At 40.0% G+C, this 246,089-nt stretch overlaps 10 protein-coding genes across 12 annotated transcripts; 5 read left to right on the forward strand and 5 right to left on the reverse strand.

Moving 5' to 3' along the window:
* Nucleotides 1–13,373: 13,373 nt before the first annotated feature.
* Nucleotides 13,374–29,126, reverse strand: LOC108711764. Its single transcript, XM_041587361.1, has 10 exons — nucleotides 29,018–29,126; nucleotides 28,249–28,635; nucleotides 26,206–26,571; nucleotides 24,654–25,016; nucleotides 22,634–22,741; nucleotides 20,956–20,983; nucleotides 19,596–19,642; nucleotides 18,513–18,550; nucleotides 16,357–16,422; nucleotides 13,374–14,984 (listed from the first exon to the last, which is right to left on the reverse strand). Exons 1-10 carry the CDS (start codon nucleotides 29,058–29,060, stop codon nucleotides 14,874–14,876), a joined length of 1,557 nt encoding a protein of 518 aa, XP_041443295.1. The 5' UTR covers nucleotides 29,061–29,126; the 3' UTR covers nucleotides 13,374–14,873.
* Nucleotides 29,127–33,938: 4,812 nt separating this feature from the next.
* Nucleotides 33,939–53,561, reverse strand: LOC108710389. Of its 2 annotated transcripts, none has more exons than XM_041587363.1 (10): nucleotides 53,505–53,561; nucleotides 47,525–47,911; nucleotides 43,584–43,949; nucleotides 39,872–40,231; nucleotides 39,323–39,424; nucleotides 38,559–38,586; nucleotides 37,439–37,467; nucleotides 36,110–36,147; nucleotides 35,590–35,655; nucleotides 33,939–34,833 (listed from the first exon to the last, which is right to left on the reverse strand). In XM_041587363.1, exons 1-10 carry the CDS (start codon nucleotides 53,545–53,547, stop codon nucleotides 34,723–34,725), a joined length of 1,530 nt encoding a protein of 509 aa, XP_041443297.1. In that variant the 5' UTR covers nucleotides 53,548–53,561; the 3' UTR covers nucleotides 33,939–34,722. The 2 variants fall into 2 exon arrangements, with proteins under 2 accessions (XP_041443297.1, XP_041443296.1); XM_041587362.1 differs by having other exon boundaries at nucleotides 43,584–43,952.
* Nucleotides 53,562–64,077: 10,516 nt separating this feature from the next.
* On the reverse strand, nucleotides 64,078–143,948 carry LOC108711765. Of its 2 annotated transcripts, none has more exons than XM_041587364.1 (7): nucleotides 143,541–143,948; nucleotides 141,798–142,184; nucleotides 138,530–138,895; nucleotides 75,348–75,710; nucleotides 69,342–69,449; nucleotides 64,526–64,554; nucleotides 64,078–64,364 (listed from the first exon to the last, which is right to left on the reverse strand). In XM_041587364.1, exons 1-7 carry the CDS (start codon nucleotides 143,581–143,583, stop codon nucleotides 64,347–64,349), a joined length of 1,314 nt encoding a protein of 437 aa, XP_041443298.1. In that variant the 5' UTR covers nucleotides 143,584–143,948; the 3' UTR covers nucleotides 64,078–64,346. The 2 variants fall into 2 exon arrangements, with proteins under 2 accessions (XP_041443298.1, XP_041443299.1); XM_041587365.1 differs by lacking the exons at nucleotides 64,078–64,364; nucleotides 64,526–64,554; nucleotides 69,342–69,449; nucleotides 75,348–75,710 and adding exons at nucleotides 131,354–131,619; nucleotides 131,772–131,800; nucleotides 134,978–135,085; nucleotides 136,454–136,816.
* LOC121401660 lies at nucleotides 102,482–114,058 on the reverse strand. The gene is made up of 7 exons (XM_041587366.1): nucleotides 113,952–114,058; nucleotides 112,205–112,591; nucleotides 109,377–109,742; nucleotides 107,302–107,664; nucleotides 106,095–106,202; nucleotides 102,884–102,912; nucleotides 102,482–102,747 (listed from the first exon to the last, which is right to left on the reverse strand). Exons 1-7 carry the CDS (start codon nucleotides 113,992–113,994, stop codon nucleotides 102,730–102,732), a joined length of 1,314 nt encoding a protein of 437 aa, XP_041443300.1. The 5' UTR covers nucleotides 113,995–114,058; the 3' UTR covers nucleotides 102,482–102,729.
* Nucleotides 143,949–149,684: 5,736 nt separating the features above from the next.
* LOC121401661 lies at nucleotides 149,685–160,609 on the reverse strand. Its single transcript, XM_041587367.1, has 6 exons — nucleotides 160,530–160,609; nucleotides 159,882–160,259; nucleotides 156,996–157,349; nucleotides 155,316–155,675; nucleotides 154,688–154,789; nucleotides 149,685–151,351 (listed from the first exon to the last, which is right to left on the reverse strand). Exons 1-6 carry the CDS (start codon nucleotides 160,570–160,572, stop codon nucleotides 151,299–151,301), a joined length of 1,290 nt encoding a protein of 429 aa, XP_041443301.1. The 5' UTR covers nucleotides 160,573–160,609; the 3' UTR covers nucleotides 149,685–151,298.
* Nucleotides 160,610–163,900: 3,291 nt separating this feature from the next.
* LOC108710390 (extracellular calcium-sensing receptor) lies at nucleotides 163,901–176,087 on the forward strand. Its single transcript, XM_018251525.2, has 6 exons — nucleotides 163,901–164,160; nucleotides 165,945–166,236; nucleotides 169,616–170,446; nucleotides 172,467–172,694; nucleotides 174,914–175,037; nucleotides 175,177–176,087. The coding sequence occupies exons 1-6, from the start codon at nucleotides 163,901–163,903 to the stop codon at nucleotides 176,085–176,087; spliced, it is 2,646 nt and encodes an 881-aa protein (XP_018107014.1).
* Nucleotides 176,088–182,055: 5,968 nt separating this feature from the next.
* LOC108710654 (extracellular calcium-sensing receptor) lies at nucleotides 182,056–186,452 on the forward strand. Its single transcript, XM_018251768.2, has 6 exons — nucleotides 182,056–182,314; nucleotides 182,603–182,894; nucleotides 183,669–184,478; nucleotides 184,736–184,963; nucleotides 185,227–185,350; nucleotides 185,447–186,452. The coding sequence occupies exons 1-6, from the start codon at nucleotides 182,076–182,078 to the stop codon at nucleotides 186,379–186,381; spliced, it is 2,628 nt and encodes an 875-aa protein (XP_018107257.2). The 5' UTR covers nucleotides 182,056–182,075; the 3' UTR covers nucleotides 186,382–186,452.
* A 1,228-nt stretch (nucleotides 186,453–187,680) lies between these two features.
* On the forward strand, nucleotides 187,681–196,845 carry LOC108710391 (extracellular calcium-sensing receptor). The gene is made up of 7 exons (XM_018251526.1): nucleotides 187,681–187,774; nucleotides 188,110–188,347; nucleotides 189,757–190,048; nucleotides 191,732–192,562; nucleotides 193,321–193,548; nucleotides 194,498–194,621; nucleotides 195,935–196,845. Exons 1-7 carry the CDS (start codon nucleotides 187,681–187,683, stop codon nucleotides 196,843–196,845), a joined length of 2,718 nt encoding a protein of 905 aa, XP_018107015.1.
* Nucleotides 196,846–204,187: 7,342 nt separating this feature from the next.
* LOC108710392 (extracellular calcium-sensing receptor) lies at nucleotides 204,188–210,657 on the forward strand. The gene is made up of 5 exons (XM_041585647.1): nucleotides 204,188–204,306; nucleotides 204,570–204,861; nucleotides 205,999–206,829; nucleotides 207,212–207,439; nucleotides 209,749–210,657. The coding sequence occupies exons 1-5, from the start codon at nucleotides 204,188–204,190 to the stop codon at nucleotides 210,655–210,657; spliced, it is 2,379 nt and encodes a 792-aa protein (XP_041441581.1).
* A 5,171-nt stretch (nucleotides 210,658–215,828) lies between these two features.
* LOC108710394 (extracellular calcium-sensing receptor) lies at nucleotides 215,829–239,890 on the forward strand. The gene is made up of 12 exons (XM_018251529.2): nucleotides 215,829–215,947; nucleotides 216,434–216,722; nucleotides 218,268–219,098; nucleotides 219,210–219,272; nucleotides 219,847–220,074; nucleotides 226,339–226,426; nucleotides 231,046–231,286; nucleotides 234,105–234,396; nucleotides 236,224–237,054; nucleotides 238,060–238,284; nucleotides 238,558–238,681; nucleotides 238,980–239,890. The coding sequence occupies exons 1-12, from the start codon at nucleotides 215,829–215,831 to the stop codon at nucleotides 239,888–239,890; spliced, it is 4,242 nt and encodes a 1,413-aa protein (XP_018107018.2).
* Nucleotides 239,891–246,089: the final 6,199 nt, after the last annotated feature.

Genomic DNA, 246,089 nt, shown 5'->3' on the forward strand with positions numbered 1-246,089 from the left:
TTGTTACAATTAAGCCTCCACACCCCCATCATTTTGAGGTTTGAGTCACCACCAATGACATCATATAAAAGAAATAGGACAATTGGATCTATGCTAACCCAATCAGATTTGGGAGTGGAAAAGTCTAAACAGAGATTTCTGGGTCCGGTAAAATGTGGCTATTTCCCGTGTTTGAGCTGCAATTGCTGTTCGAACTGCCAGCAATATGTTTCTCTATAAAAAGCTGTATCGTTGAAGTGTCTGGTAAGCTTGATAAAAAGGCTCTGTGTAGCCTGAAACGTTGCTTATCCAGGTCCTGCCGGTGTTCCAATAAAGGCATTTTTATCTACAGAAAAGATTTGTGGTGCTGGACTTCAATCAATACTTGTCAGAGAGATCAGTGATGTTGCTGAAGGAAGAGCAGGAATAAAGATCTTTAGATACATTAAGATACTTTCATACATTATTGTTCGAAAAACAATTCTTTAATTGGTAACTATTTTTTAAATTTTCCCTAAAGCAATACTATTATCTAGTATTATTTTATTTTTGTACTGTTAAAAGAAGATACATTAAAGTTTTATTGTCTTTTTTTCTCCTTTTGGTCTGGTAGCTCTATGTCATACAGATAGCTAGAATCTCAGCTGCCATAAAGCAGGACAGGACTGCTGCTTACAATGGGGATCAGATAGGATCTGTGCAGCCACTGGGACAGAATGTTCTGTTATACAGATAGCTAGAATCTCAGCTGCCATAAAGCAGGACAGGACTGCTGCTTACAATGGAGATCAGATAGGATCTGTGCAGCCACTGGGACAGAATGCTCTGTTATACAGATAGCTAGAATCTCAGCTGCCATAAAGCAGGACAGGACTGCTGCTTACAATGGGGATCAGATAGGATATGTGCAGCCACTGGGACAGAATGTTCTGTTATACAGATAGCTAGAATCTCAGCTGCCATAAAGCAGGACAGGACTGTTGCTTACAATGGGGATCAGATAGGATCTGTGCAGTCACTGGGACAGAATGTTCTGTTATACAGATAGCTAGAATCTCAGCTGCCATAAAGCAGGTGTCAGGGAACCGGGAGTTCCCTCTGGGGAGTAGTCCGGATTTAGGAGGAAGCCCCTCAGGAGGGATCAGGAACGTGGTATCCAGGGATTCAGCAGAAGGGGTAATAGAGTTCAGGCAACAGGTCAAAAGGCAGGCAGAATATAAACAGAGTCCAAAGTCCAGGCAGGGGGTCAACAACAAGGGATCAATCAAGAATGTACTCAGGGATAACAGGAACAGCAACAGGGAACCCAGGAATCTATTCAGGAACAAGATCCTATTTTCGGGCGCCATCTTGGCGCCTCAGGCGTCCTTTTAAAGGGGATTTTTAGTGCCCTTGCGTCGGCGTCAGCACGTCTGCGACCGACGCGCTGCGCCTGCGTCTGTCGCGCCATTGTGATGTCTTCGCGCCTGCGCGCAGGCGTCTCTGCGCCGGTGCCGCTACCCACGTGGCGGCCATGGGCGCCGCCATTTTGGGAGCGACGTCGGAAGTGATAGCTGCGCCGCCCGGAGCTCCTGGTCCTGCTCCGGGCGGCGATCGTGACAGTACCCCCCCCCTCACGGGGGGCCTCAGGACCACCGGAACAAGGCTTCTGGGGAAACTTGGCCTGAAAATCCCTCACCAGACGAGGAGCGTGAACATCACGGTGTCCTTCCCAGGAGCATTCTTCAGGACCAAAGCCCCTCCACTGAATGAGGTACTGAAGGGACCCTCTGGAGATCCTGGAGTCTAGGATTTTCTCCACCTCGTACTCGAGTTGACCCTCCACAGAGATGGCAGGAGGAGGAGATTGACCACCAGAGAACCGGTTGGTGATGGCGGGTTTCACCAGAGACACGTGGAACACGTTGGGGATTCTCATCTCTGGTGGAAGCTGAAGTCTGACAGCCACAGGGTTGATTATCTCCAAGATGGGAAATGGACCCACGGATTTTGGACCCAACTTGGGAGATGGTATCTTCAACCGGATATTCCTGGAAGAGAGCCAGACATTATCACCAACCTTGTAGGGAGGAGAGGATCTTCGACGACGATCCGTGAAAGTCTTATGAACAAGAGCGCTCTTCTCTAGGTTCAACTTGGTAGCAGCCCAAATAGCAGACATATGGGCTGCGGAATCGTCAGCAGCCGGGACGTCAGAAAGTACAAAGTCTTGGGGAAAAGCTTGAGGATGCTGCCCATACACCGACATGAACGGAGACCTTCCTGTAGAGGAATGACAAGCATTATTATGAGCGAATTCCGCCCATGGGAGGAGATCAGACCAGTCATCCTGGCAGAGGGATACGTGGTTCCTCAGGAACTGTTCCAGGGCTTGGTTGACACGTTCAGCTGCCCCATTCGTCTGCGGATGGTATGCAGATGAAAACTGAAGAACAATTCCCAGGTCTTTGCATAGGGAACGCCAGAATTTGGCAGTAAACTGGGTGCCTCTATCGGAGACGATCTCCACCGGGAAACCATGCAGGCGGAAGATGTACTGGATAAATAGCTGGGACAACTCCACCGCAGAGGGCAACTTCTTCAAAGGGATGAAATGGGCCATTTTGGAGAATCGATCAATGACAACCCAGATCACAGTGTTCCCACAAGAGGGAGGAAGTTCGACAATGAAGTCCATGGACAGGTGGGTCCAGGGACGGGAAGGAACCGGCAATGGCTGTAGTAACCCACTGGGGCGGGAATGGCTTGACTTAGATGTGGCACAAACATTACAAGCAGCAACAAAGTCCTTCACATCTTTGCGGATATCAGGCCACCAGACCAGGCGTCGTAAGAGTTCAAGAGTCTTAGCTGGACCAGGGTGTCCGGCTTGCCTGGAGCAATGGGTCTGTTGCAGAATAGGCAGACGCAGCTCAGGAGGAACAAATGCCATTCCAATGGGAGTATCTGAAGGAGCAGAAGACTGACCAGCCAGGATTTGGTCAGCAAACTGTGGATACAGGGAGGCAATAATCTTGACTGGAGGGATGATTGGCTCTTGTCTCTCAGGAGAGCGGTCCACCGGAGTGAAGCTACGAGACAAGGCATCGGCCTTCTGATTCTTGGAACCTGGGCGATAAGTCAAGATAAAATTAAACCGAGAGAAGAAGAGAGCCCACCTTGCTTGTCTGGGGTTTAGCCTCTTGAGGGACTGGATGAACTCGAGATTCTTATGATCGGTGTAAATCTGAACAGGAATCAGAGAACCCTCCAGGAGGTGACGCCACTCTTCAAGGGCAAGTTTAACAGCCAAGAGTTCTCGGTTCCCGACATCGTAGTTCTGCTCTGCGGACGAGAACTTCTTGGAGAAATAAGCACAGGGATGCAACTTCCCATCAGCGGGGTGTCTCTGAGACAGGATGGCTCCGGCTCCGACTTCAGAAGCATCTACTTTGATGCAGAAGGGTAGTTCAGGATTGGGGTGTCGGAGGACAGAAGCGGACGTGAAGGCCTCTTTCAAAGACTGAAAAGCTTCAATGGCAGATGGGGGCCACAAGCTGGGTTTACCCCCTTTCCGGATGAGGGCCAGGATAGGTGCAATGCGGGAAGAGAACCCCCGGATGAACTGCCGATAGTAGTTAGCAAATCCGATAAATCTCTGGATGGCCTTGGTGCTCAGAGGGATAGGCCACTCCTGGATGGCAGACACTTTCACGGGATCCATCTCAAATCCCTCAGGAGAGATAATGTATCCTAGGAAGGGGATCTTGGACACCTCGAAGACGCACTTCTCCAACTTGGCGAAGAGAGAGTTCTTCCTCAGACGAGAGAGTACCTCCTTCACCTGGGAGCGATGGCTTTCTAGGTCTTTAGAAAAGATCAGGATGTCGTCCAGGTACACGACTACGAACCTTCCTAGGAGATCCCGGAACACATCGTTAACAAACTCCTGGAAGACGGCAGGGGCATTGCAAAGGCCGAAGGGCATAACGAGATATTCATAGTGCCCGTCACGAGTGTTGAAAGCCGTCTTCCATTCATCACTCTCACGGATGCGAATGAGATTGTACGCCCCTCGGAGATCCAACTTAGAGAATATCTTCGCCCCCTTCAGCTGGTCGAAGAGCTCTACGATCAAGGGCAGAGGGTACCTGTTTTTTACAGTGATTTTATTCAGGCCCCGGTAGTCTATGCATGGCCGAAGGCCTCCGTCCTTCTTCTCCACGAAGAAGAACCCAGCCCCTGCAGGAGAGGTAGAAGGGCGGATAAACCCCCGCTGGAGATTTTCTTGGATGTATTCCTTCATTGCGGTAGTCTCAGCAGGAGAGAGAGGGTAAGTGCGGCCTCTGGGGGGCATGGCTCCTGGCAGGAGTTCGACAGGACAGTCATAAGAGCGATGTGGAGGAAGGAATTCCGCAGACTTCTTACAGAACACATCGGAGAATTCCTTATAACAGGAGGGAAGAGACTTTAACTCGGTTGAGGAGATAGTTACCTTCTTGAGGGGTTTATCAGGAAGGCAATGCTGTAGGCAGAATGGGCTCCAACGAGAAACCTGCCCTGTGGACCAGTCTATGGTGGGATTGTGCAGGCGCAGCCAGGGGAGACCCAAAACAACAGGAACATCGGGACAAGAGATGATAAGAAACGAAAGTCTCTCTTTATGCAGGGTCCCAACCTGCACAAGTTGTTCGCCAGTGGTCATCGTGAGTACAGACTCCAGGGGTTTATCATCTATGGCGACAATCCTCATGGGAGAAGGCAAAGGAAATAGGGGAATTCCCATGTACTTAGCAAAGAGAGCGTCCATGAAGTTACCCCCGGCTCCGGAATCGAGGAAAGCATTCCCGAAGATGGTCTTATCAGTCAGACGAATCTGGAAGGGAAGGAGAAACCTGTGTGAGTTTCCTTGGGTCTTCCCCTGAGACCTGTCTCGAGACTTTTGAGTAGTGCCCCCTACATGAGTTACCGTAGACATACCTCGGGTACAAAACTCTTAGCCTTTGCAGGACAGGCATTAGCGAAGTGGGAATGTCCGCCACAATACAGACACAGGCCTGACATCCGTCTGCGGAGTCTCTCTTGTTCAGTGAGGCGAGTTCTTCCCACTTGCATGGGTTCCTCCTGAAGAGAAATGGATGCTTGGGCAGGTGAGGTGACAGAAGCCTGCAGGAGAGGCCTGTCGAAGCGGGGTGCCAACATGGGTTGAAACTTCCTGACACGATCTCTCAGGGTTTGATGCTCTCTCAGAAGAGTGTCCACCTTGACAGCCAAGGCGATGAGGTCCTCAACTTGCGTGGGTAATTCACGGGAGACCAGGTCATCTTTGATGCGGAGGGAGAGACCATTATAAAATGCAGTATGGTATGAGTCTCAGCAGCAAGTGTACGGAATTCAATAGCATACTCCGCTACACTGCGACTCCCTTGGCGGATTTGGAACAGACGGGAAGCAACGGATGTCACCCGGCCGGGAGCATCGAAAACGATCCGAAATTCTTTGAGAAATGCTTCTGCATCATCCATCAGTGGGGACTGCTTCTCCCAGTGTGGAGATGCCCACTCGAGAGCTTTCCCTGCCAGACGAGTAATCACAAACCCCACCTTGGCACGTTCAGAGTCAAATTCAGTGGGGTGTAGGGCAAATCAAATCTGGCACTCATTCACGAATCCTCGACAGGCTTGAGGATCGCCATCGTAGAGAGGCGGAGCAGGAATATGTGGACCAGAGGTGGAGGGCTGGGTAGCCATGGCAGCAGCCGCTTGCGGGGGAGGTGCCGGCAGGGGGGTCGCTGGTGTCAACAAGGAGAGCTTTTCCAAGATCGCCTCCAGCGTGTGTCCCACGTAATTCTGCCGGGCTTCATACGCCTCCATGCGGGAATGCAGGCCCCGAAAGGCCCTGCCGAAATCTGGCTGAGCTTCCTCAGTGGAATCCATGCCCCGAAAATAATGTCAGGGAACCGGGAGTTCCCTCTGGGGAGTAGTCCGGATTTAGGAGGAAGCCCCTCAGGAGGGATCAGGAACGTGGTATCCAGGGATTCAGCAGAAGGGGTAATAGAGTTCAGGCAACAGGTCAAAAGGCAGGCAGAATATAAACAGAGTCCAAAGTCCAGGCAGGGGGTCAACAACAAGGGATCAATCAAGAATGTACTCAGGGATAACAGGAACAGCAACAGGGAACCCAGGAATCTATTCAGGAACAAGATCCTATTTTCGGGCGCCATCTTGGCGCCTCAGGCGTCCTTTTAAAGGGGATTTTTGGCGCCCTTGCGTCGGCGTCAGCACGTCTGCGACCGACGCGCTGCGCCTGTGTCCGTCGCGCCGTTGTGATGTCTTCGCGCCTGCACACTTGCGCGCAGGCGTCTCTGCGCCGGTGCCGCTACCCACGTGGCGGCCATGGGCGCCGCCATTTTGGGAGCGACGTCGGAAGTGATAGCTGCGCCGCCCGGAGCTCCTGGTCCTGCTCCGGGCGGCGATCGTGACAGCAGGACAGGACTGCTGCTTACAATGGGGATCAGATAGGATCTGTGCAGCCACTGGGACAGAATGTTCTGTTATACAGATAGCTAGAATCTCAGCTGCCATAAAGCAGGACAGGACTGCTGCTTACAATGGGGATCAGATAGGATCTGTGCAGCCACTGGGACAGAATGCTCTGTTATACAGATAGCTAGAATCTCAGCTGCCATAAAGCAGGACAGGACTGTTGCTTACAATGGGGATCAGATAGGATCTCTGCACACTGGGGCTGACTTCAAGGGCCTGGCACCACCCTCTGGGTGACCCTTGCCCGCCCCTATACATTTTTACCTCCCTATGATCAGGGAGACGGGATGGTCTGGGCAAGGACGGGGACGGTGTGGGTGCAGGAGCAGACATGGATATGGGCTGTGGAACTGGGCTGGGTTGTTGGGTTTTTTTCCAGTGTCCTGACAGCCAAATCTGACTTGGGGGACAGAAGTATTGTTGCTGATCTGCTCATAGATGAGAGGGTGGTCCATATGAATTATCTGTGGTAGAAATGAAACAGCACAAGAGACGTGGCTCGGAGATAAGCCAAGCCGCAGAGGTCTGATGTTATTTTAACTAAAATCCACAGTAGATGTTCTCATGGATAAGAGGAGAGGTCCTGAGAAGGTCTGGATCAGGCTGGTGGACCTCTATCTACAGTGGTGGTAACGGGGACCCATATTTCAAAATTAAATATAAAAAAATCTGTTTGCTCTTTTAAGAAACGGATTTCAGTGCAGAATTCTGCTGGAGCAGCACTATTAACTGATGTGATTTGAAAAAAACATGTTTTCCCATGACAGTATCCCTTTAAGGACTTCATCCCTTATAGTATATAAAGTACATAAAGTCGGATCCCCTGTCCACAAACTTTCCAGATATCTCTCATCACTCGAGGTTATTTGTCTAACCCTCAGGAATTGGCCTTTAGGGATATCTCTAATAGTGGTTGAAACATGGCAACTAACCAGATAGCAGCTCCTTAAAAAGGATTGAAAGGATTTATTATAGGATTTTGAAATGGTGGAGACCAGGCAGGGGGTGGGGCAGTGACAGCAGGGGGTGGGGCTATGATGCAGCGATCGGCGATTGGCCAATTGCTGTGTCAATCAAGGGAATCCTGATTAGTTTCCCTTATTTGGAAAATGTGGCAGGAAGTTTTGACCTTTAAAATACCGGGCAGTCCGGGTGAAAACCGATCAGATCGCAACCCTAATTTACTAGCAAGAAAAACAATCAAGGAGCAGGTTGAACAGCGCATTCCCCTCGTTAGTGAATATGGCCCTTTAAGTAAAAAAAAAGTTAGAGAAAGTGATGACACAACACTGCTCAATATTACACAAAGACCCCACATTAGGGGAATATTATAAGATACAACCGCTATTTTCCTATAAACGGGGTAGGAATCGAGCAGATCACTTGGTTAAATCAGATATTTGTTTAGGTAAAAACTAAAATGTGGTTTTTGGGCCCCCAACATATGGAACATTTCCCTGTGATTCAGGGTCGGGGGTCTGTGTATTAAAGTGTCCCTGTGGGATGATGTGAGTAGGACAGACCTCCAGGAATATCAGGATACGAGAACAGAAATATTCAATAACTACTTATGACCATGACAATAAAAAACAAACTCACCAGTGGGGAAACATTTTTATTCACACAAACACAGTCCCGACACATTACCGTTGTTGTATTGGAGGAAGTGCGGGTCCCAGAAAGGGGTGGGGCCAGAAAGTGGCTCCTCCTACAATGTGAGTCAAAATGGATTCACAAGATGGGGACACTGGGACCATTAGGAATAAATGAAGATTAACGTTTGAAGTGCTTTTTTATAATACATTTAACTATTGGACCAAACACTTGTTTAATATATGGACTAATTGATGCCATGTGAATGATGCAACTACACGTAGGAAAATATGACCTTGGCTTTACACACAGTTTTATTGAACATATACCGATGTATTGTGTAGGTGCTGTTAGAGAGTAGGCCACTAGATGGCAATACTTAATTGTTTCTTTGTTAACCTATGTACCTGGCCACACATTGGAGCTGGTAAACTTGTTGGTGGGGTGTAGGGTTTGTATGTGGTCTTGTTTATATCACGTCTTTATGTAGCTGAGGAAGGCTGTTATACCAAAACATGTTGTGTAAGAAACTCCTGCAATAAACACACAATGATGTAATGATTCACACTGTGCTCTCCGGATTCAATTTTACTTTACTCCTGACAACTTCTTGACTACTTGGTGGTGGGTTTGCCACCTTTTCATACATTTTCTACCGGTCGGTGGTGGGGGCATGAACAAAAGGGGTGGGCTGTGATGAAAAGGCAGTGGCCATGACAGAAAAGGGGCGGGTCATGAGATAAAAGGGGCAGAGCCACATTGTGGCAATGGCCAGAAGGAGCAGAACTAGGGTTGCCACCTGGCCGATATTTTACCGGCCTAGCCGGTTTATAAGAAAAGCCCTTGGCCCTCCGGCAGAAACGTACCTCTCTATCGTCTTCTTCCCCTTTCGCGATTTAGCCCGGCCCCTTTCGCATCACGACATATGTGGCTCCGCCCCTTTTTTACGTCACGGCCCACCCATTTACCCGTGGCTCTGGCCGGTAAATTTTTTTTAAAAAAAGTTTCAACCCTAAGCAGAACAGTTAAGTTTCCAGTGCATTGGGGGCTGGCCAAGGGGTTTTGTTAAGGGTATTACAAATTTACTGGCAACTACATTTTGTAATACCAGCCCCGGCCTTGGCAGGTGTTTTACCGGCTCGGCCAGTAAAATACAGGCTGGGTGGCAACCCTACTTGGTGATCAGACTGGTGGGAAAATGATCACAGATTTTTATTCCCAAGTGATCCTCCAAATGACTTAATAGTCAGACTCTTCAACAGATAGGTGGAGTAGCCACGCGTGCGTCAATAAAACAACATTATTCACATTTGAAGACTCTCCAGTTTCCTTCAAACTTCATGGTGGGAAACTGACCAGCAGGTGGAACAAAATCCATTCATATTAACAGCACATGAATTCTTTAATATCTTGAAATTAAAAAATAAAAATAATGAACGTACATAGCAAAAGTGCCCCCTCATCAATTTTACATTCATTCAAAACAGAAATATGTTGAAACTTTCATAACCTGCCAAATTTTGTAAACATGATAATTAGGGGGTGTGGCTACAATATGGGCATGGTCAAAAAATAAATTTCACCGCGTTGCGCGTGGCAACTTTTTTGTCCCTCTTTTAATTTCCAAAATGTTGGGAGGTGTTGGGAGAAAGTTGCAATTCCAACAACAAAGCATTTAATAAAAATAAATAAATAAAGGGGACATCCCCATGAAACGAGTCAGGCAGCAGCTTTTCTAATGTGCAGTTAAACTCTGAATGGCAAGGTCCTGATGGGATGAGGTTGCAGAACACCCAAACTTCAGCACCCATCACCTTTTATCGGTTTCAAACAATCCCTTGACCCTCTAGTCTAGTCTTTTGTCATAGAACTGGATGGGGAGGAGAGGACAATTCTAAGCTCAGTTGGAGATCACTCATATGATGAAAACCCATGAAATCTCCTGTGTGCCATTACCCTTAAAGTCAGTGTCCTTTAAAGGAGAAGTGGATCTGGTCCCGTTTGTTTAGGGTCAAAATGCCCATGTTAAAGGAGAAGGAAAGTCATTTTATACTTGGGGGTGCCAAAAGTTTTGCAAAGTGATTGTATTTATCTACCTTACACTCTGGCCCAGTGCTCCTATCAGCAGAAAACTGCCCTGGCTCGGGGTTATTCCAGTGAGCACCAGAGAACGATTCTCTTCCCGTTTCTTCTTTCTTCTCGCAGCTACACATGGGCAGTAGAGCGAAAAGCCCAACTACTTTCTGCCTCAGGAAATTTGAGACAGAAGAAGCAGGAAGAGGATCACTCGGTGGTGTTCGATGGAGGAACCCCAGGCTGGTGCAGTTTTCTCCTTATAGGAGCACCGGCCTGAAGTGTCAGGTAAGTAAATAGAATCACTTGGGGGGGCCTAAACCCCAAGTTTTAAATGACTTTCCTTCTCCTTTAAAGGATAAGTAAACCTTAAAAATAGTGAATGTAAAATTGATGAGGCTGATATTCTAAGGTTTGAGTAAGGTTTCTAATTTTATTCCTAAGCAGAAGAACATCAGAGCAGCCTCTTTCTTTCTCCTGACAACTTCCTTGACTACTTGCTGGTCAGACTGGTGGGAAAATGACCAGCTGGTGGCGCTGTTGTAGCAAAATTCATTCATATTAACAGTACATGTATCCCTTAATATCTTAAAAAAAACAAAACAAAATAATGAATATACATTTCAAAAGTGCTTAGGATAGCCCCCTCATCAATTTTACATTGAACTTAACTTATCCTAATATTTAGAGAGATAAAATGCAAACCATTAGCCGAATGATGTACCTTTTACCCACCCCCACACCTGTTCTGTAGGGTGTCAGCTTTTAGCTCTGTGACTCACTTATTGCACATTTAGCTGCATCATTTCCCAACCTGCAGATCCTGAGATGCAGCCAACTGGGACCTGGGGAAAATACTGATCCTCTTGTTAAATCTATAACTGGGTAATGAAGTCACAGCAGGCTCTAGCAAAGATCAGCCTAAGCTGTATCCTTGTGCTCTGAAATAAACTACCTAATGATTTGACAAGCCGGCCTTGAAGACTGGTCTTTACTAGTGCCTGCCTTTTTGATTTATACGGTGGTCCGCTCCCCAAGTTGAGGGTTCAGGGCGGTGCACTTGGACCTCCCTTCACAACTGGTGAGTTCTACTAAAAACCTGAGATTTTTCTACTTTCATATTGACTACTATCAACAAAAGTGTGTGATCCATATTAATGAAGTCATTACGGCCATGGTCTAGCAAGGTATAGTGACCAATTAGATCTTTGTTTTTAAGCTTCTGATTAGTTAATGATATTTGCAGATTGGTTTAGTTTGGGCTGGGCAGAGACAATATTAATGCTGGGGCTGTGCCATCACAGGGGTCCTCATATTAAATACAGTGATTAAAAAGATAGAAATAGATGTTTTGTTTATATGAAACCTTACAGTTTCTGTTGGACTACAAAGCCAGCCAGTGTTGGACTGGTCCTCCTGGGTCCCTCATGTTGAAGACCCACTCTCATAGACCATAGTTCCTACATAGACGTATGTATATACCTATAATAAGATAAGGCTGGTTGAAACTCCTTGATTAAATGAGAACTAACCCCTAAAAACAAATGTGGCTAAAAATGTCCTATTTTATATAGTGAACTTATTGCACGAGGCTAAAGTTTGAGCTTGTCAATAGCAGCAATGATCCAGGACTTCAAACTTGTCACAGGGGGTCACCATCTTGGAAAGTGTCTGTGACACTCACATGCTCAGTGGGCTCTGATTGGCTGTTGAGAAGCTAAGCTTAGGGCTCGTCACTAATTATCCAGCAGAAAATGAGCTTCCCTGGCTGTAATATAAGCTGATGCTACAGGTTTGCTGATTATTACATTCTGATGCTAATTGCACTGGTTTCTGTGCTGCCATGTAGTAATTATCTGTATTAATTACTAATCAGCCTTATATTGTGACATTTCTATTCTATGTATACTGTATATTGTGAGTGGCTCCCTAAGCTCAGTAAGTGACAGCAGCACAGAGCATGTGAATCAGTGAATCAGCAGAAAAGAAGATGGGGAGCTACTGGGGCATCTTTGGAGACACAGATCTTTACTGCTAAAGGGCTGTGGTTGCCTTGGGCTGATACAGAAGCACAAAACATCATGTACAACATTTCTACCTACTTCTTTGGTTAAGCTTTAGTTACCCTTTAAGGTCCACTATGGCCAGGCCCATTGAGAGAGCCCCTGTGTACTGAATCCAACACATTTCATAGTTTGAGGCTGCAAAGGGGCAAGTTGAAGACATCTAACAAAATAAAAAAAAATCCACCTTGAATTGTGTCCCCAGCTTTTTTTTTCATTGTCTTTAAATGCAATCACGGATGAGTCTTTGTACAAATGGCAGGTATATTAAGGTACAATATCTATACAGTTAATTTGTAAATCATAACATGAAGTCCTGCTCCCCAAAGATTTCTTGGATTAATGACCATAGCAACCAGATACAGTATAGCGACTGCATGTTAATCATGTAAAGTCCTAAAGGAAGGAAGACTAAGGGGCCGATTCACTAAGCTCGAGTGAAGGATTCGAATGAAAAATACTTCGAATTTCGAAGTATTTTTTGGGTACTTCGACCATCGAATGGGCTACTTCGACCTTCGACTACGACCTTTGACTTCGATTCGAACGATTCGAACGAAAAATCGTTCGACTATTCGACCATTCGATAGTCTAAGTACTTTCCCTAAAAAACTTCGACCCCCTACTTCGGCAGCTAAAACCTACCGAAGTCAATGTTAGCCTATGGGGAAGGTCCCCATAGGCTTGCTAAACTTTTTTTGATCGAAGGATTTTCCTTCGATCGTTGAATTAAAATCCTTCGAATCGTTCGATTCGAAAAATCCTTCGAACGAACGAACGTTTAGCGCTAAATCCTTCGACTTCGATATTCGAAGTCGAAGGATTTCAATTCGAGGGTCGAATTTCGAAGTATTTTTTACTTCGAAATTCGACCCTTAGTGAATCGGCCCCTAAAAGTAAGTGCTAACATCTTTATTCAAATAGTGTAAAAGGTGATTAAAATGCACAAAATATCGCGTCCCTGTAGAAACTATAGACTTTTTTTCCACACCCTTATCTTAAAATGTTTAAAAAAGACAAGCTCGGAGCCTATGTATGTAATGAGCACCCTGGGGTGCAGCCTCAGGGTACAAGTTGTAGGACCGGAAGGCATCATATGATTGGTTTATATAGATAACTTGGTCCACAGAGGGGCCTCTCCCCAAATCAAAGGTTTAATGATACTTTTTTCAAAAGCGATTACAGCATCAGTTATGTGGATAAGCCCCACACCATCCTGAACGGCATCACATTTTGCTTTCTTGTTTCTTAGTAAAGTCATTTCCATGAACTTTCTCAATCGTATGACTTGTACCTCAACTTCCCCTTTGGCCCTCACACTCACTTCCTTCGGCTGCTGGACCACTTCCCGTTTTTTTTAGCTAACGTTTAGATTGCATTCTAATTTTAGTAGAGTAAGAAATTAAAAAGCAAACAGAGTGACTGTGTTACTCATCGAACTCAATCAACAGAATCTCAGAGTCAAGAAAATATGGGGTTCACTGGAAATGATCTTGACATTAGCAGAAGGTCATAGAAGCTTATGCTACACGACCAGTGACTGCTTTCTGAGCTGAACATGAATCAATTACTAATCAGCCTTATATTGTGAATATTATATTCTATATATACAGTATATTGTGAGTGGGTTCTGAAGCTCAGATAAATGACAGTTGCAAAGTGTAGGAAATAAGCAGAAAAAAGATGGGGAACTCCAGGAGTATCTTTGGATGGTTTCCCCATTTGGAGCTAATTCATTATTGTTCTTTAGTTCTCCTTTAATAAGAGCTTGTAAACCACTGATATAGAGAAGTGATAGCGATGTATAATAATTTCATTTATTACCGCAGGTTTATGGTTTCTTTGCACTGATGAGAATCGTATTTTTTCGTGTCTATTGCCTCCTTCTCTTCCTGTTATCTCTTTATTTCTGCTAGAGTAGAAGAAGACTCATGGAAGTGGCACGTAAGGAGGAGAACTATCTAAAAATCTAATATAACTGAACCACAATATGAAACCTTTTATGCATGCCACAACGTTTGGTTTCAGTAACAACTCAACTAGACAAAGTTAGCTCGAGGTGGGACTGGCATTATCCTTCCGCTCAATATATCTGCTGCTTGGAAATTGTTTACTTCATTATCTCTCATTCTGGATGGCAAGGAAAAGTGTGAAGCTCGGATGAAAGAATGGAATTCCAGCTGCAGGTTGTGCTTGAATATCAGAACAGTTTGGGTCTTGCAAAGAAATAAAAAGGAGAAGATGGAATTGTCCAGTTTCATGTTGTTAGTTGGCTCCACCACAAGTTGTCTTGTTGAATTGTGGATTTAATACAAAGTTCCAAATATCAGACTCCATTCCAGTGTCTGGAATTGTTTTTGGAACTTTTTAAGGAATCGACTCCCAACAAATACAGGAAACAAGCAGCAAGAGCATAATATCTACAGATTCTCAGCAAAAGCACCTGCTGTGAAGTTCTCCGTGTGGATTTTCCTCTGAATGTCATTGGGATATTCGTGCCTGTAATATTTTAGTTTGTGCAATGTCCATAGAACTTCAGACAAATGATGGATCTAGCTCCAAAGACAAACCTATATTTGGCCAGATTCCTTCATACAAGTAGGATCTGATGAGGGTTGAGGCCAGAATTCATAGGACATTCTCATTTTCTTTGCACATCTGCATAAAGTATTTCCTGGGCAGAGTTACGAGGAGGCTTGTGTTTTATTGATGGACGTGTGTGGTCCAGGGTAGAATATACTAATTGCTCCCCCTTAAAGAATAGTAAAGTGGAATAAGCATTACACGGTGACCCAAGTATTTAATACTTCAGGCATTACAGTGCTATATAAGGTTGGTACTTGCAGGATTGTTATTCTTCTGAGCACTGTACCTTATCATGCTCACTTTTTTGCACCCTGGAAATCACAGTTGGACAGAGCTGGGCCAAGTACTTCTGGTGCCACCACTACCATTAGTAGCTGCTCAGTCACCACAATGGCCAATGGGCCTCCTTTCCACTCACAACTTTAGAACCCCCAAACATCACCCCAATCTCCAAATATATGGAGTGCCTGTTAATGCAAAGTGCAAAGTGGAACAGGAGTATTAATGTCAGATTCTATATGGACAAGGTGAAACTGCCTTAGAGACAGAGTCATTTAATATTGCCATTAGTGATGAGCGGATCTGTCTTGTTTCGCTTTGCGGAAAAATTTGCAAAACTTCGGGAAAAAATGTAAAAATGCCAAATTTGGGAAATGCATTAGGTATCAAAACTTATTTTACACACAACAATTTTTCTCATTTCAAAAGCCAATAAGAATTTTTTGTCTCACCCACTTTTTTGTCCAAATGCATTAAAGTCAATGGGCGTTTTTTTTTGTCAAAGTTTACAGATGACGAAATGCTGAATCCATGGCTGGAGAAAAAATTCGCTCATCAATAATTGCCATATTTGTGCATACTTTGTGCCTAACATTGTGTCTGCAATTAAAACTAGGGATGCACCGAATCCGCTATTTTGGATTCACCCGAACCCCCGAATCCTTCATGAAAGATTCGGCCGAATACCGAATCCGAACCCTAATTTGCATATGCAAATTAGGGATGGGAAGGGGAAAACATTTTTTACTTCCTTGTTTTCTGACAAAAAGTCATGTGATTTCCCTCCCCACCCCTAATTTGCATATGCAAATTAGGATTCAGATTCTGTTCAGCCAGGCAGAAGGATTCGGCCGAATCCGAATCCTGCTGAAAAAGGCCGAATCTTGGCCGAATCCCGAACCGAATCCTGGATTCGGTGCATCCCTAATTAAAACCTAAGGTCCTGAATTCCTATTCTGGATTTCAAATATCTACTTAATTCACATAATGCTCATTGGCCCGTCCCAGTAGCCAACTCCTTTCATTAGGATTTTATCTTCATATCTACACAGCACAACTCCTTCTTGCATACGGAATATTTAGGGCCACATTATCTTATAGTTTATTTTTAGATATTTTTAATATACGACAATGAGGTCACCACTTGAACTTTGGGAGGGACCCAAAAAGATCTTTCTGGAAGCCAAATAAGTTCTACTTACACCACTGAGTGTGAGAACCTCTAATTGAGCTGAATGCTAGTATGTGAATATACTCACAGAGTTTGATGGATCACTAGAAGCCCCGGTCATCTCCCCAACAGTTGTGTAATAGCCCATATCAGTCTGCAAGGGGAAGAGAAAGATAACAGTTCCGATTTAAACATGATATTGAGCAATTTCAGAGTTTTTGAGCATTTCCATCAACTTGTGGATGGAACCAAATGCAGCCGCATGTTGGGAAAAAGTAGAATGTGCACCATTTTCTACCAAGAGGAAAAAACATTTGTGTTCCTTAAGATACAAGGAAATGTAGAATTGCTGTAATTGCTTATTTCAGATCCCGAGGCAGCATTTCTCTTCTTCCAATAATCCACCAGCCCAGGTACCTTTCTTCACAACAACTCACCACCCTACGCTTTTGGTGCCCCAACACCCTCTGTGCTGCTCTGGGCAAGTTCATTAATGGAACAGAAATCTTTTGGTTCCTGAGGCACCAAAGGAGTAAGGTAGGACTGTGCTGAAAGATAAAATACCCCAGGCTGGTGCATTTTTGGAAGAAGAGAAGTTCTGGTCTGGAGAGATACCGAGGCCAAAGTTTCAACTTGCCCCAAATCACCCCACATTTCCTGTAAACACTTGTTGTCAGGTGAATTTAGACTGCCTCATGTTTGCCTGACAAGCCAGTGTGTAAGGGGTAGAGGTTGTATATAATTGTGGTGGAATTTGTGCGTCTAGTATTATTAAAGAAGATGCAATAGAGTATAAAGTGTTCCTGAGTTCATGTGCAACATCAAGTTTCCAGATTCCCTTGTGTTGCGATGGTTGTGCAATTTGGCTGTAACTGTAACCAAGAAATTACTGGGCACTGTATTACATGTGCCTGAGCAGGAAGTATCTGAGAAGGAAAGGCTTTACTTGGGGGTGCCAAAAGTTAGGAACCCCCAAGTGTACTTACCTGACACCCCAGGCATGAGATCCTATCATTAGAAAACTGCACCAGCTCAGGATTCTTCCAGTGAGCATCACAGAACAATTTTCTTCCTGCTTCTTCTTTCTTCAAATTTCCCGGGGCAGACACATGCACAGTAGAATGAAATAGCGTCTTTTTCATTAAAGTTCGGCTTTTCGCTCTACTGCTCATGCGAAAGGAGAAAGAAGAAGCTGGAAGACGATTGCTCCGTGTTGCTCGCTGGAAAAAACCCCAGGTAGGTGCAGTTTTCTGCTGTAAGGTTTGCCGTTCCAGGGTATCAGGTAATTAGATACAATCACTTGGGGTGCCTAACTTTTGCCACCCCCGCATATAACATGCCTTTCCTTCTCCTTTAAGCAGGCAATGGAGCGCGTTGGTTGCATCTGCTCAGCTGTATGATCCCCAAACCCTGAGATGCCTACAAGCTGGTGATATGAGTCAAACTTGTGAAACAGACAAAACAGACAGACTGCAGATCACAGATATATCTGTTATTCCATTACTCATTTCCTCACCACTTACAACACCCACCATCTGCCCGAATTAGGAGTCTGTTGTGTAAGAGGTTTCAACACAAGTCACTTCTTTTCTGAGAATTAGTTCCATAATATTGTGAACATTCTGTATCTCTTGATTATTCCAAGTCACCTCTACTGGCTCCCATGTACTGGTCCATACTGTATGTTATCTGACCAATATGCCCATGGCCCAAATGAATGGAGATAGTACCAGGGGCATATACATTATACTTTTGTTTGTTCTATTAATATGAGCTGACAGCACAAAGGATTCAAACAGCAGGAAACAAACAGGAGCTGCAATATGCACAGTACATAGTTACTGGTTGTGTCTGATCAATATATAAGGGTAATAAAATGTAATCATGTCCCCATGGCAGTCTCTTTCAGGGTACGCTGAGGTGACTGTTACCCCAGGGGCCCCACACTCACTATTGGGCTTCTGCTACCCACCCGTTCACCCATTACCAGCCCTCCCCCCATGCATGTACTGCCCGTATACTTACTTTTGCACAGGGGAGGGAGGACAGAGCAAAGGGGGAGGGCCAGATTGCATCTGGTTTGGGGGAGCGAGGGCCGGATCAGGGAAGGGAGCGCAGTGGGGGAGTAAATGGGAGGGCCAGATTGGGTCTGGGTTGGGGGGGGGGCCCACAGGGTTTTTTCCCAGTGTCCCGCTGGCCCAGTCCAACCCTGGTCTCTTCCATAGCCAATAATGTGAACATTACCTCCTGCTCTCTCCGAACCGACTCTGCATCTTCATATTCTAAAATGAATAAATACTTTATTAATATTAGTTTAAAAATTAACTTACACACTTCTGCCCTCAAGAAATATTAAACCCAAAAGGCATTTAAATTGGAACTGTTTGTGTGTTTTTTTAGTATCAGGGGTGCAGGCTATCCGATCTGAGCAACTGATACAAAGAAATCATGATATTTTGTGCAAACACCCCAAAAATAAGTACAGGTATGGGACCTGTTATCCAGAATGCTCGGGACCTGGAGTTTTCCGGATAACAGATCTTTCTGTAATTTGGATCTTCATACCTTAAGTTTACTAGAAAATCATATAAACATGAAATAAACCCAATAGGCTGGTTTTGCTTCCAATAAGGATTAATTATATCTTAGTTGGGATCAAGTACAAGCGACTGTTTTATTATTACACAGAAAAAGGAAATCATTTTTAAACATTTGATTATTTGGATAAAATGGAGTCTATGGGAGATGTTCCTTCCATAATTCGGATCTTTCCGGATAATGGGTTTCCAGATAATGGATCCCTTAGCTGTACGTAAAAAAGGGATTACTTGGGGAATCTATTACACAATATGTCACAGGATTAAGCCCTTAGTACGACAATTACATTTTTCACATATATACATACAGGTATAGGATCCGTTATCCGTTATCTAGTAGATTTAAGATATTAAGATCCAAATTATGGAAAGATCCGATATCTGAATAAGCCAGTCCCATGCATTCTTGATAACAGGTCCCATATCTGTGTATATATATATATATATATATATATATATATCAAAGTGTTAATTATTTTACTAACACTATATATATATATATATATATATATATATATATATATATATATATATATATATATATATATATATATATATATATAGTGTTAGTAAAATATTAACACTTTGATAACTGGAATTAGTAACAGTACACAAAGAATTGTAGAATTGTACATGAATATCTAGACATCTGTAATTATTACGTTAGAGAAAGAAAACATAAAATTCTAGAAACAGTAGAAAATCAAATCTCCTTTATCTGAATTCTCACCTGACGTTACACCCCCCGCATTCATAACGGTCACTGGATCCTTTTGTCTGTTAAACATAAAGTTTAGTCCTTAGAATGTTCAGTCCAGAGTCAAAGTGACTGTTTTAGGTAAAGGGGAATAATCAAGTTACAGTATAGAGAGAAAGGCTGTGTCCATTCAGTCTAAGGATAATGGCATGCATAGGTGTAGCTTTGCTGTGCCGCTATATATATATATATATATATATATATATATATATATATATATATAGATATAGATATAGATATAGATATAGATATATATATATGGAACATGAAATAATTGCTAAAGATCAGAGTGGGGGGCCCACTGGGACTGTTGTGTGAGGGCCCCCTACCGCAACTATAGTTTACCCTGCCTGTCTCCCCCCCCATCACCCCTCGCTTCCTTATTGTGTTTTTGCCACAACCAGGGTCGGACTGGGCTGGCAGGATACAGAAAAAAAACCCGGTGGGCCCCAGCCCTGGTGGGCCCAGGCCCGATCCTCACCAGTTCTCCCCCAGGCCGTATATCTCCATCCCTTGATGCTCTGTGCCCTGAAGCACAGCGGGGGCCCCAATGGGGGGAGTGGGCGGTACAGTGGGGCCCTATGGTGGTGAGGGCAGTGCAGCAGGGGCCCATGGGAGTGTAGGGGCCCCTGAAAAGGCAGCCCTGGTGGGCCCTGCACCCACCAGTCCGACCCTGGCCACGACCAGTAGGAGCGGCTGGAGGTTCCAGAGGCCAATCTGTTTTTTTCCCGGTATCCAGACGACCCAGTTTGACCATGTTAATGTTCTAACCAGCACAGGCCTGAAACAAAGATGTCTGTTTCTTTAGAGTTTAAAGGAGAACTATGAATTTACTATACAGCACATGAACAAGGCTAGAACACCACAAGAGATCATTGGCAAATACAAAAAAACATGGCGTCATGGTGGCTCGGCTCTAGGCTAGAAAGAACCACTGGTCACGGGAAAAAAGTTACAAATTAATATTTAAATAGATTTGGCATTGGGGTGGATTTCCATCCCCCAGTGGATTCCCTTTCCTTGTCTACCCACACTGACCAATACATGGAACGCATCTAACCAAGCACTACAAAGTATCTCGTGTGACATTATCTCTGACCTGCTTCATCTGTGCCACTAAATATGTCCAGAGACCAATAGAATATATGGTTGAAAGGTCCCAGTGACCTCCCCCAAGAAAAATGTCAGTGATCCAAAGAGGGGAAATGCCACCGATCACCCCACTTTGTTAGGAATTGTAATGAAACAGCTGGGGGCTGGTTTGGAGCCACCAACATCTGCCAACGTTTCAGCCAGTGTAGGACATTATATTAGAGAGGGGGGTCTGACTCACTCAGATTGCTTCAACTGTTTCCTCGTCCCTGAAACAACAACAAAAAAAGAGTATAAGAAATACATATTACACAAGTGTTATTGAGTCGACTCGTGCTCTTGTGGGAGGGACCACAGAGAGAGAAATCACATGGAAATCATAGAGAAAACCATAGGGAAATCAGAGAAGGTGAAACCAAATAAGGCAACTTTTACTATAATTGAATAAAAATAATGGTGGTGTGTGGCCCTGTTCCGGAACTTAAGTGAAAAAACATAATCTTAAAGAATAATAATATTGTCTCCTCAAAAAAAAACCTAGTCCAAGGGTAACCAAAATTCAAAAATTACAATATAGGTTAGAAGAGACCTCATAGTAGTAATGCAGTAGCAAAAATAATTATTAAAAAAAATCTTAATTAGGACATGTATAGCCTAACGCGTTTCATGTAAGTGCCCATTAGACATGAAACGCATAAGGCTATACATGTCAGAAAAAAAGATTTTTTTCTTTTATAATTATTTTGGCTACCCATTTGGCACAAAACGCATTATACATGTCCTAATAAAATTTTTTTTTTTTTTTTTTACTTTTATAATTATTTTGGCTACTGCATTATTACATCTAGGTCTCTTCTAACCTATATTGTAATTTTTGAACTTTTACAACAAGGTTCATGTATACAGCTGCAAATGTGGTCGCATTCTAATATACACAAATAGTTCACTTATTTATGTCAGTCATTAAAGGAGAAGGAAACCCCCTGGGCGCAAAACCCCTCCCCTGTGTTGCCCCCCCTCCCCCCTGGCCTACCTGTCCCCCTGGGCAAATGCCCCTAACTTGTTACTCACCCCTCTGCGCAGGTCCTGTCCACGGAGTTCACAGTCGCCATCTTCTCCCACGCGCGTCTTCTTCCTGCTTTGACCGGCGTCTTCTGGCGCATGCGCAGTAGGAACAGTTACCGGTACGGATCTACTGCGCATGCAACGAATGTCACGAAGTGAAATCGGAAAACGTTGTGACATTCGGCGTATGCGCAGTAGATTCGTACCGGTAAATGTTCCTACTGCGCATGCGCCAGAAGATGACGGTCAAAGCAGGAAGAAGACGCGCGTGGGAGAAGATGGCGACTGTGAACTCCGTGGACAGGACCTGCGCAGAGGGGTGAGTAACAAGTTAGGGGCATTTGCCCAGGGGGACAGGTAGGCCAGGGGGGAGGAGGGAGGCAGGGGCAACACAGGGGAGGGGGGGAGGGGTTTTGCGCCCAGTGGGTTTCCTTCTCCTTTAAAGGTACTTGCATCCAAACATGTTCCTTGTACTTCCCTATTGTTGGGGAAAGCGCCATTGCCCGGCTTTTCCTACTTAATTATGCACAAGTGCAGCTACTGAGACTGGGGGAACCTGGTGGTAATTATTAAGGGGGTTATTTATTAAAGTCAGAATGGAAAAATTTTTAAAAATTCAAGGTTTTTTCTTACTAGAAAATTACATTTTTACATTTTTTTACATGATCTATTATATCCCGATGCTACTTGAATCCAAAAATCCACCTTCTCAGACCTGTAAAGGTCCTGTATAAGTCGATGGTGAGGCACCTATCTCAAATTGGAGTTATCTGGGTCTTCCGGGGTTTTCGCCAAGAAAATCCAACTTTTTCTATACACGGGAACCAGATGGAATAAATGCTGAAAGCACTTACCTTTACGTTTAATGAGGCAAAGGATAATCAATATTAGGAGAATAAATATAATTACTGATCCAGCAGCGGCTGCTATGATCTTGGTCTGGTCACTGGGATCAGGTGCAACTGAAAAACATTGAATTAAAAGAAATAAACTTTTCACGCACCCCCCCTCTAGGATCGCTACTGATTGGAGGGGGCATTTCACTGCCCTCCCCAATCTAAGGGTACTTGCTTACAACTGAAACATGAAAAAGTGAAGCGAGATCCCCAAAACAATCAAAACAAAAATAAATTAAAAGTACAAAATCATTTGTTAGGACACAAAGAAGAGGCCTAGCGCGTTTTTGGGGTACTTGCTCATAAAAAGGGGGGATTGATCAATGAGCATTCCCTGGTCCCTTGTCTCATAAGTGATCTAGTATCTATGCAAGTACATGTATTTACAAAAACAGGATTTATTAATTACAAATCATCATAAAATTGGTAAACCACCATTCCATGTCAAGGTAAACCCCATCAGGGTTGGACTGAACCACCAGGTTCCGCATTTTTTATGAGGCCAGCTGAACGGGGAGTGGGTCAGGGCTGGCGGGGGCCCATGATGGCCGGGGCCCACTGGGTTTTTTCCCAGTGTCCCAGTCCAATCCTGAACCCCATATGGTAGTCCCTAACTATTTATCTCTGGTCATAGTATTCAAAGGCTGGCATCTCCCTGAATAGTAGCATTTCTTGGGATAAGTGTCTTCTGACCTGGGCATTGGTTTCATTCAGAGGGCTTAGTCTTTCCCCGACCATTAGTTTTTAGAACAGAGAGATTGCCAAGACCACAGCACTGGCTCTACAGGCTTAATCCTCCCCCGCTTGTGGATTCCCAGGCCAACACCCATTTTTAAAGACATAGGACCACCATTTAAAGGGATGGGTGTGGGGGTGCTACAACCACATATAAGCTTGGCCTACAGCATAACTGCTAAGCTTTTAGTAGAATAACTCTGCTACAATAAAATAATGCAAAAAAGGAGGGTTGTGGGAGCACTCCAAGGCTAAGTAAAAATATATTTAAATACAATGGAAGTGCTATTGATCTGGCCAAATTATCTAGCCCCTTTTTGTAGTTAATTGGTCCAGATCAGTTGCACTTCCATTGTATTTAAATATATTTTTACTTAGCCTTGGCGTTCTCCCACAACCATCCTTTTTTGCATTTACTCGTAGACTCAGAGCCTATGAGTAAGTGCCCTTATAGGCACAAAATGCATTAGGCCTCTATTTAATTTGTCCTAATAAATGACTTTGTACTTTTACTTTAACTTTTCTTTGATAGTTTTGGGGATCTCGCTACACGCTAAGAACACATTTTCAACCAAGTGAAATGTCTTCTAAAGACAGAGCATTGACTTTAGCATTTTATTATCTAACATTACCTCCACCAGGCCAATATCCCACAGACGTCATTTCTTTGTGGCCTAAATACTCTAGAGAATTTACAGAATCGTTGGCGAATTTTCACAGTGAATAAAAATGTACCACATTCCTCTTTAGTAAATATGAGAAGTGTTGTGAAAATTCACCTGATGAATTGAGTTGCCCCATAAACAACATCAACAATTAGGTTATCTGTAAACCAGAGGTACTGCATGCTGCTGGGTACTACTGGCAAAACATCAAAGCCCCTCTCAAAGGAACTTCTGCCATTACAAAATTAACAAGCTTGGCCTATTACTGCTTCTCTGCCCTCATCTGCCCTCATCCTGAAGAGTCTGGTGAAAATATTGTTCCTCAAATCTAAAGGGGAGGCCCCTGCCCCTATATGTCCATAGTGTCCAGTCATGTTGAGAGAAGATTCCAGTATTAGCCCCTCACATCTTCATAAATGAGACCTGCAGTGTGGAATCCATGACATAATATTCCTTAAATTGCTTTATATAGAGTCATGAGATATTTATGTAGAGTCTGTAAGAAGAACGTCCCCTATATAAATGCTGCTGCTATTTTACATTTAAAAAATGTGGTTGAAGCCAAATTCTTTACCTACCATTCATGACATGTAGAAGTGTCCCTGATCCTTCCCCCATTAATGTTTCAATGGTGTTTGCCGCAGTAGATCCACACAGGCGCATTGCCACACGGCAGTAGAAGTTGGTGTTATCCATTCCAATCACCTCTTCCAGATAAAGGTCTGACTGACCCACCAGTCTGGTTTTGCCCCGGTATCGGGGGTGAATTAATTCTGGGTGTGGGTGATAGGCAAAGCCCTCACGTGGGTTCCCAAACATCCAGTATATCCCGAGCCACAAGGGATCTTCATCCTCTGGTAATGTAAAGTTACAGCTGATAGTAGAGGAGTTTGGGAATGTGACCTCCTTTGGCTGCTTGATCTTCATTTGTTTGGTTTTTCCTAAAATAAAAAGAATAATGTGAGTAGATGACAGATGGGGGTTGGACACCAGACCCTAATAAGTTGCATCAGCCCTCAGACAAAAACTTGAAAGGACTGAGAGAAATGAACAGCAGGGAGACAGTTAGCCTGTACCTATAAGGCATGCACATCAGAACCCGGGGGGCCATGTCTCCCCAGAACTCTCACCCCACTTCGAGTCCTGGAAGCTGATGCGGGTGGCTGGACATGGAGCAGTATAAAAACCTATAACTGCCCTCCACTGAAAATTCCACATCAAAGCTGTAGCTTCAGTTATATATTTTTGTGATAAATAAACCATATTTATGCTTTATGATTTGTGATTAACCCCTAAGCTTAACTTCTCACCAGCAGCCTAAAGCTCACTGAGCATGTGCCGTGCCACTGACCCTCTTTATAAAATCCAAGATAATGAAGATCTGAAGGCCTGGATCTGTTCTGTAGAGATGCTGAACCATTGGGTTGGCGCGTTAAGCTCAGTATATAAAATATTCAATGAAAATTTTTCGGGTGTAGTTCTGGGTGTAGTAATAATCATATTATAGAATTGTGATTGTAGGTTTGTTGCAAACCTTTTGACCAAACTAGCCCTGATGTATGGTATCAGAAATAGATTATTATGGCAAATAATTCTGTTACTTTAATGATTTCTCCTTGCACAGGTTATTTGACCGGTCATTTAAAAACTGATCTAGATTGTCAGCCTGGAATATCAGCCAACAATGCACTCAGGGGCATATTTACCATATAGGCACTCGTGGGTCTGCACCTAGGGTGCCAGCATTTGGGGGGGGGGAATGGCTATATGGTAAACAAAAACTAACTTTAAAAAAACATGCCCCCCTACTTCCTATTAAATCTGGCAGAGGTGGGGGGTCCCTCCAGAGGCACCCTGTGGAAGTGAGGTCACGTACATACACCTTGCGGGGAGGAGGGGTCCTCAAAGATTAAATACCGAGGGCAGTACTGGACCTGAACACGCTACTGTATGGGGTACTTACAAAAAGCAACCAATCATGAGAGCTTATATAGCAGAACAATTAACTTATCAAACTGTATTTTGTTTCAGAATATTATTCCATTATATTTGCAGGAGGTTGGATATAATAGACCCGCCTTAGTAACTGAGGTTTTCACCATGTATAAATCATACTTCAGTGACGAATACCTGTAATGATCAGGTTTGTTCCTCTCTCTCTCTGAGTTGTATAAACGTGTCCATCTCCAGTCACTTGTGCCCCACAGCAGTACCAGCCTCTGTCATTGGTCGTCACCCGCTTGATTAGGATGGATGCGCCTCCTTCCCCAGCCACAGAAATCCTCTCTCTGTCCTCTCTTCTTACTGCCCCTGTGCTACTGTTATATATAACTGTCCCACAGCTTTGGAACTGACCAAACCTCCACTGAACACTGGATACAGATTTTTTCTGAATTTTCCTCTTGGAGCTGAGGGAAAAATTACAGGGAATTGTCACAGTGTCACCAACCAGCGCAGAGATGAATGGAGGCTGATGCATAGTCATCTCATTCTCACCTACAGAATAGAATATCCAAACAGAAACAGAAATTAGTTATATTATAGACAACGACAAGAAGTCCTCTTCACTCACGCATTATCAATATATTAAGAACAATAAGACATCATCCCCCATATCTAGGAGTCACTAAGTTTGCCCAAGAGCAGTAACTCATAGCAACCAATAAGATGTATGCTTTTAAACAGGTGACCAGTAAATTCTACCTGCTGATTGGTTTATATGGGTTACTGCTCCTGGGTAAACTTAGTACCTTTAATTACATAACCCCATCTGTGCATAAATCAAACATTTCCTCCCCTTTAAAGAAAAGATGGATTGTGTGTCCACATATGTTGGTAACTTAAGACATATCCAAAATCTCAGGTTGGGGTCCGCTATAGCATCGGGGCTTGCTTCCTTGGTAATTACTGGTCATGTTGTAAGGGGAACTACAACAAACAGCTGTTGACTATTGACATAGTAATAGAATAAAGTGTCTTAAATGGAAGTGAATTTCCGCATTTTGCCATCAGCTAATAAATTGGCGAAACTCCAGTGAAAATTCGACAGCATCAAAACAATTTGGATGCATGTGGGTTTCAGTCGCTTGCGTCAAAACCATCTGTCAACACTATTCGGACGACCATTGACTTTTACACTGGCATCAAAGTTGATGCGGGCGTCAATTTTTGAGTTTTGAAAAACTTTCGCCATTTCGCAAATATCGTGGGAAATTTGCAAATTTTTCAGCAAAGTAAAATGGGAGAAATTCACCCATCACTACTTGGGGCATCACCACTTTGGTCTTATTAACTATTAGGTGCATTTTCAATGAACAATTGATGGAGTTTCAAAAAAATATCTGGATTTGAGTTGTACTCACAGGCCCAATGTTTTTTTGCAATATAATTAGTTGATGGCCCCTTCCTAAATAAGTTTAAAAAGTTTAGATGCATCCAGTCATACTATGTGCATAAGGAACAAAAAACAAAATGGACAGACTTTCATCTTTCCATATAATACAGTATGTTAATGTTAAACAAAGATGTCAATGAAACCTTGAGCAAACAGGGCCCATATAATGCCTTCAGAGGGAAGAATCTGACCAGTGGCTTTGATTGTTCTGCGCTCCTAGCACCATTCTAGGAGTTCCCTAACCAGATCTCACCCAAGGAATTAATAGCCTCTTATGGCACACTTAAGTTGGCCAAACACTGCCAGATATGTTTGTTTTGCGAGATTGCCAAATATGCAGATTTGGGTCTGGTTTGGCCACCTATGTGCTGGACCAAATTGGCCTTTTCCAATCATTAGCACTAGGGCAAAAGATCAGATCAGATAGTGGTGTTTACGGAGGCTTTCTGGACAAGGGTTACATCAATGTGTAAATTCTGTCCTGGTCTAAATCGATTTTCAAACTTCCTAATTAATATTTGGCCTATTATTAGACAGATATCAGGTCGGCAGGCTCGCCTGTTGGCCCCATAAACAAATAAGCTACTGATTTGGTCTGGAGATCCTGAGTTGGCAGCTTTTATGGGCTCATGTACGGTGGGCTTTAAACATTTTACTAATATTGACATTAAACATAGTTAGGCTTTCTTTCAATAGTATGTAACTTTGTTTCACAGTCTAAGAATTTATAAAAATTCCTCATAAGAACAATTTTTATAAGGAAGAGTCTGGTCACTTACCCCTCACAGTTAGCCGGGTGCCTCCTCCATTCTGCCACTGCTCAATGATCGTGTTTTGATTTAGAAGTTGGACCCGGCAGCAGAAGTTCTTTCTATCACTTGTTCTTACACTGGTCAGAGTGATGGTCCCATTCTGAGCCTGAGGATCTCCCACCAGTGACACCCTTCCCTGGTATTCCTGTGTTGTGTTGCCATATCTGCTGTTATATATACGATCCCCACAATAATTATCAACACCAGCTTGAAAAACAATTGCCCTATTATTAATTCCTGTAAGAGTTCTGGAGAAGACAAAACTGCATGGGAAGGTCACTGAGTCTCCAGCAAATACTTCCACTCCTGCAGGTTGGTCTGCGCAGTATTGTCCTGGTGTCCCACACACGGCACCTTCAATAGAAGATTCATTGGATGTTCAACTTAGTACAACTGTGACATAATGAAAACTAAATGAAATTCTAAGCTACTTTCCAAAACATGTTAATGAAAACTTTCCTGTGCTCAAGCCTCAAAGACAGCAGAAGGAATGTAATGAAAGTTCATATATTAAACAGACAAAATAGAAAATGTGCTTACCCACAGAAAAAAACACAGATAGTTGAATTAATGCTCTTACCCTAAATAAACACCAGGAGGGGTGGATGCATGTACTTACCCAATAAGATAGTACGAGAGATGGAATACATGTACTTACCCCAAAGAGATAGTAAGAGATGGAATGGATTTACTTACTCCACAGAGATCCCATGAGGGATAGAATGGACGTACTTACCCCACAGAGAGAGCACAGAGCAGAGAAGGAGAAGACCACACATGCTGAGGAGCTTGGATAACACTTAGTTACTCTGATGCTACAAATGAAGAACTAGATATATTTCAACATTTACATATAAAACTTCCCCTTTTTAACTCTAAGTAAAGACAAAAAAGGAAATATGATGATGAAATAAGATAAAAAGTAGATCTGCATTTATGTCCAGCACCTACTGTGAAGGTTTTATTGGTTTTTATTGGTTTACCTGATCCTCCCATTCCTTATTTCTTCCTTATCTCTTCTCATAACCCTTCTGGCTGACACCATTAGAGAAATGACCAGCCAAAATGGTATATCAGCAACATAAACGGTCTTTAAAAGAAGTGCTTTATTTAAGATACTGAATATTAATTCCAGTTCCGAGGTGCAGCAGTCCTATAACATTAATACGTTTGCTCTGGGCTGCTGAAGATTATGTGGTTAGATATAATCATAACATTAGCAGAAAGTGAGCTTAACTGTGTCGTAAAAGCTGACATTATAGGGTAATTATTATTAATAATAATAATAATAAGTAACAATAAAAATACAATTGTAGCCACCCAGAAACATTGCGTTTTGCCCACTGGAGTCTGTTTTTAAAGCAGAAGACAAAGGCAAATAATGCAAAAACTATAACAAATAAAAAATAAAGACCAATTGGAAAGTTGCAAGGACAGGGACTGTATTGTGTTAATGACAAGGTTTAAGCAAAGCAGCTTTAACATTACACTGAGACACAATGCAAAACTCAAAGAAAAAGTGTTGCAACCAAATTGGAATTCACTAATTTACATAAGGACCCAAGACAAGATAAACATCATCATCATCATTTATTTATATAGCGCTGTCAAGATACGCAGTGCTTTACTGCAGTTATAGCAAACAGGGAATAAATGGTGGATAACAAACAAGGATTACAGAGTACAATAGGGTTAGAAGGACCTAGAGATTAGAGTTTACAAACTAAAAGGTTAGGGTACAATTGAGACATAAGGATTATATAAACACTTTGTCATTTTTGATACAGCAATGATTAATTAAGGTACATCGAATAAGCCTCTTTAAACAGATGGGTCTTTAAGGAGCGCTTGAAAGTTTGGAAGGAAGGAGAAAGTCTGACAGCTTGTGGCAGAGAGTTCCAGAGAAAAGCAGAAGCCCCAGAGAAGTCTTGTAGGTGAGAATGGGCAGAAGTGACCAGAGGAGAAGTGAGAGAAGATCAGAAGCAGAGAGGAGGTTTCGTGAAGGAGAGTATTTGGAGATTAGAGATGAAATATAGGGAGGGGTTTCATTATTAAGGGCCTTGAATGTGAGTGTAAGTAATTTGAATTTGATTCTAGAAGAGATTGGGAGCCAGTGAAGAGACATACATATGGGAGCAGCTGATGTTGAGCGGTGAGTTAGATGAATGAGTCTAGCGGCCGCGTTTAGAACAGATTGGAGTTGTGAAAGGTGACTTGTTGGAATACCTGTGAGGAGTAAGTTGCAGTAATCAAGGCGGGAGATGATGAGAGACTGAATCAGTGTTTTAGTTGATTCTGAACTGAGATAGGGTCGTATTCGAGCAATGTTGCGCAGTTGAATACGGCAAGATTTTGCAAGTGTTTGAATGTGTGGTGAAAAAGACAGATGAGAGTCTAAGATGACTCCTAGGCAGCCTGTGTGGTGGAATGAAAGGTGGTGTTGTTTACGGTGAGTGATATCTGAGGGACAGGGGAAGATCTTGGAGTAAATATAATGAGTTCTGTTTCAGAAAGGTTCAGTTTCAGGTGGCGCTGTGACATCCAGGAGGAGACAGCAGAGAGACAGTCTGATGAGTGTAGAATGTCAAGGAGGAGTGTGTGGTCAACTGTGTCAAAGGCTGCAGAGAGATCTAGAAGGATTAGAATGGAATAATGACCTTTGGACTTTGCCAATAGAAGATCATTGGTTACTTTGGTGAGTGCAGTTTCAGTCGAGTGTGATGGGCGGAAGCCAGATTGCAAGGGGTCGAGGAGGGAGTTGTGAGTGAGATGCTGGATCAGGCGTTTGTGGTTATTCATTTTGATATTTTGTATATATACTGCATATTGTGAGTTGGACCCTAAGCTCATGTTAGTGACAGCAGTCCATGTCACATTTGCTGGAAAACCGTCAGAGCTGAAGGTTCTGGTGGCATCTTTGGATGCATGTATTATACTATTATATGTTTATATTTATATGGTGTACAATTTATATTGTGTGTATATATACAGTATATTGTTAGTGGGGCCCTAAGCCCAGTAAGTGACAGCAGCACAAAGCATGTGCAGTGAATCAGCAGAGAAGAAGACGGGGAGCATCTTCAGTAGCACAGATCTTCACTTAAAGGGATTCTGTCAAGATTTTTATGATGTTTTTATTTCTAACTTACACTGTTTACACTGCAAATAATTCACTCTACAATATAAAATTTCATTCTTGAACCAACAAGTGTATTTAGTTGCAATATTGGTGTGTAACTGCTTTCTGACAGGCTGTTGTTTCTCTTACTCAATGTAACTGAATGTGTCTTAGTGGGACCTGGATTTTACTATTGAGTGTTGTTCTTAGATCAACCAGGCAGCTGTTATCTTGTGTTAGGGAGCTGCTATCTGGTTACCTTCCCATTGTTCTGTTGTTAGGCTGCTGGGGGGGAAAGGGAGGGGGTGATATCACTCCAACTTGCAGTACAGCAGTAAAGAGTGACTGAAGTTTATCAGAGCACAAGTCACATGACTGGGGGCAACTGAGAAACTGGCAATATGTCTAGTCCCATGTCAGATTTCAAAATTAAATTAAAAAAAAATCTGTTTGCTCTTTTGAGAAACCGATTTTATTGCAAAATTCTGGTTGGACTATAGTACATCATCTTGGCGTTTGAATGCGGATGATTAGTGGTCTTGGCTTCACGGACAATGGAATGATAATTACAAATATGCCACAAATCACACTGGAAGATCAAAGCTTGCATTTTTGACTACCATCTTCTATTGTAAATAGTCTGGGCTAATTTTATATGGGAACAGAGTTTTCCTAATTGCTTCATGAACTACAGCACATTAGACGGATTTCATGTGTGGTTCAAAAGCTACAACAACAATAACTCCTGCTCCTTAATAGATACGTCAAAGAATTCTGATTAAAACTGCCTTATGATGCTGTGTGTTTTTCTGATATATATATATATCTTTGCATGTTTTTCTTATCTCTGCTGGGATAAAATAAGATTTGTGACAAGGAAGTGGTGTATGAGTAGCAGAGCTCTCTAAATAACACTTTACCACAACATGAGATCTGTTAGACATTGGGCAGAGACACATGCTGCTATTTCAGGAGATTAAAACACTTCTATTTCAGGCAACTAGAACATGTATTGTTAAGATAAAAAAAGGCCCAAGGGTAGATGGTATTCATCCCAGGGTTCTTAGCGAGCTTAGATCTGTGATTGCCAAACCTCTTTACTTAATTTTTCAGGATTCATTGAGATCTGGCATAGTGCCGAGAGACTGGCGAATTGCTAATGTGGTGCCTCTATTCAAAAAAGGATCCCGTTCTCAGCCTCAAAACTATAGGCCAGTTAGTCTGACGTCTGATAAGACACTGGACTTTATAGCAAATCATGATAATATGAGTGTGTTTCAGCATGGTTTTATGTGTAATAGATCTTGTCAGACTAACTTAATTTCTTTTTATGAGAAGGTAAGCGGGGACCTCAATTCTGGAATGGCAGTGGATGTGATTTATTTAGACTTTGCTAAAGCATTTGATACAGTGCCACACAAAAGGTTACTGGTTAAATTAAGGAATGTTGGCCTGGAATATAGTATTTGTACCTGGATAGAGGACTGCCTAAAAGATAGACTACAAAGAGTGGTGGTAAATGGAACATTTTCTAATTGGACCAGTGTTGTTAGTGGAGTACCACAGGGCTCTGTACTAGGTCCCTTGCTTTTCAACTTGTTTATTAATGACCTGGAGGTGGCCATTGAAAGTACTGTTTCTATTTTTGCAGATGATACTAAATTGTGCAGAACTATAGGTTCCATGCAGGATGCTGCCACTTTGCACAGTGATTTGTCTTAACTGGAAAACTGGGCAGCAAACTGGAAAATGAGGTTCAATGTTGATAAATGCAGGTTATGCACTTTGGCAAAAATAATATAAATGCAAGTTATACACTAAATGGCAGAGTGTTGGGAGTTTCCTTAATGAGAAGGATCTAGGGGTCTTTGTAGATAACAAGTTGTCTCATTCTGGGCAGTGTCATTCTGTGGCTACTAAAGCAAATAAAGTTCTGTCTTGTATAAAAAAGGGCATTAACTCAAGGGATGAAAACATAATTATGTCTCTTTATAGGTCCCTGGTGAGGCCTCATCTGGAGTATGGGGGCAGTTTTGGACTCCAGTCCTTAAGAGGGATATAAATGAGCTGGAGAGAGTGCAGAGACTAAGTGCAACTAAACTGGTTAGAGGGAGGGAAGAGTTAAATTATGAGGGGAGACTGTCAAGGTTGGGGTTGTTTTCTCTGGAAAAAAGGCGCTTGCGAGGGGACATGATTACACTTTACAATACATAAGAGGACATTATAGACAAATAGCAGGGGACCTTTTTACCCATAAAGAGAATCACGTACCAGAGGCCTCCCCTTCAGACTAAAGGAAAAGAAGTTTCATTTAAAGGAACAGAGTAGGGGGTTCATCACAGTCAGGACAGTGAGGTTCGGGAATGCACTGCCGGGTGATGTTGTGATGCTGATTCAGTTAATGACTATAAGAGGGACTTGGATGATTTTTTGGACAGACATAATATCAAAAGCTATTGTGATACTAAACTCTATAGTTAGTATAGGTATGGGTATATAGAATTTATGTGACAGTAGGGAGGGGTGTGTGGGGCTGGGTTTTCATTTGGAGGAGTTGAACTTGATGGACTTTGTCTTTTTTCAGCCCGATTTAACTATGTAACTATGTAACTACGTTACTATGAAGACGAAGCGTTTTGTCGCTAGGCAACTAATCTCCCGAAATAGCAGCGCATGTCTCTGCCCTTGACAAAGTTTGTTCCAAAAACAACTCAACTCAATAGACAAAGAAAGTATACAGTTTAACACTTGGCCTTATTGTTCTACTAAATATACTGTAACTGGCGCTTTCGTTCGGTCCTGTGACAGGTTTAAAACTGAAATTGTGTGAAACTATGTTGAAGTAATGGTCTTTCCACTTATGAACCTTTCAGATCTTACAAGGAAATCAGAAGGAGAAGTTGGTGCTGCACAATTTCACAGCGTTAGATGGCACAATCAATGAGATAAGTTGCCTTGTTCATTTGTGACTTTAATAAGCTTAAAGTTCTCAGTGTTGGACTCCATTCTAAGGGCTTTTTAAGGAAACTCAACTCCCGATGAATATAGGAAATAAGCGGCAAGAGCTTGATTTAAATAAATTGTAAGCAATAGAAAGCTGGTCTACGTCCATGATCCAGATGTCCAAGGTAATGTTCCACTGACTGACATGATGATGCTTCTGATGTAATATTTCATTTTATCAAAAGTCTTCAAAACCTTAAGGCAGAAGATGAATCCGGCACCAACGGCATAATGTTTTTTTTTGCCTGATTTCTTCATATTAATAAGAATTTATACTTTCCATGAGCTTACTTGGCCCACACAATTCATGGGACAGACTCTTAATTTCTCTTCACATCTGCATAAAATACTTCCTTACCAGAGTCGGGAGAAGATGTGTGGTTTGTTGAAGACAGTGAGTGGTTTACGGTAGAATATAATAATTGTCCTCCCTTCAAAAATAGAAAAAATGGAATGAGGATTTCATAGTGACCCAAATAGTCAGAAAATGTAATGCTTTGGACATTATGGTATTTTACATAGCCAGTACTTGGAGTATTGTGATGGATTTTGTGGGGCTCATTTGAGAAAAAAGTTATCTCATGAACATTTATGGTCGAGATTCAATTTGAGGAGAAAAAACTTTTCTCTTAATTCAGTTCCAGAGTTTTCAATAGAGGTTTCAAGTGATAAAGAGTGCGATAAGTTTTTCTGAATTGAAATGCATCTGAAATTGATTCTCATGATAAACCTTTTTCTCACTGGCACATTGTATCTTCAATGGGGATTAAACTTATATAGAAAAGTTTTATTTAGATATTTCCTATGTTGCTCACTGACCAGTCTCAGTAGGTAAATATATAATTTCATCAGGATATCCATATTAATATCTACAGTACATATCCTTCAATGAGAGATTCACTTCAATGAGACATAGTTCTGGCCTTCAGATTTCTCTGGAGACCCCAATGAAGTTTTCATAGGAAAATAAAGATTTAACAACAGGTAAAGCAAATCCTACTATTTTTTGGGTTGGGTCAATTTAAGAGACACCATATAATGGCTTTTAATATTAGCTTGTAAGGTCATCCTCTTGGACTTTGAAAGGAATCAAAAAAAATATTTTTCTGGAAGCCCAAAAAGTTCTACTTACTCCACTGAATGTGAGAACTTCTACTCATTGAGTTCTAGTAGGTGATTATACTCACATTGTTTGATGGATCACAGGAAGCCCTGGCTGTCTCCTCAATAGTTGTGTATAAACTCATATCAGTCTGCCAGGGGAAGAGAAAGATATCAATTCCAATGTAAAGATGATGTTGAATAAACTGTCACATTTTACAGTTTTCTGAATAACAGGCGTTTCAGAGATTTGGAGCATTTCTTTAACCCAAGGCTGAAGCCATACACAGTCATGTTTTGGGAACTTGTAGACTTGACACACGCCTCTTATGAATTACAGCTTCTCTAAATGACTGTTTGCTACACTGGTTCTATCTGGTTCCTCCTTAGAGCAATGTTTTTTGGCAACTAAAGAACTGTATTCTCAGAATACACCAATGAGGTGGCATCCGCCCAGTCAACATTTTTACTCTAATATTGACATAATATTCACACATGCAGACCACTGGGCTGATTGATGCATCTGGCCCACCCTATTTACTGTCACACTGACCCATCTATACCACAGCCATATACATTAGCCCATACTGATAACATGTACATTACCGTCTGCTCTTTCCGAACCGATTCTGTGCCTTCATATTCTAAAACAAATAAATACTTTAATTGTATTTGAAATTAAAAATTCATTAACGCAGTTTAGGCCTAGGGACATTTGAAACTCAAAAGAAATTCAGACTGGATCTGTTTGTGTTTAGTGTGATTTATCTGGGGGGAGGTTGATCTATTGATTACATCACCAAGGTTACAAAGATGGAAGAATAAGTCATTGTGTGATGTTGTGATCCATTCAAAGGATCAAAGGATCAAAGGATCAGAGGCCCACATATAGACTTGATATCAACCAAAGCCTGCATGGAGAACCAGAACACGGGGTTCCTTATTTATAGGGATGGGCGAATTTTTTCACCTTGTTTCACCGCAAAAATGACACCCATAGACTTAGATGGCGTTGTGCGTCAAAAAAAAAAAAAAGAGGTAAAAAAAAAAAAATTTCCCTCCAACAAATTTTTTTTGACGCGCGGCGAATTTTTGACGAAACGGGTCAAATTCGCCCATCCCTACTTATTTATTAAAATAATTTTTATTTTAATCAGAGCAAACTAGAATCTTCGATGTGTCATTTACTATTTAAAAAGCACAATTTAATTGGATCGAGGAAAAACTCTATAAAATCGAGCGAAAAGCTGAATCATATTTTTTCCAGAATTGCTCTTTTTTCCCAGCTTTTTCACGAATTTTTTAGATTTTTGGCCGAAAATTGGGGAACAGTTGGATTTTCTGGCTATTTCCAGCGCAGACAACAGAAACTTCAAAATATGAAAGGGACTTCTCCCATTGACTTACTGTATATACAACCTAGGCAGCTCTGAGATGCCGGATTTTTAGATTCAGACTTTTTCCATCCGTGGGGTACAATAACTCTCAAAAAATGTTCGTTTTTTTTCCACTAAAAATTTTAGTGGATTTTATAGCAAAAAAAAAACTCGGATTGTTCGAGTTTTTGACATTCAGATTTTAATTAATAACCACCCTTGATGTTTGATTTTAAACAGATGACCAATAAATGCTACATACATAAATATTGGAATATTGGATGAAATACTCCTTAGATGTTGTACTAGAGCTTTATTTAATGTTAATGTTATACTTGTCTAGCTACAAATAATTGAATGCAGAATAATAAATATCTCTATATTCATTTTTTATTATTTAATTTATGTCACAATAAATCCAAATAAAATAATTGCAAATATTTTTACAGGCAATAGCAGGGAACAGAATTGCACATTAATATCTGTCATGTTCCAAGTACAAAAGCAATAGAAAATTAAACAAAATAAATAAATCCTGGTATTTTATCTGAGTTCTTACCTGGCGTTGCACTTTCTGACTTCTTTTGTCTGTACAACATAAAGATGGAGCTTAGAATTTGCAGAGGAAATTCAATATTACTGTATCAGATAATGGGGAATAATCAATTTAAACCAATGATCTCCAACCAGTAGCTCGCAAGTAACATGTTACTCACCAACCCTTTGGCTATTGGTCCCAGTGGCCTCAAAGCAGGTGCTTATTTTTAAATTCCAGGCTTGGTTGTATAAAAAAAAAAAAGGTTTATGGCCGGAATCTCCTGTAGGCTGCCCGTCCACATAGGGACTACCAAATAGCCAATCACAGTCCTTGTTTGGCGCCCAGGGACTTTTCTCATGCCTGTGTTGCTCCCCAACTCTTTTTACATTTAATTGGGGCTCACAGGTAAAAAAAGTTGGGGAACCTGGATATAAACTCTGACTATATTTGCTCTGCCTGCACATTCCTGCCACTGAAGAAACACCTGTTCTGGTTTTTTTTTTTCAAAACACAGTTAATAGAGTTGCTCCTGTAGAATTCTTGACTGAAATATGTTTTTAATAAGAGCAAACAGATTTTTTTACATAAAATTTTGAAATCTGGCATTGGGGAAAAATGTCAGTTTCCAAGGTGCCCTCAGTCATGTGATCTGATAAACTACAGTCACTCTTTACTGCTGCACTGCAATTTGGAGTGATATCACCCCCCAACAGCCCATCAGTAGTCTATCAACAGAACAATGGAAATGTAACCAAATAGATCTCTACTGCAGTACACATACTATTGGGCCGATTTATAAAGGGTCAAATAGTAAATTCGAATTGAATTTGAGTTTTCAAGTTTCAAAATTCACACATTTGAATGTTTAATTTATATGTATGTATTTTTTTGTTTGCTAAAAAGGTTACCTCCTGCCTGCCCCTCATGAATACAGTACTGCTGAACATAGACAACTCTGTATTCATATGGGGAATGCAGGTCTCCTTACTCAGTATTGTGCAGGGTAAGATGCAAAGTGCAAAAATATAGCAGATTGTGCATTTTTTGGGCTTACCTTTAAAGTAGCAAATTAATGATTATTACTGTCAACATTTTAGCCAGTATATGATATTACGGTAAATTAGAGTGGTATCTGACTTACTTGGATTGCTGCACCTGTTTCCTCATCCCTGGAAATAAAAACAAATATGTCATCAATGAATCTGATCTTACTGGCGTGTGTCCCTCTGAGTACTCTCATGCTCTTGTAGGAAGGGAAAGAACTCATTTACAACACCAAGCCAATCAGCATCAAGCATCGAAAGTGAAGTTACCATAGAGAGGTTTGACTCACTGTATGCAATTGCAGTGAGCTTAACTCGCCAAAACCTGCAAAAAAAACTGCATTAGAAGTACAAATCATGGCAATTTGGGTCAAAAATTGCACATTGGAAATTGCACTTACACTCATAAATGGGCAGAATTATGAGTAAAGTAAAGTCTCATGCACACATCACATTGATCGTACGATGAAATCGTTCGAATCCAACGATTCGAACGATTTAATCGATCGAACGAACGATTTTACTTCGACTTCTAAAAACTTAGCCAAATGTTGGCTATAGGTTCTAGGAGGTCCCCATAGGATTATACAGCAATTCGGCAGGTTTAAGGTGGCAAAGTGTCGAAGTCGAACTTTTTTAAAGAGACAGTACTTCGATTTTCGAAGTCGAACTTATTTACTTCGAATCGAAGTTGAATTTAAGCCTATTCGATGGTCGAAGTACCCAAAAAATAGTTTGAAATTTGAAGCTTTTAAATTCGAAAATTCACTTCGACCCTTAGTAAATCTACCCCAGGATATATAGGTATAGGTATATAGGTATATATTAGTCACCAGAAGGAATAAATGCTCAAATCACTTACCTTTATGTTTCACGAGGCAAAGGATGATGAATAACAGGAGAATAAGGATAATTGCTGATACAACAGAGGCTGCTATAATTTTGGTCTGGTCACTTGGATCAGCTGTAAATGAGAAACAGAGGATTTCATGAATTAACTGTATGTATAACGTAGCTATGTGCACAGGTATATCATGGCACCAATAAAAGTGTTCTTGTTTTTTTAAGTTTTATGCCACATTATTGGCGCTCATCCCAGCAGCCCTATAGGTATAACAATGTATTCAGTCCCAAGTAATGTTACTGGTTTATCAGTCATGGCTCTACTCTCCTGCTCCACCTGGGGCAAATTGTCTGTGTGTACGTTCCTAATGGGCAAGATTACCATAGAATGTAAGTGTGGACATTGCATGCAGATTCTGCTGTGTATTGAGAAAGAGAAGGGCCCATACTATGATGCAAACAATAGAGACATATAGGCTCCCATCAGAAAACACAGAATATGTAATGCCTCTTAAAGGCTTCAAATATTCTTCTGTAAATTATGGTTGAAGCCATATTGTCTACCTACCGTTCACCCTTAGAAGTGTCCCTGCTCCTTCCTCCAGTAATGTTTCAATGGTGTTTTGCTGAGTATCATTACACAGGCGCATTGCCACACGGCAGTAGAAGTTGGTGTTATCCATTCCAATCACCTCTTCCAGATAAAGGTCTGACTGACCCACCAGTCTGGTTTTGCCCCGGTATCGGGGGTGAATTAATTCTGGGTGTGGGTGATAGGCAAAGCCCTCACGTGGGTTCCCAAACATCCAGTATATCCCGAGCCACAAGGGATCTTCATCCTCTGGTAATGTAAAGTTACAGCTGATAGTAGAGGAGTTTGTGAATGTGACCTCCTTTGGCTGCTTGATCTTCATTTGATCGGTTTTTCCTAAAACAAAAAAGAATATTGTGAGTAGATGGCTGGGGCAGGTTGGAAATTTAGACAGAATTAGTGAAGAAGGTGTAGAATGCCCTTAAAAAAATGTCAGATTTGGGTGAATTGAACAATAGGCAGAGAGTAAGTAGTTTATTGGTGAGCCATAGAACTGCTGGTTATGAGAAATGTAACAGCAGCTCTGGCCTGTAATGATAATCACACAAGCACATACCGTACATTTATACCATGTGACAACACAGAATGATGGGTAAGTGGGAGGGGCCAGTAACAAGTAGTTTATATGAGATGTTCCTCATATCTAGGTGGGTTTTACCTCACAGATACACTTATACCATGTGACACACACACAGAATGATGGGTAAGTGGGAGGGGCCAGTAACAAGTAGTTTATATGAGATGTTCCTCATATCTAGGTGGGTTTTACCTCACAGATACACTTATACCATGTGACACACACACAGAATGATGGGTAAGTGGGAGGGGCCTGTAACAAGTAGTTTATATGAGATGTTCCAAATATCTAGTGGGTTTTACCTCACAGATACACTTATACCATGTGACACACACACAGAATGATGGGTAAGTGGGAGGGGCCTGTAACAAGTAGTTTATAGGAGATGTTCCTCATATCTAATGGATTTCACCTCACAGATACACTTATACCATGTGACACACACACACAGAATGATGGGTAAGTGGGAGGGGCCTGTAACAAGTAGTTTATAGGAGATTTTCCTCATATCTAATGGATTTCACCTCACAGATACACTTATACCATGTGACACACACACACAGAATGATGGGTAACTGGGAGGGGCCTGTAACAAGTAGTTTATATGAGATGTTCCTCATATCTAGGTGGGTCTCACCTCACAGATACACTTATACCATGTGACACACACACACAGAATGATGGGTAAGTGGGAGGGGCCTGTAACAAGTAGTTTATATGAGATGTTCCTCATATCTAGGTGGGTTTTACCTCACAGATACACTTATACCATGTGACACACACACAGAATGATGGGTAAGTGGGAGGGGCCTGTAACAAGTAGTTTATATGAGATGTTCCTCATATCTAGGTGGGTTTCACCTCACAGATACATTTATACCATGTGACACACACACACAGAATGATGGGTAAGTGGGAGGGGCCTGTAACAAGTAGTTTATATGAGATGTTCCTCATATCTAGGTGGGTTTTACCTCACAGATACACTTATACCATGTGACACACACACAGAATGATGGGTAAGTGGGAGGGGCCTGTAACAAGTAGTTTATATGAGATGTTCCTCATATCTAGTGGGTCTCACCTCACAGATACACTTATACCATGTGACACATACACAGAATGATGGGTAAGTGGGAGGGGCCTGTAAAAAGTAGTTTATAGGAGATGTTCCTCATATCTAGGTGGGTTTTACCTCACATACCATGTGACACACACACACACACACACACAGAATGATGGGTAAGTGGGAGGGGCCTGTAACAAGTAGTTTATATGAGATGTTCCTCATATCTAGGTGGGTCTCACCTCACAGATACACTTATACCATGTGACACACACACAGAATGATGGGTAAGTGGGAGGGGCCTGTAACAAGTAGTTTATATAAGATGCTCCTCATATCTAGGTGGGTCTCACCTCACAGATACACTTATACCATGTGACACACACACACAGAATGATGGGTAAGTGGGAGGGGCCTGTAACAAGTAGTTTATATGAGATGTTCCTCATATCTAGTGGGTCTCACCTCACAGATACACTTATACCATGTGACACACACACAGAATGATGGGTAAGTGGGAGGGACCTGTAACAAGTATTTATATGAGATGTTCCTCATATCTAGGTGGGTTTCACCTCACAGATACACTTATACCATGTGACACACACACAGAATGATGGGTAAGTGGGAGGGGCCTGTAACAAGTAGTTTATATGAGATGTTCCTCATATCTAGGTGGGTTTCACCTCACAGATACACTTATACCATGTGACACACACACAGAATGATGGGTAAGTGGGAGGGGCCAGTAACAAGTAGTTTATATGAGATGTTCCTCATATCTAGTGGGTTTCACCTCACAGATACACTTATACCATGTGACACACACACAGAATGATGGGTAAGTGGGAGGGACCTGTAACAAGTATTTATATGAGATGTTCCTCATATCTAGTGGGTTTCACCTCACAGATACACTTATACCATGTAACATCTGACCTGTAAAAATGATGGTTGATCCCAATGTTACTAATAGGAAAAAGATAAATATATAGGAAGGCCGGTATTTTTTTCCAAAAAAGGTGGAAACCCTAGTAGGGGGTTAAGTCAAGACTGATTAACATGCAGTTTCTATTCACTTTATATGTGTCTGTATGGGTTGTATGTTAGGGATATGCCCCTGAAACAAGTATAGTTACCAGCTTGCACACACTGGCTCTCCAAATCGTATATTGCCGGTGCCCGACTGAGAAGGCTTCGGAAACCCACAAACTTCAGAGTAAATAAATTCTGCCGGCACACAGGTCTTAGTTGCAAGCAGCGACAACCCTTGCTATGTTTACGGGGTGATCCCCTTTGTCAAGCATACAAACCATTTGTGATCAAGACTATTTAACACCACCTTTAGTGTCGCTAATTAACATAGTTAATTAAAGGGGTGCACCAATCATTAACCCCTTCCTGACAAATGTCAAATATCAAATATAGTAAGTATTTATTGAAAAAATGAAGAAAAACAAAGAAAAATGTCAAAAACGAATAAAATATAGTTAATTAATGTTCCGAGTCCAGGTACCATATTGTCCAGAGAAAACAATCATCCTCATAATGTCCAAAATTTGCTAAATGTCCCAAGATTCAGAGGAAAAAAGAAAAAAGGAAACGTCTTATACCTGGTGAACATTTATACTCAATCCATATTAGCCAAAAAATAGTAACAATTGTTGCAATAGGTTGCACGGGTTGTCCCTGCCGGTGGAATTTATTTACTCTCAAGGATATGCCCCTGCCAGTACATATATTGTTTATACTAAATACCGCCACTGATGTACTATACCTAGTTTGTGTGGTTTTTTGGTGATTTGTTGTAGGTTGGGACACATGGCCTGGCCTAATGCATAATTAATCACAGTGTCCATGTCTTACCCTTTGTGCTTAAAATTTTATAATCTGTGTTTTTATTTATGGTCTATTATTTGTATAATAAACAAAGGGTAATAAACCTTTGAGTGTAGCTCCTTTTTAAGGGGTTCTTTTCTTTTTTTTCCATTGCTTGAACTGGACTGTCAGGAGCCCTAGTTAAATCATATTCCAATGATAAATACCTGTAATGGTCAGGTTTGTTCCTCTCTCTCTCTGAGTTGTATAAACTTGTCCATCTCCAGTCACTTGTGCCCCACAGCAGTACCAGCCTCTGTCATTGGTCGTCACCCGCTTGATTAGGATGGATGCGCCTCCTTCCCCAGCCACAGAAATCCTCTCTCTGTCCTCTCTTCTTACTGCCCCTGTGCTACTGTTATATATAACTGTCCCACAGCTTGGGGACTGACCAAACCTCCACTGAACACTGGATACAGATTTTTTCTGAATTTCCTTCTTGGAGTTGATGGAGAAATGACAGGGAATTGTCACAGTGTCACCAACCAGAGCAGAGATGAATGGAGGCTGATGCATAGTCATCTTATTCTCACCTACTGAATAGAATATTGCAACAAAGACTCAGTTACAGGGCTGGAATTGGTTACTTCATTCAATACCTACTCATGCCCCTGGCCCTTGTCGCCCCGCCACCTGACATTCACCGATGGCTTTCCCCTGATTCTTCATACTCATACTCCCCATCACCGCGCGTGTGTGTGAGCTTGTCCGCCTGTGGCAGGAGGGGGTAAGGTCAGGGGCAATTCTAAGGCAGGAGCCTCCTGAGGCGGCTTTGGCAATGCAGCCGTCCCTTGCCCCCTAACATTTACCTTTCCAATGGAGAGTGCAAATGTGCTCTGTTGGACTAGAATTGTGGTTTCAAAGTCACCAGGAGTTTTGTCACCCCTGGTAACCTGCTCTGTTTTTTCAATTTGCCTCATTGGAGCAGCACCTTTGTGTGCATTGATTGGCCTGGTTGCCCAGGGTGCCCTTCTGGCTATGCTCAATGTTCTCTTATATCATAATTCTACCTATCCCCTGTTTAGAGAGAGGCATAGGCGTTGCTGTGGGGGGGAGGGTGTTAATTGTCCCCGTCTGCAGTTTTTCCTTGTTTCAGGCAAGGCCATGATCCCCAGGTTCCAATAATAGACTGAGGGCTGCATTATAATAAAAGTAGTTGAGGCCCTCATCATGACCCAGAAATGTCAAGTTACATCTTTCAAGTCATTGATTTCTTTCCATTTAACATAATGACATCTTACAAAAAGTCTATAGAACATTGATCAGACAAGGGTCCTATAGTTACATAGTTACATAGTTAAATTGGGTTGAAAAAAGACAAAGTCCATCAAGTTCAACCCCTCCAAATGAAAACCCAGCATCCATACACACACCCCTCCCTACTTTTAATTAAAATTCTATATACCCATACCTATACTAACTATAGAGTTTAGTATCACAATAGCCTTTGATATTATGTCTGTCCAAGAAATCATCCAAGTCCCTCTTATAGTCATTAACTGAATCAGCATCACAACATCACCCGGCAGTGCATTCCACAACCTCACTGTCCTGACTGTGATGAACCCCCTACGTTGCTTCAAATGAAAGTTCTTTTCTTCAAGTCTAAAGGGGTGGCCTCTGGTACGGTGATCCTCTTTATGGGTAAAAAGGTCCCCTGCTATTTGTCTATAATGTCCTCTAATGTACTTGTAAAGTCTAATCATGTCCCCTCACAAGCGCCTTTTTTCCAGAGAAAACAACCCCAACCTTGACAGTCTACCCTCATAATTTAAGTCTTCCGTCCCTCTAACCAATTTAGTTGCACTTAGTCTCTGCACTCTCTCCAGCTCATTTATATCCCTCTTAAGGACTGGAGTCCAAAACTGAACTGCATACTCCAGATGAGGCCTCACCAGGGACCTATAAAGAGGCATAATTATGTTTTCATCCCTTGAGTTAATGCCCTTTTTTATGCAAGACAGAACTTTATTTGCTTTAGTAGCCACAGAATGACACTGCCCAGAATTAGACAACGTGTTATCTACAAAGACCCCAAGATCCTTCTCATTTAAGGAAACTCCCAACACACTGCCATTTAGTGTATAACTTGCATTTATATTATTTTTGCCAAAGTGCATAACCTGCATTTATCAACATTGAACCTCATTTTCCAGTTTGCTGCCCAGTTTCCCAGTTTAGACAAATCACTGTGCAAAGTGGCAGCATCCTGCATGGAACCTATAGTTCTGCACAATTTAGTATCATCTGCACAAATAGAAATAGTACTTTCAATGCCCACCTACAGGTCATTAATAAACAAGTTGAAAAGCAAGGGACCTAGTACAGAGCCCTGCGGTACTCCACTAACAACACTGGTCCAATTAGAAAATGTTCCATTTACCACCACTCTTTGTAGTCTATCTTTTAGCCAGTTGTCTATCCAGGTACAAATACTATGTTCCAGGCCAACATTCCTTAATTTAACCAGTAACCTTTTGTGTGGCACTGTATCAAATGCTTTAGCAAAGTCTAAGTAAATCACATCCACTGCCATCCCAGAATCGAGGTCTCTACTTACATTCTCGTAAAAAGAAATTAAGTTAGTCTGGCAAGATCTATTATGCATAAAACCATGCTGGCACAAACTCATAGTATTATGATTTGCTATGAAGTCCAGTATCTTATCCTTTATTAACCCTTCGAAAAGCTTTCCTACCACTGACGTCAGACTAACTGGCCTATAGTTTTGAGGCTGAGAACGGGATCCTTTTTTGAATAGAGGCACCACATTAGCAATTCGCCAGTCTCTCTGCACTATGCCAGATCTCAATGAATCCTGAAAAATGATGTAAAGAGGTTTGGCAATCACAGAGCTAAGCTCGCTAATTACCCTGGGATGAATACCATCTGGCCCTGGACCTTTGTCAATCTTAACATGTTCAAGTCTCTTTTGAATTTCTTCATGTGTGAACGATGCATCATTAGTTGTATTACTAGAATTGGGACTATTAAGAAGGAAACCTTCACTTACTGGTTCCTCATTTGTGTAGACAGATGAAAAATATGAGTTCAGAATCTGCGCTTTTATTTTGTTTTCATCAACCAGCTGACCCCCCTCTGATAGTAAGGGTCCCACCCCTTCCTGCTTCATTTTTTTACTATTAACATATTTAAAAAATAATTTTGGATTTTTTTTACTGCTTGCTGCAATATCCTTTTCTATAGCAATTTTAGCTTGCCTTATAGCTTCTTTGCATGATTTATTGGCCTCCTTGTACCTTATAAATGTTTCGGCTGTACCAGCTAACTTGAAAGCCTTAAAAGCACGTCTTTTCTTACCCACCTCAACACCAACGCTTATATTGAACCAAAAAGGTTTTGCTTTGCAATGACGTTCCTTGCTTACAAGTGGAATATACTGACAAGTATATTTATTAAGCAGCATTTTAAAGACTTCCCATAAATATTGAGCACAACATCTGGTCTGGTGGCCTTTAATTGGACAGTGACATTTTAGGAGATCCCTAAGCAGGCCCAAGGTGGTTCACCTTTTCAGTTAGTATGATGTAGAGAGTGATATTTTGAGACCATTTGGGATTGGTTTTCATTTTTTATTATTTAAGGTTTTTTGAGTTATTTGGCTTTTTATTCAGCAGCTCTCCAGTTTGCATTTTTAGAAATCTGGTAACTAGGGTCCAAATTCCCCTAGAAACCATGCATTGATTTGAATAAGAGGCTGGAATATGAATAGGAGAGGCCTGAATAGAAAGATGAGGAATAAAAAGTAGCAATAACAATACATTTGTAGCCTTACAGAGCATTTGTTTTTTAGATGGGGTCAACGACTCCCATTTGAAAGCTGCAGAGAAAAAGGCAAACAAGTATAAAAAATAAATAACGAAAACCATTTGAAAAGTTGCTTAGAGTTGGCCATTCTATAACATACTAAAAGTTACCTTAAAGATGAAGCACCCCTTTAAGACATTGTTGCCCTCTATAGCAAACTGTTGGAACTAACTAATATAATTTTGTTTCACTTTATCGGCCTTACTAGAAATTCCTTATGAGGACAATCATTTCTACACTTTTAATTACATGGGCTATAAGGAAATTTCAAGGTACTTACCTCTCACAGTTAGCCGGGTGCCTAATCCATTCTGCCACTGCTCAATGATCGTGTTTTGATTTAGAAGTTGGACCCGGCAGCAGAAGTTCTTTCTATCACTTGTTCTTACACTGGTCAGAGTGATGGTCCCATTCTGAGCCTGAGGATCTCCCACCAGTGACACCCTTCCCTGGTATTCCTGTGTTGTGTTGCCATATCTGCTGTTATATATACGATCCCCACAATAAGAGATATTACCAGCTTGAAAGACAATTGTCCTATTAGTAATTCCTGTGAGAGTTCTGGGGAACACAAAACTGCATGGGAAAGTCACTGAGTCTCCAGCAAATACTTCCACTCCTGCAGGTTGGTCTGCGCAGTATTGTCCTGGTCTCCCCCACACGGCACCTTCAATAAAAGATTCATTGGATGTTCAGCTCAGTGTAACAGTGATATATGTAAGACGTGGTAGGAAGGGTAATTCAGCTCAAAAAATATCTAGTATAGGTCAATCTAAAAAACAACTGGACTTGCTGAGTAATCAATGAAGACGTTTCACTACTCATCCGAGCAGCTTCTTCAGTTCAACTGACTGGTGTGGGAAGTTCTCGGCATATAAACTCCAAATCTTGGATAAAGAAGACCACTGGTTTGAACGAGGCGTGAAAGAGGCGATTCATGTCAAGGTGGAGAGACCATCTCTGAACAGAGGTGGGGGCCTTCGACACCACCTGTCTGCTACATACAATGCTGTTCTAACATCTGTACCCCGGCGGATTCAGAACACTTCACACATCCATTCATGCAACTCTCACAAGTAACACCTCTTTCTAGGAGTTGCATGACACATTGGATAATCCTATCACAGTAACTACAAAGAATCTACACCTCTGTGAATTTCTTCAGATGTCACCTCTTTGAAGAGTTACAATGTGCCATTGTGATTGGATTAGTTGAAGAGTTTATATGCCGAGAACTTCCCACACCAGTCAGTTGAACTGAAGAAGCTGCTCGGATGAGTAGTGAAACGTCTTCATTGATTACTCAGCAAGTCCAGTTGTTTTTAGATTGACCTATACTAGATATACCATGACCTGGATGAATGTAAATCTTCATAGTCATACAGCTCAAAAAATGTATTTCCACACCCTCTCTCTCCCCTTCTATTTGCCGTTTCATTAGAACCACTAGCTAATACCATCCAAAATCACCCACAGATAGGAGGTAAAATAGCCGGAAGGAGTAAAGTATAAATTGAGCTTATATGCCAATGATATTTCGCTTACTCTTAGCTCACCTCAAACCTCTCTACCATATCGCAACCAAACGTTACATCTATTCAGTACTATATCTGGGTTCAAGATAAATATCTCTAAATCACAGTCCCTGCCAATCAAAATGCATTCCACTGAAAAAAACTTTGATTACCACTGGCAAGAACAGGCTGTTAAATATTTGGGAATACAGCTCACTGCCAATTATGATTCCCTATAAGAGAAAAACGATATACTGCTGCTCGCTACTATAAAAACAAATCTATAGACCTGGAGTAAATATGGTCTATCATGGTTCGGTCACATCTCAGCAGTAAAGATGACACTGCTACCAAAAATCCTATATCAAATTACAAATCTGAATCTCTGGAGCATTGTATTCCCAATCCAGAGATCACTAGGGCTCTCCTCTGCCTGCGAAACAAACAATATCTAAGGTTGGACCGACGTATACCTCAAAAACCGCAGATTATTGAGGGGAAAAAACAGAAAATCCAGATAATATAGTGTAGTATTTTACAAAAATAATTTTTGTGACACCCTTAGGGGCAGATTTACTAAGCTCGAGTGAATAAATCGAATGAAAAAACATTCAAATTTCAAAGTAATTTTTTGGGTACCTCGACCAGCGAATTGGTCAAATTCAATCGAATTCGATCGAATCGAATGATTCAAACAATTCGAAGTAAAAATCGTTCGAACATTCGATAAACAAAGTACTGTCTCTTTAAAAAAAACTTGGACTTCATACTTCGCCACTTTAAACCTACCGAAGTCCAATGTTAGCCTATGGGGACCTTCCCCAGCACTTTTCTAAGTTTTTTTTGGTCGAATAAAAATCCTTCGATCGATCGCTTAAAATTGTTCCAATCGTTCGATTCGAAGGGTTTTATCGTCCGATCGAATGATTTTTATTCGATCGAAGCTTTTGGGCTAAAATCCTTTGAATTCGATATTCGAATTCGAGGGTTTTTTTAACCCTCGAAATTCGACCCTTGATAAATCTGCCCCTTAGTGTTTCTTATATATTTGATTTGTGCTTAAACGACTACAAAATTTCCTCCATGAGTGAAAAAAATAGTGTCCAAAACATTTTTACAAAAAAAGTGAAAAATGAAAAAAGAAAAAAGTAAAAAAACAATAAATTGGAAAAAGAAAAAAGGAAAAGAAGGGATAAAAAAGGAGGCAAAATAGGATCCACCCTCCACAATACTGCCAAATGCTTGTATTATAATTCAGTGAAAACCAAAAACGTAAAACCGCACTATTCCCGGTGGTATATTATACTCATAAGACATGAGTTGAATTATATTAGATGGTTTGCTCCACTCCCGTTCCACTCTTTGTTCCTTATTTGGGCATAAGAAAAATTGACATGTGCAGAAACGCTTTTACAACTTTAATAAATATATAAAATACACTCACAGTCCTGATTGTATAATGTAATCTTTTAAGTTACTACAATTTATTCTTACTCTTCTAAACTGTCCTTGTGGGATATTTTTTATCCATTGGGGGCTGTGATTACTTGAAGCTAGAATATAGTTATTTGTAGGGATGCACCGAATCCACTTTTTTGGATTCGGCCGAACCCCCGAAAGATTCGGCCGAATACCGAACTGAATCCGAATCCTAATTTGCATATGCAAATTAGGGGTGGGAAGGGGAAAACATTTTATCCTTCCTTGTTTTGTGACAAAAAATTCACGCAATTTCCCTCCCGCCCCTAATTTGCATATGCAAATTAGGATTCGGATTTGGTTCGGCCGGGCAGAAGGATTCAGTGCATCCCTAGTTATTTGTATCCACTTCTTTAAAAAAAAAGTCTGTGTGTATTTTGTCATTTTCTATGTAAATCTCTAGATCCAAAAAGTCTATTTTTATAGGGCTATGAATAAGTGAAAACTCCAGATTAAATTTGTTGAGATTCATTTTATCTATACATTTTTTTAGTTCTACTTCCCCTTTATTGCAAATAATTAAAATATCGTCTATGTGCCGTTTCCAGAGAACCAATCCCGCGTCCACTCGCATGGGTTCCAATATGATATATTCTTTCCTCTGCAAGGCGTGCAGATATTGCATGAAAACTAAAATTTTTAAAAGTCATAAAACTGGGGAAACTTTTCAAATGAAAGAGTTAATAAAGTGTGAAACAATAAATGTAATATACATATTGGAGTGCCCGTGTGGCCTCCAATATGTGGGAAAGACAAGCAGGAAATTGAGGGAGAGAATAGGAGAGCATGTCAATAATATACATAAAGGAAAGACAAAACACGCATTTTTTGGAAAAGCACAATAAAAATCCGAAACGCATTAGCGAGGATTACCAATTGTGGAAGCGTGTCACAAACATGCGCAGTGGACGGTAAAAGACGCTAAGAGACCGGGAGCAGCAAATAGAGACTTTTATACGGATCTTACATACGGTTTTATCAGGACCATCTGTGAGTGCATTTTATATGTTTATTAAAGTTGTATTAACTCATGTCTTGTGAGTATAATACACCACCGGCGAATAGTGCCGTTTTACGTTTTTGGTTTTCACTAAATTATAATAAAAGCATTTGGCTGTATTGGGGTGGATCCTATTTTTGCCTCCTTTTTTCCCTTTTTTTCCTTTATCAATTTTTTGTATTTTTCCTTTTTTATTTTTTCATTTTTCACTTTTTTTGTAAAATTTTTGTTCATTCTCTTATTTTCACTCATGGAGGAGATTTTGTAGTCGTTTAAGCACAAATCAGATATATAAGAAACACTAAGGGGCAGATTTATCAAAGGTCAAAGTGAAGGTTCAAAGTTAAAAACTTCGAATTTCAAGGTAATTTTTGGGTACTTCGACCATCGAATAGTCCAACTTAGATTCGAAGTTGAAAAAAACTTTGAAAATCGAAGGTACTGTCTCTTTAAAACTTTCAACTAAAAGCTGCGGAAGTGCCATTTTAGCCTATGGGGGACCTCCTAGAACCTGTATGTAGGCAATTGGGGGAGTTTGGGAGATCGCAGGTCGAAGTTAAAAAAACTGCGAATCGAAGTAGCGATACTTAGAATCGTACGATTCGAAGTAGACCCCACTTCGACCCCCAAAAAACTTCGACCACCATTCGGTTGGTCTTTTTGAATTCAAAGTTTGGCGTTTTTTCAACTTCAACTTTGACCTTTGATAAATCCGCCCCTAAGGGTGTCACAATTTTTTTTTTTTGTAAAATACTACACTATATTATCTGGATTTTCAGTTTTTTTTTCCCCTCAATAATCTGTGGTTTTTGAGGTATACAGCGGTCCAACCTTGGATATTGTACAAAAATCCTGTACTTATAAATCCTGTACTTAATTTGAAATGGCTCAAACAGAAACAACATGATTTATGGGATGGATCCCTCAATAATTAATCCTTAGACCCCCTCCCACCAATTTACCTTCCCGGTTTACCCTTATACTTTACATAACATACAGTGGACATGGCGGATAGCTCCAATTGCTAACAGTAGAGAGACTATAGGACACCTATTAGCAATGTAAATGATGTAAAAATGTATTTGAATGATTTTATGTACGGAACCGATCTACCATTGTTTACTTACTACATTATAACTGTTACTTGTTCTAAAATACATTGGATTGTAACTGGCATATAAAAACTAATAAAAACGTAAATAAAAAAATATAATGTTTTTCCATAATGAAAAAATACATTTGTAAAACACTTCCAAATATACATCCATTGCACCTGAATGTAATTGCTTTGGAAGACTGTATCTGTCGGGCTGTTGCTATTCTCTGCACGGCTGATTCTGACTCCTGATACAATGTAGCAGAAGCCAGCCGATTAACAGACTTGGAGGAGAATTGATAAGCTGCACTACTACAAGAGTCAGGACCCAAGAACAGAAAGAGATAATCATTAACTTTAAACCGGTGAAAATGTGTAATATTGGGAAGTTACTTCGAAATTTTGATTATTTTTCCATTATGCAAAAAAAAGAGTTTGAATGAGGAGTCCCTCTTAAAACAAGGACTATTAATACGTTGAATAATTTGAATGGAGAAAAAAGATTACAAGTAAAAAGTAGACAGGGCTGGGGTCACATTGAAACAACTGGAAAGAGTCGTCTCTATAAAATTTAGAGAATTGTGACGTTGTATTTCCGTTATTATGTCACTGAAACACTCCTGGACCCTACAAGTTAAGCAGTGCTGCCCTTTTACACCACAATTTATAGGCTTTACATTCTGGCTGTCACTGGTTCTGTTTTTATTGTTAAAAGTAAAATAAAACAGTGATAGAAGAAGGGTGGGAATAAGTAAATCTGTAAAGAGAGACCAGAGGGGCAAAGTGAGAGTTAGAGAAGGCAAACAAAAAACTCCCCAAAAAGACAGCACAAAGAACAGAATGGATGTAATTATTTTAAATAGTTCCACGAACTACCCCAAAATGGAACTACAGTTAGTACATTGAAGGTTCTTGGAATAGAGGTACTTACCTCAAAGAGACAGCAGAAGAGATTGGAATGGAGGTACTTAAACCATGAGACAGTACAAGAGATGGAATGGAGGTTCTTTACCAAAAGAGACTGTTCAAGAGATGGAATAGAGGTACTTTCCCCAAAGAGACAGTACAAGAGATGGAATGGAGGTACTTTCTACAAAGAGACAGTATAAGAGATGTAATAGAGGTACAGTATTTTCCACAAAGAGACAAGAGATGGAATAGACACACTTACCCCAAAGAGACAGCACCAACCAGAGAACAAGAAGAGCAGACATGCTGAGGAGCTCGTCTCTTGGTTACTCTGGTGCCACTAATTAGGAACTTGATTGTTTTCAACATTTATACATAAACTTCCTCTTTTCAGTTCTCATGAAGTCTAAATTAGAAAATATGCTAATGAATAAATATCATTTATCTCTTCCTTGTCTTTCACTACCAATAGTCTCTGTGATGGTCTTAGGGGTTCACTAGATACTGTATATATATTTTCTGGATCGAAAGAACAGGTTATCTGACCCCTGCTGGCCTTATCATCCCATAATCCTATATAATACACAAAAGCCATGAATATCTTGTAAATTATATCCTTATAAACGGTGAGTTCTGATGTCATCAGTTATAAACGGTGAGTTCTGATGTCATCCGTTATAAACGGTGAGTTCTGATGTCATTTCTGTCACATGACTCACTGAAACGTGTGTATTATAATAAATAAAGTACCACCTGTTGTAAAATATGAGGATATTAGAAGTTACCTCGGAGTTCCATGACCTGTATAATAACACTCGGCCTTCGGCCTCGTACTTTTATATGGTCATGAAACTCCTCGGTAACTTATAATATCCTTATATTTTACATAATGTTATCAATCCCTTGAAGGAGCATAAGCAGAAGTTGCTTGACATCTTTAGATATGAGAGCAGCCAAATATGGCCAAGTATTAAACCTTAGGCATAGCAGCAACATAAACAGCTGTCTAAGTTTGTTTATTGCCTTTGATGCCATACAACCATTGTAGAAGACTATTTCCCCTGTACTAGGAAGCTCATAGACATTATAGAGAGATCCCATAAAACTATGGCAGCATAGGTATTCCCCTGTACTAAGCACAATTCAGCAGGAACAGCCCCCTATGTTTGCTCATAGTCTGTACAGAGAGATCCCATAAAACTATGTCAGCATAGGTATTCCCTGTACTAAGCACAATTCAGCAGGAACAGTCCCCTAAGTTTGCTCATAGACATTATAGAGAGATCCCATAAAACTATGGCAGCATAGGTATTCTCCTGTACTAAGCACAATTCAGCAGGAACAGCCCAATTCAGCCCCCTATGTTTGCTCATAGTCTGTACAGAGAGATCCCATAAAACTATGGCAGCATAGGTATTCCTCTGTACTAAGCACAATTCAGCAGGAACAGTCCCTAAGTTTGCTCATAGTCTGTACAGAGAGATCCCATAAAACTATGGCAGCATAGGTATTCCCTGTACTAAGCACAATTCAGCAGGAACAGTCCCCTAAGTTTGCTCATAGTCTGTACAGAGATATACCATAAAACTATGGCAGCATAGGTATTCCCTGTACTAAGCACAATTCAGCAGGAACAGCCCAATTCAGCCCCCTATGTTTGCTCATAGTCTGTACAGAGAGATCCCATAAAACTATGGCAGCATAGGTATTCCTCTGTACTAAGCACAATTCAGCAGGAACAGTCCCTAAGTTTGCTCATAGTCTGTACAGAGAGATCCCATAAAACTATGGCAGCATAGGTATTCCCTGTACTAAGCACAATTCAGCAGGAACAGTCCCTAAGTTTGCTCATAGTCTGTACAGAGAGATCCCATAAAACTATGGCAGCATAGGTATTCCCTGTACTAAGCACAATTCAGCAGGAACAGTCCATCTAACACTGGAGAGTTAGGTTATCAAGAGTGCATAACAAAGCATACTAGGAACAATGACGTTCTCAAACCTTCCAAATATGTTTTCACATAACTGAAATGTAATTCTTAGTAATATTACAATGTGCAAAATGTTCAAAGATAAGAATGCACATCCCCTTTTTGTTTTCTAGGTTTGACTCTTAAAGCAACACAATAGGAGTCCAATCTCCCCAGGTCTGTTAATTAGTTTTATTCCGCTTGCTGAAAAGGAGCCACATAAAAAGTGCTGAGGATGGACAGTCAGACAGACGCTGCTTTTAATTGATATCAAAACTCCAAAACCCATGACAAATGTTATTGACTATATAAGGGAAATGTTACTTGGACTGAAAAAAAAATTTTATTGCGCAAAAAAAGCTGTGAGTGAAGTTCCTTTTTAAGAGGTTCCTGTGAATCCATCCAAGATTAGTCACTTATTGCCCAATAGTTTATATAAAGGAGCTCTTGGTTAATACAGGATACACAAGACAGTGTTATTTCTTTCTACAGCTAAAATTAGGCATTTGGTACCATTTATATCTCATTATTTCGTATTTTAAGGTCTGTGGGAGAGTCTTAGTTCAAGTCCCATATATCACAATAACTTATTTATAGCATCAATATCAGAGCAAGGGGGCTGAATGTTAAGAATAAGTATAAGAATTTTGTGCAATTTAATAGATTCCCACTAGTGAATATAAACTTAAAAGAGAACTTAACCCTTGATTCTAAGGGATTCTGTCATGATTTTTACAGTATAGTTTTTATTATTAGTATTTATTATCAGTATTTATTATTAGTAGTTATTTATTATTAGTACAGTAAATTACTGTACACACAGCAAATAATCCACTCTACGATTCAAAATTTAATTTTGAACCAATACATTTTTTTTCAAGTTGTAATACTGGTGTGTAGGCCGGCATCTCAGGTCATTCTGCCTGATCCAGATCCGAAAGAGCCAGCAATTCACAATGGAGCTGCTTTTAGATAACCTACTGTTTCTCCTACTGAATGTAACTGAAGTCGCTACTTGGATTAGCCGGACTTGGATTTTTACTATTGAGTGATGTTCTCCTATCTACCACTATGTGGGGCATGGGAGCATTTTTAGCAATGCAGGTGTCAGGAAGCTGTTATCTGGTTCCCATAGTTCTGCTTATGGGCTGCTAGGGGGGGGTAAGGGGGTACGGGAGGGGGTGATATGACTCCAACTTGCAGTGTAACTGTAAAGAGTGACTGAAGTTTATCAGAGCACAAATCACATGGTTCAGGGCACCTGAGAAACTAACAACATGTCTAACCCCATGTCAAATTTCAAAATTAAAGATAAAAAATTCTGTTTGCTCTTCTGAAAAATGGATTTTAGAGCGGAATTCTGCTGAAAGAGAACTATTAATTGAAGCATTTTGTAAAAAAAAAACAAGTTTTTCCATGACAGAATTAAAGTTTATCAGAGCACAAATCACATGATTAAGGGCAACTGGGAAACTAACAACATGTCTAACCCCGTGTCAAATTCTAAAATTAAATATAAAAAACTGTGTTTGCTCTTCTGAAAAACAGATTCCAGAGCAGAACTCTGCTGGAGGAGAACTATTAATTGAAGCATTTAGTAAAAAAACACATTTTATCATCACAGAATCCCGGCATTAATCTCTCCCTTCCTGGTCCCACAAAATATTACCTATATATTCTAATTTCACGACACATTCAGTTGCTTCATTAAACTTGCTTGTTCACAATTTCTTCTATATCTCACCCCACCTCTAATGTCTAATTAGCAGTTGTGATTGACGAAGGTACAGACCAAACTCCCCTTTGTCCTGTGCATTCACATTGTATTCCAAGGGGTCAGTGATCTGGGCAAAGGTTAGGGTTTCTATTAGAAAAACTATACATACAAGATGTAAATAACACAACAAAGCATTGAATTTAATTGCTGTTATTCCAGAGAAATTAAAGATAGGTAAAAGATGAAGAGAAGAAAGGGCAGATCCATTTCCACTTACAAGCAATTCAGAATAGTTTTTATATAGAAACATGGTGATTCACTGACAAGAGGTCTAGAAATTTGTACCATTACTTGGTGATGAAACTGCTCCTAATTTTGATAAAAGTTTTTGAAAGAATTTGTAGATGTTCTACTGTGTGTGCGGGAAGTTAAATTTAATGTTTGCATGTGGCTAAACGTTGCTTTGCCTTAATATCTCTGAGTAGTACTATTCCTATAAAGTTGGTCATACATGAGCAGATTAAAACTGCCGATATCAGTCCTTTAGACCGATTTGGCAGTTTATCTGCCCGTGTATGAGGGTTGTGATGGGTCTCCACTGATTGATAAGTGGCCAAGAATCGAACAGATATCGAATGGGCAGGTTTGAATTTTCCTGCTATTGAGGAGCGCATTGGCTAGTTGATTGGGTCCTATAACCCGTTGGCGCCCATTGCCATCGTTATAACCTGATCGTTTGGGCCTAGGGCTGAACAGATCGGATTAACCCGATGTCGCACTGCCTTTGATGGGCATATTGGGGAAAGATCGAGCAGATTTTATAGTGTATGGCCACCTTAAAGGGCATGTAAAAGCAAAAAAATAAAATCCAATTTTTACTTTCTTTATTGAAAAAGAAACCTATCTCCAATATACTTGTAGTGCTATAGTAAACTGCTTTATGAGAGGGCAGTTTACGCTACTTTCCTTTGTGGGCTGAGACCACAGATGAGCTCTCTTTCTCAGGGGTAAGCCCTCGCAGCGGGGTGGAGGCAGGGTGTAGTGTAACTGTAACTGTGCGCAATGCACAAGAAATTGGGCGCCAGTAGTTTTATTTGCTTGAACAATGAACGGAGTTTATTAACCAAAACTAAAGTTCACCATGGAGCATGGAACATAGAATAAAACTGAGATTAATCAAGTTAACAAGGCATCCTCACTGTATTAATATAGAACAACTCTCTGAAGAGTAAAGAGTACATGTAGAGAACAATGCAGCTTGTTGGAAGGTATTTCCCCAATCTTCAGGATTACCTTAAGTGGAACTCAGAAACTAATACTTCCCTGAGCTTAACACTTAGGCCCTACTATGGGGTCAGTAATACCCGGGATCTTAATCCCTCTAATATCCTCGTTGGAGCTTTGAGCTGCTCAACTACATACCCTATCTTTCACTCCTAGAGTGATCTATTAAAGGGTATAACTATCACTTCACTATACTCAGGCTGAGTTCCACCACCCCTAAACTCTGTGGCCTAACAGAGGAAAGGTTCAGCAGCAATGGCCTCTACCTCATGGCTTTCAAGCCCTTTTATATTATACCACAGTGCCATCTAGCATCCATTGTGAGAACTGCAGGGATGACATAAGCACAAGGTCCCCTGTCAGGAGCTCACCGCTGCGATGCCGCTCTTCCACGGATGCGGTTCAGTGATGTCACGACGTATGCACCATGACTAGTGATGGGTGAAACGGCACCGGCGAATTTTTTCCGTGAATTTATTCGCTGGCGGCGAATTGCGCAAATTTGCCGCGAATTCGCGCCTGGCGAATAAATTCGCCTATCACTAACCATGATGCTGGCGCAGGGGTTTCGATTAGCGCAGCGTGATGACGTAGGCGATTCTACTTCTTTCGGCGCTGAGATCTCCCCAGTGCTCGGACATCGTTTCTTGGCTAAAACTCTGAGTGAGTAACTTATTCTTATTGATATACCGGTTTTTAACTCTGCTATTGCCTCGACTTCCCTCATCCTAATCCTTGGAACCCTTGCTTGGACTTTGATTCCCTGTTGCCGACCCTGCTATTGTCTTGACTACTCTCCTGTATTAACCCCTGAAACTTCTGCTTGGATTTGATTCCCTGTTGCCGATTTCTGCTTGCCACTGATACTCTCTACCGCATTAACCTCTGAAACTTTGCATGGACTTGATTATTGCTGCCAATCCTGCTTGTCTACCGACTACGCTTCAGCTTAACCCTTGTGGAGCCTGTTCCTGAAAATCTTCTGTCTTCTACTGGGACACCCATCTGGCTCGTGTGTGTTGCTGTGATTGTGACCATTCCTGTTTTTCTGCGCTGGTCTTCACTCCATTGAGTTTACACCTACCGGGGACCAACATTAAGGTGATTACCAAAACCCACGTATGGTTCTACAGTTTCTTGTCGCAGCTGTTTACACCATTAAATCACCCTTTTCCTTTACTCATCTGCAGCCACAAGACTCAACAATGAAAGTACTTCACGAGGTCGGTGTTCCCTCTTAAAGACTTATGGGCTCCCATACCTCACCTTCACTAACCTCCCTCTGTACCTAGTTGAGGGTATGTTGGAGGAGGGGCTGTAAGGTTTGTCTTCCTCAACGCCAGTGGTTCCCTCCTGCTCGGTAAGTCTGACATCCCCATAAGGACCACTGAGGTGTCCATATTACTAGGGGTGTGACTGTCTGTAATGTGTAAGGGTGTCTGAGATTTTCACATCCCTACATACTTTAATTAAAAAATGTGTACAGTTTTTAGAAGAAACCTAACTGTATGCAGTGAAATTCTCCCTTCATTTACTGCTGTGGATAGGAATTGTCAGACGGTCCCTAACTGCTCTGCAGGGAAACAATCATACTTATGAACAGCAGGGGGAGCCCCCGCCTTACTTCCCAGCCATGCAGAACTCAAGCAGCTTTGTTTGTTTCTCTGTAGAGCAGTCAGCGACTGTCTAGAGATTGTACAGGATTTTATTTTTGCCTTTACATCCCCTTTACTGTTTCCAACTCCAGCTGCAGGGACAAAAATCATGGAGCCAGATTTAAACAGATAAACTGGGATTCTATTTGGAGGATTATTTTGATGCAGCCACGGGTTCTGCAGAGATGGAGAAAGTTTGTATTAAACAATACAAAAACAATAAAATCCACATTAGATTACATGACAACACAGGAGCCAGTGCAGTCTGTATATTCTGATTATTAATCAATCCTGCTGTATCGGCTTCTGGCAGATATTATTTGACTTGTGTTGTTTTGATAATATATGACGATCCCTAAGCAGCCCAGATCACACTGAGCATGTGCACAGTCTTGGTCTTGCAAAGATGTATAACAAAGGTACAAGATGGTGACCCCCTGTGGCCAACTTTGAAAGCATAAATTATTTGTTTGATTAGGCTTGTGGTACAGTAAGTTCATGTTTCTGTTTAGTATACATAGCCTTATTCTATTTTAGACTTTACTTCCCCTTTAAGTGTGATAACCAAATTCTCTTACAAATCTGAACTGCTTTTCTTTAGATAGATATATTATTAGTATATTTGTAATATTAGTAGGTTAGTATTAAAATAAGGTATACATACGTTTTAAGACAGGTTTTCACCTCTTAGATTAAATCACTTTTGTGCTGTTTTCTTCTAACTGATTATTTGAGAATTAGACACACTTTTGACAATGGAAGGAGAAGAAATCAATGACATCATAGAGACAGAGAGATTACTATGATGTGCTTCTCTACTATCAACAAGGTGAGAATTATTGCTAATTGGTTGACGAACAATTACATCTCCACAGTCTCATGATTCATAGGCGGGGGGCATATTTAAATGTATATAAATAAATGTATATATACAGGTATGGGATCCAGGCCCGGAACTAGGGGTAGGCAGAGTAGGCACGTGCCTAGGGCGCAAAGCTGGGGGTCGCCTTTGTCGCATACCCCATGTCCAGTCTCCTCACTACCCGTCTTCTTGCACTTCCGCTTCTGTGCGCATGCCAATTGGCACTTCTGCGCATGCTGCCGGCGTCAACTTGCTCATTGCGTTCACTCACTGCGGCCCGGCTCGGATTCCTGCGCGTGAGCAGTTCCAGGCACATGCGCATGTGCAGTCAAGGCAATGCCAGCAAGGGGGTGAAGCAGCCATCTGAGATGCATTGGGCGCCCGGCTGGCTTGGACTGGGCCTGATGGAGCTTTCGAAAGATTCAAGCCCCCCTTGACAGGGTTGAAGCCGTGAGGCCATTCCCGTAGTCATGATCAGCTGAAATGCGGAAGTGCCGAAAACCCGAACAACCGAAGTCCCGAATCGGTGAAAAGACCCGAAGACACAAAAACACCTGAAATTTAATTCCTGAAGGGTGAAAAGAATGAAAGGAGGCGAAGCTGAAGTCCTGAAGTTCAATTCTACTTAACACCAATTTGTGTTTTTATTTTTTAAGTCCCCTGGCCACCAAAGTATTATTTTAATACCCTGCCACCAATGTTTTTTTTAAAAATATTTTTTTAACTTGTAAGGTGGCCCTGATACCAATGTTTTATTTTTAAAAAATATTCTTTGGGCCCCATTTTTTTTTTAACTTACAAGGGGGGTCCTGGCGCCAATGCTTTTTTAAGAAATATTCTTTGGGGCCCCATTTGTTTTAACTTGTAGGGGGGCCCTGACCACCAATTTTTAAAAAACTTTTAAAGGGGCCCTGGCACCACAGTTATAAGGGGGCCCTGACTATTAATAGCTTTTTATAACTTGTGTGTGTAGGGGTTACCTTTTTTAGCACTGATGTCTGTGTGGTCTTTTAACTGTTGTGTGGAGTGGGCGGGATCTGGGGTGGGGCTTGGGGAGAAATTAAAGGCAAAATATTTTTACCCATTTCTTTGGTCATTCTACCACAATATTTCTACTTCTCATTTTTAGTTCCAAGTAAAGACAAATAAGGAAATATGGTGATGAAATGAATTTGAAATGCAAGTCTGGGAACCCACATAAATATCTTAAGCCTTATTTTTGTCTTTTGTCTGTGACTACATTTGTTTTTACCTCATGTCTTAAGCACAATTCAGCAGGAATAGCCCCTAAGTTGACTCATAACTTCTAAATTAAGATCCCATAAAACTATAGAAAAGCATATGTGTGTGTATTTCTCTCTGTCTGCAGTGGCCATTGGCTCAAAGTGAAGCTGTGGCTTAGTTGGTTAAAGTATTTGTGTTGGAAAGAGAAGATTCTGAGTTTGATGCTGAGCAGTGTCTGCTTTCTTTGCTTAAGTCCTGCAGAGGATAGACTTTGCCATAAAGACACGGTTCTACTGAAAACTGGTGGCTCTTTTGCATACAGACATCTGCCCTTGGGAAGTTTATGCCTTCCAACTAAGCAAAAGCAAATGTCTCAAAGTGTAGATCTGTGGCTTATGTTAGTTAGAGGCACTTTTTCATTCTTTCTCCGAATGATGTTCCTTGCACTCTCGGAACATGAGAAAGTAGCTAATCTTGCAGAAGCTTGAATGGAAAGCTTGCAGTTGAAGACTCAGTCGGCATTGTATTGACAGCTAGAAAAGGTAAAATGTTGCATGGTGGCTGGCATTCCTTGGTAACGGAAGCGGAAATAATTGGGTTGTTGATTTGGTTTGCTGCAAATGAGCATTCTCGGCACCTGCCAAACAGCAAGGCTCAAACCTAAACCAAGACTTTGCCATGAACTGGAATGCATAGCTCACAAATGTGCTTCAATTAACATCGACCTTTCATGTGGTTCACATTTCTTTGACTAATGTCTGGAGTTTATCTGCAAGTAAGACCTTGTCAAAAAAACCCTGATGTTGGGGCAATATTCTCCATGTATGCATTTCTCCTTTGTTGCACTGAACACTCATCACACTTGGGTGCTGTTGCTTAGTTGGTTAAAGCGCCTGTCTAGTAAACAGGAGATCCTGAGTTCAAGTCTCAGCAGTGCCTCATCTCTGACTTGCTGTAAACTGCAGCCAAGGTAAGGTGACTTATGTGCTTTTGGTTGCAATATCACTGACTAGCAGCTTTTCAATGGATGATGGTGGGCAAAATAAAAGTGTCCAACCAAAATGACCACTGGACAAAACAAGCAGAAGCTTGCTCATGTGCCAATTCAAAGGCATTGTCAAGGAGTTTCTAGGTGTCCCTTAAGCTGACCTTGAACAAAGACTTCCATTATTGACTTGTAACATGCAGAATTTTCTTAAACCATGGGGAGGTTAGCTGGAGCATGTCTGAGCTTAATACTTGTATGACTATAGAAACATGGCTTTGCTTAAAACGCAAGGCTTTTTTTACAGTAGAAAATGGACTAAGCCATAGGGAAATGTGATCCTATGGGTCCCTACAAACGTATGCCAGTGGTTATAATAGTAATAATAATAATAATAATAATAATAATAATAATAATAAAACCTCATGCAGCAATAATTCAGTCAACAATTATATGACAAAAATACAACACAGTTTTCAGGTAGGAACTAGAATCATACAATATTCAGTTTGGGCAATCAGATATTTGCCAACAATCTACAATCTATGGCAGGGTAGACTGTAAATTAAAATTAAAATTAATTGTAAATTGACAATTAAAATTGTAAATTAAAAATTAAAATTACCATTGGATTGATGCAAAATGGACTTCTGCATATCAGTAATCCAACAGAGTCACAATAAATAAGTGAAGTTATTTCTAGTTATTAGAAGTAATTATATGGTAGGCAGTAGGTCTAAAAGCAAAACAGTTCTCCATTACTGTTTTATAATTGAAAAAAAATGGCATAATATATTATAAGCACAAGGTCTATTTACTTTGGTCAAGCTGAAAAATTTGTTTATGGGGATATCCCAGCACTTTATATATATATATATATATATGTCACATACGATGTTGGACCGGTAGAGTGTCAATCAGTCTGTATTGGGTGCCTTTGATAAAGTGCTAAATAAATTAATTCTTTAGACAATTAGAACAACAATTACATTGGCAATGAAGGAAAATGCCTTCAATTTAAGGGCATGGCAATACTTTTTTATCTTGATAAAGAGACCCAACCACATCCAACTTCAATAAGACTAAAAGTAAAGTTTTAATCCATAAATAATTGCAAAAGGCCACTGGTGTTACTTAGTAAATCCTAGAACTTCTGAAGGGTTTTACAGTATAATTTTATTGAGATTTCAATAGGTTTCATAATCCAGTGCAATGATGTCTCTCCAACATTTTACTGGGGAATCTCCATTAACATTGAGTGAATCAGAGCCTTGTAGGAGCCACATTCTTTTTATTTGTGCTAAGAATAAAGGTGTAGCTTTGTACGAGTTGATTGATCATTAGGAGAAAATAAATCAATGTTTAGCAAATTAAGAAAGAAGAGGGTTGAATGATGCAAGGAGACTTCTACTGGGGAACCCGGGTCTATAAAAGGAAAAATAAAAATAAGTAGAAATAATTAAAAAAAACAAATGAGGCAAAGGCAGGATTGAGAGAGAGAGAGAGAGAGAGAGAGAGAGAGAGAGAGAGAGAGAGAGAGAGAGAGAGTTGTGCATTGTATAGTGAGGAGTAAGTATTTGACTTACTTTCATCTGATAAATAGTATAAATGTCTTCTGTGGAAAAAAGAAATCTTCCATGAGATTCAGTTTAACACTTGTATTGCAGGTATAGTTATTATAAATGTAAATACACAGTAAAAACCAGTAAAACATCAGTTGTACAAAGTGGGGGGGGGGGGATACTCACACACCTACATTAACTTACTATAGATCTTGAGATCACAATAACATTGGATTTTATGCTTGTTCAAGAAATCATCCAATTCACTCGTAAAGGGATACAGTCACGGGAAAACATGTTTTTTTTTTAAAAACACATTAGCTAATAGTTCTGCTCCAGCAGACTTCTGCACTGACATCAGTTTTTCAAAACAGCAACCAGATTTTTTTTTATATTAATTTTGCAATCTGACACGAGAGCTAGACATATTGTCCATTTCCCTGGTATCCCGAGTCATGTGACTTGTGCTCTGATAATTTTCAGTCACTCTTTACTGCTACACTGCAAGTTGGAGTGATATTATCCCCCTCCTTTCCCCTCTCTAGCAGCCTAAAGATTGAACAGTGGGAAGGTAACATTTAATAGCTCTCTGCCACAAGATAAGGGCTCCTTGGTACATATGAGATAGCAATTTGCAATTGGTTTAAATTTTTTATTATTTGTGATTTTTGAGTTATTTAGCTTTTTTTCTTTATTCAGCAGTTCTTGGGTTTGCAACCATGCATTGTTACCCTAGCAACCATGCATTGATTTAAATAAGAGACTAGAATATGAATATGAGAGGGCCTCAAAACAAAGATGAGTAAATAAAAAGTAGCAATTTTTTACAGAACACTTGTTTTTTTTAGATGGGGTTATTAATCTTACTTGGAAGCTGGAAAGAGGCAGAGGCAACAAATTTAAAAAACTAAAGAAAATAAACAATTGAAAAGTTGCTTAGAAATGGCCTTTGTATAACATACTAAAAGTTAACTTAAAGGAAAACTATACCCCCAAAATGAACAGTTTATATCATATTAAGTGGCATATTTAAGAATCTTACCAAACTGGTATATATATTTAAGTAAATATTGCCCCTTTACATCTCTTGCCTTGAGCCATCATTTCGTGATGGTCTGTGTGCTGCCTCAGAGATCAGCTGACCAGAAATACTGCAGCTCTAACTGTAATAGGAATAGATCACCTGACCAGAAATACAACTCTAACTGTAACAGGAAGAGATCACCTGACCAGAAATACTGCAGTTCTAATTGTAACAGGAAGAGATCACCTGACCAGAAATACTGCAGCTCTAACTGTAACAGGAAGAGATCACCTGACCAGAAATACTGCAGCTCTAACTGTAACAGGAAGAGATCACCTGACCAGAAATACTGCAGCTCTAACTGTAACAGGAAGAAGTGTTGAAGCAAAACACAGAACTCTGTCTGTTAATTGGCTCATGTGACCTAAGAAGTATAGTTTGTTTGGTATGTTTGTGTGCACTATGAATCGTACGATCCCAGGGGGCGGCCCTTATTTTTTAAAATGGCAATTTTCTATTTATGATTACCCAATGGCACATACTACTAGAAACGTATATTATTATGAAAATGGTTTATTTAAATGAAGCAGGGTTTTACATATGAGCTGTTTTATGCAATATATTTTTATAGAGACCTACATTGTTTGGGGGGTTATAGTTTTCCTTTAAAGGTAAATCACCCCTTTAAGCTTAAAAGGGGCGGCTCTTGTTCTTTTTTCTTTGCCACTATCTGTTTATCATTTCCTCCCGGGTGATAGTAGGGTAATATTGAAGATAAGAAATGGTTGCATTAGGAAACCCACTGTGAAAAGGGGCCTGTGAATACTGTATAATAACAGAGCAACTTTTATGACTAAAATGTATAGACATAACAATTCATTGGTGTAACACAAGTTCTAAAGCACAAGATGCATCCCAGAATAGAGCATACGGAACACCTTACATTCTGTACTTCAGCCCAGTCAGTTTGGCACTTTTTTCTTTCACTACTTCCTTTCTCCTTATGTCTAGCACTCTACTCTTCCCTTGTGGGAGCAGTGAGATTGTTGTGATGAGATATACACAGTATGAGGCTGAAGCTGGCTGGTATGGGCAGAAGAGGACACTAGTGATGGGTGAATCTGTCCCATTTCGTTATGCCAAAAAATTCGCGAAAAGGCAAAATGCATTGAAGTGGGCATCAAAACATTTTTGATGCACAACAATTTTGGAGCGAGCAATAATTTTTATATGCGTGACTATTTTGTCCAAATGCATTGAAGTCAATGGGCGTCCGCAATTTTGAAGCACGCACGACAATTATTTTTTGTTACAGCGAATCCATGCCTGCCGAATAAATCCACCCATCACCAGAGGACACCAAGAGTCACATCTGAACACTCTCTCTAAAGTTCCCACCATTAATGATGCCTAGAAGAGCAAACTTTACATTCTTTAACTTTAATGGTGATAGTTTTTTAGGAGAGGTAGATTCTGTGAAGTTATATCGAGAGTTGCAAATAACTGGTAACATATTGTAATATATAGTGAATAAAGTACCCCCTCTTGTAAAATATAAGGATATTATAAATTACCGAGGAGTTTCATGACCATATAAAAACACGAGGCCGAAGGCCGAGTGTTTTTATACAGGTCATGGAACTCCGAAGTAACTTATAATATCCTCATATTTTACAACTGGGGGTACTTTATTAATTATAATACACAAATTTTAGTGAGTCATGTGACAGAAATTACATCACTACTCACCGTTTATAACTGATGACATCACTACTCACCGTTTATAAGGATATAATTTACAAGATATTCATGGCTTTTGTGTATTATAAGAAGATAGTGGCTCAAAGTATCGTCATAGTACCCTCACTCATCTGCTCATGATAAAACTTCTAAAATTCACCAATTTTCCTTTCATGACCAAAATTACTGTTCATTCACATCATACTGTGTTGCATTGCTCTCTAACATAGTAACATAGTAAGTTAGGTTGAAAAAAGACACACATCCCTTCTGAAGCCTGTCCAATTTGCCTCAGAGGGGGAAAATTTTTTCCTAATTTCAAGATCGCAATCAGACCAGTCCCTGGATCAACTTGTACTATTAGCTATCTTCCATAACCCTGTATTCCCTCACTTGCTAAACACCATCCAACCCCTTCTTATACCTATCTAATGTATCAGCCTGTACCACTGATTCACTTCCCAGCTCTCCCTGTAACACCCCTTTCCCTCCTCTAATCTCATTGGCTCCCTCCTGTCTGCTGGGAGGAGCTACTGGTGAATAAAGCATCCGACCCTTCCTTATACCTATCTAATGTATCAGCCTGTACCACTGATTCAGGGAGACAATTCCACATCTTCACAGCTCTCACTGTAACAAACCCCTTCCCCAATATTTAGGCGGAACCTCTTTTCTTCTAATCGGAATGGGTGACCTTGTGTCAGCTGGAAAGACCTACTGGTAAATAAATCATTAGAGAGATTATTATATGATCCCCTTATATATTTATACATAGTTATCATATCACCCCTTAAGCGCCTCTTCTCCAGTGTGAACATCCCCAATTTGGCCAGTCTTTCCTCATAGCTAAGATTTTCCCTTTACCAGCTTAGTTGCCCTTCTCTGTACCCTCTCTAATACAATAATGTCCTGTTTGAGTGATGGAGACCAAAACTGTACGGCATATTCTAGATGGGGCCTTACCAGTGCTCTATACAGTGGAAGAATGACCCCCTCCTCCCGTGAATCTCTGGCCCATTTAATACAGTTGAAGACCTTATTTGCCCTTGATGCTGCTGACTGGCATTGCTTGCTACAGACAAGTTTATTATCTACAAGGACTTCAAGGTCTTTTTCCATTATGGATTTGCCTAGTGCAGTCCCATTAAGGGTATGAATAACTTGTATATTTTTACATCCCAGGTGCATGACACCTACTGCATCCCCCCACTGTCCAGCATCTTACTTACCTCAACATATAAAGCAATCAAATTTGTCTGACATGACCTATCCTTTATAAAACCATGCTGATTGCTGCTCATAATGCCATTCACTAGGACACAATTTTGAATATAATGCCTTAATAAGCCTTCAAATATTTTCCACAACAAGTCAAACTTACTGGCATATAATTGCCACGCTGCGATCATAATCCCTTTTTAAATATTGGAATGAAATTATCTTTCTTCCAATCCATAGGTACCATTCAAGATTAAAGCAAATCTGAGAAAATCATAAATAGATGCCAATCTAAAACTGAACTAAGCTCCTGAAGGAAACCCGGGGATGTATGCCATCTGGCCCTGTTGTCTTGTTCACATTAATTTATATTAAAGCTTTATGAACCATTTCCTGAGTCAGCCACTGACTAGATTGTGCTGAACCAACAGTGCAGCTACGAAGTGAGCCTGGGAACTCAGACTGATTGTATACACTGAAGAAAAGAACTGATTTAGCACATTTGCCTTTTGTGTATCTGTTACAATGCTGGTAACATTATTAAAAGCAGCAACACTCTAAACTCGCATCTTTTTATGAGCCATATTTGCTTAATCTTAGCAATACTACAAAAAATAATCAAGTGGATCTCAAGGAAGAGCCAAATTCTGATATTTCTGTCTGTTAAATAAGTCTCCTGTTTGGTTAAAAACTCTTGGCACCTAAACTCTTCTTCTTAAGAACACAAGTGTTGCAGCTCCTCCAACAAATTTGCGGGGGATGTGAGAGGAAGTTGCAAGATAACAATGCTCTGAGCAGCCATGGTTTTTAAAGGAAATTATCCGCCCACTTCTACAGGTTACAAATTTATATACTTACCCCTTATTTTAATAAATCCCAGAATGCCAGTTGGAATCAAAATGCAGATCAGCGCACATCGAACAAATAGAATGATGTAGAGTGTCCACTGGGAAGTGGGTCCATGGACTAGGAGAGCAAATAAATGAGAAACTAATGGTTTTAAAATAATAAAGGTAAAATAACTCCAAAATGATCAGGCAAATCTAATTTTATTTCTTATTATATTACATGCGACACTGAGTTTCTCCTGGAAGCAGATGCTCCCCAAACACTTAAGGCAGTAGCTGGTAGCCAGTCCTTGCTACCCGATAACTTGTCTCTTTCTGGAAACCTGTGCCCAGCAATAAAAGTCCTTGTGCTTTAAACACAACCGGGCTGTGAGAGCCCAGCGGGTACATGCCTGGACATTTGATGTGGTCAAACCTGTAAGGTCTCAGATGTATGACCTAATACATCTTGTCCAAAAGTGGCTATAACCAGAGGAATTAACTCCTGCACTAATAGTGGAAAGAGTGGTCCTGGATCATTTTCTCCATGCTTTACCCGTTCGGCTGCAATGTTTTGCAGGCCAAGCTGATGCAACTGATGCTAACCATATGGTGGCCCTGGTGGAGCGGTTTCTTACCAAAGAGTATTTTCTTCAAAGTTCAACAGCTAAAAGTGCTGGCCCTAAGAGTCAAAAGGCACCGGGTATAGGAAAAGACCTACCAACCACTAAGGGGTGGAAAGAGGCCCCAAAAGGTGGAAATGATTCCATGACCAAGCCAATGAGAGGGCAAAGCCCTAAACCAGACCTGCAAGTTAGGGATAGAGGACAAGTAATTTGTTGGCGCTGTCATGAGCCAGGGCATATGGCAGCCAGTTGCCCACTTACCCTGGAACCCATGGATTGTAGCACTGCACAACCACATTTGTCCTTATTTGCTAAGCCTGTTTGTATTGCCCAACTGGGTGCAGAAGTGGAGCCACAAATGTGTACCGTCAAAGTAGATGGGAAGGAAGTTTCCTGGCCTTCTAGACTCTGGAAGTCTGGTAACTTTGGTTCATGCCAGCCTGGTAGACAAGCAGAAGCTACAGTCATACCAGATGGGAGTTATTTGCATACATGGGGATGTTAAAAACTATCCCGCAGCTTCCCTCTCCTTTGAAATGGCTGGTGGAATTTGCATTCATGAAGTGGGAGTGGTAACAAATTTAATGCATGATGTTATTTTGGGACGTGATTTTCCTGTGTTTTGGGACTTATGGGGTAAAGTAAAAGGGTGCGAGGAGGGAAGTGTGCCTCCAATGTCTATTTCTCCAATATGTCCTGAATCTTTAGAGTCTAATCTTCCCATATGTCCTGAGCCTTTAGAGTGTTTTTCCCCAGGTGAGGCTGTAGGAGTGGTCTCGGATAAAAATTGTAATTTTCCCTTAGAGGTCTTGGTAGGAGAGGATGCCGAGCCTGAACTTGATCTGCCTGATCTACCCATTTCCCGGGATAATTTTGGCACTGCCCAACTAAGGGACCCCACTTTAAGTAAAGCTCAGGAACAAATAAAGTTTGTAAATGGGGTGCCCCAGGAACCAGGTGCTGATAAAATATTTCCTTATTTTGTAATGGAAAATGATTTACTGTATAGAGTAAATGAAGTACGGGGTGAGAGGATAGAGCAACTTATAGTTCCCCAAGCCCATAGACGTACAGTGCTGGATCTGGCACACGCCCATGTGTTAGGGGGACATTTGGGCTATGAGAAAACAAAAGACCGGGTGTTACAAAGATTTTACTGGATTGGGGTACACCGAGAGGTAAAACAATATTGTGATTCCTGTCCCATTTGTCAGTTAACGGCCCCAATGCCACATTTCAAAAGTCCCCTTGTACCCTTGCCTATAATTGAGGTACCTTTTGACAGGATTGCCATGGATCTGGTAGGCCCTCTAGTCAGATCTGCTAGGGGACACCAATATATCCTTGTTGTACTTGATTATGCCATGCGATATCCCGAGGCAATTCCACTAAGGAACGCCTCGTCAAAAAGCATTGCCAAAGAGTTGTTTCTGATGTTTACACGTATGGGGATCCCAGAGGAGATCCTCACTGACCAGGGGACACCCTTTATGTCAAAGGTAACAAAAGAATTGTGTAAGTTACAGAAAATCAGCCAACTGCGTACCTGAGTGTACCACCCCCAAACAGATGGCCTGGTAGAGAGGTTTAACAAAATGTTAAAAGGCATGTTAAAGAGGGTGGTAGCTTCGTATGGTAAGGACTGGGATGCCCTTTTACCTTACGTCATGTTTGCCATACGGGAGGTGCCCCTAGCTTCCACTGGGTTCTCTCCTTTTGAACTGGTGTATGGTAGACACCCAAGGGGTCTCCTGGATATTACTAAGGAGACCTGGGAACAGGAAGCCACTCCCTTTAAGAGTGTAATCGAACATATCAGTCGAATGCAAGACAGAATCGAAAAGGTTATGCATATTGTACAGGAGCATTTACAACAGGCTCAGAAGGCCCAGTCCAGGGTGTATAACCGCTCGGCTAGAGTGAGAACCTTTAATCCGGGGGATAGAGTACTGGTTCTTGTTCCCACAATAGAAAGTAAATTCTTAGCAAAATGGCAAGGTCCTTATGAGATTGTAGAGAAGGTAGGAGAAGTTAATTACAAGGTTCGTCAACCTGGGAAAAGGAAACCCTACCAAGTGTATCATGTAAATTTGATTAAGCCCTGGAAGGACCGCGAGACCCTTGCAGCTGTAACCTTCCCTAGGGAAACAGCAGGTAGTTCGGTTCCAGAGGTAAAAATATCTGAGACCCTGTCACCAAGTCAAACACAAGAGGTAAAAGTTCTTACAAAGAAATAAGGATGTGTTTTCAGAGTTGCCAGGGTGAAACATGGTGATTAACCATGACATTATGACAGAACCTGGGGTAAAAGTAAACTTGAAAACCTAGAGGGTGCCTGAAGCTCGCAGGCAGGTGATCTCAGATAAAGTTAAAAAGATGTTAGAGTTTGGGGTAATAGAAGAGTCATGCAGTGAGTGGTCTAACCCCATTGTCTTAATTCCTAAACCAGATGGCAGTCTCCGTTTTTGTAAAGATTTCAGAAAATTAAATGAAGTCTCTAAATTTGACGCATACCCCATGCCCAGAGTAGATGAGCTGATTGAGAGGTTTGGCCCAGCAAGGTACAGTATATAACCACCCTTGACCTTACAAAGGGTTACTGGCAAGTTCCCTTAGCTAACAGGGCCAAAGAGAAAACTGCTTTGTCTACCCCTAAAGGGTTATTCTAATACAAAGTACTGCCTTTTGGTTTACATGGGGCCCCAGCTACATTTCAAAGGCTGATGGACCGTGTTCTTAAGCCCCATCAGAAATATGCCTCAGCCTATCTTGATGACGTGGTCATCTTTACCACAGATTGGCAAAGTCACTTACCCAGAGTCCAGGCTGTTCTGGATTCAATCAGAGTGGCTGGTTTAACAGCCAACCCAAAAAAATTTGTCCTTGAGTTAGAAGAGGCCCGTTACCTGGGATATGTAATTGGAAGGGGGGTAATTAAGCCCCAGATACACAAAATTGAGGCTATACAAAACTGGCCCCAGCCACTGTCAAAAAAACAACTAAGAGCTTTTTTAGGAATGGTGGGCTACTACAGGAGATTTGTGCCCAATTTTGCCACTATCGCAGCCCCACAGAGTTAACTAGAGGTAGAAAATCTGCCATGGTTACATGGAACCCAGAAGCAGAGACAGCATTCCAAAATCTAAAAACTGTTCTCTGTAAGTTCCCAGTTTTGATTACCCCTGATTTCAACCGTGAATTCATAGTTCAAACAGATACCTCAGATCTGGGACTAGGCGCTGTTTTGTCCCAGGTGATCAGGGGTGAAGAACACCCAGTGGCCTACCTTAGCAGGAAGCTAACATCAGGGGAAAGAAATTATGCCATTGTGGAAAAAGAGTGCCTTGCCATTTAGTGGGCTTTAGAAGCCCTCAGGTCCTATCTCTTAGGGCGCCAGTTCAGGTTAGTGACTGATCCTTTAACGAGGATGGCGCAAAACAAAGAGAAAAATGCCAGGGTAACCAGATGGTTTCTGGCACTACAAAATTTCAAGTTTGTAGTAGAACACAGACCAGGGAGTCAACAGGGAAATGCTGATTCTATCTCTCTAGGGCACACTGTCTGGTGGCCAAGTCTGCTCAAGTTTGAGCAGAGGGGGAGGATATGTAGCATGGTTGGGAAAATCATAGATGGAAAGTATATCCCTCCCAGAATCCTCTATGAAGCAGTGCAGAGGGATGTGAAAATGAGGCTCTGAGTAGCAGGGAGGTGATTAGCCTCACCTGGAGTAAATAGGTGGGGGCTCAATTAAGGCTCCTCTCTGCCCTGGAGAGAGAGAGAAAGGAGAGCTACTGGAGGGCTGTGTTAATAGTTTGCATAGTAACTGCATGTCAATTAGGGGTTGTTCTGTGACCATATAAAGGCACAAGGCTGCAGGCTGAGTTATACAGGGAACTCTGAGTATCACTCATGTATTATAAGGGATAATGTACCCCCTACTGTAAATGATAAGGATATTAGAAGTCACTGAGGGGTTGTTCTGTGACCATATAAAGGCACAAGGCTGCAGGCTGAGTTATACAGGGAACTCTGAGTATCACTCATGTATTATAAGGGATAATGTACCCCCTACTGTAAATGATAAGGATATTAGAAGTCACTGAGGGGTTGTTCTGTGACCATATAAAGGCACAAGGCTGCAGGCTGAGTTATACAGGGAACTCTGAGTATCACTCATGTATTATAAGGGATAATGTAGCCCCTACTGTAAATTATAAGGATATTAGAAGTCACTGAGGTTCTGTGACCATATAAAGGCACAAGGCTGCAGGCTGAGTTATACAGGGAACTCTGAGTATCACTCATGTATTATAAGGGATAATGTACCCCCTACTGTAAATGATAAGGATATTAGAAGTCACTGAGGGGTTGTTCTGTGACCATATAAAGGCACAAGGCTGCAGGCTGAGTTATACAGGGAACTCTGAGTATCACTCATGTATTATAAGGGATAATGTACCCCCTACTGTAAATGATAAGGATATTAGAAGTCACTGAGGGGTTGTTCTGTGACCATATAAAGGCACAAGGCTGCAGGCTGAGTTATACAGGGAACTCTGAGTATCACTCATGTATTATAAGGGATAATGTACCCCCTACTGTAAATGATAAGGATATTAGAAGTCACTGAGGGGTTGTTCTGTGACCATATAAAGGCACAAGGCTGCAGGCTGAGTTATACAGGGAACTCTGAGTATGTATTATAAGGGATAATGTACCCCCTACTGTAAATGATAAGGATATTAGAAGTCACTGAGGGGTTCTGTGACCATATAAAGGCACAAGGCTGCAGGCTGAGTTATACAGGGAACTCTGAGTATCACTCATGTATTATAAGGGATAATGTACCCCCTACTGTAAATGATAAGGATATTAGAAGTCACTGAGGGGTTGTTCTGTGACCATATAAAGGCACAAGGCTGCAGGCTGAGTTATACAGGGAACTCTGAGTATGTATTATAAGGGATAATGTACCCCCTACTGTAAATGATAAGGATATTAGAAGTCACTGAGGGGTTGTTCTGTGACCATATAAAGACACAAGGCTGCAGGCTGAGTTATACAGGGAACTCTAAGTATCACTCATGTATTATAAGGGATAATGTACCCCCTACTGTAAATGATAAGGATATTAGAAGTCACTGAGGGGTTCTGTGACCATACAAAGGCACTCGACTGTAGGGAGTATCACTCATGTATTATAAGGGAGACTGTACCCCTGACATCACAAATAAGTTAATACTGATTTTAGAGATGACATCACTAACCACAGTCTATAAGTATTTAATATAAATGATATTCTTGGTACACTTGTGTGTATATATATATATATATATATATATACACACATACTGATTGTATTTCTTGCAAAGAAAATATAATTTTACTTTCATAGAATATTCCCTACCTACCATTCACAACGTGTAGAAGTGTCCCTGCTCCTTCCTCCAGTAATGTTTCAATGGTGTTTTGCTGAGTATCATTACACAGGCGCATTGCCACACGGCAGTAGAAGTTGGTGTTATCCATTCCAATCACCTCTTCCAGATAAAGGTCTGACTGACCCACCAGTCTGGTTTTGCCCCGGTATCGGGGGTGAATTAATTCTGGGTGTGGGTGATAGGCAAAGCCCTCACGTGGGTTCCCAAACATCCAGTATATCCCGAGCCACAAGGGATCTTCATCCTCTGGTAATGTAAAGTTACAGCTGATAGTAGAGGAGTTTGGGAATGTGACCTCCTTTGGCTGCTTGATCTTCATTTGATTGGTTTTTCCTACAATAAAAGAATAATGTGAGTAGATGACAGAGGGGGTTGGACATTCACTAGACCCTATGAAATCTCATCTAAAAAATAAAGATTTATGTGAAATGAACAGCAGAACGTAACTATTTGATTGGTGGCTGCACCTTAAGAGTCACAGAACTGTTGTTTGTGGGAAACATCTCAGAAGTCCTTTGCTGTCTCTTTTTTCACAGGACAGTCCCGATTTTGACCCGCAGTCTTGGGTTTGTTACTGAAATGTCCTGACTTTCTCTTTGATCTCCTGCACTGACCAGCCAGAAAAAGATACAAAGTTTCTGACTTAATTGGCTTTTGGCAGAGAGCTCAGAATATGTGGCAGCTGCACTTAGATACTTTTGTAAAAATGTAAGTTAAGCAAAGAAGCAATTGTAACTATTTAAGATAAGCGGGTCTCTTGGGAAAACTGTGACTTGCAGCTTAAAGGGCAATTCGCCCTTATTAGCAAAACTGTAATAACATAAAAAACACAGAAATGTGTTCAAACTTTCAGAACCTTCCAAATATTGTAAAATGAACATGACAATTCAGGGGTGTGGCCACCAAGATGGGCGTGGTCAAAAATATTATTTCTGCTTCTTCTTTCTTTAAATTTCCTGGGGAAGACACATGCGCAGTCGAATGAAATAGTCAGGTTTTTCATTAAAGTTCAGCTTTTCTCACTACTGCACATGCGCAGCCACAAGAAGAAAGAAGAAAAAGGAAGCTGCTCACCCCGTGGTGCTCACTGGAAGAAACCCCCGGACTGGTCTTGTTTTCTCCTAATAGGAGCACCAGCCTGGGGCGTCAGGTAAGTAAATACAATCACTTGGTGGTGCCTAACCTTTTGTACCCCAAGTGTAAAGGGACGCTTCACCTTTAAGGTAACTTTTAACATGTTATAGAATGGCCAGTTCTAAGCAACTCTTCAATTGGTCTTCAATATTTATTCTGTATAGTTTTTTGAAATGTTTTGAATTTTTCTGATTTTTTCCAGCTTTCAAACGGGGTCACTGACCCCTTCTAAAAACAAATGTTCTGTAAGGCTACAAATCAATGCGTGGTTGCTAGGGGTATTTGGACCCTAGCAACCAGACTGCTGAGATTACAAACTGGAGAGCTGCTGAATAAAAAGCTAAATAACTCAAAAACCACAAATAATTAAAACCAATTTCAATTTATCTCAGCATATCACTCTCTACATCATACTAACAGTTAACTCAAAGGTGAACAACCCCTTTAAATCTTTATTAATCCACCACTACAACTGTCAGTATTTCAGGACTTTGCTTCATGTATGATTTGTGTCAGTATTTATGTGTCATGTGACAGTTACATGGAGCTGTGTGACTTGTTTTTGGCAGTTATTGTACAATGTCTGAGATGTTTGATAGTTGTTCATTGCAAATCATCATGTATTCTTTATATTCTCTGTTATTTGTTACAGTTTCACTTCTCCTAATAATTCAGACAATTGTACAGACTTCAACTCTCAGGTGCAGATTTATCACGGGTCAAATTCAAAATTTGAATTCAAAATTTGAATTTTCAAGTTTTTGTATGGTCAAAACTGTCAAATTTGAATAGGGAGTTAAACAAATGTGATTACAGTCTTTTAAAAAACAAACTTTGAATTCGATTTTTGAGATTTATCATACTCTGGCCCTTTAAGAACTCAAATTCAACTATTCACCACCTAAAACCTGCCCAGTTGCTGTTTAAAGGGGACCCGTCACCTAAAAAAAATATTCATAATCCTTTGTTATCACATCAATCAAGCAAAATAAACTTTAATTACACTGTATAAATGATTTGAATCTTGTTTCCTTCAGTCTGGGAATTCATAATTATAACAAGCAGGCAGGAGCCATTCTGTGGGACACTGTTATTAAGGCAAGCCTTGTATCATCTCAGAATCTTGTTTGTGCACCAGAATGGGGGACCTGATGTCCATCCCCATGTCCTGGTTACTCAATTAAATGGTGAAGAGATTGGGGGGAATGTGGGGAGAGCAGTGACATGTAGGAAGTGCCTAATGGAAAGTGAAAGTAATTATCTGCCCCGCCTCTATTCCCATGGCATAGAGGAGGGGCAGACAATATTTGATTGACAGCTGAGATTTATAGTTGAGCTTACAACAGCTATGAATGCTTTAATAAAAGAATAGAAATTGGATTTCATGTTTAATTTGAAAAGGACTTTTGTTATACAGCTGTTTGTGTCTGGGTGACAGGTCCACTTTAAGTCAATGGGGTCCAGGAATCAATTTTGAGTTGTTTGCAGCCTTTCTGACATATTGCAATGACAAATACCTGAAATTGTCAGGTTTGTTCCTCTCTCTCTCTGAGTTGTATAAACTTGTCCATCTCCAGTCACTTGTGCCCCACAGCAGTACCAGCCACTGTCATTGGTCGTCACCCGCTTGATTAGGATGGATGCGCCTCCTTCCCCAGCCACAGAAATCCTCTCTCTGTCCTCTCTTCTTACTGCCCCTGTGCTACTGTTGTATATAACTGTCCTACAGATTAAATATTGACCAAAGCTCCACTGAACACTGGATACAGATATTTTCTGAATTTTCTTCTTGGAGCTGACGGAGAAATGACAGGGAATTGTCACAGTGTCACCAACCAGCGCAGAGATGAATGGAGGCTGATGCATAGTCATCTCATTCTCACCTACAGAATAGAATATCCAAACAGAGACAGAAATTAGTTATATTATAGTTACATAATAACTAAACTGTCTGTCCCCTGTATATACAGAGAGAGGGAAGGATGAGATGTCTGTCCCCTGTATATACAGAGAGAGGGAAGGATGAGGTGTCTGTCCCCTGTATATACAGAGAGAGGGAAGGATGAGCCGTCTGTCCCCTGTATATACAGAGAGAGGGAAGGATGAGGTATCTGTCCCCTGTATATACAGAGAGAGGGAAGGATGAGATGTCTGTCCCCTGTATATACAGAGAGAGGGAAGGATGAGATGTCTGTCCCCTGTATATACAGAGAGAGGGAAGGATGAGATGTCTGTCCCCTGTATATACAGAGAGAGGGAAGGATGAGCCGTCTGTCCCCTGTATATACAGAGAGAGGGAAGGATGAGATGTCTGTCCCCTGTATATACAGAGAGAGGGAAGGATGAGATGTCTGTCCCCTGTATATACAGAGAGAGGGAAGGATGAGGTGTCTGTCCCCTGTATATACAGAGAGAGGGAAGGATGAGCCGTCTGTCCCCTGTATATACAGAGAGAGGGAAGGATGAGGTGTCTGTCCCCTGTATATACAGAGAGAGGGAAGGATGAGATGTTTGTCCCTTGTATATACAGAGAGAGGGAAGGATGACATGTCTGTCCCCTGTATATACAGAGAGAGGGAAGGATGAGCCGTCTGTCCCCTGTATAAACAGAGAGAGGGAAGGATGAGATGTCTGTCCCCTGTATATACAGAGAGAGGGAAGGATGAGGTGTCTGTCCCCTGTATATACAGAGAGAGGGAAGGATGAGGTGTCTGTCCCCTGTATATACAGAGAGAGGGAAGGATGAGCCGTCTGTCCCCTGTATAAACAGAGAGAGGGAAGGATGAGATGTCTGTCCCCTGTATATACAGAGAGAGGGAAGGATGAGGTGTCTGTCCCCTGTATATACAGAGAGAGGGAAGGATGAGATGTCTGTCCCCTGTATATACAGAGAGAGGGAAGGATGAGATGTCTGTCCCCTGTATATACAGAGAGAGGGAAGGATGAGATGTCTGTCCCCTGTATATACAGAGAGAGGGAAGGATGAGATGTCTGTCCCCTGTATATACAGAGAGAGGGAAGGATGAGATGTCTGTCCCCTGTATATACAGAGAGAGGGAAGGATGAGGTGTCTGTCCCCTGTATATACAGAGAGAGGGAAGGATGAGGTGTCTGTCCCCTGTATATACAGAGAGAGGGAAGGATGAGATGTCTGTCCCCTGTATATACAGAGAGAGGGAAGGATGAGATGTCTGTCCCCTGTATATACAGAGAGAGGGAAGGATGAGATGTCTGTCCCCTGTATATACAGAGAGAGGGAAGGATGAGGTGTCTGTCTCCTGTATATACAGAGAGAGGGAAGGATGAGGTGTCTGTCCCCTGTATATACAGAGAGAGGGAAGGATGAGATGTCTGTCCCCTGTATATACAGAGAGAGGGAAGGATGAGATGTCTGTCCCCTGTATATACAGAGAGAGGGAAGGATGAGATGTCTGTCCCCTGTATATACAGAGAGAGGGAAGGATGAGCCGTCTGTCCCCTGTATATACAGAGAGAGGGAAGGATGAGATGTCTGTCCCCTGTATATACAGAGAGAGGGAAGGATGAGATGTCTGTCTCCTGTATATACAGAGAGAGGGAAGGATGAGATGTCTGTCTCCTGTATATACAGAGAGAGGGAAGGATGAGATGTCTGTCCCCTGTATATACAGAGAGAGGGAAGGATGAGATGTCTGTCCCCTGTATATACAGAGAGAGGGAAGGATGAGGTGTCTGTCCCCTGTATATACAGAGAGAGGGAAGGATGAGGTGTCTGTCCCCTGTATATACAGAGAGAGGGAAGGATGAGATGTCTGTCCCCTGTATATACAGAGAGAGGGAAGGATGAGGTGTCTGTCCCCTGTATATACAGAGAGAGGGAAGGATGAGATGTCTGTCCCCTGTATATACAGAGAGAGGGAAGGATGAGATGTCTGTCCCCTGTATATACAGAGAGAGGGAAGGATGAGATGTCTGTCCCCTGTATATACAGAGAGAGGGAAGGATGAGATGTCTGTCCCCTGTATATACAGAGAGAGGGAAGGATGAGATGTCTGTCCCCTGTATATACAGAGAGAGGGAAGGATGAGCCGTCTGTCCCCTGTATATACAGAGAGAGGGAAGGATGAGATGTCTGTCCCCTGTATATACAGAGAGAGGGAAGGATGAGCCGTCTGTCCCCTGTATATACAGAGAGAGGGAAGGATGAGATGTCTGTCCCCTGTATATACAGAGAGAGGGAAGGATGAGATGTCTGTCCCCTGTATATACAGAGAGAGGAAAGGATGAGATGTCTGTCCCCTGTAGATACAGAGAGAGGGAAGGATGAGCCGTCTGTCCCCTGTATATACAGAGAGAGGGAAGGATGAGGTGTCTGTCCCCTGTATATACAGAGAGAGGGAAGGATGAGGTGTCTGTCCCCTGTATATACAGAGAGAGGGAAGGGTGAGATGTCTGTCCCCTGTATATACAGAGAGAGGGAAGGATGAGATGTCTGTCCCCTGTATATACTGAGAGAGGGAAGGATGAGATGTCTGTCCCCTGTATATACAGAGAGAGGGAAGGATGAGCCGTCTGTCCCCTGTATATACAGAGAGAGGGAAGGATGAGATGTCTGTCCCCTGTATATACAGAGAGAGGGAAGGATGAGGTGTCTGTCCCCTGTATATACAGAGAGAGGGAAGGATGAGATGTCTGTCCCCTGTATATACAGAGAGAGGGAAGGATGAGATGTCTGTCCCCTGTATATACAGAGAGAGGGAAGGATGAGATGTCTGTCCCCTGTATATACAGAGAGAGGGAGGATGAGATGTCTGTCCCCTGTATATACAGAGAGAGGGAAGGATGAGATGTCTGTCCCCTGTATATACAGAGAGAGGGAAGGATGAGATGTCTGTCCCCTGTATATACAGAGAGAGGGAAGGATGAGATGTCTGTCCCCTGTATATACAGAGAGAGGGAAGGATGAGATGTCTGTCCCCTGTATATACAGAGAGAGGGAAGGATGAGATGTCTGTCCCCTGTATATACAGAGAGAGGGAAGGATGAGCCGTCTGTCCCCTGTATATACAGAGAGAGGGAAGGATGAGATGTCTGTCCCCTGTATATACAGAGAGAGGGAAGGATGAGCCGTCTGTCCCCTGTATATACAGAGAGAGGGAAGGATGAGATGTCTGTCCCCTGTATATACAGAGAGAGGGAAGGATGAGATGTCTGTCCCCTGTATATACAGAGAGAGGAAAGGATGAGATGTCTGTCCCCTGTAGATACAGAGAGAGGGAAGGATGAGCCGTCTGTCCCCTGTATATACAGAGAGAGGGAAGGATGAGGTGTCTGTCCCCTGTATATACAGAGAGAGGGAAGGATGAGGTGTCTGTCCCCTGTATATACAGAGAGAGGGAAGGGTGAGATGTCTGTCCCCTGTATATACAGAGAGAGGGAAGGATGAGATGTCTGTCCCCTGTATATACTGAGAGAGGGAAGGATGAGATGTCTGTCCCCTGTATATACAGAGAGAGGGAAGGATGAGCCGTCTGTCCCCTGTATATACAGAGAGAGGGAAGGATGAGATGTGTGTCCCCTGTATATACAGAGAGAGGGAAGGATGAGATGTCTGTCCCCTGTATATACAGAGAGAGGGAAGGATGAGATGTCTGTCCCCTGTATATACAGAGAGAGGGAAGGATGAGCCGTCTGTCCCCTGTATATACAGAGAGAGGGAAGGATGAGATGTCTGTCCCCTGTATATACAGAGAGAGGGAAGGATGAGCCGTCTGTCCCCTGTATATACAGAGAGAGGGAAGGATGAGATGTCTGTCCCCTGTATATACAGAGAGAGGGAAGGATGAGCCGTCTGTCTCCTGTATATACAGAGAGAGGGAAGGATGAGATGTCTGTCCCCTGTAGATACAGAGAGAGGGAAGGATGAGCTGTCTGTCCCCTGTATATACAGAGAGAGGGAAGGATGAGGTGTCTGTCCCCTGTATATACAGAGAGAGGGAAGGATGAGATGTCTGTCCCCTGTATATACAGAGAGAGGGAAGGATGAGGTGTCTGTCCCCTGTATATACAGAGAGAGGGAAGGATGAGGTGTCTGTCCCCTGTATATACAGAGAGAGGGAAGGATGAGATGTCTGTCCCCTGTATATACAGAGAGAGGGAAGGATGAGATGTCTGTCCCCTGTATATACAGAGAGAGGGAAGGATGAGGTGTCTGTCCCCTGTATATACAGAGAGAGGGAAGGATGAGATGTCTGTCCCCTGTATATACAGAGAGAGGGAAGGATGAGCCGTCTGTCCCCTGTATATACAGAGAGAGGGAAGGATGAGATGTGTGTCCCCTGTATATACAGAGAGAGGGAAGGATGAGGTGTCTGTCCCCTGTATATACAGAGAGAGGGAAGGATGAGATGTCTGTCCCCTGTATATACAGAGAGAGGGAAGGATGAGGTGTCTGTCCCCTGTATATACAGAGAGAGGGAAGGATGAGATGTCTGTCCCCTGTATATACAGAGAGAGGGAAGGATGAGATGTCTGTCCCCTGTATATACAGAGAGAGGGAAGGATGAGATGTCTGTCCCCTGTATATACAGAGAGAGGGAAGGATGAGATGTCTGTCCCCTGTATATACAGAGAGAGGGAAGGATGAGATGTCTGTCCCCTGTATATACAGAGAGAGGGAAGGATGAGATGTCTGTCCCCTGTATATACAGAGAGAGGGAAGGATGAGCCGTCTGTCCCCTGTATATACAGAGAGAGGGAAGGATGAGATGTCTGTCCCCTGTATATACAGAGAGAGGGAAGGATGAGCCGTCTGTCCCCTGTATATACAGAGAGAGGGAAGGATGAGATGTCTGTCCCCTGTATATACAGAGAGAGGGAAGGATGAGATGTCTGTCCCCTGTATATACAGAGAGAGGAAAGGATGAGATGTCTGTCCCCTGTAGATACAGAGAGAGGGAAGGATGAGCCGTCTGTCCCCTGTATATACAGAGAGAGGGAAGGATGAGGTGTCTGTCCCCTGTATATACAGAGAGAGGGAAGGATGAGGTGTCTGTCCCCTGTATATACAGAGAGAGGGAAGGGTGAGATGTCTGTCCCCTGTATATACAGAGAGAGGGAAGGATGAGATGTCTGTCCCCTGTATATACAGAGAGAGGGAAGGATGAGATGTCTGTCCCCTGTATATACAGAGAGAGGGAAGGATGAGCCGTCTGTCCCCTGTATATACAGAGAGAGGGAAGGATGAGATGTGTGTCCCCTGTATATACAGAGAGAGGGAAGGATGAGATGTCTGTCCCCTGTATATACAGAGAGAGGGAAGGATGAGATGTCTGTCCCCTGTATATACAGAGAGAGGGAAGGATGAGCCGTCTGTCCCCTGTATATACAGAGAGAGGGAAGGATGAGATGTCTGTCCCCTGTATATACAGAGAGAGGGAAGGATGAGCCGTCTGTCCCCTGTATATACAGAGAGAGGGAAGGATGAGATGTCTGTCCCCTGTATATACAGAGAGAGGGAAGGATGAGCCGTCTGTCTCCTGTATATACAGAGAGAGGGAAGGATGAGATGTCTGTCCCCTGTAGATACAGAGAGAGGGAAGGATGAGCTGTCTGTCCCCTGTATATACAGAGAGAGGGAAGGATGAGGTGTCTGTCCCCTGTATATACAGAGAGAGGGAAGGATGAGATGTCTGTCCCCTGTATATACAGAGAGAGGGAAGGATGAGGTGTCTGTCCCCTGTATATACAGAGAGAGGGAAGGATGAGGTGTCTGTCCCCTGTATATACAGAGAGAGGGAAGGATGAGATGTCTGTCCCCTGTATATACAGAGAGAGGGAAGGATGAGATGTCTGTCCCCTGTATATACAGAGAGAGGGAAGGATGAGGTGTCTGTCCCCTGTATATACAGAGAGAGGGAAGGATGAGATGTCTGTCCCCTGTATATACAGAGAGAGGGAAGGATGAGCCGTCTGTCCCCTGTATATACAGAGAGAGGGAAGGATGAGATGTGTGTCCCCTGTATATACAGAGAGAGGGAAGGATGAGGTGTCTGTCCCCTGTATATACAGAGAGAGGGAAGGATGAGATGTCTGTCCCCTGTATATACAGAGAGAGGGAAGGATGAGGTGTCTGTCCCCTGTATATACAGAGAGAGGGAAGGATGAGACGTCTGTCCCTGTATATACAGAGAGAGGGAAGGATGAGACGTCTGTCCCCTGTATATACAGAGAGAGGGAAGGATGAGATGTCTGTCCCCTGTATATACAGAGAGAGGGAAGGATGAGATGTCTGTCCCCTGTATATACAGAGAGAGGGAAGGATGAGATGTCTGTCCCCTGTATATACAGAGAGAGGGAAGGATGAGGTGTCTGTCCCCTGTATATACAGAGAGAGGGAAGGATGAGGTGTCTGTCCCCTGTATATACAGAGAGAGGGAAGGATGAGATGTCTGTCCCCTGTATATACAGAGAGAGGGAAGGATGAGATGTCTGTCCCCTGTATATACAGAGAGAGGGAAGGATGAGATGTCTGTCCCCTGTATATACAGAGAGAGGGAAGGATGAGATGTCTGTCCCCTGTATATACAGAGAGAGGGAAGGATGAGATGTCTGTCCCCTGTATATACAGAGAGAGGGAAGGATGAGATGTCTGTCCCCTGTATATACAGAGAGAGGGAAGGATGAGATGTCTGTCCCCTGTATATACAGAGAGAGGGAAGGATGAGATGTCTGTCCCCTGTATATACAGAGAGAGGGAAGGATGAGATGTCTGTCCCCTGTATATACAGAGAGAGGGAAGGATGAGGTGTCTGTCCCCTGTATATACAGAGAGAGGGAAGGATGAGATGTCTGTCCCCTGTATATACAGAGAGAGGGAAGGATGAGATATCTGTCCCCTGTATATACAGAGAGAGGGAAGGATGAGATGTCTGTCCCCTGTATATACAGAGAGAGGGAAGGATGAGATATCTGTCCCCTGTATATACAGAGAGAGGGAAGGATGAGATGTCTGTCCCCTGTATATACAGAGAGAGGGAAGGATGAGATGTCTGTCCCCTGTATATACAGAGAGAGGGAAGGATGAGCCGTCTGTTCCCTGTATATACAGAGAGAGGGAAGGATGAGCCGTCTGTCCCCTGTATATACAGAGAGAGGGAAGGATGAGCCGTCTGTCCCCTGTATATACAGAGAGAGGGAAGGATGAGATGTCTGTCCCCTGTATATACAGAGAGAGGGAAGGATGAGGTGTCTGTCCCCTGTATATAAAGAGAGAGGGAAGGGTGAGCCGTCTGCCTGTACTTAACATTGCCCGGAAAAGCATTCAGTTTTGCAGGGAAATGGACCACATAACTGAGCTCAGCTCTATAGAATAGTGAGCAGAAATGGTCCATGCAAATACCATAGACTGGGATACTATCTTACCCATTACAGATCTAAAACAAAATGTATAGAGAGGTGTAGGATTGTATAAAATCCTGTAAAATTGTTTTAATAAAATGGACATTGCACAATTATTTTACCCCAAGGAACTTGGTTTAGCCAACAAAACATAAAGGCTTATATCAATTGTGAGAGGATTTTATTGGCTGATACATTGTGAGTGTAATTTTCTATTCACTCCTGCAAATTTAGAATTAATAAGTAACAGTGACCTATAGATCAACCTTTCCCCTTGGACTAACACTCATTCTTGTCTTCAACAAGAAGTTTTTTTGTGGGAGAGGTGGACATTGGTCTCCATTTGCCCCTTTTTCACTTTTCTCTCCTCTCATCTTCCATCATTTGCACCTCCTTTTATTTATATTATACTTACCCCTCACAGTTAGCTGGGTGCCAAATCCATTTTGCCACTGCTCAATGATCGTGTTTTGATTTAGAAGTTGGACCCGGCAGCAGAAGTTCTTTCTATCACTTGTTCTTACACTGGTCAGAGTGATGGTCCCATTCTGAGCCTGAGGATCTCCCACCAGTGACACCCTTCCCTGGTATTCCTGTGTTGTGTTGCCATATCTGCTGTTATATATACGATCCCCACAATAAGCAATATTACCAGCTTGAAAGACAATTGTCCTATTAGTAATTGTTGTGAGATTTCTGGAGAAGACAAAACTGCATGGGAAGGTCACTGAGTCTCCAGCAAATACTTCCACTCCTGAAGGTTGGTCTACACAGTATTGTCCTGGTGTCCCACAAACGGCACCTTCAATAGAAGATTCATTGGATGTTCAGCTCAATGATACTGTGATATATGTCAGATATGGGAAATTCAGATTGAGGAGACTATAAAAAGGCCTTTGATGAGCAGAGAATGATGAAAGAAACCTTTGACTAGAAGTAGAAGTGTCTCATCCTATACTGGGCGGGTATCACACAGACACAACTGGAAAGTCTAATATTAATTAAATGTGGTGAATTGTGATCTTTTCGGTCCCAAATACAGTCTAATCTATTAGAATCACATTCTGCAAGTACACGGCCACTGGCCTGTGATAACAATATAGCGCTATAGTAAACTGACTTGTGCTAGGGCAGTTTTAGCTACTCTCCTTGGTGGACTAAGACCACCGATGAGCTCTCTTTCTTAGGGGTAAGCCCTCGCAATGCGGTGGGGGCAGGGTATAGTGTAACTGTAATGGGGTGCGATAGCACAATGATGGGCGCCAGTAGTTCTTTAACAGTTGAACCAAGAACAGTATTTATTGAACAAGAGCACATAGATCATTTAGCACATCGATCCACAATGGAGTATAGAACATACACAGCAGCATAAAGGAAGCATATACTCACAGCACGTATAGGCTGAATCCCCACAGGCTAGGGAATATACAGCAGAGAGTAAATTGACAGCATGTGATGGATATTGCCCAGTATTCAGGATATCTTCCAGTGGCAGACTAGGGGAACTCCTGACATCCCTATCTCAACACTTGGTTCCTTACTCTGGGTCAGTAATACCCTGGGATCTTAATCCCTCTAATCTCCTCGGCCTTGAGCTGCTCAACTAAATAACCTCTCTATCACTCCTAGAGTGATCTATAATTGAGTATAGCTGTCTAATTACTAGGGCCAAGGTGCCTATGGTTGTCACTACCCATTCCCTTCCAGCCTGCTTGGTTGGGCTAAAGCAATGGGACCCAGAGCACATGGTTCCTAAACCTTTTATACTCTGGCGCAGTGCCATCTGGTGTACACTGTGTGAACTACAGGGGTTACATAAGCACAAGGTCCCCATAAGGACCCACTAAGGTGTCCATATTACTAGGGATGTGCCTGTCTGTAAAGTGTAAGGGTGTCTAAGATTTTCACATCCCTACAACAATATTTACAGTCTTAGTATGAGAGAGTGACCAAAGAAATATGCCAAAAGGCTGGTTTCCCCTTTATGTTAGGTTGGCCTTACACAGGCAGATACTGCTCCTTTAACTGATTCAGCAGCTTATCTGCCTGTGTAGGGGGCATTGGGATGGATCTCCCTGATCGATATCTGATCGGCAGGTTTAATTCATCTTTGTGATCGAGGACCACATTGGCTAATTGGAGAAAGCAGTAAAACCCCACACTGCCTTACTAAAATTAATTGAGATCTAATTATATAAGTGCTTAGTGCTATTATAAAAATATGCTTAGTTCTCAATCAATTTAGCACCAACATACAATTAATGGTATTTCAATCGATTGTGTTAATACAAATAATTATGATTAAAGTGCTTAAGTGCTATAAATTAGGTGCTGTGACCTTCAACAAAATGTATCTACACACAATTGAATAATCTAAAAGTTCATGGTTCTTATATGAATTAAATAAGGTGCTAGTGCTGTAGTTATAATTTTAAAGTGAGTTAATGGTATCAACCAATTAAAATTAAAGCGTCAGCAATTCATGAATAAAAGTTAGAAATAAGAAAATAGTATAGAGGTGGAGTTGTCCCGAAGAAACTAGCTGCGTTTTTCTAAGCCCTGGGACACCACACGTGGGAGGAAGGCAGAACACTGAGGACTGTGGTCTCGTTACTACGTTTAACTGTCTGGTAAAGAGAGCTAACTTTGCTATAAAACCAACAAATCCTCAGTGCCTTAGAGATAAAAGAGAATAAAAGGAATGAATGCTGCGCTAATAGCGCTACAATTCCATTAAATTTCTCTGGATCCGAGATTCAATTAGGGTTTAAAAAGGTAAGATTTCAATGATGAGCTTTTTTTAAAAAAAGGGTTTGCCTTCAAACCCTTTTTTTAAAAAAAGCTCATCATTGAAATCTTACCTTTTTAAACCCTAATTGAATCTCGGATCCAGAGAAATTTAATGGAATTGTAGCGCTATTAGCGCAGCATTCATTCCTTTTATTCCTTAAGCACTTTAATCATAATTATTTGGATTAACACAATCGATTGAAATACCATTAATTGTATGTTGGTGCTAAATTGATTGAGAACTAAGCATATGTTTATAATAGCACTAAGCACTTATATAATTAGATCTCAATTAATTTTAGTAAGGCAGTGTGGGGTTTTACTGCTTTCTTTTGTTTTTAGTATCCCTATTCTGGTTTATATACCTCTACACAGCCTGAAATTGGGTAATACAAGTGAGTGAACAATAATTACAAGTGAACTATATTTTTGTTTGTGATCACATTGGCTAATTGCTGTGGTCTTCCCCCCGTCAGATCCTATTATCAGCATTGTAATCAATATCACCCTGCCTTTGGTGGGCATATCGGTTTAAAGGGGCCATACACTATAAGATCTGCTAATTTTGCGATGGCCACCTTTATACAAAGTGGGAGATGTAAACTTCAGTGAAGGTGTTGCTAGAGAATATTTTCTTTCTTTAATGAACTATAATGTCAGGTCCTAGAAAGAAGAGACAGGCAACACACTCCATTCTATTGGTCCAGCTCATGTATTGAAGTAAAGGAACTCATATAATGTGTGTGGGAAGCAGCCAGAGTGCAGCAGTTATTTTTATCATTTGCTTAGTATGTTGAATCAGACGTCCTGTGTAGCAATCAACTGTCTGATAATAAAGAAAGTGTCGGCTGTGGATCCTGCAAGTTTCCTATAGATTATGTGTCACTAATCAGATTTTAATCGTAAAAACCAAAATGAAATAAATAATAATCTTAAAGGATAAGTAAACCTTAAAAATAAGTGAATGTAAAATGGACGAGGGGGCTATTCTAAGAACTTTTGAAATGTAAATTTATTATATGTTTTTTAAAACAAGATATTAAGGGATACATGTGCTGTTAATATGAATGAATTTTGTTACAACAGCGAGTGAATGAAATATAAGTTATATATGTAGGTGTGTACTGAACCCCACACAGAAAACACAACACACAATTTCAATCAGTGACACAGAAAAGGTCAAAATAAATGAACTTACCCCAAAGAGACAACACGAGGGATGGAATGGACGTACTTACCCCACAGAGAGAGCACAGAGCAGAGAAGGAGAAGACCACACATGCTGAGGAGCTTGGATAACACTTAGTTACTCTGATGCTACAAAACATCTTTAAATTAAACTTCCCCTTTTTAGTTTCGAGTAAAGACAAATATGGAAACAATAATACAAATAAGCTGAGCCCAAATAAGATAAAACAAAGGTGGGCTGAACAGAAAGTCTGGGAATGCAGCAGAGCCAGAACAAGGAGTAGGCAACTGCCTAGGGCACTTGGTCTCACACTTCTTAGTGTGTCAGTGTTTCTTTGTTGGCCTTTAATATTACATTAGTAATTACATGTGTGTAGGGAAGTGTTATTTGCCCTTTCCCTAACTGCATAACCCTGTGACTTTAAATCTGGATCCACCAAAAGCATGGCTGCTGCTTGCACTGCAGTGAGACCGTTTTCAGCCACAGCCTGGCCAATCAGCAAGAAGGATTTGCTTCTGACCTTGTGACCTCTCTGAAAGAAGTTTGGAGCCAAAATGAAAGTGAGGCTTAGGTTGACCAGGAAGTAGAGAAGAGGAAAGCCTGGACTAATACACTGAGAGCAGCCTGCAATCTCTCCTTCTCTCTTGTGAGTGTTCCTGCTGATTTATCTGAGTAGGAAGCCAGGGATTTCACCTATAGAATATTTACACATATAGGGAATCCCATAGTCAGAGCACAGGGAGTTATTTAACCCTTTCCAGTCAGCCATCATAGTGAGTGGAAGTAGTGCAGCTGCCTGAGCTATTGCTGGGGAAGTAATCCCTGTAGGATAGATAGGACTTCAGCCCTGTAGTGAGTTGCCAGCGTGTACACCCGATCTGGACTGTGGATTTCCCATCAGCCTCCGTGACACGTGCAGTGGATCCTCAGGAATTCAGGAAGCCTTTCCCTACACCAGCATCCCAAGCTCAGTGTGGATTAAAGCTGCCAGACTGCTTCCCTGTATCTGCTCTGCCTCACAGGATCTCTTTCTTCTTTCACTATCACTGGGAGTTGGTGAGACCTTCACTTTACACACCCCGGGGGCATCAATCTGGTGTTGCAACACATCCCTCTTCTATTACTACTTTGGTATATACCCTCAGACCTCTAGTGTGCACACTCACCATTCTTAAAGTGACAGTAGACATTTTCATACTAAGGGGTGATACTTATATTGTCTAATATTCATCGTATTATTGTCATTTCCCTGTTCTTATTGCATTGCATATATTGCATTTCTAATATTACATATTATTACATATCTGCCTATTGTGTGGTTTATTGTCTGCTACAATTGGTACCAAAATCACTTCTATTGCCATTCCCAGGGAGTTGTATGTCACCAATATCTGGTTTTAGCCCTGGGTGGAGGCACTTAACTTATCCAAAACCCGCAAATCTCCCACTTAGCGGAGGCTTGGGATCTATACTGTTAGCTCCACAGTGTGGCCCTGAATATTCCTGCCAAGAAAGGGTTACATGTGTTTACAGAGTCGCCTGCCCCAACCCAACCAGCGACTGTCATTTTTCCATTTTGTGCTCTTCCCGCCTCCAGCCAGACTGTACCTTATTTTCCAATCAAAGTCTGACACATGAGAACGGCACATGCACTGTGGATGGGGGCGGGACTCTGGATGCAGAACTTGCGCTGGTGCAGCTCTTGCTCACTTGCAGCCTCGCCCTGATGAAACATTGCAGAATGATTGGAGGGAGGTTGGAGAAAGGCTGGAGAAGGATTGGACCAAATTTAGAAGGCAATGGCTGGCTGCTGGCTCAGGTACACGGGGCAGATAGTGGGGGCTAATTAATAAATATTTAATATGACTGCACTGATTCACTGATGTTTGTTTAGGGGGACATGGTGTGACTCTGGCACTGGATGAAAGATTGGAGAAGGATTGGAGACAGTTGTTGGACCAATTTTATGTGGAACTAACTGTCTGCTGGCTCAGGTACACAGGGGCAAGTAGTTCTTCTTAGTGATGCACAGATCTGTCCTGTTTTTCTTCTCTGAAAATGTCAGAGAAACTGTCAAAATATTAGTGAAACACATTGACGCATGTAAATTTTGACACAACTATTTTGTCCAAATGCATTAAAGTCAAAAATGGGTGTCTGAATAATTTTGATGCACAACTATTTTATGTGCGCAACAATTGTGATGTACACCAAATTTTTTGTTGCAAATTTTTCACCTGGGAAATTATGGCAAAGTTCCACTAATTTATTAGTGCCACTAATTTATATGGGCAAAATAATGAAATTCAATGCAAATCCATGCCTGGTGAATTTATTCGCCCATCACTAGTGGTGCTAAATAAAAAATACAGATTTTATATAGATGCTCAGATGCTGCCACAGGTTCTGGGAGGGCAACCAGAAAGGGGGCTTTATAAATATTTGATGTGGCTGCCCTGATGTTGGCTCATATTCAGGGGGCGCTGGTTACATTTGTATGGCTGGCAGCTGTCACAGGTACACGGGGCTATAAATGGGGATTAACAAATATGTTCATGTGACTGGCTGGCACAGGTTGGTTCAGGGAGGGCTGGTAAATATTTAATGTGGTCACACTGATGATGCATGCTGGGACTGGATTGGGGGGCAATCAGGAATGGCGACTGGCTAAATATTTTATTTGGCTGCATTTGATGCTGGCACAGGTTATTACTAGAGATGGGCGAATTTATTCACCAGGCACGAATTTGCAGCAAATTTGCGTGTTTCGCAAATTTGCTAATTTGCTGCGAAAATTCACCAGAGTAAAATAATTTTTGACACCGAAGACAATTCCGACCCCGGCGTCAATTTGGGCGCTGGCGACAATTAAACAGACACCCATTGACTTTTATGTGCATTAATTGTCGACGGCATCCAAAATCCAATTTCGCACATTTTTCGTGCGCTTCGCAAAAACGGGACAAATTTGCCCATAACTGGTTATTACAATCAAGGCAGTACGTTATCTGTTCTGAGGCTTAAAACATATACTATATATATATATATATATATATATATATATATATATATATATATATATATATATATATATATATATATATATATATATATATATATATATATATATATATATATATATACACACACATATACACAGGTGCCATAAAACACATGCGTAACTGACACATAACATTTACTAGTTTCTTTTTACATTGGGTGGGGGGTAAGATGGGTTGGTGTGCTGGGGGTGGGGGTTCTGTGCTGGAACTTTTAGGGTTATGTGTGCTATGATTGGGGGGTCCTTCCTCTGGATCAACTGGCAGGTTCTTTATAGCTGTAACGCCAATCTGGGCTATCCAGACCACAGATAGTTAATATCCAGCTAAGGTAGGAGCTTGGGTTATATTGGACTCTCTCTTCAGGATCTGGGCCTTTGCTACGTGGAAGCTTTCCGTCTAAGGTGTAGTGCAACTACCACACTCTACTGTGCATACAAAATGATTGGGCGCCAGGAGGTTCTTATGATGCAAACAATGAACTGTTTATTAGTCATAGACAATGTCCCCAGGAGACTGGCAGGCTCACAAAGAGCTCATAGATAGAGACAGTATATGTAGAGACACATATAACTCACACAGAGCTTCAGGTAATAGGTATTTCAGCTCAGGAAGGACATCCATTAGGCATTTGTAGTAATTCAGTACGACATTCCCATCCAGTACACTGTTCATGTGTCACGATCGGCACCCAGAACCAATGCTAAGCTTCCTGGACTCGGCTTTTGCTTCCACCTTTAGGGCTAGTCCACACGGGGAGATAGCCACGCGTTTGCGGTCGCGGCGACAAAGCGCCGCGCCAGTCGCCGCGACCGGCGCAGGCGACAGTCGCCGCGACCGGCGCAGGCGACAGTTTTGTATGGGCGCCTATGTAAAAACGCCTGTGCTAACCACACGAGGCGATGTGCTTTTCAACAGTCGCCTGAAAATGCCTCGCCAGGCTTTTTCAGGCGACTGTTGAAAAGCGCATCGCCTCGTGTGGTTAGCACAGGCGTTTTTACATAGGCGCCCATACAAAACTGTCGCCTGCGCCGGTCGCGGCGACTGGCGCGGCGCTTTGTCGCCGCGACCGCAAACGCGTGGCTATCTCCCCGTGTGGACTAGCCCTTAACAGCCGCTTTTCACCTCAAGAGGAGCCCTCGGCTAATTGGATGCTGCCAGGTCTTATAAAGAGAGGAGCCAAGCTAAGGGTTCTGGGCAGAAGATAACAGTTCAAGGGTCAGGCAAATGTGTGGTCAGACAGGCAGAGGTCGGTTCAGGCTGAGTACAATCAAGATCGGACAGGCAAGGTTCAAAACCAGAAGATCAATCAGAATGGTCAGATAACGGAGTGGAGAATTGTCGGATAATCAGGCAAGGGTCAGGATCACAGAAGTCAGATTAATCAGGCAGGCAGGGGTCAAAACAGGAATCAGAATACCAGAATACACAGAAACAACACCAAGGAACTCACTAAGTAGAACCAAACAACAGGCAAAGATTACAGTGTAAAGGCCCCTTTAATACTATTTGAATTTTGCGCCATTGCACCCTGACGTAATCACAAGAGCGTCAATGCGCATAGGAAACCAGGAAGTGCGGTCCGTGGGCACCCTAAGGAGATTCATTAACCTGCAATAATTTTGTTGTCCGGCCCCCGTGATTTCTAATGGTGGCCCTGCCAAACACTATAGCTTCTAGGGCCCGACAGCAAAATTCTTTTTAACAGAGAATCCATTCCCTGTTTAGTAATATCTCCCTTATAGCGTTTAACTCCTATTGGGGAGAAATTAAAGCCAAAACATTTCCCCCCATTTCTTTGGTCATTCTACCACAATATTTCTACTTCTCATTTTTAGTTCCAAGCAAAGACAAATAAGGAAATATGGTGATGAAATGAATTTGAAATGCAAGTCTGGGAACCTGTATTTTTGTCTTTTGTCTGTGTAATAAAATCAAACCAAAAATCTATGCCAACATTTGTTTTTTACCTCATGTCTTAAGCACAATTCAGCAGGAACAGCCCCTAAGTTGACTCATAACTTCTATATCGAGATCCCATAAAACTATAGAAAAGCATATGTGTGTGTGTTTCTCTCTGTCTGCAGTGGCCATTGGCTCAAAGTGAAGCTGTGGCTTAGTTGGTTAAAGTGTTTGTGTTGCAAACTGAAGATTCTGAGTTTGATGCTGAGCAGTGTCTGCTTTCTTTGCTTAAGTTCTGCAGAGGATAGACTTTGCCAGTGTAACCATGCCGGCTCTTTGTACTTGTGTGCCCATAAAGACACGGTTCTACTGAAAACTGGAGGCTCTTTTGCATACAGACGTCTGCCCCTTGGAAAGTTTATGCCTTCCAACCAAGCAAAAGCAGATTTCTCAAAGTGTAGATCTGTGGCTTATGTTAGTTAGAGGCACTTTTTTATTCTTTCCCAGAATGATGTTCCTTGCACTCTCGGAACATGAGAAAGTAGCTAATCTTGCAGAAGCTTGAATGGAAAGCTTGCAGCTGAAGACTCAGTCGGCATTGTATTGACAGCTAGAAAAGGTAAAATGTTGCATGGTGGCTGGCATTCCTTGGTAACAGAAGCAGAAATGATTGGGTTGTTGATTTGGTTTGCTGCAAATGAGCACTCTCAGCACCTGCCAAGCAGCAAGGCTCAAACCTAAACCAAGACTTTGCCATGAACTGGAATGCAGAGCTCACAAATGTGCTTCAATTAAAATTGACCTTTCTTATGGTTCGCATTTCTTTGAATAATGTGTAGCACAGGGAATTAACCCAGCTCCAGCATGGGCAGGTTGATGGCAAGTAAAAGGTTAACCTCACCTGCCGAGCGTTTTTTGTTGATTGCGGATGTAGTATTGGAATGGTTACACCGCACACCTGGAACTTTACTCACTTTTTCTGCTTTAGTGGTGCTGGTTATCCTCCGGCCTGACGAGCGAATATTTACATGCATAAATTTGAGCATGAATTTATTTTTTCGCACCCTGTATATAGTAAATACGTCGACATGTGGTATAGATATGTGGACGACATGTTCATGGTTTGGACAGGTACAAGAGAACTATTGTCTGAATTCTATAACTACATAAATACAGTACATGACACAATTAAATTTACCATGAATGTGGGTCCAAACGTAGTAAACTATTTGGATGTAAAGGTTACCCATGAAGGGGGGACTTTTACAACCGATTTGTATAGAAAACAAACAGACAGAAATAACCTCCTACACAGAGAAAGCTATCATCCAGCAGGAGTAATGAAAGGGTTACCAAAAAGTCAGTTCATCAGAGCGAGACGAATCACCTCGTCTGATGAACTATACAAAGAACAGGCAGACATAATGATAAAAAACTTTAACCAACGAGGATATGATAGAAGGGAGTTAGAAAAGATCAAAGAAGAGGTATTGGGTATAGATAGACTAGAATGTTTAAAAGTGAAAGAAAAAATAAATAGAAAGAAAAAACAAAATTTAACATACGTGACAACATTTGGTCCCCATTCAACCTTTGTAAAGAAGGCGATACTACAAAACTGGCCCATTTTACAAAAAGATAGAGTATATGGCAAACTTTTTAAGGAGAAACCTCTATTTAGCTTTAAGAGGGGTAAGACAATTTCTGATGGGATCATCAGAACTGACTTAGGGGAGAAACCCACCCATAAAAAAGTTTCTAACAAAAGTGGAACCTTTCCCTGCCATAGCTGTGGACATTGTAGCGGGGTGATTAAAGGAGATATATGCAAACACCCGAGCTCAGGACATGATATAAAACTCAAATCTTTTTCCACATGTGATACGGAAGGTGTAGTATATTTATTAAAATGCCCCTGTGGATTAGGATACGTGGGCCAAACATCTAGATCTTTCAAACTAAGAATGTATGAACATAAAAGTGTCATAAGAAATTTTAAACCAGAAACAAGTGAGGTTAAAGGGAAAGAAAAAGAGAAATATAAGAAAGAAACACTACTAGCAAAACATTTCTTTGAAATGAAACATAACATATCGCAGTTAAGATGGCAAATTTTAGAAGTGGTTTGAAAGGATAAAGGCAATGATTTTAAAAGGAACCTTTTAAGACGTGAGGCCTTTTGGATATGGCAACTCAAAACGCTAACTCCAAAGGGTCTCAATGAAAATTTCAGTTTGGCATGTTTTTTATGATTATAACATACTCATTCTCCAGAGTGTCTTAACCCTAAATTTCTTGTCCTTTTTATTCCAATTACACTTTTTGATACAATGTTTTTATCCCTCTATTTTTTCACAGAAATGAACAGTCAGGGGATAGAGAGAAAATAATATTAACAACAAAGGTAGAAAATGATTCACTGACTAAATGGATTTACTGTTTGAAAACAAAAGGTATGGGTGGAAGTATAGGGCTGTTTTTACTAGGGGAATATCACAACAACTTATAAAGTATTTAATATTTTACTTTTTTGTATAAGAGAAAATCTCACGAGTTATTAATCACTGTTTATACACTACGAGAATTTTTAAAAAATTTTGAAACCCAGATGGGGAAATATAAAAAGATGTTAATTAGATCACATGTAACAATGTAGGCGGAGCTAAGCCTATAAAGGTGTTTTTTCACATTTAAATGTATATCCTGACGAAGGGAGGTTGTACCCCCCGAAACGTTGATATTGGTGGTTAATAAAAATTAAAGAAAACTGCAGAAAATTGGTGTGTGCGGATCCATAATTGAGATTGCGGATGTAGGCCCGGCTGGTGAAGTGATTTCAATTTTGATTGGTTGAATCCGGTCACGTGACGGAACCTGTAGGGTATAAAAGACAGGTGCTTACCGGGATTCAGGTTCTTCTGCGAAAGTCATCAGTGGAGAAGGTCTGCGACAGAAGAGATGAGCCCCGGCATGGACGTCCTTCAATGGATGCGGAACTTCGCCAGTGATGAGGATCTTCGTCGGCTTCTTTAGAACAGCACCTGGGACCCGTGCGCCAACATGGAAGTGATGGACGACGTGGATGTGACGTCGGAGGAGGCGGCCAGCGTGACGGAACGTGAGACGGAGCCAAATCAGCTTCAAGCAACTAGGAGTCGGATCCTGCGTGGAAAGAAGAGTGCTGCCACAACTAAGAAGATTCCGGCGAAGAAGCCAGCAAAGAGGAGCACCGCAGCCAAGCAGCACACAGCAGCAGAATGGCAATCTATATCACCACCAAGACAAGAAACAAGAGCAGAGTTTCCTGTGAGGTCCGGCACACCAAGAGGAGAGGTAGCGGTTCCAGGGGCACTTACTCAGGCCGCTGTTGCAAGTGGGCCTAAATACATAAGAGCTGTAACCACAACTCAGGAACCGCTACCCTCTACATCTACAGCCCCATCAACAGCACATCCAGGACCAGAGAAACCAGCACAGTCGGCGAAGGCAACACAAGGCAAGGATGTCGCGAGTGCGTTAGGTAATGTAGAGCTACTAACTTTTAGAGAGGCGATTAACTCGCTCTCGGCATTAATTAATAATATAGCTCCTGCAATAATTCAGGTTCAAAAGTACCTGAAGTATGTTTAAAAGATGCAGTAATATGTAACACTACACCATTGGGCCTACATCTGTCAGCCAGTGTAAAGGAAAAAATTATTATGGGGGAAATACATGGAAATTTTGTCTTTAATTCCATCAGCCAAGGATTTTACAATTAATAAAGCAGGAAGACAGAATGTAATGACTAAGAAAACCCCCCAACTTGGACCACAATTGTTTAAACATATTGACATTATCCTTGAAGCTTACAAAAGTTATGGGGGATTATCTTGGTATTTCTATGACGACAGATTTAGACAAAAAACGTCAGTCCACCCAGAAGTCACTTGGGGAAAGAAAGATGTAGATCTTTGGTTAGGAATGTTAGCTCCTAGACCTCCTCCTGTCGCTAATGGCACAAGTAAAAATCCAGCTGCCAAACCAAATTGTTGTTGGGCGTATAATGAGTCAGTGTGTAAATGGCAGGCTAATTGTAGATATAAACACGAATGTTCTATTTGCAATGGTAATCATCCTTCCTTTCATTGTGCAAGAAAATACGCAGTTAACCTTAAAATGTCAAAAGAGCAGCCAGGCAAAATTGACAACCCCCGCTAGCTGGTTAAAAATGTTGCCTTGGCTAGAGCTCTATCCAAACCAGCAGATGGCCATACTAATTAGACAAAGTTTTAGTGAAGGTTTTCATATACCCACTGAGAACATTAAGACATCTATATGTGTTTATGACAATTTGAAATCTGCTTATTTACATGAGGAAGTTGTTAGGAATAAGATACAAAAGGAGTTGGAATTGGACAGGATTCAAGGTCCTTTTAATGAATTTCCATTCCAAAGGTTCAAAGTGTCACCTTGGGAGTTGTTCCTAAAAAAGAAGTTGGCGCATTTAGGTTAATTCATCACCTATCATACCCTTGCAGTGATTCTGTGAATGATGGAATTGATGATGATTTGTGTTCGGTTTCTTACACTTCTTTTGACCAAGCCTTAGATATTCTTAGGGAATGTGGGCAAGGAGCTCTTATGGCTAAATCAGATGTGGAATCTGCATTTCGATTATTGCCAATACACCCAGACTGCTATTGGGTATTGGGTTTTCACTTCGATGGAAATTATTATTACAATAAAAGGCTACCTATGGGTTGTGCATTATCATGTTTTTATTTTGAGGTTTTTGCCAAATTCATTGAATGGGCTGTTAAGTTTGAATCTTGATCTTCTTTTGTTATACATTATTTAGATGTTTTTTTGTTTATTGGTCCAAATGCAACAGAAAGTCGCTGTCACTTGTTGAGAGTTTTTATGTGGATAGCAAAGGAGTTTGGTGTGCCGCCATCAGAGGAGAAAACGATAGTGCCTACGACATTAATACAATTTCTGGGTATTGAAATTGATTCGGTTAAGATGGAATTTCAGTAGAGAAATTGGAGAAATTGAAACGGTTAATTGCTCAAGCATTACTTGTTAAGAAATTAAAGCTGAATTTCAGTCTTTAATTGGTCATTTGAATTTTGCCACACGCATATTACCTATAGGCAGGGTCTTTAATAGAATAGTTAAAAATCCTAACTTTCACATTAGAATCTCGGCTGAGACAAAAGAGGACTTGAAGGTCTGGCAGCAATTTCTGAAGTATTTCAATAGAAAGTCATGTTGGCAAAGGGAATTTGCCGATAGTGATAGTTTACAGTTATTTACTGATGCAGCGTCTTCAGTGGGCTATGGCACATTTTTTGAAGGTCAGTGGAGTGTAGGTACTTGGCCTCAAAGTTGGGTAGATGCAGAACTTACAAAATAACTGGTGTTACTAGAATTATTTCCTATAGTGGTGGCAGTAGAAATTTGGGGTCACATACTTGCAAATAAAAGAATACTTTTTAGAACAGATAATTTGTGAGTTGTTCAGGTTATAAATAACTTATCTTCAAAGTCCTTGCCAGTTCTTAAACTTTTGAGGCATTTAGTGTGTAGATCACTACAAAATAATATTTAGTGTAAGGCTAAGCATATAAAAGGAACTCTCAATACAACTGCTGATTCTCTGTCTCACTTACAGTTTGGGATATTCTGGGGACTAGAGAAATGAGCGGAAGTGCAAGGAACGGCATGTCCAGAGTATTTTTGGGATTTGGTTTGGTGAAACTGAAGGAAGCAGTGATTAATTTGTTGTCGGAGAAGACTTTATCGCAATATATATATGACTGGAAGACTTGGGATAGATTTAGACCCCAGAGTCAGTTCACAGACTATACATCAGAATCTGAATTATTTTTGTATTTCTTGTCAAAACACATGGAATATCAGAATAGTGTCGCCACTTTAAAAAGGAGAGTTGCTGGAATACCATTCTTCCTGAAACTTATGGGTAGGATGGACTTTACTAAAACACACTTAGTAAAACAGATTCTAAAAGGTTTAGCCAGGAAAAACAAATCTGTTGATACAAGGAAACCCATTACTATTGAGTTATTAAATGAATTGATAAATGTTTTACCTGAAGTTGGCGTGAATGCTTATGAATGTATATTGTTTAGAGCTCTATTTATACTTTATCCTTTTTTGCAGCATTGAGGGTAAGTGAGGTTGTTGCCCCATCCAAAATAAAAACGGGAGGTCTAAAGGTTGAGGATTTAACCATTGTTGAAGGGAAATTGAAAATAGTGGTGAACAACTCCAAGACTGACAAGAAGGCAAAAGGTTTGATCTCATGACTAGGCCCTTTGTGCAATAATAACTTATGCCCAATTAAAGCTTTTAGAGAGTTTGCAGCCATTAGGCCAAAAGTTACAGGACCATTTTTTCTTCACCAGGATAGTAAATTTGTTTCGAGATATCAATTTGCCAGCATGCAGAAAATGTGCTTACAAAAACTGGGCATTCCTACTGAAGGCTTCAAGACACATTCATTTCGTATAGGGGCGGCTACACAGGCTGCTCTGTTGGGATTGAATGAGAACACCATCAAAACAATAGGTCGTTACGAATCTGCTAGATACAAAATGTATGTTAGACCATATATGGTTTAAAATGTTGTATTTTTTATTTTAGGCCCTACGATCAAGATCTGGATACTGGGACATTTGTTTATTTTTTGGGCAAAAAACAGCAGGCATCAGATCATGCAGAATTTGCTTACACCATGTGGAGGTTAGCTGGAGCATGTCTGAGCTTTATACTTGTATGACTATAGAAACATGGCTTTGCTTAAAACGCAAGGCTTTTTTCCAGTAGAAAATGGACTTAGCCATAGGGAAATGTGATCCTATGGGTCCCTACAAACGTATGCCAGTGGTACTGTAATAATAATAATAATAATAATAATAAAACCCCATGCAGCAATAATTCAGTCAGCAATTATATGACAAAAATACAACACAGTTTTCAGGTAGGAACTAGAATCATACAATATTTAGTTTGGGCAATCAGATATATGCCAACAATCTACAATCTATGGCAGGGTAGACTGGTTCTTGCACATTAAAAAATAAAATTACCATTGGATTGATGCAAAATGGACTTCTGCATATAAGTAGTCCAAACAGAGTCACAACAAATAAGTGAAGGGAGGGGTTGTTTATACAGAGCTCATTATTTCTAGTTATTAGAAGTAATTATATGGTAGGCAGTAGGCCTAAAAGCAAAACAGTTCTCCATTACTGTTTTATATTATAAAAAAAAATGGCATGATATATTATAAGCACAAGGTCTATTTACTTTGGTCAAGCTGAAAAAGTTGTTTGTGGGGATATCCCAGCACTTTATATATATATATTTATATGCCACATAAGATGTTGGACCGGTAGAGTGTCAATCAGTCTGTATTGGGTGCCTTTAATAACGTGCTAAACCAATTCATTCTTTAGACAATTAGAACAACAATTACATTGGCAATGATGGAAAATGCCTTCAATTTAAGGGCATGGCAATCCTTTTTATCTTGATAAAGAGACCCAACCACATCCAACTTCAATAAGACTAAAAGTAAAATTGTTAAAACATTTTTAATCCATAAGTAATTACTAAAGGCCACTAAGAAAATAGAACTTCTGAAGGGTTTTACAGTATAATTTTATTGAGATTTCAATAGGTTTCAAAACCCAGTGCAATGATGTCTCTCCAACATTTTACTGGGGAATCTCCATTAACATTGAGTGTAGCAGAGCCTTGTAGGAGCCACATTCTTTTTATTTGTGCTAAGAATAAAGGTGTAGCTTTGTACAAATTGATTGATCATTAGGAGAAAATAAATCAATGTTTAGCAAATTAAGAAAGAAGAGGGTTGGATGATGCAAGGAGTCTTCTACTGGGGAACCAGGGTCTATAAAAGCAAAAATAAGTAGGAATAATTTAAAAAACTAGGCAAAGGCCGGATTGAGAGAGAGAGAGAGAGAGAGAGAGAGAGAGAGAGAGAAAGAGTTGTGCATTGTATAGCGAGGAGTAAGTATTTGACTTACTTTCATCTGATAAATAGTATAAATGTCTTCTGTGGAAAAAAGAAAAAGAAATCTTCCATGAGATTCAGTTTAACACTTGTATTGCAGGTATAGTTATTATAAATGTAGATACACAGTAAAACATCAGTTGTACAAAGTGGGGATACACACAAAATTGCAAAATTTTTATATTTAATTTTGCAATCTGACACGAGCTAGACATATTGTCCATTTCCCAGGTATCCCCAGTCATGTGACTTGTGCTCTGATAATTTTCAGTCACTCTTTACTGCTACACTGCAAGTTGGAGTGATATTATCCCCCTCCCTTCCCCAACTAGCAGCCTAAAAATAGAACAATGGGAAGGTAACATTTAATAGCTCTCTGACACAAGATAAGAGCTCCTTGGTACATATGAGATAGCAATTTGCAATTGGTTTTAATTTTTTATTATTTGTGATTTTTGAGTTATTTAGCTTTTTATTCAGCAGTTCTTGGGTTTGCAATTTCAGCAATGTGGTTGCCCTAGCAACCATGCATTGTTACTCTACCAACCATGCATTGATTTAAATAGGAGACTAGAATATTAGAGGGCCTCAAAAGAAAGATGAGTAAAAAAAAAGTAGCAATTTCTTACAGAACACTTGTTTTTTGGGGTTATTAATCTTACTTGGAAGCTTGAAAGAGTCAGAGGCAACAAATTTAAAAAACTAAAGAAAATAAACAATGAAGACCAATTGAAAAGTTGCTTAGAAATGGCCTTTGTATAACATACTAAAAGTTAACTTAAAGGAAAACTATACCCCCAAAATGAACACATAGTTTATATCATATTAAGTGGCATATTAAAGAATCTTACCAAACTGGTCTATATATTTAAGTAAATATTGCCCTTTTACATTTCTTGCCTTGAGCCACCATATCGTCATAGTACCCTCACTCATCTGTTCATGATACAACTTCTAAAATTCACCAGTTTTCCTTTCATGACCAAAATTACAGTTCATTCACATCATACTGTGCTGCATTGCTCTCTAACATAGTAGTTAGGTTGAAAAAAGACACAGGTCCCTTCTGAAGCCTCTCCAATTTGCCTCAGAGGGGGAAAAATGTTCCTAAATTCAAGATCTCAATCAGACTATTCAAGATCAACTTGTACTATGAGCTATCTTCCATAACCCTGTATTCCCTCACTTGCTAAACACCATCCAACCCCTTCTTATACCTATCTAATGTATCAGCCTGTACCCCTGATTCACTTCCCAGCTCTCCCTGTAACACCCCTTTCCCTCCTCTAATCTCATTGGCTCCCTCCTGTCTGCTGGGAGGAGCTTCTGGTGAATAAAGCATCCGACCCTTCCTTGTACCTATCTAATGTATCAGCCTGTACCACTGATTCCGGGAGACAATTCCACATCTTCACAGCTCTCACTGTAACAAACCCCTTCCCAATATTTAGCTGGAACCTCTTTTCTTCTTATCGGAATGGGTGACCTTGTGTCAGCTGGAAAGACCTACTGGTAAATAAAGCATTAGAGAGATTATTATATGATCCCCTTATATATTTATACATAATTATCATATCACCCCTTAAGCACCTCTTCTCCAGCGTGAACATCCCAAATTTGGCCAGTCTTTCCTCATAACTTAGATTTTCCCTTTACCAGCTTAGTTGCCCTTCTCTGTACCCTCTCTAATACAATAATGTCCTGTTTGAGTGATGGAGACCAAAACTGTACGGCATATTCTAGATGGGGCCTTACCAGTGCTCTATACAGTGGAACAATGACCCCCTCCTCCCGTGAATCTCTGGCCCATTTAATACAGTTGAAGACCTTATTTGCCCTTGATGCTGCTGACTGGCATTGCTTGCTACAGACAAGTTTATTATCTACAAGGACTTCAAGGTCTTTTTCCATTATGGATTTGCCTAGTGCAGTCCCATTAAGGGTATGAATAACTTGTATATTTTTACATCCCAGGTGCATGACAGCTACTGCCCCCGCTGTCCAGCATCTTACTTACCTCATCATAAAAAGCAATCAAATTAGTCTGACATGACCTATCCTTTATAAAGCCATGCTGATTGCTGCTCATAATGCCATTCACTAGGACACAATTTTGAATACAATGCCATAATAAGCCTTCACATATTTTGCCCAACAAGTCAAACTTACTGGCATATAATTTCGGCTGCGATCATAATCCCTTTTTAAATATTTGAATGACATTATCTTTCTTCCAATCCATATGTACCATTCAAAATGAAACTAAATCTGAGAAAATCCTAAATAGAGGCCAATCTAAAACTGAACTAAACTCCCAAAGGAAACCCGGGGTTGTATGCCATCTGGCCCTGTTGCCTTTTTCACATTAATTTATATTAAAGCTTTATGAACCATTTCCTGAGTCAGCCACTGACTAGATTGTGCTGAGCCAACAGTGCAGTTATAAAGTGAGCCTGGGAACTCTGACTGATTGTATACACTGATGAAAAGAACTGATTTAGCACATTTGCCTTTTCTGTAGCTGTTACAATACTGGTACCATTATTAAAAGCAGCAACACTCTAAACTCGCATCTTTTTACTAATAATATACTTAAAAAACATTTTGGGGTTAGTCTTAGCCTCTACCGCAATGCGCTCCTCCTCTCTCATCTACTATGCATATTACAAATATAAGAGCTAATAAAAATGGCAACATTTGGGCCAGGTCTATTAACCAATAACAACTGTTATGCCTCCAGCATTGTTTGATTGTTTGTGAAGTACCCCTTGCTGGTTTATGTGATGTTTGCACATGTGAAAAATTTCCTCTACCATGTGACCATGAGTAAATGGTCAGTAGACAATACAAGGAGTTAATGTGCTGAGGAGCCTGGAACAGAAGACCCTGGTATCAAATTTGGAGTCCAAAGGTGACTAATTACTTTAGTGAAGTCAGCGATGCTCTGTATAAGATAAATATAGTGGTATGAACCCTATATGCTTAATCTTAGCAATACTACAAAAATACTCAAGTGGTTCTCAAGGAAGAGCCAAATTCTGATATTTCTGTCTGTAAAATAAGTCTCTTCGGTTAAAAACTCTTGGCACCTAAACTCTTCTTCTTAAGAACACAAGTGTTGCAGCTCCTCTAACAAATTTGCAAGATAACAATGCTCTGCTCTGAGCAGCCACGGTTTTTAAGGGCAATTATCTTCTACAGGTTACAAATATATATATACTTACCCCTTATTTTAATAAATCCCAGAATGCCAGTTGGAATCAAAATGCAGATCAGCGCACATCGGACCAATATAATGATGTAGAGTGTCCACTGGGAAGTGGGTCCATGGACTAGGAGAGCAAATAAATGAGAAACTAATGGTGTTAAAATAATAAAGGTAAAATAACCCCAAAATGATCAGGCAAATCTAATTTTATTTCTTATTATATTACATGCGACACTGAGTTTGCAAGGGGTATCAACCTTATGTAAGGTCATCAAAAATAAATGGATGAAACTCATGAGGATATGACTTTATATGAAGTCAGAGAGAAATCCTCATACCACAATATCTCTAACATTAAATGGAGATGGAACCTCTATTCCATGACACATGTCAAAGCACTGATATGGTTTTACTTCTCACACACATAGATATATATGTTATATGTTTAGTTATACAGGGAACTCTGAGTATCACTCATGTATCATAAGGCATAATGTACCCCCTACTGTAAATGATAAGGATATTAGAAGTCACTGAGGGGTTGTTCTGTGACCATATAAAGGCACAAGGCTGCAGGCTGAGTTATACAGGGAACTCTGAGTATCACTCATGTATTATAAGGGATAATGTACCCCCTACTGTAAATGATAAGGATATTAGAAGTCACTGAGGGGTTCTGTGACCATATAAAGGCACAAGGCTGTAGTGAGTATCACTCATGTTTTATAATTGAGACTGTACCCCTGAATTCACAAATAACTTAATACTGATTTTAGAGATGACATCACTAACCACAGTCTATAAGCATTTAATATAAATGATATTCTTGGTACACTTGTGTATATAGTGAATAAAGTCCCCCCTCTTGTAAAATATAAGGATATTATAAGTTACCAAGGCGTTTCATGACCATATAAAAACACGAGGCTAAAGGCCGAGTGTTTTTATATTGGTCATGGAACTCCAAGGTAACTTCTAATATCCTCATATTTTGCCACTGGGGGTACTTTATTCACTATATACACAAGTTTCAATGAGTCAAGTGACAGAAATCACATCAGAACTCACCGTTTATAACTGATGATATCAGAACTCACTGTTTATAAGGATATAATTTACAGGATATTCATGGCTTTTGTGTAATATATATATATACACACATACTGATTTTATTTCTTGCAAAGAAAATATAATTTCACTCCGATAGCATATTCCCTACCTACCATTCACAACGTGTAGAAGTGTCCCTGCTCCTTCCTCCAGTAATGTTTCAATGGTGTTTTGCTGAGTATCATTACACAGGCGCATTGCCACACGGCAGTAGAAGTTGGTGTTATCCATTCCAATCACCTCTTCCAGATAAAGGTCTGACTGACCCACCAGTCTGGTTTTGCCCCGGTATCGGGGGTGAATTAATTCTGGGTGTGGGTGATAGGCAAAGCCCTCACGTGGGTTCCCAAACATCCAGTATATCCCGAGCCACAAGGGATCTTCATCCTCTGGTAATGTAAAGTTACAGCTGATAGTAGAGGAGTTTGTGAATGTGACCTCCTTTGGCTGCTTGATCTTCATTCGATTGTTTTTTCCTAAAATCAGAAGAATAATGTGAGTAGATGACAGAGGGGGGTTGGACATTCACCAGACCCTACGAAATCTCAGCTACAAAATAAAGATTTATGTGAAATGAACAGCAGAAAGTAACTATTTGATTGGTGGCTGCACCTTAAGAGTAGTGATGGGCGAATTTGGGGCGTTTCGCCAAAAAATTCGATAATTTCCCGCAAAATTTGCAAAATGGTGAAAAATTCACAAAACGGCACCGGTGTCTCACGACCATCGAATAGGCTACTATGACCTTCGACTTCGATTCGAATGATTCGAACTAAAAATCGTTCGACTATTCAACCATTCGATAGTCGAAGTACTGTCTTTTTAAAAAATACTTTGAATACCTACTTCGGCAGTTTAAACCTACCGAGCTACAATGTTAGCCTATGGGGACCTTCCCGATTGTTCGATTCGAAGGATTTCATCGTTCGAACGATTTTTCCTTCGATCGATCGATCGTAGTATTTGCGGTAAATCCTTTCGACTTCGATATTCGAAGTCGAAGGATTTGACTTTGAGGGTTTATTAACCCTCTATATTCGACCCTTAGTAAATGTGCCCCTTACAGTTAACTCAAAGGTGAACAACCCCTTTAAATCTTTATCCACCACTACAACTGTCAGTATTTCAGGACATTGCTTCATGTATGATTTGTGTATTTATGTGTCATGTGACAGTTACATGGAGCTGTGTGACTTGTTCATGGCAGTTATTGTACAATGTCTGAGATGTTTGATCTTTGTTCATAGCAAATCATCATGTATTCTTTACATTCTCTGTGATTTGTTTCACATCTCTACTCCTAATAATTCAGACAATTCTACAGACTTCAACTCTCAGGTGCAGATTTATCAGGGTCAAATTCAAAATTTGAATTCAAAATTTGAATTTTCAAGTTTTTGTATGGTCAAAACTGTCAAATTTGAATAGGGAGTTAATCAAATGCGATCAGAGTCTTTTAAAAAAAAAAAACTTTGAATTCGATTTTTGAGATTTATCATTATCTGGCCCTTTAAGAACTCAAATGCAACTATTCACCACCTAAAACCTGCCCAATTGCTGTTGAAGTCAATGGGAGAGGTCCAGGAATCAATTTTGAGTTGTTTTCAGCCTTCCTGACATTCGTATTTCTGGAGAAAAAACTCTAATTGAGTTTTTAAAATATGAATCGAATTCAATTCAAGTTTTTGGGTCAATTACATTTTTTTTAATTACATTAAAAAGTTTGATTTTTTTAAATAAATTTCAATTTGTAGAATTTATGGGAGTTTTGAAAAACTCACATGAATTTGAAATTCAACCTTTGATAAATGTCCCTCTCGGTCTCTTTCATTAGAGTTTGGGAGGTTTATGTGAATGTCAGACTATACACTGCCTCAGGCTAATATGTAGTGAGGAAAGAACAATAATAAAATATAAATATATTACAGAGGGACTCAAGTCTATGCATTTATGTCCCTTCTATAGACTTCTAGTAATGTCAGTGATACAATTGCACCAGATTCTCTAAATAAACGTATTTGTGGGCTGTGGCTGAGGGATTCTGGGGCAGATCAATATATCACTATATTCCTTCTGAGGCCACAATGTACTTGTTATGGATCACTTTTGCAGGAGGTTGGAAATAAATATAACTGTCAGTGTAACCCAGGTATTTTTTATTAGTAAATGATATTCCAATGACAAATACCTGTAATGATCAGGTTTGTTCCTCTCTCTCTCTGAGTTGTATAAACTTGTCCATCTCCAGTCACTTGTGCCCCACAGCAGTACCAGCCTCTGTCATTGGTCGTCACCCGCTTGATTAGGATGGATGCGCCTCCTTCCCCAGCCACAGAAATCCTCTCTCTGTCCTCTCTTCTTACTGCCCCTGTGCTACTGTTATATATAACTGTCCCACAGCTTTGGGACTGACCAAAGCTCCACTGAACACTGGATACAGATATTTTCTGAATTTTCTTCTTGGAGCTGATGGAGAAATGACAGGGAATTGTCACAGTGTCACCAACCAGAGCAGAGATGAATGGAGGCTGATGCATAGTCATCTTATTCTCACCTACAGAATAGAATATCCAAACAGAGACAGAAATTAGTTATATTATATGTTTGCTATAACTGCAGTAAAGCACTGCGTATCTTGACAGCGCTATATAAATAAATGATGATGATGATGATGATGATGATGATATTATAGTAACATAATAACTAAACTGTCTGTCCCCTGTATATACAGAGAGAGGGAAGGATGAGATGTCTGTCCCCTGTATATACAGAGAGAGGGAAGGATGAGATGTCTGTCCCCTGTATATACAGAGAGAGGGAAGGATGAGCCGTCTGTCCCCTTTATATACAGAGAGAGGGAAGGATGAGATGTCTGTCCCCTGTATATACAGAGAGAGGGAAGGATGAGATGTCTGTCCCCGTATATACAGAGAGAGGGAAGGATGAGATGTCTGTCCCCTGTATATACAGAGAGAGGGAAGGATGAGATGTCTGTCCCCTGTATATACAGAGAGAGGGAAGGATGAGGTGTCTGTCCCCTGTATATACAGAGAGAGGGAAGGATGAGCCGTCTGTCCCCTGTATATACAGAGAGAGGGAAGGATGAGATGTCTGTCCCCTGTATATACAGAGAGAGGGAAGGATGAGATGTCTGTCCCCTGTATATACAGAGAGAGGGAAGGATGAGATGTCTGTCCCCTGTATATACAGAGAGAGGGAAGGATGAGATGTCTGTCCCCTGTATATACAGAGAGAGGGAAGGATGAGATGTCTGTCCCCTGTATATACAGAGAGAGGGAAGGATGAGCCGTCTGTCCCCTGTATATACAGAGAGAGGGAAGGATGAGATGTCTGTCCCCTGTATATACAGAGAGAGGGAAGGATGAGATGTCTGTCCGCTGTATATACAGAGAGAGGGAAGGATGAGATGTCTGTCCCCTGTATATACAGAGAGAGGGAAGGATGAGGTGTCTGTCCCCTGTATATACAGAGAGAGGGAAGGATGAGATGTCTGTCCGCTGTATATACAGAGAGAGGGAAGGATGAGATGTCTGTCCCCTGTATATACAGAGAGAGGGAAGGATGAGGTGTCTGTCCCCTGTATATACAGAGAGAGGGAAGGATGAGATGTCTGTCCCCTGTATATACAGAGAGAGGGAAGGATGAGATGTCTGTCCCCTGTATATACAGAGAGAGGGAAGGATGAGCCGTCTGTCCCCTGTATATACAGAGAGAGGGAAGGATGAGCCGTCTGTCCCCTGTATATACAGAGAGAGGGAAGGATGAGATGTCTGTCCCCTGTATATACAGAGAGAGGGAAGGATGAGATGTCTGTCCCCTGTATATACAGAGAGAGGGAAGGATGAGATGTCTGTCCCCTGTATATACAGAGAGAGGGAAGGATGAGATGTCTGTCCCCTGTATATACAGAGAGAGGGAAGGATGAGATGTCTGTCCCCTGTATATACAGAGAGAGGGAAGGATGAGATGTCTGTCCCCTGTATATACAGAGAGAGGGAAGGATGAGATGTCTGTCCCCTGTATATACAGAGAGAGGGAAGGATGAGATGTCTGTCCCCTGTATATACAGAGAGAGGGAAGGATGAGCCGTCTGTCCCCTGTATATACAGAGAGAGGGAAGGATGAGCCGTCTGTCCCCTGTATATACAGAGAGAGGGAAGGATGAGATGTCTGTCCCCTGTATATACAGAGAGAGGGAAGGATGAGATGTCTGTCCCCTGTATATACAGAGAGAGGGAAGGATGAGATGTCTGTCCCCTGTATATACAGAGAGAGGAAAGGATGAGATGTCTGTCTCCTGTATATACAGAGAGAGGGAAGGATGAGATGTCTGTCCCCTGTAGATACAGAGAGAGGGAAGGATGAGCCGTCTGTCCCCTGTATATACAGAGAGAGGGAAGGATGAGGTGTCTGTCCCCTGTATATACAGAGAGAGGGAAGGATGAGGTGTCTGTCCCCTGTATATACAGAGAGAGGGAAGGGTGAGATGTCTGTCCCCTGTATATACAGAGAGAGGGAAGGATGAGATGTCTGTCCCCTGTATATACAGAGAGAGGGAAGGATGAGATGTCTGTCCCCTGTATATACAGAGAGAGGGAAGGATGAGCCGTCTGTCCCCTTTTTTATACAGAGAGAGGGAAGGATGAGATGTCTGTCCCCTGTATATACAATTATTTTACCCCAAGGAACTTGGTTTAGCCAACAAAACATAACGGTTTATATCAATCTTTCTACAAGAACTGGTAGAATTGTGAGAGGCTTTTATTGGCTGATACATTGTGAGTGTAATTTTCTATTCACTCCTGCAAATTTGGAATTAATAAGTAACAGTGACCTGTAGATCAACCTTTCCCCTTGGACTAACACTAATTCTTGTCTTCAACAAGAAGATTTTTTGTGGGAGAGGTGGACATTGGTCTCCATTTGTCCCTTTTTCACTTTTCTCCCCTCTCATCTTCCATCATTTGCACCTCCTTTTATTTATATTATACTTACCCCTCACAGTTAGCCGGGTGCCTCCTCCATTTTGCCACTGCTGAATGATCGTGTTTTGATTTAGAAGTTGGACCCGGCAGCAGAAGTTCTTTCTATCACTTGTTCTTACACTGGTCAGAGTGATGGTCCCATTCTGAGCCTGAGGATCTCCCACCAGTGACACCCTTCCCTTGTATTCCTGTATTGTGTTGCCATATCTGCTGTTATATATGGGAGCTCCACAATAAGAGATATTTCCAGCTTGAAAGACAATTGCCCTATTAGTAATTGCTGTGAGATTTCTGGAGAAGACAAAACTGCATGGGAAGGTCACTGAGTCTCCAGCAAATACTTCCACTCCTGAAGGTTGGTCTACACAGTATTGTCCTGGTCTCCCCCACACGGCACCTTCAATAGAAGATTCATTGGATGTTCAGCTCAGTGTAACTGTGATATATGTCAGATATGGGAAATTCAGATTGAGGAGACTATAAAAAGGCCTTTGATGAGCAGAGAATGATGAAAGGAGCCTTTGACTAGAAGTAGAAGTGGCTCATCCTATACTGGGCGGGTATCACACAGACACAACTGGAAAGTCTAATATTAATTAAATGTGGTGAATTGTGATCTTTTGGGTCCCACATACAGTCTAATCTATTAGAATCACATTCTGCAAGTACCACTGGCCTGTGATAGATTTACAGTCTTAGTATGAGAGAGTGACCAAAGAAATATGCCAAAAGGCTGGTTTCCCCTTTATGTTAGGGTGGCCTTACACAGGCAGATACTGCTCCTTTAGATGATTCAGCAGCTTATCTGCCTGTGTAGGGGGCGTTGGGATGGGTGTCCCTGATCGATCGATATCTGATAGGGCAGGTTTAATTCATCTTTGTGATCGAGGACCACATTGGCTAATTGCTGTGGTCTTCCCCCCGTTGGATAATATTATCAGCACTTTAATCAATATCACCCTGTCTTTGGTGGTCATATTTGGTTAAGGGTGCCATACACTATAAGATCTGCTAATTTTGCGATGGCCACTTTTATACAAAGTGGGAGATGTAAACTTCAGTGAAGGTGTTGCTAGAGAATATTAAAAAGTAATATGAGATTAAAAAAATATAATCTTAAAGGATAAGTAAACATAAGAACTTTTGAAATGTACATTTATTATATGTTTTTTTAAATTCCAAGATATTAAGGGATACACGTACTGTTAATATAAATGAATTGCGTTACAACAGCGCCACCTGCTGGTCAGTTTCCCACCAGTCTGACCAGCAAGTAGTCAAGGAAGTTGTCAGGAGAAAGAAAGAGGCTGCTCTGATGTTCTTCTGCTTAGGAAAAACAATTAGAAACCTTTCTAAGCAGAATTTAAAAAACATAAATAATGAATGTACATTGCAAACGTGCTTAGAATGGCCCCCTCATCAGTTTATTGTTTACTTATCCTTTAAGAAGAAAAAATATCATTAAACTGCCCCTTGTAAATGTGAATGTGACTTTGGATTGTAAGATCCCCTGGGGCAGGGGCTGATGGGCATAATGTATAATCTCTGTAAAGTGCTACAGAATATGTCAGTTCACTATAAATAAAGGATAATAATAATCCACAGCGAGTGAATGAAACATAATTTATATATGTAGGTGTGTACTGAACCCCACACAGAAAAAACAACACACAATTTCAATCAGTGACACAGAAAAGGTCAAAATAAATGAACTTACCCCAAAGAGACAACACGAGGGATGGAATGGACGTACTTACCCCACAGAGAGAGCACAGAGCAGAGAAGGAGAAGACCACACATGCTGAGGAGCTTGGATAACACTTAGTTACTCTGATGCTACAAAACATCTTTAAATTAAACTTCCCCTTTTTAGTTTCGAGTAAAGACAAATATGGAAACAATAATACAAATAAGCTGAGCCCAAATAAGATAAAACAAAGGTGGGCTGAACAGAAAGTCTGGGAATGTAGCAGAGCCAGAACAAGGAGTAGGCACCTGCCTAGGGCACAATCACTTGGTCGGCAATTCTTAGTGTGTCAGTGTTTCTTTGTTGGCCTTTAATATTAAACTAACCCTGTGACTTTAAATCTGGATCCACCAAAAGCATGGCTGCTGCTTGCACTGCAGTGAGACAGTTTTCAGCCACAGCCTGGCCAATCAGCAAGAAGGATTTGCTTCTGACCTTGTGACCTCTCTGAAAGAAGTTTGGAGCCAAAATGAAAGTGAGGCTAAGGTTAACCAGGAAGTAGAGAAGAGGAAAACATGGTCTCTACACAGAACTACTGAGAGCAGCCTGAGATTTCTTCTCTCTGCTGTGAGTGTTCCTGCTGATTTATCTGAGTAGGAAGCCAGGGATTTCACCTATAGAATATTTACACATATAGGGAATCCCATAGTCAGAGCACAGGGAGTTAGTTAACCCTTTCCAGTCAGCCATCATAGTGAGTGGAACTAGTGCAGCTGCCTGAGCTATTGCTGGGGAAGTAATCCCTGTAGGATAGATAGGACTTCAGGCCTGTAGTGAGTTGCCAGCGTCTACACCCGATCTGGACTGTGGATTTCCCATCAGCCTCCGTGACAGTGGATCCTCAGGAATTCAGGAAGCCTTTCCCTATGTAGGGGAAAAGTCTTGCAGGCCTTGCTTGGCCCCCCTTAATGGAGTGAACAGTTTCTAGGTGCCCATGAGGCCCTTCTAGAAACTGTTCAAGGTTATGTGTAACATCTGCTGAGAAGGTTCTTATCACTATTCTGTTATGTTTTTGTTCTCAGTAACAAGGTGCAATATCTTTGAGACTCGCACATAGTGTTACTCCCTTTATTTTCACATAACTAGCTAATCACACTGACTTGTACTCCTCCTCACTCCCTATACTCCCTTCCGTACTCCTTTCACATACCATTCCCATGAAGTTCCCCACCAGAGGGTATATAATGTGTGGTCAATCTTTTGTTTCTCAGTTCTGACCTACTTGTGTATCAGAACCCACGGAGCTCGTGTATGTTTATTATATAAATAATAAACCTGGATTATTCCTTTTACCTCGGTGATCTCCGGTCTTTGGATTATTCCCTAACAAAATGGTGGAGATAATGCGGGCAGGCTCAAGACGCTGACTTCACCCATCCACAGTGAGGACCCGGAGAACTAACGGGACAGGAGTGGCCACACAGGGTAAGCATACCTTGTTCTGTCTCCTTTCTTCTCCGGTTCCAAACGGACAGGGTGTTGCTGTGCAAGCAGCCTGACCCAAGGTGATCACTCGAGGTATCTATGTTTGTCTTAACCATGTGTCCTGTATGAATGTGCATGTGATTGGGGACTAATTGCAAAGTGAAAAAGTTCTAACTTTTCTATACTCTTGCTGCTTATAAGAATTGTACTAACTTACCTGGTCAGACCCCAGTATACCCCAAGATAGTCTGCGTACTTGAGGGAAGAGGGCATTTTTTTTAGTTGAGATGAAATAGGCTCACTAAGGCATTTGGCCAGAATGAGTGTAAGACTCCGTTAGGAGCATCTCGCCCTAGCGGGGAGGATTGTGAACAGAGGCTGATCACCTCTGCGCGTTCACCAAGGAGAGTGAGCGCAAGACAGTCGCTAGGCAGAGTGACTGTAGAGCATTCACCAGGTAGTGTGATTGCTGTTGAATATGGCAAAGATGTAGTGGCTTACTTGCCTAAGTGGAGTACACTTACAGAGAGTAAGTCATTTGCCATTCCTCCCAAACGATACGTGGGATCACCAGACAAGAGTACAAGCATTTAAGTACATACGCAGCACAGCAGTGATATATCAGAAGCTTTAGCCCCACAGACTTGAGTGGTTGTAACTCATAAGGCATACATAGAGCCGTCAGCCTCCCCACTCTATGATGGGTTGTTTTCCCGTAATAGCTAAGAGCAAGAGAGAGGCAGCAAAAGAGGTAAATGGTCAAGTATGTGCCCTAGAAAGTCAGGAAAGTGCCTCAGAATCAAAGGAAGCTAGAAAGCAAAGAGAGGAACAAGAAAAGTTGATAGCAGAAGGGTTAAGTTTGATAATAGAGAACAGTGAAAAAAAAATTGACACCAAAAAGACAAACAGCTCAGAGATAAGTTCTCTGAAAGTTATAGCTCAGATACAGACAAGCAGGCTGTCCCCAGCCCCACAGCTAAGCTCTACCCCGCCCGTACAATACAAAGTAGAGAAAAAGGGGGGCGACGGGGGACGCTGCAGAAGTGCGTCTAACTAAAAACACACAGATCTTAGAAGGATTTTTCAAGATGTTCCACAGCCCCATACTAATCCACACAAATTTGCACAGGAACTCTTGTGTGTCAATGGTGCTCATAAGCCTAATTAGACCAATATATTATTTGTACTCAAAGCGTGTGGTCCAGGGGATTACCAAATGTTAGACAAAATGTATTGAGATACTAACCCTGTTGACCCAGCCCAAGTCGGAGTCTGTTTACATGCTCTGAAAAGTACAGTAAGCACCAATTTTTTTCTTTCAGAAGCTTCTTGGGAAATAGTTTTCAAATTTAACCAAGATGCCAAAGAGTCTGCTGTCCAGTATGCTATTACCTTTGTGGTAGGACTACTAAATGATCCTCAAAGTAACCTCAGCATACATAGTCTTGCCTGGAAGCATAAGAAGTTAGAAAAGATAATTGCCGTTGCCACAAGTTGAGAACTCCTGTCTTAAGCCCCAGCAGGTGTTACTCGTTCAGCAACAGTCTAACAACTTCCAGGATAATTCCCAAAACTCAAAAAACAATAACTAACAGACAGCAGAACAGGTCAGATAACCGTGACAAAAAGACAGTTGTTTGTGTTAATTGTAATAATCAAGGGCATTATGCATATAAGTGCATATCCCCAAAGAAAGCCCTTTCCCTGCAGGAGATGCAGCCCCTTCACATTCCAATGCATCCCTCATAAATCCTGCTTGAAGGTGCGACGCAGCCCCGGTACCAGTATTTCCAAACACTTCTAATCACCATCCAGACCTCCTAATTGAAGTGTTTATTAATTAAAAGACCCTAACTTTGTTTACTGAATACTGGTGCTGCCCGCTCAGTTTTAAAGACTCACTCAAACCTGCCATTATCTGGTAATGTAGTCACGGCAGTGTGAGTTGGAGGAAATCCTCTCCCTATGGCAGAAACAAGCCCATCGCAAGTGTCCATTGGTCCTGTATCCACAAAAGCTGCCTTTCTTTTAAGTGCCTCCATCCCTGACAGTTTCATAGGTAGGGACATCCTTTCTAAACCAGTGTGCACCATATACTGTAATCCGGATACAGTATTTGTGCCTGTCCTGCCTCCATAAGTGTCTGAGATGACCAATGCACTAGATACTACTAATCTTCTGTCACTAAAAGAAATTTCTGAGGAGGAAGATACTGTACCTCCTAAATTACAATGTGTTTCAAGTGATTTGTGGGCTTTATCACCAACAGATGTTGGGTTCATGTCATCCATCCCACCAGTGTCCATACAAGTAGACCCAAAGGGCCCCCCCCCACCCAAAAAAATCTCACAGTACCCACTGTCCAGGGCAAAGGTATAGGGGATTGGCCCAGTAATTCAAGGGTTACTTGATAAGGGAGTGTTATACCATAGGATTAGCCCTGTAAATATGCCCATCTTGCCAATTAAAAAGCCCGGCAAGAATGAGTGGCGGTTTGTTCAGGATCTCAGAGCAGTTAACGAAGTTGTTATTGCAGCCCATCCGGTAGTGCCACTACCGAAACAGGTTGCAGTCATTAAGTACTACGCCCACACTGGGTCCTCTGACCCTGTAGCACAAGATAATGCCTATGCTGATGTAGCTGCAAAGCAAGCAGCATTGTGTTATAAAATGTTTAAAGCATGTGTTGTAAAAGAACCAACTCTACCTGTTCCCTCTAGTGCTGTTTTTATCAGCCCTTCAGGACCAAATGGAACCTGAGGAGAAGGAACATTGGCTTAAAGCCAGATGTACACATACTCCGAATGTTGATGTTTTTTTTTTTTTTTGGCATTTAGGTGATTGCCCTGTTGCACCCCGTGCTCTGTTACCATATTTGGTTGCTGCCTCACATGATCTCACCCACACTTTTTATGGGGGGATATGTGATGTAGTGTCAGGAATGTGGTTTGCCCCCGGGTTCTCGTCTATTGCAGCCAAATATGTATAATTATGTTTTATTTGTTTGCAATATAATCTAGGTAAGACTATCAAACACTGACCTAAACCAATGTAACAATTTCAGATATTGCAGATAGATTTCCTACAGTTACCTACATGTTGTACCCATGCATATGTAATTGTTTGTGTTGACCAATTCCCTGGGTCCATTGTAAAAGCTTCAGATGCAGCTATAGCTAAAGAGTTAATTGCAGAGATTGTCTGCAGTTATGGACTGCCTGAGGTATTATCCTCTGCTCAAGGTACACGTTTCATGGGACAGGTAATGTAATTAATCTGCACAAAGACTTTGGGATTCATCAAATGTTACACACCATTTCATCCCCAAGCTAGTGGGAAAGTCTAAAGGGTGTTATTAAAAGCAGGCTAAGTAACGTATGTGCAGAGACTAAACTTGTGTGGCCAGATGCCCTTGATATAGTGCTTATGTCTGTCATGCACACTCCCCAAAGGCTAAGTAAACTCTCCCCATATGAAATATTGTTTGGGAGACAAGCACGCATGGCTCCGTACTTTCCTTCTACTCATCTTCTTTGCATGAACTATGGAAGAATGACTGAATATGTTTCTCAGTTACATAAGGAACTGACCAAATTGTGTTCTCGAGTTTATTCTTCATTACCAGATCCAGCGGATGTTCGGGAACCACATGCTCTCATTCCAGGAGATTGGATCCTCATAAGGAGACACAGTGCCAAAGATCTTCAACCTCGCTGAAAATGACCATTCCAGGTACTCCTCGTCACAGAAACAGCTGTAAAGGTTGAAGGGAAACCGACATCTCAACTTCCACCTGCGGTGTAAGTGGGGGGGAATTGTAGGACATAATAACGCCTCTTTCCCTCCACCACCTAAGTCCCAGGGACCCTAACGTGCAGTGCAAAAGACGTAGGTCCCCATCGGGTGAAGATCCTCAGCAGCACCATCATGTCTCTGTGTGCCAGATGCTTTGGCCCTAAGCCAGATAAAAGACTTATCATCTGTGTCTCCGTACTGCACATCATTATCTTCGTTGCTGTGCTGACGATAGCACTCATAAAGCCTGCAGGCAACGACAACTCACAAGTAAAAGCCTCACAAACTTCGGAGGCTAATGTGTCGTCAACCGATCAGGTTAAGGTTGTCAAAAGAGACTTATATGCATAACTGTTTGAGCCTAATGATAATGCTTTTGTTAAAATGTATGTTATAACAGCATCCACACTATTACTGATTGATGGATATGTACACATTATCCTTTGTCAGCTCGCAGTATGACATACGTAGCAGAATCTCTATCCTGTCAGGATATAGTTAACAGGCCTTGGGGTAATTTGACACTTCTCCAGTTTCATAAAACGGTGTCGCCAAAGGATATTGGTAAGTTGGTACACTTATGTTCTGATGGCCTTTGTATCAACAGTTCCGCTAATCATCTATACCTCCTTACACTTTACCTTCACCTTATTACTTTGTTTGTGGTAAATGTGCCTATCCGTGGCTACCAAAAGGCTCCCATGGTGTATGTATGATTGCTAAATTGCTTCATCCCACCTGGTATATGGAAGCTAAAGATATTAAGTTAGCTCAGATTCCAGCACACTTCCTAATGAAGCGTGCATCTTTAAAGGTAAGGCAAGAGCTCTCTTTAACTTCCCCTGAGGTAAATAGATGTTGCATTAAGAAAGCCTTTAGCCTTATGTCTAGTATGTTGTTGCTTGATAACATTACTAATGAATGTGACAACAGTTTGAAGATAGTAAGTCATGAACTCCAACAATTGAAGAAGGAAGTTCTGCCGCATTGTTTAGTGTTATATTATCTTCCAGCTAGTCAAGGAGGGTTAGGTACAGTTGTAATTACATTGATGACAAGCACCTGGTAAAGGTTTAGCAGAGGAAGGACACCTTTTTAACCAATCACAAGGAACAATCCATCTTCCCCTGGTTGGACCCATCCACATGGTTCCACGATATCAGTGCTAAGATTTTCCATACCATTCTATATGTCCTCGTTTGTGTTGGTGTCATCCTTCTAGTCATCTATTGTCTACCTAACATCATTTGTTGCTGTTGTTCTTGCTGTACCTCCTTATTGTCTCACTCTTTTCTAAAGGCCAGTTCTTCTAAACCTGTTCTGTTCTATCCTAAGAACACTAAAAGTCTAAAATTGACTTCAATGAACCACCACAGTGTATGAACATTATATACCAGATGTATTCTCATATAGGTTGTATGCATTGCATTTATAAGGTATGCTATATTTAATTGTTTGTTTTGTATTATTGTTGTCAGAAATACTGACAAAAGGGAGGTGTTGTAGGGGAAAAGTCTTGCAGGCCTTGCTTGGCCCCCCTTAATGGAGTGAACAGTTTCTAGGTGCCCATGAGGCCCTTCTAGAAACTGTTCAAGGTTATGTGTAACATCTGCTGAGAAGGTTCTTATCACTATTCTGTTATGTTTTTGTTCTCAGTAACAAGGTGCAATATCTTTGAGACTCGCACATAGTGTTACTCCCTTTATTTTCACATAACTAGCTAATCACACTGACTTGTACTCCTCCTCACTCCCTATACTCCCTTCCGTACTCCTTTCACATACCATTCCCATGAAGTTCCCCACCAGAGGGTATATAATGTGTGGTCAATCTTTTGTTTCTCAGTTCTGACCTACTTGTGTATCAGAACCCACGGAGCTCGTGTATGTTTATTATATAAATAATAAACCTGGATTATTCCTTTTACCTCGGTGATCTCCGGTCTTTGGATTATTCCCTAACACCTACACCAGCATTCCAAGCTCAGTGTGGATTAAAGCTGCCAGACTGCTTCCCTGTATCTGCTCTGCCTCACAGGATCCTTCTTCTTTTACTATCACCGGGAGTTGGTGAGACCTTCACTTTACACACCCCGGGGGGCATCAATCTGGTGTTGCAACACATACTTCTTCTATTACTACTTTGGTATATACCCTCAGACCTCTAGTGTGCACACTCACCATTCTTAAAGTGACAGTAGACATTTTCATACTAAGGGGTGATACTTATTATATTGTCTTATATTCATCGTATTATTGTCATTTCCCTGTTCTTATTGCATTACATATATTGCATTCTTAATATTACATATTACTGCATATCTGCCTATTGTGTGGTTTATTGTCTGCTACAATTGGTACCGAAATCACTGCTATTGCAGTTCCCAGGGAGTTGTATTCCACCAATATCTGGGTTTAGCCCTGGGTGGAGGCACTTAACTTATCCAAACCCCGCAAATCTCCCACTTAGCGGATGCTTGGGATCTATACTGTTAGCGCCACAGTGTGGCCCTGGATATTCCTGCCAAGAAAGGGTTACATGTGTTTACAGAGTCGCCTGCCCCAACCCAACCAGCGACTGTCATTTTTCCATTTTGTGCTCTTCCCGCCTCCAGCCAGACTGTACCTTATTTTCCAATCAAACTCAGACACATGAGAATGGCGCATGCACTGTGGATGGGGGCGGGACTCTGGATGCAGAACTTGCGCTGGTGCAGCTCTTGCTCACTTGCAGCCTCACCCTGATGAAACATTGCAGAATGATTGGAGGGAGGTTGGAGAAAGGCTGGAGAAGGATTGGACCAAATTTAGAAGTGCAGAGGACTCTTGTAGTTGACTATATGTATTTTGTGGTCACAGCCTCATTGCACCCCCGCCTAATGGTTTTAAAAATTAGTGGTGAGCACAAGTTTCCCTTGTTTGTTATAGTTATACAGGAGCAGTGACCAGCTCTATGTTGTAGCTCCCACCCTTCCCAGCTATAGTCAGGTGATCCCACTGGTGTCTAATAAAAGGGCAGCCAAGTATGACACATAACATTTACTAATTTCTTTTTACATTGGGTGGGGGGTAAGATGGGTTGGTATGCTAGGGGTGGGGGTTCTGTGCTGGAACTTTTAGGGTTATGTGTGCTATGATTGGGGGGTCCTTCCTCTGGATCAACTGGCAGGTTCTTTATAGCTGTAACGCCAATCTGGGCTATCCAGACCACAGATAGTTAATATCCAGCTAAGGTAGGAGCATGGGTTATATTGGACTCTCTCTTCAGGATCTGGGCCTTTGCTACGTGGAAGCTTTCCGTCTAAGGTGTAGTGAAACTACCACACTCTACTGTGCATACAAAAATGATTGGGCGCCAGGAGGTTCTTATGATGCAAACAATGAACTGTTTATTAGTCATAGACAATGTCCCCAGGTTACTCACGTATACAGATGAGTTATTAGCACATGACACACACTACTCAGCTCACACAGGACTGGCAGGCTCACAAAGAGCTCATAGATAGAGACAGTATATGGAGAGACACATATAACTCAGACAGAGCTTCAGGTAATAGGTATTTCAGCTCAGGAAGGACATCCATTAGGCATTTGTAGTAATTCAGTATGACATTCCCATCCAGTACACTGTTCATGTGTCACGATCGGCACCCAGAACCAATGCTAAGCTTCCTGGACTCGGCTTTTGCTTCCACCTTTAACAGCCGCTTTTCACCTCAGGAGGAGCCCTCGGTTAATTGGATGCCGCCAGGTCTTATAAAGAGAGGAGACAAGCTAAGGGTCCTGGACAAGCAGAGGGGGACGATTGTTAAACAAAGTCTTTTGGGCAGAAGATCACAGTTCAAGGGTCAGGCAAACGCGTGATCAGACAGGCAGAGGTCGGTTCAGGCTGAGTACAATCAAGATCGGACAGGCAAGGTTCAAAACCAGAAGATCAATCAGAATGGTCAGATAATGGAGTGTAGAATAGTCGGATAATCAGGCAAGGGTCAGGATCACAGAAGTCAGACTAATCAGGCAGACAGGGGTCAAAACAGGAATCAGAATACCAGAATACACAGAAACAACACTAAGGAACTCACTAAGTAGAACCAAACAACAGGCAAAGATTACAGTGTAAAGGCCCCTTTAATACTATTTGAATTTTGCGCCATTGCACACTGACGTTATCACAAGAGCGTCAATGCGCATAGGAAACCAGGAAGTGCGGTCCGTGGGCACCCTAAGGAGATTCATTAACCTGCATTAATTTTGTTGTCCGGCCCCGTGATTTCTAATGGTGGCCCTGCCAAACACTATAGCTTCTAGGGCCAGACAGCAAAATTCTTTTTAACAGAGAATCCATTCCCTGTTTAGTAATATCTCCCTTATAGCGTTTAACTCCTATTGGGGAGAAATTAAAGCCAAAACATTTCCCCCCATTTCTTTGGTCATTCTACCACAATATTTCTACTTCTCATTTTTAGTTCCAAGCAAAGACAAATAAGGAAATATGGTGATGAAATGAATTTGAAATGCAAGTCTGGGAACTCACATAAATATCTTAACCTGTATTTTTGTCTTTTGTCTGTGTAATAAAATCAAACCAAAAATCTATGCCAACATTTGTTTTTTACCTCATGTCTTAAGCACAATTCAGCAGGAACAGCCCCTAAATTGACTCATAACTTCTATATCGAGATCCCATAAAACTATAGAAAAGCATATGTGTGTGTGTTTCTCTCTGTCTGCAGTGGCCATTGGCTCAAAGAGAAGCTGTGGCTTAGTTGGTTAAAGTGTTTGTGTTGCAAACTGAAGATTCTGAGTTTGATGCTGAGCAGTGTCTGCTTTCTTTGCTTAAGTTCTGCAGAGGATAGACTTTGCCAGTGTAACCATGCCGGCTCTTTGTACTTGTGTGCCCATAAAGACACGGTTCTACTGAAAACTGGAGGCTCTTTTGCATACAGACATCTGCCCTTGGAAAGTTTATGCCTTCCAACCAAGCAAAAGCAGATTTCTCAAAGTGTAGATCTGTGGCTTATGTTAGTTAGAGGCACTTTTTTATTCTTTCCCAGAATGATGTTCCTTGCACTCTCGGAACATGAGAAAGTAGCTAATCTTGCAGAAGCTTGAATGGAAAGCTTGCAGCTGAAGACTCAGTCGGCATTGTATTGACAGCTAGAAAAGGTAAAATGTTGCATGGTGGCTGGCATTCCTTGGTAACAGAAGCAGAAATGATTGGGTTGTTGATTTGGTTTGCTGCAAATGAGCACTCTCAGCACCTGCCAAGCAGCAAGGCTCAAACCTAAACCAAGACTTTGCCATGAACTGGAATGCAGAGCTCACAAATGTGCTTCAATTAAAATTGACCTTTCTTATGGTTCGCATTTCTTTGAATAATGTGTAGCACAGGGAATTAACCCAGCTCCAGCATGGGCAGGTTGATGGCAAGTAAAAGGTTAACCTCACCTGCCGAGCGTTTTTTGTTGATTGCGGATGTAGTATTGGAATGGTTACACCGCACACCTGGAACTTTACTCACTTTTTCTGCTTTAGTGGTGCTGGTTATCCTCCGGCCTGACGAGCGAATATTTACATGCATAAATTTGAGCATGAATTTATTTTTTCGCACCCTGTATATAGTAAATACGTCGACATGTGGTATAGATATGTGGACGACATGTTCATGGTTTGGACAGGTACAAGAGAACTATTGTCTGAATTCTATAACTACATAAATACAGTACATGACACAATTAAATTTACCATGAATGTGGGTCCAAACGTAGTAAACTATTTGGATGTAAAGGTTACCCATGAAGGGGGGACTTTTACAACCGATTTGTATAGAAAACAAACAGACAGAAATAACCTCCTACACAGAGAAAGCTATCATCCAGCAGGAGTAATGAAAGGGTTACCAAAAAGTCAGTTCATCAGAGCGAGACGAATCACCTCGTCTGATGAACTATACAAAGAACAGGCAGACATAATGATAAAAAACTTTAACCAGCGAGGATATGATAGAAGGGAGTTAGAAAAGATCAAAGAAGAGGTATTGGGTATAGATAGACTAGAATGTTTAAAAGTGAAAGAAAAAATAAATAGAAAGAAAAAACAAAATTTAACATACGTGACAACATTTGGTCCCCATTCAACCTTTGTAAAGAAGGCGATACTACAAAACTGGCCCATTTTACAAAAAGATAGAGTATATGGCAAACTTTTTAAGGAGAAACCTCTATTTAGCTTTAAGAGGGGTAAGACAATTTCTGATGGGATCATCAGAACTGACTTAGGGGAGAAACCCACCCATAAAAAAGTTTCTAACAAAAGTGGAACCTTTCCCTGCCATAGCTGTGGACATTGTAGCGGGGTGATTAAAGGAGATATATGCAAACACCCGAGCTCAGGACATGATATAAAACTCAAATCTTTTTCCACATGTGATACGGAAGGTGTAGTATATTTATTAAAATGCCCCTGTGGATTAGGATACGTGGGCCAAACATCTAGATCTTTCAAACTAAGAATGTATGAACATAAAAGTGTCATAAGAAATTTTAAACCAGAAACAAGTGAGGTTAAAGGGAAAGAAAAAGAGAAATATAAGAAAGAAACACTACTAGCAAAACATTTCTTTGAAATGAAACATAACATATCGCAGTTAAGATGGCAAATTTTAGAAGTGGTTCGAAAGGATAAAGGCAATGATTTTAAAAGGAACCTTTTAAGACGTGAGGCCTTTTGGATATGGCAACTCAAAACGCTAACTCCAAAGGGTCTCAATGAAAATTTCAGTTTGGCATGTTTTTTATGATTATAACATACTCATTCTCCAGAGTGTCTTAACCCTAAATTTCTTGTCCTTTTTATTCCAATTACACTTTTTGATACAATGTTTTTATCCCTCTATTTTTTCACAGAAATGAACAGTCAGGGGATAGAGAGAAAATAATATTAACAACAAAGGTAGAAAATGATTCACTGACTAAATGGATTTACTGTTTGAAAACAAAAGGTATGGGTGGAAGTATAGGGCTGTTTTTACTAGGGGAATATCACAACAACTTATAAAGTATTTAATATTTTACTTTTTTGTATAAGAGAAAATCTCACGAGTTATTAATCACTGTTTATACACTACGAGAATTTTTAAAAAATTTTGAAACCCAGATGGGGAAATATAAAAAGATGTTAATTAGATCACATGTAACAATGTAGGCGGAGCTAAGCCTATAAAGGTGTTTTTTCACATTTAAATGTATATCCTGACGAAGGGAGGTTGTACCCCCCGAAACGTTGATATTGGTGGTTAATAAAAATTAAAGAAAACTGCAGAAAATTGGTGTGTGCGGATCCATAATTGAGATTGCGGATGTAGGCCCGGCTGGTGAAGTGATTTCAATTTTGATTGGTTGAATCCGGTCACGTGACGGAACCTGTAGGGTATAAAAGACAGGTGCTTACCGGGATTCAGGTTCTTCTGCGAAAGTCATCAGTGGAGAAGGTCTGCGACAGAAGAGATGAGCCCCGGCATGGACGTCCTTCAATGGATGCGGAACTTCGCCAGTGATGAGGATCTTCGTCGGCTTCTTTAGAACAGCACCTGGGACCCGTGCGCCAACATGGAAGTGATGGACGACGCGGATGTGACGTCGGAGGAGGCGGCCAGCGTGACGGAACGTGAGACGGAGCCAAATCAGCTTCAAGCAACTAGGAGTCGGATCCTGCGTGGAAAGAAGAGTGCTGCCACAACTAAGAAGATTCCGGCGAAGAAGCCAGCAAAGAGGAGCACCGCAGCCAAGCAGCACACAGCAGCAGAATGGCAATCTATATCACCACCAAGACAAGAAACAAGAGCAGAGTTTCCTGTGAGGTCCGGCACACCAAGAGGAGAGGTAGCGGTTCCAGGGGCACTTACTCAGGCCGCTGTTGCAAGTGGGCCTAAATACATAAGAGCTGTAACCACAACTCAGGAACCGCTACCCTCTACATCTACAGCCCCATCAACAGCACATCCAGGACCAGAGAAACCAGCACAGTCGGCGAAGGCAACACAAGGCAAGGATGTCGCGAGTGCGTTAGGTAATGTAGAGCTACTAACTTTTAGAGAGGCGATTAACTCGCTCTCGGCATTAATTAATAATATAGCTCCTGCAATAATTCAGGTTCAAAAGTACCTGAAGTATGTTTAAAAGATGCAGTAATATGTAACACTACACCATTGGGCCTACATCTGTCAGCCAGTGTAAAGGAAAAAATTATTATGGGGGAAATACATGGAAATTTTGTCTTTAATTCCATCAGCCAAGGATTTTACAATTAATAAAGCAGGAAGACAGAATGTAATGACTAAGAAAACCCCCCAACTTGGACCACAATTGCTTAAACATATTGACATTATCCTTGAAGCTTACAAAAGTTATGGGGGATTATCTTGGTATTTCTATGACGACAGATTTAGACAAAAAACGTCAGTCCACCCAGAAGTCACTTGGGGAAAGAAAGATGTAGATCTTTGGTTAGGAATGTTAGCTCCTAGACCTCCTCCTGTCGCTAATGGCACAAGTAAAAATCCAGCTGCCAAACCAAATTGTTGTTGGGCGTATAATGAGTCAGTGTGTAAATGGCAGGCTAATTGTAGATATAAACACGAATGTTCTATTTGCAATGGTAATCATCCTTCCTTTCATTGTGCAAGAAAATACGCAGTTAACCTTAAAACGTCAAAAGAGCAGCCAGGCAAAATTGACAACCCCCGCTAGCGGGTTAAAAATGTTGCCTTGGCTAGAGCTCTATCCAAACCAGCAGATGGCCATACTAATTAGACAAAGTTTTAGTGAAGGTTTTCATATACCCACTGAGAACATTAAGACATCTATATGTGTTTATGACAATTTGAAATCTGCTTATTTACATGAGGAAGTTGTTAGGAATAAGATACAAAAGGAGTTGGAATTGGACAGGATTCAAGGTCCTTTTAATGAATTTCCATTCCAAAGGTTCAAAGTGTCACCTTGGGAGTTGTTCCTAAAAAAGAAGTTGGCGCATTTAGGTTAATTCATCACCTATCATACCCTTGCGGGGATTCTGTGAATGATGGAATTGATGATGATTTGTGTTCGGTTTCTTACACTTCTTTTGACCAAGCCTTAGATATTCTTAGGGAATGTGGGCAAGGAGCTCTTATGGCTAAATCAGATGTGGAATCTGCATTTCGATTATTGCCAATACACCCAGACTGCTATTGGGTATTGGGTTTTCACTTCGATGGAAATTATTATTACGATAAAAGGCTACCTATGGGTTGTGCATTATCATGTTTTTATTTTGAGGTTTTTGCCAAATTCATTGAATGGGCTGTTAAGTTTGAATCTTGATCTTCTTTTGTTATACATTATTTAGATGTTTTTTTGTTTATTGGTCCAAATGCAACAGAAAGTCGCTGTCACTTGTTGAGAGTTTTTATGTGGATAGCAAAGGAGTTTGGTGTGCCGCCATCAGAGGAGAAAACGATAGTGCCTACGACATTAATACAATTTCTGGGTATTGAAATTGATTCGGTTAAGATGGCATTTCAGTAGAGAAATTGGAGAAATTGAAATGGTTAATTGCTCAAGCATTACTTGTTAAGAAATTAAAGCTGAATTTCAGTCTTTAATTGGTCATTTGAATTTTGCCACACGCATATTACCTATAGGCAGGGTCTTTAATAGAATAGTTAAAAATCCTAACTTTCACATTAGAATCTCGGCTGAGACAAAAGAGGACTTGAAGGTCTGGCAGCAATTTCTGAAGTATTTCAATAGAAAGTCATGTTGGCAAAGGGAATTTGCCGATAGTGATAGTTTACAGTTATTTACTGATGCAGCGTCTTCAGTGGGCTATGGCACATTTTTTGAAGGTCAGTGGAGTGTAGGTACTTGGCCTCAAAGTTGGGTAGATGCAGAACTTACAAAATAACTGGTGTTACTAGAATTATTTCCTATAGTGGTGGCAGTAGAAATTTGGGGTCACATACTTGCAAATAAAAGAATACTTTTTAGAACAGATAATTTGTGAGTTGTTCAGGTTATAAATAACTTATCTTCAAAGTCCTTGCCAGTTCTTAAACTTTTGAGGCATTTAGTGTGTAGATCACTACAAAATAATATTTAGTGTAAGGCTAAGCATATAAAAGGAACTCTCAATACAACTGCTGATTCTCTGTCTCACTTACAGTTTGGGATATTCTGGGGACTAGAGAAATGAGCGGAAGTGCAAGGAACGGCATGTCCAGAGTATTTTTGGGATTTGGTTTGGTGAAACTGAAGGAAGCAGTGATTAATTTGTTGTCGGAGAAGACTTTATCGCAATATATATATGACTGGAAGACTTGGGATAGATTTAGACCCCAGAGTCAGTTCACAGACTATACTTTAGAATCTGAATTATTTTTGTATTTCTTGTCAAAACACATGGAATATCAGAATAGTGTCGCCACTTTAAAAAGGAGAGTTGCTGGAATACCATTCTTCCTGAAACTTATGGGTAGGATGGACTTTACTAAAACACACTTAGTAAAACAGATTCTAAAAGGTTTAGCCAGGAAAAACAAATCTGTTGATACAAGGAAACCCATTACTATTGAGTTGTTAAATGAATTGATAAATGTTTTACCTGAAGTTGGCGTGAATGCTTATGAATGTATATTGTTTAGAGCTCTATTTATACTTTATCCTTTTTTGCAGCATTGAGGGTAAGTGAGGTTGTTGCCCCATCCAAAATAAAAACGGGAGGTCTAAAGGTTGAGGATTTAACCATTGTTGAAGGGAAATTGAAAATAGTGGTGAACAACTCCAAGACTGACAAGAAGGCAAAAGGTTTGATCTCATGACTAGGCCCTTTGTGCAATAATAACTTATGCCCAATTAAAGCTTTTAGAGAGTTTGCAGCCATTAGGCCAAAAGTTACAGGACCATTTTTTCTTCACCAGGATAGTAAATTTGTTTCGAGATATCAATTTGCCAGCATGCAGAAAATGTGCTTACAAAAACTGGGCATTCCTACTGAAGGCTTCAAGACACATTCATTTCGTATAGGGGCGGCTACACAGGCTGCTCTGTTGGGATTGAATGAGAACACCATCAAAACAATAGGTCGTTACGAATCTGCTAGATACAAAATGTATGTTAGACCATATATGGTTTAAAAGTTGTATTTTTTATTTTAGGCCCTACGATCAAGATCTGGATACTGGGACATTTGTTTATTTTTTGGGCAAAAAACAGCAGGCATCAGATCATGCAGAATTTGCTTACACCATGTGGAGGTTAGCTGGAGCATGTCTGAGCTTTATACTTGTATGACTATAGAAACATGGCTTTGCTTAAAACGCAAGGCTTTTTTCCAGTAGAAAATGGACTTAGCCATAGGGAAATGTGATCCTATGGGTCCCTACAAACGTATGCCAGTGGTACTGTAATAATAATAATAATAATAATAATAAAACCCCATGCAGCAATAATTCAGTCAGCAATTATATGACAAAAATACAACACAGTTTTCAGGTAGGAACTAGAATCATACAATATTCAGTTTGGGCAATCAGATATTCACCAATAATCTACAATCTAGGGTAGACTGGTTCTTGCACATTAAAAAATAAAATTACCATTGGATTGATGCAAAATGGACTTCTGCATATAAGTAGTCCAAACAGAGTCACAACAAATAAGTGAAGGGAGGGGTTGTTTATACAGAGCTCATTATTTCTAGTTATTAGAAGTAATTATATGGTAGGCAGTAGGCCTAAAAGCAAAACAGTTCTCCATTACTGTTTTATAATATAAAAAAATGGCATGATATATTATAAGCACAAGGTCTATTTACTTTGGTCAAGCTGAAAAAGTTGTTTGTGGGGATATCCCAGCACTTTATATATATATATATTTATATGCCACATAAGATGTTGGACCGGTAGAGTGTCAATCAGTCTGTATTGGGTGCCTTTAATAACGTGCTAAACCAATTCATTCTTTAGACAATTAGAACAACAATTACATTGGCAATGATGGAAAATGCCTTCAATTTAAGGGCATGGCAATCCTTTTTATCTTGATAAAGAGACCCAACCACATCCAACTTCAATAAGACTAAAAGTAAAATTGTTAAAACATTTTTAATCCATAAGTAATTACTAAAGGCCACTAAGAAAATAGAACTTCTGAAGGGTTTTACAGTATAATTTTATTGAGATTTCAATAGGTTTCAAAACCCAGTGCAATGATGTCTCTCCAACATTTTACTGGGGAATCTCCATTAACATTGAGTGTAGCAGAGCCTTGTAGGAGCCACATTCTTTTTATTTGTGCTAAGAATAAAGGTGTAGCTTTGTACAAATTGATTGATCATTAGGAGAAAATAAATCAATGTTTAGCAAATTAAGAAAGAAGAGGGTTGGATGATGCAAGGAGTCTTCTACTGGGGAACCAGGGTCTATAAAAGCAAAAATAAGTAGTAATAATTTAAAAAACTAGGCAAAGGCCGGATTGAGAGAGAGAGAGAGAGAGAAAGAGAGAGAGAGAGAGAGAGAGAGAGAGAGAGAGAGAGTTGTGCATTGTATAGCGAGGAGTAAGTATTTGACTTACTTTCATCTGATAAATAGTATAAATGTCTTCTGTGGAAAAAAGAAAAAGAAATCTTCCATGAGATTCAGTTTAACACTTGTATTGCAGGTATAGTTATTATAAATGTAGATACACAGTAAAACATCAGTTGTACAAAGTGGGGATACACACAAAATTGCAAAATTTTTATATTTAATTTTGCAATCTGACACGAGCTAGACATATTGTCCATTTCCCAGGTATCCCCGGTCATGTGACTTGTGCTCTGATAATTTTCAGTCACTCTTTACTGCTACACTGCAAGTTGGAGTGATATTATCCCCCTCCCTTCCCCAACTAGCAGCCTAAAAATAGAACAATGGGAAGGTAACATTTAATAGCTCTCTGACACAAGATAAGAGCTCCTTGGTACATATGAGATAGCAATTTGCAATTGGTTTTAATTTTTTATTATTTGTGATTTTTGAGTTATTTAGCTTTTTATTCAGCAGTTCTTGGGTTTGCAATTTCAGCAATGTGGTTGCCCTAGCAACCATGCATTGTTACTCTACCAACCATGCATTGATTTAAATAAGAGACTAGAATATGAGAGGGCCTCAAAAGAAAGATGAGTAAAAAAAAAGTAGCAATTTCTTACAGAACACTTGTTTTTTGGGGTTATTAATCTTACTTGGAAGCTTGAAAGAGTCAGAGGCAACAAATTTAAAAAACTAAAGAAAATAAACAATCAAGACCAATTGAAAAGTTGCTTAGAAATGGCCTTTGTATAACATACTAAAAGTTAACTTAAAGGAAAACTATACCCCCAAAATGAACACATAGTTTATATCATATTAAGTGGCATATTAAAGAATCTTACCAAACTGGTCTATATATTTAAGTAAATATTGCCCTTTTACATTTCTTGCCTTGAGCCACCATATCGTCATAGTACCCTCACTCATTATGATACAACTTCTAAAATTCACCAGTTTTCCTTTCATGACCAAAATTACAGTTCATTCACATCATACTGTGCTGCATTGCTCTCTAACATAGTAGTTAGGTTGAAAAAAGACACAGGTCCCTTCTGAAGCCTCTCCAATTTGCCTCAGAGGGGGAAAAATGTTCCTAAATTCAAGATCTCAATCAGACTATTCAAGATCAACTTGTACTATGAGCTATCTACCATATCCCTGTATTCCCTCACTTGCTAAACACCATCCAACCCCTTCTTATACCTATCTAATGTATCAGCATGTACCACTGATTCACTTCCCAGCTCTCCCTGTAACACCCCTTTCCCTCCTCTAATCTCATTGGCTCCCTCCTGTCTGCTGGGAGGAGCTTCTGGTGAATAAAGCATCCGACCCTTCCTTATACCTATCTAATGTATCAGCCTGTACCACTGATTCCGGGAGACAATTCCACATCTTCACAGCTCTCACTGTAACAAACCCCTTCCCAATATTTAGCTGGAACCTCTTTTCTTCTTATCGGAATGGGTGACCTTGTGTCAGCTGGAAAGACCTACTGGTAAATAAAGCATTAGAGAGATTATTATATGATCCCCTTATATATTTATACATAATTATCATATCACCCCTTAAGCACCTCTTCTCCAGCGTGAACATCCCAAATTTGTCCAGTCTTTCCTCATAACTAAGATTTTCCCTTTACCAGCTTAGTTGCCCTTCTCTGTACCCTCTCTAATACAATAATGTCCTGTTTGAGTGATGGAGACCAAAACTGTACAGCATATTCTAGATGGGGCCTTACCAGTGCTCTATACAGTGGAACAATGACCCCCTCCTCCCGTGAATCTCTGCCCCATTTAATACAGTTCAAGACCTTATTTGCCCTTGATGCTGCTGACTGGCATTGCTTGCTACAGACAAATTTATTATCTACAAGGACTTCAAGGTCTTTTTCCATTATGGATTTGCCTAGTGCAGTCCCATTAAGGGTATGAATAACTTGTATATTTTTACATCCCAGGTGCATGACAGCTACTGCCCCCGCTGTCCAGCATCTTACTTACCTCATCATAAAAAGCAATCAAATTAGTCTGACATGACCTATCCTTTATAAAGCCATGCTGATTGCTGCTCATAATGCCATTCACTAGGACACAATTTTGAATACAATGCCATAATAAGCCTTCAAATATTTTGCCCAACAAGTCAAATTTACTGGCATATAATTTCGGCTGCGATCATAATCCCTTTTTAAATATTTGAATGACATTATCTTTCTTCCAATCCATATGTACCATTCAAAATGAAACTAAATCTGAGAAAATCCTAAATAGAGGCCAATCTAAAACTGAACTAAGCTCCCGAAGGAAACCCGGGGTTGTATGCCATCTGGCCCTGTTGCCTTTTTCACATTAATTTATATTAAAGCTTTATGAACCATTTCCTGAGTCAGCCACTGACTAGATTGTGCTGAGCCAACAGTGCAGTTATAAAGTGAGCCTGGGAACTCTGACTGATTGTATACACTGATGAAAAGAACTGATTTAGCACATTTGCCTTTTCTGTAGCTGTTACAATACTGGTACCATTATTAAAAGCAGCAACACTCTAAACTCGCATCTTTTTACTAATAATATACTTAAAAAACATTTTGGGGTTAGTCTTAGCCTCTACCGCAATGCGCTCCTCCTCTCTCATCTACTATGCATATTACAAATATAAGAGCTAATAAAAATGGCAACATTTGGGCCAGGTCTATTAACCAATAACAACTGTTATGCCTCCAGCATTGTTTGATTGTTTGTGAAGTACCCCTTGCTGGTTTATGTGATGTTTGCACATGTGAAAAATTTCCTCTACCATGTGACCATGAGTAAATGGTCAGTAGACAATACAAGGAGTTAATGTGCTGAGGAGCCTGGAACAGAAGACCCTGGTATCAAATTTGGAGTCCAAAGGTGACTAATTACTTTAGTGAAGTCAGCGATGCTCTGTATAAGATAAATATAGTGGTATGAACCCTATATGCTTAATCTTAGCAATACTACAAAAATACTCAAGTGGTTCTCAAGGAAGAGCCAAATTCTGATATTTCTGTCTGTAAAATAAGTCTCTTCGGTTAAAAACTCTTGGCACCTAAACTCTTCTTCTTAAGAACACAAGTGTTGCAGCTCCTCTAACAAATTTGCAAGATAACAATGCTCTGCTCTGAGCAGCCACGGTTTTTAAGGGCAATTATCTTCTACAGGTTACAAATATATATATACTTACCCCTTATTTTAATAAATCCCAGAATGCCAGTTGGAATCAAAATGCAGATCAGCGCACATCGGACCAATATAATGATGTAGAGTGTCCACTGGGAAGTGGGTCCATGGACTAGGAGAGCAAATAAATGAGAAACTAATGGTGTTAAAATAATAAAGGTAAAATAACCCCAAAATGATCAGGCAAATCTAATTTTATTTCTTATTATATTACATGCGACACTGAGTTTGCAAGGGGTATCAACCTTATGTAAGGTCATCAAAAATAAATGGATGAAACTCATGAGGATATGACTTTATATGAAGTCAGAGAGAAATCCTCATACCACAATATCTCTAACATTAAATGGAGATGGAACCTCTATTCCATGACACATGTCAAAGCACTGATATGGTTTTACTTCTCACACACATAGATATATATGTTATATGTTTAGTTATACAGGGAACTCTGAGTATCACTCATGTATCATAAGGCATAATGTACCCCCTACTGTAAATGATAAGGATATTAGAAGTCACTGAGGGGTTGTTCTGTGACCATATAAAGGCACAAGGCTGCAGGCTGAGTTATACAGGGAACTCTGAGTATCACTCATGTATTATAAGGGATAATGTACCCCCTACTGTAAATGATAAGGATATTAGAAGTCACTGAGGGGTTGTTCTGTGACCATATAAAGGCACAAGGCTGCAGGCTGAGTTATACAGGGAACTCTGAGTATCACTCATGTATTATAAGGGATAATGTACCCCCTACTGTAAATGATAAGGATATTAGAAGTCACTGAGGGGTTGTTCTGTGACCATATAAAGGCACAAGGCTGCAGGCTGAGTTATACAGGGAACTCTGAGTGTCACTCATGTATTATAAGGGATAATGTACCCCCTACTGTAAATGATAAGGATATTAGAAGTCACTGAGGGGTTGTTCTGTGACCATATAAAGGCACAAGGCTGTAGTGAGTATCACTCATGTTTTATAATTGAGACTGTACCCCTGAATTCACAAATAACTTAATACTGATTTTAGAGATGACATCACTAACCACAGTCTATAAGCATTTAATATAAATGATATTCTTGGTACACTTGTGTATATAGTGAATAAAGTCCCCCCTCTTGTAAAATATAAGGATATTATAAGTTACCAAGGCGTTTCATGACCATATAAAAACACGAGGCTAAAGGCCGAGTGTTTTTATATTGGTCATGGAACTCCAAGGTAACTTCTAATATCCTCATATTTTGCCACTGGGGGTACTTTATTCACTATATACACAAGTTTCAATGAGTCAAGTGACAGAAATCACATCAGAACTCACCGTTTATAACTGATGATATCAGAACTCACTGTTTATAAGGATATAATTTACAGGATATTCATGGCTTTTGTGTAATATATATATATACACACATACTGATTTTATTTCTTGCAAAGAAAATATAATTTCACTCCGATAGCATATTCCCTACCTACCATTCACAACGTGTAGAAGTGTCCCTGCTCCTTCCTCCAGTAATGTTTCAATGGTGTTTTGCTGAGTATCATTACACAGGCGCATTGCCACACGGCAGTAGAAGTTGGTGTTATCCATTCCAATCACCTCTTCCAGATAAAGGTCTGACTGACCCACCAGTCTGGTTTTGCCCCGGTATCGGGGGTGAATTAATTCTGGGTGTGGGTGATAGGCAAAGCCCTCACGTGGGTTCCCAAACATCCAGTATATCCCGAGCCACAAGGGATCTTCATCCTCTGGTAATGTAAAGTTACAGCTGATAGTAGAGGAGTTTGTGAATGTGACCTCCTTTGGCTGCTTGATCTTCATTCGATTGTTTTTTCCTAAAATCAGAAGAATAATGTGAGTAGATGACAGAGGGGGGTTGGACATTCACCAGACCCTACGAAATCTCAGCTACAAAATAAAGATTTATGTGAAATGAACAGCAGAAAGTAACTATTTGATTGGTGGCTGCACCTTAAGAGTAGTGATGGGCGAATTTGGGGCGTTTCGCCAAAAAATTCGATAATTTCCCGCAAAATTTGCAAAATGGTGAAAAATTCACAAAACGGCACCGGTGTCTCACGACCATCGAATAGGCTACTATGACCTTCGACTTCGATTCGAATGATTCGAACTAAAAATCGTTCGACTATTCAACCATTCGATAGTCGAAGTACTGTCTTTTTAAAAAATACTTTGAATACCTACTTCGGCAGTTTAAACCTACCGAGCTACAATGTTAGCCTATGGGGACCTTCCCGATTGTTCGATTCGAAGGATTTCATCGTTCGAACGATTTTTCCTTCGATCGATCGATCGTAGTATTTGCGGTAAATCCTTTCGACTTCGATATTCGAAGTCGAAGGATTTGACTTTGAGGGTTTATTAACCCTCTATATTCGACCCTTAGTAAATGTGCCCCTTACAGTTAACTCAAAGGTGAACAACCCCTTTAAATCTTTATCCACCACTACAACTGTCAGTATTTCAGGACATTGCTTCATGTATGATTTGTGTATTTATGTGTCATGTGACAGTTACATGGAGCTGTGTGACTTGTTCATGGCAGTTATTGTACAATGTCTGAGATGTTTGATCTTTGTTCATAGCAAATCATCATGTATTCTTTACATTCTCTGTGATTTGTTTCACATCTCTACTCCTAATAATTCAGACAATTCTACAGACTTCAACTCTCAGGTGCAGATTTATCAGGGTCAAATTCAAAATTTGAATTCAAAATTTGAATTTTCAAGTTTTTGTATGGTCAAAACTGTCAAATTTGAATAGGGAGTTAATCAAATGCGATCAGAGTCTTTTAAAAAAAAAAAAACTTTGAATTCGATTTTTGAGATTTATCATTATCTGGCCCTTTAAGAACTCAAATGCAACTATTCACCACCTAAAACCTGCCCAATTGCTGTTGAAGTCAATGGGAGAGGTCCAGGAATCAATTTTGAGTTGTTTTCAGCCTTCCTGACATTCGTATTTCTGGAGAAAAAACTCTAATTGAGTTTTTAAAATATGAATCGAATTCAATTCAAGTTTTTGGGTCAATTACATTTTTTTTAATTACATTAAAAAGTTTGATTTTTTTAATAAATTTCAATTTGTAGAATTTATGGGAGTTTTGAAAAACTCACATGAATTTGAAATTCAACCTTTGATAAATGTCCCTCTCGGTCTCTTTCATTAGAGTTTGGGAGGTTTATGTGAATGTCAGACTATACACTGCCTCAGGCTAATATGTAGTGAGGAAAGAACAATAATAAAATATAAATATATTACAGAGGGACTCAAGTCTATGCATTTATGTCCCTTCTATAGACTTCTAGTAATGTCAGTGATACAATTGCACCAGATTCTCTAAATAAACGTATTTGTGGGCTGTGGCTGAGGGATTCTGGGGCAGATCAATATATCACTATATTCCTTCTGAGGCCACAATGTACTTGTTATGGATCACTTTTGCAGGAGGTTGGAAATAAATATAACTGTCAGTGTAACCCAGGTATTTTTTATTAGTTAAATGATATTCCAATGACAAATACCTGTAATGATCAGGTTTGTTCCTGTCTCTCTCTGAGTTGTATAAACTTGTCCATCTCCAGTCACTTGTGCCCCACAGCAGTACCAGCCTCTGTCATTGGTCGTCACCCGCTTGATTAGGATGGATGCGCCTCCTTCCCCAGCCACAGAAATCCTCTCTCTGTCCTCTCTTCTTTCTGCCCCTGTGCTACTGTTGTATATAACTGTCCTACAGCTTAAATATTGACCAAAGCTCCACTGAACACTGGATACAGATATTTTCTGAATTTTCTTCTTGGAGCTGATGGAGAAATGACAGGGAATTGTCACAGTGTCACCAACCAGAGCAGAGATGAATGGAGGCTGATGCATAGTCATCTTATTCTCACCTACAGAATAGAATATCCAAACAGAGACAGAAATTAGTTATATTATATGTTTGCTATAACTGCAGTAAAGCACTGCGTATCTTGACAGCGCTATATAAATAAATGATGATGATGATGATGATGATGATGATATTATAGTAACATAATAACTAAACTGTCTGTCCCCTGTATATACAGAGAGAGGGAAGGATGAGATGTCTGTCCCCTGTATATACAGAGAGAGGGAAGGATGAGATGTCTGTCCCCTGTATATACAGAGAGAGGGAAGGATGAGATGTCTGTCCCCTGTATATACAGAGAGAGGGAAGGATGAGATGTCTGTCCCCTGTATATACAGAGAGAGGGAAGGATGAGATGTCTGTCCCCTGTATATACAGAGAGAGGGAAGGATGAGATGTCTGTCCCCCTGTATATACAGAGAGAGGGAAGGATGAGATGTCTGTCCCCCTGTATATACAGAGAGAGGGAAGGATGAGATGTCTGTCCCCTGTATATACAGAGAGAGGGAAGGATGAGATGTCTGTCCCCTGTATATACAGAGAGAGGGAAGGATGAGACGTCTGTCCCCTGTATATACAGAGAGAGGGAAGGATGAGATGTCTGTCCCCTTTATATACAGAGAGAGGGAAGGATGAGATGTCTGTCCCCTGTATATACAGAGAGAGGGAAGGATGAGATGTCTGTCCCCGTATATACAGAGAGAGGGAAGGATGAGATGTCTGTCCCCTGTATATACAGAGAGAGGGAAGGATGAGCCGTCTGTCCCCTTTATATACAGAGAGAGGGAAGGATGAGATGTCTGTCCCCTGTATATACAGAGAGAGGGAAGGATGAGATGTCTGTCCCCGTATATACAGAGAGAGGGAAGGATGAGATGTCTGTCCCCTGTATATACAGAGAGAGGGAAGGATGAGATGTCTGTCCCCTGTATATACAGAGAGAGGGAAGGATGAGCCGTCTGTCCCCTGTATATACAGAGAGAGGGAAGGATGAGCCGTCTGTCCCCTGTATATACAGAGAGAGGGAAGGATGAGATGTCTGTCCCCTGTATATACAGAGAGAGGGAAGGATGAGCTGTCTGTCCCCTGTATATACAGAGAGAGGGAAGGATGAGATGTCTGTCCCCTGTATATACAGAGAGAGGGAAGGATGAGATGTCTGTCCCCTGTATATACAGAGAGAGGGAAGGATGAGATGTCTGTCCCCTGTATATACAGAGAGAGGGAAGGATGAGATGTCTGTCCCCTGTATATACAGAGAGAGGGAAGGATGAGCCGTCTGTCCCCTGTATATACAGAGAGAGGGAAGGATGAGATGTCTGTCCCCTGTATATACAGAGAGAGGGAAGGATGAGATGTCTGTCCGCTGTATATACAGAGAGAGGGAAGGATGAGATGTCTGTCCCCTGTATATACAGAGAGAGGGAAGGATGAGGTGTCTGTCCCCTGTATATACAGAGAGAGGGAAGGATGAGATGTCTGTCCGCTGTATATACAGAGAGAGGGAAGGATGAGATGTCTGTCCCCTGTATATACAGAGAGAGGGAAGGATGAGGTGTCTGTCCCCTGTATATACAGAGAGAGGGAAGGATGAGATGTCTGTCCCCTGTATATACAGAGAGAGGGAAGGATGAGGTGTCTGTCCCCTGTATATACAGAGAGAGGGAAGGATGAGATGTCTGTCCCCTGTATATACAGAGAGAGGGAAGGATGAGCCGTCTGTCCCCTGTATATACAGAGAGAGGGAAGGATGAGATGTCTGTCCCCTGTATATACAGAGAGAGGGAAGGATGAGATGTCTGTCCCCTGTATATACAGAGAGAGGGAAGGATGAGACGTCTGTCCCCTGTATATACAGAGAGAGGGAAGGATGAGATGTCTGTCCCCTGTATATACAGAGAGAGGGAAGGATGAGATGTCTGTCCCCTGTATATACAGAGAGAGGGAAGGATGAGACGTCTGTCCCCTGTATATACAGAGAGAGGGAAGGATGAGATGTCTGTCCCCTGTATATACAGAGAGAGGGAAGGATGAGATGTCTGTCCACTGTATATACAGAGAGAGGGAAGGATGAGATGTCTGTCCCCTGTATATACAGAGAGAGGGAAGGATGAGGTGTCTGTCCCCTGTATATACAGAGAGAGGGAAGGATGAGGTGTCTGTCCCCTGTATATACAGAGAGAGGGAAGGATGAGGTGTCTGTCCCCTGTATATACAGAGAGAGGGAAGGATGAGGTGTCTGTCCCCTGTATATACAGAGAGAGGGAAGGATGAGATGTCTGTCCCCTGTATATACAGAGAGAGGGAAGGATGAGGTGTCTGTCCCCTGTATATACAGAGAGAGGGAAGGATGAGATGTCTGTCCCCTGTATATACAGAGAGAGGGAAGGATGAGATGTCTGTCCCCTGTATATACAGAGAGAGGGAAGGATGAGATGTCTGTCTCCTGTATATACAGAGAGAGGGAAGGATGAGGTGTCTGTCCCCTGTATATACAGAGAGAGGGAAGGATGAGATGTCTGTCCCCTGTATATACAGAGAGAGGGAAGGATGAGATGTCTGTCCCCTGTATATACAATTATTTTACCCCAAGGAACTTGGTTTAGCCAACAAAACATAACGGTTTATATCAATCTTTCTACAAGAACTGGTAGAATTGTGAGAGGCTTTTATTGGCTGATACATTGTGAGTGTAATTTTCTATTCACTCCTGCAAATTTGGAATTAATAAGTAACAGTGACCTGTAGATCAACCTTTCCCCTTGGACTAACACTAATTCTTGTCTTCAACAAGAAGATTTTTTGTGGGAGAGGTGGACATTGGTCTCCATTTGTCCCTTTTTCACTTTTCTCCCCTCTCATCTTCCATCATTTGCACCTCCTTTTATTTATATTATACTTACCCCTCACAGTTAGCTGGGTGCCAAATCCATTTTGCCACTGCTGAATGATCGTGTTTTGATTTAGAAGTTGGACCCGGCAGCAGAAGTTCTTTCTATCACTTGTTCTTACACTGGTCAGAGTGATGGTCCCATTCTGAGCCTGAGGATCTCCCACCAGTGACACCCTTCCCTTGTATTCCTGTATTGTGTTGCCATATCTGCTGTTATATATGGGAGCTCCACAATAAGAGATATTTCCAGCTTGAAAGACAATTGCCCTATTAGTAATTGCTGTGAGATTTCTGGAGAAGACAAAACTGCATGGGAAGGTCACTGAGTCTCCAGCAAATACTTCCACTCCTGAAGGTTGGTCTACACAGTATTGTCCTGGTCTCCCCCACACGGCACCTTCAATAGAAGATTCATTGGATGTTCAGCTCAGTGTAACTGTGATATATGTCAGATATGGGAAATTCAGATTGAGGAGACTATAAAAAGGCCTTTGATGAGCAGAGAATGATGAAAGGAGCCTTTGACTAGAAGTAGAAGTGGCTCATCCTATACTGGGCGGGTATCACACAGACACAACTGGAAAGTCTAATATTAATTAAATGTGGTGAATTGTGATCTTTTGGGTCCCACATACAGTCTAATCTATTAGAATCACATTCTGCAAGTACCACTGGCCTGTGATAGATTTACAGTCTTAGTATGAGAGAGTGACCAAAGAAATATGCCAAAAGGCTGGTTTCCCCTTTATGTTAGGGTGGCCTTACACAGGCAGATACTGCTCCTTTAGATGATTCAGCAGCTTATCTGCCTGTGTAGGGGGCGTTGGGATGGGTGTCCCTGATCGATATCTGATAGGGCAGGTTTAATTCATCTTTGTGATCGAGGACCACATTGGCTAATTGCTGTGGTCTTCCCCCCGTTGGATAATATTATCAGCACTTTAATCAATATCACCCTGTCTTTGGTGGTCATATTTGGTTAAGGGTGCCATACACTATAAGATCTGCTAATTTTGCGATGGCCACTTTTATACAAAGTGGGAGATGTAAACTTCAGTGAAGGTGTTGCTAGAGAATATTAAAAAGTAATATGAGATTAAAAAAATATAATCTTAAAGGATAAGTAAACATAAGAACTTTTGAAATGTACATTTATTATATGTTTTTTTAAATTCCAAGATATTAAGGGATACACGTACTGTTAATATAAATGAATTGCGTTACAACAGCGCCACCTGCTGGTCAGTTTCCCACCAGTCTGACCAGCAAGTAGTCAAGGAAGTTGTCAGGAGAAAGAAAGAGGCTGCTCTGATGTTCTTCTGCTTAGGAAAAACAATTAGAAACCTTTCTAAGCAGAATTTAAAAAACATAAATAATGAATGTACATTGCAAACGTGCTTAGAATGGCCCCCTCATCAGTTTATTGTTTACTTATCCTTTAAGAAGAAAAAATATAATTAAACTGCCCCTTGTAAATGTGAATGTGACTTTGGATTGTAAGATCCCCTGGGGCAGGGGCTGATGGGCATAATGTATAATCTCTGTAAAGTGCTACAGAATATGTCAGTTCACTATAAATAAAGGATAATAATAATCCACAGCGAGTGAATGAAACATAATTTATATATGTAGGTGTGTACTGAACCCCACACAGAAAAAACAACACACAATTTCAATCAGTGACACAGAAAAGGTCAAAATAAATGAACTTACCCCAAAGAGACAACACGAGGGATGGAATGGACGTACTTACCCCACAGAGAGAGCACAGAGCAGAGAAGGAGAAGACCACACATGCTGAGGAGCTTGGATAACACTTAGTTACTCTGGTGCCACAAAACATTTTTAAATTAAACTTCCCCTTTTTAGTTCCAAGTAAAGACAAATATGGAAACAATAATACAAATAAGCTGAGCCCAAATAAGATAAAACAAAGGTGGGCTGAACAGAAAGTCTGGGAATGCAGCAGAGCCAGAACAATGAGTAGGCGCCTGCCTAGGGCACAATCACTTGGTCTCACACTTCTTAGTGTGTCAGTGTTTCTTTGTTGGCCTTTAATATTTACTAATAATACATTAATAATTACATGCATGACCGGGCAGTAAATATCAGCGGCTATACTTTGTTCCGAGGGACAGAGGCAATAGAAAAGGAGGAGGGGTATGTCTGTATGTTAGGCAGGATTTAAAAGCTTATATAAAGGAGGAGGTTATGTTAGAAAATGAGGGGGCAGAAGTCGTATGGGTGGAGTTCTTCACCAATTGTAAAGAATCCAGCAAATTAATTGTAGGGGTCGCTATAGACCCCCTAATGTAAGTGAGGAGGAGGTTAGGCTCCTGATGCAAATAGAAAAGGCTGCTAGTTTGGGTAAAGTAATGATAATGGGGGATTTTAATTACCCAGATATTGACTGGAGCAACGGTACTGCTAGATCAGTTAATGGGAACAAGTTTATAAACTTATTGCACGACAATTTTATGGCACAGGTTGTTGAGGAGCCAACCAGAAAAAATGCTATTCTTGATTTAGTGATCTCAAATGACCCAGAACTTATAGCAAATGTGCAAGTCATTGAACCCCTGGCTAATAGTGACCATAATGTTATATCATTTAATGTCTGGTGCAAAAACAAATATATACTGGGGCAACAAAAACCATGAATTTTAGAAAAGCTAATTTTAGTGCCTTGAGGGCTGCCCTACAGAGCATTGATTGGGGCATTAGGTTTTCAGCTAAAAACACAGAACAGAAATGGTTGACATTTAAAATGATATTAAATTATTACTGTTCTCAATTTATTCCCTTAAGGAGTAAATGTAGAAGCTCTAAGAATCATCCTGTGTGGCTTAATACAGAAGTAAAGAAGTTAATAGGAAATAAAAGAAAGGCATTTAAAAACTACAAATCTGTTGGGACAGAAGCTGCATTTAATGAATATAAACACTGTAATAAATGTTGTAAATCAGCAATCCGAAAGGCAAAGAAAGGAAATGAAGAGTTAATTGCGGTGGAAGTGAAAACTAACCCTAAAAAGTTTTTTAAATATATTAATAGGAAAAAGATGCAGGTTGAGAGTGTTGCTCCATTAAATAATGGTACCAGTATGGTTGTAACAGATACAGAAAAGGTGAATGTGCTAAATCAGTTATTTTCTTCAGTGTATACAATAGAGGAGTCTGAGTTCCCAGGCTCACTTTATAGCTGCACTAATGGCTCAGCTCAATCTAGTCAGTGGCTGACTCAGGATATGATTCATAAAGCTTTAATACAAATTAATGTAAACAAGGCTCCAGGGCCTGATGGCATACACCCCCGGGTTCTAGGAGAGCTTAGTTCAGTTTTAGACCAGCCCCTATTTCTGATTTTCTCAGATTCACTTACATCTGGAATGGTGCCTATGGATTGGAGAAAAGATGATGTTATTCCAATATTTAAAAAGGGATTATGATCTCAGCCTGGCAATTATAGGCCAGTAAGCTTGACATCTGTGGTGGGCAAATTATTTGAAGGCTTGTTAAGGGATCACATTCAAAATTGTGTCCTAGTGAACGGCATTATGAGCAACAATCAGCATGAAGTATAGGTCATGTCAGACAAATTTGATTGCTATTTATGATGAGGTAAGTAAGATGCTGGACAGTGGGGGGAGGGTAGTAGATGTGATCTATTTGGATTTTGCCAAAGCGTTTGATACTGTGCCCCACAAACGACTGCTTTCTAAACTAAGGTCTGTTGGGCTTAATGAAGGCGTTTGCATGTGGATAGGAAACTGGCTACAGGATCCGGTACAGAGGGTGGTTGTTAATGGGACATTCTCTACTTGGAGTAAGGTTCTTAGTGGTGTCCCCCAGGGCTCGGTATTGGGTCCACTTTTATTTAACTTGTTCATTAATGACTTAGGGGAGGGTATTGTAAGTAATGTATCAGTGTTTGCAGATGACACAAAACTATCAGCCCAATTAATTCCATCCAGGATGTGGCACTTGCAACAGGATCTTGACAAACTGGCAATCTGGGCAGCTAAGTGGCAGATGAGATTCAATGTTGATAAATGTAAAGTCATGCACCTGGGATGTACTAATATCCACTTGTACCCTTAATGGGACTGCACTAGGCAAATCCATAATGGAGACGGAGCTTGAAGTCCTTGTAGATAATAAACTTGTCTGTAGCAAGCAATGCCAGTCAGCAGCATCAAGGGCAAATAAGGTCTTGAGCTGTATTAAAAGGGGCAGAGAGTCACGGGAGGAGGGGGTCATTCTTCCACTGTATAGAGCACTTGTAAGGCCCTATCTAGAATATGCCGTACAGTTTTGGTCTTCATCACTCAAACAGGACATTATTGTATTAGAGAGGGTACAGAGAAGGGCAACTAAGCTGGTAAAGGGAAAATCTTAGCTATGAGGAAAGACTGGCCAAATTGGGGATGTTCACGCTGGAGAAGAGGTGCTTAAGTGGTGATATGATAACTATGTATAAATATATAAGGGGATCATATAATAATCTCTCTAATGATTTATTTACCAGTAGGTCTTTCCAGCTGACACAAGGTCACCCATTCCGATTAGAAGAAAAGAGGTTCCAGCTAAATATTGGGAAGGGGTTTGTTACAGTGAGAGCTGTGAAGATGTGGAATTGTCTCCCTGAATCAGTGGTACAGGCTGATACATTAGATAGGTACAAGGAAGGGTCGGATGCTTTATTCACCAGTAGCTCCTCCCAGCAGACAGGAGGGAGCCAATGAGATTAGAGGAGGGAAAGGGGTGTTACAGGGAGAGCTGGGAAGTGAATCAGGGGTACAGGCTGATACATTAGATAGGTATAAGAAGGGGTTGGATGGTGTTTAGCAAGTGAGGGAATACAGGGATATGGGAGATAGCTCATAGTACATGTTGATCCAGGGACTGGTCCCATTGCATCTTGGAGTCAGGAAGGAATTTTTCCCCCTCTGAGGCAAATTGGAGAGGCTTCAGGTGGGGGTTTTGCCTTCCTCTGGATCAACTGGCAGTTAGGCAGATTGAAAAAAAAAAGAGGTTGAACTTGATGGACGTGTGTCTTTTTTCAAACGTACTTTTTTTTTACAGAGTTGCCTGCCCCAACCCCAGCAGCGACTGTCATTTTTCCATTTTGTGCTCTTCCCGCCTCCAGCCAGACTGTACCTTATTTTCCAATCAAACTCTGACACATGAGAATGGCGCATGCACTGTGGATGGGGGCGGGACTCTGGATGCAGAACTTGCGCTAGTGCAGCTCTTGCTCACTTGCAGCCTCGCACTAAAGAAACATTGCAGAATGATTGGAGGGAGGTTGGAGAAAGGCTGGAGAAGGATTGGACCAATTTTAGAAGGCAATGGCTGGCTGCTGGCTCAGGTACACGGGGCAGGTAGTGGTGCTTAGTGATGCACAAATCTGTCCTGTTTTCCTCTCTGAAAAATTTGCGAAACAATGAAAAAATTTGTGAAACTGTCAAAATATTCGTGAAACACATTGACGCATGTCAATTTTGACACATGTGACAGTTTTTATACACGCGACTATTTTGTCCAAATGCATTAAAGTCAATGGGTGTCTGAACAATTTTGACGCACACCAATTTTATGCACGCAACAATTCTGATGTACCCCAAATTTTTTGTCACGGCAGATTTTTGGCGAAGTTTCACTAATTTATTTGTGGTCAACGAAATGGAGGGATTCGCCGCAAATCCATGCCTGGTGAATTTATTCACCCATCACTAGTGTTGCTAAATAAAAAATACAGATTTTATATAGATGCTCAGATGCTGCCACAGATTCTGGGAGGGGAACCAGAAAGGGGGCTGGATAAATATTTGATGTGGCTGCCCTGATGTTGGCTCAGATTCAGGGGGCGCTGTTACATTTTTATGGGGTGGCAGCTGACCAGAGCCGGGCCAACCCGGCCAGGCGCCCTAGGCAGCCTGACGGGCCAAGGCGCCGGCTCTGTGCGCGCTCGACTGCGCATGCGCGAAAGTGCGTGAAAGTGCGCATGCGTGAAATGTCAGTGCCAGACGAGGAGAGACGGGACCGGACACGGGGTAGGCGACAGAGCAGGTACGTGCCTGTCGCGCCCTCAGCGCCCTAGGCACGTGCCTACTCTGCCTACCCCTAGTTCCGGCCCTGCAGCTGACACAGGTACACGGGGCTATAAGTGGGGGCTAAATAAATGTTCATGTGGCTGCACTGATGCTCGCACAGGTTTGTTCAGGGGGGCTGGTAAATAAATGATTGACAATTAAGGCAGTACATCTGTTCTGAGGCTTAAAACACTTCAGGTCTTAAAAAACTAAAAAATGTATTGTTTAATGGAGGACTAACATTTCAGTCCTCTCCAAGGCCTTTCTCAAAGTGCTCAGTTCTTCATCAACACCAATAGGCTAATCCCACCCAGGCATCACACATGAAAGCGACTATACAGAGAATATAATCAATGCACAAATGCATATCATGGGCATATAATTTACACTGATAAAATCAAGATCCATTGTAAATGCATAATTAATTGCTGGTGGCAGATAACGTTGTTGCCTGTGTTACTAAAGTATCAAGTGCTTGAGCTGTGTTAAAAAGTCTGTCGTAGAGATCAATCCGTCCCGATCATTTTATTATATTATATGTGTTAACACTATCACTCAAACTGCAGCCTTTCTTCAGCTGAGTATATCCTGGTTTCTAAACAACCATACTATTTACCATTAGCATTAGCTTGACGCGTTTCGTGGCGTCCTGCCACTTGGCAGGACGCCACGAAACGCGTCAAGCGGGCAGCCAGGGGTTCACTGCTGCTGTAACCTGTTTTTATATGTCTACTGAATAAAATCTTAATTTTTTAACATTTTACTGAATTCTCACTGTGCTCCGTCCTTTTTCTGTTCCTGGAATTCTTTTTGACCGCGTGGGATGGCGGCTAGCAGTGCAGCACGTTTGAATTCAGTGTCCGGTAAGTGCTCCCACTAAAATACATATTTTTTCAGCTGCAATTCAGCATCATAAGATACTTTAATATGATTCTTACATAATATAAAAAAAAGGCATAATACAGTGTAAATGCAATAAATGCAGGTATGACATCCGTTATCCGGACCCCTTATCTGTAATTCCCCTGGTCCCAAGCATCTGGATAACAGGTCCCTGCCTTTACTGTAGACCATGACAACATTCCAGCTAAAACTCAAATCAATTATTGGTCCTTTCTTCCTCACATGACCTAATAATGTAACATTGAACCTTGATTTGGTCATTTGTGGTTTCCCCCCTGATCCAGGAGCTTCAACTTCTGCTGAAAAGCTAAAGGGAAGAGCGAGTATGAGTTACATCTGAGTATTGGGAGATATGGCAATGATACACAAAGTATATTGTGAATGAGGCACCATCTAGAGACAGGACTTAGCACTAGAAGATGTCTGGACATAGTCCAACAAAATGTGAAATCCCCATGGCTTCATTTGTTCACTGTACTTTTAGAGAAGGAAGGCAGAAGCGCTCAAACCACCCGCCACACTTTAGTATCACAAATTGGAATCCCTTTCTACATAGCGGTCTGTTATCTCATTCATTACAAGTTCGCTCACCGCTGCTTCAAATTGGCTCGGGTGCACTTGCCCCGAGCCCTCCGCTTAAAATATTCCAATACGATAAAACTGTGGGTCACTCAAGGCTCCTGTTTGGTGGTCCGGGTGCTGCGCCCCGAACCCTCAGCATAGGGGAGACATCAAGGTACGAAATCAAAAGCTTGGCACGCACTCCACAGGACTCCAGGTAGCGGTAAAAAACTTTTTACTTTATTGCACAAACATATATAATCCTAACGCGTTTCGTGTGTTACCACACGTAATCATAGGCAAGTTTTTTACCGCTACCTGGAGTCCTGTGGAGTGCGTGCCAAGCTGTTGATTTCATTTGTTCACTGTCTACTCCATACCTCCCAAATGTCCCATTTTTCTCGGGACAGTCCTAACGTTGACAGCTCAGGCCGCAGTCTTGGATTGTTACTGAAATGTCCCGAGTTTTTTTTAGATCTCCTGCACTGACACCAGAAAAATATGCAAAATTTCTAAAACAGCTTAAAGGGTACTTTTGGGTCAAAAATGTTCACCACGGGTAGTGCAGCAGAACTTTTTGTCCCTCTTTCTGATTTTCAAATGTTGGGAGGTATGTTACTCTTTGAATGAATATCCTATGCCATTCCTAATGACTACAACTGATATCTTCTTCTTTAGGGTTCAGAAGAAAAAGTTTTGACGAGCACTCCGTAGGTTAAAAGAAATAACTTTTACTTTCAACTCATTAAAACCATCGATTCCCTGACGCGTTTCTTTTTAGGGTTGCCTTGATTAACATTGTACCCTACAGAGGAAGTGCCTGTATCTTCTCACATAAAACCAACAGAAAGTATGTTCTACAAATTTATAGATGGGACTGAAGGTCCATTTGCTTCTGGACTAGACATTAACTAGAACTAGACTCATCTTCCATAGTCAAAGTATATCATGGCACACTGGTAATCCCATCCTATATGACCAAGTGAATGTAATGTAGAGAGAAGAAAATAAATGGGAGAGTGATATCAATTCCAGCTAGACCGAACTAATAACTCAATATTTCTACATATTGTAAACATAAAGTACTTATATTCCAAACCATACACATGCAGTTCTCAAAGATACAGTTCATCTTATATTAATCACATTAGATTCTTCAATTGAAGACTTCATAATTATAGTCTTGTTTTTTTTAATCTAAATTATACAACCAATTAAATGATTACACCTTTCATAGAAATGGAATACAGTACCACACACTGACAGAAATGGAAAATATATATACATGATAATACTCAGATGTTGTATTCACTTGTCTAATAAGACAACTGGGCTTTTCCTTTTCTTTACATATTTAGGGGGTTATTTATCAATCTCTGAATTTATCTCAGCATTTCTGAGATAAAAATCTGAGCAACTCTGAATTCCCGAATGGACCTTATTTATCATTCAAAAAAATAGGTTTGGGCAAAACCACAAAAACGATGGACCTTTGCCCACAAATACCACAAATTTTTCAGAGTTTTCGGACTTCTTGGCCCAAAATCCCCAAAATCATTGGAAATCGGTAATGACAGTAGCACATACACTGGGGCCTTCCCCATTGACTAATACAGGACCCTGAGAGCTTTTAGATGCTTGGCCTTCAGATTCGTAGTTTTCATACCATTGGATTTTAATAAATCCCGGAAAATTCAGATTTTTTTTAAGGTCCGAAAAATCATAATTTTTCAGATTTTGGGTATTCAGAGCTTAACCCCATTAAAGTCTATACAATCTGGAAACAAAAATCATTGTGGGAAAGTTAATGGTGTTGATTTTTCACCAAGTTTCACCATGAAAGTGGCGCGTGTCAAAAATTTGTCGCACAATGTGTCGCGTTTCAAAAAAAATTGTCACCCATAGACTTCAATGCATTTTGGCGATGGTGAAATGGATCAGATTTGCCCATCACTAGTGTTGATGCAAGTAACTTACTTTCAGGTGAGAATTCTTGTGAATCTGTCCTGAAAAGATAAAAAAAATCCAGTTAAATCAGATCTGATTTTTAGCATTGGCTTGTACAATATCTGTAAGTGGCCCATAAAACATCATCAACCTCATTAGAAAGAACGAAAGTAAGAACAAATAAAACAAAAATTGATTTTTAATACAAATTGGTAACCAGAAATCAAAAGAATTGCAGTGGAAATTAATTCAAGAGATCTGGTTAACATCTCACTCTTTTTGAATACACATGCAGTAAATTGGATGCCATACTTTAAAGGGGTGAGATGTCAACCATAATGTAACATTTCTACAACTTTTCTACAAAATATTTCTAAACTAAATAAAACATTTCATCAACGTTTTTGTCCAAAAAAAGTCAAGAAAGCTTGAAATGTAAATGTAACACTCTATTTAAGAAACACTTTATTCAAAATTGGAGTTTTATAAAAAGGACGTTTTGGGAAAACATGGCAATTGTCCTAATTTTAATCAGTTTTCTTGTTTCTGCAGCAAATAAATTTAGTCTAGAAAGCGTGCTGATTTTTTTTTTACAAAAAAAATACAAATGATGACTTAGATATTTAAATTGAAGATTTTACAACAATTCAAACTTTTCATTGTTTAAAAAAATCATGATCTCAACTATTTTCAAAATTGAACTTGAATACTCGAGATTTATCAAGCACAAAGAAACCTGAAAAACTCTAAAAAAAAAAAAAAAACTGAAAGCTGACATGGCTTTGGTTAACAGGAAGTGTAATATGAAAATTACAGCTATTTTAAAATTGTAGTTTTTCAAAATTTCAAATTTTTACAGATTCATTGAAAATGTGTTTATGCGATCAAGTTTTTTTTTAAAAACAATTCTTTCATAAATAAATAAGCAGACAACTGACATCTTTCCAAATCCAGAATTTTTGACTTTTTTCTCAAATTACTTATTTAAAATGACAAATTCTGAAAAAAAATTTTTAAATCAAAACCTGGACTATAAGAAGGTTATTTGTCAAAATCCGAATTAGAATTTTTAGAGAAAAAAAGAAAACCTTATTTTGAGATTTATTATACTTCAATACTACAAAAAGCCCTTAATCGAAAATCTCAGACCTGTCGAGGTCCTGTATAGATCAATAGGAGAGGCGCCTATCTCAATTTGAAGTTTTCGTGGTCTGCACTGGTTTTAGCCCGATAATCTGACTTTTCTGGGTTTTCGAGCAAGAACTCAAAAATCTCAAGTGATTTGGTTTTCGCTCAATTTTATTGAGTTTTTCAACAATCCAATTAAATTAATTTTTTTATTAATAAATAAGATAAAATTTGGCAAGGATGTTTGGATGTAGCTTTTTTAATTAAAATATGAGATAAATTCGGATTTTAGTAAATAACCCCTTACTGTCTGAATCTTACTTTTAAATTATATATTAGCACATTAACAATCACAATTTTGGCTTTTTTTAAGACAAAATTTGGAGCATTAAAGTCATGCTTTTTACTTTTTAAAATCAGATTTTTGACTTTGAATTTGTTTTGTGGGACCCAGTGCTTTCCTTAACATAAAATACAGTCATATGAAAAAGTTTGGGAAACCCTCTTAATTCTTTGGAGTTTTGTTTATTATTGGCTGAGCTTTCAAAGTAGCAACTTCCTTTTAATATATAACATGCCTTATGGAAAAAGTAGTATGTCAGCAGTGACATAAAGTTTACCAGAATAACAGAAAATATACAATATGCATCATAACAAAATTAGACAGGTGCATAAATTTGGACACCCCAACAGAGATATTACATCAATACTTAGTTGAGCTCTTTTTGCAAATGTAACAGCCTCTAGACGCCTCCTATAGCCAGCTCCGCATACCCCCCCTCAGGTGCGAGCGCACATGCCCGCCTGCACCGGAGTGCTGGGGAGCTGTGGTCCCCGGTAAGTGGCTGGACGGCATGCTTGCCACAAACCCAGGCCTGCCTATAGCCTTTGATGAGTGTCTAGATTCTGGATGGCGGTATTTTTGACCATTCGTCCAAACAAAATCTCTCCAGTTTAGTTCAGTTCATCCCATAGATTTTTGATGATATTCAAGTTGGGGGACTGTGACAGCCATTCCAGAATATTGTACTTCTTCCTCTTCCATAAATGCCTTTGTAGATTTCCAAGTGTGTTTAGGGTCATTGTCTTGTTGGTATATCAACCCCTGCAGCGGAACTTCAACTTTGTGACTGATGCTTGAACGTTATCCTGAAGAATTTGTTGATATTGGGTTGAATTCATCCAACCCTCGACTTTAACAAGGGCCCCAGTAGTCCCTGAACTAGCCACACAGCCCCACAGCATGATGGGACCTCCACCAAATGTGACAGTAGGTAGAAGGTGTTTTTCTTGGAATTCTTCCACCAAGTGCTTTATGTTATGAGCAAATAACTAAATTTTTGTCTCATCAGTCCAAAGCCCTTTGTTCCAAAATTACTTTTGCAGTGTTTGTGTGAGTGCAGAATGGGCTTCTTTCTCATCACCCTGCCATACAGATGTTCTTTGTGCAAATTGTGCTGAATTGTAGAACGATGTACAGATACACCATCTGCAGCAAGATGTTCTTGCAGGTCTTTGGAGATGATCTTTGGGTTGTCTGTAACCATTCTCACAATCCTCCGCATATGCCCCTCCTGTATTTTTCTTGACCTGCCAGACCTGGGTTTTACAGCAACTGTGCCTGTGGCCTTCCATTTCCTGATTACATTCCTTACAGTTGAAACTGACAGTTTAAACCTCTGAGATAGCTTTTTGTAGCCTTCCCCTAAACCATGATACTGAACAATCTTTGTTTTCAGATCTTTTGAGAGTTGCTTTCAGGATCCCATGCTGTCACTCATCAGAGGAGAGTCAAACAGAAGCACAACTTGCAATTGGTCACCTTCTCATGATTGGACACACCTGCCTATGAAGTTCAATGCTTAACGAGCAAATCAAACCAAATTGTTGTTGCCAGTAATCAGTATTGAGCAGGTACATGCATTCAAATTCATAGCAAAATTGCAAGGGTACCCAAATTTTTTCACAACCAGTTTTTCACATTTGATTTAATTTCATACAACTGAATACTGCTTCACTAAAAATCTTTGTTCAGAAAACACCCCAGTACTCCTGGGAAATGAAAGACATACCACTGTTATATTTTTTTGTTGAAAGTGGAGTCAATTATTATGCAGGCTGAGAGGGGTTCCCAAACTTTTTCATATGACTGTAACTGATGCCATCACTAAGCATAATTTATAAGAATATAATTTGCAGGATCTTCATGTCTCTTGTGTATTATATATATATATCTGTTCCAGGTTCAAGGCTGTTTATTCAAATACCTCTTAACTTTACATATCCCAGAATGCCACAGGGGATGATAATGCAGATCAGCACACACCGGACAGTAATGATGGCATAGAGAATCCAATCTGAAGAAACATCTGTCAGACAGAAATTGAATAACAGGTAATGAGTAGGAGAGGAATAAAAGTGAATGCATGGCTTTTGTGAGTCTATAACCATCCTATGGTGCTAAGGACAAACATGATAAATACAACAACAAAGATGATGAGAACTGAGGAGAGGACTGGATGTTAGTAGTGAAAGAATAGAGGTAAATAAAGAAGGAGAGGGAATAGAGGAGGAAAACAGTTTGGAGAGGGTTGGATCACTCATGCAATGGACAAGATTTAGTTCCATGAGAAATTGTTATTTTATGGTTTGTCATATGAAAACACATGGGTGAGATTCAATCTGAGGAAAAGAACTGACTTCAATAGGGTTTTCATGTGATAAACAGTGAGATCATTTTTTCTCATTCACATCTGGCTCTATGGGAACATGTGGAATTGAATTAGATATATGTCTTTCTCATCTGATTGAATCTGAGCAGGTCTTGCCCCATCCTGCATCTAGAACCCTGAGTTTATTTTTGCAGCTATATTTTTTTCTATAGCATTGCATTACCATGTACTCGTAGTAATGTCCCGGCTCCTTCCTCTATTAAAATGTCGACTCTGTATGGATCTGTAGCTTTGCACAAGCGCATTGCCACGCGGCAGTAGAAGGTGGTGTTGTCCATCCCATAAACCTGTTCCAAGAAGAGGTCTGACTGACCCACCAGTCTGGTTTTGCCCCTGTACCTGGGGTGTATTAATTCTGAGTCTGGGTGATAAGCAAAGCCCTCATTTGTGTTCCCAAACATCCAATAGACCTTAATCCACAAGGGAACATTGTCCTGGAGTAGGCTGAAGCTGCAGCTGATGGAGGCAGAGCTGGAGAATGTTACTTCACCTGGTTGCCTGATATTTAATTCACTGGTTCTGTCTGGGAATAAGAGTATGGAGACATAATAATGACTTGGGTACAACTATAGCTCCATTCTGTAGGTACTAATTTGGATTAACATAAAGACAATGCAAAAGCAGAACATCAGAACAACAATATGGTCAGGCCCAGATTTGTGGAAAGGCCACCTAGGCCCGGGCCTAGGGCGGCGGCATGCTGCCGAACCACACCCACTTTGGTTCAAAAAACACTGGGGATGCACTGGAGATACAATCATTTTTTAAATTTCCCATGCAGCTATCCCCATTGCTCCAGTCCAGATGATGAAATTTGCACAAATAAAGGGAAGGGGACAGGGGCGACGAACGGCAGTGGGCCTAGGGGCGCCTACTATGTAAATCCAGCCCTGAATATGGTAGTTTTTTTGGTTTTTTTTATAAAGATTGACTTCCACATCGTTTTACGAGTGATTTCCCAGTTATACAGACTAAGGCTGCAGGCTGAGTTATACAGGGAACTCTTTGTATCACTCATGTATTATAAGGGATAATGTACCCCCTACTGTAAATGATAAGGATATTAGAAGTCACTGAGGGTTTCTGTGACCATATAAAGGCACAAGTCTGCAGGCTGAGTTATACAGGGAACTCTGAGTATCACTCATGTATTATAAGGGATAATGTACCCCCTACTGTAAATGATAAGGATATTAGAAGTCACTGAGGGGTTGTTCTGTGACCATATAAAGGCACAAGGCTGCAGGCTGAGTTATACAGGGAACTCTGAGTATCACTCATGTATTATAAGGGATAATGTACCCCCTACTGTAAATGATAAGGATATTAGAAGTCACTGAGGGGTTCTGTGACCATATAAAGGCACAAGGCTGCAGGCTGAGTTATACAGGGAACTCTGAGTATCACTCATGTATTATAAGGGATAATGTACCCCCTACTGTAAATGATAAGGATATTAGAAGTCACTGAGGGGTTGTTCTTTGACCATATAAAGACACAAGGCTGCAGGCTGAGTTATACAGGGAACTCTGAGTATCACTCATGTATTATAAGGGATAATGAACCCCCTACTGTAAATGATAAGGATATTAGAAGTCACTGAGGGGTTGTTCTGTGACCATATAAAGACACAAGGCTGCAGGCTGAGTTATACAGGGAACTCTGAGTATCACTCATGTATTATAAGGGATAATGTACCCCCTACTGTAAATGATAAGGATATTAGAAGTCACTGAGGGGTTGTTCTGTGACCATATAATGGCACAAGGCTATAGGCTGAGTTATACATAGATCCATACATTTTAACTTTCTATTATATTTCTAAGTTACATGTATCAAATACCTTTTATAACAAGGTGTGTTCCTATATTTCGTTCTCTAGAATAAAACTTTCCATCTCCATTAACTTGCAGCTTACAACAGTACCAGCCACTGTTTGAAGGTTTCACTTGGTGGATCTGAATGGATGCCAGACCTGCCAGAGAGATTTGTCCTTCGAGATTATTTCCTTGGAAACCAGTGGTGCTGTTATAAATAACAGTTCCACATGCCGAATATCTACCATAGCCCCATTGTACACTGGACATGGACATCTTGCCAACCTTATCATTGGTGGAGAAATGGCAGGGAATTGTTACAGCATCACCAGCCAGGGCAGGAATGAGCGGGGGCTGATGGACAATCATATCTGAGGGACCTGTGAAGTCAATGAGTAAAAATGGATTATTGAATTTTGTATTGTCATCCTCATGACATTACCCCTTCTGCGCAATTCACTACCCACTCGTGAACACTTTATCCCATATTTTCTATCGTAACTGATTTTAGTATTTTCTTATGCCAAAAAAAAATAAAATAAGCATGTTATGTGGCCATCAAACCCTTGTGGGGATAAATACTTGCAGTTTCTTTTCTTTCTTTCCTATATACAGGTCTCTTATATATTATTGTTTATTTAACTGCTGCAGCCCTTCTTGGGTCCTATATACCTCCTGTGACTTGGTAATCCCATTACAAAGGGCAACCAAGGGTTCCAATCTGTCAGGTGCCTGCGCTAATAGCCCTCAAGCATAGTGGTCAGAGAATATATGGTACAGATATGGGACCTGGTATCCAGAACATTTAGATCTCAATACTATAAATCTGCTAAAAAAAATAATTTAAACATGAATCCAAAAAGGATTGATTATATCTTAGATTGGATCAAGTACAAGGTACAGTTTTATTTCTGGACTTCTATGGGGCACGAAACGCGTCAGTACTCAGCTCAAAGCTGACAAGCCTTTATTGTATGTAAATAAATAACGACGTTTTTATTCATCTTGAAAAACGTGTCAAAGACGTCCGTAATTGCAATATTTGAAAAGGTTCCGCTGCCAGGAAGTTGGATGATGGACACGTGACCGTCTGGAACCTATCGGAGAGCCCCACACTGGTGAGAATTTTGTTTCAAACTGTTTTATTTTTGCAGAGAAATAGGAAATAATTTTTACAAATGTGAATTATTTGATTAAAATGGAGTCTATTGGAGATAGTCCTCCCGTAGTTTGGAGCTTTCTGGATAACAGATCCCATACCTGTAGTATAAAAGTCTTAGGATCATCAGCCAACATTTGCACACTTTTACCAAGCACAGATACTTCCCTGTACTATGTACTGGGTACAATTCAAATCTCCTAAAAATGTAAGTACCAAAGGGTATAGGCATTGACTCTGGTGACTAAATAACCAGACTTTATCTTTACAACAACAAAGACTGGAGTAATGCTATGCAAGTTCTTTGGTGGCTGAGAGAGAGATGTGATCTTCTACCAGTTCATATTAGGGGTAGAGAAGTAATTCCATAAACAAGGGCCACATGCTGCATGGTAAAACGCTAGAGCATGGGTCACCAACCTTCCAGGGACTTCCAGTTGATCCAGGGACTAGTCCAATTGCCATTTTGGAGTCAGGAAGAATTTTTTCCCTCTCTGAGGCAAATTGGAGAGGCTTCAGATGGGGTTTTTTTTGTCTTTCTCTGGCTCAACTGGCAGTAAGGCAGGTTAAAAACTGTTTAAAGGTTGAACTTGATGAACATGTGTCTTTTTTTCAACTTAACTTACAATGTTACTGTAGGGATGTGATAATCTAGACAACCTCACATAATATTGGCAGGCAAATCCTCAGTATTATAGACACCTAAATGGGTCCTTATGGTGGACCTGTGTCCATGCTCTGCTATGCAAGCCCCTGTAGTTATCACAGTGTATGCTAGATGGCACTGTGCTATAATATAAAGGTCTAGGAAACTATGCGGTCTGGGTCCATTTTGCTTTAGCCCTTACCTGAGCAGGCAGGAAGGGAATGGGAAATGGAACCTAGGGGCTTAGGCCCTAGTAAAGTGGATAGCTATACTCACTCTAGGAATGATAGATAGGTTATATAGTTGAGCAGCTCAAGGCTCCGACAAGAAGAGTAAGAGGGATTAAGATCCCGGGTACTAATTGCCCAGAAGTAGGGACTAAGTGTACAGATGCCAGGGATTTAGTAGGTCTCCTGGGTTCCACTTAGGGAAAAGGCTGAAAGCTGGGGTACCTTTGAAATTGCTGCTTACCTACTGCTTACCTACTGCTGCTTACCTATATTTCCTCTATATGCTCCTTTGAGGATTGACCTTGTAAATAAATAAGTTCCTTGGTTAAGCATAATTCTCAAGCAATTCTTGTGCATTGGCACACTGTTACAGTTGCACTACACCCTGCCTCCACACCGTTGCGAGGGCTTACTCCCTGAAGGAAAAGGTCTCATCCGTGGCACAATTACAGGTATATGAAAGTGAGATTATAATAGAGACTGTGCCACTCAGTTTATTATTGCGCTACATTACTAAATGTTAAAAGAGTTGGAGAGCAACACAAGCATGAAAATAGTCCCTGGGAATGTCAGATAATGGCTGTGATTGGCTATTTGGTAGCCCCTATATGGACTGGCAGCCAACAGAAAGCTTTGTTGGTGAGCATCATTTTATTCACAGGTCACTTGTTAGGAATCACTGCATAGAGAGTAACTCTTGAGACTAATGGAGGAATCCATAAAGAAATCACATTTCTAATATTGCTTGTAATGGGTAAAGCATGAGTGTTGACAATGATGATGTAAGACCTTGGTGACAATGGTGGAAAAGTGCTTTTTATGTAGACAAACCTTGAATCAGCAATGATTAAAAATAAGGATGAACTGTAACACTTACCTCGTATGGTCAGTTTTGTGCCATTTGAGCTCTGCCACTGTCTTGTAGTTCCATCTGGAAGTCTGAGCAGTATACGGCAACAGTATTTGACCTCATCCGCTGCTGTTACATTGACTAGAGTAAGGGCCACATTACCAGTCTGAGGATCTCCTATTACAGACAATCTGCCCTGGTATTTTGGTGCTGTATAATTTCTGGTTTTGTTATATATTTCACTTCCACAGTAATGGTGTGGGCCAGCTCTCCAGGCAATTTCCACCTCTGAAACAGGATTGATAGATCTGGGATAGACAAAACCACACGGGATAGTGATTGAATCTCCTGGGAATGACTCAATGTTCAGCACCTGCTCTGTGCAGTACTTGCCAGCCGTGGCCCCTGAAATGAAGGATTTTAGGGAGACATTGTAGTTACTTGGTTACAAAAAAAGGAATGATATAAAGTTATTCATATTCCAAGAACCAGAAAAAATGGCCCATTCACTTGAGTGCACAAAAAAATTGGAATGTCACTTATAGTTACAAGTTTTTGAGAGGAGTTCCTCTTTATGTTCCCTAGAGGGGCTAAAGGTCACCCCACAGAGAAAAGACTAAAATGTATGCATTTACCCCACATAGCCAGTACACAGGGCATAATGCTAGTACTTACCCCACACAATCATGGTAGAGCAGAGGACAAGCAGACCAGACATGATGAAGAGTAACTGCTTTCGTAGAGATTGTAACTCAGTATAGGAAATTTCTTAATTGTTTGATGTTTCTCAATTCAAATTTATAAAAAAAATTCCCCTTGCATCACAGTTAGAAGGGGAAGTGCTTTAGAGAAATGAAGAAACAGATTGTGAAATTCTATACTTTTACACATTGCTTATATTTAGGGGCATATTTATCAATATTTGAATTGAAAAAACGTCAAAATTCAAATTCAAAAAGACCAACCGAAATTAAGTCGAATTTTTTTTTGGTCGAAAAGGTCCATTTTCGATTGATAAGGTTCGTATTTATATATATACAAATTGAAGGAATATCATATACGATCAAATTCGATATGAAGTTTTTCCCCAAAAAACTTTGATTTTTCAAAGTTCATCAATTGACTCCAAATAGGTTCTCTGAGGTCCCCCATAGGCTAAAACAGCGATTCGGCAGGTTTTAGATGGCGAATGGTCGAAGCCGAATTTTAAAAGAATACATGATAAATTTCTAATTTTTACATTTTTTTCAAATTCAAATCGAATTTGGACTATTCTCTAGTCAAAGTACACAAAAAATAGATCGAAATTCGTTTTTTTTTCTTCAAAAATTCACCTCGACCTTTGATAAATCTGCCCCATAGAGTTAGCTACATGGATTATGGCCTTTAGCTTTTATATTTATTATGGCCTTGTAGTTATGACTAAATTACACTGTATATATTACAAATAATTAATTCTACCAATTAAAACATTATTCTTTAACCAACAAATGTATATTTTTAATTGTAATATTTTTGTGCATACAGCCATCTCAGGTCATTGTGCCTGGTCATGTGCCTGCAGAAAGAGGCAGCACTACACAATACAACTGCTTTCAGATAAGCTATTGTTTTCTCCTACTCAATGTACTTTTCCAAGTCCTAGGTCCTAGCTCGACTTGGGTATTTCCTATTGCTTCTCCTGCTTGGGTGTTATTCTCATATCTACTAGAAAGAGAGCATTTTTAGCAATGCAAACAATCTCTGACTTCATTTTGGTCTTTGCAAAGTTGTAAACTTCTTCAGGTTCAGGTAACCTGCTTTTTAGAAGGGTAAAGGGGTCTTTCCACTTCCACTTCCTATTGTAAATTGAAGCTGCCTGACACAGCAAGTACAGTCAGTTATCATAAAAAATGCACGATGCACAATTTAATTACCATCAGTAGCCATTAGGGTTGTGGCACATGGGGCATTTTATCCACCAGTGGGCAGGGTAGCTAAAATGCTGCGTTGTCACTCCTGATAATATTAAATTAAAAGCATATTGAGTGTGGAACATGAAGAAGTGAAAGTCAGTAGTGATTGGCGAATTTGTCCCGTTTTGCTGTGCCTGAAAATTCGCAAAACAGTGAAAAATTAGCAAAACACAAATTTTGACGTTCACGTTAATTCTGATGCTCGCGTCAATTTTGACACTGCCGTTAAAGTCAATGGGCATCCGAATAATGTTGACGCGTGATGGTTTTGACGCGAACGACTATTCCGATATGCTTCCAAAATTTTTTGACACCAGCGAATTTTAGCCAGCGACAAAACACTGAATTTCCCTGCGAATTCACGCCTGCCGAATTTATTCGCCCATCACTACGGGGCCCATGTACTTAGTTTGAGTGAAGGAATAGAGGAAAAAAAGTTTGAATTTCGAATGGTTGAATATGGCTACTTCGACCTTCGACTACGACCTTCGAATCGAACGGTTCGAACTAAAAATCGTTCGACTATTCGACCATTCCATAGTCGAAGTACTGTCTCTTTAAAAAATTCTTCGACCCCCAAGTTCGCCACCTAAAACCTACCGAGGCCAATGTTAGCCTATGGGGAAGGTCCCCATAGGCTTCCTAACAATTTCCTGATCGAAGGATATTCCTTCGATCGATGGATTAAATTCCTTCGAATCGTTCGATTCGAAGGATTTAATCGTCCGATCATAGGAATAGCGGTAAATCCTTCAACTTCGATATTCGAAGTCGAAGGATTTTACTTCAACTGTCGAATATCGAGGGTTAATTAACCCCCCCTAGGTAAATGTGCCCTACTAGTCAGATATATCATATATAGTGCAGGAGATTCCCACTAACACCTATGCAACAGAATTTATAGAAAGTTTGCTGCCTGCAGTTTGGGCAACCGTTTTGTTGTTCTTTTAATTACTTATATTTCTTTCTGGCTCACCCTCTTCATACACAGTTGTGAACACCTAACTGCTTCTTGGTCAGTAAGTTAATTTAGAACATTGAACCAGATAATAGTTCCAAACCAGAGAGCTTCTTAAAAGAATATTGCTTTCTACAAGGTGAAAATAATAATTAAAGGTAAATTATATTACACACATCATTTTATGTACAAAGCACATATAAAATAGAGGTTCCTAAAGTTCATCAAGATTTTTAGGAATTTTAGGATGAACTCAAACAAAAAGGTAAATGAATGGATCAGAGAGGGATCAACATACAACGAGATTCTAGAGCACAGTGGGTTAACTTGCAGTTTATGGATTATTCAACCGGCGCATCTGGGGAATCCCGAGATGATAAATGTAAATTGCCCTGGAGTATGGGCAATAATTCTTTTGTATTCCCATTCCCATTTGATTCCATTCTGTGCTACATAATTACTCTGCAAAAATGCTCCAAGGAACATAAATCGCTGATGCTACAACGGCGCTGTGATGCAGACACTCTCAATAAAAAAGAGGGATACCAAGGCACTTGTAGGGAAGAATGAGATACAGTGAGTACCATTTCTATTGTTTTATTAGAAAAGCAAAACTGATTAATGTTCTTCATCACAAGAACCCCAACATACACTCATATCCACACACACACAGCTCTTTCCCTGCATCTCAGTTATACACCCACCCCTGCTATTTATCTCCAAACTAAAATTCCCATTATCCTGACATCCCCCCTTTTCATACTTAGGGATCTGGCAGTTTCCTAAATAATGTGGTGGATATAAACTATCCCTCTCCTTGTCTACAATAATTTCTGTTTTCATACTTACTCTTACCTCTGCATTACATCTTTTCCTACTCTACATCACTCGGGGCTATTCATAAACAACTACAATGTATGGAACTACCATGTACAGAACTACAATGTACAGAACTACAATGTACAGAACTACAATGTACAGAACTACCACGTACAGAACTACAATGTACAGAACTACCACGTACAGAACTACAATGTACAGAACTACAATGTACAGAACTACAATGTACACAATGAAAATACACACTTCAGTTCTATTTAATTAAACCCTACTCCCATTCTGTTCCCAACACTATGTACTCTGTGCTTGCAGGGGGTATCCTGGCTGTTAATATTATTATGGACATTACATACACAGTGATTTGGCATCTCCTTCTGTCCAGCCTTATTTTGGCATTTTACAACGACCAATCCTGTCGGCTCCAAGTCTCAGAGATGGAGAGTATTTTCCAGCCTGGAGATATACTTTTAGGAGTTGTTTTACCTCTTCATCTTGACAAAGAATATCACCGAGTGTCCTTCAATGAAAGACCCCCAGGCATCAACTGTACAACGTAAGAGGGGAATGGGAGAGGTCCATCGATCTATTATATATCTACTTTGCTGTGATGCTGAATAATGTCTATGGATGTGGCCCAACTGATTCTCATAATGCTATCATTGTTGGTTGTTGATCCAGTGAATGAGAGACCCAAGTATAACAATTAGGGGCAACCTTGTATAGATCCACTACACCTTGATAAGAAAACACTGAGCCTGGTGGATATCTTTGCCTACAGCTAAATTAAAACTGTGTGTGCAATTACAACTTTTATACTTAAAAATGCTGTGGGGTGGTTGGTGCAGTAGAAAAGGGCTCAGCCCGAAGAACATTTGGGGAGGGCAATGTTGGGTAGAGAGTGTATTTTCTCTTCTAGATACATGATTGATCAGCTTGAGGGTTAGCGAAGGTGAGATTCAGAAGAGTAACACATTTGGTGCCTAGCATTGAACAACTGGTACATCAATATTTCCCTATATCTATAAACTTTTTATTGGGGGGCCTTAATCAAGGGAAAAATCTGAAACAGGGGCTTGGACTGAAAAACATTGACAGCCACTGATTTAGCATCTTAGCAGCTCTCAGCCACTTCAGCATTGACATGTTCCCCTTATGTGTTATACATATAGTTTGATATTATCTCTCCATATATACTATGACCGAAGGCAATAGCTATGCTGGTAAAGTTGTTTCTCTTTACAGGCAATGAGCAATCTTAAGGATCTGTTCCTGCTGAATTGTGCTTAGTACAGGGGAATACCTATGCTGCCATAGTTTTATGGGATCTCTCTGTACAGACTATGAGCAAACTTAGGGGCTGTTCCTGCTGAATTGTGCTTAGTACAGGGAATACCTATGCTGCCATAGTTTTATGAGATCTCTCTGTACAGACTATGAGCAAACTTAGGGGACTGTTCCTGCTGAATTGTGCTTAGTACAGTGAATACCTATGCTGCCATAGTTTTATGAGATCTCTCTGTACAGACTATGAGCAAACTTAGGGTCTGTTCCTGCTGAATTGTGCTTAGTACAGGGAATACCTATGCTGCCATAGTTTTATGAGATCTCTCTGTACAGACTATGAGCAAACTTAGGGGACTGTTCCTGCTGAATTGTGCTTAGTACAGGGAATACCTATGCTGCTATGGTTTTATGGGATCTCTCAGTACAGACTATTAGCAAACTTAGGGGACTGTTCCTGCTGAATTGTGCTTAGTACAGAGGGGTATATATATGGAGAAGAGACCTCTTTACATCATATATCTAGTCTACATACTCTAGCTATTTGGATATATCAGTTCCCTAACTCACATAGGTTATACTATTACAGTGACTGTTCTTATTGGTTACATGCTGGTCCAGCTCTGTGTATTTTCTAAATCTATAATAGGCTTAACATAAGTCCTGGCCCTATGAATGTTCTAATCCTCTTTGCTCTATCATTTCTTGAACGTTCTATTTGGCTAAAGGCTTTTTTATAGACCCTACAATACAAAGTTGTAATTGGCTGGAGGTTGTTAAAGCCCTATAATTATTGTATGCTCCAATAGGCAACAAGGTTGTTCTAGTTCTAAGAAGGTTATCATGTCCTTATGTTCTGATTCGTGACTTGCTCTACACTTGAGAACATTCTAATAACATCTGGCAATGGGTTTGTTGATGTCCTACAAAAAGACAATGGTTCTGAGACCAGATATTGTCCTATAGTGAATAACAAAGAAAAATGTAACATTAATATGACCAAAGAAGAACTGTTATATTTATACAAAGCCCTCCTTTTTATCTTTCGTTTATAAGATTTCACTTTGAGAACTTCCAGCAGCTCCAGGCCATGATATTTGCTGTGGACGAGATCAACAGAAACCCCAATATTCTCCCAAACATCACCCTGGGATTTCAGGCTTATGATTCCTGTGATGTGTTGCAGAAGGACTTGGAAGGAACATTACAGGTGTTGTCAGGACTTAATGGAGCCATTCCCAATTATAGATGTATGGGAAATATACCCCTATCCGGTGTTATTGGTGCTTCTATTTCCACTCACTCAATTCTGCTGGCTCACATTCTGGGCCTGTATAGATACCCCCAGGTAAATTATACTGGAGAAATCCTTTAAAAAAATCTTATGCATGGTGAAGTTTTGCTTATTTCCTTGCAGTATACATAGGGGTGTATTTACTAAAGGGCAAATGTTAAATTTTGGTGTATTTTTGCCAAGAATGTTTGTGTCATATGGGGACAAGGGTCCCACTAGAAAACCTTAAATTGCATCTATCTATCTATCTATCTATCTATCTATCTATCTATCTATCTATCATCATCCATCTCTCTCTCTCTCTCTCTCTCTCTCTCACTCTCTCTCTCTCTCTCTCTCTCTCTCTCTCTCTCTCTCTCTCTCTCTCTTTCTCTCTCTCTATCTCTATCTATCTATCTTTCCTTCCTTTTCTGTTCTTATATGAAAATAGGTCATGGTCAGGGTCTAGGCATCCAAAGCAAAAGGTTGGGTAGGCAGGAGGGTCCAATGACATCTGGGCCCACCGGGAGTTTTCCAAGTATCCCAGTGGGTCAGTCTGGGTTGTTCACCTTTGATTTAACTGTTAGTCTGATGTAGAGAGGGATATTCTGAGACAATTTGCAATTGGTTTTCATTTTTTATTATTTGTGGTTTTTGAGTTATTTAGCTTTTTATTCAGCAGCTCTCCAGTTTGTAATTTCAGCCATCTGGTTGCTAGTATCCAAATTCCCCTAGCAACCATGCACTGATTTGAATAAGAGACTGGAATATGAATAGGAGAGACCTGAATAGAAAGATGAGTAATAAAAAGTAACAATAACAATACATTTGAAGCCTTACAGAACATTTGTTTTTTAGACGGGGTCAGTGACCCCCATTTGAAAGCTGGAAAGAGTCAGAAGAAGGAGACAAATTATATAAAACTGTAAAAAATAATACCCCTTTAAGAATGTTAATTTGCTACAATATTGGCAATTTACGCGAGCAGGACAAGTTTTGTCAATTATCTACAAAATGGTGAAAAGTAGTGATGGGCGACTATGCGCTATTTCGTTTTGCCGATAAATTAGTGAATTTCCTGTGAAATTCGTGAAACTGAGAAAAATTTGCGAAACAGCGCCAGCATCTAATTTTTGACGCTGGCGTCCGTTTTTTTTGGAAAATTTTCGTCATCGAATTTTAGCGGCCGTTTCTCGAATTTTTTCGCCAGCGGCCAATCGTGCAAATTCGCCCGTTACTAGTGAAAGGTCTTTTCACGTTGATACAAATTTGCCAGGCAACTTTTCTCCAGAGAATATTCACAGAAGAACAAACTTTTTGTCAAGGGCAATTTCTCCAAATTCAGGCTGGCGAATTTCTGTTATAAACAAAGAACAGCTACATGATTTCTTCACGTTAAAAATTCTCTAGGGAATTTTCCTTACTAAAATTCATACTTCAGTAAATATGCCCCATAAACGCTTAGGGTAGGACTCCACGGACGATTTCTGTGTGATCCGAGGCGCTGCACAAAAACGCAGGCATCACCTCGGATGCGACAAAAATAAGGTAAGAGATGGAAATATCGTATGAAGTCGCAGCATTGATCTGACACGGCACGACTGTTATGTAGGATCAATGGCATCCGACATTTCCATCTCATACCTTATTTGTGTTGCATCCGACGTGGTGCCTGCATTTTTGCGCATCACATCGGATCGCGTGGAAATCGCCCGGTGGAGTCCTACCCTTATTCTAATTTATAGGCAAGTGGTGTTTAAAAAATCATGCACATAAAAGCTGACGGGACTTTGAACTTGCAGTGCAATTATTTATATTGATGCACAAATCTGACCTGTTTCACAAAACTCACAAAATGTATGGACTTTTTTTTTGCGGCAAAACACAGCAAATTATTTTGCCCATCCCTAATTTTTTGTTCTCTGCTGCTTAATGAATACCTTCTTTGCCCATTCATTTCGAAAGTTGCATTGTATACAGGGGCGTAACTATAGAGGAAGCAGACCCTGCGGTTGCAGGGGGGCCCAGGAGTGCAGGGGGCCCATTGAGACCCTAATTAATTAGCAATTTTAATATATCTTGGTAAAATAGGCCAACTTATAAATATTTTGGGGCCCTAAATTGAATTTGCTATGGGGCCCAGTAACAACTAGTTACACCACTGATTGTATACATCTAAAATGCACACACTGGGGCAAATTCATCAAGGGTCGAATATCGAGGGTTAATTAACTGCAATGATTTCAAGACAGCCAATCAGAAAGCATTGTAACTCATTGCTAATTAGCCACACAGTGGGGCCCATTCACCAAGCTCGAGTGAAGGATTCAAAGTAAAAAAAACTTCGAATATCGAAGTGTTTTTTTTGGCTACTTCGACCAGCGAATGGGCTACTTCGACCTTCGACTTCGAATCGAAGGATTTTTGCGCAAATAGTTTGATCGAACGATCGAAGGAATAATCGTTCAATCGAACGATTAAATCCTTCGAAACTAACGATTCGAAGGATTTTAATCCAACGATCGAAGGATTATCCTTCGACCAAAAAAACTTAGCCAAGCCTATGGGAACCTTCCCCATAGGCTAACATTGTGTTCGGTAGCTTTTAGGTGGCGAACTAGGGGGTCGAAGTTTTTTCTTAAAGAGACAGTACTTCGACTATCGAATAGTCGAATAGGGGAATTATTTTTAGTTCGAATCCTTCGATTCGAAGTCGTAGTCGAAGGTTGAAGTAGCCCATTCGATGGTTGAAGTAGCCAAAAAAACTCTTCGAAATTCGAAGTTTTTTTACTTCGAATCCTTCACTCGAGCTTGGTGAATGGGCCCCACTGTGTGGCTAATTAGCAATGAGTTACAATGCTTTCTGATTGGCTGTCTTGAAATCAGTGCAGTTGGCAAAATGCACCAAAACTTCAAAGGTTATTGCTAATTATGGCTAAATATGCCCAGTTTCAAAGGAATGTAAATCCTTTAATCAATTTCTCAAAGTTCTCTTCTAAGCATTCTGCATTAACTATTTTTTTCTAGTCTTCAAGATATTAGCGCTATTTAACACCACTAATACATTGGAATTAAAACAACAGCACCATGTGCAAGTCAAATCTACAGACCAGTCTGACAGTCAGCTGAACATTTCAGAGCAGAGGAAAGTGATTTCACATTTGTGTAGTCTTTTCAACATCAGAAGATTTTCCCCTTCTTTTGAAAATGTCTCCCAACCGTCAGGCTGGTGGGTGGAATTGACCAGCAGATGACATTGCTTCAATGAGCATTCTGAGCAATTTTACATTCATTTTTTGAGGGTTTATATTTCTTTTACAGGGGTGAGGTTGAGGTATAGACACTTTCCAACCTCAGCTACGTTCTTACAACACAAGTTGGCTAAATATTGTACCAAATGGGTATTAAAGAAAACCCCAATTTAAATAATTTGCTTCTTTTCTCTACCCTGCAGGTCAGCCATTATTCTACCAGCCCTCTCCTCAGCAACCAAAAAATGTTCCCTTCTTTCTTCAGAACTGTCCCCAGTGATGCCTATCAGTCACAAGGACTTGCAAAGTTAGTGCTACATTTTGGATGGACCTGGGTGGGATTATTGGCTGTGGACAATGACTATGGTCAGCAAGGAATTCAGTTAGTGAAACAAGAAATAATCAAGGCTGGAGCATGTGTGGCCTTCACAGAGTCCATCCTTACAATCAGACCTGACCGGAATGCTCCACATATAGTTGATGTAATAAAAGAGTCAACAGCCGCCGCCATCATTGTCTTCTCCCCTGCTATTGACTTAGTTCCTGTGTTAGCTGAGATGTTGTCTCAAAATGTCACAGAGAAAATTCTGGTTGCCAGTGAAGCATGGTCCACTTCCACTCTATTTTCTGATGGAAAGTTTTCAAATATCCTCTCTGGCACTATTGGCTTAGCTCTCCACAGTGGGAATATTCCAGGGTTTAGAGAGTTCCTCAACAAAGTCCATCCCTCTACCTCCTTAGGAAAATATTGGGTCAAGCTACTTTGGGAGGAATCCTTCCAATGCAAATTCCCGAGTGAGAAGAACCACACGACTCTAACAGAAGACTCAATAAAAGAATGCACGGGTGAAGAGGTTCTTGACAAGATTGAGAATAACTACAATGATGTTTCCAGTTTAAGAGCCACATACAATGTCTACACTGCAGTACAAATTGTGGCCAAAGCTTTGGAAGATTTGAAAAACTGCAATAAAGAAGGAAGTATCTTATCAGACCAGAAGTGCCCAGATATTTTACATTTTAAGCCATGGCAGGTAATCAGTGATATCATTTATTGAGATATATGTAGCACTTTACATCAATTTAGAACAAACTCCGTCTTAATAAACAATAGTTTAACAAACAAAAATGTACAGAATAAAAATAAGATCATGAGCTTACAATCAGAATGTTGAGAGAATAGTTGACACATAAGAATGTTGAAAACAGTTGGTGGTGCTTTATGGTAAGAGGACTTCTGATCATTCAAGGTGCATTGGAAATGCAACAGGTGGAACTTTGAAGAAGGATTAAAGGTTTGTAGAAAAGGGGAAGCAAAGCTTAATAACAACTTGAATGTTAAACTTTGGCAACTAAAAGCTTTCAAGGTCTTATAGAAGTCAATGGGATTCAATTTGAGTTTTGCAAAAAATTTTGATCTTGAAGATTTTATGCAATTGTTTTTTATAATGAGATATTTTTCTAAATAAGGTAACATTCATGCTTTTTTTTTTTTTACAATCTAAGGTTATTCAAAGTAGAAAAACTTCTACGGTTACACAAATTTGAATTTCGATAAATAGGCATTTCAGGGTATTTTGTAAAAGAGATTAAAAAAAGTGAATCTGTTTGGCTTTGCCAAAATATTTGCAAAACTGCAGAAAATTTTCAAAATGGTAGGGATGCACTTTTTTGGATTCGGCCGAACCCCCGAATCCTTGGCGAAAGATTCGGCCGAATATGAACCGAATCGGAATCCTAATTTGCATATGCAAATTAGGGGTGGGAAGGGGAAATATTTTTTGTTTTGTGACAAACAGTAACGCGATTTACCTCCCTGACCCTAATTTGCATATGCAAATTAGGATTCCGATTCAGTTCAGCCTGGCAGAAGGATTCGGCCAAATCCGAATCCTGCAGGAAAATGCCAAATCCCGAATTGAATCCTGGATTTGGTGCATCCCTACAAAATGGCTAAAAATTCAAAAAACACAATAAAGACCATGAGCGACTTTTTGTTCCGAGACTTTTGGAGCAAAATAAATTAGAGTTCCTTAATTTTGAGTCTTGTTGACTGTGTTGCACAAAACTGCCATGTGTCACTTTGTGTCAAAATTTGCCCAATTGCATTATAGTTAGGGACGCACCGAATCCAGGATTCGGTTCGGGATTCGGCCAGGATTCGGCCTTTTTCAGCAGGATTCAGATTCGACCGAATCCTTCTGCCTGGCCGAACCGAATCCGAATCCTAATTTGCATATGTAAATTAGGGACGGAGAGGGAAATCTTGTGACTTTTTTTCACAAAACAAGGAAGTAAAAAATGTTTCCCCCTTCCCACCCCTAATTTGCATATGCAAATTAGGGTTCGGATTCGGTTCGGTATTCGGCCGAATCTTTCGCAAGGGGTTCGGTGGTTCGGCCGAATCCAAAAAAGTGGATTCGGTGCATCCCTAATTATAGTAAATGGGAAGGCAAACTGACACGCATTTTTCACTCAATCTACTACTATGTACCCTCCTCCGATCCACTATGTACTGCTTTTTAAATAGAAAAAAGGCTCACGTCTGTGATTTTTGCCATTACCTCTGGTCAGCTGGTAATAGTATTTACTATTATCTTTAGTACTTTTTGGTTAAACAACAACATAGTTACTATCTTTGGTTTATATATTATTGACTTACAAACACATACACAACTAATAAATCAACCACCAACAGATAGGGGCCCATTTAGTAAACCTCAATTTTTTCTGGTCAAGTTTTTTAGGTGAAAAACTTGAATTTTTCGTGGAGAAATAAAAACTCAAATTTTTGGAGATTTATTATACTCCAAAGCTGCTAAAAATCTGAATCCAAAAATACGCCATTTTAAACCTGTCAAGGTCATGTAGTGGTTTATATTCTTCATTTTGGTTGGCAGGCCGTAACCAAGATATGATTTTCAGTTACAGTTATTTGGTTTTTGATCTGCTGCAAATGTAAAAATGAGTAAGTCAGTCAGTAAGTCTAGACCTCAAACTAATATGTTCTGCTTATTTCCAAATTTCTCATTCATGTTTTTCTCACATTCACAGCTGTTACATTATGTGAAAAAGGTGCGGGTCATGCTGAGCAGCGGTAGAGAACTTTTTTTTGATAGAAATGGGGACCCACCTGCTGTGTATGACATTGTGAACTGGAAGGTGACCCCAGACGGAACCATAAAACAGATCAATGTGGGAAGTTACGACACTGCAGCTTCTTTTGGTCAAGTCTTCACCGTTAACAAAAGCGCCATCTCTTGGCCTACTGGAAAGCAACAGGTATGTTACATCTCCCCAGAACCACTGAAAATAACAATGAGTGAGGGATTACTTTCAAGGAGAATGAACTTAAAACACGACAATTCTTATTCATTTATGAAATCAGCTGTAAAACCGTTAAATCCTATTGCAAGTTTCTATAGATTTACGTGTTTAGAGAATCAATAAGATTGGTTCTGTGACCATATAAAGGCACAAGGCTGCAGGCTGAGTTATACAGGGAACTCTGAGTATCACTCATGTATTATAAGGGATAATGTACCCCCTACTGTAAATGATAAGGATATTAGAAGTCACTGAGGGGTTGTTCTGTGACCATATAAAGGCACAAGGCTCCAGGCTGAGTTATACAGGGAACTCTGAGTATCACTCATGTATTATAAGGGATAATGTACCCCCTACTGTAAATGATAAGGATATTAGAAGTCACTGAGGGGTTGTTCTGTGACCATATAAAGGCACAAGGCTGCAGGCTGAGTTATACAGGGAACTCTGAGTATCACTCATGTATTATACGGGATAATGTACCCCCTACTGTAAATGATAAGGATATTAGAAGTCACTGAGGGGTTCTGTGACCATATAAAGACACAAGGCTGCAGGCTGAGTTATACAGGGAACTCTGAGTATCACTCATGTATTATAAGGGATAATGTACCCCCTACTGTAAATGATAAGGATATTAGAAGTCACTGAGGGGTTGTTCTGTGACCATATAAAGGCACAAGGCTGCAGGCTGAGTTATACAGGGAACTCTGAGTATCACTCATGTATTATAAGGGATAATGTACCCCCCTACTGTAAATGATAAGGATATTAGAAGTCACTGAGGGGTTGTTCTGTGACCATATAAAGGCACAAGGCTGCAGGCTGAGTTATACAGGGAACTCTGAGTATCACTCATGTATTATAAGGGATAATGTACCCCCTACTGTAAATGATAAGGATATTAGAAGTCACTGAGGGGTTGTTCTGTGACCATATAAAGACACAAGGCTGCAGGCTGAGTTATACAGGGAACTCTGAGTATCACTCATGTATTATAAGGGATAATGTACCCCCTACTGTAAATGATAAGGATATTAGAAGTCACTGAGGGGTTGTTCTGTGACCATATAAAGGCACAAGGCTGCAGGCTGAGTTATACAGGGAACTCTGAGTATCACTCATGTATTATAAGGGATAATGTACCCCCTACTGTAAATGATAAGGATATTAGCAGTCACTGAGGGGTTGTTCTGTGACCATATAAAGGCACAAGGCTGCAGGCTGAGTTATACAGGGAACTCTGAGTATCACTCATGTATTATAAGGGATAATGTACCCCCTACTGTAAATGATAAGGATATTAGAAGTCACTGAGGGGTTGTTCTGTGACCATATAAAGACACAAGGCTGCAGGCTGAGTTATACAGGGAACTCTTAGTATCACTCATGTATTATAAGGGATAACGTACCCCCTACTGTAAATGATAAGGATATTAGAAGTCACTGAGGGGTTGTTCTGTGACCATATAAAGGCACAAGGCTGCAGGCTGAGTTATACAGGGAACTCTGAGTATCACTCATGTATTATAAGGGATAATGTACCCCCCTACTGTAAATGATAAGGATATTAGAAGTCACTGAGGGGTTGTTCTGTGACCATATAAAGGCACAAGGCTGCAGGCTGAGTTATACAGGGAACTCTGAGTATCACTCATGTATTATAAGAGATAATGTACCCCCTACTGTAAATGATAAGGATATTAGAAGTCACTGAGGGGTTGTTCTGTGACCATATAAAGGCACAAGGCTGCAGGCTGAGTTATACAGGGAACTCTGAGTATCACTCATGTATTATAAGAGATAATGTACCCCCTACTGTAAATGATAAGGATATTAGAAGTCACTGAGGGGTTGTTCTGTGACCATATAAAGACACAAGGCTGCAGGCTGAGTTATACAGGGAACTCTGAGTATCACTCATGTATTATAATGAGGGATAATGTGCCCCCTACTGTAAAATATAAGGATGTTAAAGGTTTAATGAGTTCCATAGCATGTAGGTTGGCTAAGGCTAAGTGCCTTTTACTGGTCCAGAAATCCAAAGTGTAATTAATGCAGACACATAAATGTCACCCATAGAAATAAGTTTCAGACATCTTTTTCCTCACTTGTAACATGGTTGTTTTTTCCCAAAAAAGACAAAATGCTCATGACATTGGTGTTTCCCATAGGTCCCCTTGTCTGTCTGCAGCCAGAGTTGTCCCCCAGGTTTTAGGAAAGCTTCTGAAAGAGGAAAGCCAACCTGCTGCTTCCAGTGTATCCCATGTCCCCAAGGAGAGATCTCCAATGTTACAGGCAAGTGATTGCTTCTTTGCCAAAGCTTACTCCATGACTTACTCCAGAATAGTTTATTGAAGTTTGTTCTACTAGTATTTTCCATAAATATTTCCATAAGTATTAGCCATTGTATTTACTTTATTTAATTCCTTTTCAGACTCTATTGATTGTTTTAAGTGTTTGTGGGATGAATGGCCAAATGTCCAAAAAACGAGATGTATGCAGAAGAACATAGAATTCCTCTCCTATGAAGATCCCTTGGGGGCAGGTCTGGCAGCTACTGGCATCACATCATCCTTGGTTCCTGTTGTTATACTGAAACTTTTCATGAAATATAGAACCACACCCATAGTGAAAGCCAACAATTATTCTCTAAGTTGTCTTCTTCTACTGTGTCTGCCCCTCTGCTTCCTCTGCTCTTTGGCTTTCATTGGATACCCTCAAAAGGAGAAGTGTCTTCTTCGTCAAGCTGCTTTTGGCTTGGTCTTTTCCCTCTGTGTATCTTGTATTCTGGCCAAAACCATGATGGTTGTTTTTGCCTTTATGGCCACCAAACCTGGCAGCAAACTAAGGAAATGGACCCGTCCTGTTGTATCCTACATGATCATTTCTATTTGCTTTGTCTTACAATTTATCTTATGTATATCTTGGCTGTTAAAAGCACCTCCATTCCCACAGTATGACATTCAAACCAAACCTGGACTAATTATTGTTCAATGTAACAACGGCTCTGCTACAGCTTTCTGGTGTATGTTAGGATATCTTGGCTTTCTGGCTGCCATAAGTTTTATTGTAGCTTTCCTAGCTAGGAGGCTCCCTGACACATTTAATGAGACCAAGTTCATCACCTTTAGCATGCTGGCCTTTCTCAGTGTCTGGATCTCCTTCATCCCAGCATCTCTCAGTGCACAAGGCAAATATACAGAAGCAATGGAGATCTTTGCCATCCTGTCTTCTAGCTGGGCCTTGGTAGTGTGCATGTTCTTCCCAAAATGCTTTATCATCTTATTCAGGCCCAATATGAATTCTAAGAAACAACTCATGAAGAAGGCTGGTGGTCAAATATAGTACACGTTCCATGCATATCGCAGAAGATCTCAATATGATTTCAGTGTAATTGGGGCAATTACCCCTTTAACAGAAAAGCCTATTGATTTTGTAATTACTGTAAGGAATTCTTATATTATGTTAAAGAAGACCTAAACCCTAAAAATGGCTAAAAATTCCATATTTTATATATTTTAATATATTGCACGAGGCTAAAGTTTGAGCTTGTCAATAGCAGCAATGATCCAGGACTTCAAACTTGTCACAGGGGGTCACCATCTTGGAAAGTGTCTGTGACACTCACATGCTCAGTGGGCTCTGATTGGCTGTTGAGAAGCTAAGCTTAGGGCTCGTCACTAATTATCCAGCAGAAAATGAGCTTCCCTGGCTGTAATATAAGCTGATGCTACAGGTTTGCTGATTATTCAATTCTGATGCTAATTGCACTGGTTTCTGTGCTGCCATGTAGTAATTATGTGTATTAATTACTAATCAGCCTTATATTGTGACATTTCTATTCTATGTGTACTGTATATTGTGAGTGGCTCCCTAAGCTCAGTAAGTGACAGCAGCACAGAGCATGTGCAGTGAATCAGCAGAAAAGAAGATGGGGAGCTACTGGGGCATCTTTGGAGACACAGATCTTTACTGCTAAAGGGCTGTGGTTGCCTTGGGCTGGTACAGAAGCCAACCTTTCTAGCCTACTTCTTTATTTAAGCTTTAGTTCTGCTTTAAGGGTAGACAAACCCTACAGACTAAATAATTCTCTCTCTATATAAAGTAGGCATGAAAAATGCATCATTTTGTTGTACTGAAACAACGTATATAGTTCTATTCCCACCATGTGGGTCCTACTAGTAGGTGTGAATTGAAGTGAATTTGTCCACTCTTGAACAAATCACACTTATTGTGTGACAAGATTTTTCATTTTTAAGCTCTTTATTGCCTTCGAGATCCAGACATTGGAATCCACTCCTGTTTACCCAACAACAATTTTATTTTTGTTTGCTGATTTTCAGGTGGGATAGGTGTCAATAATCTATTTCTATTCTAAATGATATGCTCATTTGGGAAGTGTAGACACTGGATTATTACTAGTTTTACTATTACACCTGGCGCACAGGGCCACAACCATTAAATGAATGATATTCTGTAAACTCTGCATTCAATAAATGTGTATACATAAAGTTTTCTCTTATGGTATATATAAATTTTCAAAATGTTCTTCCAGATGTTGAAATACCAGTGATACTGGCATGGTCTTTTTGTGCTTCTCACTGATTTAAATAATTCTTTCTTTATCTATTGCACATTTTACATTTAATAACAATTAAAAAAATATAATATTATATAATATAATTAAAATAATTGTTACAATTTTCTCTATAGAAACTGTCCAATTTATCAATCTTTAAATGTATTTAAAATTTGATTGTGGAATAAAAATTGTAAACTGTAAAGTTTTTTTTAATTCACAATAAAAACAAAACTAGCTAGAATGGTCAAAATCACTTTCAATCACTTCAATAGAACTTTTAGCTGTCAGCGGTAGAGGCAGGCTACAATGATAAAGCCTTATGCAGTCAGTTCAGGGTGGAGCTTTCTGATACTATCAAAGATAGTCTAGTTAATTTTATTGCTCCATCCTCCCTTGACTTCCTAATGTACTTCGCTATACAAATTGATAGGAGCAATAGAGATAGACATCAGGAAAGATACCCTACTGTTATCCCTCCTAATATCCCCTGAGAGTTGGTTCCTAAACTTGAAGTTTCATAGTTTTGTGAAGATTTCTGACTATAGGTCAAAAACTCCCAGCGGTAAATTAACAAATTTCAAAGCACTAAAGTAGAATATGGCATACTTCAGATTCCAAAGTCAACTCCTGAAACAGTAGGTTTCCCCAGGAAACTATATATTTTTGAAAAATACAGATTCTTTTGAATCCAAAATGGGTAACTGTCTTTCTACTCCTAATTAGAGCAGTCTCTGATAGGCATTGTAAAGTGTCACCCAAGTATCAGGTTGGTGATAGGGTCTGGTTATCTTCGAGGAACATTCCATTCCAAGTTACTTCTGCCAATATAGGACCCACAATCATTGGTCCATTTTCTTTATCTGAAATTATATTAACTCCAGCACTGTCCAGTTAGTACTGGCTCCTGAACTAATTTTTTCTAACACTTCATGTTTCTTTGTTAAAGTCTGCCAGAGCTGTTTGACAGAATTCTCCTCCTCCGATTTCTGTTGAAGACCAGCCCGAGTATTTGGTACAGAGGTTAGTGGATTCCTGCCTTTCCAGAGGTAAATTACAATATCTAGTACACAAGAAAGGTTATAGTCCTGTGTACTAGTTATGTATAACCCTTAGGTCAAGTGGGCTTATGTACAGTTTTTTATCCCCAGTCCCATTGTGCTGAATAAAATGTAGAATTTCACAGGGTCAGGAATTTATTATGTGCTTCTGATGAGTCTTACTGTACATTTGCGTCAAGCCCTCCTGGAAAGCAAGAGACTTAGGGGCAGATTTACTAAGCTCGAGTGAAGGATTCGAATTAAAAAAACTTCGAATTTCGAAGTGTTTTTTGGGCTACTTCGACCATCCAATGTGCTACTTCGACCTTCGAATACTACTTCGACTTCGAATCGAACGATTCGAACTAAAAATCGTTCGACTATTCGACCATTCGATAGTCGAAGTACTGTCTCTTTAAGAAAAACTTCGACCCCCTACTTCGGCAGCTAAAAGCTACCGAAGTCAATGTTAGCCTATGGGGAAGGTCCCCATAGGCTTGCCTGAGATTTTTTAATCGAAGGATATTCCTTCGATCGTTGTATTAAAATCCTTCGAATCGTTCGATTCGAAGGATTTAATAGTTCGATCGAACGAATAATCCTTTGATCGATCGATCGCAGGATTTGCGCTAAATCGTTCTACTTCGATATTCGAAGTCGAATGATTTTAGTTCCTAGTCGAATATCGAGGGTTAATTAACCCTCGATATTCGACCCATAGTAAATCTGCCCCTTAGTGTAATGCACCAGGCAAACCAGTAAAATTTCAACCAAAACTTGTCAGTAAATTTTTAATACCATCTTGTTTTTGCTCCTGACCCACCCTCTTAAGCCCCGATATGTCCCAATTTTATCCATTCCATCCTACTTCTCTGCACCTTCCTTTAGATTATCGATCCACCCATTTATTTCACTGGTCACCCATTTATGTCACCCATTTATTTCCTTAAAAGGAAGTAAGACCATGACTGGATTTTTTGATCTGGTGCAAGGTGCAGAGTTTACCCAGACCCTGGACACGAGTGATCTTTAACTGAACCCTATGGGGCACAATTTTGCCTCTGGGGCATCAAAAAATGACCCTCAGTTGTCTTTTTTAATATGGGTTGTTTTACCGTATGGCAAACTAAAAATCTTGGCTCAGATTACATTTCCATGGACCATTTGGCTGTTTCTGAGAATCTCTACAAGTTCATGCAACAATAATATCAATGGAGTTGAAGTTTAGTTGCCCACAATAAAACTTTGCTGCAAGGCAACTAATCTCCTGCAATCAGTTTCCCATGAAGTTTCCTCGCAAGGCAAGGGAAGGTTCCTTGCAATGTTTTCCTACCGGCAATTCCCATTTTTCCCAGTGAGAAGGTATTTACAGCATATTAGCAAAGATTAATCACAGGCTACTTGTTTCTTAGTGTGCCACTGTCCTAAAAGGATTACTGGTGCTGGTGGCTAAGGTGTAAACTCTCTCTGTAGGGAGTTAACTCCCCGTTTCAGTTTAGGGTTGACACCTGCCTGGTTTTTCAAGGGATTGTCTGTTTCAAAATGGACACTGTTCAGGAGCACTGGAAGGATGCAGCTGAGGCCTGAAGTCCAGTACACTACTGAGACACCTGGGCTCCTATTTATTTTAGGTCTGCCAAAGTTTTATCCTGTTAACTATCCTGCATTTCCTTACAGTAGGGACGGTAAACTCCTTCCATCCTTGACAAGCCTGATCCATCCTCAAGCCAGTAGGGCATACATCCCAACTGTCCCATTTTGAGCAGGACAGTCCCACTTTTGACAGCTCAACCCGCAGTCCCGGCTTGTTACTGAAATGTCCCGACTTTCTCTTTGATCTCCTGCACTGAACAGCCAGAAAAAGATACAAAGTTTCTGACTTAATTGGCGTTTGGCAGAAAGCCCAGAACAAGATACTCTTGTAACAATTTTGAGATAAGCAAATAAGTAATTGTAACAATTCAGATAAGGGGGTCCCTTGGGAGAAGTTAGACTCATAGCTTAAAGGGACATTCACCTTCATTAGCAAAACTGTAATAACTGGAAGAAAAAAAAACACAGAAATGTGTTCAAACTTTCAAAACCTGCCAAATTTTGTAAAATGAACATGGTCATTAGGGGGTCCACAAAAATAGTCATGGTCCAAAAATATTCTCTGCGCTATGCGGGGCAACTCTTTTTGTCCCTCTTTCTTTTTCCAAAATGATGGGAGGTGTGCTGTAGGGTTCCTACCCACAAGTACTGATTCTACCTAGTTTAAGAATGTTAAAAATGAAAATTTCAAAATATAGATTCTGAGTTCGGTCTTCCAAGAATAAACAGCTCCAAAAGATCCAAAACAAACTAATTCATTGAGAGTAACTGTATGCAAGGGATTTGCTAGACCTGAATATAGTAAGACATTAGAATTCCTGTGGGTTGCTCCTACTGACATTGATGTGAGTCATTAAGGCTACAAATCCTCAGAAGGCTTATTTCTGTCTGTATAAAAATGACATGCCCTTAGGAGTGACAATCAGGTGAGACCAAGGTGAGGTGAGTGTTACTTTAACTTCTACTAGGATTTTATATCCATTCCACCCATGCACACAGCTTTATTATGAGCCATCCAGTTCAGTAGACCGCCGTGTTCATATTTAGGGTGTTTTATCTTTGCATGTGAGAAATTGGATGAGCTAATTGAGGCAAATAGGCCAAACATTTCATAAAAACTGTTGACTTTAGCAAAGTCATTTGGAGTAGAAAGACATCTTTATCTATTTTGTATTCGTCAGAATGTGTATATGGTTTTCAAAAGTAAGTCTACTGTGGAATTATGCCCTTGAAATCAGAAGTATGAAGATTTCTGGAAATTTAGAAGTGTTTTGCTGGGTGTTTTTGTGAGTGGAAAAAATCTGCATAGCTGACTGCTGAGATGAGCAGGTTGGCACATACATAGAGAACAACTTTAGTTAGAAGGAGGTTCCTGGGCTGACAGTTGTTGGGAGGGTGCTTTGCATTCAGCGTAGGGGAGGGAAGGTCTTTGCTATTGGTTTTGTGACATTATAGCAAGGTGTTGCTGCTCCCACTCAGCAATTGCTTGAACTGTCTCTCATCGAAAAGCACCTAGCAGTTTGTAATATTATTTATTTTATTTTAAAAAGTAAGTATTATTTAAGAATATTATTATTTTTATCATATTTGTCTATCTGGACAATTTTATTTTCACAATAGTTTCTCTTTAAGGTCCTACTTCTAATGATGCCTTAGAATTATGTTGAGCTGGTGTAGCTTATCAATATTAGTAGGAAGTCCAGGTTCTCAGGCCCCAGGCAATTGGCATACTTGTGTTGAGTAGTGGGCTGGCACAAACCGGACTCCACTCCAATACTGGATGCAGTTAAAAAGGCTAGTAGGCTACTCTTTGAGATTTTTTTTGTTAAATAAATTACTTTTTAACTGCATCAAGTATTGAGTGAAGTCTGATTTGTGCCAGCCCACTACTAAACACAAGTATACAATTGATAGAGCTGGAAGCCTATGCCAGCTCTGTATAACACATACGTGAGTGTCCCAAATATTAATGAACCAGTTCTTCTTCATAAAGACTTCTCCATGCCTAGTTGGAGACCAAAATATGATTGGTTTTAAAAATATGAAAATTCTTTGTAAATACATATTCCAGCTAATTGCACTTATGCCCCTTCAGGAATGATTTTTCTTTTTAATATCTTAATGGAGAAAGTTTGGACCCCCCTGGCATGTCGATTTAACACAATGTGGCATCTCATCATGTTGTGGGCCATCCAGATGTCTTATTGCTACAAGAGGGGCTGCCGTCTGAATATAACAGAACTGCTCGGCATGTCAAAGCCGGGAGATATTATGCTTGGAAGTGTGGTGTCTGTGCATGTTGAGAAGATGTATCCGCCAAATAAATTCACAGAGGAACCTGCTCCAAACATTTGTAAAACGTAAGATTTAACAGAAGATTTCATTAATGGATGTGACGTGATTAAGGTGTTGACAGTCCCATGTAGAAACAAAATTCCCCAATAGCATACAGGCCTGGATTTACATAGCAGGCATCCCTAGGCCGCTGCCATATAGGATTCAGTTGCCCTGATCCATGGGTTCAGTGGCCCATCCCATAATCTGATAACTCAATCTGAACATCAGCTGAAATGCACATTTGAGGTTTCAATTGAGACGCGATATGATGATTTCATAATCATATAATTTTATCTCTTCTTGCTTTGCAGGTTTAGGCTTGACAACTACCAACGTGTCCAGGCTTTGAGGTTCACCGTGGAAGAGATCAATAAAGACCCTGATATTCTCCCAAACATCACCTTAGGATACCAGGTCTTTGATTCTTGTTCAGCCCTCCAGAGGACACTCATAGGGACAATGCAGGTCCTCACGGGCTATAATCAACTTGTGCCTAATTTTCGGTGCCATCAAGGAGTCCCTTTGGCAGCCATAATTGGCCATACTGTGTCTACATACACCATCATGATGGCACATATGCTAGGACTGTACCGTTACCCACAGGTAAGATTTTTAGCTTTCCAAGAAGCAGAAATAATGACTAGACTGTAAAGAGTAAACATTGACATTAGGTAGCCCCTTCCACCTAATGCTGAAGTGGTAGCTGCTAGAAGTGCATGGCACTTTGGCACCTTACAATATGGAACAAATAAGATGTAGAAGTCAATCCTCCAACTTCCTCAGCTAAATAAAATATATACTGTATTGTAAAATACATGGATATAAATGTCACATTATACCCTGACATAGGTGTATAAGGGGAAATATGAAATATCTGACAATGATCTGATGAGATCATTACAGACTAGATAGAACTTCGTAATTCACTCTAATGGAGCAATGCAGACTGTGATAGCACAGAGGATAAGCATTTTTCAGAGCGGTGTATTATGGACATTGGAGCACTGTAATGAAATAGTGAAGCCTTTAATTTGCATTTAAAGGAAGTACAGAAGCCAAGTGGTGGGTCAGTTTTGTTCAGGTCAGTGGTTAAATCATATTATGTCCTGGGAACCGCAACTGTATCCAAGGACCCATGCAGTCATGAGGCTGGTTTGGTTGCCAGTAAAAAGTATCCAAGACACCAGACACTATCTTACTGTGCATGGGTATATTCATTCTGCTTAACATTATGATGAGTCAAAATTTTTGCAAACATTTCACATAGATGACCATTTACTAGTTCATATTTACATCTTCTGGAACTCACTTATGTTTATTTCAAGAACTTGAAAATGTATATAAAAATAAAGAGATGTTGTTAATGTTTTGCCCCAGATTAGTCACTTTTCCACAAGTCCTCTTCTCAGTGACAGGACACAATTCCAATCCTTCTTCAGGACTGTCCCAAGCGATACCTTTCAATCACAAGGGTTAGCCCAGCTGGTGCTGCATTTTGGATGGACATGGGTGGGACTCTTGGCTACAGACAATGATTATGGACAACAGGGAATTCAGATGATAACAAGAGAAATAATAAAATCTGGAGCTTGCATAGCCTTTACTGAGAACATAATACTGAGCAAGCCAGATCGCAATGCTCCCCATATTGCTCAGGTCATAAAAGAGTCTACAGCCAAGGTTTTGGTTGTCTTTTCTGCAGATGTGGACCTGCTCTTTGTCCTTGATGAAATGCTAAGGCAGAACATTACAGACAAAATACTGGTTGCTAGTGAAGCTTGGGCAACATCTGCCTTTTTAGAAGTGGACCGATTTTCCAAGATTCTCTCTGGAACAATTGGATTTGCCCTACACAGTGGAACAATGTCAGGTTTTAAAGAGTTTCTTAATAGCATCCATCCTTCAGTGACTCTGGGCAATGAATGGGTGAAGATTTTCTGGGAAGAAGCTTTTGGGTGCAAATTCCAGGCTCAAAACAACCTAACAAAGATTTGCACTGGTTTTGAAGATTTACACAACACCCAGAACAATTACAATGATGTTTCTAGCCTACGGGTCACGTACAATATGTACACGGCTGTGCGTGTCATTGCCAAAGCTTTGCATGATTTGAATACTTGCGCTGAAGGGAGAGGGCCCTTTAAAAATGGAACATGTGCTCATATCCAAAAGTTTAAACCATGGCAGGTATTAGTATAAGTGTTTTATCAAAACAGGAGGGACAGCATGTTATAGAACTTTTAGCATGTTATAGAATTCCATGTCCCCATTTGGTGTTTAATATTTATTTTTTAGATTTTTGGAATGATTTGCCTTTCTCTGCCACCTTTCCAAAAAGGAAAAAACATTGAAATCCCCTACACCCCCATTGTTTGTCTATGATTGTTTTAAATGGAGTGTTGGAAGCAAAAAAGATAATTTCTTTTATACCTCTATCTAAACAGCTATTACATTACATAAAGCAGGTGCATTTGAAAACAAGCAGTGGTATGGAGTTCTTTTTCCATGAAAATGGTGACCCCATTCCAGCTTATGATATCATCAACTGGCACCTAAGCTCAGAAGGAAACATTAGACAGATTACAGTGGGAAGCTTTGACGCAGGAGCTGCCATTGGAGATAAGTTCACCATCAATACTAGTGCACTGCATTGGGGAGCAATGGGAAAAGAGGTAAGGCTTTGTTGTAGAGAATAATAATATCAATGAGACATTTGCCAAATTTGAACTCATTTACTAACACTTGTGAAAAAAACCGATGAAAATATAATCAATAAAACCAACTAAGTGTAGTTACAGAATTACAATATGAGAAAATATATAAAATAAGAAGCCATTTAGGCATTAAAGCTACTGTTAAATGGTCTAGAGCATAGCCAAAAGGACCTCTTGCCATATTACATGCCAAACTGCTTTACTGAAATGTTTCTTCGCAGGTTCCTCAATCAGTTTGCAGTCAAAGTTGTCCATCAGGGTTCAGTAAAGCAGTCGTGCCCGAGAAGCCCATCTGTTGTTTTCAGTGTATCCCCTGTCCTGGTGGAGAGATTTCCAATGAAACAGGTGAATAAAAATAAGAAACACACCAAACAAAACCACAGCTAGACTCTTCTGTTTTATTGCCAATTATTGACTAACTCTTCTTTGTTCAATTTACAGACTCACTGAATTGTTATAAATGCCCCTGGGATAAGTGGCCAAATACTTACAGGGATAGTTGTCTTCCAAAACCTAGAGAACTTCTCTCCTATAAAGATCCATTAGGTGTCACCTTGGCAACAATAAGTATTTCTTCCTCGTTGGTTCCTATTGCTGTACTTTGGCTTTTTATTTATTATAAGACCACCCCAATTGTCCGAGCCAATAATTATATACTGAGTTGTCTTCTGCTAGTGGCCCTGTCCCTCTGTTTTTTATGTGCATTATTTTTTATTGGCTACCCCAATTCTGAGATGTGCCATCTACGTCAAGTGACCTTTGGCATGGTCTTTACTCTCTGTGTCTCCTGCATCCTGGCTAAAACTATCATGGTGGTTATAGCTTTTAAGGCCACAAAACCAAACAGTAGTTTGAAAACATGGACTCGCCCCAGAGTATCTTATTTTATTGTTGTTTTGTGCATTATCATTCAGATGTTTCTCTGCATGATGTGGCTGTTGATATCCCCTCCATTCTTTGTGGAAAACATCATAGACAGTCCTGGGGTAATTATAGTTGAGTGTAATGAAGGTTCTCCAACAGCATTTTGGTGCATGCTAGGATATCTTGGCCTCCTGGCCTCAATTAGTTTCTTTGTTGCGTTCCTTGCCCGGAGACTCCCTGACAGTTTTAATGAAGCTAAATTCATAACATTCAGTATGGGGACTTTTCTCAGTGTTTGGATCTCTTTTATCCCAGCATCAGTGAGTGCTCGTGGCAAATACACTGTAGCCATGGAGATTTTTGCCATTCTGTCTTCTACATGGGCACTTGTGGTTTGCATGTTTGCACCAAAATGTTTCATCATCTTGTTCAGACCGGACATGAACTCTAAAGAACATCTTATGGGAAAAGAAAGAAAGAGGACCGATAATCAATCATCTAAGACCACATAACAGAAATCATAATGAGACCAGCATGTTGACATCAGCAGAAACCTTCAAACTTGACCTTTGTAACTGCCCAGTAAATAATATCAGGTCTGAATCAGGGGTGATCCAGCTGAATGCATGGAATGCAACCATGTCTCCTGATTTTGTCTATATGTGATGATCTTCTGGTTAGAGAATTCCAGGTGACAGCACTGCTTTGTCCCTACATCATGATCTTCTTCTGTAGTCCTTTCATGTGCATGTAAAATTTGATATAATCCCCACTGGTAGTGATGGGCGAATTTGTGCTGTTTCCCTTTGCCGAAAATGTCACGCGAAATTCGCGAAATGGCGCAATTTTTGACGCTGCCATCCGTTTTTTCCAACGCCGGCAAAATTTTTTTTTTTTTTACGACGGCGAATTTTTGCCGCGAATTTTCGTGGGCGTTTCACGAATTTATTCGTTGGTGGCGAATCGCGCAAATTCGCCGCCAATTTGCGCATGGCGAATACATTCGCCCATCACTACCCACTGGGACTTTCAGTGCATTAAACTGCCCAATTTAGAGGTCATCATGCTTAGCGCTTAAATTACACACTCCCATGTCTCCTTTACATCACAAGTGCATTGGCGAATGAGCCTTCTTGTCTGTTTCATCAAAACCTATAATAATCACAATTTGTGTAAATGCTGTTTATATAGAATCCATGCAACTATAATATGAGTTACAGTTATTCAGAAAAAGTTTCTTTTGTAGTAGGCTATGGGGATCATGTATTAAAAGTAATAAATAAATTTGCACTAATAAGAATAAATAAGAATAAAAAATTAAAACTTCGGAATGTATTACTCTTCATTAGATCTTCATTTTGGAATGCAAATTTTAATTGCACGTTACACATGCTTGAAGGTTGAATAATCTTTATAATATACCAACTTTTTGAGTAAGAGGTTTTATTACATACATTGTGCACTGGCACAATCTATGACATTTTCATTCTTTCTGGTTGGTGGCTAAACAGTTTCTGGGTTCACTTGTTTCTTTATAGAGAATTACATCATCAAAGAAAGGTCCCATGGAGACTAAAAGATCTGCTTCAAATAAAGTTGTGTATTAAGATATACTGATGAAGCAAATATATGTACACATTCTCTGCATCAGGGCAGTTCACGAAGGAAATCCCACTGGTATAGTGAAACTTGCAATTTACTAAGTGGTATAAAAAGTCCCAGGATCAAATCTATTATAAGATATATCTATGCCACAGAGGATCCCGTTCAGAGTTCTCTAGATAATTACATAAACATATTCCCGAAAGGTAATGGTTAGTGCCACAGCCATGCCTTACAGTCAGAGCCTTTCTATATATAAGGGAACATCAACTCAGTTTGTAAGGAAGAATGGCTTACAGTTAAGTGAGTATCATTTATATCAAATTATTATTACCCAGCTCTACCACCCAATTCTACATCTCTTTTATCCCCATATTTATACAGCTCTATCCCTCACCTTTCTATTCTTTTTCTAGCTCCTATAACACAATTCACAGCTAAACAAAATTCTTGGTCCACCATACTCTTTAAGATGGAGGAATTTGCATGTCTCGTATGGATTTAAGGACCTGAAGATAATTGGACCATCCATAATGGAGCAGCATAGCTAGTCTAATACACAGCTTAGTATTTTAGGAAACTATCCCTGTACTTCCTGTCCTGTGCATATAAAAGAACTGTAAAAACTGTGTTTACAGGACTTATTGTGGTTGAGGACATGATGGACATTCACTGTCTGATTTTGCACCTTCTCCTGTCATGCCTCATTTTGACTTTGTACACCAACCAACAAGCCTGCAGGCTCCATGTCTCTGAGACAGAGGGGATTTTTCAACCTGGAAATGTAATGTTGGGGGGATTGTTCCCTGTTCATATTGACAAAGAGTATCAGCCTGTGTCCTTCAGTGAAAAACCTCCTGGTATCAACTGTACAACGTAAGAGAGAGTCCCAAGATATTGTTAAACTTGACTGTGTGATTCTGTAATTATTTACAGATTTTATTTTTGGTTATACCTTGTCTTAACTATAATTTATGGTGTACTGCCAGTGGTATAACTAGATATTATTGGGCCCCACAGAAAATTCACGTAAGGCCCCTCATACCCTCATTCAGTTGTCATGGCTTACTAATACATATTAAAATTACTTATTAATTAGTATACTACTTGGCTTTTTTTGTATGGATATTTTACAAAAATACCCATACAGCAGGTCAAAGTCTGGTCAATTTAAATAGCTTTCTCCAAATGTTGGGAGCAAAGGGTTTAACTGACAAATAGTCACTCAGGACTAGGATGGATTTCAAGACAGGGGGAGCAGATTTTGGAGAATTTTTCTGGGCAAACTCATGTTGCTTAGGTCATCTTAATATTAGCGACAGTCTATTTTCCAGCTTGATCTATTTTTATTAGTATTCTTGTTTTCAACCACTCCTGGAAGACAAATTCCTTATGTTTTCAAGGTAGTTTATAATATCTTGCCTTTAACTAAAAATCACTAGGCAGTCCATGATCATATATATATAAATGCTGTGTCAGTTTGCTGGCATTTGGAGCATTTGACATGTGGCCTTCTTTCCATCTTGAGACCAGTTTCCCTCAAGATGACCTCTTCAAACATTGGAGTGCCATACTTAATCACCAGTGAGGAGAACTGGAAGTATATAGAGAACTGGATATTTTTCCCATCAATTGTTAAAGCTATTTAATCCTGGGGAATTTTTGGTTGCTCAGGAGGCCTTGCATGATTCTAATTCCTAGATGAGGTAAGTTGGAGTTTCTCCAAAATGGTAGCTGTGTTGAGAAAAATGAGATGTCCTTCTTTGCTTTCTTTCTGCTTCAACGGAACCTGAAACTATTCTCAAAAGAGAAGTGTTGGGGGTTCCCTCAGTAGGCTATAAATGAATCATACTTTGATCTTTGAGTTCATGAACTGTGGCATGAATTAATGTGCAATGATTTTCTTTAAATTCAGCAACAGGATATTTCATTTATAGAAAACAACTCAACATGGCATCTGTTTTTGTGTTGATTTTTAAATACAGTTTTATAAATACAAACCTTTAAGAATCAAATAGAAAAAAAAAGAATAAAATAGATTTGTTGGGAGAGTCAAATTAAGAGACAATGGATTTATTGGATGAGTTTAAAAAATTGTCATGTTTAAAATAAAGATATTTGTAGGTTATTTGGAATTATTCAATAAAATCAAAAGAAATGTATCCACCAGATTTTTAGCTTATCACTTTGTAAATGTTTATGTTGTACTGTTGAAGGTGTGATTTGATGGTTAGTAACTGAAGTATTTACATTTAGTAATTCTTAATCTTTTGAATTTTGTCAAGATTTCACTTTGAGAATTTTCAGCAGCTCCAGGCAATGATATTTGCTGTGAATGAGATAAACAGAAACCCCGATATTCTTCCCAATATCACCCTGGGGTTTCAGGCTTATGATTCCTGTGATGTGTTACAGCAGGACTTAGAAGGAACATTACAGGTCTTAACGGGACTCACTGGAGCCATTTCCAATTACAGATGTCTGGAACATACCCCTCTCGCTGCTGTTATTGGTGCTTCTAGCTCAACACACTCAATTTTAATGGCTCATGTGCTAAGCCTTTATAGATATCCTCAGGTAATGAAGGCAGCATAAACTCCCCATGCACTGTTAAATATTGCTGCTTTTTTATTTATATTGTATTCCTACCACTGGCATAACTATAGAGGAAGCAGACCCGTGGTTGCTGGGGGGCCCGGGGAAAAGGGGGCTCTATTTCCTCTACTACTTTTTTTTTCTTTAAATCTTTAAATAGATGCTCTCGCGCCTTACCAAGTGCACTAGTGGCAGAGGGGAGTGTTGGAGTGCAGGATTCCCTATGTGCGATGGGCCCTCCAAATATTTTTTTTGGCAGGGGAACCCAGTGCGCTGTTGTTACGCCCCTGATTCATACAGAGTATGTGTCTGTAGAGAACAACTAAACAAATGTGTCCACTGGTCTATTTGATCCATCCAGACAGTTGGTTAGAAAACTAATAAAGACAATATATCAAATTTTAGCTGACTTGGAGCTGCACAATTGTTTTAGATTTAGAAATTTCTGTAAAGAGTGAAAAGTGCAACACAATTGCACAGAATCAAGCTGCCATGTTTTTTACACCCTGTACCCTGTAACCACCATATGCTTTCAGAGACACAGGCCCTTGCTCACCAAAATAGTGTGCATTACTAGTGAACACATAGGAAAAAAGCCAAAATTGCCTCTAAAATTTCCAATTTTAGTGTGCTTTTAAATTAAAGTACACTAAATCATAAAATACAGTCAGGGCCTCAGATTGTATCATTATTCTAAAAGCGCCGACCCTGAATGATTTTAACCAATCAAATCTCCACTTTGTCACCCCAAGATTATAATTTCAAAAACTTATCCTGTCATAGTGACATTGTACAATGGACATGATCTATAGAAAGATAACTAAATAAGACCTTGAGATTGACAGAGGACTCCATCAATTTCAACCCTTCCCATGTATATGATGTTCTGACATTCCATGGCATGAATTACTAAGATTCATTTATTTAAATGAAATGGAAAAATTTAACACAGCACTACCACCTTTTGTAGATGTCTCTTAGTGGATGGGGCATCTTAAATTTAAACCTGCCATGAAAATAACATTATTCCATTATATTAGCTTGACTCTCGAAAATGCATCTCTCATTGGCTTCAATATGCAGGTTTTAGTTGCAATGTTTTTCTAGTGGAATTTTCTAGATTTTTTTTTCATTGTTAAAATTAGAAAATTTAAGTTCCAGAAAACAGAATAAAAAAAAAAATCTGACTTTGAAATTTGTAAGTTGGAGTTTCTCCAAAATGGTAGCTGTGGTGAGCCAAATGAGTTTTCCATCTTTGCTTTCTTTCTGCTTCAACGGAACCTGAACTATTCCCAAAAGTGTTCCTGCTTCAATCACAGCAAAAACTTAAATTTGAATCTTAATAAATTTGTCCCTATGGCTTGTGCATGTGCAATGGCGTAATATGATTTTACTCTACTGTGCATGAATGAGTCTAAGGCTGCACTAGAGATGCCAGAAAAAGGAAAAAGAAACATGGCAGAACTCCATAGTAAGGTGGTGTTTGAACTTATGTGAATAGCCTTCTGAGCTCCTAGCATTTATTTAGAGCTGTCTCGGTATGAGTAGTTGTAACATCTCACTAATGTTTCCAAGTATAACTGAGATTGTTTTATTTGTTGTTTGGTTATAATAGATTAATATTGCAATTCATTGTGATATTTTATTTGTGCTACTTTCCTACAGGTCAGCTATTTCTCAACAAGCCCTCTCCTCAGCAACCATAAAATGTTCCCCTCCTTCTTTAGGACTGTCCCCAGTGATGCCTTTCAGTCACAAGGGTTGGCAAAGTTGGTGCTGCATTTTGGATGGACCTGGGTGGGTTTATTGGCAGCAGACAATGACTATGGTCAGCAAGGCATTCAGTTGGTAAAACAAGAAATAATCAAGACTGGAGCATGTGTGGCCTTCACAGAGTCCATACTTACAAGTCAACCTGACCGAAATGCTTGGCATATTGTTAAGGTCATGAAAGAGTCAACAGCCACAGCTATAGTTGTCTTCTCCTCAATTATTAATTTGGTTCCTATTTTAGAAGAGATGCTCACACAAAATATTACCAAGAAAATATTGGTTGCCAGTGAAGCATGGTCCACTTCCACCCTGTTTTCTGATGGAAAGTTCTCAGAGATTCTTTCAGGAACCATTGGTTTGGCCCTATATAGTGGAAGAATTCCAGGGTTTGGAGAGTTCATTAATAAAATCCACCCTTCTGTATCTTTAGGGCAATACTGGGTAAAGCTTCTTTGGGAGAAATCTTTCAAATGCAAATTCCAGAATGAGAGAAACCTCACAGGTGTATCAGCAGATCCCATTAAAACGTGCACTGGGGAGGAACTTCTAGGAAATATTGAAAATAGCTTCAACGATGTTTCCAGTTTAAGAGTTACTTACAATGTTTACGTTGCTGTACATGCTGTAGCCAGGGCCTTAGAAGATTTAAGCAACTGTATTTCAGAAAGAAGTATATTCTCCCATCAGAAGTGCCCCAGTATTTTCAACTTTACATCATGGCAGGTAATATTTAACATAAATTATGATAAGACTAAATATTACTCTATTTGAACTATTTTATTTTTTCCTTATAATTACTATTATATGTATATTACGCAATGACCCACTCTACACCCCAAATGTAAACCCAGGGCAAGAAAAACTCACCAGAGAGTCAAGTATGGATATGCCAGATAACTTAACATGGAATAGAGAAACTAAAAACATGACGGAGTTATTTACTAAACTGTGGTCTGGCTTTTTGGGACAAAACATGAATTTTTCTGGGCTTTTTTTAACTCAAATTTTTTGAGATTTATTAAGCCCCGATAGAGCAAAAAGCCAGAATCCAAAAATCCACCATCTCAGACCTGCCGAGGATGTGTAAGTCAATGGCAGAGGTCCCATTCCTATTTTGAAGTTTCCGTGGTCTGCGTTGGAATTAGCCTGAAAATCTGACCTTTTTGAGGCTTTTCGGGCAAAAATCTAGCAATTTCGGAAAAAACTCCTAAAAAAAAATCACATGATTTGGGGTTTCACTCATTTTTGTTGAGTTTTTACCTAAACTGATTAAATCAAGCTTTTTTAAATAATGAATAAGGTAAAATCATTTATCAAAAATTAGATAAATTCTGATTTTATTTAATAACCCCCGAAATGTGTGCTAGCCTGCTGTTACTTTCATTTCGGTGGTATACATTCCATTTTGCTACACTGAACAGTAGGATAATCTTTTGTTCTTTTTTCATAAAGAAATGTTTGCTGTCTTGCCTACCTTACAGCTATTACAGTATATGAAGAAGGTTACGATTCCACTGAGCAGTGGAAGAAAGCTTATATTTGATGAGAATGGTGATCCACCAGCAGTCTATGATATTGTAAACTGGAAAGTGAGGTCAGATGGCTCCATGAAACAAGTCAATGTAGGCAGTTATGACATCACTGGATCATTTGGTCATGTATTCTCAGTCAATATGAGCTCCATATCCTGGGCTACTGGAGACCAGCAGGTACAGTAGTTACTTAACAAAATAGATATTAAGCACATGTCCAAATAACTGGAACATATAAACTGTATCCTCAGCAAGAAAAATATCATGGCTACAAAAATAATTTAAACTCAGTGAGCTGTAATTTTTTCATTTTCTTTTTCAACTAAAAAGTTAATAAAAATCACCAGAATACATAGCTAGGGCTGATTGCCCAACATCCGTTCCCAAGCTAAATAATGCTCTTGCGGTTAAATGAAAGCAAATCCTTCCAATAATGCTCCAACACCTAGGGGCAAATTTACTAAGGGTCGAATATCGAGGGTTAATTAACCCTCGATATTCAACCCTTGAAGTAAAATCCTGCGACTTCGAATATTGATCGAAGGATTTACCGCAAATACTTTGATCAAAAGATTGAGGGAAAAATCGCTTGATCGAATGATTAAATCCTTCGAATCGAACAATTCAAAGGATTTTAATCCATCGATCAAAGGATTTTCCTTCGATCAAAGGATTTTCCTTCGATCAAAAAAAAGCTTAGAAAGCTTATGGGGAAGGTCCCCATAGGCTAATATTGTAGCTCGGTAGGTTTAAAGTGCTGAAGTAGGGGGTCGAAGTTTTTATAAAGAGACAGTACTTCGACTATCGAATGGTCGAACGTTTTTTAGCTCGAATCGTTCGAATCGGTCAAATTCGTAGTCGAAGGTCGTAGTAACCTATTCGATGGTTGAAGTACCGAAAATCTTTTTCGAAATTCAAAGTTTTTTTTACTTCGAATCCTTCACTCAAGCTTAGTAAATGTGCCCCCTAGTGGGGAATTTTCAAAAAGAGTAGTGGCTGTTACAACAGGGAGTTATTTCTTTGTATTCTAATTTTGGAAGCAGTTGTCCTTACATTTTTGCCCACATGTTGTAGGTATCTAATGTTTATAAATTTTTTCTTAATAAAGAAGTGACATTTCTTCCAGGTCCCTCTCTCTGTCTGTAGCCAGAGCTGCCCCCCGGGTTTCAGAAAGGCAACATTAAGAGAAAAGCCAGCCTGCTGCTTCCAGTGTATCCCATGTCCCCAAGGAGAGATCTCCAACCATACAGGCAAGTAGATATACCTATAGTGTGTCCCAGAAACCCAGTATAGATTACTATATACAAATGAAGCACATTCACTGGTCCCTTGTTTCACAGGTTGACACCTTCGCACATGGTTGTATTTCTTGGAAAAATTCTTCCCTGACCAAGGCACAGTCTTGATACCCACCTGCCTTTAGCCTTTATAAGGAAAATATTTCCGACACATTGGTTTCACAGGCTTGAAGGAATAATTCAGTATAAAATAAAAACTGGGTAAATAGGTTGTGCAAAATACAAAATATATCTAATATAGTTAGTTAGCCAAAAATGTAATGTATAAAGGCTGGAGTGACTGGATGTGTAACATAATAGCCAGAACACTACTTCCTGCTTTTCAGCTCTCTAACTCTGAGTTAGTCAGTGACTATAAGGGGGGCCACATGGGACATAACTGTTCAGTGAATTTGCAATTGATCCTCAGCATTCAGCTTAGAATCAAAAGCAACAGTTTTGACCCATGTGCCCCCCCTCAAGTCACTGATTGGTTACTGCCTGGTCATCAGTGGAAACCAAGAGAGCTGAAAAGCAAGAAGTAGTGTTCTGGCTATTATGTTACACATCCAGTCACTCCAGCCTTTATATATTACATTTTTGGATAACAAACTATATTGAAACTTTTTTTTATTTTGGCACAGCCCATCTATTAACCCAGTTTTTATTTTTATACTGAACTGTTCCTTTAATCCTCCAAAGCTTGTTGCTTTTTAAGTAGAGCGATTGTACAGAACAACACAACACAATTTTGTAAAGAAAAGGGACTGTAGAATATCTGTCAAAAAGGTAAACCCCATATGGTTCTAACATTTTACCTCCAGTCATATTTTTCACAAGTTGGCCCTTCCCTGCATGATTGCATCTTTTGGGAAAGGTATCTCCTGCCCATGGCACTGCCTCGCCAGCTTGATCCTCCCCCATCATAATCTTTTATAGTAGAAAGATTGTCAAAACCATCATATGGGTCTTACCTTGATGTGGTATGTTGGCTTGACTATTTTATGATTATAACTTTGTAGATCAAACTCCTATTTTTGAAAATATATGCACTTGCACATACATAGAATTACTAATACAACTGGGGACCATGAAATGTGCACTGATCAATCATCTCTCTCAGCACCCTAGATCAATCCAGGGCAGTGGGACCCTGAACGATCATATTGTGCTCATTTAGCTCTATTATTCTGTACCTCCAGCAGCACTATACATACCGTATTAGAGATGGGCTTCCAGAGCTTTCTGGATAACCCATTTACATGTATTATTCTAATCTTTTTCAGATTCTGTTGATTGCTTCAAGTGTTCATGGGACAAATGGCCTAACTTACAGAAGTCTAAATGTCTCCAAAAGAACATAGAATATCTATCTTATGAAGATCCTTTGGGGGCAGGTCTAGCAGCTACAGGCACTGCATCATTTTGGGTTCCTGTTCTTATTTTGAAAATCTTCATAAAATACAGAACAACCCCTATAGTGAAAGCTAACAATTATCATCTAAGTTGCCTTCTTCTGCTGTGCCTGCCACTCTGCTTCCTCAGCTCTTTGGCTTTCATAGGCTTCCCTCAGTCCGAGAAATGTCTTCTGCGCCAAGTTGCATTCGGCTTGGTCTTTACTCTCTGCGTCTCTTGTATTCTGGCCAAAACCATTATGGTTGTTTTTGCCTTTATGGCCACCAAACCGGGCAGCAAACTGAAGAGATGGACGAATCCTTATGTTTCCTACGTAATTATTTTTATTTGTTTTGCCTTACAATTTATCTTATGTATTTCATGGTTATTAAAGGAACCTCCTTTTCCAGAGTATAATATTGAAACCAAACCTGGAATTATTATCATTGAATGTAACAATGGCTCTGGCACAGCTTTCTGGTGTATGTTAGGATATCTTGGTCTTTTGGCCACTGCAAGCTTTGTTGTTGCTTTCCTTGCCAGGAGGCTCCCTGACACATTTAATGAGGCCAAGTTCATCACCTTTAGCATGCTGGCCTTTCTCAGTGTCTGGGTCTCCTTCATCCCAGCATCTCTTAGCGCACAAGGCAAATATACTGAGGCAATGGAGATCTTTGCAATTCTGTCTTCAACTTGGGCCTTAGTAGTGTGTATTTTCCTTCCCAAATGTTTTATTATATTGTTTAGACCCAACATTAATTCAAAGAGAGAACTCATGAAGAAAAGCAGGGCTCATTTTTAAGATAACCCCCCACCAAATAAGTGTATTATAGGAAATAAGTAATAGTAATATGTGCATTTTTTACGACACATCTACAGAGACCTGCCAGAGAGGCTTAAGTATACAGTAAGTTTGAATATGTTGATTGACTTTTTGTGAGGTAGGTTTGGTATCTTAGCAGCTCCCTCTGACAAATCCTATATAAAACGTCCCAGATACACTAGGGGTATAGCCTAATAAGGTATAGTAATCCAACAATGAATCTACATCTACTTTGATTCTGTGTGTTACACAGTGTGTCCAGCAATAAAGCTATTTGTGCACCACCTAATCTCTCCATGCTATCTCATTGAATAGTAACATTCATCTTATAATGTTCCAAGGAGTTGAAGTGCTGTGTATGGCAGAGATCTCCGAACCATATCTACTCCTGTCTTATGAGAAGCTCAGCAGCACATACATCACTCCTCTGCAGTGTGCGTCATTGGTAATGATTTATTAATAAAGGAATTTAGTTGCCCTTTTTTTGCTTTCATTTTCTAAACTTACTTCTAGTAAACACATCAAAATGAATTATTAATGTAATTGCACTGGTGCAATTTCGCATAATTTTGTTCATAACCTCATAATTAATGAACAATGAATGAAGTCCTCATTTTTCTGAACACATGGAAAAAATTCAGATGCTGAATGAGCCAAAACAGGTCAGGAATCAATTAACCCATTTATTTATCTAAGTTATGACCTATTTGTCTTCACGTCACAAGAGAAATAGGTAATCAAGAAGCCCATCCATTTACTCATCTCAAGTGCTATGCTTCTGTAAGATGGTCAATTGATCCTCACAGTTTTCTATTTATACGTATATACTTATACGGTACGGGACCTATTATCCAGAATGCTCGGGACCTGGGGCTTTCCGGATAACGGGTCTTTCTGTAATTTGGATCTTCACTCCTTAAGACTACTAGAAAATCATCTAAACATTAAATAAACCCAATAGGCTGGTTTTGCTTCCAATAAAGATCAATTATATCTTAGTTGGGATCAAGTACAAGCGACTGTTTTATTATTACAGAGAAAAAGGAAATCATATTTAAAAATGTGGATTATTTGATTATAATGGAGTCTATGGGAGACAGTCTTTCCGTAATTTGGAACCTTCTGGATAACGGGTTTCCGGATAATGGATCCCATACCTGTACCACTATTTCCGATTGAACCAAATCTACAGTATCTACATAGTTACATAGTTACATAGTTACATAGTTAAATTGGGTTGAAAAAAGACAAAGTCCATCAAGTCCAACCCCTCCAAATGAAAACCCAGCATCTATACACACACCCCTCCCTACTTTCACATAAATTCTATATACCCATATCTATACTAACTATAGAGTTTAGTATCACAGTAGCCTTTGATATTATGTCTGTCCAAAAAATCATCCAAGTCCCTCTTATAGTCATTAACTGAATCAGCATCACAACATCACCCGGCAGTGCATTCCACAACCTCACTGTCCTGACTGTGATGAACCCCCTACTCTGTTCCTTTAAATGAAACTTCTTTTCCTCTAGTCTGAAGGGGAGGCCTCTGGTACGTGATTCTCTTTATGGGTAAAAAGGTCCCCTGCTATTTGTCTATAATGTCCTCTAATGTCCATGTCTGTGACTTTACTATCACTTCAGATGAACTGAAAAAGCCACTCGGATGGGTGATGAAAAATTTTCAAGAAAATTCCAGTTGCCTTTGACTTAATTCGACTACATACTGTATATCATGACCTGGATAAATGAGAATCTTCATAGACATATGAACCATATCTGTTTTGTCCACATTATCACACACCTTTTTTGCTATGTCAATATTCAGACTAGCATTGACTTTCTTCAAGAAAATAAAAGTTAACGGCCACTTTCCAATGTGTCCACAGACATTATAGAAGAAAGAAAGCTCCAGGACTTTTATCGGCTTGAATCTCCTTCACAAACAAAGAATGCTTTATGGGTTCTGACACCAGCCATAAATTAGTATAACGAGCCGTGGCCCAGGTGCCCTCTGCCCCGGACCCTGCTCTTAAACTTTAGTACTAGACTTCCACATCATTACTCCACATTGAGAATATGGTAAAAAAGACTGGTATCTTACCCCACAAATGTTGTGACCTGGGTGCTGCCACCCCGAGTCCGTCACTAGGGGGAACGCTGACTGCAAATTAATAGTGGAGAGGCAGGGCACTCCTGGGTTTCTGAATAAATCGATCGTCTCCAGACCAGAACGTAAAATGATATACTTTATTTAAACAACATATTAACCATACATAGCGTCTGAGTTCTGACGCTTTTCGTGATAGAACACTTCCTCAGAGACCTCACTTACCATCATGACACAATGCATTTAAATCCCCCCACATCTGATTAATTAATTTGATTAACAAGGTTCAAAAATTAGTTTTAAAAACAGTCACGTCAGATATTGAATTTGAAAAAGCAATAGATAAAAACAATCCCATATATCCATTTTATGATTAATACTAGGTGTAAATTGCATTTAATTCTATATTTGATATATCAAGTGTAAAAGGGGTATTTGTAACATATAAATAACATTTTAATTTGTCATTTAAAGGTTAAGCTTAATTCAATATTGTTGTCACTAGCTGGAGACTTGTAAAACCTTATAGTTATGTCAAAGATAGAGTTTAGCCCTTCTGGTTGTCTGGTATGTAATTTAAAAATCCATTTTACTTCCGTTTTTAATAGTTTCGCTTGTAAATCCCCACCTCTCGGGCCTAAATTAACCCTTTCTATTCCTTGCACAGACATCCACTTGGTGTCTCCACCATTACATTCTATGAAGTGCCTTACCGCAGGAGTATTCACTTTTTCAGAGTTTAAACTATTAAGATGTTCTCTTATCCCATTTTTCAGGTTCCTCATTGTGCAACCAACATGCTGTTTATGACATTTAAGGCACATTATCAGAATAGAAGTTCTATCAATTGCAATACCAAATCTGTTGTTTATCTGATAATGTGCTTTAAATGTCATAAACAACATGTTGGTTGCACAATGAGGAACCTGAAAAACGGGATAAGAGAACATCTTAATAGTTTATACTCTGAAAAAGTGAATAGTCCTGTGGCAAGGCACTTCATAGAATATAATTACAAGATAATATTGTTACATGACCGATAAAAATCTTAAGTGTACTGAAGATAATTGCTATTTTTACAATTTGAAACAAAACAATGTAACTATAAGGTTTTACAAATCTCTAAGTAGTGACAACAATATTGAATTAAGCTTAACCTTTAAATGACAAATTAAAATGTGATTTATATGTTACAAATACCCCTTTTACACTTGATGTATCAAATATAGAATTCAATGCAATTTACACCTAGTATTAATCATAAAATGGATATATGGAATTGTTTTTATTTATTGCTTTTTCAAATTTAATATCTGACGTGACTGTTTTTAAAACTAATTTTTGAACCTTGTTAATCGAATTAATTAATCAGATGTGGGGGGATTTAAATGCATTGTGTCATGAAGGGAAGTGAGGTCTCTGAGGAAGTGTTCTATCACATACGCTATGAATGTTTAATATGTTGTTTAAATAAAGTATATCATTTTAAGTTCTGGTCTGGAGACGAGCGATTTATTCAGAAACCCAGGAATGCCCTGCCTCTACACTATTAATTTCCAATGTGGACAGGAGGACGGTGTAATAGGACACAATGGGGGTCATTTATAAAGTTTCCCCAGTGCAAATTTATTCACAAATGGTTGTATTTCCCAGGTTTTTTCCTGAACGCTAAAATATTGCACTGTTGTGCCCGTCTTTCCGATTTTTGCAAATTCACATTGAGAATACATTTTTGCAAATGACTCACAAATTAGACAGGTGTTTGCGTGAGTGCACCCACTTGTGCACTAAAATAGCGTTGACAGTAACTTAAATTTGCAATTTGCAAAACTGTTTTGCAAAAATTTTCTCCACCACCAAAGTTGAGGCGGGATTCAAGCACAGAGTGTATGTATAATATTTGCAATTTGCGATTTTTGCCATATTCAAAAAGCTCTTATAGATATTCGTGTGAAAAAAAAAATTCACAATTCTGTTTGCACACTCTTATTCAGCTTTATAAAAGTAACCAAGTGCAGGGAAAATATATTCACCGTGTGAACCAATCTGCTCTGCGCAAAGTTTATAAATGAGCCCCAATGTGTCTCATTTACTCATAATTGGGAAAGCATGGTGGAAAACCATTGGAGTAGCTACCAATAAACATTTATCTCTAATTTGTCTACTGAAGCCAAATCTGTAACTGGCTGTTATGGGTTATAGCAAAAATACACCAGATGTTAGCATCAAATTCCAGCATGTTAAAGGAAAATATTACCGTATATACTCACGTATAAGCCGAGTTTTTCAGCCCCCCAAAATATGCTGAAAAACTCTACCTCGGCTTATACTCCGGTCAAGCGCAAAAACGGTCGCCGGCGTCTAAGAATAGTGCCGGCGTCCAAGAATAGTCGCCGGCGTCCAAGAATAGTCACCGGTATCCAAGAATAGTCACCGGCGTCCAAGAATAGTCTCCAAGAATATTCGCCGGCATCCAAGAATGGTTGCCGGCACCTCCAATGGGAGCAGAAACCCTTAATTTTTTGATTGAAACTTACCAGAAGCTGCTGCATTTCTCACCCTAGGCTTATACTCGAGTCAATAAGCTTTCCCAGTTTTTGGAGGTAAAATTAGGTACCTCGGCTTATACTCGGGACGGCTTATACTCGAGTATATATGGTATGATGCTAATTCAGTATAAATGAAATTCCATAACAGGACTACCGTAGTTCTATATACCTAGTTTTAAAACAGCATCTTAGTGTCACCAGGTTTAATGTTATTGGGTCAGTGTTCGATTATTAAAAGGCTAAAAGTTTTACTTTTCACCTTTGTTTTACAAAATCGAGCTGTACTTTTTAAAGAATGTGGTTTAATTTATATACTGTAGATATCTATACAGACAAATTCCATCTGATCTTCAATTCATCTGATCTTCTTCTTCAACTCATCTGATAGAAAGGTAGCTGGATAATATTTAAACATACAAAAAAGAAGAATACAAAAAAGAATGGTTGTGGGTGCACACCTGAGGCCAATTTCAAAAAGTCTAATTCCCTGTCTCAGTGATTCAAGTAAAAATGCTAGTGCATATAGTTTTGAAACAGGGTTTTTTAGTTACAAAGTTATGATCATAAAATTGATAAGCCACCATACCACGTCAAGGTAAACCCCATACGGTAGTCCCTAACTTGTTTACCTTTAATCATAGTAAAATAGGTATCTTACCTCTCTTCTTAATAGCATTACTTTATGTGAACAACTCCTATGCCTTGGTTTCAAACTGTGTGCTAAATCCTCCCCCGCCAACTGCTATGCGGTTGTATCGTGGCTTATAAATTTTATGATCATAACTTTGTAACTAAAAAACCCTGTTTCAAAACTATATGCACTAGCATTTTTACTTGAATCATTGAGACAGGGAATTAGACTTTTTGAAATTGGCCTCAGGTGTGCACCCACAACCATTCTTTTTTGTATTTGTATTTGCTGGGAGCTATGGCTAAGCTCCATATGGTTTGTTGCACCCTCATACCCACCCTTTTAGATTTTTGGTGGTCCTATTGTCCTTTTAATTGTTTGCTTTGGTGTAAGAAAAATACCTGGGTCGCGGCGGCGTGGACGGCCGCCACGCCGCCGCGCTCCTTCTCCGTCGGCTTCCGGGTCGGCTTCTGGGTCCTAGTGCGCGCGCGGCGCGCATGCGCATTATTTAAAGGCGCAGGCGCGCTGGCGTAATGACGTCAGCGCGCAATGGCGCGAATTTCAAATGTATTTAAGTCCATTCAATTGTACTGCTGGTTGCCCGTGATAGGATTTATCCTGTGGTTTTTGCCTGGTGCTGTTTGTTCGTGTCTATTCTGCTTGTTATCCAATTTTGACCCCAGCCTGTTTCCTGACGACGCTCCCATCTGAATCCTGACCTGAGCCTGTTACCCGACTACTCTATTGCCTGTACCCCTTCTGCTTGATACCCGGTTTTGACCCTTGCCTGCCTGACGATCCTTGCTATCTGCCTGCCTCGACCCAGCCTGTCTGACGATCCTCTCTGCCTCATCCTTGCCTGTAACCGTGATCCTCGGCCCAAAAGACTCTAGATACCTGCCGTGCCCCATTGCCTGCCAGAACTCTAGCCTTGCCCACTCATAAGTCCAGGTGGCACCCCAGTAGGCGGAGGGCCTTCCCGAAGCCCAAAAGTGGTCACACATACTGGTGAAGAGAGCTCTGACCACGGTGCTTGGCTCTAGTTCTGGTATTGGGTACCGGCCGTGACATTTGGTTTGTGCAATCACTCTCCCTTAAAAGCCGAAAATGCTAGCGGCATGGGAGGATCTAGCCTGAAGGCAGTCTCTCCAATTTAAAAGCCGCATAGCAGTTGGCGGGGGAGGATTTAGCACACAGTTTGAAACCAAGGCACAGGAGTTGTTCACATAAAGTAATGCTATTAAGAAGAGAGGTAAGATACCTATTTTACTATGATTAAAGGTAAACAAGTTAGGGACCACCGTATGGGGTTTACCTTGACGTGGTATGGTGGCTTATCAATTTTATGATCATAACTTTGTAACTAAAAAACCCTGTTTCAAAACTATATGCACTAGCATTTTTACTTGAATCATTGAGACAGGGAATTAGACTTTTTGAAATTGGCCTCAGGTGTGCACCCACAACCATTCTTTTTTGTATTAATATTTAAACATCACTGGAATCAAAAGGGTTACATCAACCTAAGTTTAAGCAAAATAAATGAGGAAATAACTCAAGTTGTGTGCAGGTAGGAAGTGAGTTTAATGCATTAATTAATGTAATGTGCCCAAGTGTTGTGGAGAGGTCCCAAGGACCTTTGAGCCCCTAGAGCAGCAAATGCTAATTAATGGTGTTTAAATTATCTCTTCCTTCCAACAGAACTGAGCTGCTATTAGCTTTATATTTTCTCAGAAACCTTAGCTTTCTATATAAAGGGAACAACCTAAGTGATGTATCATTATAAAGAGGAAGAATGGGTTATAGTGAGTATCATTAATTGTATTTATACAAGACCTCAAAATTTGTCAAAACAATGACCTGAGCAAATCCTTTACTGTATTTAATTGCACTTTAATTGCAGGTATTTTCCTGGTGGAAGACAAGATGAGGGGCAGTATATATACAGCATTTTGGTTTTTCATTTTGTCCTACCCCATCTTGGCTTTGTACAGCAGGGACCAAGCTTGTAGGCTCCATGTGCCAGAGATGGAGCGGATATTCCAGGCAGGAGATATAATGTTGGGGGCTTTGCTGCCTCTTCATATTGACAAAGAGTATCATCCAGTGTCCTTCAGAGAAAGACCTCCCCATATCAACTGTACAACGTAAGACCAAGTTTGTGGTACAGTATTGTGATTGAAACAAGTTGTATAAATGTGTGCTGCTTGTCTAGTTGCCATGCTGCTTTCATAAATAGACACATACAGTATGTCTTAGTATTCACCTATTTTCCTACTCATATCTTCCGGTAAATGTAAGTTGTAGGCTGTCAGCTGGTAGCACACTGGAGCTTTGGCCATCAAGACCCACCCCTTGCTATTCTGACTTATGGATTCACTCTGATTACATTGTATTTGCTTTATTTAAGATTCAACTTTGAGAATTTTCAGCAACTCCAGGCGCTAATAATTGCTGTTGAGGAGATCAACAAAAACCCCAATATTATCCCCAATATCACATTGGGATTCCAAGCCTATGACTCCTGCAATGTGCTACAGAAGGATTTGGAAGGAATGTTCCAGATTTTGACAGGACATGGTGAAGCTATTCCCAATTATCAGTGTCTGAAAAATATATCTGTTGCTGCTGTTATTGGACCATATGTTTCCACGCATGCAATTCTGCTGGCGAATATTCTTGGGGTATATAGATATCCTCAGGTAAGGGATGCTCCCAGAATATCTATATGAAATTGACTGACTTCAGTTGAAACAATATAGATTTCAGTCCATTGCTTGTGGTTTTGGAAGAGTTTAGGGCTCCCAATCAGTCTCTTGGAAAACCCAGCTTCCACACACTCACACCAACCCCTCCACATACTCACATAAACTATATATACCAATATCTATACTAATTGTAGATTTTAGTATGACTATAGCCTTGGATATTCTGATTGTCCAAGAAATCATCCAAGCCCCTCTTGAAAGCATTAAGAGAATCAACCATCATGCCATCATCTGGTAGGGCATTCCACAACCTCACTGTCCTCACTTTGAAAAACCACCTACTCTGCTTCAAATGAAAGTTCTTCTCGTCTAGTCTAAATGGTTGGCCTCTGGTGTGGTGATCTTCTTTATTTGAAAGAATATAATGTTCTATAATGTTCTCTAATATCTCGTCTCCTCTCAAGCATCCTTTTACTAGTGAAAACAAACCCAACCCTGACAGTCTACCCTCACAATTTAAGTCTTCCATCCCTCTAACCAGTTTAGTTGCACTCTCTCCAGCTCCAGACTGGAGCCCAAATCTGCACAGCATACCCCAGATGAGGCTTTACCAGGGATATATAAAGAGGCAAAATTATGTTTTCATCCCTTGAGATAATTCCCTTTTTTATGCAAGATCTTCTCTTCTATTTTCTTTAGTAGCCACGGAATGACATTGCCTGGAATTAGTGATCATACATACGATATTTGCATGTATTAGTGTGAGTTTTGCCCCTGCTTGATTTCCAGGTCAATTGTCAGGTCCTCCATTGACTTTCATTGTTATCACCTTGACCCTGCTGGTGTTATTGTGGATCATGCAATAATTTTTGAAAATCTCCTAACCCATAATGCCACCAGAAGACTCAGGACACAACAATTCTACATGGAGTGCAATTTAGTGTGTTTTGTGTGGTCATCAAAATCTATACTATCACATAGTGTGCCATTGCCATAAAGGTTCAAGAATAACTAATATATTCTTAAAGATCTAGTCACTTCTAGATAGCTTACATACTTAAAAATAATTATCCATGGGCACTTTGTAGATATATCATTGTCACACAATCACATATGATGTCTTTTAACCAGATCAGCCATTTTGCAACCAGTCGTCTTCTGAGCAACCAAGTGATGTTTCCTTCTTTCTTCAGGACAGTCCCCAGTGATGCTTTTCAGTCAGAAGGACTAGCAAAGTTGGTACTGTTTTTCAGTTGGACTTGGGTTGGGTTGTTGGCAGTAGACAATGACTATGGTCAGCAAGGAATCCAAGTGGTCAAACAGGAAATAGAAAAGGCTGGAGCATGTGTGGCCTTTAGTGAGACAATACTCATGAGTCTACCAGACCGCAATGCAAAGCACATTGTAAAAGTTATGAAAGACTCAACAGCAACTGCTATTGTTGTCTTTTCTCTTCCAGCCGATTTTCTTCCTGTTCTGGAAGAGATGTTAGTACAGAACATCACCACGAAAATGTTAGTGGCAAGTGAAGGGTGGTCCACATCTACTTTATTTATTGGTCATAAATTTAAAGATATTCTCTATGGTACTATAGGTTTAGGACTTCAAAGTGGAATTATTCCGGAATTTAGAGGGTTTCTCAACAAAGCCCATCTCTCAACGGGCTTAGGGAATTATTGGCTGAAGTTACTTTGGGAGGACATTTTCACATGCAAATTCCTGGAAGAGAAAAACCTTACCACTCCAATGGAAAAACCTGTAAATATCTGTACAGGAATAGAAAGTCTTGAGAGCATCAGCAATAGTTACAATGATGTTTCAAGTTTGAGAACAACTTACAATGTATACACTGCTGTGCATGTTGTGGCCAAAGCTTTGGAAGACCTTAAAAACTGCTGTGAAACAGGAGATTTATGCCCTCATCGCAGATGCCCAGATATCTGGAATTTTACTCCATGGCAGGTAATTTGTTACACATATGTTGACTTCATTCAGTTATTAGAAAAGTTTAGTTGTATGTGGAGGTTATATCCACAAAACAAACATATAATTCAATATCACTTTTGGACCTGAAGATCCATCCTAATGCACTGAATGTGTATCTAATAGTTCTCCCCAAGTGTGAAACTAAAATTTAAACATCCTGTATAAGGAATTGCTTGGGGGTAGTGATTAGGAATATTGTCAGTAGCTCTTCATATCACCAGTTATGGCCAAAGTTCATAAATTCCTTTGCGTTTATAACAAGATCTAGCTAGTAGATTATTCTGGAGAAATAAGGAAATTTAAGCCTTCCTCTCGTTAAAATAAATAATGCCTCCTCCTTATCATTTCTAATGTACAGCTCTTATACTATGTAAGAAAAGTGAGGATCAAGCTGAGCAGTGGTAGAGATCTATTTTTCGATCAAAATGGGGACCCACCAGCAGTCTATGACATTGTGAATTGGAAACTAAGCCCAGAAGGCACTATTAAGCAAGTCAAGGTGGGCAGTTATGACATTGCTGCTTCTTTCGGTCAATTCTTTACTCTCAACACAAGTGCTATTATGTGGGCTACTGAAGACCATAAGGTAAGTTGCCCAACAACAAGCCAGTATTGGTTTTAATGGAGCACATATGTAATAAACAGTCATTTTTGCAGATACAAGTACAACTGTTGCAGAATATGTTGAATACCTAGAGTATTGCAGATCAATGAGAAACTGAGTTCAAAAACTCTACTCTAGTTAACTGTGGACCAGGTTGAATTAAAGAATTGCAATTTGAAGCTGAGATGTCTCAGAAGAAACATATTGACCATCAGTGAAAACCTGTCCTTGTCATTTGCAATAAAGTTTATTCTCCAAGACACCTTTTCTTTATGACTGAAAAGATTGTGTTTTCTTTAGAATCACATTCAAGCCCTGTATTACAATTCAGTATTTAGGTTTTTTTTCTATCAAAGGTCTCATTTTAGAGTTTTTTTTATCTCGAATGAACTCGAATGAACTCAAATGTACTCACAACTTGAATGGGTTCTAATTTAAGAAAAAACTCGAATGGAAAAAACTTGAATCAGTGAGTTTGGGATTAACAACCTGGAAACTACAAATAATTGAGTTTTTGGAGGGAAAAAAGTAAAATCGCATGAAGGCTATTAACATATTCAAATGGTCCAAGGGACCTTTACCATTGACTCAACAGGTTTTAGATGGTGTATTTTAAGATCAAGCTATTTCCTGGGTCAGAGTATAATAAATTTAAGGAAGATATATTAACCGCTCCGACTCACCGCAAATTCTGTAGTTTTCAAAAGCCGGCAAATTGTTGTACAAGTCCGGGTGCAGGAACTTCGGCGTCCCACGCCATATACAGACAGAAGCGAAAAGAAAGGTAAATTCCGCACACCAGCTCGTCAGTTGAAAAACATCATCTTTATTCGACCATATTAAAACACACGCTGCTTGACGCGTTTCGGGCTCATTCAACTGACGAGCTGGTGTGCGGAATTTACCTTTCTTTTCGCTTCTATAATAAATTTAAAGAATTCAAGTTTTTTAACCCAAAAAAATATATTTTTCATGGAAAACACAACTCAATCCTTATATAAGGATATACATCGGCCCCTTAAAGTGATACTGTCATGGGAAAAATTTTTTTTTTTCAAAATGAATCAGTTAATAGTGCTGCTCCAGCAGAATTCTGCACTGAAATCCATTTCTCAAAAGAGATTTTTTTTATATTCAATTTTGAAATCTGACATGGGGCTAGACATATTGTCAATTACCCAGCTGCCCCAAGTCAGCTAGGGATGTTGCATGAAGGGTGAACCTGATGGACAGTTGTTATTTTTCAATGAAAAATAGCTATTTGGTCGGCTATTGAAGCCAAATGATAAATGCTAATTTCTGAGATATTCAGTGTAAAGAGCCCTGTGCTTTGGTTAATTAAGGCTAAAACTACTATATAAAGGTCAAATTTTCTTCTTATGACCCGTAGATGGATCTATATTAGTATGTGTTTATATGTGAACTGTGGTTTGTTTGGAGGGGTCAACTTGATGGACTTGATGGTTCTTTTTTCAACCCAACTTAACTATATTACTATATGATAAGAGGGTCACTATATTGTATCCACCTTAGGTTCCTGTCTCAGTCTGTAGCCAGAGCTGCCCCCCAGGTTTTAGGAAGGCACCTATAAGTGGGAAACCAGTCTGCTGCTTTCAGTGCATCCCATGTCCCCAAGGCGAGATCTCCAACCTTACAGGCAAGTAAACAGTTCAACATGCAGGCTAGAAATAATCTCTTAGAACTGTACCATCTGATATAATACAGTTGGGTGTCTGTGTAATTTTGTTTTAATTTAAATGAGCAACAAGCTTGTCCTTTTGATGGTCATTCTACACAGCTTGTAAAGGGAGAGGATTATAAAACTCTTTAGAGTTAAAGATGCTTAGTGTTTACGCTATTGCTATTAATAAAGGAGTAGCCCTCAGGTAACATCTAATTGAGTAACTGGTTCACCCTTTATGTCTTTAAACTAAAGTTACACCATATGTTTTGGGCTTCTGCACCAGCCTGAGGCCACCAAAACCCTTTAGCAGTAAAGATCTAGGACTCCGAAGATGCCCCAGTAGTGCCCTGTCTTTTATTCTACTAATTCACAGCACATGTTCTGGTCACTGGTCTGCTGTAATTATCTGAGCTTAGGAACTGACTCACAATATACAGTAAATATGCAATATGAAAGTCACAATACAAAGCTGATTATTAATGAATTCCTATTCACAGTCTTTGACAGCATAGTAACCACACATACACATAAACATATCAATATATTGTAATGAAGGGAGTTTGTATTTTTGACTACATTTATTTCAGACTCCATTGATTGCTTCAAGTGTTCTTGGGATGAATGGCCAAATCTCCAAAACTCAAGATGCATCCAAAAGGGAATAGAGTACCTGTCCTATGAAGATCCTTTGGGAGCCACTCTGGCAGCTACAAGCATCTTGTCATCCTTGGTTCCTGTATTCATCTTGAGACTGTTTATCAAACATAGAACAACTCCCATAGTGAAAGCCAACAATTATTCTCTAAGTTGCCTGCTTCTGTTCTGTTTGCCCCTCTGTTTCCTTTGCTCTTTGGCATTCGTTGGCTTCCCTCAACCAGAAAAATGCCTTTTGTGTCAAGTGGCATTTGGGTTGGTGTTTGCCCTCTGCGTCTCTTGCATTTTAGCCAAAACTATTATGGTGGTTCTTGCTTTTATGGCCACCAAACCTGTTAGCAAATTAAGGAGATTGGCTAGTCCTTTGGTGTCCTACATAATTATTTCTATATGTTTTCTTCTGCAATTTCTCTTATGCATGGTATGGCTTCTAAAAGCACCTCCTCACACAGAATATAACACAGAAACAAAACCCGGAATCATCATTGTCCAATGTAACAATGGCTCTACTGTGGGTTTCTGGAGTATGCTTGGATATCTTGGTCTCCTGGCCACTATCAGTTTTATTGTTGCTTTCTTGTCTAGGGGACTCCCTGACACCTTCAATGAGGCCAAATACATCACCTTTAGCATGCTGGCTTTCCTTAGTGTCTGGGTGTCCTTTACACTGGCATCTCTCAGCGCACAAGGAAAATATATAGTGGCTACAGAGATCTTTGCCATCTTGTCTTCCAGTTGGGCCTTGGTGATTTGCATGTTTGTCTCCAAATGCTACATCATACTCTTCAAGCCCCAGATGAACTCTAGGAAAAGTCTTATAAAGAAAGATTGTAAACCTGTAAGGGCCAAACATATCATGTGACAAACTACATGTACTGCACTTTATTCATTGCCTTACTTCAGGGGTCCCCAACCTTTTTTATCTGTGATCCACATTCAAATGTAAAAACAGTTGGGGAGCAACACAAACATGAAAAAGTCCCTTAGCATGACAAATAAGGGCTGTGATTGCCAATTTGGTATCCCCTATGTGGACTGACAGCCTACAGGAGGCTCTACTTGGCACTATACTTAGTTTTTATGCAATTAAAACTTACTTCCAAGCCTGGATTTCAAAAAAAAGCACCTGGTTTGAGGACCCTGAGAGCAACATCCAAGGGGTTGGAGAGCAACATGTTGCTCGCGAGCTACTGGTTGGGGATCACTGCCTTACTTGATAAACTGAAAGGTACAGCAGCTGATGTGAGCAATAACCCATGTTATCATACCTTTCAGGTGCCTCATGAACTCAAGGAAAATTCTCATGCAGAAAGATACTGAAGTAGACAGACTTTGTCCCAATATATAACCCGAGACAGTTTTAAATGTAAAATCCCTTGTTCAGGGCCGGAACTAGGGGTAGGCCCGGGTTGTCATGCTTCCTCTGCCGATCTCACCTCCCCTCGCTCCCCTTCCCCTTTGCTGCTCTCCCCTCCCTCCCCGCGTGTGTGTGTGTTTAGAGTTAGTGTGGTGGATGGCCATGTTGCCTAGGGTACCCTGTCGGCTTGGTCCAGCCCTGTCCTGGTTAAAAGGAAGTGTGCAAATAATATACTATAACTACTGTAGTTTAATCACAGAGGTATTTTCAAAGTCAATGCAGACTGTAATAACCCGTGTCTCTGATTGGCATTAAGTATGCCTCTTTCATTCCTTTCTTGCCCAAATTTAATTAGACTGGCAAATGACAGTGTTCAAAATTGAAAAACTGGAGTGACTGGAATGGAATTGTGGGAGTGCAATTGCATTGCGAATCTTGGGAATCTCTATGAGGGGAGAAGGTGGTTGGAAGGCAAAAGTGTTCATGGTAGTGGGTGAGTGGTTCATTGGAGATTGGCTAAACAGTACACATCCCAGTGGGACGAGGAGCTCCTCTGGGGAGTGATAGGGATACAAAGGTTGCTGTGTGATAGGGTCTGCTCTGGGGTCCAAGTGACACAAGAATCCTTGTAGAAGGGTCATGAGTTGGGCAGGATAAAATCAGGCCATGGTGACCAAGGTTGTTTTAACTATTTAAATTTTGGAGCATTCACCTTAGATTGAAAGGTGGCGAACTAGGGTGTCAAAGAATTTTTTAAAGAGACAGTACTTCGACTATCGAATGGTCAAATAGTCGAACGATTTTTAGAAGATTCGAAGTCGAAGGTCGAAGTAGCCCATTCGATGGTCGAAGTAGCCATATTCGACCATTCGAAATTCAAACTTTTTTCCTCTATTCCTTCCTTCAAATGGGCCCCTAAATGTAAGATTAAATGTTTATATATTTCAGGGGTCATTTATCAAGGTTCAAATTCAAATATTTGCCACAATTCAAATTATTTTGTACAAAAACTCACAAATTCGAATGGTATTTCCAAAAACTCAAATATTTGGTAATTATTAAACACAAAAACCTTGAAAAACATGAATGTACAACTTCAGCATCTAAAAACTTGCAAGTTCATGTATAAGTCAGTGGGAGTTGTCCTAAGCAAAATTCAAGCGATTTTTCTATTCAAGATTTTCGAGTTTTTTGGCTTTTTTATAGCTTATAACCCCACAAATGTGAGTTCTTTTAAATTTGTAGATATAGAGAGGGGGTTGGAGATCCGCGCTTGCTGGGTATCTAAGGGGTTGAGCTGCACCAGGAAGAAGTGGATCCACGTATCCACAAGCGAATAATTTGTGAAGCAGAGATAGGTGCGCTTGGCCGGATTGACTAGTAATTGCCTGGAAAAAAAGAAGAGGGGGACTCGATGGTGTATTTCCTTTGTTTTTCATAAAACAAAGGATAATACACCATCGAGTCCCCCTCTTCTTTTAAATTTGTAAACTCACAAATTTTAGATATTTAAGTTTTTTCCATGATTGTATTCAATCAAGTTTTCTGGATGTTTTAATTCATAAGTTTTTTAAAATTGTGAGTATATTCAAAGTAAAAAAAAACTCTTAAAACCTCGCAAAATTAATTTCTGATAAATAAGCCCATTCATGTTCTTGTATAATATAGATTTCTGTGATAAACCTCTGTGATCTTTTCCATCCAAAATCAAGCTGTAGGTTTGCTATTTAAATGGCTAAGTAGACGTGAGGGGCCCATCAAGTGACGCTGCTTATGTCAAGTATAACTCTCTGGTGTAAAGTGTTGAGGTTCTAAATAAAAGCTGATATTAATACTTATGCACTCTCATTGGATGCACATTGCACATCTATCTGTATAGCCATGTGCTTAGTAGACTAGGCCATGTGAAAGTAGTTTATAGATATTCAGTTTTAAAGATACTGCATGATCTGGGAACTGTATAGATTAATAAAATTCACATGCTTCAGACCTGATTAGCTATTTGTCCAGATGCACATTCAAAACCTACAAAGCTGATTAGTTGTTGTCCCTTCAGCATCCCATTAGATAAAATGGTCTGTCTGCCCACTTAAAACTTCAGCCAAGGCCCTGGTGCCAGGAAGGGGTTGGGTGAACAGTAGGACTCCAGGACCCACAGGGACGTATACTGTACTAGTAAGTAATGGCCACTCTAACCATAAAAATTATTGTTGATAAATATAGCTTTCTGCTGAGTAATATTATGTATTGATTATTATGGACGGATTGATAAGTTCAGCCTACTGACAGCACCCCAAAGTAGGCTGAGATACAGAGATTCAGATCGTCACTGATATACATATACACTTCACTACCTACAGGCTGGTACGATAAGCTAATAAAATGAAGTACAGTTATTCCTTGTCAGGATTTAGTATAAACATGTACTGATATAAATGCATGTCAGGAACATAGTTGGATAAATCTCTAACATCAAGACTGCTGTGATGGAAACATGATCTTTGTAGATACGTCCAGTCATCATATGGGTCACACATACAAACACAGCAGCTGGATATACTGTAAGGACTTCATCATCTGGAAGGTGTGGGATCACTTATCTGGACACTCGATATCCAGAAAGTTATCAATTATGGGAAGGCTATCTTCCATATGGTTAATTTTAAGAAAATAATTTGTTTTTTCTTCTGTAATAATAAAACAGTACCTTGTACTCTTTCTATAGTAATGTTTCTGGTCTGTGGTGTGGGGTGTTGGTGCAATGAAGGTAGGGTGCAGATTAGATGGATCAAAGGAAGGAATGGGGAACTCTATGTGGTGGGAGAACATATTGAGAGCTTAAAAGGCTTGGTAGGATTATAGAAGAGTTGAGAGTTGAGGTGAGGGAAGGATGGTCAAACTTACCAGCAAGTATATTGCCAGTAAATTTGTAATACCAGTCCAAGCATAGTAAAATACTAGCTGGCTGGAAACCTTTCACATGTATCAACAATTTTCTGCAGGTTGGGTATTACTTAGGTCCACAATTTGGCCTTTTACTCTGGTTAAAGGTCCATCTTTAAGGCATGGGGTCTATGTTCCTTTCCTAAATATAGTTCTACTTATGGTTCTGCAGGTTGGCATTGCACCAATTGTATTACAAAATATTACAAAACTCCATCCAACTCTTGGCAATCAAAGGATTCATTTTATAATGTGTTTCATATTGATCTACTGAAGCAGGAGATGTAATGTATAGCAGGAGAATCCCTTTGGTGCACTGATGTGTGTAGAGTAATTTGCCTTTGGATTAGAAAAAAGTCCCAAGAATAATGAGAACATGGGAATATTCTGCAGAGAATCATTGTTGGTAACCTTTGAACATAATTGTCTCTCATTAATTCAATATAAATAGTCAGCTGTAGAAGAGAGCCTTAAAGCCAGACAATTCCAATTATTACACACTGATGCATTCCCCGAGAAAGGAGACCTGTGTATTACAAGACTTCGAGTAAGTAGGTTGTACATTTACACATTATATACAGTAAGGTGACCTCTGCTCTTATACACCTGCCTACAGAATCTTTCTTCATAGATTTTTTTTTATACATAAGCAAAAAGGACGAGTCTATTTTGCATCTAGTGCAATTTCAGATATAACATGGGGATACATTTCTAGGAAAGGGAACTCTGGATTTTGTTAATCTTGAGACTAGTTTCATAGTCCAAGGGGCCGATTCACTAAGGGTCGAATATCGAGGGTTAATTAACCCTCGATATTCGACTAGGAATTAAAATTCTTCGACTTCGAATATCGAAGTCGAAGGATTTAGCACAGATAGTTCGATCGAACGATCGAAGGATAATTCCTTCGATCTAACGATAAAATCCTTCGAATCGAACGATTCGAAGGATTTTAATCCAACGATCGAAGGAATATCCTTCGATCAAAAAAAGTTAGCCAAGCCTATGGGGACCTTCCCCATAGGCTAACATTGACTTCGGTAGCTTTTAGATGGCGAACTAGGGGGGTCGAAGTTTTTTTTAAAGAGATAATACTTCGACTATCGAATGGTTGAATAGTCGAACGATTTTTACTTCGAATCCTTCGATTCGAAGTCGTAGTCGAAGGTCGAAGTAGCCCATTCGATGGTCGAAGTAGCCCAAAAAAAACTTTGAAATTCGAAGTTTTTTACCTTCGAATCCTTCACTCGAAGTTAGTGAATCGGCCCCTTAGTTCTTCCACCCAGGTTGTCTCTAGACTGAGAACAATCTACATACTTCAGAATTATTTTTTCTAACTCTGAACCTGTTTCCCTATGGCTATGACCTGTCTGAAACCAACTGTGAAGTGAAAACTCACAAAACCCATGAAATAAAATATTAGAGAACCCTTTCAAACAGCAAAAAATAATTACAACGTGAACATAACTTTAACAGCTAAAACATCCCAATTGTTTATTTTACTAGATTTCATTGACATTTGTGACATTTGTGTTTTTTTAAAGAATTTATATCATTGTTCATGGAGTTGGGGGTTAGAATTAGTTTGTAATTTATCAATTTTGCTTTTAGGTATTTCCCTGACAGATAGTATGATTAGAATTTTGTACAAAGGGCTTTGGCTCTTTATACTGTGCCACCCTATTCTGGCTTTCTACATCAAAGACCAAGCTTGTAGGCTCCATATCTCAGAAATGGATGGGATTTTCCAGCCTGGGGAAATTATTGTGGGAGCTTTGTTACCTCTTCATATTGACAGAGTATATTACCCTGTTTCCTTCAGAGAAAGACCTCCTCGCATCAACTGTACAATGTAAGAAGGGCTTGTGTTTTTTTAACCTCCATGGCACTGTAATAAGCAAAAAAATATGTTTTTATATATCTACCCTTCTTTCTATGGTGACTTCCATACCTTAATTTATATTCCCATTTCATCTATGTTTGTAACTTTATCCGGATCATGTTTTGGTCAACAAATATCAGTTGTCATAGTTTATAATATTTGCATGATTCTAATATTTTGGTGGTGTTTCATTAGCTCAAGAAAATGTCAGAGGCAGACTGACTCTTGGACCAAGAACATTTATTGATCTTTATAGAACCTTATTTTGACCAGCCAACATGTTTCATATTTTTAGTGAATCTGATCTAAATTAAGCATATCTGATTGGATTTAATGAATCTCATCAACCAGGCAACTGCAGTTGTGGGTGTAATTTGTGGGTGTTAATGGTGACCTTGTACTTCATGTTCAGTGATTGAGAAACAATTATAATGAGACTAATATGTTCATCCAAAGATTCCACTCAGAGAACTTTCAGCAGCTCCAGGCCCTGATATTTGCTGTGGATGAGATTAACAGCAACCCCTACATTCTCCAGAATATTACTCTGGGGTTTCAAGTGTTTGATTCATGTAACGTTTTACAGAAAGACTTGCAAGGAACTTTACAAGCTTTAACGGGATACAGTTGGCCCATTCCCAATTACAGGTGTCTAGATAGTACTCTTACTGCAGTCATCGGGCCCTATGTTTCTACACCGTCAGTAATGTTGGCTCATTTATTGGGACTGTTAAGATACCCTCAGGTAAGAGACATTATCAATAATAATAATAATAATAATAATAATGTTAAAAGCTTTTATAAAACCATATAACCATATGAAGAGCAAAGTCAAACAGTACCCTCTTTATACAGTAACAGACGTGTTAGAGTTATATTTTCATGGAAGAAATTGCTATTAGTGATGAGTCAATCTGCTATTTTTCTTTGCAGAAAAATTTGTGAAACCATGGGAAAATTCATGAAATTCGGGAAATGGCAAAAATTCATGAAAAGTTTTTTGTGGTATAATTTTTCAGCCGAACTTTTTCACATTACATTTTGCGGGGGTTTCATGAAAATATTAATGATGGTGATATGTGTAATTTAGCCACAAATCCATACCTGGCAAAAAAATGTCACCCTTGACTAATGCCATCACTAATTGTTTTCATGATGTGAAGTGATTGGCTCTTTGACCAACTGTCTATACTAACTAGCACCTGTATTGCTAGTTTGTTCCATGCCCTCAGTTAAATGGATTTTGTGAATTGGCTCATATAGACAACTACAGTTGTTGGTGTGTTAGAGTTCCATAGTGTTTCTGATGATCCTTTATATTTCTTAATTAGGCAGAATATTTTAACTCCAGTTTCCCCAACTGAATTCTGTTACCTTCTAAAAACTTCTTAAAAAACTTAACAATTTGTCTATAAAGCTATCTGAAGTAAAACTATGACATTTTTAGTTTGTGCTGCAGAGATTATATAGAACTTAATTAGAACTAATTAGAATTTTTGCCAAAATTTTGTAAAAAATGGAATATATACCTCCCACTGACTTCTTGAAATGCTCACCAAGAGGCAAATTCACTAAAGTGAGAAGCAGCTAACGCTAGCGCAAATTCGCCAGCGTGACGTAATTTCATTACTTTGCCAATTTACTAACAGGCACTGGCATAAATTCGTGAATGAAGTGGACCTACTCTAGCGCTACTTCGCACCCTTACGCCAGGCGAAGTTGCGATATGGCGAAACTATACAGTGGGCACATGTATATGGAAAAATAACAACTCCATTTTATTTTATGAAGCTTTCCCAGGCTTGTGTAGTGTAATGTATTTGCTGCTACATATACGTCCATTGTACTTTAACTTGGTGCCGTATGCGAATTAGGCATCACTAGCGTAACTTCACTTTGCTTGACGAACTAACGCTAGCGCAACTTCGCTACTGTTCGCCTCCCTGAGCGCAACTTTGCATTTTTGTGAATTTGAGTAGCGCTGGCGAAACTACGCCTGGCGAAGTGCGGCGGAGTGTGGAGAAGCTGTCGCCGGCGCAATTTCAGATTTTAGTGAATTTGCCCCCAACTTTCAGCTGCTGATTTTTTAAATTCAAATTTTCTAAATATTTTTAATTGATAGATCTTAAAAAATTGAGTTTGTAAAAAACTCAATTTCAACAATGTTTGTGATGGTGTTTTTTTCTCCAAATCTTGAATTTTAATAAATAATCCCCTAAAACTCTAATCTGATGTCAGCATCATATACGACAACTTTTAAATTGAAAAAATTTTGCTGTTTCTCTAACAGGTCAGCCATTCCTCAACCACCTCTCTCCTGAGCAATAGGAAAATATTCCCCTCTTTTTTCAGGACAGTTCCAAGTGATGCGTTTCAGTCAAAAGGAATAGCAAAGCTGGTTCTGTTTTTTGGTTGGACCTGGGTGGGTTTATTGGCTTTAGACAACGACTATGGTCAGGTTGGAATTCAGTTGGTAAAACAACAAATTACTAAAGCTGGAGCATGTGTGGCCTTCAGTGAAACTATTGTTATGAGTCAGCCAGACCGTAATGCTAAACATATAGTTAAGGTCATTAAGGAGTCAACAGCCACTACCATAATTGTCTTCTCCCTTCCTATTGATTTGGTTCCTATTCTGGAAGAGATGTTAAGACAGAACCTCTACAATAAAATGTTGGTTGGTTGTCATGGATGGACAGCTTCCAGTTTATTTTCTGATGGCAGATATTCAAAGATTGTCTCTGGCACTATTGGTTTGGCCTTCAGCAGCGGGACAATTCAAGGGTTTAGAGAATTTCTCAACAAAGCCAATCCTTTTAAGGGCATAGCAAAACACTGGCTCAAGATACTTTGGGAGGAAACTTTCTCCTGTCAGTTCCTGGATACCACAAACGTCACAGATCCACAGGAAGTGCCTACAAAAGAGTGCACAGGAGAAGAAAGTCTAGAAAATATCAGTAATAACTACAATGATGTTTTAAGTTTAAGAAGAACATACAATATATATACTGCTACATATATTGTGGCCAAAGCTTTGGAAGACCTGAAAAGCTGCAACAATGGAGATGACATCTTCTTGGATAAAAAATGTTTGAATATTTTGCAGTTTAAACCTTGGCAGGTAAAAGTTTTGACTTTGTCAATCTTTTAGAGAATTGAATTTACAAATATAGAAACCAATATATATATCAATATGATATGTCAGTAAATGATTTTTTCTTTGTTGTGCTAGGAGGAGTTGGTCAAGTGGTTAAGTGCTCAGTCTTTGCTGTGGTATCTCATGCTAGACACCCTGGTTTGATTCATTGTGCCAACTCCTTGTGACTTGGGACAAATCACCTGTTAAATTATTCCCTTCCACCTTCTGAACCCCATTTAAACTAGCATGGTGGCCCATAATCCCACCACAACCTACAATCATAAAATAATTAAATGAAAAAAAGTCTGAAAGCATCCAAGTATACTGTATGTTCTAGTAATATAATACACAAGATCCCTGAATACCTTGCAAATGATATCCTTATAAATGGTGCTAAGTGATGTCATCAATTATAATTAGTGATGTCATTTTGGTCACTTGACTTACTGAAATTTGTGTGTAAAATATGAAGATAATAGAAGTCACCTTGGGTTTACTGTATATGGTCATGGAGCTCCTTAGTAACATAACGTCCTTATATTTTACAGTAGGGGGTACGTTATTTTCTATAGTTGTTCTACTTTAGTTATACACATGCTAATCGATATTTAATGAAAATGTATCATTAAACAAAAGACAGACACTGATTTAAAATCTTTTAAATGTATAAATTCAATGAGAATATATCATTATTAAATTGCCATACTTTTGTCCAACCCCAAACTTTTAGCTTTTAAAGTACATAAAGAAAGTGAGGATCATTTTGAACAGTGGTAGGGAGCTTTTCTTTGATGAAAATGGAGATATTCCTGCAATCTATGACATTGTGAATCGGAAGCTGAGTCCAGATGGCACCATAAAGCAAGTTAAGGTTGGCAGCTACGACTCTACAGCATTTTTTGACCAGGTCCTCACTATTAACACAAGTGCCATCTTTTGGGACACAGAAGACCAACAGGTAAATAAATGCAGTTGTCTTTGAGAATATCTAGTATAGGTCAATCTAAAAACAACTGGACTTGCTGAGTAATCAATGAAGACGTCTTCCTTGATTACTCAGCAAGTCCAGTTGTTTTTAGATTGACCTATACTAGATATATCATGACCTCGATGAATGAAAATCTTCATAGTCATATTGTCTTTGAGAACCAAATACCAAATTTGGTTTCTCAACTACAAAAATAGGGTTAATTTACTAAAATTCTAATTGTTCTCATTATTTTAATATAAAAAATAAATTTTTCAGGTTTTTTGCCTGAAAGGTCCAAATTGATCTGATTTTCTGGCTTAAATAGGGACCCCTGTCATTGACTTCTACACAATCTCGGTAGGTCTGAGATGGCAGATTTTTGGATTCTGGCTTTTCGCATCATCATGCTGTAAAAAATCTTGAAAAATTGGAGCCTTTTTTTATAAAAAAGAAAAATTCTAGTTTTGCCCCAAAAAGCGACCAGATAAATTTGGAGTTTAGTAAATAACCCCTTAAATGTGTAACATGTTATTAAGCAACATGACTTTGTAAATTAGATTAATGGTATGTAACAGTTGCTAACCCTGCCTAAAACTCCTAAGGGGTCATTTTCAACCACTAGCACAGTTGCTATCACACAAATTTCCCTGAATCCCTTTTATTAAAGATACTTGCTTCTTGCACCTCAGTAGCATTCAGTTCCTCCTGCCTCAATAAGCTCAGCTGTGCTTCTTGATGAGGGGCAACCCTGGTGCTACCTCCACTTGAAAACCAGGTATTTCCAGGGATAGCACAGTGGTCTGTATCACAGTGGCCTGCAGATACAAGAGCACACTTCTCACTGATCTCTGCACTGAGAGCAAGATCCAAAATTCTGGTGTTTGGTTCAGAAAGCAGTATCAGGAGGTGCAGCTCTGCCCATAATTAATGGCAATCCTTGGTGCAGGTTGCTCCTCCTGCTACTCTATATGTTGTGCATCTCAATAACGCACAAGGTAAGGGGTGGGAGTGTTAACACCTATGTGCCTCCATCCTGATATTTTTATATCCAAATTTCCCAAGCTGACACATTGAAACCCAAGGTTAAACAATGACCATGATCCCTGGTTACTAACTACTGGGCATATCAGCCTAGAACTGCTGGTCAGGAAGACCAATTAAACCCTAATTACTGGGACTTTAATATTGCTTATACATTTAATTTAATTACTGAGGTAATGCACATTACTGTGCTAAGCAATTAACACTTATGAGTGCCATTACTCATAGCTATCAATCAGCAATGCGTTTTCATCAGTCCACTAGTCTTCTGTAACTAGAAAAGAAGAGTGAAGGTCTAGTTGCTATGGGTTACTGCACTGCTGCAGTTGAGCACCTTTGTTGGTAAATCAGCTCTATTATTTTGAGGTACAAGTCAATGCAGTGTTCATTCACTTGGCCTTCGTGACACACTTCGTGGTTCTCTTCTTACATCACCAATCGTTCCTTCAGTGTCTCCTACAATGGAGTATCATCTTCTCCCTATGTCTTTCTGTTGGGGTTCCTCAAGGCTCTGTCCTGGGACCATTACTATTCTCCCTCTATACTTCCTCCCTCGGCAAATTAATCAACTCGTATGGTTTCCACTACCACCTCTATGCTGACGATACTCAGATCTATCTCTCATCTCCTGATCTCAACCCAGAACTCCTAACTCGGGTCTCCTCCTGCCTGTCCGCTATCTCTACCTGGATGTCGCAACGCTACCTTAAATTAAACCTCTCTAAAACTGAAATGGTTCTCTTTCCTCCAACTAACACCAGTAACATCCAGGAAGTATCCATCATAGTAAACAATTCCACTATCACCCCCTCTCCCCAGGCCTGGTGCCTTGGGGTTATCCTAGATTCTGCCCTGTCATTCACTCCTCATATCCAGTCACTTATTAAATCATGTCACTTCCAGCTAAGGAACATATCCAAAATACGATCAATTATCACCCAAGATGCTGCCAAAATTCTTATTCACTCTCTCGTCATATCACGTCTAGACTACTGTAACTCTCTTTTGATTGGCCTTCCCCTCCAGAGACTGTCACCTCTCCAGTCCATAATGAACACTTCTGCGAGGCTCATACACCTCAGCAACCGCTCCTCCTCTGCCTCACCATTCTGTCAATCCCTGCACTGGCTTCCGTTACCTTTCAGAATCAAATTCAAATTAATGACACTGACTTTCAAAGCACTTCATAACTCTGCCCCACCCTACATCTCTGAACTCATCTCTATATACTCACCCAATCGCTTACTACGCTCCTCTACTGACCTACTACTCAACTCTTCTCTCATTACCTCCTCACATGCTTGCATTCAACACTTTGCAAGGGCTGCACCCCTCCTCTGGAACTCTCTCCCACGTTATGTCTTTCTCCCAACCTTTCTGCTTTTAATAGATCTCTTAAAACGCACTTGTTTCGAGAAGCCTACCCTCACTTTGCTTAACTACCAAACGCAACACCACATACAGTACCACATTTCTCACCCACTTAATTTGATCTTGCCCACTCCCACTCCCACACCTTGTGTATTACTCCCTTCCCTTTAGAGTGTTCTTTCTACATAGGGCCTTCCTCACCTTTTTGTACCTGTATTGATTGTGAAGTATGTAACTCCATATGTTCTATGTATATAATTCATGTGATTTAGTTGTATAATCACATTTACTTTACAGTGCTACGCAATATGTTGGCGCTATATAAATACATGTTAATAATAATAATTTTGATGAAAGATTTCTATGTCAGTAAATGAGCTTATGTAACATCCAAACACATTGTTGAAAGAGACTTTGTGCTGTTTCCCACACTGTTAAAACAATAACATTACATTAAATGTCACCCCAGATCCCCGTCTCTGTCTGTAGCCAAAGCTGCACCCCAGGTTTCAGGAAGGCACCCATAAGTGGGAAACCAGCCTGTTGCTTCCAATGTGTCCCATGTCCCCACGGTGAGATCTCCAATATCACAGGCAAGTGATGGATTCATCTTCTGCTTACATGACAGAAATGTCCTTATAAATATTAGATATACAATCAGAAAATAATGGGGGAGATTTTCTAGCAGAGGAAGGCAAGGTATTTAAGGGTGAGTCTTTATAAATAAATATTTGGACAATGTTTATCAGATTTGTCAATATATTCATATTTATCTGTACATGGGTGTAGCTCTGCAATGTTGTTGCAAATTGCAAAATGCAAGTGCCAGGGGACAAGGGTCTGTGACTGGAAAGTAGGGATACATCGAATGCAGGACTCGGTTTTGGATTTGGCCAGGATTCCGCATTTTTAGCAGTATTCAGATTCGGCTGAATCCTTGTGCCTGGCCAAACAGAATCTGAATCCTAATGTGCAAATTTTCATCACAAAACAAGGAAGTAAAAATCTTTTTCCCTTCCTGACACTAATTTGCATATGCAAATTAGGATTCAGATTCGGTTCGGTATTTGCCTGAATCTTTCACAAAGGATTCAGGGATTTGGCTGATTTCTAAATAGTGGATTCGGTGCATCCCTACTGGAAAGATGTAAGAAATGCCCAAAAATGACGCACATAACTTACTGGAAGAGCCCAGATACACTGCCCTGAGCCTTAAGCTAAGGGAGCAGATCCCACCATAAAGATGTAGAGTAGGCACGCGAATAACAATCTCCCAAACAGTTGTGATTTATTTAATTACACATGGAGGTAGCATTACACATTTCATGTTCAACAAACACTTAGGGGCACATTTACTTAGCTCGAGTGAAGGATTAGAATGAGAAAAACGTTGAATTTCGAAAAAAAATTTGGCTGCTTCGAACATCGAATTGGCTACCTCGACCTTAGACTACGACTTCGAATCGAACGATTCGAACTAAAAATCGTTCGACTATTCGACCATTCAATAGTCGAAGTACTGTCTCTTTAAAAAAAACGTTGACTACCTACTTCGCCACTTAAAACCTACCAAGCACCAATGTTAGCCTACCTTCCCCATAAGCTTTCTAAGCAATTTCTGATCGAAGGAAAATCATTCGATTGATGGATTAAAATCCTTCGAATTGTTCGATTTAAAGGATTTAATCGTTCGATCAAACGATTTTTCCTTTGATCGTTCGATCAAAGTAAATGTGGTAAATCCTTCGATATTTGAAGTCGAAGGATTTTACTTTGATGGTCGAATATCGAGGGTTAATTAACCCTCGATATTTGACCCTTAGTAAATGTGCCCCTTAGCCAAAGGCTAGACTAGATGTTTGTTGAACACAAAACATATACTGTAAGGCTACCTCCATGTGTAAATAAATAAATCACAAATTGATTTTCCATGTCTGTTTGGGAGATTGTTATGGAGGAAATGTGCCCCATGTGAGGCCCGTCGGGATGCCTGTTGGAAACTGTGGCAATAAGCCTGCCAGAGCTCCACAAGACCTGTAGTACTTAAGCAATAAGATTCAACACTGGAGCCAGTGTCTCTCATGTAATGTCACAATAGTCACATTGGTCTATTAAATAAATAAAAAGATAAATAAAAAAGATATAAAGTTATACCATAATTGCTTACTGATGATACACGTTGAATCCCAGTAAAACACTTTCAAGGAACTAATTGAGACCTTCTTAGATCTTTACTATTACCAACATTACCCACTATTGGACATTGACTCAAAGCACAAAGGTGCAGGTGTAGATACATTTTCCAATGAAAAGTGCACTCTTGCACTCATAGATGCAACACTAGCAATTCCAGGGTCCCCATAGTGGTTTGTGACCATAGACACGAATAAGTTGTGACATACTGGATGATTCAGATGTTAATGCAGTTATTAATGCCACACACATTGAGGCACTGGAAGAGACTACATATTGACTTTGAAAAACGTGCGCTGAAACCTGAGCAAGTTCAGATAAATAAATGTGACACTTTGACAGGGGTACAGAAGTTTTCTGGATTCTGTGTAGGATTTGTGGATGTTGGTCAGCTTGAGATGACATCACTTCTGATCCAAGGTGATGGCCTACAATGATGAAACTTCTGGTTTCATGGTGGTATCAGGCAGTAGGTTGGGTTGCAAATAAAGCAGTTGAGGGTTGGATCATGTGATTGATAAAAATTTAGGTTGCAAGTCTGAGATGCCCTTAGGTGTATGTTGACAAACCAACACTTTCAGGTTCCTGTCAGATATTATGACAATAGAGGTGAAGTAAGAGCTCTGTCTGTAGCAGAAAACACACATGACTTCATAAATACGCCCCATCCCTTAGCTAACAAGGTTACAGAAAATATTGTTGTATCCATTGGTCATTCAGAGCCAGTACTAAGGACCTTCATGGACTAAACATATGGAACCTCCACTGTAATTGATTGAAATAACAATGTCACAAATTATCAAAATTATTAACACCGGCTTTTTATTGTAAACAGTATGTTCACACTTTTCACTTGTTAATGGATTTCTGGTTGATCCTTGGTTCTTGCCCTTGTAAATGCCAGTTATTTTCTGCCTGAATCTGGTTTTCCTTGATTTCTGAGGAAACAAAAGGCAATGCAGCCTTTGCATTCCGCACATATAATAGAAGCAATACTATAGCGCTTTAATTATATTATTTCTTTCTAGGAGCCATTTTTAACCAAATTGTTAGTCTTCATATGAAACCATTTCACATTGTTGTAAATTGAGTATTGTCCTCCTCTTAATATTTACAGTAAGTTTATAGAAAAGGGTACAAACAGTATATCCATTTATTTTGTGTTCTCTTTTAGACTCTGTTGATTGTATGAAGTGTTCATGGGATGAATGGCCTAACCTGAAGAAATCTAAATGCATCCAAAAGAATATAGAATACCTCTCCTATGATGATCCTTTGGGGGCAGGCTTGGCAACAACAGGCATTTTGTCCACCTTGATTCCAGTTTTAATCTTAAGACTTTTCATTACTTATCGAGAAACTCCAATAGTGAAAGCCAATAACTATTCTTTAAGTTGTCTTCTTCTGCTCTGTCTGTCCCTCTGCTTCCTCTGCTCCTTGACTTTTATTGGTTACCCTCAGCCTGAAAAATGTCTACTCCGCCAAGCTGCATTTGGGTTGGTGTTTGCTCTCTGCATCTCTTGCATTTTGGCCAAAACTATTTTAGTGGTTCTTGCCTTTATGGCCACAAAACCTGGCAGCAAACTGAGAAAATGGACCAGTCGCTCAGTGTCCTACATGTTTATATTCTCTTGTTTCTTTGTACAGTTTCTTTTATGCTTGACATGGTTGCTCAGAGCACCTCCTTTTACAGAATACAACATTCAACTTAAACCTGAACTCATCATTGTTCAATGTAACAATGGTTCTCCTGCAGCTTTCTGGAGTATGTTAGGGTATCTTGGTGTCCTGGCCACCATCAGTTTTATTGTTGCATTCTTAGCTAGAAGTCTCCCTGGGAACTTCAATGAAGCTAAATTCATCACCTTTAGCATGCTGGCTTTTCTCAGTGTCTGGTTGTCCTTCATCCCAGCATCTCTAAGTGCACAAGGCAAATATACAGAGGCAATGGAGATCTTTGCCATCCTGTCCTCTAGTTGGGCCTTAGTAGGGTGCATGTTTATCCCTAAATGCTTCATCTTACTGTTTAGACCCAACATGAATGCCAAGATACAGCTCATTAAGCATTAAGAAAGACAGTAGAAAATGAACGATCAACATTTATGTTGAAGGGACTTTGGTTCAAGAACGGGTAGCTATTAGTGATGGGCGAATTTATTTGCGATGAATTTTTGAGTTTCACCGCCGGCGAAAAAATATATTTGATGCCCGTGACAATCCTAGAATTTTCCGAGGAATTTTCACGTTTCGCAAATTCACTAATTTTTAGCGAAGCAGAACGGGAGAAATTCGCCCATCACTAGTAGCTATAAAAATCTTAATTTTAGGGAAGGTAATTTTGTTTAAATCATGTACTAGGTTTACTTACTCTCTTCCTTTCCCATTAGATCTTACTTTGTGAGTGTTGTAATGAAGATTATTATTGATTGTAGGTCAGTTATTTATTACTATTTTACTTTCAAGTTTGGGGTTGCTTTCTCTGGAGAAGAGGCTCTTGGGAGAGGACATGGACATGATTACTCTTTCCAAGTACATTTCAGGACATTACAGACAGATAGCAGGAGATCTTTTTTCCCCATAAAACAGATCAATGAAGAAGATGTCCCCATTAAACTAGAGGAACAGAACTTTAATTTGAGGCAGAGTAGGTGGTTCTTCACAGCGAGGGCAATGAGGTTTGGGAATGCCCTGCCGTGTGATGTTGTGATGGTAGATTTTATAAACTCCTTTAAGAAAGGCTTGGGTGATTTCTCAAACAAACATACTTTCCAAGGTTATTGTGATATTAATATCTACATTTAGTTTAGAATAGATAATAGCATTTACAGTTTATATAGGAGAGTGTATAGGTAGTTCTGTATAACATATGTGCACTGGGTTTCATTCGAAGGGGTTGCACTTGATGGGCTTTGATATTTTTCAACCCAAATTAACAATGTAACTATGTAATGTAATATACAAAAACACAAGACAAAGGAAGAAAATGTAATTTTGACTCATATCATCTCAGTTATTAAGTTATGGTACTTTGATCCACCGCAAGGATTGTAAAAAGTTAACAGGCTGCTATAAATAGGGATGTAGCGAACTGCCGATTTGGTGTTCGCGAACGCCGTTTGCGAACACCGGCAAAAAATGCGAACGTTCGCGAACAGTTCGCGAACTTCGAACACCCGCTAAAATCGTTCGATTCGAACGATCGAAGGATTTTAATCGTTCGATTGAACGATTTTCATTCGAATCGAATGATCGAAGCATTTTCATTCGATCGAATGCTTACAATCGTTCGAACGAATGGAAATCGTTCGATTTTTAGCGGTCGCAGGAATTCGAATGGTCGAACGATTTGTATTCGAATCGAACGCGAACTCAAAATGCGAACGTCGCGCGACGTTCGCGAACATTCGGCGGACGCGAACGGTCGAAGTTCGCGCGAACAAGTTCGCCGGCGAACAGTTCGCTACATCCCTAGCTATAAATTCATTTTTAATTTTGTCTTTATATTTGTGTAGCACCATAAATACTTTGGGGTAGTATGATTTACATCTGCCCTCAAGAGTATAGCTGGACCCTCGCAACACTATTGGATAAAGGGTCTCCTGGCTGAATTATAACTCTCAAAATTTTCACAAAAAACATCGGTACCAGGAATAGTATATTTGAAGACATGACAAAAGAGAACTTCCTTTGTATACCAAATATGGCACAGTCAAATCACATCATACACCAACGTGTTAGAGACACCAGTCTCTGCCCCCATGTATATCAGAGTCCTACCTACCTAAGAACCTACAAACTGGTGTCATCATGGGAACAAACCTACACTTATAAGAGGCCTATCACATCCTGTATAATAAAAGTTCTTTTAAAATTAAACACAAAATACAAATTCTTTTTTTTTTATTAAAACATCCATACTGGTTATAAATGCTTTAAAAACTCTCAGCTGCCAATCATATATTGTGTGCCTTAGGCATAGAGGCGGGGCAGGTAATAACTTTCACTTTACATTCTGCATATCTTAGTGATCTAGTGATGGAAGAATTTTTCCCTGTTTCGCTTCACCGGAAATTTTGCAAAACGGCACATTCGCCGGCATCCATTTTTTTTGACGCCAGAGAATTTTCCCGGCAGTTTCGCGAATTTATTCACCGGCAGCGAATCACGCAAATTTGCAGCAAATTCACTTCTGGCGAATAAATTCGCCCATCATTAAACAGAACACAACTTCCTGCTTAGGCAAAAATGTAATGTATAAAGGCTGGAGTGAGTGGATGTGTAACATAATAGCCAGAACACTACTTCCTGCTTTTCAACTCTCTAACTCGGAGTTAGTGAGTGACTATAAGGGGGGCCACATGGGACATAACTGTTCAGTGAGTTTGTAATTGATCCTCCGTATTCAGCTCAGATTCAAAAGCAACAGTTATGACCCATGTGGCCCCCCTTCAAGTCACTGATTGGTCACTGCCTGGTAACCAATCAGTGGAAATCAAGAGAGCTGAAAAAGTAGTGTTCTGGCTATTACGTTAGACATCCAGTCACTCCAGCCTTTATACATTATATTTTTGGCTAACAAACTATATTAGATACATTTTTTTATTTGGTACAGCCTATCTATTTATCCAGTTTTATTTTTATACCGAACAATTCCTTTAATAACAGAAACAAGATTGAAATAATTTATATATTGTAAATGAAGTTTATTTTGCTTGACTAATGTCATAAAATAGGATTTGGAATTGTTTCTTCAGGTGGCAGGTCCCCTTTAATCTTGGTGGAGCACAAAGCTTCTCAGGCTTCACACAACCTCATGCAGCGCAGTAACGCATTTGCCCCTAGATTGGTGTATTTAATGTGCAAGCAATTTGTGAATTATGAACTGTGATTGGCCTCAAAAGGTTTTTAAATGTGACATAATTGCAAACTGTGAATATTTATGCACACATTCTGGGTTATTTATAAAGTTTGCGCAAGGCATATTTTTTTTCAAATGTGGTTATTTCCCCCCAGCAAATACATATTGCATTGCTGTGGCCATTTTTGATTTCTTTGTGAATCACAGTGAGATATTTATTTCAACGCCCATTGACTTCAATGCATTTTGCAAATTTGTATCCGTTTTGCACATTTTTTTGCAGTTTTGCACATTTTTCCGGCGAAGCTAAATGGGAGAACTTAGCTGATCACTATTGAACATAAATCTTGTCCAGCTTTATAAATAAAGCTGAATACGTTTATAAATGAGCCCTTCTGTGTTTTAGTAAGGCATCCAGTTTGGGGACGGGAAAAATCACTAAAAGATAATTTAAAATGTGAACTGCCCCTTTTAGAGACTTAAGGGCCAATTCATTAACTTTGAGTGAAGGATTCGAAGTAAAAAACTTTAGAATTTCGAATGATTCGAACTAAAAATCGTTCGACTATTCGACCATTCGATAGTCGAAGTACTGTCTCTTTAAGAAAAAACTTTGACCCCCTAGTTCGCCACATAAAAGCTACCGAACCCAATGTTAGCCTATGGGGAAGGGATAATCCTTCGATCGTTGGATTGAAATCCTTCGAATTTGCGCAAAATCTGTCGACTCCGATATTCGAAGTCGAAGGATTTTCATTCCGAGTCGAATATCGAGGGTTAATTAACCCTCGATATTCGACCCTTGATGAATTTGCCCCTTAGCCTACAATATACATTCCCTATTCATATGCAATCATGTCCATGCAATCCTCCTTGTTTTTTTCCCTCTAAATATTCCCCCAGTATCCCTTATCCATGCACTTTTCCTTCTTCCTCTTTGGTCTCCTTTTCAGCTGATAATGAATTACAATCAGCTTCACTGAAATGGTTAAGCTTTGTATTCAGGCACTGATATTATCAAATCCATAGATAAAAGTGATTTACCCTTGAGTTAGAACCAGGTCCCAAGAACAATTAAATAGTAGAGAATTCTATAGAGAGGTCTCATTTGGTTCTTTGGAACAGAAAAGGCAGCCATGAATTTTATATAAATGCTCTGCCACAATCTACTATGGAGTTGAAATAGTTAATGCTGCAGTTGGACCAACACATCATATTTCATTTTCTCTGTAGGAGGGAAACTAAAGAATCCCATTCCATGAAAGAGAAGTAAGTATTATATGATTTATTTTATCCTTTGCCTTTCATCTTCTAGCCCCCAACCCCCCACCTCTGTTATACACTGACCACTGCTATTCTCATCCTAGCCCAAAATAGAATTCCCAGTTATTACCTTTGGAAATCTCTCTGCATTAGAAGAAATCCAACGAGGCATGCATTGGGTAATTCCAACTGTTGTGGAAATGAACAAATGACAATGTAATTTGTGTTTGCAGGTTTTATGCCGACTGGTAATTCAATGGATCCTTTACACACAGTAGTGTTACGCCTTATTCTGTTGGAACTTATTCTGGCTTTGTACATCGATGAACAAGTTTGTCATCTCCAAGTCTCAGAGATAAAGGGAATTATACAGCCTGGGGATGTGATGTTGGGGGGATTGTTCACACTTCATATAGACAAAGTGTATCAGCAAGTGTCATTTACTGAGAAACCTCCCGGAATCAACTGTACAACGTAAGATAATGTTACTCTTGGGGTGTTGTTGAGTAGCCTTAATTCTGTAATGATGTACAGGTATGGGACCTGAATGATAGAGACCTGGGATCTTTCTGTAATTTTCACCTCCATTTCTACTAAAAAAATAATATAAAAATGTATTAAACCCCAAATAATTGTTTTGCCTCCATTAAGGATTAATAATATCTTAGTTTGTATCAAGTACAAGGTATGGTTTTCTCATTACATTCTCTTAAATTTCATTTCTCATTATTATCATTTTTAAGAATTTGAATTATTTGATGAAAATGGAGTCTATCGGAGATGGCCTTCCCATAATTTGGAGTCTTCTGGATAACAGTTTCCAGATAATGGATCCTATACCTGTAACTATATGCAGGCTTCAGCTATATGAAGCAAGCTTCAGCACCAAACTCCACCCACACTGAAATTAATAGTGCTCCGTGCGTACTACATATACATCTACACACATCTATACTAAACTCCCCAAAAACGTTGCATTTTAATATACACTAAATCATCACACTACTAAAATCTGAATTTATCACATTTTTAAAATAAAACAACCATGACCAAACTCCCAAACCTGATTTTTACCTTATTTATTATTAAAAAAAGCTCAATTTAATAGGTTTGGTTAAAAACTCTATAAAATAAAGAGAAAACTAGAATCCTGTGAATTGTTCTGGGTTTTTTCACGAATTGCTGATTGGATTTTTGGGATAATTCCAGCGCAGACCACAGAAACGTCAAAATAGGAAAGAGACCTCTGCCATTGACTTATTCACAAACTCGGCAGGTCTAAGGTGGCAGATTTTCAGATTCTGTCATTTTGTAGAATAAATCCCCAAAAATTTGCAATTCATCCCAAAAAGCCTGACCAGATTCATTCAGAGTTTAGTAAATAACCCCCTGATGTTCTTTGTTCACTTTTCATCCATTGAGTCTCCATTTCACTTTTTATGTGACATTTTAGTGATGGGCGAATTTGCGCGAAAAATTCGCGAAATGGCGCCGTGAATTTTCGTGGGCATTTCTCGAATTTATTCGCTGGCGGCGAATCGCGCAAATTCGCTGCGAATTCGCTGCGAATTCGATGCGAATTCGCGCCTGGCGAATAAATTCGCCCATCACTAGATATTTTTTTTTAAGAAAAAAACACTGTTCCCAAACCTCCAGGTAAAAAAATACAGCAATGTTTTGTATTTATGTTCCATAAATAGAAAATACTAATACCAATGTCCCCTCTAATTCCTTATTGGCCATGTGCACAAAAGAATTATTTGGGGCACACATTTTCAACTTCTGTGCACATTTTTAAAAACTGTGTGCACAGGTCAGAATAGATGCAACACAGTGGCGTAACTACCGGGGGAGCAGGGGGTACAATTGGACCAGGGTCCGCACCCCCGCAGGGCCCCCCGGCAGTCACACGCCCCACTGCAGCGGCTGCAGCGCTGCACGGAAGAGGGTGGGGGCAGGGCCCGGCTGCACGCCCCGCACCAGAGCCGTCTCTGTTGCAACATTTTGTGTTTTCACACAAAATGCTTTGTGCGCACCACGATTTGCTTGTGTGTGCTGGTCTCAAAATGTGTGTGCACAAGCACACATCTTAGAGGGAACATTGACTGGTACTAAACCAGTCATGCATTCTTGTCCATAGTCAAACATATTTATTATACAGTTGATTTTGCACCTTTTCATTTTTAGAATTATTTGATTTAATTGTTTTTGTTCATCACAAATCATGATGAATTACCTAAATCCGTTTGCAATGGCTTTTCTTTAAAAAAAACCTGTAAATTTTGCAATGTTGTGAATTATGAAAAATTCATTAGCATCTATTCAACAATGCGGGTTCTCATTTATAGACTACAACTCAAAGTTGGAACTATTTACCTATATTTTCTTTCAAATTGACACAAATGTCAGTGCATTTCCATAGCTTAGTGGCAAAGATGAGGCTTCGCTAATCGATGAACATTGCTTTGTAAGACTTGAGGTGGCCATAGACTTGCAGATTTACCTTCACATCGGGCAAACAATGGTTCTATGCCATTTCCTGATGAACCATTTAGATCAAATAAAGTAGTAAAAGAACAGATGAGATAATGTTCTGCCCCTGACAGCAATCCCACAAAAGATAGGTCTGACAAAAGCTGGTAAAAGTCTCCCACTGTCACTTTCAGTTTGATATACCCTTGCAGTTGTGGAGATACTCTTTTGGCAATTTCCGGTGCATATATTATTGGATTGTTGCTCAGTTTACCAATAGTATTTCGAATACAGTCTCCCACTGATATTGTCAGATTGGCAATACATGCAGAGATTATCAGTAGCCGACAGAAATTTTCTAACCTGTCTGATGGTCTGAACGACTGATCACCACGTCACGAAAAATGTCGGGACATTCCACACACGGCCCGAAAATCTTTGCATCTATGGCCAGCTTTATGTTCTGTCAAAAGCGTTAAGCAACAGATTTCTTTAGCTAGGGAAGAAGTAATGAGGGATTTCTTGGATGACTTTAATAATGGTTTTGACACCTAGCTAACCTAATGGTAATCCACTTTGATGATTCAAAAACATTTTGCAATATGGGCTCTGTAAAAAAAAGAGCCTTCCTTTAAGTATTGGGTCAAACTTACAATTATTGGAAATTATAAAGTTTTTTTATAATTTTGGTTAAGAAACAAACACCGTATATAAATAAAACCAATCTATAGGATGCAGTAAAAATTGGATTTGAGATTGTTTAGAAAATTTTCATGGAGGCACCTCATTTATATGTGTATTCTTTAAATCTTTCTTCAAGATTTCACTTTGAGACTTTCCAGCAGCTCCAGGCTATGATATTTGCTGTGAATGAGATCAACAGAAACCCCGATATTCTTCCCAACACCACCCTGGGATTTCAAATGTATGATTCCTGTGAGGTATTACAGAAGGAGTTGGAAGGAACTCTACAGATTTTGTCTGGAATCAATTGGCCCATACCCAATTACAGGTGTCTAGAAGTTACCCCTCTGGCTGCTGTTATAGGTGCTTCTAGTTCAACCCATTCAATTCTAGTGGCTCATGTGCTGGGCTTGTATAGATATCCTCAGGTAAAGGAGGCAGTATAAAGTCTCTATGTACTGTAAAATAATATTTATTTATATTGCTTCTAGGGGGAAACTTTTTTGTTTATTCCAGGGAAATGAGCAACGCAAATATTTTGATGGAATACTAACTATACTTCAGTATTTAGTAAATTATTTCTTTACTATGTTCTGATCAAGGAAACATGGCTGGTGCAAAACCTTTGCAATTTTGGTGGAAAAATATATCTAGATAGTGTATATTTACAGCCATAAAATATGTGTTATAGTCAGCCCAATTCTTTTAACTCTGAACTCCAAAAATATCTACACTACACCACAGCCCTAAATATGTCTAGAGTGTTGCACATGACATGACAAGTACATACTGAATAGTGCTTCCCATGCATGAATAATGTAGAAATATTTGGGAATATAATCCATGTATGTCTTCCATGTATTTTTTAATAAAGTGATACTTTTTTGTTTACCTGCAAAAGTTTGTAAAACTGTAAAGTCTTGTTAAGCTGCTTAAAACTTTCCTGTCTACATAAAATCTGCCTAAACATTAGATGATCTAGAGCAGTGGTCCCCAACCAGTAGCCCGTGAGCAACATGTTGCTCTCCAACCCCTTGGATGTTGCTCCCAGTGGCCTCAAAGCAGGTGCTTATTTTTGAATTCCAGGCTTGGAGGCAAGTTTTGGTTGCATATAAACCAGGTGCACTGCCAAACAGAGACTCAGTGTAGGTTGACAATCCACATGACATAGGGGCTACCAAATGGCCAACCACAGCCCTTATTTGGCACCCCAAGAACATTTTTCATGCTTGTGTTGCTCCTCAACTCCTTTTACTTCTGAATGTTGCTCACGGGTTCAAAAAGTTAGGGATCCCTGATCTAGAGGAAGACAAAACACCCCCCTGAAGCCTCTCCAATTTGCCTAAGAGAAGGAACAAAATCCTTCCTGAATCCGAGATGTCCATTGGATCAATCCCTGTATAAACTTTGTACTAAGCTATTTCTCGAACCCTGAATTTTCTTTCTTGTTAAAAGCCATTCAAACCTTTCTTGTAGCTGTCAATGAATATTTAAATTTTGGATCCACCTAGTATTTACTGAAATAATAATCAGATATAAGGACTTGTATTCATGCCAGAGCCAAAGAACAATTCATTAAAATTTTAATGAAAATTAGATTTCTCATGCTATCCCAGATATTAATCAATACCATTAGTGATGGGCGAATTTGCGCCAGTTTTTTGACGCCGTCGCCCGTTTTTGACGCCGGCGTCCGTTTTGGCGAATTTTTTTTGACGCCGGCGAATTTATTCGCTGGCGGCGAATCATGCAAATTCGCGCCTGGCAAATAAATTCGCCCATCACTAAATACCATTTAATTATATGTGATCATTATAATTAGTCCCAATAAGCTGATCTGTTTTGTAAAGTGTATTTTTAGAAAGTTCCACTTGTGATATATCAACATTTAAAAATTATGTGAGATATATTATTTTAATGTGTGGGACCTGAGGGTTTCCATCATGTGGTGCACCATACCGTAAGGCTATAAAATGGGATATTTTATATCAGTTACAAAATACTTTATTATTACTGAAAATAAAAGATAAATAACTGTTTGATAAATTGAATACTGTATGGGAACTTATTAGACAACATGTTTCTGATAACAAATACCATACCTGTATAATTGTATAAGAAAGTCTGAGACAGTACTTAAGATACCTTAGATACACTCTCTGAATGAAGAATTTATCTTGACTAACAGGGTGAGTCAACTAAAAAAAATAGAATTGTTTTGTTTATTAAACACTGTTAATGCTACTTCCCTTCAGGTCAGCTATTTCTCAACCAGCCCTCTCCTCAGCAACCATAGAATATTCCCATCCTTCTTTAGGACTGTCCCCAGTGATGCCTTTCAGTCACAAGGGCTGGCAAAGTTGGTGCTGCATTTTGGATGGACCTGGGTAGGATTATTGGCAACAGACAATGACTATGGTCAGCAAGGAATTCAGTTGATAAACCAAGAAATAATCAAGGCTGGAGCATGTGTAGCCTTCACAGAGTCCATACATACAAGTCAACCTGACCAAAATGCTCATCATATTGTTAGAGTCATGAAAGAGTCAACAGCCACAGCTATAGTTGTCTTCTCTCCTACTATTAATTTGGTTCCTATTCTAGAAGAAATGTTTATACAGAATGTTACCAAGAAGGTTTTGATTGCCAGTGAAGCATGGTCCACTTCCACTTTGTTTTCTGATGGAAAGTTTTCAGAAATTCTTTCAGGAACCATTGGCTTGGCCTTACATAGTGGCAGGATTCCAGGTTTTGGAGAGTTTATTGACAAACTTCACCCTTCTGTGTCATTAGGGCAATATTGGGTAAGACTTCTCTGGGAGAAATCTTTCAATTGCAAGTTCCAGGATGAGAAAAACCTCACAGATGTATCAGCAGATTCCATCAAACTGTGCACCGGTGAAGAAATTCTAGGAAATATTCAAAATAGCTTTACTGACATTTCTAGTTTAAGAGTCACTTACAATGTCTACACTGCTGTGCATGCTGTGGCCAGGGCCTTAGAAGATTTAAAAAACTGTAAAGCAGAACAAAGTCCATTCTCCAACCAGATATGCCCCAGTATATCCAATTTCACACCATGGCAGGTAATGTTTAATCTAAATGATGACCAAGCAACATGATCTCAAAGCATATAGTCTGACATATCTAATGTATGTTATAATTGCCAAACATTATGCAAAGGATCTCCCAAAACATGTTTTCTATCTGACAAACAGTAAAAAAAAATTAAATTTTTACACAAAATACATTTTGAATAAGTGAACAATTTTTGTAAATGATGTTTCCTCTTCCTCGGTATCACTACAGCAATATTTTACAGTTTCCGTTACTATTTTTTATTTTCAACAATTTTGTCATATTGTTATTAAATTTTATATATGCCGTGACTTTAGTTTTAGTAATTGATTCACATAAATCCATGTACAGTACCAGATTTTAACATAACCTGAAAATCTGTCAATAAATACAAATATTAACTCCAGTGTCAACGGCTTTTTAGCCCATGTATGAAGTTGCCTGACAGCCTGCCTATCATATCTGGCCAAAAAGTGGCCAAGTAGATATTGGGCAGGTTATAAAAATCCATTGGAAGAACCAATACATTATGCATGAACCGGAAATTTCAAGGTAAACTTTAGATAAAGCACCCAAATGTGCCCAGACCACATGCCACGATAATATGACACCTGTTTGACCAAATTAACACTGATTTATGTCCATGTTTGCTCCCAGTTAGATTATACCCCCTTTCCCTCTAAGGCTTAGCTGTACAATGGCACCCCCCTCATTGTATCTAGGGGAAATATCATAGATGTATATGCTACAAAGTGGTATACATACAGTATGAGTTGTCTTAAAGAGTATATGTTATACTATATGTTCATTACTTGTATAACGTCATTGACAATTATGTGATCTTTATCTGTGATTTTTTTCAATAAAGCTAAGCTTTGAGTGAAAATTCATTGGATCATTGGATAAGGACTGCATTAGTCCTTAATGTGGTCCTCTCTTGATAGGTCTGCAGTATTCTAATAAGTTAAATGATAGGATTACAGCTTTATGACCTTTTTTGTACTTCCCTACAGCTTTTGCAGTATATGGGAAAGGTGAAGGTTCCACTGAGCAGTGGAAGCGAGCTTACATTTGATGAAAATGGTGATCCACCAGCAGTCTATGATATTGTAAATTGGAAGCTAAAGCCAGATGGCACTATAAAACAAGTCAATATAGGCAGCTATGATGTCACTGCATCTTTTGGTCAAGTATTCTCTATTAACATAAGCGCCATCTCTTGGACTGGAGGCCAGCAGGTACAATGCTATCACTGGGCAATGTTTGAAACTGTATTTTGAGATAGGGGACTACATGGAAAGTATAAAAATATATATCAAATAAATCAATATATAAAAATAACTGTCCATGTGTCATAGTATGATTTCCAATGCCATGCATTTGTCCATTGTACACATACAGATAGTAGCAAAATAGATGTTGAATAAATATAAAATACCAATGATGTGCCTTTAGTAGGAAAATGATGTATAAATGACCTATGAAGCTGATCAAGGTAAAATTTGTCCCAGGTTCCTCTCTCGGTCTGTAGCCAGAGCTGTTCTTCAGGTTTCAGAAAGGCAAATGTAAAAGGAAAGCCAACCTGCTGCTTCCAGTGTATTCCTTGCCCTCAAGGAGAGATCTCCAATCATACAGGCAAGTGAAGAATTCCATACCATTTCCCAGTGACCCAGTATAGAGATGGTAATTATACAATTGAATGTGCACTTTAACATTTTTTACCTGTTAGTGTTCTTTGATCTTGCCATACTATATGTTGCCAATAAACATAAGGTACAACACAGGTCAAAGAAGAACATAGAAACATAAATTGTATAGTGTTGCCTGTAAATTAAATACTGCAATATTTACCTTTGTAATGTAGTCATGTAAAAGAATGTAGGAGATTCATGGGCTGCCACTTGGACAAATTACTATTTATAATCTCTTTCAGATTCTGTTGATTGTGCTAAGTGTTCATGGGATGAATGGCCAAACTTACAGAAGTCTAAATGCCTCCAAAAGAACATAGAATATCTCTCTTATGAAGATCCTTTAGGGGCAGCTCTAGCAGCTACAGGCGTTGCATCGTTTTGGGTTCCTGTTCTTATTTTGAAAATCTACATACAATATAAAACAACCCCTATAGTGAAAGCCAACAATTATTCTTTATGTTGTCTTCTTCTGCTTTGTCTGTCCCTTTGCTTCCTCTGCTCTTTGGCTTTCATTGGTTATCCTCACCCAGGCAAATGTCTGTTGCGCCAAGCTGCATTCGGCTTGATCTTTACTCTTTGTGTCACTTGTATTCTTGCCAAAACCATTATGGTGGTTTTTGCTTTCATGGCCACCAAACCTGGTAGCAAACTGAGGAAATGGACCAGTCCTTTGGTGTCTTATATAATAATTGCTATTGGATTTGGATTACAATTTATCTTATGTATGTCATGGTTATTAAAGGCACCTCCTTTTCCAGAGTATAATATTCAAACCAAACCTGGAATTATTATCATTGAATGTAACAATGGCTCTGCCACAGCTTTCTGGTGTATGTTAGGATATCTTGGTCTTTTGGCCACTGTAAGTTTTATTGTTGCTTTTATTGCCAGGAGGCTCCCTGACACATTTAATGAGGCCAAATTCATCACCTTTAGCATGCTGGCCTTTCTCATTGTCTGGGTGTCCTTCATTCCAGCATCTCTCAGTTCACAAGGCAAATATACAGAGGCAATGGAGATCTTTGCCATTCTATCTTCAACTTGGGCCTTAGTAGTGTGTCTCTTCCTTCCCAAATGTTTTATTATATTGTTCAGACCCAACATGAATTCCAGGAAAGAACTCATGAAGAAAACCAGTGCTCCGTTGTAGATGATGATAAAAAACAAATTTTAATGTGACTTGCAACTAGTAATTAGTGTGAAATTATAGTAATAATATAAGTATTTACTTTATACATAATGATGGAAGATGTTATCCAAAATGCTCGGGGCCTGGGGTTTTCCACACAAGGACACATTTCTCTAATTTGGATCTCTAATCAAGTCTACTAAATAATCATTTAAACATGAAATAAGCCAGATAGAAAGGTTTTTTTAAAAATGTGAATTATTTGATTAGAATGGAGTCTATGGGAGATGGTATTTCTGTAATTCAGAGTTTCCTAATGGGACCCATCTTATATAATAGTAATTTTAATTTACAACTTTCACTTACTACAATTAAATAGTAACAAAATAAATACATTTTCATGCCTTGGTGTTTCTTACAACCTTTGAGGGGGGTTGTAAAAAACACCTACAATTTTTAGAAATTTATTATAAAAACCCGGCTTTAACGAATTGTTGCCATGACAACTTGAATTGGATTATTTTGGATGAAAACCAGCACATGTCAAGAAACATCTTCAGGGACATCTGCCATTGACTTCTACAAAACTTCGACAGGTTTGAGGTGGAGTATTTTTGGATTAGGATCTTTAGCAGTTTAAGGGTATAATAAATCTCTTAAAATTTTTAAGGTTTTTTTCTCTAAAAATCCAAGTTTTCCCCTTTAAAAACTCAAGCAGCGATATTTGAGGTTTAATAAATAGGCTCCATAGAGTCTTGGACGTCACAAAGGATGGACTGGCCATATTGAAACTGACAAGGTTTATTCATTCCTGGTGAGGTCTGATCCATATTAAGCATCTTTTCCATGTCTGCCAGCCCTGTGTGCACCAAGGAATAATCTCCACCTGTACCGTAATGAGTATTAAACAGTGTATCCATCAGTTTACACTTGTGTACCAGGATGTTCACCAGGAGGCCTGTATCCACAACAGTACTATGTACTAGAACCATCTAGCACTAGCAAGTAATGGTTAAATAGGTCTGAGAGATTCTTGTACAAGCACACACTCAACAACCTGGGTACAATGACACATACACAATGTTGTTAGGCTATATCTACTGTAGTAATAACAAGACATAGTCAACATAAAAAGTCAAACTACTGTAAGTTCTGCTTCCAGTAAGGATGAATTATGTCTTAGTTTAGTTCAAATACAATGTACTGTTTTATTACTACAGAAAAAAGGAAATCGTTATTTAATATCTGGATTATTTGGATAAAATGGAGTCTATTGGAGATGGCCTTTCTGTAATTTGGAGATTTCTGGATAACAAGTTTCCAGATAATAGGTCCCATCCTTGTACAACCAGAAACCCTTTGTCTGTTTTTTGAGCATTTTTGCATATACTACCCCTCAACAGCCAGTAAATAGGATCCCTGAATTATAGTTCAACAAAAGCTCGAGGCCTACAGGCTGAACATCAACCAGAGAAAAATTCTAGAAATAATTAAAAAATGAAACAATACGTGATACGGACTATTACCGAGTGCATTTCCATTCCTAAAATAACACTGTTATGCATCTGCAGGTTAGTTTTGTACAAGGCATTAGACCAGGAGTCCCCAACCTCCACATGAGCTACAATTCATTTGAAAAAGAATTGAGGAACAAAACATGTCTGAAAAAGTCCCTGGGCCAGGGTCAGACTAGGTCCCACCAGGGCTGCTGCCTCAGGGCCCCCCTCCGTCCCTCCCACCTCATGTGTGCGCATGCGCACTGTGTTTTTGCCATGACCAGAAGAGCAGGGTACGGATCTGGGCCGGTGGGGCCCACAAGAGCCAGGGCCCCCCCTCTTGGAGTGCCAAATAAGAGCTCTGATTGACTATTTGGTAGCCGCTATGTGGACTGGCAGCCTACAGGAGGCTCTGTTTTATGCAACCAAAACTTGCACCCCTACAAGAAATTCAAAAATAAGCACCTGCTTTGAGGCCACTGGGAGCAATATCTAAGGGGTTGGTAAGCAATAGTGATAGGCGAATTTACGAAAAATTTGGGCCGATGTCTCATATTTGATGCTGGCATCCTTTTTTTTGACAAATTTTCGCCAGTGTATTTTCGCGACCGTTTTGCGAATTTATTCGCCGGTGACGAATTGCGCAAATCACTAGTGAACAACATGTTGCTCCACAAGCCACTGGTTGGGGATCACTGCATTAGACAAAATAATATTATCTAGCGGCTAGATAATATTATTTTGTCTAATCAGTGATTCTAGCCAATCACAAAGCTCCATTTTGTCCTTGGCACTTAAAGGGTTACATTACTGCGGGTTTCTGTATATTAAACAAAACAGGAGCTGTATAGCAGAAGAATCCCTCTGGTCCACTGATGAGTAATCAGTAATTTCCACTTAAATTAAAAATAGGTCCCAGGAACAAAGAGAAAATGGGGATATTCTGCAGAGAATCGTTTTCGGTAACCTTTAAACAGAATTGTCTCAGATTAATTCCATATAAATATTGTGCTGTAGAACAGAAATGCCTAAACTAAAATTAATCACATACTGATGCATTTTCTGCAAAAAGAGACCTGTTCATTGCAAGACCTTGAGTAAGTAGGTTGTACATTACATTCGCTCACTGCTCATACAATTAAACACCCGCCTTCAGAATTAAATTAAAGACAGTATATGTTTATTCTTCTACCATATACATAAACTATCAACTGCTTACAGTGCAGACACTCACAACACATATTTGTTTTATATCATTAAATTGTAGTGACATAATGTGAAAACATAATCTTTAACTTGAAAGCTGTCTCTGCTGCACCTAGTCATGATTGTGTAGTTTCAGAAATTTTAGATTTATTTTTAAAATGTGGTACTCTACAATTTTTTATGAGATTGTAATTTTTTTTGAATTTATAAAAACATTAAGCTACCTATTTATTAACATGTGGATTTTTTCTCTAAAAATGTGTGTTTTTTTAAATGTCTCTAAAACTCTAAAAATGTGATTTTCAAGTGTAAAACCATGAAAACTCTATGAGGCCCATTTACTAACAATTTAATTAAAAAAATTTTCACGAATCTCTAAAATTTCATGGTTTTCCTAATTTATTTTAAAGATCCTATTGGACCATTAAATCAATTTGGACTTTTCAAATTGCGCTAGGAATTGTTTAAAAACTCGAATTTTTAGAGGCTTTTGAGGTATTCATATTTTTTAGTGCATCATTCAGTGTAATATTCCATTTGTACTTTTTTATTCAGATCTTTTAATAAATGTCATGATGTTCATAGTTTTAGGGGCAGATTTATCAAGGGTCGAATTTCGAGGGTTAAAAAACCCTCGAATTCGACCCTCGAAGTCAAAGTATTTTTTAAAGAGACAGTACTTCGATTATCGAATGGTCGAATAGTCGAACGATACAAAACTTTTCCAAGTAAAAGTAGTTGAGGTCCCACAGAAGTCAGTGGGAACTGTGCTGATCCTATTGGACATTATTTTTAAATGTTCAAACTTTAAGGGGCACATTTACAAAGCTCGAGTGAAGGATTCGAATTAAAAAAACTTCGAATTTCGAAGTGTTTTTTGGGCTACTTCGACCATCGAATGGGCTACTTCGACCTTCGACTACTACTTCGTTCGACTATTCGACCATTCGATAGTCGAAGTACTGTCTCTTTAAGAAAAACTTCGACCCCCTACTTCGGCAGCTAAAAGCTACCGAAGTCAATGTTAGCCTATGGGGAAGGTCCCCATAGGCTTGCCTGAGATTTTTTGATCGAAGGATATTCCTTCGATCGTTGTATTAAAATCCTTCGAATCGTTCGATTCGAAGGATTTAATCGTTCGATCGAACGAATAATCCTTCGATCGTTCGATCGCAGGATTTGCGCTAAATCGTTCGACTTCGATATTTGAAGTCGAACGATTTTAGTTCCTAGTCGAATATCGAGGGTTAATTAACCCTCGATATTCGACCCTTCATACATCTGCCCCTAAGGGTTTTTTCTAATTTTACTTTTTTAGCAATTGTCAAAAAAACTTTTGGAGGTTTTAAAGGTTTTTTTATTTATATTTTATTCCATTTTCATATTTTAGCACATCGTTGAGCTTTTTTTTGTTCAGACTTTTTGTATTAGAAAATGTTATTAAATTTCATGGCATTTATGGTTTTAGAGAAACAGAGTTTAATTGTGGTTTCAAAAAGCTCTAATACCACTAAAATTCCTCCTTTAATGAATGGGTCACCCAGCTTTAATATTTTTTGTTTTTGTGGAAATACATATCTTAGAAGATATTACATTTTTATTTTAGAAAATGATTTTCTTAAGGAGTTATTGGATTATTTCAGTGCCATAATTATATCAGCAGGAAAAACTAATTTTGGTTGCAGAAGTTAAAATAAGACTTTTTCTTCAGGACAAAAACATAGAGTATTTATGTATAAGAGAATAGATGTAACCTACACATTGACACAAAGTACCATTGTTTCTACTGTTTGGGATTTATTTTGTGCAGTGTGCTGTTCCACATGTTTACTGCCAATAGATGGCATGAATAGACTTAAAACCTACAACATGAAAAGTGTTTATCATGAATAATTTAGAGTTCTAATTCTTTTCTTTTTTGTTATATTTTGTAGGCAGGGGAAATTCGTTGGGGCTTGGCAATACACATTTTACATTTGTGTAAATTGAATAAAAATTTCAAAAAGTATCATTTTTGCCATTTTGCTCCTTCTTAATAGTTAGTCAATTTTGTATTTATAAATTAACCAGGATTTCATATTCCTTAGAAATGCATCCTTGGTGGTTATTTTGCACCTGCTCTAGTTCTAAAGCTGTGCAGTTCAAGCTTCGGTACAATACAATCAAGTTCACATTTTAATCCATGCAGTGAGGGGTACATTACCAAGTATATTTCAGGTATGTAACATGTTTTCATATTATAACAGATTTCTTTTTTTATTCCTGTATTTTTAAAATGCTTTTTCTGAAGTTGGGGTTAATGCATATATTTGCTTACAGGTAATTCCCTGATAGATAAAATGACGAGAATTGTGTATACAGCACTTTGCCATTTCATCCTGTTCCGTCCTATTCTGGCTTTATACTCCCAGGACCAAGCTTGTAGGCTCCATGTCTCAGAAATGGATGGGATTTTCCAACCTGGAGAAATCATGATTGGAGCTTTGTTGCCTCTTCATATTGATAAAGTATATTACCCTTTGTCCTTCAGAGAGAGACCTCCTCAGATCAACTGTACACAGTAAGAAGGGACCCTTACTTTTTACGAGGACATTGTAATACTATTTTGCTTGTTTTGGTCAAAACTGATCTCATCTGCATGTAAAATATCTCCCATAGATCATCCTGAACAATAGTTAATAGTAAAAACTGATTGACTGCACTTCCTAACCCCTATAGAAATAGGTCAGGAGGTTCAAGACCATAGTTAAATTTATAGAACCTGTAATTCAGATCAGCTGGTAAAGTCACATTTGGGTATAAATTGTGGCGGTTATGTGATTTAGTAACATAGTAACATAGTAAATAAGGTTGAAAAAAAGACACACGTCCATCAAGTTCAACCTTTTTTTTTTTTAATCTGCCTAACTGGCAGTTGATCCAGAGGAAGGCAAAAAAAAACATCTGAAGCCTCTCCAATTTGCCTCTGAGGGGGAAAAAATTCCTTCCTGACTCCAAAATGGCAATGGGACTAGTCCCTGTACTATGAGCTATCTCCCATATCCCTGTATTCCCTCACTTGCTAAAAACCATCCAACCCCTTCTTATACCTATCTAATGTATCAGCCTGTACCACTGATTCAGGGAGACAATTCCACATCTTCAAATTTAATTTTCATTTCATTTTATTTTTCTTCAAAGATTTCACATACGCCATCAATTATGTTGGCTCATGTTCTGGGGCTGTTTAGATACCCTCAGGTGAGGAATAAGAAGATGAAATTTTATTACCTTTCATAAACACTTGGAAGTTTTTGTTTATATTTCATTTTACCCAAAACCCTTCTCTAAAAAGAAGAATGCAGAAATATAAGTATTACCAACTATAACTGGATTTGTAAGAGTGATCAAATAAATCTTGGGAATTTTCCATCATACAATGAACTCGCCAGTTTAAGTCAATATTAACCATCACACCATTCTCCATCCAACAATTTCAGTTTGGATATTTTTCATAATTACATCAAGTGATAGTAAAT

This window comes from Xenopus laevis, chromosome 3L (genome assembly GCF_017654675.1).
Source record: "Xenopus laevis strain J_2021 chromosome 3L, Xenopus_laevis_v10.1, whole genome shotgun sequence".
Taxonomy (NCBI): Eukaryota; Metazoa; Chordata; class Amphibia; order Anura; family Pipidae; genus Xenopus; species Xenopus laevis.

Excerpts from the sequence above, each read along its gene's own strand:
- LOC108710391 (XM_018251526.1), top strand. The coding sequence starts at position 187,681 with ATGGTTAGTGCCACAGCCATGCCTTACAGTCAGAGCCTTTCTATATAT. Across the intron at positions 190,049-191,731 it reads GCCTTTATAGATATCCTCAG|GTCAGCTATTTCTCAACAAG; the intron begins GTAATGAAGGCA and ends ACTTTCCTACAG. Across the intron at positions 194,622-195,934 it reads AGAGATCTCCAACCATACAG|ATTCTGTTGATTGCTTCAAG; the intron begins GCAAGTAGATAT and ends AATCTTTTTCAG.
- LOC108710389 (XM_041587362.1), bottom strand. The coding sequence starts at position 53,547 with ATGTCTGCTCTTCTTGTTCTCTGGTTGGTGCTGTCTCTTTGGG. Across the intron at positions 39,425-39,871 it reads GACACTTCTAAGGGTGAACG|CTGATCCAAGTGACCAGACC; the intron begins GTAGGTAGACAA and ends TCTCATTTACAG. Across the intron at positions 34,834-35,589 it reads CCTGTGATCCATCAAACAAT|GGAGGACAATTATTATATTC; the intron begins GTGAGTATAATC and ends CTATTTTTGAAG.
- LOC108710654 (XM_018251768.2), top strand. The coding sequence starts at position 182,076 with ATGGAGAAAGTTTGGACCCCCCTGGCATGTCGATTTAACACAATGTGG. Across the intron at positions 182,895-183,668 it reads GACTGTACCGTTACCCACAG|ATTAGTCACTTTTCCACAAG; the intron begins GTAAGATTTTTA and ends GTTTTGCCCCAG. Across the intron at positions 185,351-185,446 it reads AGAGATTTCCAATGAAACAG|ACTCACTGAATTGTTATAAA; the intron begins GTGAATAAAAAT and ends TTCAATTTACAG.
- LOC121401661 (XM_041587367.1), bottom strand. The coding sequence starts at position 160,572 with ATGTCTGGTCTGCTTGTCCTCTGCTCTACCATGATTGTGTGGG. Across the intron at positions 155,676-156,995 it reads AACACACCTTGTTATAAAAG|ACAGAACCAGTGAATTAAAT; the intron begins GTATTTGATACA and ends TCTTATTCCCAG. Across the intron at positions 151,352-154,687 it reads GGGATATGTAAAGTTAAGAG|GACAGATTCACAAGAATTCT; the intron begins GTATTTGAATAA and ends TTATCTTTTCAG.
- LOC108710394 (XM_018251529.2), top strand. The coding sequence starts at position 215,829 with ATGGATGGGATTTTCCAGCCTGGGGAAATTATTGTGGGAGCTTTGTTA. Across the intron at positions 238,285-238,557 it reads CTTGGACTGGAGGCCAGCAG|GTTCCTCTCTCGGTCTGTAG; the intron begins GTACAATGCTAT and ends AATTTGTCCCAG. Across the intron at positions 238,682-238,979 it reads AGAGATCTCCAATCATACAG|ATTCTGTTGATTGTGCTAAG; the intron begins GCAAGTGAAGAA and ends AATCTCTTTCAG.
- LOC108711765 (XM_041587364.1), bottom strand. The coding sequence starts at position 143,583 with ATGTGTGGTCTTCTCCTTCTCTGCTCTGTGCTCTCTCTGTGGG. Across the intron at positions 69,450-75,347 it reads ACTTCTACACGTTGTGAATG|TCCATGGACCCACTTCCCAG; the intron begins GTAGGTAGGGAA and ends TTGCTCTCCTAG. Across the intron at positions 64,555-69,341 it reads GGGATTTATTAAAATAAGGG|AAGACATTTATACTATTTAT; the intron begins GTAAGTATATAA and ends TTTTTTCCACAG.
- LOC121401660 (XM_041587366.1), bottom strand. The coding sequence starts at position 113,994 with ATGTGTGGTCTTCTCCTTCTCTGCTCTGTGCTCTCTCTGTGGG. Across the intron at positions 109,743-112,204 it reads CACCCGGCTAACTGTGAGGG|GTGAGAATAAGATGACTATG; the intron begins GTAAGTATAATA and ends TCTATTCTGTAG. Across the intron at positions 107,665-109,376 it reads AACAAACCTGATCATTACAG|GAAAAAACAATCGAATGAAG; the intron begins GTATTTGTCATT and ends TTCTGATTTTAG.
- LOC108710390 (XM_018251525.2), top strand. The coding sequence starts at position 163,901 with ATGTACTCTGTGCTTGCAGGGGGTATCCTGGCTGTTAATATTATTATG. Across the intron at positions 166,237-169,615 it reads GCCTGTATAGATACCCCCAG|GTCAGCCATTATTCTACCAG; the intron begins GTAAATTATACT and ends TCTACCCTGCAG. Across the intron at positions 172,695-174,913 it reads GGCCTACTGGAAAGCAACAG|GTCCCCTTGTCTGTCTGCAG; the intron begins GTATGTTACATC and ends TGTTTCCCATAG.
- LOC108710392 (XM_041585647.1), top strand. The coding sequence starts at position 204,188 with ATGGAGCGGATATTCCAGGCAGGAGATATAATGTTGGGGGCTTTGCTG. Across the intron at positions 204,307-204,569 it reads CCCCATATCAACTGTACAAC|ATTCAACTTTGAGAATTTTC; the intron begins GTAAGACCAAGT and ends GCTTTATTTAAG. Across the intron at positions 206,830-207,211 it reads GGAATTTTACTCCATGGCAG|CTCTTATACTATGTAAGAAA; the intron begins GTAATTTGTTAC and ends TCTAATGTACAG.
- LOC108711764 (XM_041587361.1), bottom strand. The coding sequence starts at position 29,060 with ATGTGTGGTCTTCTCCTTCTCTGCTCTGTGCTCTCTCTGTGGG. Across the intron at positions 28,636-29,017 it reads CTCTGTGCTCTCTCTGTGGG|GTGCCGTGTGTGGGACACCA; the intron begins GTAAGTACGTCC and ends CTTCTATTGAAG. Across the intron at positions 19,643-20,955 it reads AAACAGTTGAAGCAATCTGA|ACAAAAGGATCCAGTGACCG; the intron begins GTGAGTCAGACC and ends TATGTTTAACAG.